This window comes from Mauremys mutica, chromosome 11 (assembly GCF_020497125.1).
Source record: "Mauremys mutica isolate MM-2020 ecotype Southern chromosome 11, ASM2049712v1, whole genome shotgun sequence".
Lineage (NCBI taxonomy): Eukaryota > Metazoa > Chordata > Testudines > Geoemydidae > Mauremys > Mauremys mutica.
The window spans coordinates 55,058,910-55,347,267 of NC_059082.1; the positions used below are offsets into that span (position 1 = coordinate 55,058,910).

General features: G+C 46.2%; 5 protein-coding genes and 1 long non-coding RNA gene across 13 annotated transcripts; 2 read left to right on the plus strand and 4 right to left on the minus strand.

Annotated features, from left to right (window-relative positions):
- Positions 1-14,006: 14,006 nt before the first annotated feature.
- LOC123344525 (hemoglobin subunit alpha-A-like) lies at positions 14,007-14,918 on the minus strand. The gene is made up of 3 exons (XM_044980846.1): positions 14,787-14,918; positions 14,505-14,709; positions 14,007-14,227 (listed from the first exon to the last, which is right to left on the minus strand). Exons 1-3 carry the CDS (start codon positions 14,879-14,881, stop codon positions 14,099-14,101), a joined length of 429 nt encoding a protein of 142 aa, XP_044836781.1. The 5' UTR covers positions 14,882-14,918; the 3' UTR covers positions 14,007-14,098.
- A 7,058-nt stretch (positions 14,919-21,976) lies between these two features.
- On the minus strand, positions 21,977-23,575 carry LOC123344483 (hemoglobin subunit alpha-D). The gene is made up of 3 exons (XM_044980760.1): positions 23,416-23,575; positions 22,997-23,201; positions 21,977-22,182 (listed from the first exon to the last, which is right to left on the minus strand). The coding sequence occupies exons 1-3, from the start codon at positions 23,505-23,507 to the stop codon at positions 22,054-22,056; spliced, it is 426 nt and encodes a 141-aa protein (XP_044836695.1). The 5' UTR covers positions 23,508-23,575; the 3' UTR covers positions 21,977-22,053.
- Positions 23,576-29,017: 5,442 nt separating this feature from the next.
- On the minus strand, positions 29,018-39,311 carry LOC123344413 (hemoglobin subunit pi). Of its 3 annotated transcripts, none has more exons than XM_044980595.1 (4): positions 38,936-39,310; positions 32,030-32,198; positions 30,018-30,222; positions 29,018-29,276 (listed from the first exon to the last, which is right to left on the minus strand). In XM_044980595.1, the coding sequence occupies exons 2-4, from the start codon at positions 32,122-32,124 to the stop codon at positions 29,148-29,150; spliced, it is 429 nt and encodes a 142-aa protein (XP_044836530.1). In that variant the 5' UTR covers positions 32,125-32,198; positions 38,936-39,310; the 3' UTR covers positions 29,018-29,147. The 3 variants fall into 3 exon arrangements, with proteins under 3 accessions (XP_044836530.1, XP_044836531.1, XP_044836532.1); XM_044980596.1 differs by lacking the exons at positions 32,030-32,198; positions 38,936-39,310 and adding exons at positions 30,302-30,347; positions 30,857-31,069; XM_044980597.1 differs by lacking the exon at positions 32,030-32,198 and having other exon boundaries at positions 38,936-39,311.
- A 1,908-nt stretch (positions 39,312-41,219) lies between these two features.
- On the plus strand, positions 41,220-156,651 carry NPRL3 (NPR3 like, GATOR1 complex subunit). 4 transcript variants are annotated; one of them, XM_044978988.1, is made up of 15 exons: positions 41,220-41,400; positions 46,117-46,186; positions 52,855-52,893; positions 57,041-57,170; positions 60,950-61,024; positions 65,467-65,620; positions 69,207-69,288; positions 78,914-79,051; positions 80,027-80,183; positions 94,711-94,817; positions 98,237-98,366; positions 123,151-123,340; positions 128,466-128,658; positions 142,735-142,896; positions 154,811-156,651. In XM_044978988.1, the coding sequence occupies exons 1-15, from the start codon at positions 41,283-41,285 to the stop codon at positions 154,965-154,967; spliced, it is 1,902 nt and encodes a 633-aa protein (XP_044834923.1). In that variant the 5' UTR covers positions 41,220-41,282; the 3' UTR covers positions 154,968-156,651. The 4 variants fall into 4 exon arrangements, with proteins under 4 accessions (XP_044834923.1, XP_044834919.1, XP_044834921.1 ...); XM_044978984.1 differs by lacking the exon at positions 154,811-156,651 and having other exon boundaries at positions 41,229-41,400; positions 142,735-143,322; XM_044978986.1 differs by lacking the exons at positions 52,855-52,893; positions 154,811-156,651 and having other exon boundaries at positions 41,231-41,400; positions 142,735-143,322.
- On the minus strand, positions 135,879-188,882 carry MPG (N-methylpurine DNA glycosylase). 3 transcript variants are annotated; one of them, XM_044978990.1, is made up of 5 exons: positions 188,510-188,882; positions 174,764-174,997; positions 171,165-171,369; positions 144,320-144,701; positions 135,879-138,793 (listed from the first exon to the last, which is right to left on the minus strand). In XM_044978990.1, the coding sequence occupies exons 1-4, from the start codon at positions 188,753-188,755 to the stop codon at positions 144,322-144,324; spliced, it is 1,065 nt and encodes a 354-aa protein (XP_044834925.1). In that variant the 5' UTR covers positions 188,756-188,882; the 3' UTR covers positions 135,879-138,793; positions 144,320-144,321. The 3 variants fall into 3 exon arrangements, with proteins under 3 accessions (XP_044834925.1, XP_044834926.1, XP_044834924.1); XM_044978991.1 differs by lacking the exon at positions 135,879-138,793 and adding an exon at positions 175,531-175,606 and having other exon boundaries at positions 144,225-144,701; positions 188,510-188,735; XM_044978989.1 differs by lacking the exon at positions 135,879-138,793 and having other exon boundaries at positions 144,225-144,701; positions 188,510-188,881.
- An 85,935-nt stretch (positions 188,883-274,817) lies between these two features.
- LOC123343719 lies at positions 274,818-278,428 on the plus strand. Its single transcript, XR_006572333.1, has 3 exons — positions 274,818-275,245; positions 275,958-275,986; positions 278,171-278,428. It is a non-coding gene; the product is annotated as an uncharacterized LOC123343719 (long non-coding RNA).
- The last annotated feature ends 9,930 nt before the right edge of the window (positions 278,429-288,358 follow it).

Below are 288,358 nucleotides of genomic sequence, written 5' to 3' on the forward strand. Positions count from 1 at the left end.
GAATCCCTCACGACCCAATGGTTAATTACTCTCACTATTAAAAATTTACACCTTATTTCCAGTCTGAATTTGTCAGTGGTCACGTGTCCATAGTGTGATTGTGTGGTCTGTAGCGCACACTGACTAACACCCCATCTTGTGCTTTACCTGCTTCCCACAGCGATTCTCAAACTGTGCGTCAGGACTCCAAAGTGGGTCACAACCCCATTTTAATGTGGTCATCAGGGCTGGTGTGACTTGCTGGGACCCAAGCCCAAGCTGCACTGCCCGGGGCCAAAGCCCAAGCCCGAGCCCCACCGCCAGGAGCCCAAGCCCAAGCCCGAGGCCCACCGCCCAGGGCCAAGCCCGAGGCCCACCTCCCAGGGCCAAGCCCAAGCCTGAGGCCCACCGCCCAGGGCCAAGCCCGAGGCCCACCTCCCAGGGCCAAGCCCAAGCCTGAGGCCCACCACCCAGGGTGACAGGGCTCAGGCTTCAGCTCTAGCCTTGTGTGGCATGGCTCAGGTTATGGGCTGAAGCCCTTGGCCTTTGGCTTTGGCTCCTCTGCCTGCGGTCATGGGGCTCAGGCTTTGGTCCCCCTCCTGTGGTCGTGTAGTAATTTTTGTTGTCAGAAGGGGGTTGCCATGCAACAAAGTTTGAGAACCACTGCCAGTTAGGACACTGATCAGTAAGTGTTCAAGATCATTTTCTAACAGCTATCAGTAACTGGAAAATGGGTAGTGCCATTTTTTATGTAGACTGCCACGCCCTTTCCCCTTTTGCCCACTGATCCTTCCAAAATAGGATCTAACCATGGATTTTAACATTCCAATCACAGGAATCATCCCACCAAGTATCAGTAATACCAACTGGGCCAAATTTATGCTAATAAATGAGCAATTCCAATTCCTCTCATTTGTTACCTAGGCTCCTAACATTGTGTATGGTCAATTCAATAATTTCTTCTCTTTATGTCCTTTGGGTCCTTGATTAGTTTTGTTCTCAACATCTCCATTTTGTGCGGAGTGCTCGTATCTTCCCTCTCTTTACCCTCCCCTTTTGTTTCAGAGAACCATGGTCTGATGACACATCCCAACCTCTCAGCCTCCATCGGACAGCTTGGATGCTCACTGGTTAACTCCACAGGAAACAGTGTGTTCCCTAGAGGTTCAAAACTTTTTTTTTTGAGTAGCAGGAAGCCATCCACCAGCTATGCTTACCTCACAAAGTGGAGAATATTCTCTGTGTGGTACCAGTAGAGGGGTACTCCTCCTTTGTAGGCTTCTATACAGCTTATTCTGGGTCACCTGCTCCACAGAACGGGGACAGGGCTCTCCCTCCATTCCCTGAGAGTTCACTTGGCAGTTAGTTCCACATTCTATCCTCCTGTAGAGGGAAGATCTGTTGTGGTTTTTTTCACCCAATTACTACTGGATTTTTAAAAGGGTTACAAAGACTTCCCACCTCTAAGAGAGCCACTGGTTTCATGGGGTCTAAATTTGGGTTTCAGCTCTAACAGGCCTGTCTAGGGGTACTGCCCTCCAGCATGCCCCTTTGTGGCCCTACATGTGCTCCCTGTCTCAGTTTCCTTCTCCCCAAGGTGTTCTATCTCTCCCAGGGTTCGTGTGGCTGAGCCCTCCAGCTAGGTCACTGAGGTCAATCCCTTTTCAGGATAACAAGTCCAAACAATGGTCCCAAAGGTTCTTCTGGCCTTCAGGGCTCCTCTGAAGCCTGTCCTCTGGGCCCTCTTCCCATTACCTTTCAGTCTCTCTTTCTCTCCTTAAACCAGAGTCCCCAGCTCTCCTCCTTGGAGCTAGGTTGTGAGTTAGCCAGGTGCAGGGCCTTAGCCAGCTTCTTCTCAGCTGGCCCCTTCCGCCCAATTAGTCAGCAGCCTCCGAAAGTTCAGCAGGCAGCACTGTCTTGCTGGTGCCTGCCCTGCTATGAAAGGTGGGGTTGCCAGCTTTGGTAGGATGTATTCCTGGCTGTTTCATCATGTAACATAATCTTTAATTAAAGATTAATCTTTATTTCCTGGAGACTCCAGGGTCAGCAACCCTAAAAGGTGTTGGGGGGTGGAGGAGGCAACAGCTTCCTCTATCACTGTCTCCTAAGTCCTTGCATATATATTGGACCTTTCAAAATCTTAAAGGGTCACACCACGTGATGGGAGTGGGTGACCTCTGGGCTCCACTACTCTTAATGGACTGTTCTTCCAGCCCTGCCACAGCCCACAGGCTCTGATAGTCACATGGGGCTTCTCCCGGTTCATGCATTGTCAATGGCAATAAAGATACTGCTTTCCGTTGCAGCTGTGCACCCTGCTCTCTTCATGTACCCAGGTGTCACTGCATGATCAATTTGGCCCTGGAGTGGGAACTCATCTAATGGCACTGACTGTGCTGAATGAATCGGAATAGACCCCAGGTCCCTCTCCCAGAGCTGGGCTGGCTCTGCAGGGGCAGTAGGAATGAGACAGAACTGTCACTAACATACACAGCTATGGCTGGGAGTAGGGCCCTGTTGCAGGATAGCCGGTCCCTATGGGTAGATCAGGCCAGCGCCCGTGTGTCGGAGCAGGTGGGCCCAACTGAGCCAATTAAAGGGGGCAGGGCTGAGAGTGAGAACAGTTTTGAACTTGCCAGCAGGTCAGATTCAGACATGCCAAACCAGCAAAACAAACAAACAACAACAAAAATGCAGAAATTGGGCTTAGTTTTGGTTTAGCTGGCTTGTGAGTTGCTTGTTGGCTAGCTTTTGGCTTGTAGCTTGTTTGGCTTGTAGCTTGTAGCTTTTTTTTTTTTTTTTTTTTGATTGACTCCCAGCAAGCAGGGGCAAGGGGCAAGCAGGGGCAACAGGGGTAAGGAGTCAGGGGTGCACAGGAGGCCCACCACAGTCCCAGACTGCAGGCCGGGGGGATCTAGTCACATAGGGTGTTAGGGTTCTTAGGGACTGGCTTGTTTTGAAATGGGATTAGCTTGGTTTTTGGCTCATTGTGAAAGTCGGCATGTTTATTTACCACATGAAAGTTGGCAACTGGTCAGATTGGATCAGAAATCCCTGAGACAAGACCACAAAGTCATTCTACAGGGCAGAACCACACTTCAGAATGGATTGTGTCACCCATTAATGTGACTCCTAGAACCATGAGAACTGGACAGCTTTGTAATGTGCCAGATATTCTATTGCCTGGGTATTAACTGCACGGGTGCTGAGTTAGTTATTAACTGCATGTTATTAACTGCACAGGTGGCGGGATTTTTCTGGTTGGGCGTTTGATGCGCACGTAATTTCCTTCTTGCTGGATCTGGCCTCACTCCAGTTCAAAGCAAAGCTGGTGGCAAAGCCCCTTCAATTCTGGAGTGTAGTTCAGAACCTGGGCAGGATCCAGATCCAGCTATTACGGTTGCTTCCTCTTTCTATAGTGGGCTGAAACCAAGCCCTGTGTCAGACAGCACTAACTTCCTGGAGGTTCAGACCCAGCTGTGTGGCAGACCCATCTCTAGCTTTCGCTGGTTGGGTTGGTACAGTATCTGGAGCCAGTTGGCACTGTTAGCGGTAGCTATATGAGTATAAAGCAGGTTGACAGCGCCATCTGGAGGCAGCAGAGGTTTATGGCCACACTGTCATTTTGTGCATCTGTTCTGAGCTCAGCCATACTGATCTTGTCACTCCTGCCAGGGTCACAGTGCAGAGCCCACCGAAGGAAGGCTTCACCCTGTCCCCAAGCTCAGCATGCACACAGCTCTCATCCAGGGCAGGCTGTGTTGGTAAAGGTAGGGTCTGGCCCAACAATGGGTAAGATTTTAATAAATAATACTACCAGCTTTTCATCAGCAGACCTCAAAGTGCATTACACAAGAGGTCAGAATTATCCCTATTTGACAGATGGAGAAACCAAGGCACAGGGTGCTGAAGGGACTTTCCAAGATCACCCGGCAAGCTAGTGGCAGAGTTAAGAATAAAGCCCAGGTTTCCTGAGTCCCAGGCCAGTACAGTGCTCTATCCACTAGGACACACTGCTTCCCCTGAAACTCTTACAAGATTAAAGAGTTCAGTGTGGCCTGGAGTTTCATAGCAAGTTATTGCTGGCAGCTCCCATTGTAATAACCACCATTAAAATCATTTAAAGCTTTTATTAAAGACACAGAAAAAGAAAGAAAAACAGCTAAAGCATTTGAAATGTGAAGTATTAAGTAAGGCTTATTCCTTTCTCTTTACCTGTGGAGAGTTTTTTGTAGAGGAAATCTCTGTATTAACTGTCCTTTTGAGGGGAAAAGAGAAGCAGATAGTTGAGATAAGCTGGAGCTGTTGCTGGTGGTGGTGTGCTTGGAATCCAATCCTGGTTTCTTTGAGACAAAACAAGACAATCACACACACAAGTGGAGCAAAAAGAACAACAAAGGTTCTGGCTCTGGTGCCAATTTTCACTTGCAACTTAACCGCTGGAGAAACACAGGCCTGGTCCATGGTCTCCTCAGGACCTGGCAAACTGTTCCCAGCACGGGGCTGTTGAAGGCATTGCTGGTAGCCGCCTCTCCGCTCAGAGGCATGTTGCAAAAGGGGAGGTAGGCTTTGCTGGCTCTGACAGGCTCTTAATATATCAGACTGGAAATAAGGCATCATTTTTAACAGTGAGAGTAATTAACCATTGAAACAACTTACCAAAGGGGGTGGTGGATTCTCCATCTCTGACCATTTTAAAATCGAGATTGGATGTTTTTCTAAAAGAATAATTTATTAATCTTTTCTAGGAATGATTTTGGCCAGTTCTCCAGCCTGTGTTATGCAGGAGGTGAGACTAGATCAGGGGTCAGCAACCTTTCAGCAGTGGTGTGCCAAATCTTCATTTATTCACTCTAATTTAAGGTTTCACGTGCCAGTAATACATTTTAACATTTTTAGAAGGTCTCTTTCTATAAGTCTATAATATATAACTAAACTATTGTTGTATGTAAAGTAAATAAGGTTTTTAAATTGGTTAAGAAGCTTAATTTAAAATTAAATTAAAATGCAGAGCCCCCCGGACCGGTGGCCAGGACCCGGGCAGTGTGAGTGCCACTGAAGATCAGCTCACGTGCCGCCTTCGGCACACATGCCATAGGTTGCCTACCCCTGGACTAGATGTTCACAACGGTCCCTTCTGGCCTGGAATCTCTGAATTACACAATGGCAAAATGAGAGAGAGAGAGAAAAGGAGAAATAAAGTGTGTGTGTGCAGAAATAATGTACAAGGGATGGGGTAACAGTAGGAACCCACATCTCACATTCTGGGTGGTGTTCAGCATCTAGCTGAAGCTGGAGAAGGGATGGTGTCATTTGGTTCCCTTTCTGGCCTGGTCTGGTCAGGATATCTGTCAGGAGCAGGACAGTGAAGGCCCAATGCTGTCATCACAGACTCCCAGGAGACAGTGGGGGCGGCTGCCTCCTTCCAATCCAGGTATCCCACTTCTCCCACTAACTGATCCCCAGAAAAAATGGGTGGCAACCTCACAGTGTCACCAACCTCGTGAGAGCAAAATTCATAAATCAGACCCCCAAAATCATGAGATTGACCCAAAAAGATCCAATCGCCTTTCAGAGTCAGGGCCGGGTGTGCGTGTGATGTAAGAATTGTCAACCTGTAATGCACACAAAAATGCACAGCTCTCCGGCTGCTCAGCTCGCGACTCCATGTACCCTCCTCTCGCCCCAAGACAGGGGAACTGCCAGTCATTGCCTAGCACTCTCCTGACCCAGCAGCAGCATTTCCTTGCCTTCCACTGCTCTGGGATCCTCCCGCTGCCTTACAGCCACAGGTGAAGGCAGGGTCCAGGCCAGAGCAGGGCTGCGTCCTTAGCCCCAAGGCTCTTGCAGAGCTCTACCCCCATGCCCAGCCCTGCAACTCGCAGAATTGGGACTTGGGAGAGCTCCTCCTGCCAGCTCCAAAATCCTCTCACCCACCACCAGTTCACAAGAGCTGGCAACACTGCAACGCACCTTCTCCTGGCTGCTCAGAGAGGCCTCCCCTTCCCCACCCCAGGTTAGGGGAGCTGCCAACCCTTTCCAACACCATCACTGTCCTCTGCCTTCTTCTTTCCCTCCTGTCCCACACCCCTGAACCTCGTCAGTTTCCCCCACTCAATCTCCCTGAACTCCCTCGGCTTCCCATCCCTCTGCCCCCTCAGCCTCCCTTCTGCCCCCACCCCCTGCACCATCTCAGCCTCCATCTTGCCCCCTGTCCCCCTGTTCCCCCACAGCCTGTAGGGAAATGGTGGCATCTTGCTTGCTTCAGACCCAGTGACAGTAATGGGAGATGGTGGACATTTTGAAATTCATGAATTGGTGCCTTTTGTCATCTTTTCATGAGTCAGGTAAAAAAACAACCCAAAAATCGCTAGAGTAACAATAAAATCATGAGAGTTGGCCTTACTGATCTCATCCCACTAACATTCACCAATCAAAACATATTCTGGAGATTTCAGCTCTAAACATTTCCTCCCATTTCTAGAATCATTCAGTTCATTGTCATGCCAACCCATGAGTCTACCAGGGGCCTGGCAGACCCCTTAGCACAGCTCTTTTTATTTAAACACTCCAGTTTGTACCAGTCTATTTGTCTCCCAGCTTTTGCTGACTTTCATAAACATTTATGGAGCAAGCTGAGTGAGACGTCTGTTATCTTGGCCAACTCGGAGCTCAGGCTTCCACTCAGCATTCCCGCTCTGAACCAAATCCACTTAGAAGTGGATCAGAAGTTGGATCATAAATCACACTTATTTTATTTTAAAGTAGAAAAGAAAAAACACGTTCTTATTTATTTGTTAAGGTTTGTACCTTCTGTCTCCTGAAACTGGGATTTACAAATTGACAAACTGACTTACAGTTAGTTCTTTCAGATGTTTATAAAGCTAAGACCAGCCTCAAACTGCTGTTCATATGTTTTTGAGATGTCTACAATGATATAAGCTCTTATTATGTCATTGGCTGGACATCTAGAATGGATAAAGATGGGAAAAGGACCCTTCTTTGTCTTTTTGCTGCTTACACTTTTAAAGCTTCACATTGATACAGCCCATGAAAATTCCATGCACAAGTGGTTAAACTTGCTTCCTTAGAGAAACGTTTAGCCCTTCTGACTTTGTTACCCAAGTGTATTAACCAAAGCAGCGAGCTGATGGTTTTTTGAACCACTTTTGCATTAAAAAGCTATTTGCAACTCCCAAAGGTGATTAAAAAAATGCAGATGTATTTAATCCAGGGCAGACTCTGCCCACCTGTTTGACCACCAACAATTGTGAAGACAATGTGGCATGGTGATTTAGCCAATCCTGGGGATCTAACTCAGGCCGTGCAGGGGGAGGAGTGGCACTATATGTTAAAGAAAGTGTAGATTCAAATGAACCTGGCATTGGCCACTGTCGGTAGACAGATACTGGGCTAGATGGACCTCTGGTCTGACCCGGTACGGCCTTTCTTATGTTCTTATGTTAACTCGCGACACTAGCACCATGCTCTCTCACACCCACAGACCAACAACACTGGATCACATAAAAAAACAACACAATCAAAATCACACAAAAAAATGTTTGCTGCGGCAACAGTCCTCAGTTCATGTGGTTTGACACTCGATTCTCAGACCATGCAGCAGCAGCCCAAAATCCCACTGGCACTGTGCTAATAAGGGGGTGACACATTATTTGTTTTTACCCTTTCTGGCCTGAGCACTTAGCCAATATTTGGGGATTTGTAGAGCATTGCTGTTAGGAGTAGAGCCTGTCAAATGTCAGAATTTTTACAAGTATTGACATGGCTAGGGAACTGGGCACCTGGGCACTTTTAAAAATCTAGCCTTTAATCTTTAACACTGTCAAACACTTAATTCTTACTGTTTGGGGACGGGGGGTTAAATGCCTTTATATTGACCCATCAAAGTTATTACTCATCACAGAAACTGCAAACCTCAAAGAAAAGGAAAAATGAAACAAAACTTTGGTAAAAGATGAAAAAACATGAATAACTGTCAGAGACCCGGGGGCTGGCTGGGCTCAGCCACCACCTGTCTCCCTTTGCAATGATGCCAGCAGCACGCTGCGCTCGCTCAGTACACAGAGCCTGGCCATGTCCAGCAGAAGCTGCTGAGTCCGTGTCTTTGCCAGTGGGCTGCCTTTCTCCTTGCCGGTGGGAGAGCAGGTTATCTAAATGGGCAAACAAGCAGATCACCCACCCCCTTGCCTGTGTCTCCGCAGCACACCCTGGAACATGGGCTTTCACAGGCAAAAGGGAGCCCCTTGGTAAACTATTGGCAGCATATCCCTGGAGAGAGACAGCACAGGGACCCTAAACCTCCCCCACAGTGGCACCTCTCTTCCCCCCCAGTCCTCTATGTTGATCTTGCCCCTCACAGACCTGATCTGAGCATAGGAGAAACTGGGTGGTGCCCTGTGGTGTCGGGGTCGATTTGGAGTCTCACTGCAGCTCCCAGCCTGGCCTTTATACCATTTGGTCCTGGCTCCTCCAGAGCTCATGTGGCTGTCAGCCATGGCCCAGAGCTGCAGTGGGCAGCCTAGCGCATGGGTACAGGGGCACATTTCAAAGCCCCCCATCTCTCTGACACACAGGAGCAGCTCTGTTCTGCTGTGCCCAAGGCAGCCACGGGCATAGCTGGGATCTCATATTGGACAATCAGCAATAATATATTACAATGAATGGACACATCATAATAATGCAGCGACCTAACCTGCCCCCTATACACACTGCCCCTTACAAATACAGATACATACCTCCCTATAAACACACTGCCCCACACCACTCACACATAGTCTCTCCCCTGCTATACACACATGCACCTTCCTTCCAAGCACAGACACACGCCCTCCTGCACACGCACATGCTTAGCTCCATGGATGCTCTTAGGTTCAATGGGAAGTTATTGGTATGACAAGCTGTTCGTACAAGTGTTGGCAGAGTGTGGCCAGAGACAGAGGCCTCAGAAGCCTGGCAGAGGGGATTCAACCCATCCTGGACAGGGTCACACACCGTGTCTGGGGTTTAATCCCCTGGGTCCCGCTGTCGTTCCTCTCCGCTGCTGCCCTGGGGGCAGGTCACTCACTCTGGAGAAGGATGCTGTCTGCGATCTCGCGCTGTATCTCACATTCAGGTAGTGATTTCCTCATTACTCAGTGATGAAACGTTGTCCATGATCCCTGACACTCTGAGGGAATCCCTCATGTCCTCGCCTCCCCACACACATACATTGCTCCTGTCCACACACACTCCCTTGTCCATAGACACACACTCTCCACCAGGCTCACACATCCCCACAAAGTCCAGGATGTGCTGTGATGGGGGGTACCAGGAGGCATGGGGTAGGATGTCAGAGGTGGAGCTTTCTTGCTTTACTCTGCCTGAGTGCCATGGTGAGCAGGGGCAGCTCTAGGAATTTCGCTGCCCCAAGCATGGCGGCACGCTGGGGGGGGGCGCTCTGGCGGTCGCCGGTCCCGCGGCTCCGGTGGACCTCCCGCAGACGTGCCTGCAGAGGGTCTGCTGGTCCCGCGGCTCCGGTGGAGCATCCGCAGGCACGCCTGCGGGAGGTCCACCGAAGCCGCCTGCCGCCCTCCCGGCGACAGGCAGAGCGCCCCCCGCGGCATGCTGGGGTCTGGAGCCGGCCCGGATGGTGAGCCTCCTCCCCTGAGCTCAAGGCCCCATTTTCCTGATAAAGCATCGCTTTATTACAGACTCAATTTGAGGGATGGTGTGAAGCAGGACTGGAGGGGCCCGAGGGAATTGAGGAGTGTCTCTCACTCTGGCATTGCAGTTCCAGGATCTTGTCTGCCTCCCTATGAAATCTGTTCGTAGAGCTGCTGCTGTCCCTGCTCTGTGCTGGGGGCTGTGCTGGGGGTGAGACTCTCCCAGCTGCAGCTCTGCCTCTGTGGAGCCAAGCCAGGATTTCACACTTGCTGTTCCCTGTGGTCCTGGCAGACTCCCCGGAGCCTCTGCAACCAGTGTGTCCAGTGCAAGCACCAACACTGGGCTACTCCTGCTCTAGGGTGACCAGATGTCCCAATTTTATAGGGACAGTCCTGATTTTTTGGTCTTTTTCTTATATAGGCTCCTATTACCCCCCACCCCATCCCAATTTTCACACTTGCTGTCTGGTCACCCTATCCTGCTCCCATGACTCACAATGGGGGATGTGTCCTCACTGGGAGCAGGACGCAGCCCAGCTGTCTGCTATGCAGTGTCACGGTTTGGAGAATGTGCACAATCTTACCACCAGCCACGCCAAAGTTCTCTCGCCTCTCAGGCACCATCCTGCTGAGCACTCCCTGAGGTGCTGAGCACCCTCCACTTCCATTTGCCCTAGAGGGCGCTCAGCCTAGAGCAGGATCAAGTCCCTGGAGACTATCCATTGCCAAGGGCTCCTGACCAAACCCAGAAGGCTGGGCAGTGAGTTCCTGCTGCTTGTCTATCCCCCCCTTGCAGCGGGCGAGGCACTGCACACCCAGAAGACCAGGCACGCCCTGGCTGGCTGCACCGATAACGGGGCTCAGAGCCATGCTGAGTGTTTGCACCTCACTGCCTAGTGCTCCTGATCCAAATTCAGTTACTGTCTGTTTACCGATCTAGGCCTCACAGTGCTTCTGAATGGAGATTCAGAACCTGCATCTCTCCAGAACAACAGTGTTAGATGCTGTGACCCAGGAGCACAGAGCCCCTGAGAGCAAGCATCCAGATGGAGATGCTCTGCTGGTGCCTCTCTGCTAGGCATGGTCAGAAACTCAGCACATCTCCTGGACAACAAAGCCCTCATTATCCCGCCTGTGACCTTTCATGTTTGTCTGTAGTCTCCCTTAGCTCATGGTTTTCACTGTCACATTTGGGAGGGTGGGAGTGGGGGCAAGTGAGTGCTGGATATTATAGGAGAAGGGGCTGGGCTCTTATCAGAAGATGGAAACACTGAAAGTTACACAGTGTAAGCACTGAAAGCTAGAAAGTCATGGTAGCTTCATACCCAGCACCTAAGCAATGTGCAAGGATGATGCTGGTTTGGCACATGGCTCCTACCCACCTACCTTCAAACCCCCTGACCCAGAGAATGTCAGAACTACACTTAAAACTAAAGTAACTGAAAGGGGGAGCTTCCATGGAGCAGCAGCCTATAGTGGTTCCCTTTAATAGAGACATTGAAAGAGGACATGGCTGGTCTTAGCAGATTGGGGGACCCTGCTCATGCCCAGATATTTCCCCATTCCATCACAATGCCACATTGAACCTCTTTACAAAACGTCTTTACAAAAACTAGAAAGCCTGGCCACCAGGATATTGCTGGACCTACTCCCACGAAAGCTCTCTGCAAACGTTTCCCCTCCCCAGTGGAAGAGCATATAGGTTTAGCTGAAGATAAGGGAGAATAAAGATCTGGGCTACTTTAAATGTATTTTGCAAAGTTTCTCTCTCTCTCATATCTTCCCTTTCTTAAACAGCTGACCACCCCTCCCCAACACAGAGGGTCCTTCTGTCATTCCTTTGGAAGTCTGGGGTCAATGAATTATGGGACTTAGAAAAATGGATGTTTCTTCTCTGAGATGAGCCTCTGCAGCCTCCTGTTCATGAGTCTCATCTCCCAGAACTCTGGTTACTTTACAGGCAGGAGCCTTCATATTTTTAGCACATTTTAAACATTCTGGCACTTTGCTTGGTTACCTTGCAAAACCAGCCGGTGGTTCCTACTTCACACTTACTTTATAGATCAGCCTCCAATCAAAGCCATGCACAGGCTTCATTTTCCTGTTTGGACTCTGTAGGGGTTGATACAGTTAATTATTCCTCTGAATATATTATAACTTCTGAGTTTGCTGCTACCGAGCTTTCATGGTCTGTGGACTTTGCCTAAGGACCCGAGAGTCCACAGGCAGGACACAACCATTATAAGCTCAGCACAAGAAGAAGAAGAAAAAGCAGCCGGTTATACAGCACTTTCCCCCTGATGCTTGGGAAGCACATGGAGTGGAAATGTTATTATCCCCATTTTAGAGACAGGGAAAACTGAAGCAAAGGACATTTTCCATTGGACATTTGCATCTCCTGTTGGGTGCAGTGGGAGCTGCTGATTTCCTGTTGCTGGACAGCAAGGCCAAGAGAGGTTAATATGTGACTTGCCCTGGGTCACACAGGCAGGGCACAGCACAGGCTTCCTATGTGCATGCAGGCAAAGATCCCTGCAGTACACGAATACTTGGATAGAAAACTAGATGGCTGACACTCAGATTCTCCATGCTCTGCTGGCTTCAGGTTTGTTATATAGCCTCCCATTAGGCGCTTCATGCCAGGCACTGAAGGCTTATGCACTATGCTTACCATCATGAAGTTTGAAGGTACGGTTCCTTATGAGCTCCTTCCTCACTGATGCAGTGCTCACAGGGTCTGGAGCTGTTGCAAGGTGCTTAAACTTTCTGCAGGCCCATCCTAACCCTTGTAAGTTCTGGGGTCCTTCCCAGCATACATACTGGAGGGTTGCCTTGTTCTCTATGACACTGCTGGGGCCCGCACCCTGCTGGGCAGTACATGAACTGCTTTCTGTAATAGCAGTTATTCATTATGCCCTTTGAATCCTGACCCTCCTTCTCTGGGCTCTCCCGGGCCTCCCTTGGGATGCAGGAGAGACCTGCTGATCCCCCTGTGCCTGCACACTGCTCTCATGCCCACCAGCTATGCTGGAGAGAGATCCCAAGCATAAGCCTTCAGCTCACTGAATCTGCTGGAGCTTCATAAGATAGCTGTCTGGTTCCTGCTCGTGAAGGGGCTCACTGGCTCTGGGCACCAGTGACTAGGCTAAAGAGAACTCATTACCCCTGGGGAAAGGTGCCCTCTGACATCAGTGGGGTCAGACTAGCAGAGGCCAGGCCTGGGGACAATTCTGAGTTTGCATCCAGGCATCCTCATTGTCTGTCATGGGGTGAGCTCAGGCCATTGCCTTGTGGGCGGGCGGGGGCAGGGGGGGCGGGAGCTTGGCAGAAGCTTTTGCTTTTTGCTCTAGCTTAAACCTTGTTCCTCCCTGTTTCCAGGCACCCCTCACCCTTGGCCAGGAAACTCAGGCTGGGGTTTGACTTAGGTGTGTTTGACCCCTGCCTCCTGCCTGCAAGGGAAGGGCCAGGGGATTGGTGCAGGGAGCTCCTGGGCCATGCAACTGCCCCACAGCCTTCCCCAGGGGCCTGCTCACCCCTCTCAGCCCTCGTTGGCTTCACCTGATCCCAGTGAGTCATAGTGCAGAGGCTCTAGACAGGGCACATGCTGCGCACCTGCCAGCCCACCACCGGGATGGGGTCCCTGCCTCCCTGCTAGCCCATCCCCGCATAGGGTCCCCATCCCCTGCCAGCCTGCCCCCAGGTGGGTTGCCTGTCCCCCTGCCAGCCCCCCTTGGGTGGGGTCCCTGTCCCCCGCCAGCCTGCCTCTGGGTGGGGTCCATATCCCTCTGCCAGCCCACCCCTGGGTGGGTCCCAAGGGTGCAGAAAACCAGAGGACCCGGTGCCTTGCAAGAAGGGAGAAAGCCCAGGCCCCCAGACAGCTTTTCCTAGGTGTGACGAACTGGGAACTAGGTGGTGGGATAAGGGGGTGTGATTGCTGCAGAGGGGACACTGAGCACCAACACAGTATTCAGAGCAAACATTAAGAACATTCCCAGTTCGTCACACTAGGCACCTCACCATAGATGCTGGGACTAGGGGAGCCGTCGCACCCCCGGCTTGGAGTGGTTTCCTTTATATATGGGGTTTACAGTTTGGATCAATGGCTCTCAGCGCCTCCACTATACTATAGGGGACGCTGGCTGGGAAGTGCAGCAGAGACGTGGCCCTGGCAACACCCAGGTGCAGGTCCCCCAGGACTGGTGTATGGCTGCGCCGAGAGGTCCCCGCCCGGCCGCCCCCGGACTGTGCTGGGTGGGGTGCTGCCGGGACCCACCCGCTGCTGTCACCCGGCCCAGCTGCCCCCTGCAGCTCGCGCCCTCCCGCCCCAGCCCCGCGCCGCGCAAGGAGAGAGCAGGACAGCACACGTGGAGCGCAAGGCAGCGGGTTTTATTTCAGATCATTGGGCTGATTGGCTGCGCGCAGGGGCTGGCGGAGGCCAGCCCGGCCGAGGCCGCCGCCTAACGGTACTTGGAGGTCAGCACGGTGGCCACAGCGGTCAGGAACTTGTCCAGGGAGACGTGGACCTCGGGGGTGAGGGCGCCGGGGTGGTGGATGGCCACGACCACCAGGAAGCAGTGGTTCAGCAGCTGGAAGACAAGGCACGCGAGTGAGAAAAGCTGGGAACCGGCTGCGCAGGAGGGGCCACCCAGCTGCTGCCCAAACCGGCCTTAGCTAGCCCGGCACCGTCCTCCCGGCCCTGTTCAGTCATGGGGCGCCCCCATAACCCAGCGGTCCGCCCCGGGGCGGGGGCACAGGGTCAGCAGGGGCTGCGGGCGCCGCACAGGAGGGAGGTTGGGGATCGCCCCGGGGGAGGGGGGAGCAGCGGGCCCGGGGGAGGGGGGAGCATTTCTGCCGGTCACTCACTTTGAAGTTGACGGGATCCACGCGCAGGGTCTGGGCGTGCAGGTCGCTCAGTTTGCTGAGAGCCGTGGCGATGTCATCGATGTGGGCCACGGCGTCCCCCAGGGCGCTCAGCACCTTCTTGCCGTGGCCCCGGACCTGGGCGGAGCCCTGGTGCAGGTCGAAGTGGGGGAAGTAGGTCTTGGTCGAGGGGTAGACGGCGAACAGCCTGCAAAGAACAAGGCGGGTTAAGGGGGGCCTGTCCCGGCGCAGGCGGCGCGCGGGGCAGGGCGCAGCGGCTGTTACCTCTCCAGGGTCTCGGAGCCATACTCCTCCAGGTGGCTGCCCACCTTGCTCCACAGGGCCTTCACGTTGGCCTTGTCACCCGGGGTCAGCACCATGGTTCCGACTCCGCAGCACCAATCCCTCCAGGGTACCCGCCTGCAGCCCCGGCCGCCCTTATATCCCGTCCCCGCGGCCCGCCCCGCCTCTCCCATTGGTTGGCACCGGGCCTGCCAGGGGCCCGCTGGGCTGCGCTGCCTGCAGGATGCCCAGCAGGAGGCACTGGACCCTCGGGCACTTCACAGCCCCCTGCGCAAGAAAGGGGGGGCCTGTCCCGTGGGGGCGCACCGGGGAGAGCAAAGCGCAGGGGCAGGCGCATGTCCCTCATGCTGGAGCCACCAGTAGCCCCTGGGCTCTGAAAGCCCCAGGAGCTGAGCGATTCCGCGGGGAGGCGCCAGACTCGGCAGCGATCTCCCCGGCCTGCTGCCGAGTGGGCTAAGGGGAGAGCTGTCCAGAGTGCTGGGCTCCTCCGCCTTGGCCGGCGCCTAAGGTGGGCATCCTGGGGTCGCATGAGGCAGCATGAGGCGGCGGGTCTGCTTGTGTGGCCCCGGACGCCTCCTTGAACTACAGACAAAACGAGAGAAACAAGTCTCAGCCGAGAGTATCTTAGCCCGCTCCCTTAATCCTCCGCCGCCTTTTCCCTGCCAGTGTCTGCTGCGCCCGGCAGAGAACACGGGCTGGGGAGCGGTGGCTCACGCTGCTAAGGAGAAAGTATAAAAAGTAGCATTAGCGCTACTCAGGGGGCAGTTCCCCCACACAGTGCTCCCCATACTGCCCCCTCCTATACATTGACCCCGGAAACACACTACCCCACCTGGCCCCTTCACACACACTGGCCCCTGCTAAGAACACAAGAATGGGCATACTGGATCCAGTGGTCCATCTAGCCCAGTATTTTGTCTTCTGATAGTGGCCAGTACCAGAGGGAGTGAATAGAGCAGGACAATTATTGAGTGATCCATCCTCTGTCCTCTCCACGCTTGGCCTCTGGCAGTTAGAGGTTTAGGGACACCCAGAGCATGAGGTTGCATCTATGGGCATCTTGGCTAATAGAGGTTGATGGACCTGTCCTCCATGGAATTCTCTAATTATTTTTTGAATCCAGTTATTGTCTCGGTCTTCACAACATCCCCAGCAAAGAATTCCACAGTTTGATTGTTCCTTATGTGAAGAAGTAATTCCCTTTGTTTGGTTTAAACTTGCTGCCTGTTAATTTCATTGGGTGATCCCTGTTTTGTGTGTTATGTGAAGGGGTAAATCACACTTCCTTTTTTACCTTCTCCACACCACTCTTGATTTTATGGTGTTCTATCACATCCCCCCTTGTCTCTTTTCTAAACTGAAAAGTCCCAGGCTTTTTAATCACTCATCATACGGAAGCTGTTCCATATCCCTCATCATTTTTGTTGCCCTTCTCTATACTTTTTCAAATTCTAAACTTTTTTTAGATGAGGTGATCAGATCTGCACACAGTATTCAAGATGTGGGCATATCATAGATTTATATAGAGGCAATATGATATTTTCTGTTTTATTATCTATCCCTTTGCTAATGGTTCCTAACACGGTTTGCTTTTTTGACTGCTGCTGCACATTGAGCAGTAGCTTTCAGAGAACTAACCACAATGACTCCAAGATCTCTTTCTGAAGTGATAACAGCTAATGTAACCCATCATTTTGTATGGATAGTTGGGATTATGTTTTCCAATGTACATTCCTTTGCACCTATTAACATCTGCCATTTGGTTCATCTACCCAGTCACCCAATTTTGTGAGATTCCCTTCAGGGAGGCTGGAACAATGTCTATCGTGGGGGTGCTGAGAGCCACTGAACCAAACTGTAAACCCTGTGTATGATGAAAACCACTTCAGGCAGCGGGGTGCTGCAGCACCTCCAGCCTCTATGGATCCTTTCATAAGGCTTCACAGATAGCCTTGGACTTAACTATCTTGAGTAGTTTTGTGTCATCTGCAAACTTTGCCACTTCACTGTTTACTCCTTTCCCCAGACAGTGTATGATTCTGTTGAACAGCACTGGTCCCAGTACAGATCCCTGCCCCCACCCCATGTACCGCGCTCCATTGTGAAAAATGACCATTTATTCCTACCCTGTGTTTCCTATCTTTTAACCAGTTGCTGATCCATGAGAGGACCTTCTCTCTTATTCCACTGTGCCACCCCACACCCCGTCCTCACACACTGCTCCTTCATACAGACTTTCCCCATACACACAATCCCACACTGCCCCTTCATACACACTGCCCCTCCACACACTGTTCCCTCATACATACTCCTCCTCACACACACTGCCCCCAGGCACTGCTGCTTCATACACACCACCCCCCACACGCTGCCCCCACAGACCTCAACCCAGACCCTCCACACACACTGCCAACCTGATGCTGCACCATCATATATATTTTACACACACACACTCTCCCTTTATATTCACTGCCCTCCACATGCTCCCCCACACTACCTCCTCACACACATTGCCCTGTAACACAGACTGTGCTCCTCATACACTGCTGGTTCATACATACTGCCCCCTACACATGCCCCCCACTGCCCCTTCATACAAACTGCCCCAATGCACTGCCCCCTCATATACCCTCCTTCTCCACTCACTTCCCATCCACCCACTGCCCCACTGCCCCCTATGCTGCCCCACTGCCCCCTATGCTGCTCCTTCATACACACTGCCCCCACACATACTTCCTGTTCATACACGCTGCCCCCCCCACACTGCCCCCTCTCACGAACTGCCCTTTTGTATACAATGCCCCCCACCCTACCCCTCCACACACACACTGTCCCCTCACACGCTCTGCCCTTTCGTACACACTGCCCCCCCCAGACTGCCCCCTCACACACTCTGCCCTTTTGTACACACTGCCCCCACACGCTACCCCTCCATACACACACTGCCCTCTCACACACACTGCCCCCTAACATGCTCTGCCCTTTCATACACACTGCCCCCCCATGTCCTACCCCTCCACACACACACTGTCCCCCCACACCCTACCCCTCTACATACACACTGCCCCCCACACCCTACCCCTCTACATACACACTGTCCCCTCACACACACTACCCCCACATGCTCTGCCCTTTCATACACACTGCCCCCCCACACCCTACCTCTCCACACACACACTGCCCCCCACACCCTACCCCTCTACATACACACTATCCCCTCACACGCACTGGCCCCCACATGCTCTGCCTTTTCGTACACACTGCCCCCACACGCTACCCCTCCATACACACACTGCCCTCTCACACACACTGCCCCCTAACATGCTCTGCCCTTTCGTACACACTGCCCCCCCACGCCCTACCCCTCCACACACACACTGCCCCCCACACCCTACCCCTCCATAAACACACTGCCCTCTCACACACACTGCCCCCTAACATGCTCTGCCCTTTCATACACACTACCCCCCCATGCCCTACCCCTCCACACACACACTGTCCCCCCACACCCTACCTCTCCACACACACACACTGTCCCCTCACACACTCTGATCTTCCATACACTGCCCCTTCAAACACAGCTCCTCCCCACACACTACTCCCTCGTATGCACTGCTCCACACACTACTTCCTCATACACACAGCCTCACAAAGAGCACCACACACGCAGTGCCATTCTTACACACTGCCACCACACTGTCCCCTCATATACATGGTCCCCTCACACACACTGCCTGCCACACTGAGGCCCTCCTCACACACTATTCCCTCATAAACACTGCCCCTCAACACTATGATTCTTTATACACTCTGCCCCTCACCGCTGCTCCATACAATGTCCCCCCATACACACTGCCCCCACAGTGCCCCTCTACATACTGCCACCTAATACATATTGCCCCCAGACACTGCCACTTCATACACACTGCCCCTTCAGCTACATGTCCTCCCCCACACTGTGCCTTCATACACACTTTACATACAGACACACACACACACACACACAGCCCTTTCATATACACTGCCCCCCAACACATGTCCCTTTATACACATTCCTCCCGCATGCTGCCCCCTCACATACAGTCCCCCACACAGCCCATCCTCATGCACTGCTCCCTCATACATACTGCCCCCATGCACACAGCCCTTTCATATACACTGCCCCCCAACATTCTGCTCTTTTATACACCCTGCTCCTCCACTGCTGCACCGCACACTGCCCCCCATACGGTCCCCTCCTTCACAGTACCCTTCCATGTACTGTCCCCTCAGTCACACTGCCCCCCTACAATGCAGGGTCACACACCGCTCCCCCATGCTCACCATATACAAACCCCACAATCACACTTCATCTACACACAAACACACACTTACAAACACTGCCACCCCAAAAACCCTGTCCCCCATTCACACATGCATCCCCTCCCTGTCTCACAGGCTCGCATACATGTTTGGTGATGATAGATAAAGAACACAAAGCATTTCCCTAGGGTTCTGGCTGAGCCAAAGCACCAAAAACTCCCAAACAAAGGGAGAGGCTGGTGTGCACACAGCACGTGCACCTAATGTGGCACGGCTTATTTTAAATGGCGATTTAATGCAGGGCATGGGTGCTAAGTAGAGAGCCTTGGGGCTTTTCTTCTAAAAAATGGAAGCCATCCTCCCTCAGTCCAGCTGTCTTGGTTGGAGCAAAAGCAGAGGCTTCAGAGCAGTCATGGTTTGACCCAGGGTAACCAGTCCTGGTTTGTCCCAGACAATCACCAGTCTGAGAACAGTTTGGCCTGCACAGTGGGTAAGATGTCCAAGTCTCTGAATTATGGGACTCAAACTTCCCATGTGGTGCAGCTCCAGTATGGGACGTTATGTACCACAATTCAGCCCATTCTGTAGATCTAAAGACAAGTGCTAAGTGATAGTGACAATTGAAGATAGACCCTAATTCTGTTCCTCGAAGATAGTACGGCTCAAGGATCTCAAAGTAAAAAATTCAGCCTCCCCACTGCACACCCTCCTCCCCAGCCAAGTAGGTGAGGCATGTTAGTTCTATTTTGAAGATGAAGAAGCAGGAGGCAGAGAGAGATTAGAGAGTCAATCCTGCAGCTCCTGATGTCTATGGGAGTGTGGCTAGAGACTCCAAAGTGTCCAGGACTGGGCCCTTAGCAACTTGCCCCAGGTTGCACAGACAGTCAGATTTAGAAGCTCTGTCTCTTGGCCCCCCAGCCCCTGCTTTCACCACAAAGCCTGCTCCCGCTCTCACCTCAGCATGCCCACCAGCTGTGTACATGTTCCGGCTGATAAAAGCACACCCTGCAGCACGGGGTGCTCCCACACTGTGACATGGCACTGGTGTTCCAGAGTCACCGCCTCTGTATTTTTCTTGTTGATTCTTCCAGTCCGTTTTGGAGTAGAGAAGCCCAAGCCCATGTGTACTTAATCTACCCTCTGCTACTATTGTCCTCCCATTCCTAGGAGTGGCCCTAGCATCTCCCAGGAGAGCTTAGTTCATCTTCTTGACCTCATTTAGTATTGCAATAAGGATATTGTGCAGCCTCACCCTCTCCTTATCTCCCCCTATAGATCATTACTATGAGTCTAACCCTGGTCCACTGGGGCCCAAAGTTGTGGTGGGTGACAGGAGCTGGCAGCCCGGGGCCAGGTCCCCCCATCAGACCCAGCAGTCCGTAGAAAAAGCTGTTTCCAAGCACCCTTGGAAGTGATGGATTACAAAAACTTTGTAGCTTTGTTACAAAAACAGGCCAATTCACCTTGAAAATGTTATCTCCATGTGCTAAACAATTGGTTCCACTTGTATTTAGCTGGGACACTCTGAGTCCCTTTCCCAGCCTAGAAGAAGAGCTCTTGGTAAGCTCAAAAATGTCTCTCTCACCAGCAGAAGTTGGGCCAATAAAAGATATTACCAGACCTCCCCCACCTTGTGTCTCTAAAAACATTGGCAACGTTTTTATTGATAAAAACATATGCGTTAAGAAGTAAAGATTTTGTTTTCTGCCCAAAGCTGCATTAGTTTTGTTTCTTGTTTGGTTTCCTTGACTCACACTCACAGCCAATTGTCTAGAGAAAGCCCCCTGTATTGCAAGTCACCTGTCCAGCTCAAAGAGGGGTCGTTTTGCCATAGCTGCCTCACACCTTTCGCACACTCTTTTAGTTTTGCATCAAATGTGTTTGGAGGGAAATGTATGTTTTCCTGTCCCTAAGTAAAGAAGTCACAATTATTGCTCTTTGGAAAGGTGACACCACCCTCTGGAAGCAGAAAACAACAAAATAAAATAATCCCCGCAGTCCCACAGTATTGGGCATTGTTTGCTGGGCCAAGTGGGCATGTTTTCTCCTGGGCTGTAACCCCAGCTCGACTTATCTTTCCTGTGCCACTGTATTATTTCTCATAGACCTCTGCTCTGAGGTTAGGGAGGCGATTTTCTTATGACAGTGGGAAGAGTTACTAACCCCCAAGTGGCCGCAGCCAGGGCATTTAGGACAGGTGTGTGATGCAGCAGGGACTGTCTGTGTGGGGGATGGGAGAGCCTGGGATGACTTTAGGTGAGGGACAGGACCTAGCCTGTAACGTGAGCCAGGTAGGGCGGGAGGGGGTCAGCATCTTTGCCCGGGAAGCCGGACAAAAGGAAGGAGCCGGCTGGAGGGAGTTAGTTCAGTTTTGGTTTTGGGCTGGGTGGTTGGAATTCAGGGAATCCCAACCTGGGAACTAAGCTTCCTGAACCCCCAGAAGGACTTGATTGAGGGGTCCTGGTTGTGCCTCCAAGCTCTGCTGTAACCTGCATTCCTGTTGTCCAATAAACCTTCTGTTTTACTGGCTGGCTGAGAGTCACTGTGAGTCCCAGGAAGAGGGGTGCAGGGCCGGACTCCCCCATACTCCGTGACAAGGTGTTAGTTAAACCCTTGGCCAGCAGTGCTGGGAGCCATTGAATCAAACTGTAAATCCTGTATAGGATGGAAACCACTTCATTCCGGGGGTGCAGCAGCACCCCTAGTTCCAGCGCCTGTGCCCTTGGCAGGTCTCACTAAGGAGTTTATCAGACCCGGCAGTTTCACAGAATGCAGACCCCAGTGACTTACAGGCAGCGGCAGAGCTGAGTACCACCCCCCCCACACACAACACCTCCCCCCCTTCCCCCAATGAGACGCGGAGACAGAGCTGCGGGGTTGGCATCTTTATTGGGTCAGAGCACAGCAGGGGTGTGGCTAACCCGCCAGAGCCGCCAGAGCCAGCCGCTCACCGGTACTTCTCGGTCAGCACCGCCGTGACGGCGGCCAGGAACTTGTCATAGGCGAGGTGCACCTGCGGGGTGTACTCGCTGCCCAAGTGCACGCCCAGCACCACCTGGAAGCAGTGGGACAGCAGCTGCAAAGCAAAGCGCACTGGGTCAGCGGCAGCCAGCCCTCGGCCCCAGGGAGCCCCGAACCGGCAGCCCCCTGGACAGCCCGCACCCCCCGGGGAGAGGGGAAAGGGGGGGCTGATCCCGCACCCCCCGGAAGGAGGGGGCCCTGATCCCGCACCTCCCGGGAAGAGAAGGGAAAGCGGGACGGGCTGATCCCGCACCCCCCTGGGGAGAGAGAAGGGAAAGCGGGGCGGGCTGATCCCGCACCCCCCGGGAAGAGAAGGGAAAGCGGGGCGGGCTGATCCCGCACCCCCCTGGGGAGAGAAGGGAAAGCGGGGCGGGCTGATCCCGCACCCCCCCTGGGGAGAGAGAAGGGAAAGCGGGCGGGCTGATCCCGCACCCCCCCTGGGGAGAGAGAAGGGAAAGCGGGGCGGGCTGATCCCGCACCCCCCCTGGGGAGAGAGAAGGGAAAGGGGGGCGGGCTGATCCCGCACCCCCCTGGGGAGAGAAGGGAAAGCGGGGCGGGCTGATCCCGCACCCCCCTGGGGAGAGAAGGGAAAGCGGGGCGGGCTGATCCCGCACCCCCCTGGGGAGAGAAGGGAAAGCGGGGCGGGCTGATCCCGCACCCCCCTGGGGAGAGAAGGGAAAGCGGGGCGGGCTGATCCCGCTCCCCCCGGGGAGAGAAGGGAAAGCGGGGCGGGCTGATCCCGCACCCCCCTGGGGAGAGAAGGGAAAGCGGGGCGGGCTGATCCCGCTCCCCCCGGGGAGAGAAGGGAAAGCGGGGCGGGCTGATCCCGCACCCCCCGGGAACTCTCCCCGGCCCTAGCCTGCACTTGCCTTGAAGTTGACTGGGTCCACGCGCAAGTTGTAGGCGTGCAGGTTGCTGAGCTCGGAGAGCGTCTCGCTGAGGTTGTCCACGTGCCGCACGGCGTCCCCCAGGGCGGTCACCACCTTCTTGCCGTGGTGGCGGATCTGCTCCGAGTCATGGTGCAGGTCGAAGTGGGGGAAGTAGGTCTTGGTGTTGGGGTAGACGATGAACATCCTGCGGGGGAGGGAGGTCAGAGACAGTGAATCCCAAAGTCCCGCACCCCGGGGGCCATGGGAGCCGCGCGCCGGCCGGCAGGGACACCCCGCGCCCTCCTGCCCGGGTGCCCCCAGCAGCTCGGTCCAGCAGCGCAGCTGGCTCATCTCCAAGTCGTGCCCGAGCTGGTTTCCTCCCTGCACCCTGCGCCCGGCCCGCCTGCCCCCGGCCCTACCTCTCCAGGGCCTCGGCCCCGAAGTCCTCCTGGTGCCCCAGCACCTTCTCCCAGGCATGCTGGATCAGCTGCTTGTCGTCCTCGGTCAGCATGGCGGCGGCCGGGGGTCTGCGCTGGGCTGGCTGTCCGGGTCTGCTCGCCGCTGCCGCCCCCTTTATAGCTGTGGCAGCCGCCCTCCCCCTGGCTCCGGCTGGGCCGGCCCTGATCTTATCTGGGGCGAGGGGCCTCAGGCGGGGCAGGCGTTACGGGACGGGGCAGCTATCGCCTTCCCAATGGGACCGGCCCGACACACGGAGCATAGCCCGGCCTCCAGTCCTGGGAGGGACCCCGGAGCAGGCGAGCACATCCCGTGCCACTGTGCCTGGCAGGACAGCAAGGCAGCGGGTCTGGGAGCAGGACAGCAAGGCACCAAGCCTGATCTGACACAAAAAACCCGAAGCACCCACCGCCCCCTCCCCAACCGCCAGGCCCCCAGCTCCCTCGGCTAGCGCAAGGCCCCGTTCTGCAGCGCTACCAAGGGAACAACAGGGGGCTGTAAAAATCACTAAACTGTAACGCCAAAGGAAATGTTCCAAGGGGCACCCTCCTGAGCCTTTCCTATGGTGGTCAGCCAACCCTCCCCCCCAGCTTTGACTGGTCTGCATCTGGGGCAGAACACTCCCTTTGCTGCCCTGGAGCCTCTTTGCCCCAGAGGGTAGCACACAAGGATCTCTTAGCACAGCCCACGGGCCCTCTTAAACCAGGAAGGATTCCAAGGCACTAGGGTGAGCTGGCTGTAAATGAGGAGAATTTGGCCCATCTCATGCACCTTTGTTTTTCTTCAGTTCCCTTGGGTAGTTCCATCCTGCTGGGAGATTTACTCTACTTGAATTTCTCAAGCTGCCCTGTATCTGCTTGTTTAGAAATTTCAATCTCTCCTAGATTCCTAGACTGTAAGGCCACTAGGGACCATTTGATCATATAGCCCCGTGCTGTTTTGTTGCATAAGCATCTATGGAAAAAGAAAAAACCCATAGACTTCTAAGGAAAGACTCAATGCAAAAAATGAATGCAACATGTCTACTGCCTCTCTCTACTCCCTTCACCCTTTGGGAGTCAACAGGATGTATGTCAAATTCAGTCTGTGTAGGAAGCAACATTTCAGGATTTTTAATTGTGTTTGCTGGATTGGGGCTACAAAGTTAGGTCTCTCAGTTTACAGGGGTTCTGCCAGGGATGACCAAGAGAGGTGTGCACAAAGATCCAGGGGAAATGGCCTTTTCATAGTAACTAAACTGTTAGTAAATTTACAGCAGATTTTGGACTCACTTTATGAGGAATACAAGTTGAAGGGCACTATCAAGAACATTACCATTTCTGCCCTTTATTTAGCTATTTGCCTATACAATTACAGTAATTAAACATGCAAATTACAAATATACAATTTGTGTGTACAACAGTCTATGTAAGTTATCAGGAATTCTGGTCTCTAAAGTGTATTTGTTATGCTTCAGAGTCAGACCACTGAGATGGCTCAAAACTCTCAAAGCTGTTGTCTCCAACACTGGTTCATATTTTTAATGTTATTTTCACTACTATAAGGGCTATTAATTGTCTTTCAGTGAAAAATTTCATTCTGCAGAATCTGAAGCTGAAGATGTTGTGATGGCCAAAAGTATAAATGGGTTCAAAAAAAGAACTAGATAAGTTCATGGAGGAGAGGTCCATCAATGGCTATTAGGCAAGATGCTCAGGGATGCAGCCCCATGCTTTCACAGTGGAGAGAGGTAAATAGTGGTGTCCCCCAGGGTCTGTACTGGGACCAGTGCTGTTCAACATATTCATAAATGATCTGGAAAAAGGGGTAAACAGTGAGGTGACAAAATCTGAAGATAATACAAAACTACTCAAGATAGTTAAGTCCAAAACAGACTGTGAAGCATTACAAAGGGACCTCACAAAACTGGGTGTCTGGGCAACAAAATGGCAGATGAAATTCAATGTTGATAAATGCAAAATAATGTACATTGGAAAACATAATCCCAGCTATAGATAAAAAATGATGGTGTCTAAATTAGCTATTACCACTCAAGAAAGAGATCTTGGAGTTTGTGGATAGTTCTCTGAAAACTTCCACTCAATGTGCAGCAGCAGTCAAAAAAGCTACCAGAATGTTGGGAATCATTAGGAAAGGGCAAGATAAGAAGACAGAAAATATCAGTGCCTCTATATAAATCCATGGTACGCCCACAGAGTGAATACTGTGTGAAAATGTGGTCATCCCAGCTCAAAAAAGATATATTGGAATTGGAAAAGGTTCAGAAAAGGGCAACAAAAATGCTTAGGGGTATGGAATAGCTTCTGTATGAGGAGAGATTAATAAAACTGTGACTTTTCATCTTAGAAAAGAGATGACTAACAGAGGATATGATAGAGGTCTATAAAATTATGACTGGTGTGGAGAAAGTAAATAAGAAAGTGTTATTTACTCCTCATAACACAAGTACTGGGGTCACCAAATGAAATTAATAGGGAGCAGGTTTAAAACAAAGAAAAGGAAGTACTTCTTAACACAAGGCACAGTCAACCTGTGGAACTCTTTGCCAGAGGATGTTTGTGAAGGCTGAGACTATAACAGGGTTAAAAAAAGAACTAGATAAGTTCAGGGAGGATAGGTCCATCAGTGGCTATAAACCAGGATGGGCAGGGATGGTGTCCCTATACCTGTAGGAGAACACTTCAACCTCCCTGGCCACACAATAGCAGATCTTAAGGTGGCCATCCTGCAGCAAAAAAACTTCAGGACCAGACTTCAAAGAGAAACTGCTGAGCTCCAGTTCATCTGCAAATTTGACACCATCAGCTCAGGATTAAACAAAGACTGTGAATGGCTTGCCAACTACAGAACCAGTTTCTCCTCCCTTGGTTTTCACTCAACTGCTAGAACAGGGCCTCATCCTCCCTGATTGAACTAACCTCGTTATCTCTAGCTTGCTTCTTGCTTGCATATATAAACCTGCCCCTGGAAATTTCCACTACTTGCATCCGAAGAAGTGGGTATTCACCCACGAAAGCTCATGCTGCGAAACGTCTGTTAGTCTATAAGGTGCCACAGGATTCTTTGCTGCTTCCCTATCCTTTGTTTGCCAGAATCTGGGAATGGATGACAGAGGATGGATCACTTGATGATTACCTGTTCTGTTAATTCCCTCTGAAGCACCTGGCATTGGCCACTGTTTGAAGACAGGATACTGGGCTTGATGGACCTTTGGTCTGACCCAGTAGAGCTGTTCTTATGTTCTTATGCTCCGGGCATCCCATAATCTCTGATTACCAGCAGCTGAGAAGAGAAGAGAGGGCAGTATCACTCCATAATTGCTCTGTTCTGTACACTCCCTTTGAAGCTCTGGTTCAGGTTATTGTTGGAGACAATAATGGGCAAGAGTGACTATGGTCTGACCTGGTCTGGCAGCTCTTATGTTCTTATATCATGGGATCCACCAGGTCAGATCAGGAGTTTGTCAAGACCAGTCCAGAGGAACCACAAGCCAAAAAATCAGCCTTCTTGCTTGTAGGGTTTTGTGATGGGTCTTGTGTGTATAAACCCCACGCTGGTAGTGACAGGGCTAAGGGGAGACCAAGAGTCCAATTAGCCTATTCTGACACCTCCAGGCAATAGACGGAATTAAGGATTAGACCCAGCTGGGAAGAAACAGACTGAATGATTGCTATAAAGGAAGGGCCAATAGGGGAGGATTGAGAGAGAAGAGCTGCAGTAGGGATTGTATATCCTGGGTCTGGCCCTGAAGGGAGAAGGTAGAAGGAGTGAAGGTGTTCCAGGAGGCTGTGAAGCCACTGAAAGTGACACCCTTCAGCAGCAGAGTGATGAGAAGCAAAGCTGGACCTCGAGGAAGAGAGGATCACAGAACCTGAGTCTGAGGAATCACCTGCAGAGGGCCATGGTAGGAAGCAGGTCAAGGAGTCAGAAGAGATTTCAACTACTTCCTACAGGGACCCTGAAACCCAGAGGAATGAACGGCCCTTGTTCCCCTGCCAAACCCAGCAAACCTTGAAAGAGTGAGCCATATCTGAGGGATTGTTGATCTTTGCTCCAGGTCTGAGGATCATGGAAGGGAAACCGAGTCAGAGTGCTACAATGCTGCATCCTAATGTGAGGTGTTGCTGAGGCGCTGAGCATGCACTGTTTCAGGCCTGATGCAATTGGGATTTTTTTTGTTGATTTTAATGAGAACTGGATTGGGTCCTAGTGGCTTTTTACTTACATCTACCTCTAGAGGTGATAGTTCTTTGCATATCATGATAAAATATGGTTCTTCATCTCTGGCCTCTTCTATTTCCAGATTACTCTGAAACTGGCACTAGTACAACAGTGAATGTTGTCACTGGACACTCCACTACTCAGGGGAGTCCACACAACTCAACATTTCCTCAGGGTGTCACAATTAAAATCACAACAGTGCCCATATCTTGCTGAAATCCTGCCCTGTGCCCTGCAGCCTTGGAATGTTGTATTGCTTGTCTGTATTGGGGAAGTCAGCATGTTGCCCATGGAGCTGGAAAGGAACATGGGGAAAGGGGCTGGATATGGACATGATGCCTTTCACCTCTATGTCTCGGGTTCTGCTCCAGCCTAGGTCAGGACAGAGTCTGGCTAGGCATCCTGAGAATGGGAATGTAATACAGAACCTTTCACCTTTGAGTCACCACTGACAAAGTCACTAACCTCTGGCAGCTGTTTGGTGACCTGTGTACAATGAATTAGGACTGGACATAATGGGAACTGCTGCTGGCAATCTGAGACTGAATCATGGAGACCGAATGAGAGTGGCCCATCTAGACCAGGGCAGGGTAGGATGCTGCTGCCCATGTGAAGACAGAAGACTTAGTGCTCAAGACTGTCAGTCTGGCAGCTCCCACCAGCACTGACTTAACTTGAAATATAAATGCATAAAACAGAACCAGGCTCTGAAGTCCTACTAGCGAACTTTCCTCTGCTTTCACACAGCATCACAGCTACACTTGTACTACAGTGGCTTTGTCTAGCCAGGCAAATCGGTTGGGGATGGGGTGTCTCAGAGCTACTACCAGCCTGGCTCATCCCAGGGGTCTCTTAGCCCAGGATCTTTCCTCTGGCAATGGTCAGCACCAGCACCAGAATATACAAAGATCCCTGCACTGGCAGTTCTGTATAGCCTGCCCACACAGGAAGTTCTTCCTAGACCCTTTCATTAGAGGTTGCCTTATTTCCTGAATTAAGAGGGTTCTATGCCTTAAAATGTTGGGTTTGGGGGAATCTTATCTAATGTAACTTCTCTTTATCAAGGATGTATCTAATTATTTGTGAATCTGGGTAGGTTCTTGGCCTCAATGAGATCTTGTGATAATGAGTTCGGCTAATTGTGCAAAAAACATTTCCTTGTATTGGTTTTAAATTTGCTGCCCTTCAGTTCAATGTGTGATGAGAAAAGGGTAAATAGAAGTGTTGTATGTGGATCCCAGATAATTAACCCCTTAGCATCTTATAGGGAATGTCAGAACACCTCCCATTATGAACAATGATGTGTGGCTGGAGCCAGTAAAGATTAAAGCACAGAGATCATGATGGCTAATTGGCATATTTATTGACTTTTTGTTAAGGACAAAACCCATGTGTGGGGATTCATGAAGCATGCATGATGAGGCGTGGGAACTCCACTCCAGGCTGCCATGGCCTCATGCTCCAAGGAGACAGTTTATCTATACTTCTCAGTCAGCACCGAAGAAATCTGGGACAGGAACTTGTCCCATGCAGCATGGACTTCTGGGGTGAAGTCGTTGGGAAAGTGGGCAGCAACAGAGCACAGAATGCAATGGGAAAGCAGCTGCAAGAGAAAAGAACAGGAGGAAATCAAATGGAACTGCCTGAAATAACATTCCTCTGGCTGGTGAGACTCTGGCCTTTAAAGAATCAAGCAGGAATCTCCGTGCCAGTTACACAGGGTCACCTCATGTGGATATGAGCTATTGTCTGAGAAATCTGCCTTCTGGACTAGAGAAAAGTCACTGCTCCCTCTTTCCCCCCACAAAAGGGGAATACAAAGTAACTGTGAATTACCCTTGCATTTATAGAAGGCCTTTCATGCAGGAACCTCAGAGCCCTTGGCCAAGAACTGTCAGTATCATAATCCCCATTTTAGAGGGGGAAGATGAGGCACAGATATGTGATGTGACCTGCCCAAGATCACACAGTGAGTATATGGCAGAACCAGGAGCAGAAAACAGCTCTACTCATTCCCAGAATGGTGTGCAAACTCCTGGACCACGGCTGCACTCTCAGGATTGACTGTTCCCAGCAAAGGCAGGAGTCTTAGCAAGCATAAGAGGGAACAGCCTAGGACTTCCACAGCCACTCTGATTAAAGTGAAGCTGCAGCCACACTTCTAAGGCTCAGCATGATAATAGCTTCACCTCTGAGCTGCAAGGCTTAGTCCTTGCTGCACTCTGCACTACATGGGGAAGTATTCAGTGATTAAGCTCCCATCAGCTGAAGTGGCCTGGGCCCACTGACTCAGTGACCAATGGACTCTCTTCACCCTCTGCACTGCATGTAGGAATTCACTCACCTTGAAGTTCACTGGATCAACTCGGAGGATGTAGGCATGCAGCTCGCTAAGTGTGGCCAAGGCACCTGTAATGTTATCAATGTTCTTGACAGCCTCACCAATAGCACCCAGGACCTTGGAGCCATGGCCATGAAGCTGAGCAGAACCTTGGCTGAGATCAAAATGAGGGAAATAGGTCTTGGTCTGGGGGTAGTTTGAAAAAAGCCTGGAAGAGAATATTAGAAATGGCTTGAGCAATGGAAATTGCACTGAGCAGCTGACACTGAGAAAGGGGGGGCCATGACCTTGGATAAACACTCCCTTCTGCTCTTCTAGTCCAAAGCACTAGAACTGATAAAGAATGGATTAGAGAAGATCTGTGATCCTTAGACTTTTAATGTCCTACTGTAACCTGTACTAAACCATGAGCTGAAATGGTGCTGGAATATTCAAATGTTACAGGCCAGCAGTTCCACAGAAGCAATTTGTACCTTATTTCTTTATTTTAGGAAAAGAATGATATCAGACCATATTCATCCCTGGTATAACTGCATAAATCAATGGAGTCACGCCAGAGAGGTTTCTGGCCCACAGTGACCAATCAGATGTAGTGGGAGCCTAGAGGCAAATTTAGATTGACATGCTGAAAAGTATTTTAAAAGCATTTTAAACTTACTTTCTTTTCTTCTTTGAACTAAATAACCTAATACCTCCACACAGCCACCTGCACCTTCTGTAGTATATTTTCTTCAGCAGAACGAAGTTGTATTTCCTAATGATAGTTAGCAAAATCCATAACCTTACAGTGAATAATCTATAGACAGAGATATTTCATTGTCCAGAATCTTTGCTTTACCTACTATAAGTGGGGCTATACATCCAGAAAGGACCATCAAAAGATTTAAAATTAACTGGCTAAATAACACAAACCTGGGACTATTCTTGTCTGAAGAAACCAAGCCTAGTTCAATCAGCTTCCAGGTTCTTTCCCTCCCCTTTGTGTCAGCTTGTTTAGTTGATTAGTTTTAGATGGATTTCTACTGGAAGGCGTGTAGGGTGGGTCATCCCCAAACTTCAGCCGGTTTCATTTGAAATGGGATGTTTGGGGAAAAACATCCTCTTCACTTAACATAAACTTCACATAAAATACAATTTCCCAGTTCTGCCAATAAAAGGCTATGTAGTTGTATTTACAGCAGACCCTCTGTGGACCTAAGAGTCTATGTGGTTTGAAGTGATATACGCTTCTAGGAGATGGTTACTACTTCTCCTACTAATCTGTTACACATCAAATGGAATGTTGAGATATGTTTCAAGCAATCTGCTTGAATGCCTTGTATATTATCCATTCTCAAGCATTGCTCAGTATTTGCTAATATAAATTGCATCATTCACATAATAAACCCCACAACCACGCCTTTTCTTTTCATGTTCAGCTCATAACAATGATAACCTTTGCATTTGGCAAGATATTATCTGGGTATTAATGACAATGTGGAGTCACTCTCCTGAACTCTCAGCTGGCATTCATGGAAAGCCTTATACAAGTGAATAGAAAGTTACATTCTCTCTTTAGAAACTATCCAGTAGGATTTGACAGCAGGAATATTATTCTCTGATAAATTCTAGAGTTTTAAAGTAATTTCTATAGAGCTCTACCACATTCTACTAGACTTTCCATGAAGGTTATTCTCCAAGAAAAGCTGAGGTCCTCAATCATCAATGTTTGAATGATACACTTTAAAGTCTGCCCACTTAAGGGTGCCCAGTAGCCAACCATCATTGTATCTGATTTCCTCAGGCCTCTGAATTACAGGCCCAGATTCACCCCAGGCAAAAGCAAGCACCGCTCAATTATTGTCAGTGTTGCTAGGCCCATTTACAGTAGCGGTGAATTTGGGCCACTGACTCTAATGAGAGTCTCAGGGCCTGATTCTGATCTCATTCACACAAGTTTTACACTAGAGTAAGTTCACCAGTCTGAGATCAGAGACAGGCCCACAGTATCTAAGCAAAGATGCTGCATTGCTTACCTCTCCAGCGACTCGGTCCCAAGGGCATCAATTTGGGCAGCTATCTTTCCCCAAATGGCAACCACTGCAGCTTTCTCAGCTTGAGTCAGAGTCATTGTTGCTGGAGCTTGTGAGATCAGCCTTCTTACAATGGAAACTCGGACAGGTCTGTGATGATTGCCTTCACAGCCTAAGTTATAAAGGGGAAGGGGAGAGCAAAACGTGGCAACTGTCCATTGTCATTGGTCACTTCTGGGACCCACCCAATGACGTGGGGCTATCTTATCTCCCTATGAAACAATGCCTGGCCCTGCTCTGGATTGTACACTGGGAGGTTTTATCAATTTCTCACATCTTAAGCAGCAATGGGATGGCCTGGAGAAATGAACTGGCCACAGGGGCACAGATGAGCAATCATACAGTACGGAGGAATTGTAATGACAAAGTGGAAAATGTCAGACCAAAGACCATGGAGGGAATCATCATGTTTTACAAACATGCTAAAAGGCTTAGAGAGAGGTGACAGATCACGGCTTTCCATATAATACATGAGACAGATCAGGATGTGCTAAATGCAGACTGTGGGTAAAATTCTGGCCACGCTGAAGTCAGTGGGAGTTTACCCTGTGTTGCTCCTGCAAAGAATTATTTACTAATTACACAAGGACATTACTACGTAGCACTAGTTAAAAAAAATTACATCACTTCAGATCTAAAAACTCTCATGAAAGTAGCAGTAGTAATGATACTTTGTACAAACACACACACACACCTTGCTGAATTAAGTAGGGTTCCACAGAAACGTGTGTTTGTATGTGAAAATTATTATTATATACTACCTCTATATCTACAGAATGCTTCTGAGCCCCAGATTTCAAAGTGTCTGAACCATGCTGCCTTCTTGCAGTAAAATAGCAGGCACCCAGAAATCAGTTTCTGAAACCTATAATTAATTGGCGTATAGTAGTGTTTTGCAAACTTGGGACACCGCTTGTGTAGGGAAAGCCCCTGGTGGGCCGGGTCAGTTTGTTTACCTGCTGTGTCCACAGGTCTGGCTGATCGCGGTTCCCACTGGCCGCGGTTCACTGCTCCAGGCCCATGGGAGCTGCTGGAAGCATCACGGGCCAAGGGATGTACTGGCCGCCGCTTCCAGCAGCTCTCATTGGCCTGGAGCAGTGAACCGCGGTCAGTGGGAGCTGTGATCGGCTGGACCAGTGGACGCAGCAGGTAAACAAACCAGCCCGGCCTGCCAGGGGCTTTCCCTAAACAAGCGGCGTCCCAAGTTTGGGAAACACTGGCATATAAGTATCTCTCTGGAGCTCATTGCTGGAGTATTTGATTCTTCAGGTCTTTCATTCCTTGACATATAATTATTACTATTATTTATCCCTTATATTGTGCTATATAGTATATATATATATATAGCACAGAAGGCCCCAGTCGGGACTGGGAGTCCATTGTGTTGCATGCTGTACCAACACACAGGAGGACCTGGTTCCTCCTGGGAAGAGCTCACAGTCTAAATACACAGAAACAAGCAAGGTGTGGGGGTGAATGAGCAAGGGGATGGCTGGCATATGTCTAGGGTCACTAGGCAGCCAAGAGGGGCTGGAGGAAATGCCAGGCCCTGTGGTTAGACACAGCTTCAAAGAAATGCTCCTCCGGAGAAGAGTGCTGACATGATTGCAAGAAGGAACCTTTGCCCCAGTGCCTGTGACACAGATTACAACGGACCCATATGCCACCAAGGTGAATTTATAAAAGCAATGCACACAGCTCCCCTCACCCCGCCATACTGACAGCAGGCCACAGACAAGAAACTGCCACAATCAGCCAAAATGAATGCCCTTGCACCTTGCCACAACTGCAGAGTGATGACTCATATACACAAGGCAGCCTCTGACAACTGCCCTTTCCCCTAGAGGGGATTGGTGATCTGTGAAGATCTATAATTTGTGGAGGGTCAGGAGAGATGCTGTACAATCCACTCCACCTTGTCGGGACATCATGTTTCATTGGGAAACTATCTGAACCACAAGGTCTTTGGGGAATAGATTTAAACCCAATGGCTGCTGCTTTCTGGAGAAGTTAATTCTGTCTTACAGTGGACACCTTCCAGGGCACTAGTAGTGCTTGGGCCATTTGTGTGTCTCAGAGCTTGTCCAGATTAGGGAAATCTCCACTAATCATAGAACAATAGGGTTAGAAGGGAGTGATTACACCTGTGGAAGCCTCTAATGGAGACACACTGCACCAGTGCAAAGTGGGGCTTGCCTGCACTACAGGCTTTTGCAGTGTGAGGCTGCACCAATACAACCCCAGTGTGGATGCTCTGCACTGCTGTGAAACCAGAATCAAGCGCCCCAGTGTAACGTGTCTACACTGGGGGTTTGTACCATTGCAGAGTTCCTCAATCTAGACAAGCCCTCAGCAGGCTCCATTTGCTCCTCTAGCCAGAGCATTCAATCTTCCTTTAGCTGTGGTAGATGCAGAACTGGAAGTGCTTCCCACTAACTGCTCCAGGCTGCTAGCCTCCACGACAGCTAACTGCACAGGGATGCCATGCATCATTATGCAGGGCCCCCTGCAACTGGTGAGGCAGCAGACTCTGTGCCTATGCTGTGGCAAGCATTGCTACTCAGGCCTGTGTAGGAGCATAGGAGTCACTGCTGCTCCCAGACAGGAGCATACGATTAGCAGGTGTCTTCAGTTAATGGGGAGAGAGGCTGCCCTGCAGAAGGAGGTTTCCCTGTGTGAGTGCTGGAGCCCTAGCAACAGTGACTAGTGCAGTGAAGGCTGGTGGCTCAAGTGTTTCCATTCTGATCAGGCTGACTCTCCAAACCCTTCACTGTTGGAATGGGCATTTCCTGGGCCTGTTCTCTGCCTGTGGGTTTTTGTTGTAAGTCTGAGCCCATTATGGTCACCATATTTGGCATTGGGAAGGAATTTTCCCCCGGGTCAGATTGGGGAAGACCCTAGGGGGTTTTCACCTTCCTCAGCAGTGCAGAGGATGGGTCACTTGCAGGTTTAAACTAGTGTAAATGTTGAATTCTCTGCAACTTGAAGTCTTTAAGCCATGATTTGAGGAGTTCAGTAACTCAGCCACAGGGTTATGGGTCTATTATGGCCTGCAATGTGCAGGAGATCAGGCTAGATGATCATGATGGTCCCTTCTGACCTCAAAATCTATTAGTCTGTAATAATAAAACCTTGCAATATTTTCTTGAACCTTCTTGGTAGGGTAGTGGCTGGAGTGGGAATTTGGTTGGGAAATAGGCCTCATTGAGGAGAAGTGCCTTTGAGTTTTCTGAGGAGAACTGGTTTTGACTGGGCAAAGGTACGAAACTCTGAAAATTGCTCTTTGTGCTTGTGCGGTAGGCTTTGAATGAGGCTTGGCATCATCTGGATGGCTAAGTGAGCAATATCGTCAAAAATGACCTGGACCCTGTCACATACAATGTGCCCCAAGGGGGCTCTTGTGGACCCTTGGCACATTCAGTGCACACTATGTGAAGGAGATGAGTGATTCCTAGCAGTTCATGCCAAATAAAACCTTATGTGTTAGAGGGCACAACCAGCCCGTCACCATGGAGGAGGCCTTATGTAGCAGCATATTGGGGAGGGGAGAGGAGGGGAGTGAAGCATGGATGAGTGGGGGAGGTGGTAGAGTTGGGGCCAGATGATTGCTGATGCATCCTCACATCTTCCCCTGTGGACTGAAGTAGAGAGGGTAGAGAGGATCTGGCCCAGCTACTCAGGCTGGGCACTAGGCTCAGGACTCTGGAAGTGCTGAGCTGCACTGAATGAGTGAATTCCCTTGCAATTTCATTTATTACAGGCCTCCTTTCTATGCTTTGTCTTTATTCCTTTCAAAATATTATATACAATGTTAAAATTACAGTGCACTCCAAAGCTAGGTCCCCTTAACTCTGCCCACTTGTGCATATAGCATATGACACAGCCCTTAATTACATAATCACATCCTCCAGTATCCAGGAGCCCTCTGCCTCATAAAGCGGGTGAGGAAGGCTGCACACAGTGCAGTTACTAAGAAAACTGGCATTAAAAACCATTTATTTTCTCCATGGAAATTAAATTCTAATTTTAAAATGTTTTTAATTATTACATTATTTGTAAATGGACACAGTGTTCATGTATTTGTATCCATGAGTCCCCACTCCACTCGTTGCATGCTACAATCTGCACAGAGGGCCAAATTCTTTTCTCAGTCATAGGATTAATTCCATTTACTTCACTGCAGATGTCACTGGGAACAGAATTGGCCGAGAATGATGCAGGGCTTCTCAGGGTCCCTCCCTCATTCACTGTTCACTGTCCAACCTGAGCATTAAAGAGGCAGGGGCCCTGCAGAAATCATTGTCTGGTCACATAACTAAGGACTGTACCATAATGTGCAGGCACTGAGGTCAGGTCTCCAGCACAACTGTAACTCTGAGTATTGTGTCCATTTACAAGGAAATTTGTATGAAGCAGAATTTAATTAAAACAAAACACAGCAAACTGTGACTGTTCCAATTAACTTCTGAACACTAGAACTGCAATGAGGCAAGACCTCCAGTCAGCAGAAAAGCAAGGACAATGCTTCATTTGTTCACCTCTCAGATTACATGTGTGTGTATAAATTTAGGGATTTCCCTTTGTAGGGACCAAGAACTCAATTTTGCCAAAGATCCTGTGGAACTAAAAAGTGCAGCTGAGCTGTAGCGATAATGCACAACACTTAGTGTGCTAGATCTTCAAAGCACAGTATACATATATTTTATCCCCACGAGATTCCAACTTAATGACATATAAAGATTTCTATACATGGAAACTTCAAGTAGTCAAATTAGATATCTTTAAACACTAAGAGTAGTTTGTGTGTGTGCATGCATGTGGGTATTGACAGAAAGAATACCTTGTTATGTGTTATATTTTACATATATGTGAACATATTCTTTGTATGTTCAAGTTTTTATAATTCCTGTACTCATTAATCTTGTACTTGTAAATTACTTGTGTAATCTTGTTAAGATTAGTAATGGTTGTATAATATGTAGGCAACAACACAACAGTCACAATGTGATATATTTGTGATGCAAGTGCATTGTATGGCACCAAATATGTCGTTATAAACAAACAGGATTTTTTTAAGCAAGTCAGTATAGTGAAACATACTCAGAATGAATCCTTTTTAGAATCATAGAATATCAGGGTTGGAAGGGACCTCAGGAGGTCACCTAGTCCAACCCCCTGCTCAAAAGAGGACCAATCCCCAGGCAGATTTTTACCCCCATTCCCTAAATGGCCCCCTTAAGGATTGAACTCACAAGGCTAGGTTTAGCAGGCCAATGCTCAAACCACTGAGCTATCTCTGCTCCACCCCAGGGAAGTAGAGTTAGCTTTAGGCTTTGGCTACACTTGCACTAAGTGTAGTCAAAGCGCCAGCGCTGGGAGAGAGCTCTCCCAGCGCTGTCCGTACTCCACCTCCCTGTGGGGAATAATGTACAGTGCTGGGAGCCGCGCTCCCAGCGCTGGGGCTTTGACCACACTGGCACTTTGCAGCGCTGCAATTTGCAGCGCGGGAGAGGGTGTGTTTTCACACCCTGCTGCAGCGCTGCAAATTTGCAAGTGTAGCCAAGATTGTTCTGGGCATTGCAAGGTGTAAATGGCAATTGGTTCCAGCAGGCCTCTGTCAGTCAAGCACTTCTGTGTTAAGAAAACTAACTAACTAACTAACAGGATTCCCCTTGCTCTTTACAACTAACTACTCCATAACCTGGGTTGACTGGAAGGAGGTAGCACCAACTTGCAGCTAATACTCTAGTTTAACTCCAGGTGAAAGATTCTGAAAGCATTTTTTCCATCCAGCCACAGTTGCTGGAGGACCTGAGAAATAAATTGAACAAAACCCACATAAAGAAATCCTGGACCTGGATGTCAATTTTTAGGAAGTATAGCATTGATTTGGGGGTCTCTTGTGCCTTTATGTCAGTGGTTCACAACCTTTCCAGATTACTGTACCCCTTTCAGGAGTCTGATTTGTCTTGCATACCCCGAGATGTCATCTCACTTAAAAACTACTTGCGTACAAAATCATATATAAAAATACAAAAAAGTGTCACAGCACACTATTACTGAATAATTGCTGACTCATTTTCTAATAAAAATATTGTACTTACATTTCAGTGTATAGTATATAAAGCAATATAAACAAGTCATTGTCTGTATGAAATTTTAGTTTGTACCGACTTTGCTAGTGCTTTTTATGTAGCCTGTTGTAAAACGAGGTAAACATCTAGATGAGTTGATGTACCCCCAGAAGACCTCTGAGTACACCCAGGGGTATGCATGTACCCCTGGTTGAGAACCACTGCACTATGTCACTCAACAGGCAGGCTGACCGATAGATAGAAGTGGATTGTCTCACTTTTGCAGACAAAAGCAAGCAATGAGGCTTGGGGATCCACTTCAAAGTGAAGGTTTATCTTCCAAATGCTTTTCACCGTAATCTCAGTGACCAATTAATACCAAAACAGAACTGGATTTCCAATGCACTGCAGGAGGATCAGGGATAGTAATTCCTCCAGGACCTCATCTGTGGCACTGTCAGTTGATTCCAATTCATTTCAACTCCAAATAATTTTGGGACCATTATGTTTTGAAAACCAAATCTTGAAAGTGGAAACCAAAGTGTGATGATTTTATGGTTTAGCTTCATGCTCATCCTCAAATTGCTGTGTTATGGCAGGCTCTCACCCCAGAGTTCCCTGCCTCAGCTTCCCCTTATGGACTATCAAGAAGTTCAATGAGGTTTCTATATAGTGAACAGTACCTCTTCAAAGGCCAAACATGGTACGCAAATAGGCCTTCACTCCTGTATCATAACTGAGTGATGGGAAAGAAAATTAGTCTGCATGCGCCCACCTGATTCCTTCCATCCAGGCTCTTCAGCAATAAGGCCCCCTCAACCCAGAATCCTCTTCTGGAGTCAGGTCTCCTGCCATCCACTGGGAAAAGGTTCTTTCTCTGGATTCAGGCCTGCTACAGAGATCAAACCATTACAGCTCTTCCCCTAGAGGAGTACATAGCTCCCCAACAACCTAGATCCCTTGCTACTAGCTGATAAGATCCTTTCACTGGAACTAGGACTTTGTCCCTCCTACTCCTTTCAAGACCTGCTCGCCCCAGCAGCACCTCTCCTGGGTCCCCTTTCCTGGTAAACTCTCTCTAACCAACTCCCCTACAAATTTCCTCTCCTCAGGAGCTTCTCTGATCTGAAAGCCCCTAACTAAGCCTTCATAAGCCTTTATTAGGCCCAGATGTTCCTTAACTAATTAACTGCCCCCCAGGCACTAGGCAGTCAACTACTCATGTGGAACTGAGTTGGCACATTCTCCTTAGAGGAGCCTGTCTCAGGTAGATTGGGTGCCTGAGCCTCTGATGGATCAGCTACCCTGAGACAGGCTTATTAGACATTTTGCTGTAATTTAACTACAACCTCTCCCAAATGTAAATGACAAGCATCTCTGTAATTTCTTATCTTTTAAAATTAATATTTTGCTTCAAAGACGACAAACTGGGAAATTGTAGCACAGTTAACACAGTTCAGGGCACAAAGAATGCTCTTTGGAGATAATACACCTGCTCTTTAATCACTCTCAAACAAATATCTCACTTGGGCAACATCTACTCCTGCTAAAATCTTTATCATCCACCTCACAGAGAATGGCAAGGCAGATAAAGCGCTCAGCAGTGTGTCCATCCACCCCCTGGCCACCCATTTCTTTTTGTATGCAACCTCTGAGAGGGGATCCTGCAGAGCTAAATCCATATTAAGTATGTATTACTTTGTTGCTCAAAGCCTGCTTAGTCTTTATTAAAGTAGCTGTACATAGCAAACTGATACAGAGGAGTTTTTATGCGAGGTATCCAGATGAAAATACAGGTCCTTTTCAGTTGTAATCCCTGATAATGGACATTGTCCTGACCCCAATTAAAATTCCTGAATATCAACTGGAAGTTGTTTGGCAAACAGAGAACTGAAAATAAAGATTAATGGTAAGGGGAGTAGTATCAAGTGACCTACAACAGGCAATAATGTTTTCATTAATGATCTAGAGAAAGGTATAAATTCAACAGGGATTGCATTAGGTAAGAAAAGCTAAATCAGAGGGTCAGACCCACAGTGCACAGAAACCCAGAGAGATCGTAACAGTGGAGTTTGGGCAATAAGATCAGTTCAAATGAATGCTATATCCAAGGAAAGGAAGTATCAGCAGATATGTGTCACATTTTGATAAAGGAAATTCTCCCCCATGGATTTCAGTCTGGAGTATATGAAATGAGTCCCATTGTGAGGGTCACAGGCCTTGTGCTAGGGCAGGGTATCTGGAGGCATTCTCTCCCATGGGTGGCTATGTTATCTGTTGGCAAAAGGCAATGACACAGGATTTGGGGAAAGGAGCTGAGACATGGAGAAAGAACGGGTGATGCTTCTGCTAGACATTAGTCAGGGAAGTACTGAAATCCTGGCCACATGGGTTTGTGTACTCCGGAAAATCACAGTTATAACATATTCATTAGTACAAAGTGAAACACCTAATGTACACCAGGGCTGGTGTGTTTAAGTTTGTATTTGCTGGCTGTGGTTAACCCCCCAGCTCAGTGTAGAGTCTACAAGGTCTTCTCCTCCAGCCTGGCGTTGCTGCACTGCTGGGTGATGGCGGGAGATGCTGCAGGGCCGGGGCCGGTGAGTGGAACTGTGCTGGGGAATCAAACGGGTGTGAGCGCCACGAGGGGCGCGAGCACCTGGGAGGTGAGCGGCTGCAGGGTCCCGCAGGCTGGGCTGGGCGCTGCAGTGGCGGGCAGGTCCCAGGCTCCGAGCGGCAGGATACGCACAGGCTGCTGTGCACGGGTCTGCGCTGGGCCTGCCTGCGGCGGAGCTCCCCGTCCGGTTCTCGCGCGGGCCCGGGCAGAGCCGCGGGGGAGGGGATCTCATGCCTCACACGAGCGGGCCCAGCCTCGGGGAAAGCGTCGCTCGTTTCTCGCCACACCCACGGCCCGCGGCAGCCCGCGACCTATAGACCGGAGCAGCTCGAACCGCGGCCACTCAGCGCATGCGCGGAACCGGAAGTCCGCCAGTCATTGCTTCTTTAGGGCCCTTCTATGCTACTGAACTGGGGCGTCTCTATGGCCCGCGGCTGCCGCGCGCCCGGGGAGCTGTGAGGGAGGGGGGAGTGGCGGCTGCCTCGCGGGGAGCCGGCGCGGGGGGATGGGCGAGAGTACCAGCCCCATCAGCGTGATCCTGGTGAGCTCGGGCAGCCGCGGCAACAAGCTGCTCTTCCGCTTCCCCTTCCAGCGGGGCCCGGAGCACCCGGCCGCCCAGGCCGGTAAGTGACGGCGCGGGGCCACGTGCCGGGCGGCCGGGCGCACGAGGCTGGAGCGGGCCACTAGGCCTCTGGGCTCGTCCTCTGGGCCCTGTCGCGCGCAGAGCGGCCCGAGCCCGCCCCTCGCGCTGTGTGGGCCGGTCCCCCGGGGGCCGGCCTGGCAGCGTAGCCAGCAGCCGGACCCCTCCCAGGCACACAGGGGCTCGTTTCCAATCCCGGTTAGGGGGGCTCGGCCCTCTGGCCCTGGGGAGTAGCCCGGCAGCGCTGAGGGGCAGGGAGCCGAGCTGGAGGGGTGAGGGGGCCAGTGGCCGGGCAATGTTGGGGTTCCTGAGGTGAAGGGAAGGAAGGTGGGAGAGCAGCGGAATAAGGACAATGGCCTCCATAATTGCAGACAGAGTCTGAGAACCAGTGGGTAAGATCCCGAAGGAAGACAATCTTAGAGGAAAATCTCAGTTCAGGAGAGGTGGGGGCAGTGTTTTCCCCAGGAATTGAAATTAGGAGGGGTCTTGGACTATTTGGATGAAGCTGATGAGGGTTGAGACCGGGAAGGCAAAGGTGGGCTGTATGGCACCACAGTAAAACTGAAAAATGTTTCATTACCATTTTATTAGATTTAACTCGTGTTTTAAAATCATCACAAAAATTTAAGTTGGCTACTCAAGCCTACTATGAAGCACTACATCTACATCCGTCTTGGTTTCTTGTTGTAATTTTGCACTCATTGGAGTCTTCTTGTGTGTCTGTTACTTCCAGTCCTTCATGATATGCTCATGATCAGGCAGAAGGCGACTCTTTCAGAACACAAAATTCTATTCATTGAGGGAAAAGAACACTCAACTGTAGCTGTTGTGACTGGGAGTAGCAAGAGATTAATTCCTACTACTTTCATCCCAGGAAACGTAGCACAAAGATTGGGTCGAACCACTAGTGATGATAGAAAAGTTGAAGTTAGAGAGAAGCGTTTATTTAAATACATTCAAAGCAAGAGAAAGACAAAGGAAAGTGTAGGTTTGCTGCTTAGCGAAAAAGGAGAGCTAACATGACATCAAGAAGGTTGAGGTGTTTAATGCCTATACTGCTACAGTCTTCACTAAAAAGGCTAATGGAGACCAGATACCAAACACAGAAAAGACTATCATTCTGGGGTGTATTAACAGGAATGTTGTATGTATGTAGGTAATTGTCCTGCACTGCTCAAGACAGGGGAGACCACAGCTGGAGTAATGTCCAGTTCTGGGTGCTACACTTTAGGAAAGATGTGGACAAATTGGAGAAAATCCAGAAGGGAGCAACAAAAATGATAAATGGTTTAGAAAACCTGACCTGTGAGGGAAAGTTAACAAACTGGGCATATTTAATCTTGAGAAAAGAAGACCAAGAGAAGACCTGATAAGAGTCTTCAAATATAAGGACTCTTATAAAGAGGATGGTAGGACAAGAAATAATGGGCTTTATCTGCAGCAAGGAAGATTTAGGTTAGATATTAGGAAACACTTAGAACTAGTTAAATTCTGGGGTATTCTTTTAAAGGACATTGTGGAATTCCCATCCTTGGAGGTTTTAAAAAGCAGGTCGAACAAGTGCCTGTCAGGGATTATCTAGGTTTACTTGGTGCTGCCACTGTGCAGAGTGCTGAACTTGATGATTTCTCGAGGTCCTTCCAGACCTCCATTTCTATGATTCTATACATTGAACGTTTTAAAGCTGCAGCTAGAAGGGCTAGAAACCAACGTCATTATTATTTGTATTGCAGTAGTGCCTAGGAATCCCAGTTCTGGAGCAGCCCCTGTTGTGCTAGGCACCAAACAGACAACAAAAAAGACAGTAGTTCCCCTATAAAAATGGGGATAATGATACTGACCTCCTTTTTAAAGTCCTTTGGGATTTATCTACTGATGAAAAGAATTATATAAGAGCTAGGTATTATTTAGTATTTAAATGAAAGATGAGGTTCTTGCCTAATCACATGCCTCCAGGAACTGGGACTTGAAGAAAAATACCAAATATTGTGAGACTCATGATAAAATTGTAAGAGTTGACAACACCAGGATTCCAAAAGGTTGATGGGAGAAAGACCCAGCAAAATGTCCATTTGCAAAAGTTAAACACTCTTTTTTTTGTTTTCTCACTTGAATAAATTATCTTTATCCAAAGGGTTCCCAGAAGCCAGTGCAATAAGCATCTGATCTATTCACACAATTGAATGTAGCTTGGAGAAGCACGTATGATGAGTTATATGTTCTAGTACACTTAGTTCAATTTCCATTCCCTCCTTTCCCAGTTACTCATCATTCTAAAGCAAATTCCTTTTTGAGCTGACATTTTGAGAGCCTGGTCTTAATGTTTGGTCTAAATGTAAAGCATTTAAAGGCATAGTAATTTCACCTCTACCCTGATCTGATGCACAGTGTCATTGTGGCTGAAGACAAAAGTTCTCTATGACCTACCCTCAGTCTGTTACCGTAGAATGCTGCTGGTTCATGTTCAAGATCTGTCTGAGGTGGAAGAAGCCTTCTGATTGCTTTATTCTTTCCGCCAAAGGGTAATGATGGACAGTTGCTTCCTTTTATAGATTCACCGATTCTAGTGTCAGAAGGATTTGTGATAATTTAGTCTGACCTCATGTATAACACAGGCCAGAGATCTTCCCCAAAATAATTCCTAGAGCAGATCTTCTAGAAAATCATCCAACCTTGATTTAATAATTGTCAGGGATGGAGAATCCACTATGGCCCTGGGTAAGTTATTCCAATGGTAATTACCCCCACCATCAGAAATGTACCTTATTCCAGTCTGAGTATGTCTAGCTTAAACTTCTAGTCATTGGATCGTGTTATACTTTTCTCTACTAGATTTAAGAGCTTATTATTAAATATTTGGTCCTCATGCAGGTACTTATAGACTGTAATCAAGGCATGCCTTCACCTTCTCTTTGTTAAACTCAAGGAGCTCAGTCTGTTTAGTTTATCACCATAAGACATCTTTTCTAATCCTTTAATCATTCTTGTGGCTCTTCTCTGAACCCTCTCCAATTTATCTACATCCTTCTTGAACTGTGGACACAAGAACTGGATGCAGAATTCCAGCAGCAGTTGCACTAGTGCCAAATACAGAGGTAAAATGACCACTCTACTCCTACTCAAGATTTCTTTGTTTTTGCATCCCAGGATTGCTTTAGGCCTTTCAGCACAGAGTTGCACTGGGAGCTCGTGTTTGGCTGATTATCCACTACAATGCCCAAATCTTTTTCAGAGTCAGTGTTTCTCAGGGTAGAGTCCCCCATCCTGTAAGTATGGCCTATAGTCTTTGCTCCTAGATATATACGTTTACATTTAGCTGCATTAAAACTCATAATTTGCTTGCACCTAGCTTAACAAGCGATCCAGATTGCTCTGTATTTGTGATCTGTCCTCTTAATTATTTACCACTCCCCATTTTTTGTATCATCTGCGAACTTCATCAGTAATAATTTTACGTTTTCTTCCAGGTCGTTTAATAAAAATGATAAATAGTATAGGATCAAGACTTGATCCCTGCAGGTTCCCACTAGAAACACACCCTTCTTCTCAAGAGCACTCACTTATCGTGTTCCTTTATGAGAGGTCAGCCTTGCCCTTAATTAACATCTGTTAGATCTTCCAGGGATGATTTTTCAACTCTCTAGGCTCAAATGCCATCAGTACACATAATGCCCAGCTCTGTGTCCTCTTTTTCACCCCAGCTGGACTGTTGTTTTGAAATTTCCTGGATGTAAAATGGCTGGCTTTAACTACCCCTAGGCAAGATCATGTGATAGATTTGGAAAATCTCGACAAAATCTATTCTGTGTAGGCTGAAAATGTGTGAGAGAGTCTCCAGTGGCTTCATATGTTCTGAGAATGCTTTGTTTTCCTGAAGGCTATTATACCTTGGTCTAATTTCAGTTGTTGGGTTTAGTATGTGGGTGCTGGGTGGTGGTGGTGGTAGTGGCCTGTGATATACAGGAGGTCAGACAGCAAAGCACCTAACAAGTAGCAGATACTAACTAAAGGCTTATTTGCTATCTAAAGGTCACATATTTTACCCTTGATCTTTGTGCTAACCTTCCAATGTCATCAAACGGCATTTAACACCCCGTTGTAGGTGTTAAAATGTGATTTGCCAAGAGAGAAGATATTTAAACCCTCCTTTGCATTATTTACCAAGATCAGCTGAAAGTTGTTTCAAAACTGTTTTTGTTTTTTTCCATTCTTGTTGATGGCATTAGATCTTTAGATTTCTTTCTCTGTGTAGGAGGACCCTCTGAAGAGGCTAGTCAGCTTGCTGGTTTGTGACATCAGAAACAAAGATAATGACACCTGAGCAATAGTAAGGGAAGGGAGTTAATCAAACTTTTAAAAGTTGTTTGTTTGCTCAATACCTATTTAATTCATATTTCTGCCAGATACTTGGGAAATAAGTTCTCTTTGTGAAAGTTTCAGCACCCCTTCATCTTCAGATGAAGGCTGAGGACGCTTCTGGTCCTGTTTCTTAGACTGTCTTGGAGCAAAAAACAGAGAAGTCAAGGCTGGATGTGTCTAATATAAAAAAGGAGGGAGAAAGGGCTTTTATTGTTTTTTTAAAGAGAACACTTTTGGGCCTTCCTAGTACATCCTTTAGAAAAAGGCACAAACACATTTCTTTTTGAAGCGAGGTCCCTGTTAAGCGATTTGAAATTATCTTCTTTTCCATTTGCTTCAGGTAAGCCAAGGAGCCGATATGCTGTGAATAGCACTAATGACAACACAGAAGACCAAGATGGAGACTCCAGGTAAGGAAATTTCCCCTCAACCAAACGTTTTAAAATAGAGGAGGAGAATGGCCCATTCTCCTTTCTTGCACACTAGTTGAGTAGGCAAATCCTCTTGTACTGTATGAAAGGAGATCTGCGAAGAAAAACTCAGAACCGAGTTAATCTCAGACAGATGTGCTGGATGCACCTACTAACCAGGCACTTCTCATGGGAGTCAGAATGCTGCTGAAGGTGCTGGTTTTGGGGCAAGATGTAAATCAGACATTCTAACCCCTTCTGGTCACTAAAGAGCCCATGCCACTCTTTGAAAATAGGAGTGTTAATCCAGTGGCCTTGGTCAGATTTCAGTTCTACTTACCTGCATCTCTAGATGGGAGTTACAGTTGGATGTAGTGTTCTTCACTTGCTGCCTTAACTCTCATGTAGAGTTGTGCACAAATAAACTGGTGTGTTTCCCCAGAGGTAGCTGCAGTTCTTTGTTTATGAAGTGATGTCTCATAAGGATACTGAAATTTAAACAATGTTTTTGGGATCCTTGGATGAAAAGTACTCTGGAAGTGCCGAGTGTCCTTGCGTATTATTCAGTTTAAATTGATCTTTTAAACATTCTTCTTCATGACGAGTCTCCTGCTTTGTTCTGGTTTGTGCATACCACAAAATTTATCACTCTGGGCTGTCACAGATGTTGGCAAAGTCAGCAGGTGTCCTGAGCTCATCCTTAGCTAAGTTGGTGTTCCCTGTGGCATGTTTTTTAAATCTTATGAAATAGTAAAAGGACGGGTTCTGTCACCCTTACTCCTGCTGAGGAGAGTGTTATTTGAAATTAGTTAGACTAATTACAGTGAAAGATCCTACTTAACGTGAGAGAAGTTGGCAGAATTGGACTGCAAAAGGGGAAATTTATGTCCCGATACTGCAAAGATTTAAGCACATGCTTACTTTTACTACCACGAGTAGTCCCATTGAAATCAGTGTAACAGCTCATGGTAGTGAAGTTAAGCAAGTACATAAGTCTTGGTGGCATCAGTGCTTTAGTTTTCTACAGATGAGAAAAACACAACTTGCTTGGAACTTACAGTAAATCTGTGTGTTGTCTTTTTTGGTATCTTTAAAAAGCGACTGAGTCCTGTGGCACCTTATAGACTAACAGACGTATTGGAGCATAAGCTTTCGTGGGAGCATGTATTGTAGCACGAAAGCTTATGCTCCGATACGTCTGTTAGTCTATAAGGTGTCACAGGACTCTGTCGCTTTTTACAGATCCAGACTTGCACGGCTACCCCACTGATATTTGGTATCTTTGGTGTCTTAGAACGCTGCAATCTGGGATGTCCTCAGTGAATCCAGTACAAGGCAGCAGACTCCATGGGAGCTAAAAACAACTTTTTTTAAAAACTAGTATTTAGTTCTGTGCTAAACCTTCTGCACAGCCAAATTAGTGGAGCCATTCAGCATGTGTTTCTTTGGTTAACTCAGGTTGCTTTTGCAAGTTACTGTTAAAAAGTTTGGTCCTAGTATTTTGTAAACTATACTTGTAAAGCAAGGGAGTGTTGTGCTGCTTTTGGCATTTCAAAGAATTCTCAGAATGCCAGAAAAGAGGGAAGCTATTGGCTCCTACAGATAATGACTAACATGAGACCCAAAAACAGAGCTCAGAGAACTTGTAATGCACTTGAAGAGCTGAGTTACCAAAATCTCCCAAATCCCAGTTTTCATTGTATTGTGACTTTGTACATTATTGGTCATTGTAAGGAAAAAACATGTACTTAAAGATTCAAACAATTGGAGTTACTGGAATATTGTGTTCAGTTCTGGAGTCCACTTCAAATGGATGTTGAAAAATTGGAGAATGTCCAGAAAAGAGCCACCAGAATGATGTGAACTCTGGAAAACATGCCTTTCAAATACTTAAGGAGCTCAATGTAAGTAGCTTATTGGTCATGGTGTAGAAGTACCTACATATGGAGAAGATTTTGGATAGTAGAGGTTCTTTAATCTAGCAGACCTGATGAAAGTGCTCTTTCTGTGCTTATGCATCTGCATTCAAATGTGCAGAGGTGGCTCCGTTTTAAATCTGCTAGCTGTGACAAAGTCCTTTTCTGAAATTACACTTGAGTCTAAGGGTACGTCCATACTACCCGCCGGATCGGCGGGTAGCAATCAACTTCTTGGAGTTCGATATATCGCGTCTCATCTAGACGCGATATATCGAACTCCGAACGCGCTCCCGTCGACTCCGGAACTCCATCACCGCGAACGGCGGTGGCGGAGTCGACGGGGGAGCCGCAGACTTCGATCCCGCGCCGTGAGGATGGGTAAGTAGTTCGAACTAAGGTAGTTCGACTTCAGCTACGCTATTCGCGTAGCTGAAGTTGCGTACCTTAGTTCGACCCCCCCCCCCCCCAGTGTAGACCAGGCCTAATTCTTCCTTTGCCTAAGTCCTTCTCTGGCTCCCAAAATAATCAGTATTTTTCACATTAATCACATTTTTCACAACTTTCCTCTCACATGCTAATGGAAGGAAAGAGATAAGCTCTTGTCTACAGCTGAAGAACTGATACAATGGCTAGACTGATCCCCATCCGCAGAAATAATAGCTTATAGCAACAAGTGACTTCTTCCATCAAATTACTGCATGTGCTATTAATGTACGAAATGTTTTCAAATTGTTTCCTGAAATGCACTAACTTTACTTCCTTCAAATATAAAGTCATACAAATGCCTTCTGTTTTGCATTTTTGTCTTGAAATATGATGGCCGGATAGCTCCAGTTTTCAGATCTATATCTTTCAATAGATTGTGACTCTGATTCTTCTTTTTCCCCTTATGCCATCATCTGGGGTCAAGTCGTTGAGCAAACATGCACTATCTTAGTGCTGCCATGGACAGCCGAAGATCACCTGCTTACGTCCCTAATCTTCTTTGATGCAATCCATCCATCACTTCCTCAGCTTTCCACGGGGTCTGTTTACTACCATACTGTCATCCCATTCAATCTTCGTCTGTTCCTCTTTATTCATCCTCTGCATGTGTCTGAACCAGGGAAGTCACACTTCCTGGATTTTGTCAGCCATATCAGACTTTGACTGCCATCCGAATGCTTTCATTTTGAAATCTGTCACTTTGTTTAACTCCTTTTATAGTGCAAAGACATCTTACCTTGAACAGCTGTAGGCATTGAATCTGCTGCCTCTTCACCACCCATGTTTCTGCACCATACAGCATTGCTGGGTGCACTGTTGTTCTATAAAGTTGGGCTTTGTCTCAGAGGCATATGCTTGTTGTGCACAACACTTGAGATGTTGTTCCAGCACTCCCCACTCTGGACTGTGTCTCATTCAAGCTCACTGTTGAGGTACTTCAACTGGTCAATTTGTTTAGTCGTACTTCATTAATCTCTATATCCAGTTTCCCTGTGGCATCTCTACTGACCCACATGACCCCCTAATTTTACTCATGTTTATTTTTGTCTGATGCCTGCTTAGCTGGTCATACCACTGGTTTACTATTTTCCCTAAGTCACCTTTTAAGGATGCCCTTATTACTACATCATCTGCAAATAGCAGCTTTTCACCTTTTCCCGTTGTCACCAGTTTTTGAACAGATAGTGTGAACAGCTCAGATTGGACAGACACAGTGAACTAGCCTACTGCTTTTCCTCAGTTAATTCTGTTCTTTTCAAAGTATATACTTTACATTTTCCTTTAAATGACAAACCAGTGTGATACCTTTAATTGCACTCCAGTGAACATAACTCCGTTATAATCAAACCTTTGAGCTGGGGAAAAAAATCAAATCTGCATTTAGCAGGAAAATTTTTAATTGGAGCATGAGACAAGTTGCCAATATTTTTATAGATCAGTACATAATACAAGTGCTCCTAAAGTGGAAAGAGGATAGTATTTACTTCATTAGGTTTTAGCAGTAGCAATCCTCACTGTTGGCGTTAGCTTCACCAAGAGATTTGGTGAGGCTGTGAAATAATTGTGTTTGTGGTCACAAATTAGAATAACTTGATTTTGAAGATTAGATTTGCTTTGTAATTTTATCATTACTGCAGAGAGAGTTAAGGTGGTTTAGGTGTCTGAATGCTGTATTTCCATACCTTAACATAATTGGATTTTAAAAAAATTTAGACTTATCTCTTGAATTTCCTGGGTTTGTTAATGCTTGTTTTTGAGAAAATTACAGTATTCTTGTGATGCTTTCACCCACAGTTACTGGTATATACTCTCAGCCTGAAATCTATTTTAATATAGCTTAGTCTGGGATTTCATCTCCTTTTCAGAAGCAACTGGAGTAGCAAAAATACTTGCATTGTATTGTTAGTCACCTTCTCTCGGGAAGCTATCTAGTAGGATCAGTCACCTAGAAAAACAAACTTTGCCTGACAAATATCTCCGCTTGCTTCCTCCTAGCCTTCGACTATTCCCCTCTACCCAAATAACCCAGTTAAAACACCTCTCCTCTCCAAAGTGGTGAGCCACATAAAGTAGATCCTGTTTATACAAGAATTTTGGGAAGTACCCCAAAAAACTTATTACAGTATCAGAGAGAGAGCTCTGGGGGGAAAAAACATTTTTGGGGCATCTACATAAAACTCAAATTGTTAAGAATAAACCCCCAAGAATGAAATGAATGAAAATCTGAAAAACAGGAACTCTGTTTACCCTATCTGGCATAAACTATACCAGTGTAAGCACTTTTATACCAATATAACTGTATCTAGAGTGAGAAATTTTTTGTCAGTTTAACCATTCTGGTATGGTTACATTTGCAAAAATGTAAGTGTAGAAAAGGCCTAAATTTCTGGCATAATAGAATTCTGTGCACCAGACTGGAAGTCAGGAATTCCTTTCCAGCTATTACCAAGCTGATTCAGCTGGGACAACCAGCACATTCAAGGATTGCTGTGTCAGCAACAGGCTTTTGCACAAAAAAAAAAAAAAGTTGGCTCTCAAAACCTTGTAGCATTAAGCAACTACAGCAGCATGTTCCTTCCAGAGGGAAATCCACAACTGTCTGCTGAGCTGAGGAGTCTGATACAGATAAGGCAATGCTAGTACTGTAGTACCAGGAAACCAGCACCCTCTCTCTCTGCTCCTCATACTCCTTTACCCTTCACCACATGGAGCTCAGTCCTCTTGCCCCATACCTGCTGCTTCAGTCTTTGGTTCAATAGTGAGAGCTATAAAAACCCATGAGAATGTCTCCCCAGCTGTTGGGAGCATTCTCCCTATATCAAGGTTGTCGGTCTCTTGTATGTACCTTTTGTTAATATACCTATTTTAACAGCTCAAACTTGTTAAAGTAAGATACTGCTGAGCTGTGCTATAACAGCGAGTTATGGTGATGAGGTTACTGTGGCAGGCCCTTCCCTCCTGATTATAGGAACCAACTCCTATATGCACTCCCTTGTTAGCATTTCCAGTGAGACTCTCTCACCTTCAGAAGTGCATATCTTTTCCTCCCTACTTCCTGACCGGCACCTGCTCCCCTCTGATAACTCCTCCATATACTCCCTCTCTTTCCTTTTGTTAAGCACCTACCTGGTACCCCTTGCATGTATTCTTAGGTGCTTCACTGAAGGGAGGCCCCTGGCTTTCCATCCATCCTTTTAGACACCCATCCCATGATTCCACTTCTCCGTTCTTTTGTGACACTTCTCCCATTTGTAGGGTGCCCCTGGTTTTCTTTGCTGTAAAGTGTCCAGCAGGAGGCTGAGTTATCTTTCCAGTAGAATCCGAGTTGACATTTTGATCTCAGGTACAGCTTTTAACATGCATGGTATAAGGCAGCCATGACTTTATCTGGCCAAATTTTCAATTGTACCATCCACCTTTGGAAACATACCCTTTATTTTTATTCTTGAGAGAGAAGCATTTCTATTTGCTCTGTCCACTGGTATCTGGGAGCCAGTGCAGGAGCATCTGCTGCCATAGTGTACGAATAGCTGCAATTGAGAGCAGAGTCAGTAAGTGCCTCCTCTGTTTTCTGCATCAAATGGAGGGCTTCATGTCCTCTGCCACAAAACCCTTGTCATCTTACTCATTTTAAGGCTTTGATTGGTGACTGGTCCTGGCTATGAAATAAGCCAGGGATGGAACTGGCTGGAACTGGCTCTGCCACTGCTGTGAATCTGGCCCATCTCATATGGGGAGATGTGTTTATTCGGCAATAGCAGCAGTTCCATGTGCAAGACCATCCAAAGGGCCACAAATGGGCATAAAATCCTCAGTGTCCTATGTCTCATCTCTAATCTCTGAGCTACACTGCCAGTGCCTCACAAGTTGACAACAAGGAGGGTTTGTGCCATATGATGCTGTGTGCAACTTTAAACAACACAGATGGGTTTTTGTAAACACCAGTAACAATCTGTTCCAGGAAACACAATTAAGGAATCTCTTCCTCTGAAATCAGTGCTAGTTTTTCTGCAATTTCTAGGTAAGAATATGCTAGGTAAGCATTAATTATAAAATTTGCACCAGCAATGCCCTTACCATAGGCTTGCTTTTACTCTTGCATGTAAGTTATCTCTACTGTACAGAAGTTTAACCCTTAATAGTCCATCTTCATTTTTAATATTGTCACTTTTGTGTATCTTGTGTTACTTTGCCTGGTTTATTCTTTTGCTGTATTTTTTGTTTTGTTTTTGTTTTGTGTTTATGCCCATGTTCCCATTTCAGAGAGCAATGTCCTCTAACTGATGAGCAATTGGTTTCAGGGTAAGAGCAAACATTCTAAACAATCACATCTGTCTAGAATGGCTTTCTTTTCTCACCATCCTTTAATTGTGCTTTGTTTCTGATTTCCATTTTACACTGAACGCTGAGTTAATTTGAACTCTATATTAAATCACAGTGTCCGTAGGAATTGTATTGCCAAGGTTTCTTGCTAGGTGATTTGAAAAGGTCCTATTAACACTACAGGTAGCACAAAAACATATTGAGTGGGTGGATCCATACTATCCTTTCTATGAGTATAGGAAAGTAGGCAATCCTGCAAGAATCCACGCCTGTGTCAATGAAGGTGCTGCAGTGCCCCCAGAAAGCTCCATGGGAATTGGGTCTGGGGTCATATATCACCAAACACACATTTCATCTTAGTATTAATTACCAAACCCTAAATCAACTTCTTTTTGACTAGCAGTTGATCACTTAGAAGTATAGTCCAATGCGTAAAGTTATTTAATTCCATGATAGCCTTACTGTATTAGTCACTGCACTGTGTAAGGAAGGACAACTAGCCATTGGGCTCGTGTCACAAAGTATTTCAAAGAGGGCCCTTTTACATGTGCCCCACTTTGAATTAATGTGTCCTTCCTAAGAATCATTTTTAAGCTTCCACAATTTTGATACAAAGAAATTAAAATAATTAGATTAGCGAAGGGAGAGATGGCTTTGAGAGCGCTTTGAGTGTGTCAGAGTGACAAGAAAGTGGAAATTGTACACACTGGGGAGAGGCTCCTTCCAACCTGGAAGAGAATAATATCTGGAGGCTGGAACAGAGTCTGAAGAAGCTGGCTTGGAGTAAGAGGGAATAAATTCCAAGGTCTCCTCACAGACAGCTGCAAGTAGTCAGAGCAGGAGCGATGCAAAATAGTCTGGCACTCTCTTAGCTGCATAGCCACTATGCACAGGAACCTGAGATTGCTCCCTCAAGAGCTGCAGCTGTATTGTATGCAGTTTTCTTCTGCCTTGACCAAACAATAGCAGAGGAAAGCTAAGAATCTTTCTCCCTACTCATTTGAACACCTGGCATAAGTCAGTCATGGTATAGAATCTCTTCTTGGGCTCAGATGGCTGTGTCTGTTTGAGGGTGTCTTCCACTCCACCAAAAGAAAATAAAAATAAAACTACTGTTGCTACCACTGGTTCAGTTCCACAGGTGATAGCAATAGTGGCAGCCAGCAAATGTTAGTGCTCCCAGCATTAACCGCTCTATTGTCTACTGTTGATACCACTGATGGAGTTGAACTGGTGGTAGCAGTCGTGAGAGATTTCTGGTTTAAAAAAAGCCCAAACCCTAGTGTAGCCAAGGCCTTTAGTTTCTATGGTTCGATCCTGCTTGTTCTGTGCCCTGGTACAATAAGGGTTTGCTCCCCTTTAGAAATCACAGGGCTTTACATGGTTGCACAAGTACTCGATCTGTCATTGCCTAGGAGTGGAATCTCATCAACTTCAAACAAAACTTTAGGGCTCTGTCAGTTGAAGTATCAATCCCCATTGACTTTACAAACATAAATAAAATTCCAAAAATGTTAATATAAATAGTAATTATAGCATTTTGGAGCCCCAGTCCTGGATCTGGAGCCCACTGTGTTGTTCATACAAACCAGTCCAGGCTGGAATAATAAAAACTGATAAACCCCTCAGTCCACTTTCTCTGTAAAAGCCCAAGGAAATAGATTAGCTATGCAGTGTGTCATCAGGGTTAACAAATCCAGTTTGTGTGACTAAGGGGGAGTGGGATCCAGAGTCAAAGACCCCTCATTCCCTTGAAGAGGCCCTGCTACAATACCAGACTCCTTTCCGTGGAACCAGAGGGCTGTGTATCTCAGGTGCTTCAGCTGATCACATCTGTGCTGGTCTCTCAGAGAGAGAAAGATTTGTCTCTCGGGTAGGCAGTTGCAAACCATTGAGGGCTTTATAGTTGAAACCAGGTGCTTGACCTCCACCTGGAAGCCAACCAGAAGCCAGTGCAGATTACAGTGTATTCTGCACCAACTTTACCTTCTGAATGGCCTGGTTGTGTAGATCCATGTTGAGCATGTTGTAGCTTAATCCTGAAGTGACAAAAGCCAGTATGGTGGGTCGGGGCCCCACAGTCAAGACTTTTCTCTCCAAGGACAGATAGAAAAAATTCCCACTCATCAGCACCTAGTCCTTTCTGCTCCCAAATTTGCCGTCCCTTGTGGCCCAGCCCACTTCAGGATTCTCCCCAGTCCAGTGTGAACCACCTAATTAACACAGACTAGTGATGCAGGAGTTTTTTCACAAATGGGCACCTGGAGCTGTAACCTTGTGTTTGTTTTTAACAGAAACTGTTTTTGGGGGAGCTCGTTCTAGTCAGTTTAAGGAAACTACAGTTTTTTCCTTATTGAATTCATATGTGTAGTTGAACATACTGGTAAATGCACTAGCCATGAAACGATGGTTCAGCTGGCTTTGAGGCACCTGGATTAATGCATCTCCTTATGCCCATATCCCAGCTGCATTCAGGAGGAAACTGTCTCCTATAAGCTGCAATACTGTCTGTAATGAGTAGTTATGGGGTTTGAAAATGCAGTGCACACTTGCTCCCTCCAGAAGTGCAAGGGCCATCATGACCCTAGCACACCTCATGTCCAGCAGTGCAAGGGTACTCCCAAATCTCATAGCCAGAGCCATTGGGTCAGCATAGACCTTTAATAAAACCAGGAATATTCTGCATACTAATAAAAAGGAATTACCAGTGTGCTAACTGAAAGGCAATACAGCTGCCTGTGCATGGGTGAATGTGTATATATTATATGGCTGTACATTTTTCTCTTAATTCCTTTAATAACTCACCAAAACTAGACCAGAAAGCTTTCTTAAATGAGTAGCTTCCTTGAGCACTTGCTGACAAGAGATAAAGGGAGTGCAGCACACACCCGTGGTCCGCCCTTTTCCTTAACAGCGTTATCTGGGATACTTGCATTGGGAAGGGGGATGGGGGGACATGCACGCATGCACACAAGCAGATGTAAGTACAGGAACTTAAATATCTCAGTTAATTTTGTTAAACTCTCCCCAGAGGGTCAGTTTAAATTTTTTCACTTTGGTTGCAGCTGGGCTGCTTCAAAGAGGGCAGTTGAGGAAAGACTATACAGTAATAAAACAATAAAGTTTGTACAGTCTCTTAACTGGGGGGAAAAGTTTCCTACAATTGCAAAATGAAATCTGTTTTACTTTGGTCTGAGCTCCTCTGTCTCAGACAACATGGTAATGGATACGATACAAGAACCTAAATAGATTAGAATGGTGTAAGATCACCCACAGCACTGTCAATGGGGTTCCTTCTAATGGCTTTTTATGGCAGGGGTTTTCAGACTTTTTCATGATGAACATCATGCCTTTACAGTGAGATTCTCTTGTGGACACTTGCCCCCACATTCATGGACCACGTCCTCCCTACTCAGAGTACCATTAGATTCCAGTGCCAAGAGCAGCGATTGTTTACATTGAGAAGTTTTATTAGGAAAGGGCGTAGTGTATTGTTACTTCTTTTAATGCAATTGACTAGCTGGGATGAGGGGAGCCAGTACCATGTGACCAGCCAGCTGTCTGCAGACCACCAGTGGTCTGTTGATCTCAGTCTCTCTCTCATGGCAATACATTTGAATCTGACTACTGGATTTAGAAGAGATGGGACACACAGTGGGAAGAAGTTTTTTATTAAAATCCAACAACCCGCCCCCCCCCCACACACACACTTGGGTAGTTAAAGTTGAACTTTATCTGCTTGAGTGAAGATTATTTTGATATCTACCTGCTTAGTCAGTTCATTAACCTGCAGCTAAATCCAGGCAATGACTAACTTGAGCGGGTTTTATCTTTTTGAAAGCAGATGACATCTAATCTTTCCCAGAGCATGTAATTAAATAAGCATGAACTTTCATTCTTTGCTTTTGATGCTTCTCATTTTATTATTCTGGTGATCGGAGAGACATAATCTTATGGAATTATTAATTTTCATAATTGGATGCATTCAAGGTGATCCAGTTTAAATATGTAATTTAAAACCCTCTTAAAGCTCACACAAATGAAATAAATCTGTATTTCAGTTTGGGGTGTGGTTTTTAGGGTGTGATTTTTTTGTTATCATAATAACTTGTTTCTACTTTTGAAGATTTTCAGATGTCATCCTGGCAACAATTTTAGCTACCAAATCAGATATGTGTGGCAAAAAATTTGAGCTGAAGATTGATAATGTCCGTTTTGTTGGCCATCCTACCTTGCTGCAGCATGCTCTTGGACAGGTACGGTAAGAGAGCTGTTGGGGCACTGGGAAACATTTTTCTCCTGAGAACTGATATGGACAGAACAGCAAAAGAGTTATGAAATTTGGAATTCAAAATGTACAGCATTGCTTTGAAACTCTGTTTTATGCCTGTGGTTTTTGAAAGCTTTTGTCTTTGCTTATTTGCTGATGTTAATGCCAAATATGTTGTGTCTACTTTGGAAATTTTTCACAAAAAACTTCCCAGTGGCTCAAACACAGGTGCAACTGAATCAGTGTTAATATTAAATAGAGACCCTAGTGACGATCTGGCTCCAGTGGACCATATCTGTGTTTACCACTGTGCTATCCATGCCATGCCATGACTTTTTGGCAGATTTAACAAAACATAATGGTAAAAATTCTGGAAGCCACCTGAGCCGTGTCAACTCTGTGGCTCCCGCCAGTGCTAAGGCTGGTTTGTCAGGTTATGGTTTAGAACAGGGGTTCTCAAGCTCTTTCTTTCTGAGACCTCCCCAGCATGCTATTAACTCCATGCCCACCTGTGCTACAATAACTGTTTTTCTGCATATAAAAGCCAGGGCCAGAGTTAGGGAGTAGCAAGGAGGGGAACTACCTGGGGCCACATACCACAGGGACCCCTGCAAAGCTATATTGCTCAGGCTTTGGCTTCAGCCCCGGGTGGCAGGGCCCTGGGCTTCAGCCCTGTGTGGCAGGGCTTTGGCTTTCTGCCATGGGCCTGAGCGAGTCTAAAGCTGGCCCTGCTTGGCGGACCCCCTGAAATCAGCTCGCGGACCCCTGGTTGGGAACCACTGGTTTAGAACATTTGTTTTTGAGGTAAGGGGTGGTGAAATTTCCCAGGGTCAGCAAGGCCATATAGGCACTTATGAATTAACATCTCAACTTAGAAGTGCTTCATGCTGAAATGGAGTAAACGTTCAGCCACACGGGCCATGGAAAGGGCTTCTGCATGAGTCTGGGGAATGATCTGCACTTTCCCTGTCCCATTTTATGATCTCACTAATAGTGCCTAAAAGTGAATTGGGCTCTGGGAATTTATGTGATCAGCAACGGTCTATCTTTTCTCAGTGTCTGTGTCTTGTTTACATTAATAGATTAATGTGGCTTTCAAAAATTTCTTACTGTCACTAACTGGTTATTCTTCACCAGCATTAGTAATGGTGGGGGAGTTAGTGTAAAACATACAGGCAATCTGTGGCTACTGCTTTTGGTTGAAGCACTATGTTTAATAGATTTACCCTGAGTAAGGTGAGAGACCATTGGGTAAACCTTTCAAAAGTGCATAAGTGGCTTGGGAGTCTAATTTCCATTTTCCAAAGTGATCTCAGCTCTCAGGAGCCTACATCTCACTGACCCTGTTTGACTCGTAAGTTTCTATGAGACCTTAGGTTCCTAAATGCAGACATCACATTTGAAAATGGAATGTAGGTTCCTAAGCCATCTAGGTGCTTTTGAAAATGTTACCTACTGTGCTCAGAACACCAGCAGCCCATGCGTGCTATGGCTCCCAACATTGCCATTGCTGGTGGAGTTGAACCCATATTCGTAGCAGTGACACGTTTTAAATAGAGTTCTTTAGTGCAGACAAGGCCTTATGACTTTAACCTTGAGGTATAACAGCAAACTGAGAGGCAGTATTTTGGAGGGAACGTCTAGGTGCGGTTTGCATTTATTTTTTCCAGAATCACTTTTAACCCTTTCCATCCATGCCACTAGAAATTGCTAAGCTGAGCCTGCTCATACTGCTGGCAGTTTTTCTCAGATGATCCTGGGGTGAATATTCAGTGGAGACAATGTCATGTAATGCAGTGAATGGCATTAACGTTCATTATACCATATGCCAGAGTGAACACTGTGTTGTCTAATAGTATCCGATTTGTGCATTTTCCAAGCCTGATCCTAAAGAGCCTGTTTATTAAGTTGTCAGTTGCCCAGTGTATTTGTAAATGTACTGGCTGAAAATTAAATTGAAAAGCTACCAGATTTGCACTTGCCTATTTGGGATGGAATGCTGCTCAAATTCTAGTAACTCTCATTCTAGTTACATAAAGAACATCTTGGTTTTCTATTTTTCTGAATAGAGTCACATCTGGGTAGTAGTAAAAGTTATTGAGACCTGTAAACATCTTTTTGTTGTTCTATAGAAATTCTATAGAACTATTCAACTGTGTAGATTTTATCACTCCTAAAGACCTTTGCATATTCATTAACACAATGTTCTAAACTGATGCAGAAATGGCAGCTAGCTCTGCTAGGTCATTCAGTTCTAAAGCTAGAATTCTCTTTTTGCAAAATTAGAAAGAGGCAAAAGTATTTCCTTCCAATCCCTTTCAATAAAAAGTAAATAAACAAAATTCTAAATTATAAAGTATCCACAACATTTCTGGCTTGGGTCTCATCAGATTTCATAAGCTGCAGTGGGTTAATACCCAGGGCACTAGAAGAAGTGGTGTTTGTGACTCATTAGCTATGCCCCAGAATGCAGTGTGAAAGCAATGTGCTGTTGCAAGATTCTTGTTCATGTTAGATCCTGGCCTTTTGTGGTTGTTAAAAATCATATGCCAGTCTTTTCACAGCAAGTAATTACTAAAGTAATTAATCCTGTGTCCCGGGTATGACTCCTGTTCGTTTAATGACATTCTGCCTCTTTAAACTCTCCCTATAGTTTAAATTGGTAAAGGTACTTTCTGTCTTTCTCTACTAGTTAGAGAACACTGTGAGATCTGACCCAGCAGCCTTTTGAAGTCAGTGGCAGCACTCCCTTTAACTTCAGTGGGAACAGGATTGGGCCCTAAGTTTGTAAATGCTTTGAGGCCTCTGAAAGGTGGTTAGAGAGAGGTTCCTATGGGAACCTTTAAGTTCCAAGAAACCCAATAACAAGGCTTGTTGTCAAAACTGCAGTGCAATGTGATTCCTCTCTCCTCCTGTTAACTAGAATCTCATTTGATCCTTTAGAAAACAGATGATTTCCTCTTTCCTTGTAGTTTATCTAGTTTTTTAAGAATACTGATATATGGTCCTGTTTGTTTCCCTGAACTGTGTGTTACTTGGGGCCCAAAGTCCATGGGAAGTGAGAGTTTTCCATACTTGTGAGGATTAGGCATAAGCATTATGGAGCTCTCTGGGAGTACAGACATGTTGCTTGGATCTCCTACTCCATCTTGTGGAGACACTTGGTTAGTGGAATAATCAAGATATAACAGCTCCTAATGAAGGAATTTCACCTGTTGTTCGAAAAAATAAAATCAAGCAAGACAAAACATCTATATAGTTTTTTATTAAATCTCAAAAGTCTTTTGTTGTGATGAGAATGGTTTTGGGGGAAAAGGTTTCCAAAATGCCATATGTAGGAGACAAATCTACTTTTGTTTTAGAACTGTACAATGTGTGTGCTTGAATATATGCATTTCTAAAACACATATTCTCTTCAGTCCTGACAAATGGAAATATTAAAAACATGATATAGTGAAGTACATTTTAGGAAGGGAAGGTCTGGGATTGTTTGGTTGACGACATCTAGAGGCTTTTACTTGTTATAAAAGAATGAATTTTTCATAAATTTAATTAACTATATGTAGAAATACAGTGGGTCCCTTTTGAAGGAATAATGTACAGGCAGCCAATGGTGAAATGCAACAGGAAACTAACCTAATAAGACTAGATCTGTTAAATCAAGACCATTTTTTTTTAGTAGTCGCATCTATGCTATTTTAAAACTGTCTGAAGTACTGCCTTCACTCATTAGATTTTTTTTTTAATATATATAATGTTTTGCAGGTATCCAAAACTGATCCATCACCAAAGAGAGAGATGCCCACCATGATTCTCTTTAATGTTGTATTTGCCTTAAGGGTAAGGACTGTTTTTACCCAAGAATGGATTATGTGTTGTTTTATAAGGACTGTTGATTCAGATTCCAGTAACATTTCAGTAACACACATTTACTGCCTTCTTTCACTATAAACCAGACTTTCTTAATTTGAAATATGTAAAAATGTAAAAACAGTACTGCACGTGACACTAAAGATGCACAGTTAAAATAAAGAAAGATCAAGCAATCATAGAAGTAAAAAGATGGAAGAGCCCTATCTGCTTTTGCAGCCAATCTCTCGGGCCAGGGAATGATTGTTTCCAGCAGGACATTTTCAGGACATTTTCTGTCATTCTTTTGCAGGTAAATGCAAAGGTTGAGGTCCTGCTTCATAGTGGATATCAGCTTTATTGCACACCCTGTATATTTTATGGTATACATTTAATAACATAGTAAAAGTATCCGTTTAACAAGAAACAAGAATGCAAAAGACTATGTAGGTGCAGCAAGGCCAATGCAACATTGCTGTAGAAACTGCAGCTGTTACGTATCCTGACTTTTAAGATGTTGTACAATTGTAATCTTGCATTATTGTTTACCTATTGATGATGTACAGACAAGAGAAAAGTTCCCTGCCTCAAAGAATTGAGCACTGTTATATTATTTAAAAGAGTAGCCCTAGATCCTACTGCTAGGGGCACAGGTATGTTTCTTCCAAGCACAGCATTGCTGCCTCTGAAATGTGGAGTCATTAATGCATTTACTGTTTAGCGATAGGCATTTCTGTAGTCCTCATTACCATAGTATTTGAGTGCTTCACAGAATTAAAAATACATCAAAGACACGTGCACTTAAAGAGCCATGCTGATTTCTTTATGCAGGTAGCAAGGGAGTGGACTGGGGATCCACTTGTTAGCAGGGCAATAGAGGGTGGGATGCTCCTTTCAATCCATAGAGCAGGGATCTTAACGGATGCACAGGGGCCTACTCTGTGCTTGTGTGCCGTGAAGTTTTCAGCACACTTGGTATGCTTGGAAATTTGAATATATATATGAGAACTAGTGATCTCTCAGTAAAAAGCATACTTTGTCAGGGAGTCGAGGGAATAAAGGGGCTAGAGGCCTGGCCAGGCCACAGGTGTGCTGAGCTTCAGTTCACGGTCTAAGTACCTATAGAATACACAATAAACAGCCTGCACTTGTAAACAGACCAGCTCTCCAGAAATGTGTGCTCTCAGATTTAATAATACTCCCTCCTCGGCATACTCAGGATGCAGTTTTTAAACATCCATAATGAATTTCCAAATGACCTTTTCTAAACACCACTGTGAACACACGCCTGTTTGTAATAAATGATTAGCAGGAATGTAGCTATTATATTTTGCAGTGAAATTTTTCCACATACACACAGAACTCAAAAACAGCTGAAAGAGACTGTCCTCAAAGTAGAACCAATAATAAAAAGAAACCACATCAGGCACAGTCCAGGCTTGGAAAATTTCAGCCCAAGAGGATAATTTTTCAAAACTTAGGAATGAGTGGAAACTGATATATGAAAACTGTTTTGCAATCTTAAGTATAGCATATACTGAGTAATTCAAATTCTGAAGCAAAGGCAAAGCAAAATTTCTTTGGCTCTGTCATTTACAGTGACTAATACATGACAATCAGCAGATACACTTAGAAATGGAGGGATAATTAACGCACCTATCCCAAGAATCAAAGCACCAAGTTTAGGCTTATATTTTTAGATGGAAATGGGACTTGGGAGTCCCCTTTCTGTCCCTAACACAGCTTTCTGAAATTAGTCCGGTTGTGTGTCTTTTGCTGCATCAGAGGTTTGTGGTTTCATCTGAACCTGGCCTTTTGCTGAAAGTGTTGTTTGGTTTGATGACCAAAATGTGTTCTTGCTCTTCTTGTCACATTCAGGAGAAATTCCAGGTATGGGGGAGAAGGGCCTTGAATTTCTGTAGGGAAATTACTAGCCCTCTTATAAGTCCCGTAGTGACATTTCAGAATAGCATTCTTTGGAGTCCTAAGTCATGCTGCAGAGTTTTTGAGACGGGGACCCCGGTGGACAATATTTAGGGCTATTTCCTTGAACCTGATAACATCTCCAAAGTGGTATCTTTCTATTCGTGTGAGCCAGGGGAAGGAAGGCACCAGACAGCTGTTGGGTCTCGAGTTCAAAGTGACAGGTAGTGTGTAGAGTTATTAGGCTATAGACTTGTACTGAGTCTCTCATAAGTCACAAAACCTTTTTTGTCTTTCTCTTCTGGTCAAGCTTGCTATATTGTAATTATTTACACAGTGGGGCCCATATTTAGCCCATGCATTCTGGGAGTAGGTTTGCTCAGAACCACTCATTCTAATTTTAACATTGCTGTACAATTGCTTTAGCATAAAAGCTGCCATATGTGAGATCAGCATTTGATTTCCCAGCTCTGGCTTTCCCTTCCCAACCCATAAGCCTGAGTGCTGTAGAGGTAGCACATTGTTTTGTGTGCGTCTGTAATGCACGAATATGAGCTAAGAAGCCTTCTAGGAAGGATTAAGGGAGTTATACCTGAGGGAAATAATCCTTTTTAAAGCAATTGGTTGTGATACGACTTCTGTTTGGGACTGTGGAGTTCATGTCCTGGCCATGGTGGCCAAAAGCAGAAATGGAGAAGAGCTTCCCACCCCTTCCTCTTCCCCCCCCCCCCCCCCAGTTGTTAGAAGTACTGTCAGCGAAACAAAGGTTTTTCTGTTATACTAATGTGTCCTTTGCTGTTGGCTTTTTTGTGATGACTAAGTTCTCCCTCACTAGGGGGACAGGGTTTTCTGCTTGAGTTTCACAGAGTTAATAGAGAGATGGAATTATCCCAGAATTGAATTCAGAAACTCGAAAACGTATAAACATCATTCTGAAGGTATTTTATGTTGAAAACATTGCTTATTCATTCACATGCTCTGTGCAGCAACTTGGTGATTTGCAGTGAAGCCATTGACTTTGGTGTAGCTTGTATTTCTCTAGAATCTAATTTCTAATGGGCCTCTTACAGGGAACAAAAGCAGAAATTCTGGTTTTGTAATTCAGTTGGAGTTTACTTTGCCATCTTTTTAAGCAGCACTGCATTGTATTTACCAAAATGACATTCTCTTCATAAAGAACTGTCTGTGGAACATACTGCATGTAAAGCAAATGGAATTTTGCTAACATAGAGTTACTGCTGCAGATGATTTCTCCAAGTTGAGGGTGGAGGTACTCTAAGATAAAGATGAGTCCATCTGCAGCAGACAGACAGAACAGGCTAAGACCCAAATGTTATAATCAGCAGTGATCCTGCTGTGCTAAGTTTCAGCCCTACCAACGTGTTGTGACTCAGCAAAAATGTTGGCCTGTAAAAATGTTGACTCATGGTTTTCTAGTTTAGATGTCAGGTTATCTGCTGCCTAAACCTTAAATTCCTTTAAATGTCTTAACAGACATAAAACAGCTGCTTACTGCACCCTTCCTGGCTTAGAGCCAGTGAGCCCCACCTTATCAGCTGTCTGTGGCCGATAGGCTTTGCAGCATTTTCATTCTAGAGGGACACCTACAAATGGAATGTTTTAAATAAGCAATATTTTTTTAGAAGTGTGGAAACCTAAATCCAATTTCATTTTCTTTGGGATTAAGTGTCAAAACACCTTATTAGTTCTCTAGTGATTAGCATAAAATGTTGAAAATTTTAATGCCAAAAGCCCAGTCATAATGCGTAAGGTCTGAATATTGGGGCATGTGTTTTCACTATGTAGCTCTACCTAAAGTCAGAGCATCTGCATGATTCTTTGTCCCTATTCCTGTGTATGACCAGGCTTTGATTCAGGTGAAGAGAATTAAAATAATGGTGGCTATGTGATTTTGCAGTCGGTGTAAATAAGCTACCAAAGGTTTGACAAAAATGAGTAAAACACCAGTGCTCCAGTGTGGAGAGTTTGGCTTGTGGTAAAAGCTATGTCATCCTTCTACTTCCAGTGCTTTTGTATTGGAATGTATTGATATTTTAAATTTTTCAGTAGTCTGAAGTTTTCCTCTACAGAACAGACCGTCAGAGCGTTAATCTTTCTTTTAGTAAAAGGTCCAGTAACAAATGGGAAGATACACAAGTAAAATGAGTAATCGTGCCCTAGGTTATGTTAGTTGTTTTGTACATGCCAACTTGGAGATCCCTCCTCATTGTTTTCATGACTACTTCTTGGCCTAGTTATGTGTGTTTGACTTGCTTTAGTTATGAATCTCTGTCCTTCAGCTTTACTACTGTGTGAGCCAGAGAAATCTTTCTTTTGACAATCGCCAGGGAGGCTGACCTCCAACCTAACTATTAAAGATAATTCATTATCTTTAATGAAAATTTAAAAAATAATTTGTCCAACAGTGCAACACTCATGTTGAATCTAGTTTCATTTGTGTTTGATAGCTACTGAATTAATGACCAGGTCTGTTCCTGTATTGCCTGTAGGCCAACGCAGATCCATCGGTGATCAACTGTTTACACAACCTCTCTCGTCGAATTGCCATAGTTCTGCAGCATGAGGAGCGTCGTTGTCAGTACCTGACCAGAGAGGCCAAGCTGATCCTAGCCATTCAGGATGAAGTGTCTGCCATGTCAGAAAGTGAGTTCTGAGCTCAGGGTAATGGGGAGCTTATTTACCGAAGGGAACTTTCAACACGAGAGAGTCAATTACTGGCCAATTTAATGAGTAATCCACTTAAGTGCAGATTACCATGGTTTGAGAATATTAGTGTTGTACCTATGTCTAGTAACAGCTAGGCAGTAGCAGGTATCCAGGAAGCTGGGTAACAAAGTGACTTAGTGAGCAAACCTTTCACATCTGGAGCCTTGAGTTTCCAACCTGATTGGGGGTAATGGGCAAAATCAGGGTCTCGTCTAAGTCCATTTTTGTACATGTATAAAGGCTGTCTCTTTACTGCTTGGCATAACTTCCAGGTTCTGCTTGAGAGAAGTTACTCAGAATGTAATTTCCAGTTTATAGTGCATTTAAACAAACGAGCAAGAAAGAATGAGACTAGTTCCAGTTTTGGAATGGAGTTGTTTAAAAAAGGAATACTACTACAGTGTAAAATGTTATCCTTTAAAGTTTACATAATTTATTACAATAATTGGATCCCATTGTTAAAACCAAATAAAAAATGGGGCAAATCTTTGAGAGAGGTGCTTTCATTTTTGGAGGATGGTGGTATGCTTGAAGTCAGCTACAATATTATGTGCCAGTTACTAACCCAGCAGCCAATGAAACCCTGCTCCTGAGCTGTGGTAGTATGTGCCCAAGTGTGTATTCCCACAAAGTAGGGGTTGTACTGGAAAACCCACAGAGACCTTTTGCTATAATAATCTTTCTGATTCTCACTGTGATTCAATCAGAGAGACAACGTAGATGAGGTAATATCTTTTATTGGACCAACTTCTGTTGGTCAGAGTCAAGCTTTCAAGCATATGCAGAGCTCTTTTTTAAAGATATTACCTCACCCACCTTGTCTCTCTAATATCCTGGGACTGACTTGGCTACAACAATGCTGCATACTGTGTATGATTCAGTTGGACACATGGGCCTTCTCAGGCCTTATCTCTGCTTTTCCCTTCCCCTTATAGTCCCTGAGGTGACCTACTCTAATCTCAAGCCCTTGAGGCACTGTTATGGTTCTTTTCTCTGTAATTCCTGCTCAAGACTCCCATGTGTATCCGACCTTTTGAAAGAGCTCTCTTACTGCAGAATTTCCTGTGCTTGTCATTTTGTTTTGTTCATTTGTTTTTTAAGAAAACAAAACCCAAACCCTTTTGTGTGTTAAAGGAAGATGTTTCCTTGCAGAGCTGAGAAGAGGTCTGTCACTCTTTTCTGGAGAGGTTTATTATTGCCATTTTGTGCCATGTAGTTATAAACTCAGTATAAAATTGTTGCTGAAAATGCTAATGCTGAAAGCCCAATCATAATGCAGCAAGATCTCAGCATTGGTGCATGTGTTTGCACTATGTGGCTTTGCCTACAGTCAGAGCTTGTGCATGATTCTTTGTCATGATTCCTATGCAAGGTGAGGTTTGGATTCAGGTGAAGAGAATTAAAATCCGGTGGTGGCTGCATGAACTGCAGCTGAAGTAAGCTATCATGGTTGACATAGCTGGTAAAGCCTCTAACGAACACTAACCAGTCTGTCAGAGCCCACAGTTGGCATTTGCAAAGGAGCTTTAGTTTTAGTCTGATATTTTTGAAACACAAATAAAACAGTGAAAACTGCAGGTTGCAGGAGACTAAAGTATTTACCTGAGACAGCTTTTCTGGTATCCCCAGATATCTTGGTGTAGCTGTTCTTTTGAGTATAAACAAAGGGCACTCTGTGAATGGGGCCAGTTTGAATGGGGTTCTGTGGCTTTTATCATTCTGACTGCCTTTGACTCCACTTTGCCTTATCGTCTCTGAGGTCACCTGTGTTGCATATAGATCCCTGCTCTACAAGTGAAATAGCTCAGCTGCTTTTGTGACTAGCTCCGCTCCTGTCATTCACTAGGGAGGGAGTACAAGTGATACAGCTTTGGCCTCTGGTGCATTTGCTATCCAGATGTGGGAAAGCCTTCAGGTAATCTCAAATCCAGGTTTCCCATTCTGTGACCCTGTATGCCAAGCCCTCTAGCCAGCCTCAAGAGGGATCTTTCTATTTCGCATGTAGTTTCCATGACCAGTGTAGATAGTAACATGGCATTGTTTCAACCTGTAATGAAATGTGTCCCTTTTTAAGGTCACTTAGTAAAATTTTCAAAAGCACCTATGCCTCTGTGATACAGGAGGGCCAGGGAGCAGTGGGAGAATGGTCGAGGGGAAGTATATAAGCCCTAGGCCAGGAGTAGGCAACCTATGGCACGCGTGCCGAAGGCAGCACACAAGCTGATTTTTCAGTGGCACTCACACTGCCCGGGTCCTGGCCACCGGTCCGGGGGGCTCTGCATTTTAATTTAATTTTAAATGAAGCTTCTTAAACATTTAAAAAACCTTATTTACTTTACATACAACAATAGTTTAGTTACATATTATAGACTTCTAGAAAGAGACCTTCTAAAAACATTAAAATGTATTACTGGCACACAGAACCTTAAATTAGAGTGAGTAAATGAAGACTTGGCACACCACTTCTGAAAGGTTGCCAACCCCTGCCCTAGGCTAATTAAGGTGCAGTTCCCTGTTGACTAGGGAGGGTTGCCACAGATTAATTGGAGCACCTGTAGTCAATTAAGGCCCTGTTAGCAACCTAATAAACCCCCCTGCTTCAGGCAATTAGGGGAGAAGGAGGAAGGAGAGAGGACTGGAGCTTGGAGATGTGATGTGAGACTTGGAAGAGCAGAAAAACAGAGTAAGTGAGACCCTGCCCAGTGTTTAAGGACCAAAGGTACCCTACCCAAGGGGGAAGAGGGTAAGAACCCACGGGGGTTGAGAGGGGCTGGGGTTCAGAGTAAGGAGCAAATCCAGATCCCTCCCCTGCTTCCCTCCTTTACCACTTTCCTAGGCCACTAGTGGGGCCCTTGGTGCCCCAAGAGCAGGGGCAAGGGTTGGCATCTTAGCCCCATACCAAGAAAAGCGCAGGACCCACCATACTACATTGGCCATGTTGTCACAGTCTCATTTTCAAAAGTGACTTAGACACTTAGGAGCCTGTGGTCTCATTGAAAGTCAGTGGGATGTAGGCACTTTTGAAAGTGTTACTTGCTGTGTAATAACCTAAGAATCCCAATTCTGTTGAGAGTGAGCCAGTTGCATGAGCTGTTATAGTTAAAGTATGGAGTCAATTTCTGGAGCATTACTAATAAACCAGTATTAACCTATTAGGTGTGTTTGCACCTGGCTTTACTTTCACAGGGGCACAACATGTATTGTCCTGCTACAAGCATTAAAAACTAAAATTTAGAAGTAAAAACATAAAGAAGTAGTTGCTCCTCAGATTAGTGAAGATGCCCATATTGCATAAAGTTGGGATTCATGGGATTCAAAAAGAAGTTCATATTATTGTTCTTAATTAAAAAAAAAAACCACTGTGAAAGGTGAATGTGGATTAAACAGACTTGAATCTGTCACTGTCTAATCTTTCCACAGAATCTGCTATTACAATTGTGCAAAATTCAGATGACTGTCTGAAAGCAAAGTTTCTCTGCTTTGAAAACAGTTGAATGCTTTCTTGTTTTTAATCTTTCCATAGCAGCAGAAGGTCCACAATCACCTTTCCATCACATTCTACCCAAGTGCAAGCTGGCCAGAGACCTCAAGGAGGCTTATGACAGGTAAGAGGAATCCTCCTCATAGCCCATGCTATTCTGCTTCTTAGTGAAAAGTCTTCCACTGTATATTATCACTAGCTCATCTGATTTTATGTGTCTCTTCCCATTAGTGATTACTGGAGACACCAGTTCAGAGAGGAGGCTTGCCTCTATTTTTTGTATTGCATTTGATTCAGTCTCATCCAAGTCAGTGAACATGAACAGGTATAGAGCCCAGAAAGTGAGTGGCCCTTTGGGCTTTGAAGTTAAACCAGGTGGAGATTTGTAGCAATATGGAGTTTAGCTGTTGGAGTAAATCAGAAATATTATGGAGATCAAGTTGCTATCTTGGTCTCTCCAATAGGATATCCCAGGGATTATCTTCTTTGAGGCTTGATAGGAGTCTTTGTCATGGCTATAAGAATGGTGCTACTCTTCCTTGGCTGGAAAGAGGCCTAATGACAACTTATTTGCAAAGTATCCTATCAGCAGCTCTCCCAGCAAGTGCCCCAAACATACAATTTTATGCACTGCCCCATGTAACATAGTTCGCAGTTCCACAGGTTGCCCCCACCTCACTTGGTTACACTTTGCGTGCATGGAAGCCTGAATGAATGAGGCCATTAGCATCATGTAAACTGCAACCTGTCAAAGCCTGACCAGTTAATGGTTCTGGCTGGGATATCAAAGATGCCTAAAGGAGTTAGAAGCTCAATTCCTATTGAATCTCAGTGGGAGCAGGGCACCTATCTCCCTAGGGCTCCTCTTGAAAATTCCAGCCTGTGTGTCTTTCTGCTCTGACAGTCATGGCATAGCTAACCCCTTAATGCAGAGCTAAGGGCTGCATTTGGTGCACTAGCATGTGTTGGTGACAATAGCTACCACAGCAGGGGGAGACAGAACCCTGAACTGGGGGTCTTGGCAGATAAATAGAGCAGGAAGGTTGATTCAGTGTTTAGGGGCCAGGCTTCAATTCCTTGCTCTGCCACAGACTCCCTGGGTGACTTTGGTTAAGTCACTTCATCTCTATGGATCTAAAGTTCCCCATCTGCAGAAAGGGGGTAGTAGCACTTTTCTACCTCACAGGGTTGTTGTGAGGATAAATATATTAAAGACACATGATTAGATACTACTGTAATTGGGGTCAGAGAAGCATTTTAGATAGGAATGATTAACAATTTTCTATGTTAATCGCTTTTGATCTTTAAGCTTCTGGAAGAAATTCAGGCCCCTTTGAAAGAAGCTGCAGAATCTGGATTTGGTGTGAATCCTGTAAAACATACTCTGAGTTTTATTTGAAAACATTTTTCCTGGCCTGGATTTTGAATACCAAACTCTCACTCACTTCTTGTTTTTCTATCTTCCTTCTGGTTTGTTTATTTGTGACTCACTAAGGTTGCCACTGGATGATAGACTGTGGGGTCTGCCCAGTAATACAGTGACATCTAGTGGTTGAGAACAGTGACAGAGAATTTTGATTCTAGGACCAAAACTCATGGTAAGGACAGAAAATACATAGCAGCGGTGCCCACACAATTTCCCCAATGTATTAGCAGCTGCCTTCCACTGAGATAATGTACTGGGGCAGGGAGGTCTATCTGGGGGAGTAGGCCACTACCCCCCAGCCCTCATCCATGCTGTAATGGAAACTCTCCCACATTATTTCATTTCATGGAGCATTGCTCAATGGAATCTTGTCTTTAATTATTTTACCTGGCTTATTTCTGATTTGAAGGTGTTACTAGAGACTATTCCAGTTAAAGCTGGAATGAACTTGTTTGATGGTTTTCTCACCAAGTGCTGTTTGCTTTATATCTTTAGAGTCTGATTTTTGTGGCATTGTATTGGCATAACTGTACAATTAGAGTTGTTTACAACATATATGCTTTGTATCTGCTTAGTCTGAGGTGTGCAAAACAATTAAATAGCTATAAATCTTGATAGTAGCCAATTATTGTCTTAATTGTGTATGAATTTCTGGTAGTTTCCCTCCTGGGAAGCCCCATGGTGCAGTATATGGGGCACATGGGGTTGTGAAGTAGGTTCTGTTTCTGGTTCTGCCAGTGACTCACTTGGGCAAGTCACTCAAGCAAGTCAGAAACATCCACTGATTTTTGGATGCCCAATTTGAAACATCTTGGAACTGATTTTCAGCAGTGCCAAACCTCTGAGTTGACTTTAATTGGAGTTGTGGTGCTGTAGCTGAGAGGGATGCAATTGATTCAAAGTATTTTCCTACAAGGCGCTCCCCACTAGATGGCACTGGAGTATTTCAAGTCAGGTCTGACATATCCTTAGTGCTTCATTCTGTGTCATGAGAGGTATACATATCTGAACCTTTGTCACTGCTCAAAATGCATTGAATGCTCCTATCTTTTAAATTGCAGTATAAATGGTGTGGGCTGTCATGATTACAGGTAGTTATACCACTAGTTCCCATGAGAAGAGAACCTCAGAAAGCAGGGCTTTTTAATGATTAGTTTAAAAGATTTTAATGCATTTAGGATCCTCAGACATTTTCCACACAACTCTGCCTACAACGTGAACAAAAAGCAGTGGCTTGAATGCCAGAATACCTCAGATATAGCTCACTTCTAAGCTGCAAACATGCACCCATCGTAAAACCTAAACCCTCCCACTAGTCCAAATTTAGGTAACCAGACGGACTGTTTGCCATAGTTTAAACTGCAGCTGCAGAGAGCGTTTGCTAGGTTTACACTAGTCCACCATTCAGAGGTTTTGAACAAGAAAATATTATCTGTTTATTTAGAGGGGCTCTACTGTTCCACCTCTCTCCAGATAGGTTTCTCATACAAGAGCAACCACGCACTTTCAGCCTGACTGATTTCTTTTAGGGCAAGGGTGACAACCAAAGCAAGAATGAACTAAAATAGAGAAAATCTTCATGAGGGTGGTGTGTCTCTGTTAGCATTTTGTTTCAGCGTTGTCTTGCAAAATGTCCAATGTCCCCACAAGACAGTCAGGCTTTATAGAAATTTCAAGGTGGAATACAGAGCAAAAGTGATAGCCATTATTTAGATACATACACCACAAATGGGTTTTGAGACAGTGGGCTTATCTAGATGGCTAGTTTAGTGTGTGGCAGGTTGGAGTGTTTCAAAGCAGAGTAGATCAGCACACTTTTAGTGCATAGTAACAAGGTCCACATGGCCAGCTAGTATGTTGTAGATTTACAGCCCACCTTGCAGCACACTGACTAGTCATCTAGACAAGCTTATACACAAACTACTTCTACTGAAACATGGAGACCAGTTTGTGTACAAGAGGCTACTACAAGGTCAATAGAATTATGACATCACCACATGAATGTACTAACACAGTAACAGGCATACTGCATGGTAATGCTTGGTACAAAAGCTATAAATAACAGATAACAAGTAGTGTACATGCAAAGAGGGGTACGTCTTATTCAAGGCTCCAAATGGCTATTGCTTTGTATTTCAAAGAGAAGGCTACCAACACAAGCCTATACTCCCCTTCCTGCGGTACATCTTGAATAGCATCTAATAAGCATGTCTATAGGACACTCTGCTTATACATGAAGTGCTGTAAAAAGGTGAGTAGCTATAATTATCTGTATCTTGCATATGGAGAAACAGCGATGCAGAAGTTAAGGCCAAAATTTTCATAAGTATCTACCAATTTTGGATGCCTAGTTTGGGACATCTCAGACCTGATTTTCCACAAGTGCTGAGTGCCTGTGTTGAATTTTGAATTCGACAGCGGGGGCTTAGCACACACCCCTCTTGTCGGCGTGTTCCGTTGGCTAGCTTAGGCAGCTTTGCGACTAGCATGTTGGCTTTTGTGGATTGCATTCTTAGGTGTCTGTCCCTCCCTGTTCATTGTTCAGGGACCCTAAGCATCTAACTCATCTTTGTGGATCACAGTTTTTTTTTCTTGACACCTAAAAATTAGGCACTGTGACTGAGTTCCAGTGCCTAAGTCCTTTCGTGGATCCCACCCCTAATAATTTGTTCTGTGCAGTCCATTTTTATTTTCATGTTTCCTTTGAGCATTGTAAATAGTGTGAGTGAATGTTATATCCAGAATACCTTTTGACTGTGCTGTATTTTAAGAGTTCATTCTTGATGGCATGGTACCAAATATATGTCAATTATGGGTGAATCTGCTGGGTCTTCCTTAGCCAGGATAAACAAGTGTGTTTTAAATTCCATCCTTTAAGTCCAAGAAAAACCAGTTTGTTTGCAGTACTGTGGTGTAACTTTGGATGCCCTTTAAAGGCTGTTGACTGGATGTGGGATTGAGGAATGTGTGAGTGGAGTGGCTTCCAACTCTCAGTGGCTTCCATATCAAATTTGCTCAATTTACAAGTAATGGATTTTTCTAACAACAAGGTCTTCAAGTTTAGCCTGGGATCTGAGAGTAAAGCTGTGGTGTCTCTGCTGCTCAAATCATTACGAGTAATAATGATTCTGGGATGAGATCTTAGCTAATGAGTTTGATGATGCACAACTCAGCACAGAATCCTGTTCTGCTCCACTACTGCTGTGTTACGGAGTGGCAAGTAGCTGCACTCTAGCTAAACCTGCAACATAGCTTCAGTTTAAAGCTGACGTTTCAGACTTCTGCAAACGCTACATACAGTCAGATACATTTGAAAATTGTTATTCCACCCCAAGCCATACATTTGCTTATTTGGTAATTTAGGCTATTGTTTACACAGCAATGTAAGCCTAGGGATAGTGGAACTTGAGTTAGCAGACCTGTGTCAGGGAACCCTGGGCTTGAGTGTCTACATTGCATTTTAACCCTAGGTTAAGAATTTTCTGACCCATGCTCAAACCTTGGGTTCTGGTGTCCACACTGCAATGCACAGACCTGAATCAAAGTAAAGGTATCCTGAAGTGTCTAGTGCCCCCCACCTCCACCCTATGTCGACACTCTAGCCTTAGGAACTTGGTGCACTGTGTGAAAACTCTTCTGCCCACCCTGTTTCCTAATGGTGGTGGTGCTATTGATGGGACTCAGCACGTACGCCACATAATTAGCTCCTTTGGTGGCTGTCTCAGTAGAATGACTGCAATTTGAGAAGGCTTTATACCAGGGATCAGGGCCGGCTTTAGCAAGTGCATGGCCTGATTCCTGGGGGATTGGCTTGTACTCACCGGGCGGCGCTCCGAGTCTTCGGCAGCACTTCCGATTGCCGGCCGGGGGATGGCCGCTGCGGGGGGGCCGCTGCGGGGCTTGCCACGCTGCTGCCGGAGCTTTGCCGCGGTCATCGTGGGGCCGGCCGGAGACCCCGGAGCGGACTGCCGCCGGGGTGAGTTTAAAAAATAAATAAATAAAAAGGCGCCTTAGACGCGGGGCCCAATTCCGGGGAATCAGCCTAAAGCCAGCCCTGCCAGGGATTGGTAACTTTTGGCACGCGTACCGCCAGGGAGAGTCCCTGGCAGGCCAGGCCGGTTTGTTTACCTGCCGCATCCGCAGGTTCAGCCGATCACAGCTCCCACTGGCAGCAGGTTGCTGCTCCAGGCCAATGGGGGCTGTGGGAAGCTGCAGCCAGGACATTCCTCAGCCCGCGCTGCTTCCTGCAGCCCCCATTGGCCTGGAGTGGTGAACTGCGGCCAGTGGCAGCTGCGATTGGCCGAACCTGCGGAAGCGGCAGGTAAACAAACCGGCCCGGCCCACCAGGGGCTTTCCCTGACAGGCTGCATGCCAAAGGTTGCTGATCCCTGCTTTATACTGAACTATCATCTAATCTGAGAATTGGGCTCGCCAGCTCTAGGTTGAGTCACATTGGCAGGAAAATGCCCATGTGCACCTGTTAAGAGAAGAATTAGGAAATGTATTTAAATGAAACTTTGCGATGCTTAATTTTTAAAATGGGATTTTCTGTGAAGGTGTTCTTGTTTGTTTGCTTATTTATTTGTTTTATTTTTGTCTGTTTTGAAGTTTGACATATAATGAAGGTATCAGAGGAAAAACACACACCCCCTCCCAGCCTGGCCACAGCCAAGCAGTGAAGTGCACCCCAGGGCTTTGGGTGCAGTGTGTTTTTTGTAATGCTTTTTGCACAGAGATAATGGGAAATTCTGGGGCTGTTTCCATGTTAAACTTATATTACTGGACTTGCTTCTGCTGAGAACTAGTGTCTGGCACAAAGAAAAAGCACAGCTCTAAAAACTACTAACAAAGTTATTGGACTTTGGTCTCTGGCTCTGAGAATTGAGAATGAACGTTCTTGTGTTCCTGTTCGTACACTTATCACTGCAAATCTCTCTGCTGTACTGGTGTACAACACTGATTTTAAATTTAAAAAAAAAAAATCGCCAAAAATTTCAAACGTTTAAAAGTGTAATCTTTGGTATAAAATTTAAAACCATGGATGCTCAGCCATAGGCTAGTGGAAGCCGTAAGTTCCTTGTACGGCTGAAAGTCAGGCCACTTAGGGCTCTGAATATAGTTAGGTAGCTAATTTTAGGCACCCACTTTTTATAGTTGCTCCTGGCAATAGACTTCCCCTTCTGCTCTGCACTAGCACCCTCAGCAGAGCAGCCTGCAAACCACCAGTTCCCATTGGTCAAAAACCTGGCAACTAGCCAGCAGTCAGGTGATTAGTGTGACTCCTCTTTCACCCTGGTTGAGTAAATTTAAGTTCTTTTTCTAATTTGGTTCTCTTCCACTCTGAAATGTTTTAGAGCAAATGATCAATTCCCAAAGGGGAGCCCTCGATTGGCAGAGGTAGTGCTCCATAGATGCCATTTTATTTTGTGTTATCTAGAAGTGAGACTTTGGCAAAGACTTTACAACTTTATTCCTAGTGTGTTGTGGTTTTGAAAATCCAGGGGAAGTGGGACACTGCCTGCCCTTATCCAAGCCTCTTGAGGTTGATTAACTGCCTCTTTCTTGGCATGTGCAGTGCTTAGCTTGGTCAGTTTTAATAACTTTGAGTGTGCTTTGAACACAGCTTGTCAGAGAAATAATTTTCAAAAAGGTTCTATATTTAAATTATGTAATGTATTTTAAAAAAAAACCCAAAACTTAAAAATGCAATCCAGAAAGAACTGAGGTTTTTGGGATGACCTCTGTGGTTCTGAATCCAGATAGTCCTGCAGCTAGAGACAGTGTTTTAGGGCTCCGTGTCCTGAATTGATTTTCAGGTTCTGTTTTAGGAACTGTTTAATGTAAATGCTGATGTCAACTGGTGTGGATGGGATATCAGCTTTTTTTTTTTTTTTAAGTGGCCTCAACCAGCACACTCATGTCATGAGAAATGGCTTTTTGAGCAGACATGTTTATAATACAGAGGGTGGGGTGTCTTACCCATGTGTGCTTGTACTTGGGTGGTGGAGGAAGTAGTGAATGCCATAAAGATGAGGAGTAAATATGTCAGCATCTAAAAACAAGAACAAAAATCTGTTTGAGTGAAGTTGGTTGCCCCAAACTCCCTGCTTGCTGTGTGTCCTGCTTTCCAGGGGTATTAAATAAAAGGTACTTAATGCTGCTTTCCAGCCAAACACTGTGATCAAACTTCATTATCGTTCCTGAAGTGCATATTCTCTCCACTTCAATTCTGTTCTCTTGGATTAGCTTAAAAGTTTAGTTTTAGATGCTGTGGTTTCCTAGAATGAAGGAACTATTTAACAACAACTTTCATGATTTCTTGTGATGAGCAGGTCAATGGGAAACAACAAACCACCTAGGTGGAACCTATGGAATCAGTGTTGTGGTGACATGTTGCTCTGTAATGCCTTATGTGTAGTAAGGGAACGTCCCTCCCTCTTTATCGTGCAGTAAAATTATGATGGAAACGTTGGGCCCAATTCATCATTGCCCTGTGTGCCATCCAGTCCCACCATACCTCTCCCGGGAACACCCCCCACAGGGCCTCTGCATCACCTTTAAAGGAGATCCTCCCTCCCTCCCCGGTGCATTGGTGTGGGGTCAGGGCCAGCTGGAGGAGGGAGGGAGTGTGGTTGGGGCATTCTTATGATTCTGTGACCATGCAATAGCCTATAAGAGACAAATTTAAAGCAGGCCTCATGGCAGGGGTGGGCCAACTTTTTGGCTCGAGGGCCATATCTGTGTATGGAAATTGTTTGGGGGGCCATGAATGCTCACAAAACTGGGGGTTGGGGTGCAGGGGGTGTGTGGGCTCCAGCTGGGGGTGCAGTCTCTGGGGTGGGGCCAGAAATGAGGAGTTGGGGTAGGGAGGTGGGGTGCATGTGTGTTTGGGCTCTGGCTGGGGTGTGGGCACTGGGTTGGGGATGGGGGATGTGGGCACTGGGCTGGGACCGAGGGGTTCAGAGGGCAGGAGGGGGATCAGGGCTGGGGCAGGGGGTTGGGGCACGGGAGGGTGTCAGGGGTGCAGGGTCTGGGCGGCGCTTACCTCAGCAGCTCCCAGAAGCAGTGGCATGTTCCACCTCCATCTCCTATGTGGAGGTGCGGCTAAGCGGCTCTGCACGCTGCCTCATCTGCAGGCACCACCCCTGCAGCTCCCATTGGCCATGGTTCCTGGCCAACAGAAGACCTCTTGAAATGTAAAGAAAGGATTAAATGAAATGCAGCTAGATAAACACTATAAAATTGGCAGCCTGCATCACCCATAGATCTCACAATGCATTATTTAAGAGGTAGCATTAGCTATTTACACAAGAGGATGCACTGGAACGTGGTTTATTCAACCAATGTCTCAGGCTTCCAGCACATCACCCATTGGGAGCTGTGGGAGCGGTGCTCGGGGTGGGGGCAGTGTGCGGAGCCCCCTGGCTGCCCCTACGTGTAGCAGCCAGAGGGAGGACATGCTGCTGCTTTCGGGAGCCGTGTGGAGCGGGGCAAGCCCCCAACCCCGCTCTCCGGCTGGAGCACCGGAGTGGGACAAGCCCCTGATCTTGCTCCCTGGCGGGAGCTCAAGAGCCAAATTAAAACCTCTGGAGGGCCAGATGCGGCCCCCGGGCCATAGTTTGCCCACCCCTGCCTTGTGGGCAGCTGGGGAGCAGGGTCTGGGGCTTGTCCCACTTCAGCGCTCCAGCCGGGCGCACCAGTTCAGGTCCACGCAGCTTGGACCTGCTTCAGCCATGGGCGCTGTAGCTCGGCCCTGCTCCAGGGGACAGGCTCTGGGGCCGCACCATGCAGCTCCTGGAAGCAGCTGCATGGCCCCACTCCGGCACTCTAGCAGGGTCGGGGGCTCCTCCACACATAGGAGCCAGAGAAGGGACATGCCACTGCTTCCGGGAGCCGCTTGAGGTAAGCATCACTTGGAGCCTGCACTTGTGAGCTGCTCCCCACGCCCCAGCCCTCTACCCCATGCCTGATCCCCCTCCTTCTCTCCAAATCCCTCGATCCCAGCACCTTCCTGCACCCCAAACTCCTCATCCCCAGCCCCACCCCAGAACCCGCACCCCCAACCAGAGCCCCAACTCCAATTTTGTGAGCATTCATGGCCTGCCATACAATTTCTATTCCCCGATGTGGCCCTCAGGCCAAAAAGTTTGCCCACCCCTGGACTAGAGTCAAATTGGTCCCTGGCAGCTGCTGAAAGGAGGGAGGTGCAGTCTCTCTTCTCTTGTTCTGGCATCAGCACGGGTGAATCTGGCCCATTGCTTTTACTCGAGAGAGGCAGCAAATGCTGTATTTATTTCATTTTTTATTTATTTTTTTATTTAAGTCTTTGTACTACAGGGGTGGTGCGATTGCACATCAACAACTGGCTTGAAGTGAGTTTCTGTCTGCCTCATAAAATCCATTATGTTGCAACAAGCTTTATACCTCCTGAAGCGATTGAAAGAAGCCTGAAAGCTATTAGGTAAATATACCCCATTCTTCAGTGCCCGAATGTTCTTGTGCCTCTCTAACACTAACACTTAACTTCTCTCCCTTTGTTCTGATTGACCCAAACGTTTTACAGCCTTACTGAGAAATGTTACAGAAAATAATAAAGATTGACTTTTTTCGTTGTGCTCCTAGTTCCTGGAAATGGACTGTGTGTCTTTGTGATGTGAAAATTAGAGCCCATTTTGGTTCTCTAAATGGTGATAATGAGCTGAAACCAAGCTCTGTGCCACAGCCTGTTCTCTTGTGCCTAGATTTCCCCCCTCCCAGGTATTTGTGGCACTGTTATTGACTGACCACACTCGGTGACAATGCTGATTTTTTTAAAGTAATGCAGCAGCCAGCGTCTGCATTATTTACAATTGGAAGATCTTGTCTTAGAGGTTATTGCAAGATATTCCCCATTCAAAGTGCCATCCTCAAAAGCAAACACTTAATTTTAAACCATATTCGTGTTGAAGTGATTTCTTGTCCATATCACAGTTCCATGAAGTATCTAAATTCGGAAGGATTGGGATTTCCTGTAGGCTTTATTTTTTGGGGGTGGGGATCCCATTTTTGTTTCCCGCTGTTCTATGGATGCTTAGCTGCAAAAGTCACCTGCTGTGTTACTTTCATTTAGTGCCCAGTTCTGATCAGCAGTTCACAGTGAGAGGTGTGTGCATTTCATCCCTGCTCCCTTGGGACCACAATCTGTCCACCTGTCTGGCTAGCTTTTAGGCTTTCCAAATGGTGATAGAGGCTTAAGACTCCTTTTGACAGAAGGCAGCTTGTCTTGACGTAAGCAAGAATGAACTAACTGTGAACATAGTCCTTAGCTATAGCTATCATAGTATCAGATCTATTTTGCCAGTAGCTCAACCACATGCTCCAGCTCTGTGCCATAGTGAGGGGTAGCTCATCCTTCAAGAAAGAGAAGTAATTACAGATGACAGTGTTCTTTCTACAGGCCTTACCATGCCTTATTACTACTGAATGATGAGAAATCGTTGCTTAATGAGCTCCCATTGGACTGTTCCCCGGCCCTGGTGAGAGTGATTAAAACTACCTCTGCTGTGAAGAATCTGCAGCAGCTGGCTCAGGATGCTGATCTGGCATTACTACAGGTACAAGGAGCTGACAGTTTTAATTTAAGCTGTTTCAATTCGCTAGGCATTTTCCTTCTTAGTGTATGTGGTGTTTCTATAGAATCCTTTATATGTGCATAGAATGCTCAAAGGGCTAATGTCTTAGGCTTCAGCCCCTCCTGGTGGAGGGAGAAGTTGGTCAGCCCTTGTGCTGTAGCCGATTCAGAATGAACTTTAACTTGGTCTCTAGTAATTCGATCCCCTACACTTTGTTACATTGCTCTTTACTTTGTAAGTATACATTTTAAATGTTGGTGCAACCTAACCTGCCCAGTCACGGAATATCTGTTACTGTTGCACCTGGGTCTGCTAATTCACAGTGCTGGATTTGGGTTTCCTCCTTCTTGAGAAAACAGAAATGCTTCTTGCTGCTTCAACATTGTGTAGTTATTCAACCATCTTTTACATGTTGAATAATAATAATGTGCTAAGTCCCAAACACCACAATCGGATTGGGCTCCATTGTACAAGGTGCTGTACAGACACACAATAAATCAGTCCTTGCTCCCAAAGATCTGACTGTCTAAAAGTAAAATGGTAAGATGGGCAAATAAGTGGGCTGGGGGTGAGGGGCAGGGAGCAGGGGAGACAGTAGAACGGGATCAGTTCAGCAACAGTCAGTTCAGTTTAGTGTCTGGACCATGGTTTGGTGGTCGCCTGGGTTTCCACCCTGTGGGAAATGTCCGCTTATTCTTATGTTGTGCTGCTGGGAGGAGAGAATGTCTTAGCCCTGAAACAGGGGTTGCAACAGTACAAAAATGACAGAGTTTATAAGATAGAAACTGAAAAATGTCTACCTGTCTGAGAGGCTGAATTTCTAATGTGTATCATGTTTTCCTGCTTATCCAACCTTCAGGGAATCTGGCTTCACAAGAATTGCCAGGCTCAATCAGACCTGTGGTGCATATAGTCCAGTATCCTGTCGCTGACAGCAGCCAGACCAGATAGAATCATAGAAATGTCCAACTGGAAGGGACCTCAAGTCCCACCCTCCTGCTGAGGCAGAATATGTAGACCATCCCTGTCTCACCTGCTGCCCTTATTGTGACAGGTTGGGTCACAGAAACCCCCTTGGGAGCTGCCAACTGATGTGCCAAGACTACTTCTGCCCCTGCTTTCCCTGCCAGATCGGGATCCCAGCACCCTTTCTTGCTGAGTCAGACACACCCATCTGCTCCAACACAGACCCAGGGTCTGAACCACGTGTCCCAAAGCTGCAGACTTAACTGAAAGCAACTTACAGAAGTGTTCTTGTCTTTAACACTCAGATGCCCAACTCCCAGTGGGGTCTAAACCCCAAATAAATCTATTTTACCCTGTATAAAGCTTCTACAGGGTAAACTCATAAATTGTTTGCCCTCTATAACACTGATAGAGAGATGCACAGCTGTTTGCCCCCCCCCCCCAGGTATTAATACATACTCTGGGTTAATTAAGTAAAAAGTGATTTTATTAAATACAGAAAGTGGGATTTAAGTGGTTCCAAGTAGTAGCAGACAGAACAAAATGAATTACCAAGCAAAATAAAATAAAACACGCAAGTCTGAGTCTAGTACAATAATAAAACTGAATACAGATTAAAATCTCACCCTCAGATGTTTCAATAAGTTTCTTTCACAGACTGGACGTCTTCCTACTTTGGGCACAATCCTTTCCCCTGGTATGGCCCTTGTTCCAGCTCAGGTGAATTTCTTATGATGGCCCTCCCCTCTTTGTTCTGTTCCACCCACTTACTATATCTTTTGCATAAGGCAGGAATCCTTTGTCCCTCTCTGGGTTCCCACCCCCTCCTTCTCAATGGAAAAGCACAAGGTTAAAGATGGATTCCAGTTCAGATGACTTGATCATATGTCATTGTGGGTAATGAAGTCTTACTTGCCAGCACACAGATATACAGGAAGACTTATAGGTAAAACAGAGCCATCTGCAGTCAATTATCCTGGTTGATGGGAGCCATCAAGATTCCAAACCACCATTAATGGCCCACACTTTGCATAATTACAATAGGTCCTCAGAGTTATATTTCATATTTCTAGTTTCAGATACAAGAGTGATACATTTATACAAATAGGATGACCACACTCAGTAGATTATAAGCTTTGTAATGATACCTTACAAGAGATCTTTTGCATGAAGCATATTTCAGTTACATTGTATTCAAGCTCATTAGCATATTTTCATAAAATCATATAGAGTGCAACGTCACACTTATATTACCCAAAGTCCATTTTCTAGACCTCAAGAGCCAGGAACCCCCGGTCCCCCTGTTGAGCTCATTAGCTTGTTAACTTGATAGCTTTGTCTGCTGTACGTGTAAATGTATTTTCATTGTTCTTTGCCAGTTATCAGGCTAGTCAGACAGGTAAATACACATTCCTTTGCCTAGGGCAGGCTGGCTTTATGCACTCCCTCCCAAGTACGTTTTAAGAATACATTTCCAGCACACGCATATGACTCTTTGTACATAATCTGTATGTACATCACAAAGTAATTTTTGGGACCAGCATGTCACCAATTTACATATGATACATGACACCTTTTAGATGCATATTATGACAAAAGTATGTTGAGGGGTAATGAGTGTGTCAGGTCTGATATGAGTTAAATATGGTGGGCTCTCTGCCAGTTAGCACTGAGAGGCTCCTAGGGTCATACTTCCCCTCTTACAGTGCTGCAGGATCGTCAGCCACAGGCTGAACTGTAGGCAGGGGATCAGAATCCTCTTTCCTGGACAGATCATCTACCACTATATTTTTTCCCTTTTAATGTGCACAATTTCCATGTATTCTTGGAGCATCATACTCCGCAGCAGCAGTTTGGAATTGGTGCCCTTAGTTCTGTGTAACCAAACTGTTGGAGAGTGGTCAGTTAGAACCCTGAATTTTTTGTTAGAAAAAGGGCCTTAAGTGCATGATAACCCATACAATGGTATACCACTCTTTTCTATGACAGAGTAATTCTGTTTGGTGGGTGCCAATTTTTTTACTCAAGAAAGCAGTGGGCTGCTTTTTGCTACTTTCCCCTGACTGCATTAGAACTGAATCTAAACCAATGTCTGATGCATTCACGCGCATTTTGTCAAAATCTGGACTGGCCACAACAGGCTTTTCTGACAAGATTTTCTTTATCAAAACTCTCTTGACAAGCTTTTGTCCACACCACTCTGTCGTCTTGCAGAAGTTTGTGATAGTGGACATAATGTCGTCAAACTCCTACGTACATTGGCAGTAATAGTTAATTATGCCTATGAAAGATTGGATCTGCTTTTTGGTCTGGGGCTAATAGCTTCTACTTTCAAGGGATCAGGAGAGATTTGGCCACCATCTTACACAGTGTCCCAAATAAGGAACATTTTCTGCTCCTATTTTACATTTAAAAGCCTCACAGTAAGACTTGGATCTCTGAGTTAGTGTCTCTTGTGAAGTGACCAAGAGTAGCTGAACATTGCTATATTATCATGTGAAGTCTTGTAATCTATTTAGCACTTGGTTGACAAGCCTCTGAAAAGTGGCTCCTGCATTAATTAATCCAAAAGATAACATTTTGAACTCATGAAGTTCAAACCCTTAGCAGTAATAAAAGTAGATTTCTTCTATGTGTCATTGTCCAAAGGAATCTGCCAATACCCTTTTACCACATCAGTTGTGCTAAGAGATACTTTTGGCAAAGCAAAATATACCATTTTATCAATTCTGGGCATAGGATAGGCATCAGAAACTGACAGTATGAAGTTTTCCATAATCAACACAAAACCTTAGTCTTATTTGTCTTGGGAACCAACACAGGAGATGCCCAGGAACTGTCAGACTCTTTAATTACTCCCATATCCTGAATACTCTGTGTTGCTTTATGGATTTGCTTGTGCACTTTCCCAGTGGTTCAGTATGCCCTGCTAGGTGCATGATGGGGATCCACAGTGTCAGTCTTGTGGACCATTTTATGAGTAGTCATTGACATGTTAGAAAATACCTGCTTGTATTTTTGCAGCCAAGATTTCTACCCTCTCTGTCTGTTAGCTCTTTGCATATCTTAGTGCTTTCAAGTGATGAGTCATTAGGGCATTCTGCCACTAGGTCAATGGAGGTGCTGACAAAGGAGGTGCTGTTGTCGTCATGAATAGGTCGGAATATGAACAAGAGGCTGCTAGGCAGCTCTCCAACACCACATTCTACAAGCCATTAACCTCTGATCCCACTGAGGGTTACCAAAAGAATCTACACCATCTACTCAAGAAACTGCCTGAAAAAGCACAAGAGCAAATCTGCACAGACACACCCCTAGAACCCTGAGCAGGGGTATTCTATCTGCTACCCAAGATCCATAAACCTGGAAATCCTGGACACCCCATCATCTCAGGCATTGGCACCCTGACAGTGGGATTGTCTGGCTATGTAGACTCCCTCCTCAGGCCCTACGGTACCAGCACTCCCAGCTATCTTCGAGACACAACTGACTTCCTGAGGAAACTACAATCCATTGGTGATCTTCCAGAAAACACCATCCTGGCCACTATGGATGTAGAAGCCCTCTACACCAACATTCCACAAAAGATGGACTACAAGCCATCAGAAACCATATCCCCGAGAATGTCACAGCAAACCTTGTGGCTGAACTTTGTCCTTACCCATAACTATTTCACATTTGAGGACAACATACACCTACAAATCGGCGGCACTGCTATGGGTACCCGCATGGCCCCATAGTATGCCAACATTTTTATGGCTGACTTAGAACAACGCTTCCTCAGCTGTCGTCCCCTTACACCCCTGCTCTACTTGCGCTACATTGATGACGACATCATCTGGACCCATGGAAAAGAAGCCCTTGAGGAATTCTACCATGATTTCAATAATTTCCACCCCACCATCAACCTCAGCCTGGACCAGTCCACACAAGAGATCCACTTCCTGGACACTACAGTGCTAATAAGCGATTGCCACATAAACACCACCCTATACCGGAAACCTACGGACCGCTATACTTGCCTACATGCCTCCAGCTTTCATCCAGACCACACCACTCGATCCATTGTCTATAGCCAAGCTCTACGATACAATCACATTTGCTCCAAACCCTCAGACAGAGACAAACACCTACAAGTTCTCTATCAAGCATTTTTACAACTACAATACCCACCTGCTGAAATGAAGAAACAGATTGACAGAGCCAGAAGAGTACCCAGAAGTCACCTACTACAGGACAGACCCAACAAAGAAAGTAATAGAACGCCACTAGCCCTCACCTTCAGCCCCCAACTAAAACCTCTCCAGCGCATCGTCAAGGATCTACAACCTATCCTGAAGGACGATCCATCACTTTCACAGATCTTGGGAGACAGGCCAGTCCTTGCTTACAGACAACCCCCAAACCTGAAGCAAATACTCACCAGCAACCACATACCACACAACAAAAACACTAACCCAGGAACCTATCCTTGTAGCAAAGCCCGTTGCCAACTCTGTTCACATATCTATTCAGGAGATACCATCATAGGACCTAATCACATCAGCCACACCGTCAGGAGCTCGTTCACCTGCACATCTACCAATGTGATATATGCCATCATGTGCCAGCAATGCCCCTCTGCCATGTACATTGGCCAAACTGGACAGTCTCTACGTAAAAGAATAAATGGACACAAATCAGATGTCAAGAATTAAAACATTCAAAAATCAGTTGGAGAACACTTAAATCTCCCTGGCTACTTGATTACAGACCTAAAAGTCGCAATATTACAACAAACAAAACTTCAGAAACAGACTTCAACAAGAGACTGCTGAATTGGAATTAATTTGCAAATTGGACACCATCAAACTAGGCTTGAATAAAGACTGGGAATGGATGGGCCATTACACAAAGTAAAACTATTTCCCCATGTTTGTTCCCCCTCCCCCCAGTTCCTTACATCTCCTTGTCAATTGCTGGAAATGAGCCATTTTCATTACCACTACAAACAGTTCTTTTTCTCTCCTGCTGCTAATAGCTCACCTTAACTGATCACTCTCCTTAGTGTGTGTATGGTAACACCCATTGTTTCATGGTGTGTGTGTGTGTGTATATACCTACTATATTTTCCACTACATGCATCCGATGAAGTGGGGCTGTAGCCCACGAAAGCTTATGCTCAAATAAATTGGTTAGTCTCTAAGGTGCCACAAGTACTCCTGTTCTTTGTGTAGATCAATGAAATGTGTCTCAGACTCCCTTTCATCACAACAAAGCATATTCACAATTGCTTCTGTATTGTGATAGATTTTAAGTCTATTCACATGCACTGTCTGTGGGCAGCCTTGCTGTGAGGTCTTTTACACTGTACGTGACTTAATTTTCTCTCTCCACAACCCATAAGGGCCCTCCCATGAGTTTTGCATTTTGTTCCCTTTTTACAGAGAACAGTTTTAGTAGTATTACCAACCCTGCACCTCAAAACAGCACAACTTCAAGCATTCTTATCATACTATGCTGTTTGTGTGGTCTGGCTATCCATGAGGTTAGTTTGAACCACGTCCAGCATGTCTTCTAACTCCTTTCTGAACTTTTGTAGATATTCAATCGCTGAGTCTCCTTCTGGTTCAGTACACTTCTCCCAGAAGGGCCTGATAAGATCTAGGTGTTCTGTCACTTTTCTCTTAGACAGGAGATGAAATAGGGAAAACCCTGCAGACTCTTGGGGCACCTCCTTAAAGACAAATAACGTGGTAATTTTTCATCCCAAGCCCCTTGCCCTTTTGTTTGTATATATTCCCAGCATAGATTTCAGTGTTTCTATGAACCATTCAACCAAACAGTTTTGTCTCTGGGTGATATGGGGTAGCCTTCAGCTGTTTTAAATCAAACATCCTCCACAATGCACTGAATAGCTGGGATGTGAGATTTTACCCACAATCTGACAAAATCTCCTTAGGAAAACCTACTTGGCTGAAAATAGCGAAATGGGCTTTTGCCACTATATCAACCTCTAAGTTAAAGCAACTGCTTCTGGCTACCTAGTGGCATAATCCATTTTCAGCAAAATGTTTTCCCCTTTGGGTTGGCTGGGGCAAAGTGCTCATGATATTTGTTAGCACCCGAAGAAATGCCTCCTTGATTACAAGTGAGGGTTGCAGGGGAGCTTTGTAAAACCATACTGGCCTCTTCTGATCCTGGCACAAGTCACAAGACCTGCAATAGTCTCTCACCTCATTCTGAATATCTGGTCAATAAAAATTCCTTCTTATCTTTTCATAAGTCCTTTAAGTCCCCAAGTGACCAGCAAAAGGACAATCATGGGCTAACATAATTATGTTTAACAGGCACAAGTTGCTTGTAAGGCTTCTCAGAGCCAGTACAGGTGCTTCCCTGTACACTCTTCCCTCTTCTTCAAAAAACCCTTCCCCATTTCCGCTAGCTGGACTCCCCCTGGAGATTATTCTGCTTGTGCTTTCTAAGGATGGGTCTGCTCTCTGTTCTGCTGCAAATGCCTGCCATAGCTTTGGGAGCGGCTCTTCCTTCCTTGTCCCTGGAGACACACTGCTTCCCTCTTTAAGCTGGGGTTAGGGTAACCAGATGTCCCAATTTTTATAGGGACAATCCTGATTTTTTGGTGCTTTTTCTTATATAGACCCCAATTGCCCCCACCTCCTGTCCTGATTTTTCACACTTGCTATCTGGTCATCCTAGCTGGGGTGGGATGTTCCCTCATCCTTTAGCTGTTTCTCTGTCTTCACCGTTCCCTCCTGGGATCACAGAGCAATATTTCTGTCTAGGATGGGTACCATATTTAACAGCCTTGGACATAGTAATACAGCATTACCTGCATGAACTCCTGCTGGAATGCAGTCCAGCATGCTAACTTTTAAAATGCCTACTATACCTTCCCATTCCAAGTGCACTTCTGCTAAAGGCACAGTGGTTTTAAATGTTCCAAAGGCCAAGAGTTCTACGCTTTCCCCATGCAGCATGCCAGTCTCCCTGACCTGAGAGATCTGGGCACCCAGGCTCTCTCCATTATAGGCATTCTTTGCCATTCACTTTGGCAACCTTAATAAAGTCAGTAGCAACCGCCCATAGATCAGACTATAGAAAAGTCATCAGGAACTCCTCCGGTACCTCTGTGGGTCTTGTGTTTACAATTGTTGTATTCTAAGGAGTGGGTCTGGGCCCTTTGTTTAGGGCATTTGTCCCTCGGGTGTTCAGTGGAATTACATATGGAACATCATCTTGGACTGTCTTCCTGTGAAAGGAGTCTGTGAATGCAATTACCAGGAAGGGGTTGATTCGGGGGAGATGAGAGCCTGGGCTCCCAACCACCCTCCCTTTTCCCAGGGATAAACCAAGCTTCCATCCTTACACTAGGCTTCTGCCTCCTTCTGTGTCTTTTGTTCACTAGATACTCTGGCTTGTACATAGAAATCAGACAGATTGGCTGCTTTCTAGGCAGACCCTAAAGTTTTATCCCAAATGGCTTCTTCGGTCTTCTCAGAGCACATGCCCAGGAAATGTTCTGTGCAAAGAGGTGAAATAACTGGTCATAATCTTCAACCCCTCTGCCCGTTTTTCTCATGAAATCTCACATCTTCTCTGTGACTAATTTTATCACCTTTTTTGAGGTTTCTAAACCTTTACCCTATACGCATTAGGAGTAATGTGAAACTTGCAAAATATAGAGCCTTTTAAAATTCACCATATATCAAAGCTTGTCCAATTTCCATTTCATTAAATACATTTAATGCTTTACCCAAGAGCTTTGTAGTTGCAATGGGGTCTTGTCTTCTGGAATGTTGTGCAACTGAGTCTCTTTCAGTAGTATACAATCTTTTGAATGCAGGGAATGCCTGGAAGCTGGGGGGGTCTGTCCAGGCTTTCCCTACCAGCTCAGATTATGCAGCCTTTCCTTCTTGTTGGTTGCTTCCTTCTCTTTCAGTTCCGTGGTTCATTGGTGTGCTTCCTCTTGCTGTTGCTTTTCTGCCTTCCTCTCCTTGACTGTCAGGTCAGTTTCCCACCGCCGGTGCTCTTGTTCCTTCTCTGTTTTAGCCATCTCCAACTTTTTGGTTCTCTGCTGACTCCAAATTCAGTAACTCTCTATCTCAGCCAGTTTGAGTTGTGTGGCTTCCTCACTAAGGTCTGTCCTTGACCTTGTCTACACTACAGGTTACTTTGGTGTAATTTATGTCACTCCGGAATGTGAATAATCCACACCCCTGAGCGACATAAATTATACCGACCTAAGTGCCAGTGTACATTGTGCTGTGTCAGTGGGAGAGCTTGTCAAACCGCTCCCCGGAGGAACGGTCACCATTCATTATATGTATAGCCCCAACAGTGTACTATAACTTGCACCCTGGAGGGAGGCAAGGCAAATCTTTTGGCTGGCGTCTCGGAACCACGCAGCTCTTCTCTGATATGTTTGGCACACAGGGTCTGATGAATACAAGCTGCCTAGAGGAGAGCTTCAGCTCAGCAGAGAGTGTACCATTGGCATCACAAATGGATTTTCTGGCTGTGCATGCAGGCCACTAAACAGCCAAGGTAGACCAATGTAGGTCCTGATAATTGGGCTTTTGGACCTTTTGATTGTTAGACCTGATGGCCAGTTTGGGTAGCTGTTAGAGGCAGATAATTTTATGACTCTAGGTAGTTGTTTAGCTCAGACCAGGGAATATATTCAAATGTTCCCTGCATCTCACAGTGAAGTGCATCTGCTGCTTCAAAAAACAAAATACAATTAAAAAAAAAAATCCAGACCAGACTTCTCAGCCAACCCTTATTCAAAGGGGAGTGCCTTCTGTTAGAATTCCAGTGTTATTACTGTACATGGTTAACATCAGAAATATTGAAAGTATGGATTGTTTGAAATATCTCTGACCTGCTGGAAATCCCCTACTGTCTTTGTTGTTCTCACTGTCTTCACTGCAGAAAGGTGAAGAGTATGTATTAAGACAAGCGGGCTCTTATTTATTTTAGGTGATTGTTTCACAACCACTAGAGAGCAGTCACTGACTTCCTTCATGTGCCTGGAATACTTTCTGCAGCTCATCAGTGAAGTAATGCACTGATTTAGCAAAGGCAATATTGACCTTTTCTAGTATGTTTATTAGCAGAGACTGAAGAAGTGACATGAATTCTTATCCTGGTTAAGGAAGTGACCAAAACATAGTCACTCAGAAATAGTGTACCTATGAATTCATCTCTGAGCTATTCAGGCTGTTCCCACCATGAATAAATGATTTAGTGGAAACATTTAACGTTTTAGCTCCTCTTTACAAGAACTTCTTAATCTTCCAGCTATTTAGAAATAACAGTGAGTTGTAAATTCCTACTGTAATGGTCTCTCCTATCTGTAGAATGAGGAGACTACATAGATGCCACCTGTGGAAATCAGAGGCATGATTAATAGAAGACCAAAGAGGGCATTTCCAATGAGCCAGTACCATTCTAGAAAGAATAACCAACATTCCTCAGATTCTATAGTAGTAGTGGGGCTCCACGCTGGCCAGCCCATGAAACAGCACTCTGACTGTCAGTGGAGGTACTGGGATGCCCATAGATTATATTAGTCCATAATGCAGGCAGCTTGGAGATTTTTTTTCTGCCAAAAACTGTCCATAAAGAAGGACTTTGAAGTCACTTGTGGGTTGCCAGTTGAGTTTGTTTTTAAATCTTGCTTTGCCAGATCCTGGCTTGAGAGCAGAGTGGGGGACCAGAAAAATGAAGATAATGGGAAAGATGAGGTTTATGGATCCATCTGAAGATCTTTCTGGGTAGATTGGGGTCTGTGTTTCCCTGGGTTTCCTCTGCCACACAGTTGTGGACTTTGAGGTGATGATGTATAAGGGAATTTATCTGCTCTTTCCTGAAAATTCCCTTTCAGGTCCACTGATTTAGATGACTTTGAATGAAAAGGGCTCATCTGGAGTCAGATAAGGATGGGAAACAGGCATTCAGAAAGTTCTTGTATTCATTATGGGGTGAGAGTCTTTGCTGCACCTCTGAGAGGAGCAGCACAGAAGTGGCAAGCCAGGGGAGGTTGGCCCTATGGGCTCTAAACCTCCTTTGTACCCTCCCAATTCTGGGCTGCTCCAGAAACCAGAGCATCCCCTGGGTAATTTAGGCAGCCTTGGGAAGATTTCTAAGTTACAGCCTGGCAGGCTATGCTAGCACTCGCCGCAGTGCTACATGCTGTGGCTCTGCCCCCCTATGTCAGAGCTTGTGAGGCAGCCTTTGGAAAGCAGCCTATGACTGTCTTCCTCAGCTCCTGCACTGGGTGAACACTGCCCCCCACCTCCTGCCAGGTCTGAGGTTTTCATCCCCCTTTATGCCACTCCAGTCCTTTTACCCAGTGTAGAGGAGTGAGATAAGGATGTTCTGCAGAAAGAGAAGCTGCTATTTGAGATATATTTTAGATTTATTTTGGGGAAATTAGGTGCAATGATCCTGGCTATGCTAGTTGTCTTACTGATGAGCTCATCAAAGGTTGGGCACTCCCCTCCTGTCAGTGATACAGGCCTGGTTCGGTCCCTAAGCTGCAAGCTAGCTGGAGACCCATCATAATGGATCTGTGGACTTTATTACTTGAGGAAAGGACACCTGCGGGTAAGCATGGATATATGTTACTATTCTGGCAAGCTGCGCTATCCTGATGAGCCTAACTCACCTTGCCCTGGGTTGATGCAGAGTTAACCTACCCCAGTGTATCTTCCAACCTCTGCAGGAGACAAGCTGCCCTCCAAGATATTAGGATGCATGCTTTAGGGCAACTCCCATCCTGCAGATCTCAGAAAAACAAGTCAGAAAATGGGAAATGCCTCCACCCAACAAATTTGTTTGCCTGTCCCATGGGACTATTTAATAAACCTAAGGAAAATCCCAAACACGTACTACTTTGTGGTGAAGCTGTAGTTTCAGGTTACCTTCTCTGTGAGCTTCTAGATTTACAAGGAACGAAAACTTTTTTGACAGTTGAACTAATTGAATTTCCTGGGTATCCAGCACTTCATCTCTAGCATTCTTAATGGTAATCCACAATCAGAGCACTGCTGTAAGACATGTTAATGTGTCCCCTCCACCTTCTAGCTGTTTGGTTAGTGCTACCTTAACTTCCCCTTAAAGTTTTTAATGTGGAAATTAATATGTTTTTGATGATTGGTCAGTTGCCTTGCAGTTTCTTGTCATCAAGTTCATATGGAGCTTGTTTTCAAAAACTTCCATTAAAAAGCCATTTTTTGTTGTGGGAATTTGATATGGCCCTTGCTTAGCTGATAATAGCTCCTTTCTTGAGCTGCTGGATACATATGAGCTCAGGTTTCTTACGTAGGCACTTTCCTGATTGTGGTAGCTTCAGCTTAGAACATACAAGCTTCAGGCTCCAGTGATTGATACTTTACTCCAAATTCATCAGATAAGGAGGTGCTACAAGTGTGATCTCCTTCTGAAGTTGTCAAATTTGCACTTTACTAATCCTGGTAACACTTTCCTCATGCCAGTATTCCCATGAGTGATGCCCTTCTCCACAGTTTTATCTGGAGCAGACGATAGCCCATAAAAAGGCTACCTGGGCTTTTTCTTTTTGTTTCATTCAACACTAATAGAGTTCTACTTATCGTAGGACTTGGTTCTGTTGCATAATGTATTGTTGGAACATCTCTCACATTAGATTGGTATAACACAGCTCCATGAGTCCCATTAGGACTTTATGCTCTTCTTCCTTCTCTCGTTATGATTCTGTTGTCTTGAATACAACTGTATTTATATGGCTGTGTGACTGCATCTCTCACAGGCTAATTCTGTACACTTTGTTATGGCAGCAAACTTCTGATCTGTTTCCACTCTGGAGATATGCAGAGTAGCCACACAAAGTTCTATGCTCACCCTCACCAATCTTTAAATTATGATCTGTGGACAGGAGTTAACAGCCAGGACCCACATCTGGTGCTCAGGCATTCCTTTGTTTTTAAAATTTATGTAAAAATTTCAATGATCCAAGAACAAATGATAACTTAAAATAGAAGACATGACTGGAAACTGTAAAACTGATGGAGAGAATCTTGTTTCTGTCTCAGTGGTGAGTAATAAGCATTAATGACAATACTGCTTCAGTAAACTATAGAATTATAGTGAAGGAAATCAATGCTAAGTACTCTTCTGCAAATGCAGGGGAAATGGCCTATGGAGTTAGACAGGACTGTCAGGGAAGAAGAGAGAGAAACAAGTTATTTTCTGACTGTTTTCTCAAAAGTGCTCAACACCTCGCAGCTGTCACTGGAAATAGTGGAAGCTCCTGGGTTCTGAGTTCCTATGAACCTGGCCCTAACTCCTGCAGCTTTTTCTCAATGCTTGCCCTCTTTCAACCATGCGGTTTATTGGATGTATATTAATATATTGAAGGCCAAAATTCAGAAATCTAAGGGATGTTGCTTTCCTAAGTTTGGTCCTGGTTCAGTGATTCATCTGGTATTTTGTCTTTGCAAAAACGAGCGAAGAATGAAAAGTGTGTATATGCTGTCTGAAGCTTTAGGATCGTCCTTATTCTTCAGGTCATTGCATTAGGCCAGGAGTTCTCAAACTTCATTGCACTGTGATCCCCTTCTGACGACAGAGACCGAAGCATGAGCCCGCCCTAGCTCTGCTGCTCTGGGGGTGGGGGTCCCAAGCCCCAGTGGCCTGGGCAGGGGGGCCAGATCCGAAGCCCAAGGGCTTCAGCTTCAGGCAGGGGGCTTGTAACTTAAGCCCCACTACCCAGGGCGGAAGCCCTCGGGCTTTGGCTTTGGCCCTGGGCCTCAGCAAGTCTAAGCCAGCGCTCGTGACCCCATTAAAATGAAAATCTTTGAAATCTCGTTTGCTGTTGCTTTAAAGCCCCTCCTTAATGCTTAGAAAGATTTTTCTGTGGTATCTTATGGTGAATGGTTACACACAGGGATATATGATTTAAACAAAGAATGGATTACTGATGGTCACTTTCATAACAACTGCAAAGTTTCTGAGCTGACCAGTATTTCTGTGCCACTTTGAGTGCTTTTTAATTAATGCATTGATATGATGTGAGCCCATTATTCAGTAATATTTCATTCATATACATTCAAAATAAAATATAAATCTAAGAAGTCATGCATTAAGTGTATTTTGAGGAGTGTGTGTGTGGAATGCATGCGTAAACCATTGATGGGTGAAGCATAAAGGAAACTACTCGGTTGTAAAACCCTTTACTGGCACAGTCTAAAGAAATTCCTCTGAAGCAGGAAACATTAAAATTTGCTTAGATATGTGAAGCCAAGTCCTGGAAATGCATCACTTCTGTTGAAGCTTTGTCAGACTCTTTTTGATGTGCCACATGTTGCATCATTTTCTTCTAAGAGAAGAGGACCAATTATTGCCATTGAAGTGATGTGATGGCACAGTGCTAGCTTTCTTCAAATCAAACAGGGCTTTCCTCTCAGCATAAAGGACTCTTTGCTGGGAGTTTGAATGTTGCTGTTTTGCTTTTCTAATTATGATCTTTGGTCTTGTTTCTTTCTCCTTTTTTTAAATGCAGGTTTTCCAGCTTGCTGCACATCTGGTTTACTGGGGAAAAGCAATTATTGTCTATCCACTGTGTGAAAACAACGTCTATATGCTGTCCCCCAATGCCAGTGTTTGTCTGTAAGTAGACAGACCATGAGTGCCTGTAGTGGGACTGCTTTGAAAAATGCAGATGTGTTTTGGGCAGGGCGGTGATATTTTCTGGGATATTGAAGTTATTGAGATGTACAAATAGTATAATTTGCTTGAATTTCATGAGCCCTTAAGGGCTGTTCAGTGCAGGGATGAACAAAGGAATTGGGCAGCTCTTATGTTGCAGTGACAGGTGTGCTTGCCTTCACTTGCACATTTATAGAGTGGGTAGCAAATTTCAGGAGCTCAGTACAGTGTTGTCAAGAAATTGCTCTATGAACATAGACCATTTTTAAACCTTTCAATACTCTTGGCTGCTGAGTATGTCCAAGAAGGACTCTTGCATGCAGCCTAAGGGAGTATCTGTCTTAATCAATTCCCTTCCAATGCAGGGGCTTCAGGCATAGGTGTACCTTGTGTGACAGGTTCGGTCACAGAGACCCCCTTGAGGCTATCACCTGACATGCTGGAATTACCTCTGAGCCCGTTTTCCCTGCCAGCTTGGGACTCCAGAACCCTGCCTTGTTGAGCCAGACATGCTAGTTTGCTGCAACGCAGACCCAGAACTGGTCCAGGCCCTCAGAGCTGCAGATTTTAACCAAAAACTGCTCAGCAAGTCACACATCTCCAGCACCCGGATACCCAGTTCCCAATGGGATCCAAACCCCAAATAAATCCATTTTACTCTGTATAAAGCTTATACAGGGTAAACTCATAAATTGTCCACCTCTGTAACACCGATAGATAGATGTGCATAGCTGTTTGCTCCTGCAGATATTAATCACTTACTCTGAGTTTATTAATAAACAAAAGTGATTTTTATTAAGTGTAAAAAGAAGACTTTAAGTGGTTTCAAGTAATAACAGACAGAACAAAGTAAGTTACCAAGCAAAATAAAACAAATGGATGAAATTTAATAGTGAAAAGTGCAAGGTCATGCATTTAGGGATTAATAACAAGAATTTTAGTTACTCTTCAGAGTATATTCTGTGGTATCTGAGTGCCTGGCTGTAGATAACAGATTTCTTGATGTGTTTGGGGTGGTTACTGAATCTATGATGATAAGTGTGGTGATCTGTGGGTTTCTTATATATAGTTGTCTGTGGTGTTCCATTGCTGAAGCTGATTATGGTGTCCAGGAAGTTGATGCTAGTGTGGGAGTGTTCCAGAGAGAGTTTAATGGTAATTATTGAAGTTGTGGTGGAAATCTATGAGGGAGTTTAAGTTGTCTGTCCAGAAGCTGAAAATATTATCTATGTATCTCAGGTATATCAATAGTTTTGTGGTATGTTTGTCCAGAAATTTTTCAAGGTGGCCCAGGAAGAGGTTGGCATATTGGGGAGCCATCCTAGTACCCAGGGCTGTTCCCATGGTTTGCACAAAGTGTGTATTGTTGAACGTAAAATTGTTATGGGTGAGGATGAAATGGATGAGTTTGGCGATTGTGTTTGGGGTAAATATCTGAGGGTTGCCCATTGTCTTGTAAATATTTGAGGCAGGCAGCTGTGCTTTCATTGTGAGGAATGTTCTTGTATGGGGAAGTGACATCCATGGTGGCAAAGATGGTGTTCTGAGGGAGGTTGTTAGTGTTGTGGAGTTTGTGGAGGAAGTCAGTTGTGTCCTGGAGGAAGCTGGCCCTTTGTGTGGTGAGTGGCTTCAGGATGATTTTTTGAGTCCCCATATTCTTTCAGTGAGAGTGCTCTGGCCACTCTCTGCCTGGGAGTTATCTGCCTGGGTTCCCTTTTATTAAAGACACTGGATTTATGACTTATTACAACAGTCTGTAGCCGACTAACCCTCCTTTTTGTCCTATGACTACAGAGGTGTTAATGGGCCACTTCATCTTGAATGGTCCCTTAGAGACTGTGCTATTTATGCTAACCTATCTGTTCAATCTTTTATTTAGCTGTGACACTGAATACGTCTCCCAAACCTGTAGAACAGCTCTGTGTAGCTTGAAAGCTTCTCTCCCACCAACAAAAGTTATTACCTCACCCACCTTGTCACAGCAGTTGAGTTCATTTGGGGCTATGAAGGTAGCAATTCCTATACTTTTGTGATGGTCCTGGTCTCTGGGAGTTCTCAGTTGGGGGCTCTTGACTCTGGAATTACCTCCTCCATCTGCTTTGCAGAGTCAGACTTTATCAAGGCCCACCTTTTCTGTCAAGCATGGAAGTAAAGGGGGGGACTGTTTGTGGGAGCAATCCTTTGTACTATCTCTGGAAAACTGTATGTTCCTAATTATGTAGGTTGTGAGCCTGTGCCCTGAGCAATATGGAAGAACACATTTAAGTCAAGCCTAGGGAGGAGTCTAAGATTTACCTCAGCCAGCTAAGTCAAGGTAAAAGGTGCTATCCTGTGATTAGGCAATAGATGTAGTCTGTTAGCTGACCCCAACCTGATCTTGACCTCTTAGCACATGTAAGGGTTTGTCTGGATGAGGCAAACAGTAGAAGTTTGTGCTGAAGCAGAGTGTGATTTGTCTATACTATGCGATAATGTGCACTTATGGGGAGGCGGGGTTTAAAGTGCACTAATGTGTTGCACATAAATTGGTCTCGGTAGGGTATCTTTAGTTCACACCAGCAGGTCTAGTGTGCTTTAACATAGTGCTGTTTGAAACAGAATTACATTAGAGCGCAGTGGGGAACCTTTAGGGCATGCCTACACCTGGAGCTTGGGTTGTGATTCCTACCTCGAGGAGATGTGCTCGTGCTAGATCTTATCGAGCTAGCATGCTAAAAATAGTTGTGTAGCCATGGTACAGCAGCGAGCAGTAGGAAGGGCTAGCTCCCCCGAGGACAAACCCACACAGACTCCAGGGTATGTACTTGGGCAGCTAGCTCAAGCCGCACTACTACTGTAACTTCACTACTAACTCATCCTCAGCTCTAAGTGTAGACAGACCTTTAGTGTACATCAGCAGGGTCTAAGTGGATTAATTAATGTGCAACACGCCTCTGTGCTTTAGAAATCCTGCCCCCAGAAGTGCACATTACTCCACTGGGTAGACAAACCCTTAGATGATGTTTTGTCCTTCCAGAGGAGCTAGGGATAGTGAGATGAAGATATTGCATCTGTTTAATGAATTTAAAAAAAAAAAATCTGTAATAATGGGCCATGGGAAAAAAGATCCAATTAATTAATAAGAGTCTGTGATTAAAATAAAAAAATTGCTGTGGCAAAAGCTAATACCACGTTGAATATGTTCATTATTTTCTCACTTAATCAGGATACTAGATGTCATAAACCATAATGAGATTCTTTATTATTTACCTAAAACATAAAGAATATTTATGTTGTGAATTGGCACGTCTTGTGCAATGAATGTGTATTAGTAAGTGTATGTAAATTCTGTCTAGACAACAGTGTAAGAGTAATTTCTTCTTTGTACCTCTTTTTCATAGTTACTCCCCTTTGGCAGAGGAATTTTCCTGTCAGTTTCCTGGCCATGATTTGCCGTCTGTGCTTTCCAAGTTCTCTTTGCCAGTTTCCTTATCAGAGTTCAAGAATCCGCTAGCTCCGCCAGTACAGGAGGTAAGTTATGGGGGAGCATGTAAAAGCTCATGATTGACAGACACCAGACCCCTTATGATTGATCTGTTTAATTTGAGCATGGGGATGAGAATGTCCAACTAGGAGCTTTCAGAGCTCTTGTGGATTCAAAAATCTTTCAATTACTGGGCTTCCTAGCCACCCATTCAAATTACTCTACATCCACATGATAAAAATCCTTAGGCAGGTCTAGTTGGAACCATTTGAGTGATCTGTGCTGAAAAGCATGTTGCTTAATGAAATTGCTGAGCGTACTCCTTCGCATCGTATAAAATGCCCTAAGATGACAAGGGAAAATTTGAAAATCAAAATTAGATTTAAAAAAATATATATTAGTTGGAACAGGTATTATTTAGGCCAAGGTCTATGGCCTGTGTTATACAGGAGGTTAGACTACTCAGAGGTTCTCAAACTTCATTGCACCGTGACCCCCTTCTGACAACAAAAATTGCTACATGACCGGGGGGCGGGGAGACCAAAGTCTGAGCCTGAGCCTGCCCAAGCTTCACTGCCGCGGGCAGGGGGGGCAAAGCCAAAGCCTGACGGGGGGCTTTGGCCTTGGCCCTGGCCCTGGGCGGTGGGGCTCGGGCTTTGGCCCCGGGCCCAAGCAGGTCTAACACCAGCCCTGGAGACCCCATTAAAGCAGGGTTGCAACCCACAGTTTGAGAACCGCTGGGTCACTAGCTGATCATAGTGATTCCTTCTGGCTCTGGAATCTATGAAAAATTCTATTTGCTCTATAGAAAATTGTCCTGATCCCCATGAATCTTTCATCTATAATATGTACATAGAATGTACCTTCCTTAGAAACACAAAGATAAAGAGCTATTTTTATATATTCCAGCTGCTTTAGACTTGCAGTCTGGATTTAAAAGCAAGCTGTACTGTGTATTTACTTAGGCTTCTGTATGATGCTGAAGGAGTTTAAAGGCTAATCCAAGAAGTGGACTTCAGCATGTAGTCAACAAAAGTGCACGTGTTACAATATTACAGTATTAAGGTTTTCAGATTTGTGTTTTACTGTTTGTTCAAGCAATAGTGATTAAGGCTTGGGCAATTTCCTGAGGATTAGTGAAAGGCTGGGAAGAGCAAATGGCCTCAGGCCACCAGCCCTATGAAAATGCTTTAGGCTGAAGTAATTCTTCTTCGACTGCTGTCCGTGTGGGTGCTCCACTCCAGGTGACGGTGCATCCTGGCGCTGTTGACCTCTTGGGCCGCAAGGTTCATACCTCCTTCACTCTGCAATTCAGAATTGCAAACTATTCCACCCTACTTGCAAGCTACAACTTCGATAACTACAATAAACTCTTTGATTTTTACCTCCCATATCCCAGAGGACAGGAGAGCAGACTTTGTCAGTCCTTGTCAAGGGCCAATTGGTATCCAGAACGGCCCTGCAAGCATCTCTAGACATGGCGGACACAGCAGCCTGCACTACTGTAACTGCAGTGGTTATGTGCAGATCTTCCTGGCTCTCTGCATCGAGTATCCCCAAAGACCTGCAGACCAAAGTGGAGGACCTCCCCTTTGATAAAGATAAACTCTTTTCCAAGAAAATGGACGAAGTCCTTCACACAATGAAAGACTCTAGAGCGACCCTGCGCACCTTGGGCATTTACCCATCCCTTCCCAGGAGACAACAGTATCAACGCCACACACACAACAGTATCACCGGCCTCAGCCCAGACCATACGATATACCCAGGAATCACGCTAGACCTCCTAGGCGCAGACAAAACCAAGCACAACAGCTACCTCCCACCCATCAGAAAATAAACAACAATTTTGAAGCGTTGGTCGAGGTCTGCACGACCACCCCTTGACTCCACCGCCTATTTGGCCACTGCCTCCAGGTTTTCTAACATGCCTGGCAGCAGATTACACAGGACCGTTGGGTCCTGGAAATATCCTAGACATGGCGGACACAGCATCCCTTTATATCCTACCCTTCCCCGTCCCTCTTCAGGGACCCCTCTCACGAGCACCTACTTCACGTAGAAGTGGCTCATATTCTACAGCTAGGTGCAGGAGAACTTATGCCAACACAACATTGAGGAAAAGGGTTCTACTTCCACTACTTTCTGACCCAGAAAAAGATCAGGGGATGGAGGCCTATACTGTAACTTCTCACTTATCGTTGTAGTTATGTTCCTGAAAAATGCGACTTTAAGCGAAACGATGTTAAGCTAATCCAATTTCCCCATAAGAATTTATGTAAATGAGGGGGTTAGGTTCCAGGGAAAAAAATTTTCATCAGACAAGACTCCATTCATTTTCCCCCGCCCACACACACACACACACAGGATAAGTTTTAAACAAACAATTTAATACTGGTACACAATGATGATAATTGTGAAGCTTGGTTGAGGTGGCGGAGTCAGAGGGTGGGATATTTCCAGGGAATGCCTTACTGCTAAATGATGAACTCGCAATTGGCTGAGCCCTCAAGGGTTAACTCTCACACTCTACTGTACAAGGCAGCAGGAAAAGAGGGAGGGCGGACAGAGACACGCACCCTGTGTGTGAGAGAGAGAGATGCTCATTTCCCCTATAAGTATGAAGAGTGGGGTCAGAAGTACACTGCCTTGTTAATTAGATCAGCAAGCTGAGACTGGACTGCAGCTGCTACTGCCTGGAAGCTCCCTCTGTCGTGTTTCCCCCCTGCTCTATGGAAGATGGGGTAAGTGGGGTGCAGGAGCAGTGGGGAGGGGGACACCCTGACATTAGCCCCCCTCTTCCATCTCCTCACACAGCAAGCAGGAGTCTCGGGGAGCAGCTCCAAGGCAGAGGGCAGGAGCAGCACATGGCAGTGGGGGGAGGGACAGCTGCAATTGCTAGCCTCCTGGGCAGCTGCTGCACAGGGAACTTAGGGGAGCAGGGAGCTGATGGGGGGGGCTGTTGGTCCACCCTGGTTCCAACCACCCACCAGCTAGCTCCACTGGGTGAAGTGGACAAGCAGTGGACAAAGCAGGCAGCTGCCAAACAACGTTAGAAGGGAGCATTGCACAACTTTAAATGAGCATGTTCTTTAATTGATCAGCAACAAAACAACGTTAACTGGGATGACTTTAAGTGAGGTATGCATCCAAAGAAATGGGCTGTAGCCCATTGTCAGGAGTCTACCCTCACTTGAAACTGGGCGGTTTCAAAGTGAGGACCCGCATGTCTTCCCCCCACCCCAAAATCCTAGGGTAGGTCTCCCCTTCGGCTGCCACCACCCGGTCAATTCCGTGGGCCGGGACACCCCTGTTTCCCCCCTTGGGAACACAGATCAATTCACAGAGGAGGAACCTCCCCCCTCTTCCCTCTCTCCAGCCTGCTCTGGAGACAGAGGTGCCTGGATTCAAACGCCTTGAATCTCTACACACAGGGAAGCAGCCCACTTCCCCCTGCCCTTCCCTTGAATTTCCCCAAGGGAAGGAATTAACCAAGTCCAAGGAAAAGAAAAGAATTTATTAAGAGAACAAAAGAAAATACAGAATCTCTATGAATCCAAGCTGGGCACTCATAGGGTATAACCTTATCAATCTCTGGAGAGAATCCCCTCTCCCCCTTTTCTCAGTAAAAGCAATATCAGCAAACAGGAATAAAGCATTTCCTTTAGCAAACACACAATTGCAAATATAGAAATCAAATCATAAGACTAATTCGCCTTTCTAATTAATACTCACTATTAATTAGTAGAAACTACTCCAGGAGAACTTGGGGACATGACTGTCCTCTGTTAAATCCAAAAACAGTTCTCACACAGACAAAGGCTTCCCTCCACAGAGATTTGAAAAAATCTTATCTCTGATTGGTCCTCTGGTCAGGTGGTCACCAGGTACTACATGTTAACCCTTTCCAGGGAAAAGAGACCTTAACCCTGATCTGTTTATTTATGACACGCCCCCCAAATCGCAGACAGTGGGGGAACCACACTGGCGGTGATTTCCTTCTAGAACTTTAAAATAAACAGATTAACAAAACACATGCACTATTACATATACTACTAAGTATGTAACAACAAGATATTTGACATTGAAGAACACTTTGTATGCATTTGAGCGGACATACTTGGCAACGTCCTTGCCCATCCTCCCAGTGGAAGGAATGTTTTTAACCTGTTTTTGCTTTGTTGACCCCAGAATGCCCACTGGGATGTCAGGGCCCAAGCTTAAGAGCTTGTCCCAGTACTTAGTTGGAACTACCAACTGTCTTTGAGGATGCTGGCCTTCCTGGTGTCCACCAGAAAGAATGTCCTTATATAAAAGTCCTTGTTTTACAACAAACTGGAATTGGGTAGAAGAGCTGAGAGGCGGTGGGTTGCTTCGTGCCGCCGCCCAAAGCTTTTTTAAGGCTGTCATCAGCTTCCTGCTCTGCTTGGAACTGTTCCCTTGAGGCGGGAGACACCAGTTCCTCTGGGAGCGATGTAGGTGATGAGGTTGTTTTCATTGACTGTGGACCGCTCTCCGCTGGTGCACAAGGTGATATTTCAGGCTCTGGCTGAGCCTCTTGGGTAGAGTTGTCTGCTGCTTCTGCCAGTTTAGGCCCGTTGGCGCCCCCTGGCGGTGGAGTTGCAAGCGCTGGCGTCAGTGCTGGCGCTGGTTCTGCCGCTGGTTGCTTTTCCAGTTCCGGTCCTGGGACTGGATGTACTATGGCTGCTGTAGTTGTTGGCATGGGATCCGGTTCCACCACCTCTGTCTGGGTCTCTGGTAACACAGACAGGGTCCTGGTGGATGGCTCAGGAACAGGGATGGGAGTGCCTGCTTGTTTGGCCTGGCCGCGGGTGACCACTCCCCCCCTCTTGGCCAGCTGCACATGGTTGGCCAAGTCTTCCCCCAGTAGCATGGGGATGGAATAATTGTAATAGACAGCAAAAGTCCTTTTTCCTGACCAGTCCTTGTACTGGTCTTCAGGGATGCTGTACCCATGGCAGGTCCTTTTAACCTTTTTGAAGAAGGCCTTAGTGTCCTCACCTGCCATGTAGGTGGGAAATTTCTTGGGATGGGGAACAGTGCCTTCTGGTGCTGGCCACACCCCTCTGCAGTCAGTGAATTTTATGTGTGGCTTGCTGGTGTTGCTTTTTGGTGCTGGCCACACCCCTTTGCAGTCAGGGAATTGGTTTCCCCAATTCCTAACCCTCTCTATTCCCGAGAGACTGAATAGAAAAGAAACAAAACCTTTTCATTTGCAAATGTGTAGTTGCTGTTTGCTGATATACTGAGAAGACCCAAAAAAACTGGTTTGTCCTGTTTCTAGCACTTGCTAAGTACCTCCCAGTGGGGGTCCTTTTTAACAAGCCTCCTAGAAAAACTTGCACCTCTTTCCTAGCTGTTTCTAAGCAGACAGAAAGAAAAAAAGGAGAAAAAAGAAAAGAAGAAGGAAAAAAATCCTTTTCTAACACAGCCTGTTAGAAACCTTATGCCTCAGCTAAACCCAGCTGAAAATCTGTTTCCAAAAAAACAATATTCCTAATAAGCCCAGCGGACCGGCTGGTGCTACTTAGTACCTGCAGAAAAGTGTAGTAAATCCTCTCAGAGATTTGTATTCCCTGGCTTCAGAGGATTTCAAAAGACACAGGGAAAAAAAATCTGGCTGGAGGGTTTCTGTCTCTCCCCCCCCCCCAAACCTGTTTTCCCTGTTGGATGGGAATGTACTTTGTCGAGCACTTCCCCCCCCTTAGGAATCCTGAGTGATACCTGATATCACAAAGGAAGGACACACCTCTAGGGAAGAGTTTTTCCTCAGCATAGCCAGCAGAGAAAAAAAACTCCTCCCATAAAACTGCTTCAAGAAAGAAAATCTGTTTCCCAACAAAGCCTGCTGGAAACTTAATTTCCTCCAGCCAACCTGGCTGAAACTGTAAACTCCCTCTTCTGTCAGGTTGCTTTCCTGCTATAGAAGAAGAGAATAGCTCCCTTCAGCGTAGCCTAGCTGAAAAAAACTCCTTGTAAGAATGGGTTCGAAACTCCGCTGCCACCATGTCAGGAGTCTACCCTCACTTGAAACTGGGCGGTTTCAAAGTGAGGACCCGCATGTCTTCCCCCCACCCCAAAATCCTAGGGTAGGTCTCCCCTTCGGCTGCCACCACCCGGTCAATTCCGTGGGCCGGGACACCCCTGTTTCCCCCCTTGGGAACACAGATCAATTCACAGAGGAGGAACCTCCCCCCTCTTCCCTCTCTCCAGCCTGCTCTGGAGACAGAGGTGCCTGGATTCAAACGCCTTGAATCTCTACACACAGGGAAGCAGCCCACTTCCCCCTGCCCTTCCCTTGAATTTCCCCAAGGGAAGGAATTAACCAAGTCCAAGGAAAAGAAAAGAATTTATTAAGAGAACAAAAGAAAATACAGAATCTCTATGAATCCAAGCTGGGCACTCATAGGGTATAACCTTATCAATCTCTGGAGAGAATCCCCTCTCCCCCTTTTCTCAGTAAAAGCAATATCAGCAAACAGGAATAAAGCATTTCCTTTAGCAAACACACAATTGCAAATATAGAAATCAAATCATAAGACTAATTCGCCTTTCTAATTAATACTCACTATTAATTAGTAGAAACTACTCCAGGAGAACTTGGGGACATGACTGTCCTCTGTTAAATCCAAAAACAGTTCTCACACAGACAAAGGCTTCCCTCCACAGAGATTTGAAAAAATCTTATCTCTGATTGGTCCTCTGGTCAGGTGGTCACCAGGTACTACATGTTAACCCTTTCCAGGGAAAAGAGACCTTAACCCTGATCTGTTTATTTATGACACCCATGAAAGCTTATGCTGAAATAAATGTTAGTCTCTAAGGTGCCACAAGTACTCCTGTTCTTTTTGCGGATACAGACTAACACGGCTGCTACTCTTTAAGTGAGGAGTTACTGTACTAGACCCACGCCGACTGAACAAATTAATAAGGGTACAGAAATTCAAGATGGTCACACTGGGCACAATAATACCTGCGCTGGAACAAGGGGACTGGTTCACAGCCCTTGACCTACAGGATTCATCCTTTCATCCAGCCCACAGACGCTTCCTACAATTCACACTCGGACACAGCCGTTTTCAATACAGGGTACAGTACTCCCATTCGGACTCTCCACAGCACCAAGAGTGTTCTCCAGGACTCTAGTTGTGGCCCACCTCCGCAGACACGGGATCATACTTTTCCCCTACCTAGACTATGCCTCATCAAAGGCAGATCATACGATGAGATGCTACAAGCTACCCATCTCCCTCTTCCACAGCTTGGGCCTGCAAATAAACATTCAAAAATCCACCCTGACACCTACACAGCTAATCAAATTCATTTGCGCTCACCTGGACTCAATTCGAACCAGATCCTCGCTCCTACACAACAGATTCCTTGCTATCACACATCTCATACGCACGCTCTCTGTTCGTCCCAGGATACAGGCAAGAATTTGCCTACAGCTCCTTGGCCACATGGCAGCCACCACCTTCGTGGTCAAGTATGCCAGGCTGCACATGAGATGTCTTCAGGGTTGGCTCAACTCCAATTACAAACCCAGCAGGCACAGCCTCTGCATGCTGCTAACTCCTCCAGCGAACGTACTAGCTTCCCTACAGAGACCAGAGAACCTCTGCATGGGCGTTCCCTTCCAGCAACGATCCCCAATGCTCATGCTTACCACGCACACTTTCCTGATCAGTTAGGGAGCGCATCTGGGGGGACACACGGCACAAGGCCGCTGATCCGTGCCAGAGACGCGTCTACACATAAATCTCCTAGAGCTCAGAGCAGTGAGACAAGCCTGCCTTCACTTCTTTCCCCTCATAAAGAACAAATCTATCCGGGTCCTAATGGACAATATAGCATGTATATTTTACATCAACAGACGGTGGGGAGCACGATCACACTCCCTATGTATGGAGGCCATCCGATTGTGGAATTGGTGCATGCAACATGACACACAGATTACTGCTTTGTACCTACCCGGCTGCCACAACACTACTGCCGACACACTCAGCAGACACTTCTCCACAGAATACGAATGGGAATTGCACCTGCAATACTACAACAGCTCTTCTCCCACTGGGGCACCCCGTCAATAGACCTCTTTGCCACAACCCAGAATCGCAAATGCTACCTATTTTGCTCCAGAGTGGGGTTTGGGACTGCATCCTTAGGAGACACATTCCTCATCCCGTGGAACAACTCTCCCATCTATGCCTTTCCACTGATCCCTCAGATACACAGGGTTCTGCACAAGATCAGAGATGACAAGGCCCGGGTCATGCTTATTGCCCCGGCTTGGCCGAGACAGACATGGTATCCTTGCCTGCTCCGCATGTCCACTCATCCTCCATGGACTCTTCCCAATAGACCAGATCTGCTTTCTCAGGACAACGGGCGGATTCTTCACCCTCAGCTCCAGAAACTCCACCTGACAGCATGGTTCCTTCATGGTTCCAGACCCATGAACTAGCCTGTTTCAAGCAAGTCCGATATGTCCTCCTGCGTAGTAGAAAACACTCCACTCATAAAACTTACCTGCAGAAGTGGAAGCGCTTCTCCCTGTGGTGCTCACATAAACACTTAGCACCCCATACTGTAACCCTTCCTAATATCCTATACTACCTTTTGGAACTAAAACAGGACAGACTCTCGGTCAGCTCCAGCAGAGCACACCTCCCGGACCTCACCACCTTCCATGATTTGTTAGACAGCTTTCACTCTTTGCCCACCCCACCATAAAATGCTTTCTCATGGGCCTACAAAATCTGTATCCTGAGATTTATCCATCGGCAGCTGCATGGAATCTCAATCTTGTTCTTCGCGGTTTTATGAAACCTCCATTTGAACCCTTAGCTACCTCATCTCTTCTTCACATGTCCATGAAGGTAGCTTTCTTGGTTGCTATAACATCAGCAAGGAGAGTAGGGGAAATAAGTGCCCTGATGGCCTACCCTCCCTACACAACCTTTTCTAAAGACGAAGTTACCCTGCAACCACACCCTAAATTTCTCCCTAAGGTGGTGTCCACTTTTGACCTTAACCAACCAATATACTTACCTACATTCTATCCCAAACCTCATGAGACTCCACACGAGGTGACTCTGCATACCCTCAATGTCATACGAGCAATTGCCTTCTATTTAGACAGGACTAAACCATTTCGTAAGTCCTCGTGACTATTTGTCTCCGCTACCGAGAGATTGAAGGGTGTGGCCATCTCTAAACAACGCCTTTCCAAGTGGATCTCTGACTGCATCAGATCCTGTTACTGCATTCAGAATGCTCAACGGCCTGAAGGTATCAGAACTCATTCAACTCAAGCTATGTCAACATCCTTTGCCTTCCTCCATAATGTACCCATTCCCGATATCTGTAAGGTGGCCACATGGTCATCTGAACACACATTTACCAAACGCTATGCTATCACGCAGGATACTATGGTAGACACCATAGTAGGCCATACAGTACCGTCTAGAGTACTCACTGCCGCAACTCCAAAGTCCCACCAGCCACAGTGGGTACTGCTTCACATTCACCTGGAGTGGAGAACCCACAGGGACAGCACTCGAGGAAGAAGAGAAAGTTACTCACCTTGCAGTAACCGAGGTTCTTCGAGATATGTGTCCCTGTGGGTGCTCCACTCCCTGCGCTCCTCCCCTCTGCTTTGGAGTACTATTCTGACTTCTCCATGGTAGAGAAGGAACTGAGGGGGGCGTGGGACGCACGCGCTCAGGCAGACTCTAACAAGACTGCGAGACAGCAGCTGAGTGTGTGCGTCCTAACCAGGCACTGCTACCCAAGATCTCCGATCAACGGCGCTGGGACGCACCGTCACCTGGAGTGGAGCGCCCACAGGGACACACATTTCGAAGAACCTCAGTTACTGCAGGGTGAGTAACTTTCTCTTGCTGTTATAAACTGAACTTTGGCAAAGGCTTCTCTAATTGAGTTCTTTTTGCATTTGCACTCGTCCCCCTACTTTTGTGACTGTGTCTACACTAGAGGCCTTACAGCGGCACAAAGCTCTCTCATTGACATAAATCACCCCCAACAAGCTGCAGTAGCTATGTCGGTGAGAGAAACTCTTCCACCGACATAGCACTGTGCACACTACCTCTTATGCCAGCGAAACTTATGTTGCTCAAGGGTGTGGTTTTGTTACATGTCTGAAATTATATAAATTTTGCCAACATAAGTGGTAGTGTAGACATGGCATTGGCCACTATCTGTATTTACAGAAAAGTAACATCTGGCAGTGTAGCCAGTCAGATTGCAAGAGAAGAACTTATTCTGATTGTGATTTGAGTGCGGTAGGGCTCAAAGTGCACCAATACAAAAATATACTGTGTGTGTGTAAAGAGTAATCTTAGAACAGGCCTGGTCAGTCCTCCTGTCTTGGATAGTGACTAAGACTAGATGCTTCAGCGAGAGAGGCATAAATATACCTAGCTGTGAAATTTTATATCGTTGATGAAGTTTCTTCCTCATTCTACTTGGTGACCGTTTTTGTCCTGAAAATTGAGGACTAGTAGCCCTTGTAATTTTTTCCTAGCTACTGAAACTTCAGACTCTGTGATGAGTTGGTAGGGATTCCTTGTTTTTGTTTGTATATGCAAAAGCCTCATATTATATGTTTTTAGGAACTTATATTTATAAATCTGAGCTTTTGTATCATTTTACAGCAATAAGAAAGACATTAAGTTAACTAAACAACCTTAAGGGTCTCTTATTAACTTCTTAAAAATCAAAAAATGCCAAACTAAATTTGCATAGTCAGCCTTAACTCTACCCACTGAGCATATGAAAAATGAAACCATCTTTGACTGCAGATTATTTCCCTAATAAGGTATACTTGTAATGAGTCCAATGGAGCAGTGACATGAGCAATAAGGAGTGGCAGAGACAATCTGAGATAAAACATAATTTAGCCTCTAATCAGTTTGGGGTAAAGTATAAATCAATCAAGTGGGAAATAATCACAAGTAAATCAGTTAGTTGTTTCTACTAAGACTTATATCATAAACTACTGTGAACTATTATCTACTGTATATTAGCTATTATCTTTCTTAAACTCACTTTATAGATAACAATTTACATTTATGAAATAACAGAATTCTAATTAGATAATATAATGCCTTGTAACATAAGCCCCATTGTTCTACATTCCCTTTTCTGTTCCTCAGTTTTCAGCCTCTGGAAGTCCAGAGGGGGAAGGAGAAGTTCTTAGGATGTTTAGTTTATATCTCGAGCAGTCCTCTTGTGCAATCTTCGTTTAGTGTTTGGAAGCTCCAGCTTAAATAAAGACATGTATTCCTAGATGCGATGAGTTCATTTCTTGATTGATCAATTATCATAAGAACAGAAGAATGGCCATACTGAGTCAGACCAGTGGTTCATCTAGTCCAGTATCCTGTCTTCTGACAGTGGCCAATGCCACATGCTTCAAAGGGGATGAACAGAACAGGGAAATTATTGAGTGATCCATCCCCTGTTGTCCAGTCCCAGCTTCTGGGAGTCAGAGCTTTAGGGACATCCAGTGCATGGGGTTGTGTCCTTGACCATCTTGGCTAGCAACCATAGAGATTCTATGGTACAATTTGAGCCATTTACTATTTTTACTCTGGCACTGTTTTCTTTTATATATAGTGCCACCCCCCCTCCCCCAGCACACCTTACTCTGTCATTCCTACGTATTTTGTACCCTGATAGTATCGTGTCCCATTGATTATCATCGTTCCACCAAGATTATGTGATGCCTATTATATCACTATCCTGATTTAATATCAGGCACTTAAGTTCACCCATCTTAATATTTAGACTTCTAGCATTTGTATACAAGCAGTTAGAAAATTTGTCACTTTTTAGCCATCTGCCAATATGTGCTGTAATTGAATTAAACTCTTTTTCATTGGACTGTTTCTCTTCAGTTCCTACCTGTACTTTATCAACTTCCATCTTCTCCTTCTTAGTATGATATACAGAATCTCCCTTAATAGATCCTCTCCTAAGGCATTTCTCTGTCTGACCCGTGTACTCTTCTGCATCTGTCGGCTATCCCCCAGCCCTTAGTTTAACAACTCTTCTACAACCTTTTTTAATTTTACATACCAGCAGTCTGGTTCTGTTTTTGGTTTTGGAGCCTATCCTTCCTCTATAGACTCCTCCTTTCCCCAAAAGTTCCCCAGTTCCTAATAAACCTAAATCCCTGTTCCCTACACCACTGTCACATCTCTGTATCCATTCACAGTATGAATTTTCAAAGGCTCATATTCCAGTCATGAAAACTGGTTCTTGCTGGAATACTTGAATGTGCTTCCCAATGAGGGCTATTGCTGTCCCATATCTTAACTTCCTAAATCTGGCTATTTCCAAAATGAGGGGAGAGGAATATGGGGGCCCCCATATTTCAAAGTGTCTGAACCAGCTGTGTCAGAGGGAGATGTAAACCCCCCATAAATGGACACCCCTAAAATATCAAGTCCTTGAGGGAGATTTCTCCCCATTCCCAGGCAGGTGAGTGTATTTTCACCAACTGGGTAAAAACCTCCCTCATAGACGTGTTGTCACTGGCCGCCTCCACTATAGTACGTATTTTTAATAATTCACATTTCCATTACTCTTAGTTATTTGATCCTTCCAGGATAGGACCACCTTGGCTCTGAAGAAGGCGCTGGGTGAAACTGGGGGTGGCTAGCTGTTTCTCGCTGAACAAAAGATGCTTTTAATTTTTTATTCTGTTTTTTGTTGTTTTTTAACAAAGTGGTTGCTAGGTGAAGCCTCCATTTTGCAGATGAACTGAATTAATTATAGATTGTACAATAGTGCAGTGGAAAATGGGCATGTGAGGGAACAGGAATTGGAGGGGGCTGCATGCGTTTGAGAGAATAGCACAAATAGGACTCAGTCAGATCTACAGTGCATCTGGAAGCCATTATGTGGCGAATCAAGGGCAGCTTTTGTTGTAGAGGTTGTGGAAGTACCATTTATATGCAGATATAGTCAGTTATAGTAAATATAAAATGCATGTTTGCTGTGTGCTGGATTTAAAAATAGTGTTTGCAAGACTTTAAAGAGAAATATTGGGTGAGTGCTGTTCCGTCAACTGAAGTAAAGGTCCAAAGCTAAGCCTGTCACCTGATGATTGGAATGTTGATAAGTTCTAGAGCAATGCATTGGTTTGATTTACAGTGATAGCAGAGACCTGAAGTATCTGGTGGGTCTAAAATAAGGAAATGTTTTAATGGTGGTTTTGATTTTTTTGCCATAGTGTAGTGAATGTCCGAGCAGGCTCATTTAATTGGACTAACAACCATTTATTTTTGCCAATATAAATGCAGTACACCCTCACTATAATGAACCTGTTGGGACCCAAGCCTTTTGTTTGTTATAGCCAGGAGTTCATTATAGTGAAAGGACAATGAAAATGAATGGGTGGCGAAGCAGCAGACCTGCCAGCCCTGGGCAGCAGAATGGTGGAGCTGCCAGCCCCATATGGTGGAGCGGCAAAGCAGGATAAAAACTGCATGCATGTGCAACCTTCCTTCTTTTTTTTTTAAACATTACAGTACTGTACTGTAGTTGGGATACAGGTACTATGTTAATTATAATGAAGGGCATTATAGCAAGGGTGTACTGTACACTATCATCTTTCCTTTACTTTTGAACCAAAAGCTTCCCCAGGTAGCTGTTCTATTTTTTCAAATGTAATCCTGAAGCGCGTGTGTGTCAGTTAGGTTAAATTAGACTAATTCCAGACTGGAGTAAGGAGAGACAATGTGCTCCACTGGCTATATTTTTAATTAAAACCAGAAAATATATGTGACCAAACCAGGATTGGACCTTTCCTGTCCACTTTGTCTCAGCCCCTAGCTAGTCCCAGTTTTCTTGACATTTTTCCTTTTTTGTGGAAAAAAACAGCTCTGGGGTCTGATCACAGGAAACAGGCTTCTAAAAATCCATGTGTTAAATAAAGAATTTTACAAATGCTATAAAATTCTCCGTTTCCAGGAAGGCAAAGAACATTGAAGGGCTTAGCCTTGCCCTTGCAGAGTTCAGTGGGCTGTGTTGTGTATTGTGTCTCCAGATGGGGTGATGCATAAAGTCTTCGCTTTTCAGAACCAAAATGTCTGTTGTGTGCTTATTTGTTAATAAATACAATGCCCTGTATTGTTACCAGCTTCTTGCATACAGAGTGTCACACAGCCATACACTATGCTACACAGCTGGAGCTTGGCCTACAGCAGTGATGGGAAATGGCATCAGAGGGATGGGGGGGGGGGAAGGGGTGTTAAAATGTACTAGTGGAAACAATGTAAATGTTGTTGCAGACCAGATAACAGACTGGAAGGAGGCAGGGAGGGGGGTGGGGATGAGAAGGCAGTGTAGAGGCAGGGATAGTGGGATGTGGGGAGGAGGAGAGTGGAGTGAAGGAGCCATGAGAATGGGGTTAAAATTTAGACTTAATCATAGACTAAAACAAAGCAAAATGTTTCATCCTTGTATTTGCTTCATGGCTCCAGTTTTTCAGCCAAAGAAGGCTGGACATAACTCCCTACAGCACTAGCTGATGACTAAGCTTTATGAACAGTCCCCCATGGCTAAACATGCCATTGCCTACTCAGCTGTCCAAGCTCTTTCTGGCATCAGGGCAGAGGCCATCTGATTGGTAAGGTTTTGAGACCAGATGTGAAGATGAAGAGATTTCCTCTGAGCCATGGCAACCAGTGAGTTTGATCTAGATCAGGAAAAGTGGTAGGGAGGAATGCACCTCTGAGACAGCTCTATCTGGCATGTCCATTTCCTCTCCAAAGCAAAGAGATGCTCACTTGGTGGAGAATGAGGCAGGAAGTTCATAATGGCCATGTTCAAATGAACTGTCTGCAGAGCCCAGTAACAAAATCTCAGCCAGGCCTCGTTTCTGAAACGGCTTGTGTAGTAATCTTCACACTGGCACTGGCACCTGCTGCAGATGTGATGCAGCAGCCCAGAATGCTGTCCTGGGAGAGAGAGAGACACTGCCAAGGAGAGGAAACGGGAGGGGGGTTGGAATCCACCCAAAGGGGCAGTTGGAAAAAGCTGTTAGAGGTGAAGAAGAATCGAGATGCTGAGCTAGAGGATAAACGGTGGCCTGGGTCGAAGGCAAGATGATAAAATAAAAGAACAGGAGAATAAAAGTATGGGACTGGGAAGTGAAGAGGAAAAAGAAAACAGGAAAGGTTTCAGGTCAGGACAAGCAGAAAAAAATAGACCTGGGTATGTGACCAGATGCTGTTAGAGAAGGATAGTGTGTGTGTGTGTGGGGGGGAATATACAGATTTACCAGAGAGTATTGAGAAAAAACTGAAAGGAAATATAATTGGTGAAAGAGGGAAGTGATCAAAAAGCTGCATTAGATGCAAACAGATCCTGGAAGCGGTAAAGAGAAGCACACCCACAAAGGACCTAAAGTACATGAACAGAGAGAGTGACTGTTGGAACATCTGTTGATGGAATACAGTTCAAAGGTGACTAATGGACGAGCAAGGGCCCCCTAGGTGAAGAAACCCCACTTGTGGATAAACATGGTGAAAAGAGGTACAGCGACAGGAATATCAAATCTGAGGAGCACTTCAGGCTGAAGAGAGGAAAAGAACAGGCCAGTAAGAGTGGAGCTGGACTTACATCCAAGGAGAGGAAAATTGGATTCTTCTCTGAAGTGACACAGTATATTGTAGAGCAATCTCTTTTGTTCATAATAACAATGCATTTGGTATTAACTGTACAGCATGTAAAAGCTCACAAAGATTAATGAGTTGATATCTTATAGTTTTAGTATGCGTAGTCAGTCTTTGGTAATGGTCTATATTATTTATGCTCCTGGTACAGTTTTGGAGTTTTCCCTTAGAAAGTTCTAAAAATTTAAAATTATCCTTTTTTGTCTTGGTTTTCCTCTGCCTCTTCTCATAGTTAGCATAACCTAGTCAGGTCACCACACTTGCTCTGCTATGTAAGTATTGATGTAAACTTGAGAGTAGTCCTCTGTATGATGCATAACACAGGAGAAATGTAATAAGGCTGCAAGGATGACATGACACTTCAGGGCTGTTCAGATTGTGCACATCAGAAGTGACGGTAATGATTTGTGTTTTTACTTAGTCTGTATTACTGATTAATATCCTCAGTTCAACAATCCTGTCTTCCTGCCTTGAAAGGGAAGCTGAAATCTCATTCAGATCTGACTTGAAAGGTGGTCAAATTTCATGGTAGCTTCTGTATTCCCTGTTGAAATGCAACTTCTTATAGCTGTTTAGTGATTGACAAATGATATCCCTTCTGACCGAGTGAACTGAAATATGCCTAGTATCTCAGAAGAAGAAATCTATTAACTTTATTAAGATCACCTGAAGAAGCTGCTACTTTTGTAGTCTGTAGGGTTACCAAAGAGGGGAAGGCATTAACTACAGAATTTTGTTTCGATTCCTTGTCTCCAGTAGCTGCTTATTTATATTATTGTTATGTTCGCAATGTTCTGGGTGATGTCCAAACATAAGAACACTGGTTCCTGCCCCAGCTAGCTTTCTGAAATACAGTAACTTTCGGTGAGCTACATCATCCACCTTCAACAAAAAGAGGAGATATTTCCTGTTAAGCAAACCCAAGCTAAAAGATTATTAAAGTTGCCACAGCAGTTGCTCCATTCAGGTAGTACTTTAATGTTGGCTCTTCTAAAATATTGGTTAGTATCCTGTTACTGAAAGAGGGCATGTGCAGTGGCTGTGATGTGACACATGGCATTTGAGGTTTGGAATTTTTGTTCCCTTTAAACAGAATTCCTCTGAATACTTCCAAGGTCAAGATGAGAGTGAAAGATTTCAAGGATGGGTGTGTGTTTGGGTATACATACCTCGCCTTAGCCAGTCTGGCAAGAATGATATTAAAAGCCTGCATGGAGAGAAAGGGTCCTAGCCCATGAAACTGCTTGAGCTGTCAATCCTGGTTCTGCATCAAGAATTCATGAAGGGATAGAAATAAGATCTAGGTGAAGGCATAGTCTGCCAGTGGGGCAGCACAAGACCTCTCTCCACTCTGCCAAGGAGAGGAACTGGTTTGTGACACCTGCCAGGAAAGGATTCATATTCCCTTCTAAAATAAGGGACCCACTCTGTTCCCCAGAGCACAAGGAGCTACACTGCACATCCAGAGACAAAAGGTATGTCTACACTGCAGTTAGACACTGGCCTGTGCCAACTGACTCAGGCTTGCAGGGCTTGAGCTAAGGGATTGTTTAATTGCAGTGTAGATGTTTGTGCTCGGGCTGCAGCCTGAGCTTGGGGACCCTCCCACCTCGCAGGGTTCTAGAGCCCGGGCTCCAGCCCGATCCTGAATGTGTACACCACAATTCAACAGCCCCTTAGCCTGAGCCCAAGTCAGCAGGAACGGGCCAGCCACAGGTTTTTAATTGCGGTGTAGACGTACCCATAAGGGCCTGCTTCAAGTAGATCTGAAACAAGGGACTGCTTTTTCTGTCCAAAGTCAGGTAAATGGTGTTGTGATGAGAAGGTGCAGGCACTGGCCTATGTCATGCCCAGGAATCTGATAAATCTTGCTGACATCTGAAAGTGCCCCCAACAGCTTAATAATTCCCACCATAAGAGTGTGACAGAAGGGGCAGGAGGAAGATGACTTTAGCAGTAGTGTTTCAGATGGGTTGGATGGAGTAAAAGGAAGAGGAAATAACTTTCACTTCATTAGTATGGAACATTGTAAATATGAGCCAAACTCTGTTTTCGGATATTTAAACATTAATGTGCCTGGGAGTTGTGTATGGATATATGTGCAGAATTTGGCTCATGGTTTGGAAATGTATGCTAATGTGTCTGTGCAAAGATTGATCCTGCCTATACGAATGTCTCAAATGCCTAGACATGTAAGTGTTAGGTGCATGGAATCTGGTAAAAAGAAGTGTGTGTTGGTCTGTCCATCTCGAAAGACCATGTGGCTGCATAACACTTCATGCAACTAAAATAAACTTTGGGGTGACAGCTTTATTAACAAAACAAGATATGCTGACTACTTTTTTGGCAAAAGTTTTCAAAAGAAGATAGACTTGTGTGAAATGCACATATTGATCTATATTGCATGAGAGAGAGACTGTTAACTGTTAATGACTCTGGAGGGAGCGCTAGCATCTTGACATAATTGTTAGGTGAAATTTCTTGTAAGTTTTTCAGTTGTTGGCAAGTCGATCTATAATGTATGGTACATACAGTATTCATATGTTGTACACCTTTGAGTTGTGTGTGTCTCTCTCTGTTCTCTGAGTAGATTATTGTATAATTAAAATTAATAACACAGATTTTCTTACAAAGAGGTGTTTGAGGGAGATCTCCAAATTATATGTCCAGCAGCCCCAAGAGGCAGGAATTCCTGAAGGAGACACTGGGTGTGTGCCAGCAGCAAAAGGCACGTGTGCTGTGGGGCTTGGTAGAAGACAAGGCCGGGAAGGTTGAGCCAGGCTGAAGTTTGCTCAGCTTTTAGAAAAATGGGAATGAGAATTGTGTGGGCCGAAAAGTTTCATTTGGGGGCTCTTACTGAGGTTTGGCCCATTTACCATAATGATTAATACAGCAGATTTAGTTTCCTTCAGAGGATCTGAGCTCATTCTGCCTGTGTTTCTCACCAAAACACTGCAGGTTGCTATGAAGTCCTTGAGCAGCTTTTGTCAGTGAATCAATGTTTTCAATACCTACTAGTTAATACTTGGGCCTTCAATATTTTGTGAAATGAAAAGGCTGTTCATGTGAGAGTCAGCCAGGAAGATGATGCATTCTCCAAACTCTCTGGAAACAGGTCACCCACAAGTCCACAAATAGCTCTCACTCACCCTGTGTCTGCTGCTTTCAGCATCAGTTGGGGGATGTTCTGTACTTGTTTTTTGAATGCTGTAACACAAAGAATGTGTTTGCACTAGGAAGGTGAGGCTGAGTTGAGGCAACCTAATGCCCTAGGAGCACCACCACATGCTAGTGAACATTTCAATAATTAAAGCTATATTATGGTTAAAATAATTCAAGACAAAAGAAGATCTTGAAAAAATCAAGGTAATTCAAGGAACTAGAAAAGCAGACTTCACTGTCTAGCCAGTGGAATTTGCCAGGTGTGAGATGACTCAGACTAACCCTCCCCCATTGCCTGAGAAGCAGCTAGCCCAAGAGCCTCATGGCCAGATTTTTAAAGTTGTTTAGGTCCTAGTAGGATTTTCAGACACTCCCAGGTTCCTGTCTCCCATTGATTTCAGTGGGGGATAGGAACCGTGGTATTTCTGAAAATCCCAATGTGTGCCTACTCTGTATCTTATGATGCTTAAATACCTTTAAAAATCTGGTTCTCTATTCTGTACAATGGACTCTTAATGACAGATGCTCTATCCATCTGTCTAGGTTCTTGTATTGCCCTCCAATACCCTAGTATCTGAGCACCTCACAATATCTAATGTATTTATCCTCACAACACCCCTGTGACGCTAGACTATACCATTGTCCCCATGTTACAGATGAGGAACTGAAGCACAGAGAGATTAGTGGCTTGCACAAGGTCACACATGAGCCCAGAATTGCAGCCAGGTCTCCAGAGTCCCAGGCTAGTGTCCTAACCACTGGGCCATCTTCCTCTACTATGTCCACATGTACTCACACCATGATAATGGCAAGGGGGTCTACCCTCCCCCTTCTCTTTGGGTAGGCTGGGTTCAGATGAGCTGGGATGTTTCCTAGAAGAGCTTGGGTTCAGCTGCTATCTTCCTGTGCTGGGAGCCTTTTTTGTGACCACTGATCTATGATAACAGCTGTGCAGTGAACTCAGGCACCTACAGTTAAGGAACAAATTGCTACTAGAAGAACACTTACATAGTAAACATGCATTGCTGTTGAGAAATTTTAATTTAAATATGGGGTGTATGTCTATAGATCCATTTCCAATAAAGCACTGTAATTTATTGTAATACAAAGCATTACATTAAAGTCTTCAGCCTGCCTTCACAATTACTTTAAAAAAAACCCACCCTGTATTCTGTCCTGTAGAAGATCTAAAGTGCCTTGAACTTTGCTATCACATTGACCTACTAGAACTGTACACTGATTCTGTAGGTTTATGCTCCAGGGCACATTCTTATACCTGTTCCAGTAAATGTTTTCCAAAATACATGCTGTGCTGGATTCTTAAATCTTTGGTCATTGCTCTTAGCTTGAGTCCAGGAAGAGTGCTGTCAAAGTTTAATAATTCTTCCATAGATTTTAAGGCCAGGAGAGACCTTTCTGATCATGTGAGCACATTTTCACCTGGAAATTTCTGCGTCAGGCCCATAACTTCTGGTATCTTTAAATTGACTGGATGTTTGTTTTCAAAAGTGATGGAGAAGCCACCATCTCTCAAGGTAAATTGTTTCTAGGTAGCTTAATTACCCTCACCATTTAAATTTAATCTCTTAGATATGCCAAATAGATTGAGATGCCTAAATCTCATTGCCAGGCACGTTTGCCAGACCTCAAATCGTTTTCTGAACCCTCTCCATATTTTCAACATCCTTTTTCCAGTGTGGAGACCAGAACTGGACACAGTATCCAGTAATGGTTGCATCAATGCCATGTACAGAGGTAATGCCACCTACTTATTCCTGCTCAGTATTCACCTGCCTCTAGCAATAGATCTGCATTGTTGGGTCTAGAAGGTTATTGAGCCCTGACCTCTAGCCCCACCCCTCTAGCACCTACCAGAGTCAGATCCTTTCTGATTGCAAATGGTAGTGCTCCCTGTGGGAGTCTGTCTTCTTGGCTGCCTCAGTTGTGCTGAGTCATCAAGCTTTCTCTGGCTTTTCAAGAAAGTCTGGGCCAAAATGACTACTTCGGTCAAATTAATCTCTTTTCCATAGTTACTCTTTCTTGTTGGCATTTGAACAGGAAACAGAATGTTAGTTGTTTAATTGATCTCAAGATTGGTGGCGTTATGCTGAGGCCTCCAAGACTAATGTTTGTCTGAGGTTTATTTTATCCCTCAGAGTTAACGGTGATCCAACCCTATTTTATTAACTGTCTGTTCAAATGTGTATATAATTTTCTCCTTTTAGCTGGAAGGACCAGAACTGCAGTAGATGCTAGGGTTGCTGTGACCACAGCATGGGGAAGGCAGGGATTTCCTTGCTGGAATGCCTCAGTCTGTTTTGGAGCTACGGGATTCCTTTGCCTGCTCTCACATTTGGAATAGGGACAAGTTCATCTTAGAGGGTAAGCTTGTCTACACAAAAGCTTAGTTTGTTGCAAGCTGGGATGTAAATCTACCTCACTAGCCTGCCATATACTAAACATCTGTGTGGACCCTACTGCCACACACTCGAAGTTCCCTAGTGCACTTTGATATACATTTGTTTCAAAGAGGGGTATATCAAAGTGTACTAGGGAACTTTTAGGGCATAGCAATGGGGTCCAGCTAGACCCTTAGTGTACTATGTAGACAAGCCCTAGTCCACACCAGGGGGTGTAAATTTCTAATGCACACCAGCATGTTGCTAACTGAAAGTTCTTCTTCAAGTTACTGTTTCTATGGGTGCTCCACCACAGGATGTGCCCACACCATTGCACTGTCAATCAGAAATTATAGTCAGCAGTGCCTGCGGGTCCAGGCCTATGGTTCATCATCAGCACAGAGCGATTACTAATACCATGTTCTTCCCTTTTGGTTTTTCAACTGCCCCAAGTCTTTACAAAACTCCTCTTTGTCATCACAGCTCACTTATGTCAACAGAATAAGTTTTCCCCCTCTCTGGACAATCGGCTCCTTAAGGGTCACTCCTTCCTCAAGGTCCAGTCAGCAACCAACAAGGCCTAGTTTCATTCCCCGGACCTTCCTCTGAACATGGACATGTCTACCCTAACACTGGTACAGTGTATAGACTTTATCAGAGTCACTCTGGACTCCTCAACTGTCAGGGCTACCTACTTGCAGACAGATTCCCTACAATGACCTACCTGTGGACAGGTTCACCACAGTCTCATCTCCACACTGCAGCAGAGCCCACAATCTAAAGCATACGTCCAAGAGTTCTCGACTCTCTGTTGGTGGAAGGATCCTCTCAAGGTCTGTGTGAAGGTTCTGTTTTTGCATCCGCCCCCTTCAAGGGTGATCACTGTGGATTCATCCCTGCTGGCTAGGGGAGAGGCCAATCTCCAGGGCCCAGGGCAAATGGTCTCCCCCAGGAACATCCCTCCACATCAACATTCTTGAACTCAGGGCAGTTTGCCTCACATGCCAGTACTTCCTTCGCAACATCAAGGGCCTCTCAGTCAAGGTAATGTTGGACAACAGAGTAGTAATGTACCAGATAAATGGTCAAGGGGAAGCAAGATCTCAGTCCTTATGTACAGAATCACTAAAACTGTGGAGCTGGTACATATTCCATCTCATACACACCTCTGTGGTCTACTTGCCAGGCCTGCAAAACACTGCAGCGGATTCCTTGAGCAGGTACTTCCACCAGGACCATAAGTGGGAACTCAGCAACTCAGTCTTTCAGAATATTTACCAGTCCTGGGGCCTTCTGCAAGTGGATCTCTTTGCAACACCATCCGATGCAAAGTGCCAACACCTCACCTTGAGGAAGGGGTATGCTTTCTACTCCATAGGGGAAGCTCTCCTAGTGCCATTGTGGCTGAGGCAAGTGGTGTGGTTCCTGGATCTGCTTTGCCTCTCCCTACTAACTCCTATAGGCCTTCCTCTCCCAGTGGATCTCCTGACACTGTGGGCATAACTCATCCCAATCTCTGCATGTCAGGGCCTGGTTCCTTGATGGTTCCTGGACACAGAATTGGGCAGCTCTCCTGAAGGTCAGTCTGTACTCTTGAACACCAGGAAACCTGCCAGGAGAAAACTGCAGAAGTGGAGGTATTTCCACGTCTGGTGTACTCATCGATCTGTATCTGCCTCTGAATTTCTCCTCATGGATGTTGTTGATTAACTGTTAGATTTAAAAACACAAGGTTGTCACTGAGCTCCGTTAGGGTTCACTGGGCAGCAATTACAGCCTTTCTTCCACCAGTGGAAGGATTTATGGTCTTTGCTTACCCTAGCAGTGTCATGTTCCTCAAGGGTTTGTTGTATCTGTTTCCTCATGTCAAGGACTCCATGCCACCCTAGGATCTTCATCTGGTTCTCAGTGTTTTAAAGAACCCATGGGTAACTGTTTACTTCTCCACCTGGCCTTCAAGACTTTATTCCAGTTAGCCATAACCTCAGCCAGAAAGGTAGGAGAGCTAGGGGCGCTCATGGCAAACCCTCTTTAAACTACCTTTTATTGTGACAAGGTGGCCTTATGCCTTGTTTCCTGCCTCACGTCTCTTCAGAATTCCATATCAATCAGTATATTAGTCTACCAGTATTTTACCCCCACACTTCATTCCTCGAGGGAGGAGGCTGTCCGCCATTCTCTGGATGCAAGAAGGGTCCTTGCCTTCCACCTCAACAGAATAAGACCTTTCAGGGTTTCCAATAGGCTTTTTATCACCTTTGCCAAGAGTATGAAGGAGCAGCCAGTTCCACTCAGACTACTGAAGTGGGTTTCTGGGTACATTCTAGCTTGTTGCAAAGCTGCTGGAGTGCATCCCCCACCTTGAATGACTGCCCATTCCACCAGGGCCTGGTCCACCTCTTTAGCCATTCTTAAGTTCATACTTGCATTGTGGACATCTGCAGCAGCAACCTGGTCCTACAATCACATGTTTGCCAGGCACTGTGATATCTTAGTTGCTTCTAGATATGGCCTTTTGTCATGCTGTCCTAAGAACTGTGCTGGATCTGACTCCTCAGCTCCTGGCACCATGTTGCATTACTGCTTGGGAGTGGAGCACCCTGAGGGACAATAACTTGAAAAGGAGAAGTTACTTACCTGTATAGTAACTTGAGTACTTTGAGATGTATTATCCCTATGGGTGCTTCACCTCCCGCCTTCCTTCCACTCTGCTGCAGAATCTTCTGGGCTACGTAGTTGAGAAGGAACTGGAGTGGCTGCAGGTCTACATCTCCCTGTATACCCTCACACTGGAGCACAAGGATGTATGATGCATAGGCACAGACCCATGGGCACTGCTGACTAAAATCTTTAATCAAGAGTGTATAGGCATGTGCACATCATACAGGGGAGCACCCATAAGAACAAAACAGCTCAAATAACTCATTATTGTGCTGGTAAATAACCTCTCTTTCCTTAGTGCATGTTAATATAGTACTGCTTGAAATGGGACTACATTAATACGCACTAGCAGGGTCCACATAGGCCAGTTAGTGCGCAACATGCTCATGTGTATTAGAATTTACACCCCTCTGATACAAACTAACGTAGCATGTAGTCAGGCCCTTAGTGCATGGCAGGCTAGTGCAGCACAGACTTATACCCCACTTGCTGTGAACTAAACATGCGAAGACAAGTCTGAGTCTGTCAGAGTCTCAGGGTCAGCAGCAGTTCAGTAACACTGCTTAGAGATATGCCTTACATATCCATGAATATTTGGTTTCTCTGGACAAACATACTAGCTTAGTGGCCTGGCAAAAGACATAGACTCTTTTGTTTTATTGGAGATGTGAACAAAATGCATTGGAGTAGGGTTACAAGAACCCAGGGCATGTTTTCAAGTGCTCAACCAAGTGCTAAGGGGAGAACCTGCTTCTATGTTTGAGCTTTCTTTAGTGTGCATCCCCACAGGCCTTAGAGTGCCTTGTGCATTGTCTCCCTCTTGCTTTTGAACTGTACTGTGCTCTGAGTGCTTGCCTGAAATGCTAGCTTTTGCTTTGCAGACTCAGCTCATACAGATGGTAATATGGATGCTCCAGCATCGCCTTCTCATCCAGCTCCACACGTATGTCTGTCTGATGGTGCCCCCGAATGAGGAAGATTTCCGAGCTCAAGATGAAGATATGCCCTTCACTGCCAGAGTTGGAGGCAGAAGTTTAAGCACTCCCAATGCTCTCAGCTTTGGCTCCCCAAGTATGAATACACTTTTTCTTTTTCTATTGTAAACAAGTCTGTATTGGCTTTTAGAGATTAACATAGGCCATATCTAGAGTAGGAGAGTAGGTAGTGTTTTGTAATGTGATAGTCAGTGTGCCTTTGCTAACATGATTTTAAACAGACTTTGCAGTAAGTCTAGGTAGGGCAAGTCATATTTAACAGTGTGTTAGCTGATCAAGGTCAGCCCTGGGGTGGAGAACCAGGAATTGGTGAACGTCTTGGCAGCCATTAAAGCTCTCTTATCAAATGCCTGCAGGCCATTCTAGTCACCCAGTTCTTGTTCACCCTCTTCCTATCTGCTTAATCCTGACTGTCTCTTCCCATTCATTCTGTCAAGAAGTCCTTTTATGCATCCTTCCCAAGTGACCCAGGTGTTCTTCCAGATAGACCGTTGGTATCGCCGTAGACGTCCATAATTGGAAACAGAATAGGGGGAGTTTTAAACAAAGTGCTTGTGAGAAAACATGCTCCAAACAGCAGTGGAATTGTTGGGTTATAGGCGATGTCTTTAAGGAAACATACACGGATACTGTGGCTGACAAATGTTTACAATTGCCAACTCCCTCTCTTCTCACTTGACTCCCCCAGCTCCTCCCATTGCCATGCTTTGAGGTCAGCTCTGGGAAAGTATTCTAACCAAAGCCAAAATGTGGTGCTGAAGTCCCAAATTGCTCAAAAACCTTGTCAAGGAAACTGAAGTGTGAGTCGTCAGCTGCCTCTATCCTGCGGTATTCCCAGAAGCATGGTTGTTAATTATGGGGGCATTCTGCAGGACATGATTTCTCTAAGGAAAATGAATTAGAGCTGAGGTTTTGGAGCCTAAAAATTGTTCTTGGCGCTTGAGATTAAACATATCCAGGAAACCTTTCCTATTGGTAAAATAGAATGAACCAAGTTCAGGCTTATCAGGCTTAATGCTGTGACAGAGCATCCAGTTTCAACGGTGATGCGTGATAGACTCACAAGAAATAGCTCATATTCTCAAAATTAGTTTCAGTCAGGCTACATTCCATTGAGTAAAATACCAAGGAGTGTGTATGCACACATGCCAAGTTCTGTTCCTTGGGAGAGTGAATGTCAGTAGTAAGGTCTTGGTGCAGGAGCATTGTACTGTTACCTTTGTCGCAGAGCCACCACATGTTGGTTGTCAGCATCTAGTGCACGAGTTTGTGGAATCTCGTATATGTTTGCTCCAAAGCTGCCATGCCTTCTCCTGCCAGCGTCTCCACTCTTCAGTTGAGAATTTAGCCTGGGTAAGGGGTTTTGTAATATTAAAAATCCATAAAACCAAAGGGAATTAAAACCACAAAAGCTAGTTAAATTGCTGTCAGCCATTTGGTCTTACTTTAAGGTCGAACTCAGATTTTTCACTCTCCACATGGGGTCTCCGTGCAGTGCATGCTGTGAGTTCGCTGTCATACCTATGCCTAGCCAGAAGAGCTAAAGGGGGAAGTGGGGTTTAGTTTTGCATTTCCTTGTTCAGTAATTTTAAATGGGATTCATAACTGTCCTTTTAACCTGATGCTTTGAGATTTAATTGATAAATTTTGAGTCCATTAGTTCGTAAATCTCTTACGATTGCTTAGTGCCTTTTTATTTACCTGCTTAAAGCAGGGTTTCCCAAACTTGGGACGCCGCTTGTTTAGGGAAAGCCCCTGGCAGGCCGGGCCGGTTTGTTTACCTGCTGCGTCCGCAGGTCCGGCCGATCGCGGCTCCCACTGGCCACGGTTCACTGCTCCAGGCCAATGGGAGCTGCAACCAGTGAACTGCGGCCAGTGGGAGCCGTGATCGGCCAGACCTGCGGACGTGGCAGGTAAACAAACCGGCCCGGCCCGCCAGGGGCTTTACCTAAACAAGCGGCGTCCCAAGTTTGGGAAAAACTGGTTTAAAGGTAATTGCAAATGCAAAGAATGGGGATCTGCCCCTGTTTTATCCCTGTGCTGTATAAAGAAGATCTGGATGGAAGGGATCTTTAAAGGGTTTGTGGGTTTTTTTGTGTGTGTGTGTGGTTTTTTTTAACCTTTTAAGTACCAGGAATGTCTGGTCTTTCTTTGACATTTAGTATGGACTGGCTCTCAGTTGAAGACGTTTCATAGATTCTGTGGCCAGATGGGACCATTTGTGATTATCTAGTCTGACCTTCTGTATCACACTGTATCATACTTCTCTAAAATAATCCCTAGAGCAGATCTTTTAGAAAAACATCCCATCTTTATTTTAAAATGGTCAGTGATGGAGACTCTACCACGACCCTTGGTAAAAATGTTCCAATGGTTAAATATTCTCACTGTTAAAAATTTGTGTGTTCTTTCCAGTCTGAACTTGTCTAGCTTCAACTTCCAGCCATTGGATTGTGTTATAGCTTTCTCTGGGTTGGGATAATGGATCTTATCAAAAAGGATTTCCTTCAAGTGTTGGAGTTAAATAGCTAGTAAACTTAACCAAAGCAGAGATTGAAACAGTCTGAATAAATATAGTTTCTTAGGTTTCACTTGCATGGCTTGTTTAATGCCATAATCCTGGTTCTCCAGTTATCAGTAGTCATCTGGGAAAAACAAAAGGCAACAAGTGAATTTTTAGTGTGGGGGTAGGAGGAAGTTTTGAGGCTTTCTTTGCCCCTTTTTTTCCCTTTTATAATGATGGCTAAACTCAGTTTTTCTCTTTTGTTTGCTAGGCATCTTTAAGGACAGTCATATATAACTGTTGTATTTATTACTCCTCCCAGCAGGTAGTTCTGTGATTGCAGCATAGCTTCCTTGACCACCTCTTCTGCCCGTACCTACCCTCCCACCTGCTCTACTTTTCTCATTGTCACTTCATGTTGTTTAAACTAGAGTGGTCTGGGAGTTTTCTGCCCAAGTTTTTCAGGGAACATGTGGTTTCTCCAGAATTGAAATTTTCCACAGGAGAAATGTTGATTTTGTTGAAATGTTTCTATTTTCCACCAGGGAAATCAAAACAAAATGTTTCATTCTGTTTAACATTAATCTCTGTGTCTGCCTAAGCCATCACAGTGCCCCATGAGAGTAGTTCACATACCTCATGTCCCCAAATCTCCTTATGGACTGATCTCTCTGCATCATGATCATGGGAGGCTTAGTCTGGGGGTTTGGCTACACTTGCAGGTCTGCAGCACTGGGAGTTACAGCTGTCTTTGTACAGCTGTGTAGGGAAAGCGCTGCAGTGTGGCCACATTTGCAGCATTTGCAGTGGTGTTGGGAGTGGTGCATTATGGGCAGATATCCCAGCGTTCAATTGGCTGCAATGTGCTTTTCAAAAGAGGGGGGTGGGGTGGAGTGTGACAGGGAGCGTGGGGGAGAGAGAGTGGATTTTTGGAGCTGACACTGTGCTCCCTACCTTGCAAGTTCCGATCCCTTCCTTTCTTTTAAGTTTGCCCAAGGAGATATCAGTGCAACCCTTGGCTCCTCTCACCTCCTCGTTCATGCTCCCTGCCTTGCAAATTCTGACCACTTCCCCGACCCCTCATTCACTCTTAAATGCAAATAGCCTGCAGACCAGATAAGCAGCTGCTCCGACAGACTCCTTTCCCCCCCCCCCCCCGCTGTGCTGTTTCTCTCCTCAAGCAAACACTAGGCTGTGGATATTCATCCCCCTGCCTGCCTCATTCACAGCAAACAGGAGCTGTGTTTGTTTTTTAGATAAGCAGCTCCGGGAGCCCCAAGTTCACAACAAAACAAAGAGAGGCATCATAACAAAACAAAGAGAGTTATTTAGTTAAAAGCATTATGGGAAAATTCCGGAGGTCAGTTACAGCGTAGTAAGATTAATCACTGTTTACACTGGCACTCCAGCGCTGCAGTCGTTATTCGCCAGGCAGAGCAGGAGTACAGCCAGTGCTGTAGCCAGGGAGATACAGCGCTGTATGTGCCTTGCAAGTGTGGACGGTGAGTGAGTTGCAGCGCTGTAAAGCCACCACCAGCGCTGCAACTCTCCAGTGTAGTCAAGCCCTGGGCTTGGAAGCTTGGCCCTTAGGGGAAAATGGGGGCATGAGGCACTAGCTCTGGGGTTTTCCCAATGCTAAAGAAGGAATGCAAAGCCTGTCCCAGCAGTTCCTATTCGTAACTTCCCAATGCCAGTGCCAGCAGTTTATTATTTGTAGTCTCGTGTATTTATTTTCCACTCCTCCACATGTTGTTTCACATGTTTCATCTTGTTTACTATACATCACCAGTTTATAAAGCTCATTAGATATGATGTTTCTGCTTCTGTATTTAATCACTCTGTCATATCAGATCATAAGAATGGCTCTACTGGGTCAGACCAATGGTCCATCTAGCCTAGTACTATGTCTTCTGACAGTGGCCAGTGCCAGGTGCTTCAGAGGAATGAACAGAACAGGGCAATTATAGATTGATCCATTCACTGTTATCTGGTCCCAGCTTTTGTCAGCCACAGGTGTAGGGATACCCACAGCTTGGGGTTGCATCCCTGACCCTCTTGGCTAATAGCTATTCCTCTATGAACTTACCTCCTTTTTTTAAATCTAGTTACACTTTTGGTCATCACAACATCCTCTGGCAACAAGTTCCATAGATTGACTGTATATTGTGTGAAGTATTTCCTTATGTTTGTTTTAAATATGCTGCCTGTTAATTTTATTGGGTGACCCCTGGTTCTTGTGTTGTGTAAAGGAGTAAATAACACTTCGCTATTCACTTTCTCTGCACCATTCATGAGTTTGTAGACTTCTCTCATATCCCCCCTTAGATCATAGTTTCAGTTTCTGGGAATAAAACTTACCTCCTAGGCAGCATGCCTTGGATGCATTTGCAAGGAGTCAGCCATCTGGCCAGAAAATGTGTGGATAGCTATGCAGTCCCTATTTTCAAGAAAATCCTGATGTCCCAATAATATTTTGTATGTTGCCCCAGATTACCCATCACTTGTCTGCAAACAACAAATTGACCAAGAGAATCAAATTTCCTGTCCTCATCTAATTGTTTGCAGGCAGTTCCCATGTCATGTTTCCAAGCCCCCTTTCTTTGCTACACTAAGCTGATTAGTTTGCTTGGAAGGAGGGGGCAGAAGGAGCCTGCTAGTTTGCACTCTTCACAGCAGCATATTATTTCTGATTTTGCAGCCAGTAGTGATGATATGACTCTCACAAGCCCTAGTATGGATAATTCCAGTGCTGAGCTGATACCTGGTGGTGACTCCCCATTGAATAAACGGATGACTGAGAACCTGCTAGCGAGCTTGTCTGAACACGAGCGGGAAGCTATCCTCAATGTCCCTGCTGCACAGAATCCTGAGGATCTACGCATGTTTGCAAGGTAGGGAGAATATAACCTCCTTTCTCATTTCCCCCTTTGCAATTCATCTCTGCATTAGCACTGTAGGGAGGGCGAGTGAGGGAGCATCTTGGAAGATTACATTTCTGGCTCTTATTCCCACGGTGACCCCTTCACCAGTGCTTGTTGGTGTCTGACACTAGCTATTGGCCGGGTTTTTAATTAGTCCCCCAAGAATATTTTGTTAATAAGATCTGGATGTATGTAAAGGCTCTGAGACCCTCTGATGGGCAGTGCAGTCTCAAGTCTGACTGCCCACCACTTGTGTCTTGTGTGGTTCTGAGAGTCTCACTCTTGAGAACACAAAATGGAATGTGCATAGCCTGAAAACAAGCTAAAGAGAGCCTCAAAGCAGAGGCCCTGGTGTGTGCATGCGCATGGTGTAGTTACAGACCTGTTAGCATGTCCAGAGATCTTTAAGTAATGGTTTTTAAAAGCATTTGAAAATACAGTGGCATCACAGGAATTTAGCGCTCACTGGGTTTCATACTTGTGGAGAAAGGAATGGCCCAGGGGAAGTGTTACAGGTCCTCTTATACATTCTAGATCACCCAGTCATCCCTGACTGGATCTCCCCTGGCATGTGTAGCTAGGAGAGTAGTACTCAAGTATCCCAAAGAGACCACTGTGGGAATAAAATAGTTGCTTTCTGTGCTGCAGAGTTCTCTGCAACTGGACCAGTGGAGATCATGGATGTTTTGTAGGGAATTTCTGAATCCTGCAGATGTAGTTACTGTCCTGCACTAAAGTATGCCTCTGCTGCTCCTTTTGTTTAACTGTGAGACGGCAGCATCCCACTGATTCAGAGGATGTGGATTCTCTGAGATGTCCACTCAGATGGAAATACCTTGGCCATTTGAGAACTCTGTCCCCATCCGTGGCTAGGTGTCCACAAAACCTACACCAAAAAAAAAAAATCTAGTGTCTTCTGATTGAATACTTTTTTGAAAATTCTATGAAATTGGGTCTGGGCTATTACTGTTCTGCTCTCATTAAATAAAGCTTCTTAATCTATCATAATTCGTATAATGAAACCCCTTATCTTTCTGATTGTCCATCTAGAATCCTTTTGGCCTGCTGAACTGGTCTTGGGGAGGGGCTCTTTGATAGCTCATGATTTGCAGATGCCAAAAGCAACTTTGGTTTCTTCAGGAAGTCAGAGGGTGTGACTACCAGGTCACGCAGATGTTTGATGAGGAGGAGAGTTTGGTTATATTTCAGTTTGCTTGTACATCAGATTCCTTAGCAAAGCAATCGATAGCAGTCAATGGAGTTTCCATTTTTCCTTCCATTATCAATATGGGCAGAAACACACAATTTTATATCCCAGAATAACCACTCCTAAATTATTGCTGAGGAGATGAGAATGTACAGCAGAGACATACTTTCTTGACTGACTGGATGCTGAAGTGTAAAAATATGACTTGTCCTGCAGAATGATCACAACCACCATGTGATTTACTGATTACACACCGTCCGTGAGTCTGTAAATGACATCACTCAGAATTCTTTGTTCACTTCCCCTCTTCCAATTAACGATCATTTTGGTCTCCTGATTTGCATGTGATTCCCTGTGCACAATTCTGTACCCACCACTGAGTGCATAAATATAGGACATCAGAGAGGAGCTGAGCCAGTGAGCAAAGCGATACTTCATTTACTCCACACATGGTTCCTCTTTCAGGGGTCTTGGGTCAACTCTGCTTTTCACTTAACTTTTAACTGTGGGTGGTGCATGATGATGAGTCTCATGCTGTGGGAAACAGAACTCTGCTGTGTTTGTCAGTATCCCAGCATGAGCTCCTACTGTAACTGCATAGTTAGTAGCATACTAAATGTACTGTAACTGCCCTCCTGAGAATAGTTCAGGATGCATACAAAGAGAGTGCCTATTTTTAGAAGAGCAATACATTTTGGTCCTTATAAATTTTCCTATGACAATTGTCTCTGAAGTACTTGCTGCTCTCTGCTTAATACATCACAGAACTTGTGCCTGTCTGTTACTATGCACAGCCAGTACTTGGATTTCTCTAGTGAAGGCAGACACCTTAAACAGAACGTGGAATAACATAGCTTGACAGGGGTTAGCCCCAGGGGCATCGGATGAGGATTAAGATCCAAATTCTTTTCCTAAGTATTGAGTGGGTGAGAGATGGAAGGTTATTCCAAGAGTAAAGTTCAGATACAGAGGAGCTTTTTTGAGCTAGGTCTGTAATGTATTAGGGACATTCTTTCCTTGAACATCAGGTAGTGCTTTCTAAGCCGATTAATGCTTTACTGTCAGTTCACTGCCTCTTGCAAGTCACTTGGCAGAGTTATTTGGCAGAGTTATTTCCAAGAATTTGCTCCCTTGAATGGAGCGATGGGGAGAGGAGGTGGAAGCCTTTTTGCTATGCTGTAGTCCTGTTCTATTTATACACCACCAGCAATGTACAGCTGTTTAGAGACAAAAGACAAGGTTGCTGCCCCAGGAACTTAGAGCCTAGGTTCTATGTGGGCCCCATAAATGTACTCCCATGCTTTACAAAGCCAGGACAGGAGGGTCTTGTCTGCATTGAGTTTTAGGCCATGAATGTAGCTGCACTGGTACAAACCTCTATGTGCTGCACTGATGGAACCTGTGCTATGGACTGGTGCAGCCTAGCCTGCTTTCAGATTGGATTATGCTGCACTGGTGCGAGTTGCTGTTTACTCTGGTGCACTGGCTGCACTAGGAGTTTGCACCTATTATGGAATACACCGACTCCTTTCGCGGGGGTCTGGAGATGGAGGCCTTGCTCCATCGTCGACCACGTACCCATCCAGGACATTTGTGGGGCCGCCACGTGATCTTCGTTTCACACGTTCACCTTGCACTATGCGATCGTCCCCCAGACCAGGGATGATGCCGGGTTTGGCAGGGCTGTCCTCCATCCTGGGAACTTATGAACTCCTACCCACCTCCAGCTTGGAATCACCTGTTGTGGAATACACATGAGCAATCACTCGAAGAAGAAAAGACAGTTACCTTTTCCGTAACTGGTGTTCTTCGAGATGTGTTGCTCATGTCCATTCCACATCCTGCCCTCCTTCCCCTCTGTTGGAGTTGTCTGGCAAGAAGGAACTGAGGGTGGGGGAAGCGTGCAGCTCCCCTTATACCACGCCAGGCAGGTGCCACTCCAGGGATCGCGGGGGGCCAGCACGCACACCTATTGTGGAATAGACATGAGCAACACATCTCGAAGAACACCAGTTACGGAAAAGGTAACTGTCTTTTTCCAGACCAGAAAATTACCATTGGGGACATTGAAATGCCATTAGTTATCCTTGGGGACCCAGCCTACCCCTTGCTCCCATGGCTCAAGAAGCCGTACATAGGCAGCCTGGACAGTAGTAAGGAGCAGTTCAAGTATAGGCTGAGCAAGTGCAGAATGGTGGTAGAATGTGGCACAAAAAGTGGGAATGTGCTAATAAAGTTTGTGGATGACACAAAGCTGGGAGGTATTGCCAGTACAGAGAGGGACTGGGATATCATACAGGAAGATCTGGATGACCTGGTAAACTGGAGTAACAGTAATAGGATGAAATTTAATAGTGAAAAGTGCAAGGTCATGCATTTAGGGATTAATAACAAGAATTTTTGTTATAAACTGGGGACGCATCAGCTGGAAATAACAGAGGAGGAGAAGGGCCTCAGAGTATTGGTTGAGCACAGGATGACTATGAGCCGCCAATGTGATATGACTGTGAAAAAAGCTAATGCGGTTTTGGGATGCATCAGGCGAGGCATTTCCTGTAGAGATAAGGAGGTGTTAGTACTGTTATACAAGGCACTGGTGAGACCTCATCTGGAATATTGTGTGCAGTTCTAGTCTCCCATGTTTAAGAAGGATGAATTCAAACTGGAACAGATACAGAGAAGGGCTACTAGGATGATCCGAGGAATGGAAAACATGTCTTATGAAAGGAGACTCAAAGAGCTTGGCTTGTTTAGCCTAACCAAAAGAAAGCTGAGGGGAGATATGATTGCTCTTTATAAATATATCAGAGGGATAAATACCAGGGAGGGAGAGGAATTATTTAAGCTTAGTACCAACGTGGGACACACGAACAAATGGCTATAAACAGGACACTAAGAAGTTTAGACTTGAAATTAGACGAAGGTTTCTAACCATTAGAGGAGTGAAGTTCTGGAATAGCCTTCCAAGGGGAGCACTGGAGACAAAAGACATATCTGGCTTCAAGACTAAGCTTTATAAGTGTATGGAAGGGATGGTATGATGGGATAGCCTAATTCTGGCGATTGATCTTTGACTATTAGCGGTAAATATGCCGAATGGCCTGTGATGGGACACTAGAGAGGGTGTGATCTGAGTTACTACAGAGAATTCTTTCCTGGGTGTCTGGCTGGTGACTCTTGCCTACATGCTCAGGGTTTAGCTGATCGCCATATTTGGGATTGGGAAGGAATTTTCCTCCAGGGCAGATTGGCAGAGGCCCTGGGGCGGTTTCGCCTTCCTCTGCAGTGTGGGGCACGGGTCACTTGCTGGAGGATTCTCTGCATCTTGAAGTCTTTAAACCACAAGTTGAGGACTTCAATAGCTCAGATATAGGTCAGGGATTTGTTACAGGAGTGGGTGGGTGAGATTCTGTGGCCTGCGTTGTGCAGGAGGTCAGACTAGAAGATCATAATGGTCCCTTCTGACCTTAAAGTCTATGATTGTATGTGCCTTTGGATGTTTGAAAGCTTGCTGATGCTGTTTGCTGACTAGGTTAGACCTCAGCGCAGCCAACATTCCCATTGTTATTGCTGCTTGCTGTGTGCTCCATAATATCTCTGAGAGTAAGGGGGAGACACTTATGGCGGGTGGGAGGTTGAGGCAAATCGCTTGGCAGCTGGTTTTGAGCAGACAGACACCAGGGCGATTAGAAGAGCACAGCTGGGCATGCTGCGCATCAGAGAGGCTTTTGAAAACCAGTTTCATGACTGGCCAGGCTACAGCGTGACAGTTGTGGGGTGGGTTTGCATCAAGGAGAAACACACATTTGTTGATTTTAATTCCTTGTAAGCCAACCACCTTCCCCAGTTAGATCACAGCTGGCAAAGGAAATAAACTCACTATTGTTTTCAAACCAAGCATTCTTTCTTTATTAATTAAAAAAAAACTGAGATACCTGACAAAGTAGCCCGGGTGGGGTAGGGGAGGAGGGAAGGACAAGGCCACATTGCTTGTTGTAGCCACACTACAAATCAAATGTAGTACTGTTTGAATGACAGCCTTCTGTTGCTTGGGCCATCCCCTGGAGTTGAGTGGCTGGGTGCCCGGAGCCTCTCTTCCTCCCTTTCCCCCTCCCCCTCCGCGCTCTTGGGCATCTGGGTGAGGAGGATATGGAACTTGGGGAGGAGGGCAGGCAGTTATACAGTGGATGCAGCGGTGGTCTGTGCTCTTGTTGGCTTTCCTGCAGCTCCACCAGATGCCTCATCATGTCCGTTTGCTCCCCCATTAGCCTCAGCATTGCCTCCTGCCTCTTCTCATCGCGCTCACTTAATGCTTTCCTGGCCTCTGCCACTGATGCCTCCATGCATTCAGCTGTGCCCTATTAGTGCAGGAGGACTGCATGAGCTCGGAAAACATGTCATCGCGAGTGCATTTTTTTTCTGCCTTCTAATCTGCAATAACCTCAGGGACGGAGATGATAGGGGGAGCATAGAAACATTTTGCACCTGCAAGGGTATAAAAAGGGAGAGTAAAATTTAAGATGATACATTTCTGAGAACAGAAGGGAGACTCTTTCACAGTGAATCAAGCAATTCACAGCAGACAGTACATGTGCTTGAAGTACAAGGTCGCATTTTGCCTTTTATATTGAGCACCTGCTGGTATGGTGACACATCTCACACAGCTGAGCAACAGAATTCAGTTTCCAGGCAGCCATGGTAAGCCAAAGGGTACACGGGGTTGGCTTCTTCCGCCTTCATAACATGTGGGAATGGTTTCAAACTGCAGCGCCCTCCTTTCCCATAGCAAGCAATGCCGGTTGGGTTTGCCACTTAAAAGGAGGGGGTGCAGTTTTCGAGTGGATGTGCAGCACGCACACCTCCCCCCTCCCACTGTGTGGCTGTTCTCTGGGATGATCCCTTTTAGCCAAGCGCAAACAGCCCAGCAGGAACGGGGTCCTTTTACTGTTCCATTACACAAAATCCCCTATTTCAACCACGTGACCATCAATGATATCACTCTCCTGAGGCTAATACAGAAAGATATAGACCAAATGTTGCTTGAATGCAACCAAAAGCCAGGACCATTTGCTGCCATGCTTTGTGCTGCAATGATTCCAGACTACTTGCTACTGGCTTGGTGTGATTAAAGTGCCCTACCGTGGAGGATGAAATAAGGCAGCCCTCCCCAGAAACCTTCTGCAAAAGCTTTCAGAGTACCTCCAGGAGAGCTTCATGGAGATGTCCCTGGAGGATTCCTGCTCCATCCCCAGACACATTAACAGACTTTTCCAGTAGCTGTACTGGCCTTGAATGCATCCCAATTCTTCAGGGCAAATCAAACATTAAACACAATTGCTTTTAAACCCTGTACTGTAGTTACAAATGTGCACTCACCAGAGGTGCCTTCTCCAGCCTCAGGGTCCAGGATCCTGCCTTGGGAGGGTATTGGCTCCAGGGTGATGAAAAGGTCCTGCCTGCCGGGGAGAACAGATTCACTGCTTGCCTGCTGTGCGTTCTCCTGCTCCTCTTCCTCACCCACAAAATCCTCCTTCCTGTTGCGTGAGACTCCCCCCTTGCAGGTGTTCACAGACAGTGGTGGGGTAGTGGTAGGGTTCCCCCCTAGAATGCCATACAGCTGATCATAAAAGCGGCATGTCTGGGGCTCTGACCCGGAGTGGCCATTTGCCTCTTTTGTCTTCTGGTAGGCTTGCCTGAGCTCCTTAATTTTCACGCAGCACTGCTGTGTGTCCCTGTTGTAGCCTCTGTCCACCATGCCCTGTGCAATTTTGGCATATATATTAGCATTTCTTCTTTTTGATCAGAGTTCGGCCTGCACAGTCTCTTCTCTTCATAGAGCAGTCAGATCCAGTGTCTCCCATTCGGTCCATGCTGGAGCTGATTTGCGATTCTGGGGGGACAGCATGGTCACCTGTGCTGCTGAGCTCGCCACGCTGACCAAACAGGAAATGAAATTCAAAATTTCCTGGGGCTTTTCCTGTGGACCTGGCTAGTGCATCGGAGTTGAAAATGCTTTCCAGAGCGGTCACATTGGAGCGCTCTGCAATAGCCCCCAGAGGCCAATACCGTCAAATTGCATCTGCACTACCCCAAATTTGACCCAGGAAGGTCGATTTTTAGCGCTACTCCCGTCGCTGGAGAGGAGTACAGCAGTCGATTTTAAGAGCCCTTTAGGTCGATGGAACGGGGTTGGTTGTGTAGACGCGTTGCTTATAAAATCGACCTAACGTGGCTAAATTCAACCTAACCGTGTAGTGTAGGCCAGGGCTTAGACTGTGATCTAGTCACTTCTTTTCCCCTCTCTTTGGCAAGCTAAACAATTAGAGCTGCTTAAATCTCTCACTGTCAGGTAGTTTTCTAGACTTCAAATCATTCTTGTGGCTTTTTCTTTAAACCCTTTCCCATGTTTCAATGTTCTTTTTAAAATGTGGACACAGAACTGGTGCAAGAATCTGGTAAAGGTCTCACCAATGCTGCATACAATGGTAATGCCACCTTTATATTCCCGTTTTTATATCCAGGGATCACATTTGCTGCCTTAGCTGTAGCATCACATTACACTGTGTGGAGTTTGGTTTCCATCATAACTCTTCTTTTAATCCTTTCCAGAATTGTTACTTTCCTGGATACATTACTCCAGCCTATAAGTGTGGCCTGCATTCTTTGTTCATTAATGTATGATTCTGCTCTGTATCTGTGACCTGTTGTCCTCATTGTTTACCACCTCACCAGTCTTTTCATCATCTGCAAACATCATTAGCAATGGTTTTATATTTTCTTTCAGTTCATTGATAAAAATAATGAATAGCGTTGGATTGAGAGCTGATCCCTGCAGGACCCCCCCTAAAACCACCCCCCTTGGATGATTCCCCAGAATATGAGCTATATTGATTTTACATCATACTAATGTTTTAATAAGAATATTGTGAAGTATTCAGACTCCTTACAGAACTCCAAATATATTATGTCAGTAATTACCTTTATCAACCAACCTTGTAATTTCATCAAACATTAGGTTTGACATTTTTTTCCATAAAACCATGTTGATTGGTATTAATTATGCTCCATATTAGCTTTTTTTTTTTTCCTTTCCCTAATAATATCAGGCTAACAAGCCTATAAATTACCTGGGTTATCCTGTTGGTTTGTTTTTCAATACCATAATAACATCAGCTTCTCTACAGTCCTCTGGAACTTCCTCATTATTACAAAATTTATTACATATTAACATCAACTGTCCAGAAAGCTCTCTGGCTAATTCTTTTCAAACTCTTTTTGATGCTACTTATTTGGACTTGCTGATTTATAAAAATATTTAACTTTAGTTGATACTGTTTAACATCCTCCATAATTACTATTGGAATGGAAAGTATTTCATCATTATCTGATATGAAAACATCATCCAGGTGCAAAAAAAGGCAAATGTCATTCTGGGATGTATTAACAGGAGTGTCGTATGTAAGACACGGGAGATAATTGTTTTATTCTCTTCTGCACTGGTGAGGCCCTAGCTGGAGTACTGTGTCCAGTTTTGGGAGCCACATTTTCAGAAATATGTGAACAAATTGGGGTCCAGGGGAGAGCAACAAAAATAAGTAGTTTAGAAAATATGAGGAAAGGTTTCAGTCTAGAGAAGAGAAGGATGAGGGGGGACGTACGTCTTTAAATATGTAGAAGGTTGTTAAAGAGGACAGTGATCAATTGTTCTCCATGTCCACTGAGGGTCGGAAAAGAAATAATCAACTTAGTTTGCAGCAAGAGAGATTTAAGTTGGTTGTTAGGAAAAACTGTCTAACTCTAAGGAGTTGAGCACTGGAACAAGCTACCTAGAGAGATTGTGGAATCCCCATCATTGGAGGTTTTAAAGAACAGGTTAGACAAATATCTGTCAGGGATGGTCTAGGTCTGCTTAATCCAGCCTCAGTGTGGAGGGGAAAGAGGAACGGACAAGATGGCCTCTTGAGCTCCCTTCCAGCCCAGCCTTTCCATGGTTCTTTCCAAATGCAAGAATCCTGCTTTGGCTGCATCATTGACAATCCCGTCATAATCACTTGTGCCCAAGAAGCTATTTTAAATATACTGATGGGAATACTGCCCACTGCAGTAAGCAGTCTTGCACTGGCAGGAGATGGGGAGGAAGTAGAATAGATCATTTAATAAGTTGTCTATTTTTTTACTACTTTGATGCCAGTTAGGAGTGATTCCAAACCGCAGTGCAGAAAGATAATACAAAAGGCTCTGCCGCGATTGGACATAGTGTGGTTCAGCTTGGAAGAATGTAGCTAGCAGTTGTGGGGGGAACTAATTGGAAGCTCATGCAGGCAGAGGGAGGGAGAAATATTGGAGTAGTGATACTGGATGAAGCTTAGGCCACACTATCTGAGCAAGTTGGTTCTACAGTTAGGACTTGTTTAAACTGAGCCTTAAAAAATATTGTTCCCTTGACATTTTTTAAAAACCATGGTAACATGTTTATTGGTCCTGGATTTTTTTAACAAATTTTCAACTGCTGTGTTAGCACCCCAAACACTGCAGTGCTGGCCAGCACCTCAGGGTGAAATTAACTAACCTAGTTTCATTGCCCAACAAGAAAGAATGCAAAAAGTGATTGCAGAGCATAAATAGTGGGAAGATAAATCAGATTGATGACATTTTCTTTTTGGCAATCTCTGTTTTAGCGGATATAAGGAAACTTGTTTTTAATTATATTTTATGTAAGCATGGCTGCTTAAGGGATGAAGATGAACATCAAAGTAGAGATGAGTTTGCAATGTGATATGCTGGAATGGAAGTCAGTTTAATTGTACCTCCTCAGACAGAGGCTTTATGTCAGGGACAAGGGAGATGCTAGTTCCTCTTTATGTGACTGGTGAGATTGCAGCATTCAGCACTGGGCACCTGCAGAGGGCAATAGAACAAAGACAACAAACTGTAAAGAATTTGGAGCAGAGTAACACAAATACTCAGGACTGGAGGGGATGACTCATAAGGGACAGCCAAGGATCTGGAATGTGCAGGAGGGCGTATTGTTACACAGCTGTTCCTCCCTGATAGTTCACTAAGGGCAATGCGAGGAGAGTGGTATTTTGGGTGAATCAGGGCTGAATTAACCTTTTGTGGGCCCAGTGCCAAACATTTGTCCGTCCCCCCCCCCCCCCATGGGGGCAAAGGAGATGGTGTGGGGAGGTCGGTCCCCAGAGCAAGGGGTCAGCCTGGGGCATAGCACGGTGGGGCCGGCCCCGCTCCACCCAGCCCAGTGCAAGGGCTCTGTATCCAAACCAGCAGTTGCCAGATGCACACTGGCCCGCCCAGCCCTGTGCTGCCAGCGTGCCCCTTCTGCTCGGGGGTGGGCCCATGCCGTGCCACACAGCCCCGACTCCCTATGCCCAGCGTCCCCCAGAGCTGCTATGCTCAGCGCCCCCCCACAAACCCCCCACCACAAATGCACAGTGGCCTGCACACCACCACCCCTGCCCAGCACCTGCCACACAACCGCACTACTACTGCCCAATGCACTTCCCCACAGCCCACCACCACAACTACACAGCACCCCACTCAGACCCCCACTGCCCAGCATCTCAAAATAGACCTCCCCCCACCACCCCGAAGACATCCCCCACTGGCCAGCAGCCCCCCCCACACACACACACCTCCAGAGACCCACTCCCTCATACCCTGCCCCCTGGCCACACTCACCGGCCCTGCTGGAAGGTGACAGCATCTGCCAGGTTGAGCTGGCAGTGCAGCCAGGGCCGGTCCAATGCCGGGGTGGGGAATCACTCTGGCCTCTCGGGAGTGGCGCAATTAGCAATTTGCCAGGCCAAGGTCAATTCCCGGCCTGGCCGGACTCCCTCAGGACCCACTTGCCTGGAGATAGGGTGACCATATGTACCTGTTTGGCCAGGACAGTTCCCCTTTTAAGCTCGGTCCCGGCCATCCTGACTTTTTTTTGACAAAAATGGGCATTTATTCCGTTTGCTCTGCCAACTGATCAGCTGGCAAGAACAAACGAACAAATGCCCTGTTTACCAAAAAAGTCTGGTGCGCCCCCCTAGCGGGGCGTGGAGGAACGTGTGTGGGGGGGTGGCGATGTGAGGGGTCAGGCAGTAGGGCTTGGGGTCGTGGGGGTATGTGAGGGGAGGGCAGGGGGGTGTGTGTGTGAGGGGGTGCAGGAGTCAGACCCTGCCCTTGCTCCACCCCACCCCAAAGCCCCACCCCTGCAGCAGGAGCCAGCAGGATGAAGCTTCTGCCTCTGCAGGAGAGGGCAGGGGGGCGGAGAAGAGCTAGCGAGGCCTTACTGCAGCCCAAGCAGAGCGGGCCAGGGCCCCTTTGGAGCCTGGGCCTGGAGCCACGGTGCAGCTGGTGCTGAGGTGAATATCCGGAGAAGTAGGGCAACAGGGAGATTACAAAACTGCAGCTGAGAACAAAGTGTTTCCACAGGGCCAGTCCTGTCCTGGAACAGAAGGACTGAATGGTATTTTCCATCCCCAGTGTTTTAACATCAGTGGGTAGGTTTAGGCATGACGGTGTTAACAATGCTTCACACAGCCTGGAATAGGTATGTACTCATCTGGTGAAGGGAATCTGGGCTGCTGTGTGCAGGCACTGATGAGTTGGAGCATTTTCCAATAGCATATGCAAAGCACAGGGAAGATACTGAGTAGACTGAACGGTTCAGCAGAGAAGCGTGAGTACGAATGATCATCTGGAGGGCTAGCTAGGCAGTTCTGCTCTGGAAAGTGACCTTGTGCCTCAGTGTTTACTGGCTCTCAGTGACTCTGTATGCAGCAAGCGGGACTCCAGCACTCTCATCTTGCCTCTGCCACTGATTCATTGTGTGACCAAATCTGTACGACTCTAATTCAGTCTGTGCCTCCCCATCAAGGGTGTAAGCCAGGGAGTGAGCATGGAAAATGTGTTGTGTAGCTAGGCACTCTGTCTCTAGTCCCCATTTCCCAGTGGGAATAAGCCCCCTTTGTGCACCTGGGGCAGTGAGGCAGAATTAGCTACTTGTGCAGTGCTTTGGGGAAAGAGTGAGCCCGTCATAGTGCTAATCCCGTCAAACTCCAGCAGAGTAGGCTCAGTGGTTTTCTTTCTATGGAAGATTAATGAATTTGCTACAATCTGTCTCTCTTCTGGATGAGACCTCACAAACGAAGGCCCTGCCTCCTTTCAGTGGACATTAAAGCTACCCAGTGTTTGCCCTGGTACCCTCAGTCAGAATTTCCGAGCTCCCTGCTAAGAACAAACTTCAGTTACTTGGCATTTTATGCAAAACGAGGGACTTAACCAAATCTTCCTCTCTTGCATTTCTGATCTGGTTTCCTGGTTTGAGTTGGAAATTTGAGAGCTAGAGAGCAGTCGAAAATCCACAGGCAGGGCCTGGCTGCTCTCTGGGGCTGCGGATGTTTGTTCTGTATTATTAGCAAGTTTAGAAAGTAAGTCATGCAAGTGTCAGGAGGAGAAAAGGTGAGTTGTTCTGGGCTAGGAAGGTTCCTAGGCTGATGTCCTGGAGGCTGAATGAAACTGTGGCAACATGGGAGAGGCAGAACAGGTGAAGAATTGGAAGGGAACCAGAGTTTGTGGCTTTTCACTGTGATTGCTGCATTCTGTCCTCTTCCATTTTTACCCCAGGATTGCATCACATGCACAGTGTGTGTGGGGGGGGCGGCCTGGGCTCCTCTCCCCACAAGTGGGATTAGAGCAGCAAACTACCTGTACTGTGTCCAAAGGTTTCCTTTGAGGTTCCTGCTCCCCTTTATAGGAAACCTGTGTTTGTGCCCTAGCATTGGTGCGTTTCTCATGATAGCAATCTAGTGCCAATACATACACTGTGGAAGCATGGTGTGGCGTGGCTGGGCTCAGAAGCAGCCCATCAGAAATGATGATGGGTTGGGAGAAGTGGTTTGGCTTGGTGCCTTGTATTTCAATAGCACATCAACTGCCAAGTAACCAATGCTCTGTGGACTGCTGGAACTACACATAAAAGCTATAAGAATGCTTGTGAGAAGCTTTATCTTGATCAATGTTTATATAAAGAGAGCCACTTAAAATGAGTTATTGTAGATATTAAAAAAAAGTAAATCATGTTAACTGTAAACAATATCCCTGTGCATTTCTGAGTTAGTCATTCTGTTATAGTCTTGAGTAGTATTTTAGCCTGAGAGTCCTCTCTGGGATCAGGGCCCGATAGGATTATTTGGGGTACAGTTTACTGATAAGCATCCCAGCCCCAAAGATCTGGCAATCCAGGCAACAAGATCCATTGGCGCAGGGAGTTTAGCTTCAAGGCTGCAGGAGTTGCAAACCTCTGGTTGGTGTCTTGCTCTGCCCTAATATAGATCACACGTGTTACATGCACTAGGCACATGGGGAGGTTGGGATGCTGCTACAGCCTAGCACTGGTCATCTTTTAGCGTGGGCTGATCTCAGCCAGTGTATTTTCTAAACCAGAACTTCTTGTGCTTTATTGGAGTTGAGTGGGAAATAGATAACTGTTGGGCAGGCACTGTAGCTGATTCCCAGTGACCACATGGCAGGACCTTGGATAGTAGATTGGGCCAAACTGTGTTTGGAGCTTGTAAAATGGAGTTGGAGTTGCCCAAGTTACTGTCTGTGAAACCCCTTTTATGGGCTTATGTTCAGTGAAATGCCCTGGTGGCCAGGTTTCTGTAGCATTCAGACCTGGCTGTTAATCCACTGCTTGAAATGATCTGCTCAGTCTCCATCTTGTTCCAAGGGCTGAAGCGTTGTTTTGTAATGGGGATGCGGAACCTCTGTCCTGTGCACACAGCAGAGGAGCGAGTGCGAGCTCACCTTCTCCTCTCCTTGCCTTCCAGGCTGCTGCACTATTTCCGAGGACGGCACCACTTGGAGGAGATCATGTATAACGAGAACATGCGCCGCTCCCAGCTGGTCATGCTTTTTGACAAGTTTCGCAGCGTGCTGGTAGTGACCAATCATGAGGACCCTGTGATTTCAGTCTTCCAGTCCCTCTTGAAGTGACTGTGTGGAGTGTGGGAGGGGAACTGCTCCTCTGCTTTCAGCTCCCTCAGTCCTAATATTTTGTTTATATAATGTTAATACAGGCGCAGGGTAGCAGCAGCCAGAGGTTCTACCCCTGCCGTTGACCTTCCCAGTGACCCTCAGCAAGTCCCCCCTTCTCCCTCCCTTTTACCATCTGCCTGGGGAATGTAAACCCTGACCTGCTTGTGGACAGAGTTCTGCCCTCAAGACGCATGGGAGTGGGGCTAGAGAGGTGCACACAAGTGAAGCTGTTCAGTCCAGCTAGTTCCAGTGTGCAGTGTCTTCCCAAAGTCCCTGCCACTGGGCTGGGGTTCCTTGCTTCCTGCGCAGGCGGTGTGTGCGGAATTGAAGAAAGGTTTTACCTTGGTGTTGCTGAATAAACAACACACACTTTGACTGGACATTGGTGCAGCAGAGCAGTGGTTTTAAAAATGGCAGTAGCATCTCCACCCTAGTCTACACTAGAATTGCTACAGCAGCACAGCTATAGTGCTGCTAGTGTTGATGCTCTATGCTGCTGAGAGAGCTGTCCTGACAGTAGCTATGTCCACACCAGCACTTAAGTCAGTGCATCTTGCGGCGCACAGGGGGGTAGCTTTTTCACTACCGAGTGACTTAAATTATACTGAAGTAAGCGCTAGTGTGTACAAGCCTTCAGTGTTGGCCTGAGGCACGTAAGTGCATCGTGAGGTGCCTAAGTACCCTCGTGAATCTGTCCTTTAACTCTTTCCTGCACCTCTTGTAGGCTTTGAGTGTGTCACAGCAGTTTTGATACCTCTCTTTACCAGCTCTCTCTATGCTGCCCCTGTTGCTGGTGTGTCGCTAGCTCAGTGTGGAGTTTTCCAGCTGTGGCAGCATAGCTACTAGCTGCCCTCAGCATCAGAGTGTCCTTGTACCCAAAGGGGCTATGCCTCCCCACCTTCAGACTGTCTGGGCTTGCTTTCTGCTCAGGGACCTGGGTGGCTGTTGGCTTAGCAACTGGAGAAATCAAACAGGAGCATTTTTGGGTAGGGTGGGTGGGGACAACCAGCAGGGAAGCAGAAGAATGAGTCAGGCTGGGTAGGAGATGGAATGGTCACCATACTTATTAACCTCCCTCCCTCGCCCCTATGGTTGAAGGGTTCTAGCCATGTGGAATCTCATTGCTTTCACCTAGGAGTTAAGAGCCCTGCCCTAAATGCCCACAAAACAAGTCCAGTGACATTCAGAACCCCCAGAGGAACTTGCCACTGCTGGGAGTGAGCCTGGCTCACTCAGGCTAACTAGTGACCAGACATCCCACCTTACTCATATCATTGTAACAAAGCACATTTATTATTAAAACACCTTCCAAACCAGCACCACCACCCTGGCTGTTTCCATCAGGTCAGAGTTAATAGTTAATGAAAGCACCCACACCTCTAGTCTGCAGCACCTTGCTCGCTCTCCACCTTCTTGTCCACAACACTCACGCATTTGTTCCCTCGTATATAAAACCTCAGTGGTTTCTGTGCCCACTCTCCACCATAGCTGACACCAATTCGGGCTGCAGTCACCACAGCCTGCTCTCCCGGTGCTTCTGAGCCAGGCTCCATCCAGACTGCTGTGTCCCGAGTCAGGTCCTTTTGATCAAAGCTCTTGTTAACAGAGAATGCTTGACAGAGCTTGGCGGGCCCATTGCACAGCTGCCAGTCCTTCAGGGGTTTGGCTGATCCTTTCCTCTGAGCACTTCGCAGCTGCCTCATGGTGTCCAGGCCCTGCAGAGGTTCCAAGGAACGGAGCAGGACTGCAGCCCCTTCCCCTGTGGAACAAGAAGGACTTGCATGAGCATGGGCTCCTCTACAGGGGCCTCTCACCACTCGCTGGCTGGCTGGGCTACATGTTACTCGGTGCAGGGGGTTGACAGCAATACAGAATTAATTCCAACCCTCACAGAAATCCTACACACCTCCCCTCCCGTCTATTAACTGGTACCCACTGGTCAGCAGATCAACTCAAGGGACAATAGTCTATCAATGGTGCATGCCACAGACTCTTCAGTGTATTCATCCCCACCAAACCCTGCGAGTGGTGTTAGCCCTGTTTTACACATGGGAACGGAGGCGCCAAGGACCAGATTTTTAAAGGAGTTTAGGTGCCTATATGGAGTGGGCCTGTCTCCATTGAAATCAATGGATGTATGAAAATCACTAGGAGTTTAAGACCCTTTAAACATCTGATCCTTAGTGACTTGCCCAAGGTCACACAGGATGTCTGTGGCGGAGCAGGGAAGGGAATTACTGGCTGCCAAACGTCAGGCTTGTGCTCAGATCACGAGACCAACTGTCTCAGACTCCAAGGCTGAAGTGATCTCAGGTCAGATTTGTCACAGTCATGGATAGCAGGAGTCAGCCAGTAACTGGGGAGAGAGGAAAGGGCAGTGAACTCCCTTCCCCTGCTCTGACTGGCCAAACTCTCCTTGGCTCAGTCTGAAATTCATGGTTACAGACGAAACAGTCTCCAGCCGGCTTTTCCCTGACCTTCTTCTTAGCATTAGTGTTTAAGGCAGTGTCATGGGCTGAGCTCCCTCGAGGTCCAGAGGCGCTCAGAGGTTTTCCTGTCAGCACAGCACTCTGGAACAACTGCCACATGTGAGTTCAAGGGTGGGGTACCTGGAGCAGCTCCTTAAACCCTATAGATTTGTATTCGTACACCAAGGCTCAGTGCATCACCTCTAACCAGCCCTGGAGGAGGGGGATCAGGGCCTGGCAAACTGCAAGGGGGCGCTAGCACCCCTGACCAAGGGCCCTAGTCCATAGAAATAGCTTAGAGGTATTTTATTGAGCAGTAATGCAAGAAGCCTACAAGGTCTACACCCTGTGACCTATTTGGCTTAAGCAGTTAGCATAAGGCTTTGAGGCCTACCAGCCTTCGCATAAGTGAATTGCCAACAGTGACAAGTTTGCTTTAGGGGATTTTTGTATAAAATAACACCAGGTACCTATAGACACTCAGACTAAGCCAAACTCTGGATATTTTAGGACAGGACATCTGCAAATGCACAACCACAAACTTGTCTTGGCAATGAAACTGACATATGATATTATTAATATTGAGATCATTCATATACTAACCTACAGAATAAGGACACCAGACATTATTAGGGTTAGAAGTCAGTTATGGACCAAGTGGGCCTGGCCTTTATATGAATATTCATGGCAGCCTCCAGACTTATAATAGGCCCAGTCACCATGTAAACCTCAAGATCTTGACCACTGGACTCACTTGGCATGGAACACCATGTGTCTCCTACCACTAGGCCTCCAGGAGAAGGTGTGAGTATGTGTCAGGGATGATACTGGAAACGAGCTTGGTTTTAAATTACAGCTACTTTCTCATTTGTATTTTTACTAATTGTGCTAATACAAATATTTAAAGCTTTGGTTTGCCCTTAGTGTGTCATCATTGTGCACATCGAGGTTCCCAACCAGACACAACTAAACCTGAACTCTATGGTGCCTGGTTCTGGGACTAGAACCTTCCAACACTCAGACAGTTCATCGGTGACTAACTGGAAATTCTTAACGGGCAATAGAGTCAATAATCAGCCAGCAAATTAGGCAACAGGGCTCCCAAGGTCGAATCAGCTGGGGACCTGTGGAAAGTAAATGCAGCCTGCCCAAAATGGGGCCTTCATCATGGGGCAGAGAAAGGCTCTAACTCCCCACAGGATTTCATCAGCTCCAATCCGTACCCTGCAAAAGAGAAGCACAGAGAACTGGCTGGTCCCCCTGCATAATGGCATAATGATGATGTGTCCCAAGAATATTGTCCATGCCAGAACTTGCCACTACTACTATCAGTTATGACGCAGTTCTGACCCACCCAGGAGCAGAGCAGCATACAGATCAAAGCCGTGGAGCCTGGAACCAGTTGTCAAAAAGCAATTTCATCTTCTCCACCTCAAAATAGGATTAATGGCAAATTGCTCAGAGTCCATTTATACCCCACTCTTCCCACCCGGCATGCTCACCCCCATACCTGCTGCTACAGAAAAGATGAATAGCCAGAGGACAGGTCAGATTCAGAGCTCTGGACTGATGAATCACTCTGGCACTAAATGCGAGTCAACAATGTGATGCTGTTGTAAAAAAAGCAAATACAAATGTAGGTTGCATTAACAGAGGCACAGCATGCAAGTCACAGGAGGTGATAGTACTGCTCTATTCAGCACTGGTTAGGCTTTAGCTGGAGCACTGTGTCCAATTTTGGTCACCAGTAGAAAGGATGTAGAGAAACTGGAAAGGGTCCAGAGGCGAGTAACAAAGATGATCAAAGAGATGGAATGCAAGCCATATGAGCAGAGGCTGAAGGAACTAGATATGTTTAGTTTGGAAAAGAGGAGACCTAGGAGGGACATGATAGCAGTCTTCAAATACTTGAAAGGCTGCCATAAAAAAGATGGAGAAAAGTTGTTCTCTCTTGTGACAGAGGGTAAATGGGTTCAAACTACAGCAGAGCAGATTTAGATTGAATCTCAGGAAAAACTTTCTAATTGCAAGAACAGTAGGCCAATGGAACAGACTGCCTAGGGAGGTTGTGGAATCTCCTTCACTGGAGGTTTTCATCTGTCTTGGATGGTTTAGACGACAAATCCTGCATCTTGTGGGGGTTAGACTAGATAACCCTTGCAGTCCCTTCTAACCCTATGGTTCTGGTTCTAAGTACTGCAGGAATTTTCCACACTCTTCCTTGTTTCCATTCAGACTCAGACACACTGTCCTTCATTGGGCACAAGTGTGACCTGAGGAGTCATTGGGTCAGGTTCCCCATTGCCCTGCACATTGCACAGAGTGAGTGTGAACGACACGCATGGTGCAAAGCGAGAGGCAAGCCCAGTGCTGTGCATGGAGTAGCTTCTGTACTGGAGGATTACATCTGATGCCCTGCAGGGCAGATCACAAGCTGACTCCTGCACCGGCCTCTGCAGAAAACAGAGCCAATGGAAATAAAATATGCTGGCCCATGAGAAAGGTTGTGAATAGGGCAGGATCCTGGGGTGGAGAATGGGTGGCCTAGCCCTACACCACCAGCAGATTTTGGCAATAAAGCCACCATAAGTGGCCACAGGAACTTCACACTAGCACACAAAACCCCTTCAACATATGGATGGCAGGAGAGAATGCTTCAAAACTCAATCATCCGGGAAATGTAGTCACTGATCTTTTGGTGTCTTAGTCCATTCTCAGGGTATTCTGGGAAATCTCATTCTTTACAGCCTTTGTATCAAACACATTTTCCTGAACTCCTGCAGCTCTTCCCAATTCTGGGGAAACAGCCCTGAACAAAGCAGTCTTTCCCAGATACATAACCCAACCCTGAGTGGAAACAAAAGTGCTACCCGGATGTTTTCCATTTTGATGGTAAGGAAAGTTCTGTTTGTGACCCTGAGTGGGCGAGCAGAGAGCTTGGTAGACCAGTTGTGTGCGCAATTCCTACATATAACACTCCCTGTGCTGCTGGCCACCCAGAGAATTCTTTATCTCCAACATGTGCATGTTCAGTAACGCCAGCTCCACAATAATCTCTCCCTCACACACTCCAATCAGCTTGAAACATCTAGAACCATTCAGGGCCTAGTCCTCAATGCCTAGGTTTCACAGTCCAGCAAAGGTTTCTCGATGGCACTTCCTAGCTTCATAATAGTCTCTGATTTCTTGTCATGCTCTACATGAGCATAACAGAGCGCCCCCTAAAATCTCTGTCCACGGCGTAGCGGGGTGGGTTTAGCAGAGAACACAATTTGCTGAGTTGTGGTATGTGTTTTGCGTTAGACTCGTAATGTCTCTGTGCTCCATCAAGCCGGGTAAAGTCAGCAAAGTGATTTCTGACAGACATTAGCAATTTGTTGCATTTCCAGCAGCTCCCTTCTGTGATGGGGGTGCCTAGGCCATGCTGGTCTTGCAGCACAATTCCTGAAAGCTGAGCATTTAGATGGGAGCTTTCCTAGCTGTACCCTCAGACACACTCAGAGATAGAAATCCAAGCAAAGGAATTCCAAGCACATACTAATTACACCAGCTCCTTTTGTTCCTTGTTAGTGACTGTGGTCACCATCTGGAATCAATCTACATTCCTTAGGGATTTTCTTAAAAGTGATACTGCTTTTACACAGAGATTACTGAGGCTCAGGTCATCTCCTCTACTAACATGAACAATGGGTAGTTCGAATCACATGGCGCTCCCTTAGGGCAGAGCAGGGGCATGCTGCCTCCGAGAGACCCCTGGAAGACCCTCTATGGCTGTACCCCATTGGGACCAGCACCCACGGGCTTCAGTGGCAGATGAGAGGCGGAGATGATGAGAGGCAAGCACTGCAGCACAGTCCCTGGCCAACCTTATGGGTACCCTGCTGGAAGTTCATGCTGCAGGTCTCGCCCCCAATGTGAGTCAACAGCTACTGAAGGCTCAGACAATGGCAGGAGAGCTCCTACAGAAGATGCCACAAGGCAGCAGGTGGGGGCCGTGTGTCTGACTTCTGCCTCCTCCCACCTTTCTTGTGGATCCCTAGGATCTGGGGTGGGCAACTGGGAACCCATGTCCTCAGTCCTCGCTGTACCCAGCGGCTTCTTTCCTGGACATGCAGGATGCTCTCGGTCCCAAGCACAGGTACTTCCCCCCACAACAACAGATAAACCCTTCAAGGCTCAGTCCAGGCTGATGCTGTGCCTGCCAGAGAGTGGGAATCTCCCCTCCCTAACCCCACGGCCACCTCAGTCCACACACCCTGCAGCCCTGGCTCAAGCAGCTGCCTTTGGTATTCCCTTGGCATCCATTAGTAGAATAAGAACGGCCACACTGGGTCAGACCAATGGTCCATCAAGCCCTGTATCCTGTCTTCCGACAGTGGCTGGTGCCAGATGCTTCAGACGGAATGAACAGAATGGGACAATTATGGAGTGATACAGTCAGAGGTTTAAGGACACCTAGAGCACGGGGTTGCATCCCTGACCATCTTGGCCAGTAGCTATTGATGGACCTCTCCCTCCATGAAGTTATCTAGTTCTTTTTTTAAACCCAGTTATACTTTTAACCTTCACAACATCCCTGGCAATGCGTTCCACAGGTTGCCTGTGCATTGTGTGAAGAAATACTTCCTTATGTTTGTTTTAAACCTGCTGCCTATTAATTTCATTGGGTGACCCCTGGTACTTGTATTACATGATGGGGTAAATAACACTTCCCTATGTACTTTCTCCACACCATTCATGATTTTATAGACCTCTATCATATCCCCCCTTAGTCATCCCTTTCCCAAGATGAACAGTCCCAGGCTTCTTAATCTCTCCTATGGAAGCTGTTCCATACCCCAATTCACTTTTGTTGCCCTTCTCTGTATCTTGTCCAATTCTGATATATCTGTTTTGAGCTAGGGCAGCCAGAATTGCACACAGTATTCAAGGTGTGGACGTACCATGGATTTATATAGAATGAGAGCAGGCCATCTACACTGCATGTTCATCAGTGGTGCAGGCCAGAGCAGCTCGCTCCAGTATGGAGGTGCTAGCTATGTACATCACAAGCCTAAGCAAAAAGCCCAACCCTTAACACAGGGAGTAGAGTCAAAGACAGAGCTAAGGCCTGGAATCCCAAAGCAGTGAAGATGCCAGTTCTCTTTCTGAATAGTAGGAGAGCAGGAAGCCATAGTGCAGGCCAACACCCCCAGGAAGCAGCTAACTGCGCTTTCCCCAGAATAGCTCCAGCTCTCATTCATGGAAACGGCTTTTGGCTGCTGCGAGAATAAAATGCTCCTTCCCCGATGACGCTCTCACTCACCGCTCCCAAAATGTCTCCTATGTGCTTGTCTGCAATACGAAAGCTACAGGGCAATCCATGCATAGCGACACAGAGTATCTGGGCGGGGAAATACTGGTATCCTGGATTTTATCACATATTCATCCAGATCTGGGCAGCAGGGCAGCTACACAGGCAAGTTCAGGAAGAACCAGATGCAGGAAAACCAAGGAAAAGCTGGATGTAGCATCTAGGATAAGGTGAGAGCCCAGTGTAACTCCTCTGGGCACAGGAAAGGCTGTTTGTATTAGGGTTATTTTGCTGTTGCCAGGATGTATTGTATACTCATGCATGTTAACAGACATCTGCCAGACTTTTCAATACATTTCCTCCCGCTCCCTGCCTATAATTTCTCCAGCAGCAGCTGTGCACCCCCATCAGAACACAGACTAACTAGTTCCTGGGATGGGCTCCATCAGTTACTGGAACCTAGCCCAGTGACGTGCAGGCCATAAACTGGTAAAGCCCCATATGGAGCAGATTTAGATTGGTAAAGTCCACAGAGGCTTTCATTCTCTCATCAGAGTGATAAAGAGCATCTACAAATCCCCACTGACTAGTTATGTTTTTATGAATCTAAAGATATAATCAAGATACACAAAAGCACCAAAATTTGAGCTCATCTGAACAAAGCCATTGGCAGTTTCAGCATCCTATACCGTGACTTCTTGTTCCAAGGGACAAAATGGCAAAGCATCAAAGAATCCAATGCTGCCACTCACATGCTTACAAAGCTTCGTCTCCAGCCTCCCACTGGCCTGAGCAGCCATTGTCAACATTCTGCCTCTGAACTGACAGCAAACACTAATGTCATCAAAATACCAGCGAGCTGGAGGAACCGTACTAACTCATGAGAGTTATGGGGATGAATGTAACAAACCTACTACCGCCATTTGAGTGACTACTGTTCCTCAGTGGGAGGGACTGGGACACTTCCACTGATTCATTTAAGCTCCATAACTCTCCATACGAATATATATAATTGCTGTTAGACTGGGGAAAAAAAACAGATCCCACTGGAAGCTCAGGACCCTGCCTGGATAGAAAGTCAACATGTCAAATGCTCTCTTGTCCTTGTCCATTTAAGGAGTTACTGTGGCCAAGTCTACAGTAGGAGAACATTGCTGGTTCAACTATACCATGATAACATGCTATAGGCATAATGGTAAACTAGATCAGCAAAGCGCTCCTATTGTGGAGTAAAGCTGTACTTCTGCAGGTACGGCTCACTATAGCCTCATCCCAACCCCCTGAGCAAAACAAGCTATACCAGTAAAAGCGCCATTTTGCTGCTATAACTGTGTCCACACAAGGGGTTTTTGCAGGCACAGTGCTGTTGGTCGGGGGTGTAATCCCTGACCAACAGAACTGCGCCAGCAGAAGCCCAGAGGGTAAACACCCTTATACCGGCATAACTGACTTTTACCAGTACACCTACTTTTCACAGAGTCACAGAAATGTAGTGAAGGGTCCTCAAGAGGTCATCTAGTCCAGCCCTCTGTGCTGAGGCAGGACCCAGTAAACCTAGACCATCCCTGACAGATGTTTGTCCAACCTGTTCTTAAAAACCTCCGAAGACCTGAATTCCACAACCTCCCTTTGAAACCTATTACGCTTAATTGTCCTTAGAATTAGAAAGGTTTTCCTTTTATCTAACCTAAATCTCCCTTGCTGCAGATTAAGACAATTACTTCTTGTCCATCCTTCGGTGGACAGCACTTAACGTATTTGAAGACTGTTAACAGGTCACCCCTCAGTCTTTTCTCAAGACTAAACATGACCAGTTTTTTTAACCTTTCCTCACAGGTCAGATTTTCTAAACTTTTATCATTTTTGTTGCTTTACTCTGGATTCTCCAGTTTGTCCACATCTTTCTTAGGGCTTGGCTACACTTACAAATTTGCAGCGCTGCAGCAGGGTGTGAAAACACACCCTCTCCAGCGCTGCAAATTGCGGCGCTGCAAAGCGCCAGTGTGGTCAAAGCCCCAGCGCTGGGAGCGCGGCTCCCAGCGCTGTCCGTTATTCCTCACAGGGAGGTGGAGTACGGACAGTGCTGGGAGAGCTCTCTCCCAGCGCTGGCGCTTTGACTACACTTAGCGCTTCAAAGCGCTGCCGCGGCAGCGCTACCGCGGCAGCGCTTTGAAGTGCTAAGTGTAGCCACATCCATAAAGTGTGGTGCCCAGAGATGCACACAGTGCTCCACCTGAGGCCTCCCCAGTTACCTCCCGTGTCTTACACGTGGCATTCCTGCTAATAGATCTCACACTGATATTAGCCTTTTTTGCAACTGCATCACACTGCTAATTCATGTTCATTTTGTCCCCCAAGATTCTCTTCAGCAGTACTACCACCTAATCACTTATTCCCTATTTTCTAGTTGTGCATTAGATTTTTCCTTCCTAAACGTAGTACCTTGCACTTGTCTTGAACTTCATCTTGTTGATTTTAAATATTGGGCCCCCCTGTGTAATTTAAAGCAATTTAGGGGCTTGTGAAATTACCTTTGCTGCAGCGATCCCACGGGGCCTGCTCTGCCACTGGGGTCAGTCGGAGTGCCCTACTGTCCTGAGCCCCTCCCCAACCCAACATATGCCCTATCTGGAGGGGGCTTTGAGAGAACAGGTGACACAGGATCACCACAGCATCTTACCCCCTGCCCAACAAAGCTGCACCCCATTCTCACTGTGCCAAAAATTCCATATTGGGACTGCTATTCATCCAGTCCAACGGGACCTCCATCGTGGCCTGTGTAGCAGCACCAATACCTGGAGTAACCGCTGCCTGTTGGCAAAGGTCACCCTGGACACACTGAACTGCCTTCTCCTCCTTTTCAGCGGCACAGACACAACCAGATAGGCTAACAATGCATTTGGGGTGTTCCTAGGAATAGCTGCCTGCAGCTTAAGCAGCAGAGTGAGGGCTTGTCTACACTAGACAGTTGTCCTGCTTTTGCTGTACCGGCCTAGTTAAAGCAGTATAGGCCTCATACTGTGAGCACATTATATCAGTATAAAGGTGCTTTATTGCAGTACAGCTATTCCCATACAGGAATAGGAAGAACTTTACCAGGATAAAAGTCACCTTTACACAGCTCACTGTCCACTCTACGGTTGTTACCAGTGTAACTGTTTGGTTAAATAAATCAATCACTCCAACCAGAAATAGTTCTATAAGTGCAGTGTTCAAGGGCAGACCAGGCCTGAGAGGCTGCTGAGACAGCAAGGTGGTGACATCTCTAAGGGGGATGAGTTAAGGTTGTGTGCGAAGCAGCAACTTAACTAGGTGTCTCCTGGCTTCTTCGCACAGGAGTATGGGAATAGGAAGAGCACAGAGAACAGGAGGCACTGTTATGCAGCAACAGCCTTAACTGCACCTTAGCAAAGTTCTTTGTAAGCAATTTCCATATTGTACTTCCAGTTAGCTTAGAGAAACTGAGCATTTGTTCCCATATTGCCCAGCTCCTTGCCAGACTTTCCCGTCAGTTCAACTTCCCATGACTCTCTGCAGTTAGGGATTAGGTCATTCTAATTGTTATGAGTCACGCTGCGTCAGACACAACAAGATCACTGTATGATCATTTAATGAGATTTTTGTTGTCAGTGGAATGGCTCCAAGAAGTCCTCCCACTGCTCTCATTCAGATGCACCCTTGGGACCCTTGACACAAAGCTGAACGTTACTGAACCCATTAGTGTTTTATCATAAAAGTTTGATGCTAGGAGATGCAGGCCTGAAAGTACTTTTGACTCATTGTTTCAAGCTGACCTCTCTACACCTCAGTTTTCCTCATCATCAGTTGGAGATGATGAGACTTCCCCACCTGACAGGGAGCTAGGAACTCATCTTTCTTTGTAAAGCACATTGTCGTCTTTGGAAGGAAGGAAGGAAAGAACTCAATGAACAATAACTTCTTGTTTTTATAATAATCATCTCTTTGTTTCATTTCATCAAGCTCTCTGTCCTGGGCACTCCCCGAATTAACAGAAAAAGGAGTCTGATAACATTTTGGGAGAGTCTTTTCCTAAGATGAAAATATGCTGCACTGAAAAGTTCGTTCTATTTTTCACCTCCCTCACAGAGCCTTGATAAAGTCAGAGATTTCAACTTTGGCAAACTCCCAGACAGATACAGCCCAGACAGGTTTGGTTTATGATTGTTTCACTTCAGATGGAGATACAACATCCTCATTAGCAGTAACCACAGAGATGGTTGAGAGAGTCCAGAGTTTTCTCTGAAGAAGCTGTGACAGCTGTTCTCTCTGTACAATGTAGATAGGAAAGCCCTAGGTCTTTGCTTAGGATTCTAGTCCACTGCAGTTTGTTACATATGTTTGAAGTTTTCAGAAATCTCAATGAGGTTAGCAGAAGGGGCAAATCCTTGACAGAAAGAGCTGAGGAACAAGAAAGGGAGGAAAATCCCAGCAGGGTCATCCCTCTCCTAATTCAGAAATTGAGCCAAGATATCCTCCGGGCCACAGAAGAACACCCCAAGAGGTGCACTGTGTAATACTCTGTTTTGGAACAAGTACATGCAGCGATGGGAGACCACCTGCTTAATAAATCTTTACCATAACTCATAAGATCTAATGCCAACTCCATAAACTGCAAAAACTGGTTTGAGGAGTCTCCATCTTGGAAACTGCAGGCAGAAAACTTGCCTCTTTCTCCCCCAATTGCTCCCATTGCAGTTGGCAAAGACTGGTTCTTCTCCCCTTTCTGTAGTGTTTGTGATGCCTACCAGCTCATGCGAGTCCTGCATACATTTTGGAAAGAGAAAAAAATCCCAACGAAGACAGTCCATGCAAGTACTGATATACAAACAAATAGGTGACATGCACAACTGTTCAAAGTACCAAGGAATCAATCTGCTGTCCCACTGCATGAGAACGTTAGCTGCATTCACTGAACAGCGGAACCCATTTTAGGAAAGGAGCAGTTTGACAGATGGTATGCGCATCTCTAGACAGTGGATTGAAAAGAAGCTGGAGGGAACAGTCGAGCATGTTTGGGCTTTCCTTGATTTGGAGAAAGCAGTCAAGGTACCTAGGAGACTGTGGGTGTCTTTGCTACAATTCTTTGGGGTGCTGGAGGACCCTATCTACATGATGATGGGCTCGCATGAGGGTTCCATGACAAAAGTGCAGACACCTTTCAGCATAAGAGAGAGTTTTGAGGTGAAGGTTTGGTTCCACGAGGGATCAGCACTTAGTCCTTTACTATCCATAATTGTAATGGACTTTATAAGTAAGCAAATCCAAATGGAAGATGGTAAGGAGTTGATATATGTAGATGATACTGTGCTGCTGGCTGATAGTGAGGAAGATTTGGTCCAGGCAACTAATGCCTGGAACAAGGAACTAACAAACTATGGCTTCAAAATGGGTAAAGAAAAGGCTGAAGTCACGTGGGTGACTCACGTGGAACCAAGGCAGATGAATATTGTGATCGAAGGCCAGTGCCTAAGTCAGGTTTCTGCATTAAGTATGTTAAGGGCTGGTTAGTGGCAGCTGGAAAAGACTGATCCAGTGCCCGACTCCAGCTAGCTGGAAAAAGGGGAAGACGACGATGACAACGCTACATCAATTTGTGATGTCATATTCCCCTTCCATTATTGTCTCTGGTGGAGAAAGGGATTAGAGTAAAGAAAAAATACCCCAGTCTAACATTCTTAAGTTTTCCTTTTATGCCTTCATTTGTCTCCATTAAGAAGGAAACGCTTCTGAGAAGCCATTTGTGGTTATTATTTGGTGCTAAATTTAATAAGATGCCCAAAGTCTCTAGAGATCTTGGTTAATGCAAGAGCGTGCTGTGACGAAGTGGGACTGTTCATACTGGGGTCTGTGAATGCTGGGTTGGTGCCTCAGTGCCCCTGGCAGTTCTTAATATCTAGGTGGTGAATCAGGGTGTGTGATTGCTGCAGAGGGAGGGGCCAGTGCAACTGAAGGCCGGGCCAGTGCAACTGAAGGCCTGACCATCTGTCTCCTAGCAACTGATGGCCTGGGCCCTCGGCACCTTTCGGCTGAAGGTGTTGGAGACAAAGGGGTCAGGTGACCTCCTGGCCCGGGAAAGAAGCTGGGCAGAGAGGAGGGGCCGGAGGGGGTTGGGCAGACTGGAGCTGGCTGGGGAAAGAAGGGAAGCAGGGACAGGGCTCTGATCCCCAATGGGGGCTGTGGAGCTCCTGGGGCCCCAAGATGGACCTAACAGGGGGGATCCTGTTCTCTGTGCCTGCAAGACCTGTGTTGGACTGTGTTGCTGTCGTCTAAATAAACCTTCTGCTTTACTGGCTGGCTGAGAGTCCTGGTGAATCACAGGGAGCCCGGGGGTGCAGGGCCCTGACTCCCCCACTCTCTGTGACACGTGCTCACATAAAGGATAATTCAGAAACAAAACACTTGGTCAAAAATGAACCACGGCGGAAAGTGGGTTTCAGTGCACTCTAGCTAACAGCCTAGACACCCAAACACACTCAGGCAGCCCTTTCAAGGAAAAGACAGTGGGAGAAAGTCTGGAAATGAGCATGATATAATAATACAGAAAATGCCATATAATACATGGCACTCGTCTCCTGAAACCCTCTTCATTTCTCACCCCATCTGATCCACATGCCCTCCCCCAAACCCAACTCTGTAAATACTTATGTGATGGTCCCAGTAACAAATTCCTAGGGATGAGATTACTCCAGCCCTTTTCCAGCCGCACGGGACTAACAGAAAGGAAGCCCACCTCCTTAGTGCTCTGCTCAGACTGTGACTCCAACTGCTGGGCTCCTCACCTGGTAATCCCAACTGTGACCCCTCTCTTCACTCAGTACCAAGGTACTGCTCAGGTATACAGGGGGAGTAACTTACTTCCCATCCAGTACATGGGAGAAGCGGGGGAGGGAATGGGACTGAGTCACAACTCATTCTCTGCTCTGTTCTGCTCCTGGGGTGCTGCAGCTTACCCAGAGGAGGAAGTAAAGTTACAATTTAGCCCTGAAAGATTACTGGCAAAGGAACCCTTGAACAGAAAAAAGGAATTTGTGATCTCCTAGTAATTTACCACCATGCATCTACCACTCAGCAATGTGTCATCGCTTCCAAGGCCAGAAGGGACCATTGTAATCATCTAGTCTGACCCCCGTATAACACAGGCCACAGAACTTCCCCAAAATAATTCCTACAGCAGATCTTTTAGAAAAAATCCAACCTTGATTTAAAAATTGTCAGTTATGGAGACTTCACCACCATCCTTGGTAAATTGTTCCAATGGTTAATAACACTCACTGTTAAACATGTATGTCTTAATTCCAGTCTGCATTTGTCTAGTTTCAACATCTAGTAATTGGATCACATTATACCTTTCTCTGCCAGACTGAAGAACTGATTATTAAATCTTTGCTCCCCATATAGATACTTACAGACTAATCAAGGCATCCTTTAGCCATCTAGATTGAGCTCCTTGAGTCTATCACTATAAACCATGTTTTCTAATCATTTAATGCTTCCTTTCTAAGTAACAGGAGAAATGATGTATTAGAAATAAGGCAGCTGTGGACAGGTGGAGGGGAAATAGCCCACTGAGGCTCTTGTACATCAGAGGTGAGATTTCACTCCGAACAGTACTGAAGTGGCCAGTTAAACGACCATGTCTGATGTGACATTTCACAGCTGGCTTTTGCCAAAGGAAAAATGTGTTTTACTTTAGATCCCATGAATCACACATTATGTCATTTGCTGAGTTGATATTAATTGTTTAAAGTATTAAATGAAACAAACACTGTAATTATTCCACGAATTACATTTTCTAGATTGGGTTGTCAACCATCTCTGGGAACATAAGGCAAATGCCGAACGTGACAATGAAAAAAAATGCACACAGCTCACCAAAGAACTGTGTGTATTGTTTCTTCTGGTTTTCCACTGACCTACGGCCTATTTTTCTAGTCATGCATCTTAGCAGCTGCTTGGCTCCCAAATGTGCTTTAGCTTTAACAGTAACAAGGCCATGATGTTGAAACAGCTGAGTGGATTTAAGGTTACTGACATTTTTAGGACTCTCTTAGCAATGCTGCTTTCCCTCTAGAGCTGATCTTGAAAGTCCTACATGATCTGAGTTACATTTGTTCTGTTATTTCAGCTCTTGTTCTGTCTCCAGATACTATATTTGTATGTATTTTAGCACAGATGCAGAAGTGTGACTCGCTGTCTGCATACACATCCCTGAATCTGTCCATTCAAAGGTTGTCTACTGTGTCAATGTCAAGCACTTAGGACTCTGAATTGTTTAGGGATGGGAAAAACCTGAGCCCTGCTGAGCAAGTGTAGACTTCAAGGCAATCTTTCTGAGTGAAAATTAGCGAAACAAACATGCCCAACGACCCTCAGCCCTTGCTGGGAAATGTTACGATGCTAAAGACTGACCAACCAAGGGACTTTAATCAGGGCACATGTATCCTTCCTGCATGAGGGTGTCATACCAGAAGATGTGATACATAGGATAGTCACATAGAGACACCACCTCCAGAGGTTACATACAAGGACAAGATGGGGAGTTGGGTTGTTCAGCTTTTCCTCCAAAAAGACTGCATAAAGCAGGGGACACCGCTTACTGTTCTATTCCAAATTCAGCCACTAACTTGCTGTGCAACCCTGGGCAAGTTCCTTCCCTCCCTCTGCACCTGTTCCCCTTTCACACTTTATCTGTCTTGTTTGTCTTTGGAGCAGGGAGAACCTCAGTGTCAGTACAGCGCCCAGCACAATGGGTTCCTGCTCTTGATTGAGGCCTTTGGCTGCTGTTGTAATTCAAAGAATAACAAAACTTATAATTCCCGCAATAGCAACCCTTGCTGTTATGGGAATTACTAGTAGCATACAAAGTCATGCTCTATTGCTACAGTCCCCTAGTTATTCTATACCAATGGTCCCCAAACTTTTGGCGGGCCACACCCCCCCCCTTACCCTTGTCCATGCCCCCTGCCCCTCCCAGGGCCAGGAGTGGGGCCACAGCTCTGGGGAAGTGGGGGGGAGGGGCGTGGACAGAGTTAAGGGGACCCAGGCTGGGGCTGCAGCTGGGGCCACAGCTCAAGGTAGGGCTAGGGCTGGGAGTGGGACAGGGAATGGAGCCACAACCAGTGGCCAAGGCTGGGGGCGGAGCTGGGAGCAGAGCAGCAGCTGGGCTAGCAGCTGGATGCAGAGCCGTGCTGAGGCTGGACATGGGGTCAGGCACAGGACCGGGAGCTGGGGATGCAGCTGTGGGCCGGACTGGAGCAGAGTTGGGGGCAAGGAGAGGCTGGGTGGTGCTCTCTCCCTGCCCCCTGCGAGGGCTGGCCTAGGCCTGCCGCATCTCTGCCCCAAAGGTTCCTCTGTGCCTCCCTTGTGGGGCACACCCCCTAGTTTGGTGATCTCTGTTCTATGCATTCAGATATCAGTTTCTATGATCCCTGCTTGCCTTTGCAGAAAAAAAAGTACTGAACTCCCTGGAAATGTGCTCTGTAATGGGCTCATCTCATGAAACTCTCCTTTAGTGGGACTCATCGCCTGGAGTGCCAAATTGTGAAGTCATGTGGATTTGGCTTTCTGCATGGCTGATTTAGAGCCTGCCTGCACTGCCAGATCTATCACATGAGGAGATCACGTCAAAACACAGTTTGGTCCCATGTTCCCAGGCAAGACCAATCTAGGATATCAATGACTGAAGCTGTATCCAGTTGTAGGACGATTCTCCCATGTGGTAGAGTTGGCAATGTAGAAAGACCATACTTCATCTACCGCTCGGTGACGGATTATTTTCTCACTGCTTTTTCTTTATAGCCTGGCCACAGTGAAGGTCACAGGAAAAGCAGTACCAAGTCCTGTCATGTATCCAGGAAACCCAATAGATCTGCCCTGTGTCTTAGCTGAGCATGCACAGCCGGCAGCCTGTGATCAGGTGCCCCTCCACCCAGGTCGCTCTGTCCTGCAGCTGCTCCTGAGCCTCTCCTGCTGGCTGTGCAGAGTGGGGGGTCGGGGAGGGAGGAGGTGCTGATGTCAGGGTGTCCCTGTACCCCATCTCCGCAGAGCAGGGCAGAGGGGACAGCCTGGCTCAGGAGGACTCAGAGCTACTGAGGTCTGAACAGTGAGTGACTGAGTGTCTTAAAGAGACAGTGCACTGTCTGAGATTTCCCCAGCAGCCAGCTCTCACAGTCTCTCTCTCTCTCCCCCCCCTCCCCACTTACCCCAACTCCACAGAGCGGGGGAGGGGAGATAACAGGGCTCAGGACAGAGCAGGAGAGCTTTCAGTGAGTGTCTTAAAGAGACAGCGCATGGTGAACCTCAGAAACTTCCCCAGCAGCCAGCACACGCCCTGTCTGTGAGTCTCTCACACACACTCCCACAGTCTCTTTCACACTCACCTCCCAGCACATACTTGTATTTATTGTTCTTGTTACTTCCTGCAATACACATATAGTCTCTGTAATTTTATTCTTTCAGGGTGTGTTATTTTAGTGTTTTGACTGGTCACTGCATTTCATAATTATTATTTCTCTTACACTTTGAGTAGTGAGTTCTAAAATACCTAACCTGTCCTGGCTGGAGTAATCCCTATGGTAACTTTTAAAAAATATATATTATATCTAGGGATTTTTGTTTCTACTGGTGGCGCACACCTCTTGGTGCACATAACAAAATTTATTCCGCACATGGATGGAAAAAATTAGAGGGAACATTGATTGAGATGTGTGGTCTCTATCTATATTCCACATGTGAATACCCACATGCATCATGTGCCTGAGATCAGAGATTTCTAGCAAGTAGTGTCCATTGGTCCACGCCTGTGCAGCTGTTCTCCTTGAGCACTGAACTGAGGACATAAGGGCAGTGCAGACTCTCCAGTTCCTCTCTTACCACAAATCAGAAGAATTCAAAGCAGAGGGGATGGAGGACGAGTAGTGGAATACAGATAGGGACCACACATCTCAAAAGAACCTCCAGTTACAGATCAACAACCTCCATTTCTTCTTTGAGTGCTGGTCCCTATGTGTATTCCACATTTGGGTGACTGATAAGCAGTATTTAAACAGGAGGGGGTGGTGAGGATGCAGTTGGTATAGATACTTGTAATACTGCAGTCCCAATAGCTGCATCTGCAGAGAAGGCTTGAACTAAAACATAAAATGTTTCATGAATGTAGGGATGGAGCTTCAAGTAGCCTCTCTACAGCCCCGGAGCCCGAGCCCCGGAAAAAAATAGTGGGTGCTCAGCACCCACCAGCCATCTGCCCATCAGCTGTTCAGCAGCAGTCAGGAGGTGCTGGGGGAAGTGGGTGGAGCGGGGACAGGAAGAGGCAGAGCGAGGGCAGGGCACGCTTGGGGGAGGGGATGGAGTGGGGGCAGCAAGAGGTGGGCGAGGGTGGGGCCTTGGGGGAAGGAGTGGAGCACAGGTGGAGCACCTATCCAGACAGAAGAAAGTCGGCACCTGCGTTCACATCACAATAGGTACCTCTCACAGAGAGGTGCTGCCCAAGTGGCTTGTGCTCTAGTGGAATGGGCTCTCACCCCAGCCAGGGGAGGAATCCGCACTAATTGGTAACACAGAATGATGCAGCTGAAGATCCACTTAGATAGTCTCCAAGCAGATAATACCTGTCTTTGCTACCACTCTGCTATAGCAACAATTAACCCTGGGGATTTTCTATCCATTTTGTCCTTTGCAAGTAGAATGCCAGAGCTCATCTGACATCCAGAGAGTGAAGTCTCCTTTCCTCACTGGAAACAGGAGGTTTTGGGAAGAAGATTGATTTATGTATAACTCAGAAATTATTTTTGGGATGAATTGCAGGTGAAGGGAAACCTCCTTATGAAAAATAGTGTAAGACAGATCAGCCATGAGTGTTCTCGGTTCACTCTCCTACTGGCATAACCATTCAGAATTTTGATTTGCAAATAAAAATGTTTAATTGCCAAAGGTCAAGAATGGGTCTCCATCTTTTGTTTTTATTGGGGACTAGGAAGCCTGGGCAATAAAAGTTTCCCATGGTGTTGAGGTGGCATTTGTTCTATGGCCCCTCATTAGAGGAGAGAATCTGCCTCCTGATAGAAAATCTACTTGAAAAGTCCAAGATCTTCAATAATTGGCAGTGGTCCCTGAAGAGGAGTCAAGAGCTCTCTAGAGTCTCTGCAGCAGATGATTTCTAGTACCCACTTGTCTGGTGTAATTGCCCTCCAGTTGTGTATGAAGACTGAGGTAGCCACCAAAGACTGGGGGGGACAGTAATGGATGACACCAATAGGTGTAGGCAGTGCCTACTCATCCCATCAAAAAAAACCAACAACACTTAGATGATGGATGGGTTGAATAGTTGCAGTTCTGGTAGAATCTGATAGTATCTAGGCCTCTGCACCCTCTGGCTTTTGTGTGGTGGGTCAAATGAGTGCTGGTGCAGAATGGTTGAGGAGGCAGTCTTGGCTTGTATATCTGTTGATGAGGTTTTCTGTTCAGGACTGGGATGTAAATGTGCAGGGAGTGGAGGGTTGTTCTAGAGTCTTTCAAGGAGCATTGAGACGTGTCAGTTTTCTTGTTAAATAGATTAGATTAATCGAAAGCCATGTCCTCTGTGGTGTTCTGAACCTTCCTGGGCAGGGCTGTCCTTAGGCATACGCAGCATACGCCGCTGCATAGGGCACCCAAAAATTTGGGGAACCACCGGGACAGCAGGTAAGAGCGGGTCGGCTCCCGCACACCCAGCGCATGCTGCAGTCTCTTTAGGCAGGGGCCGTATTCCTAGAGCCAAATGTGCCAGCGCTGGGCATTCTGCATGAGGGACAGGGTACGAGAGTCTCTGCGGGGAACTGTGACTCTCCGCCACCATCAGGGGGGCCAGGTGGCTTGGTATCCTTTGCTGCCTCGTCCCTCCCCCACCACCCCGGGCTGCGACCCCAGGATGCTGCAGCATCTGCTGTGTACAAACCTCAATGTGTGTCAGCAATGGTGGGGGGGTTATTCTGGGGCTCCGCAGGCGGGGTGGTGGCTGTGCCCCAAGTCGGGCATAAGGGCACCAGTTTAGTACTGCGTAGGGCCCCATAAATCCAAAGGACGGCTTTAGACAAGGATTTCAGCCTGTTAAAGGTAAACGTAGGCTCTAAGGACCGTGTTATACCTCTTGTTTTACATATAACCATTTCTGTTTCCATTATCCTTTCTCAGTATCTCTTAAATCTTTATCTTTGACAAACTTACAATTGTTTCACTATAAATAATCTCTGTGCTATGGTGTCCTACAGACCCGGAGCCTGAGCTGTACCAATGAAACTGTGTGCTTATACTATTCCTTTGGGAATAGCAAATCTGGAAATTATTGACAGCATCCAGTGACAGGGGCTGAACACTACAGGGGGATGCTCAGAGGAGCTCAGGGACTGAGGTACATCCAGTGTTAACTTGCAAGGCAAAGCAGGGGCTGGTAGAGCCCTGAGGAATTTGTTTGGGTGACTAACAGACTAGGGGGTGTCAGGGACCTGACACAGTGTTTAGCACAAACAAGTCTCTCTCTCACGGAGTCAAGGGGGGAGGTAACAGTGACTCACAGCTCTGGACACCCCAAGAAAGAATCACAACTATTTCTGCACCAATGCCGGATGTCTGTCACAGCACAATGACATCAGTGTGGTTTCAAGGGGACAGATTTCCTAAATGTAAACAGGTCCTTGGAAGCTACTACAGGGGCAAAGCAATCTGTATCAACAGACTCTGCTTAGCTGTTCTTTACATGTACTGACATGTATCTGTATAAATGCTTCACCAACCTACCTGATGCTCTCAGCTCCAATACAAGACTCAGCTGCACAATGGAAGAGCAGCCCACAAGGGGCAACTCTCCTGTAGGGCTACTGAGGAGGACAAGTTTTTATCTTAAAACAAAAACAATCCAGTGAATATATGAACAGACCACACACAGAGATCAGCCCTTCTAATAAGCCTGAACACAGGTATCTGAGGAAAAGCTGCCGACAGAGCCAATTTCTATCATGTCAAGGGACTCAATTTAAGCACAAAAGATGGTGGTTGTTTTTTTAACAGGAGATTATTATTTACAATATTTCAAGATGTATAAATCCCATCCCGTCTGAGGAAGCTATCTGCCTTTTATTATCTGGACAGATTCAACAGAGACATCTTAATGAAATTCACATGTGCTGGTTCAACACAGTCCAGACTCCTCCATTCAGGAACACAAGATTCCTCCTGGAACAGCCACAGGAGATATACTAGTTCTTCCCTATGGTTTTAACCTGACACTGATTGGCTAGGCTCCAAAGACTGACATTTGGAGATTCATAGTCACTTGTACTACAAACATTTGCTTCCTGCTTAGGAAAATGCCAAGTGATTTTTTTATTTATTTTTTTAAAAAATACCTCCTTTGCACAGATGCAAAACCATTAAAAAATATCATCTGAAAATTCCAAAATAAAATAAATAGTTCCTCTAAGAATAGCCTATTGCAATATTAGGATGTCTTTAGTAACCCATAACTTTATTCCAAGCAAACTGCACAGGAAGTGAGACAAAGTAGGACTGAAAGAAAGTCATTCTGCACGTCAGTGAATAAGACAGTGGCAGCTTGGAAGGATATTTTCAGATAAGTTTCAATACAACTTGAAGTCCTTCACATCAACTGCAGTCCCAGCTCTCCTGATGAGGGCTTCCTAATATTATCACCACAGTGCAGGAAGTTTACTTCAGTCAATCTGTAGTGATTCTTCCCAAATAAGCAGCTTTCAGATGCCTTATTAATTTTTGTGTGCATAAATTGTTTAGAAGTCTGAGAGTTTAATTATCTTTAAAAACAACAATGAAACAAGTTTGAAGTTCTTCAAAAACAACAGAGAGTTTTCTTTTAAGGTAAATCAAGGCACAGACTCTGAAATTTCACAGTCATTTTCCAACAGCGGTAACCCCTCATGATTTGGGCAGGAGACACCAAATTTTCCCATCATTCCACCAGATACGAGGACTTGTTATAGCCCATACGGCTAGCTTGCCTTTATTATATTCACTGCCTTGCCTTCATTATATTCTGCCTATATTCAGCAGTAAATATAAGGAACCTACAGGCCTGTATCCTGTAAGACATTGGCTTCAGCAGTTAGCATAAGACTTGAGGCCTAGGAACTTTGGCACAGATCAATGATCTAATGGTCAACCCTAAGTTTTGGGGAACTGGAAATAAGAGTGAGAGAGGGAATTTTGTCCATAATGACATCAGCCAACCACAGGAATATGAGCTAACACCAGCTTTTGGATAGAATGTCCACAAATATCTGACCACAAGAGTGCCATGGCAACGGATTGACCTACATGATAATAAGTTGAGATCATTAATATGCTAACCTATAGGAGAATGACACACCAACTTTGGTAGGTGAGGAAATACAAATAAGGAAGAGGGGAGAAACCCCAACGCATTAGACATAGTGGTGTTAGTGTAACATATTATAAAAGCTGTATCCCAGCCTGTATGCGGGAGGAGAGAGAGAGAGATGTAGCCCTTGAGAGGTGTCAGAATAATGGCCACTAGTGATGATGAGGAAGGTGATGGCTAACATTTCAGGTTGTTTTGCAAGGGATGATGTGAATATATGGATATTCAATGTACATTCTGTATTCTTTCTATCTACCTTACTGAGTTAGAGTGTTTGTGACTGTGCTAAATGTATTAATAAGTTATTGTAAATGTAGAAGAGTTCTGCCTGCCCGCCTAGCCAGTGGGATGGCTTGAAGTTAACGGCTAAAACAACATGACTAAATGGGTTTTAGTTACCTGCGCATTATCGAACCGTTCTACGGTGGCAAAGCGGAAATTGAGTGACAAGAGGCTGCTAAAAATGTCAGGTGCTAGGCCAACATGGAAAAGGACAACCCTCACAGTGTGTACTTACAATTGTAGGTTGCTGGCGAGGGAAGAAACGTTAAGCCATCTGATGGAGGAGAAGAAAAGGATAAGATGCGATATCCTTGGTGTCAGCGAAACCCGACGAAAGAAGGAGTTGGAAGTCACCTGGAAGGATGGAAGCGCTGTGAGGCTCGGAAAGGGAGATGGATCTAGAAATGTTGGAGAAGTCAGATTTATCATCAGTAAGGATTGGTCTTTGAAAGTCATATCATGCCAGCTAATATCATCACGTATTGCTGTGTTGCAACTTCAGATGGAGCCAAAAGCTACACTCAAGGTCATCCAGGCCCACGCTCCCACAAATGCAAGTGAGGACGAAGAAGTGGAAGAATTCTACCGAGAGCTCGAAAGAGCCCTTGCGCAAAAGTCCACTTACACTGTCACAATGGGAGATTTTAACACCAATGTCAGGTGAGGGAAAGCTGGTGAAAAGTTCATAGGAAGATACGGCAGTGGCGAAAGGAATGAAAGAGGCGAAAGGCTGGTAGCGATGGCAGAAACGAAAGAACTGTACATGGCAAACACCTGGTATAAAAAGAAGACCACAAGAAGGTGGACGTGGATCGCGCCAAATGCAAAGAGCAAGAATGAAATCAACTATATTTTAGTCAATAAAAGGGCGCATCGTTCAAGACGTCTCTGTGGTGCAGCCTTTCAACGCTGACAGTGACCATAACCTGCTTAGAGCGAAGTTGATTTTTGACGAAGCGGTGGAAAAGAAGGCGTTACAGATGGCAAATAGGAACAGCAGCCAAATACATTTGATGAAACAAAGCTGAAGAAAGCGATTTCTGGGTTTGACTGGAGCCAGACAGAAAAGTGTGATGAGGACTATAGCATTTTTGCTGACAAGCTGAGACATTGCATAAAAGCAGCTGAAAAGCATTGAAGAACAAGGACGGAGAGACAGTAAAATCGACAGAGCAGGGATGGAGAAGGTCTGCAAGGACTTCTATACTGAACTGTTCAAATCAAGAATCAACGTCCCTCTCCCAATGCTCCAAGAGTCAGAAGAACGCATCCCCCCCAATAATCATCAGTGAAGTCCGAAGCGTACTACACCAGATGGAGAAGGGAAAAGCTCCAGGAAAATATGGAATAACGTCAGAAATGATTTCTGCAAGAGGCGAAAGACTTTGGAAGGCCCTCGCTTTAAGATTCAGTTGATATCTTGAAGAAGGAAAAATACCATCAAGCTGGAAGGAGTCGAATACCATCTTGTTGCACAAGAAGGGCGATCGAGAAAATCTTAAGAACTACCGCCCTATATGCCTGCTCTCTCACATCTACAAGCTCTTTACAAAGCTGATAACGAACCAATTCTCACAGAGCCTGGATGAACAACAGCCGAGAGAGCAGGCAGGGTTTCAAAGAAATTTCAGCACAATCGACCATATATTTACCCTTAGCCAGCTCCTAGAAAGAGCAAGGGAATACAAACTCCCGTTGTGCATTGCTTTCGTCGACTATGAAAAGGCCTTCGATAGCATCGAGTTCAACGCAATATTAAAAGGTGCTCACAGAGCAAGGCATTAACACGCAGTACATCAGTTTGTTGAAGGAAGCGAATACTGGATGTACAACAGACATTACTCTCCTCGAAAATCCCCTCCGCATCCCAATTGAGAAAGGCGTAAAGCAATTTCACCGCTTGCCTCAAAATGGTTATGAACAAGATCAATTGGAGGAGTGGTGTCAACGTAAACGGAGAATGATTATCTCATCTCAGATTCGCGGACAACATTGTACTAATTGCCGAAAGCACCAACCAACTGCAGAACATGCTACAAAGACTCGACAAGAAAAGCAGTCAGGTCGGCCTGAAAATGAACCGCTGCAAAACTAAATACATGTGATCAGACGTCTTACAAAAAGGCTGAATAACGGTAACAGGAGAAGAAATGGAAGAAGTGGAACAGTACATATATTTGAGCCAAGAAGTTAATATGCACCAAGATCTGAACAGAGAACTCTCGCGAAGGAGTCGAGCAGGATGGTGTGCATTTAATTCCATCAAGGATGTCCTCAAAGGAAAAATCGACAAGACCACACATACAAATATCTTCAATTCAACAGTGCTGCCGGGCATGCTGTATGGCAGTGAAACGTGGACACTGACAAAGGGAGAAGAGCAGCAGCTGTTGGTAGCTGAAAGGGCAATGGAACAAGCTATGTTGGGAATTTCCCTTATGGATTGCATCCCAAATGAAATGATCAGAGAACGCAGCAGTGTGAAAGATATTGATCTGGAAAGCAGATATAACAAGATGCGATGGGCGGGCCACACAGCACGGCTCACGGACAATAGGTGGACCGCAATCATTCCCAAGAAGATGGGAAGATGACACTGTTAAATGTCTCAGACCAATGTGGAGAAGAAAGGCAAGAATGCGAGAAGAATGGCGGATGTGTTGTGATCAGCGCAGTTTTAACGACAGCTGAAGACCGATCGATCCACGTGATCCAGGTCACAGAAGAGTTCCTATAATGTGAGTGTTGCAACTGTGCACATCGTGGTTCCCAAATATACAGTAATTTTAATAATACGGAGCCTGATCTTGGGACAAGAACCTGTCAACCCTCAAAGTGATAACTGAGAATTCTTAATTAATCAATATAATTAATACATAATCTATAGATCAGGCTACATTGTGTCCTCGAAAGAGTGTAAACAAATTTACCAAGAACCACCATTGGTGCTGTCTAGCACAAAGGTTGCACATATGAGGCAGCATCTCAGGATATCAACATTGAGAATTTTCTAAAATTCATCTTAAGAAAAGTTTGGCAAATACAGATTCTACCTTAGAGACTCAAATCTTATTACAGTCGAACCCATTTATGTCGACCTCGGTTAACTTGCCAATCCTATTAACTCGAGGTTTTACAAGTGGAACCGCCAAACTCCCTCTTTATCTTATGGGCTTCTCATCCGTTATGTCGATTTGCCCAACCCTAATATCTCGAGCCCGGCTCCCCGCGTCCCCAGCCGCCCGCTCCCTGGCTCTACAGCCGCGCGGTTCCCCAGCCGCCCGCTCCCCGTGTCCCCAGCCGCCAGCCCGGCCCCGCATACCCGGTCCCTGCCCGTCCCCGCCCGCCCGCCCCCGCCCGCCCCCGCATACCCGGTCCCTGCCCGTCCCTGCCAGCCCGGCCCCGCATACCCGGTCCCTGCCCGGCCCCGCATACCTGGTCCCCGCTTTGCCTGCCGCCTGCCCGCCCGGCTCCGCTTCGCCGGTCCCCGCTTTGCCGCCCGCCCCTCCGCCCGGCTTCGCTTCGCCGCCCGCCCGGCCCCGCATACCCGGTCCCTGCCCGTCCCCGCCAGCCCGGCCCCGCATACCCGGTCCCTGCCCGTCCCCGCCAGCCCGGCCCCGCATACCCGGTCCCTGCCCGTCCCCGCCAGCCCGGCCCCGCATACCCGGTCCCTGCCCGTCCCCGCCCGGCCCCGCATACCTCGTCCCCGCTTTGCCTGCCGCCTGCCCGCCCGGCTCCGCTTCGCCGGTCCCCGCTTTGCCGCCCGCCCCTCTGCCCGGCTTCGCTTCGCCGCCCGCCCGGCCCCGCATACCCGGTCCCTGCCCGTCCCCGCCAGCCCGGCCCCGCATACCCGGTCCCTGCCCGGCCCCGCCAGCCCGCCCGGCCCCGCATACCCGGTCCCTGCCCGTCCCCGCCAGCCCGGGCCCGCATACCTGGTCCCCGCTTTGCCTGCCGCCTGCCCGCCCGGCTTCGCTTCGCCGCCCGCCCGCCCCGGCATACCCGGTCCCTGCCCGTCCCCGCCCGCCCGCCCCCGCAGACCCGGTCCCTGCCCGGCCCCGCCGCCCGGCCCCGCATACCCGGTCCCTGCCCGTCCCCGCCCGCCCGGCCCCGCATACCCGGTCCCTGCCCGTCCCCGCCCGCCCGCCCGGCCCCGCTTACCCGGTCCCCGCTTCGCCTGCCGCCCGGCCCGCTTACCGGGTCCTGCTTCTTTGGCTGCCCGGCTCCGGGTCCCCGTCCCGCTTCGCCGGATCCAGCCACGTGCAGGCACCGCGGTAAGGGGGCAGGGAGGGGGTGTTGGAGAGAGGGCAGGGGAGTTCAGGGGTGGGGGGGTGGATAGGGGTTTATCTCGATCATCGGTTATCTGGACTATTTTTGGCAAACCCCTAGGCCGGCGAGATAACAGGGTTCAACTGTATATGTATTCCAGTACTGCCTAGAGGCCTCATCTGAGATCGGGTCCCCATTGTGCTAAATCCTGTACATGCACGTGGTCAGAGACAGGCCCTGCCTGCAACGTGTGCGTAATACTCACTAGTTGTCAATGGCAACATTAAATTTGAAGAGGGCCAAGTCTTCCGGGGTTGTTTTTAGCTATAGGTCCATGGGCAGAAGCACCAAGTCACGAGGGGAGGCAAAGGTGGTGGTAGCAACTGTCTTTGCAGACTAAGAATCTGTACAAAGCTCATAAATGACTGAGACATGGCAAGTATGAATATCTGCACTATGGAAACACCTCATGCCATAATCATTATAACTCGAGTCCCCACTTACCCTGGCTGGAAACATTCATGCAGAAATAAATCCCATAGATCTGGTACACATACAGAGTTCCCGGTTTCATGAACATTGCTGCATTTCTTGCAGTTTGCTTCCCTCCCTTTGAATGGGAAGCTGCATCTTCCCCACCCAGATATGCCTCCGTTTCCACAATCCTTCCCCGGAGTTCTCTGCCATCAGGAAGTTTATGAACTAAAATCTGAAAGACAGGTCAAAAGTGTGTGTTAGTGAGTCCCAGGATAAGGAACCTTTTAGTTAGATCAACGTAGCTACATCAGTCAGTAGTGTGAAGAAAACTCAACCATGCAACTATGCCGACCTAACCCTCAGTGTAGGCACAGCTAGGTCGACAGAAGCTAACAGTGTTCCTACAACAAGTGAAAAACCTCTTCCATTGGTGTAGGCTGCACTTACACTACAAGGCTCTGCTGGCACAGCTACGCCAACATAACTATGCCAGAATAGTCCCTGGAGTATAGACACAACCTTGATCACGGGAAAAAGCATGAGAAATACAGAAATGTAAAGATTCATGGATTATCACACAACATAATGGGTGCTTCTCCATCATCTCCCATAGAATGCTCTGCAAACCAATGTGAGCTCTTCCAGCTCCCATCCGGTGCCACACCTCAGTCCAAGGATCCAGACACTTACCTATCAAAATGCTGGAGGGAACAAAAGTTCCATTTTTCTCAATGTGACTGTATCATGCAGTACAAATTTATGGTGTTACATAGGCATAAAATAAGGTCATTTTTTCCAGCCTGCCCACTTGTTTTTTGTTCCATCCAACATGTTTATTGGCTGAAGCAAAGAGTGCCACCTGTTAAGTCACTGACACTGACTCTAAATCACAAGTTTAGCACATCATTACATGCGTATTATTTAATTCAGAGGAAAATATGACAACAAATATGATGAAATAACTTCCTCATTGGACACAGTCTTACCAAGACTAGTACCAAGTCCTGGTCCCCAGCTGGGCACGTAATCATAATCAGGGTATTAATAATACTTTTGTAGTTTCCACACTACATAAAATGCAGCTGAGAGACTCTGGGCAACATCCTGACAAAACTTTGCTATTGAAACAGGCTCCCTCCTGCTGGCACTTAGGTAAATAATTAAATGTAGGTGGAGAAATAGAGAATGGTGAAAATAATTTTAAAACGAGAGAAAGCGAGAAACAAAACATAAGCAAAATCCATACACACTGTTTTTTGTGGTTTGACCGAATGTTGTTTCCAGACATCTTGTTTTATTTAATGTGTTTATGAAATACTTCAATGTAGCCTCGTTTGGGCACAAACTCTCTGTTTAATTATACTACATTCTGCACTCCCATATTTAAAAACAAGTGGTTTTGGAATGACCCTCACAAAGCAGAGAGCTTAATTCCTGCCAGATGCTTGCACTGGATTGCTAAAGCAATTGTTGGCCTGATCCAGTAATGGATTTGCCAGAAGTCTGCATCAAACACTAAAAACAAATTCTAAAATGCGACAGTTATAACAACTCTCGAGTTCTCAACAGTATCAGAGAAATTATTGAGTTTACCATTTTCAATCATGAAATATGCAGAGAGACGTCAGAAGCATACTAATTTTTTGGCCAGTCTGAAGTCATGATCTGTGAATAATGACAGTCAGCTTTTATGCTCCAAAAGCATCAGACCCACATAGCTGACTTTCTCTTTTTAACAGAAGAAATGCTGAGGATCGAATTGTGGTTTTAAGATTCACACAGCCATTTCCTTGATTTCTCAGCTACCCCAAATGTGCACAAAGGAAGCCACTCAAGACACACATCCCTCTTCCACTGATGATTAGTAAACTCCGTCTGTATTTTGTCCTCCATTATGGCAAAAACAATTCACTGAAGTAGAATAAAGACAAGGGTTTCTCCTAGTGGAAAAATAAACAAATACCCTTAACTATCCTCATTCACTAGTACATATGCAAAATATCCTATGATGTATTCTAGTCTGTTTAGGTTTCTGTGTCCTGTTGACGGTGTGTACTAATATGACCAAATGCATTTTAAAAGTTGGGGAGTTACTGTCAGGCCACGTATGATCCAAAATTTAGGTTTGGTAAGACTAAAATCCAAAACTTTTACCAAATCTAAGACTGACAGAAACACTTCCATGACAACTTTTAAAAACAAAATTCCAAGAGGGATAGCAGGCATAACACAGGACGATACAGAGTTGGAACACACAAGTTTGAGACCTTTGGAGTGCTTCAAGAGTGTATGGGTGCGGTTTTACAGATTTAAGGGCTAATTCCTGGCTAAAGTACACAACTCATTTAACTGAACTATGTAATCAGGATTTCTTGTCCCTGGTGGGGGGAGAGGGGGAGGCTGTAAAGATACTATGCAGCTGCTATCACAGTCTCAGGGCTCCTGTGGCTCCCCGCCTATGGGTAGGCAGAGAAATGTCTGATGGATGTGCACAGTCAAAGATCCAACAGTCCCACCCCTGTGACACCCACAGCCTGCCCTGCAAAACACATTGTGTTCTAGTGCAAAGGGATCCCCGATGGAACACAGTTAAGTAGTGTACAAGGAAGGGTGAAATCATGCACCTTGCCTTTTCTGTAGGATTGACCCATGCTGATTCAGCTGCAGTCAAGACCCTTCACATCTGCAAAGAAAGAGGCAATATTTGCCTCCTAAGAGAATAGAGCTTGGTGTATATTAAGTGAGAGGCTGTTCCAAGCATACCTGGCAGCCGAAAAGAAGGCACAAAGTCTAGAGTGGTAGATTGGGTTTTCAGACAGAAGTAACTATTCTGACATATTATAGCACAATAATAATCCATAGCCCTTATAAACTGCTATTCATCCATAGATCTCACAGTGCTTTACAACGGAGGTCAGAAGCACTATCCCCGTTTCACAAATACAGAAACTGAGACACAGGAAGGGAAATGATAGAATATTAGGGTTGGAAGGGACCTCAGGAGGTCATCTAGTTCAACCCCCTGCTCAAAGCAGGACCAATCCCCAGACAGATTTTTATCCCAGTTCCCTAAATGGCCCCCTCAAGGATGGAACTCACAACCCTGGGTTTAGTGGGCCAATGCTCAAACCACTGAGCTATCCCAAATAACTGACCCAAGATCACCTAGCAAGGTAGATCAGGGCACAGAACTCAGGTTTCCTGAGTCCCAGTCCAGTGCCTATCCACTAGGCCACCCAGCCAAAGACAATACAAAGCCAACATACAGGAATATCTGTTACAAGAATAATGGCCCTGGATCAGTCACCAATCCCATTTCAGTGAGTAAACTGGATTAAAAAAAAAATAAAGTTTCAAGATAAGCTTAATGCAAAATGGAATAGAAAACTGATCTGACAAGAGACTGGTTCTGCTCATGCAACCAAAATGGGCCCAACCCTGTTCCCGAAAGTCCCAATGATTTCACCAAGAACAAGAGTGAGTCCATATTTCCTGTAACAGCAGAGAGCTTTGGAATTAAAACTCAGTAAAATGATGCAATTATGGGCCAACAACTTATGCTGTTGGTGTGTGCTGTACCACAAAGTAAACCTGTTGGCATGGATATGAGTCCTTGTGTCAATTACCTGTCCTAGAAATGATTTAGCCAGGCTGATGCAGGGTTGGTTGAAAAAGTCTGTCCCTAGCCGGGAAGATGTCCTCTTCTCTTCACTGAAGTATTTGCTGCTTACTGGAGAGGAATTCCCATCAAGAACAACTGTCAGGCTCCCAGAGGTGTCAGCTGGAGAGAAGCTAGGTTTACTTTGGACAGCATTTAATGGAGTTAACCGCTTTCTTTTTCTTGGCATCATTCTGGAAAACTGTCATTTAAAAAAAAATGAAATAAGCTCTTTGTATGTATTTACAGGAACTAATTTCCATGATGATGAGCTTTTACATAGATCCTTTTATCCAAATGATTACAAAAGCTCTAATTTACTGGACAAACTAGACACAGTCTACAACCAGGTTACACACTTATAGGCAGCTAAGTCAGGCAATGCAAAGTTGGCCTCTGCTCTGACAAGGGTTTGTAAAAAAGCAGGACAGGGCTCCACAGTTTTTATCTTTTAAGGAATCTAGATCAAATCAAATCTGCTAAATTTACAAGTAAAAATAAATTTCTAATTGCCAGCCCTAAAAGCAACCTGTAACAAAGATTATGCAATTCTGTTAAGTGATACACAAGCCAAAGAAGACTCTAAGCGCCATTTCAACACCTGTGCTGGTTCAGTAGGACTCACAGCAGCAAAGAGAAACAAACAGTTCAGACAGCAAAGTGAGCAGAAAAGGCTCTGAACATACACAGAGCACAGATTTATGTACACTTCACCAATCTCTGAAATGCAGCCACCTGTAGATGAATGCTTGCCATGTTCCAACCAACACTGCTCAACAGGAAGTGAAGAAGAATCTTGTGCCAACTGAAACTGCAGAAGAAAGAATTACATAATAAGAATGGTAATTGCCTACACTGATCTGTGGCAAAAACACCTATATACTTCTAAAAATGCCATGGATGCTAAAAGCCATTTGTACCCAACATTTTGTGTCTCTCTTGTCCAATGGCCCCTCCAGCAGCACAGTGCCCCTAGGACCAGCTCAGTACTGACTCAGATAAAATAGTGCCACCTACTGAATCACCAACACTATTTCCTGTAGCACCACTTTCTGCTCCAGAAGGATCCATTAAAGTACATGTTAGGGTGCATAGCAGGAAATCGCCCAAACAGCACAGGGACAGCCAGTTTGATTAGTTTTTTTTCTAAATACCTAAGTTGAGGAGTAAAACAATCCTTTACGTGCAATTATCCAATGATGCTAGAGACTTAAGTGGAAAGGCCAGCTGCATGCTAAACTCTAAATCACAGCTTTCATTTATATTTGTGGGAATCTTTAAAAATCCCACTTGAGGTCATCGCATTAGTCTCACATGCATGGCACACCTGCAAATGAGTGTCCCCATTCAAACGCACAGGGCGGCGGGTATGTGAGGAAGAACACTTCTGGACGTCACATTGACCTCTAAAGTTCAATCAAGGGAATGACTCTCATTCAAAACGTGCCGGAGTTACTGCCCTAAAAGGTTAACTGGAACTTCCAGTTCACTAGCCATACATAAAGACATGCTGAAAATATGATCAATCTGCATGGTGCATTAACTCGTTTGGCAACCGCTGCTCTTGTGGAATGCAAGATCAGAAAGAGGCTCGGAGTCAGCATCTATTGTCTTTCAAATTAAAGTAATTCATAAAAATTGCAATGTGTGTCATGTAAACATTTCAGTACACTGTTACCACAGTTTTAGTACCTTTGGGGAGTGTCTCTCTGCTCTTCTCCTAGAAATCTTTGGGCTAATCCAGCAAGGCACTCAGCATCCTCAACTCTCACTGACGCAAATGGCAGCCAAGGATGCTAGAATACTCAATGGCCAGGAAAGAACACTATGGCAAACTTGTCTTATGTGAATTGCTTGTTATAAACAAGTATTTGATGGTGCCTGTGTACTGCATCTATAAAGAAAAGGGATTAATGGAATGTTGATCCTGTTTAAGAGGCCTTGGGGGGAAAAAAAAACCCACTCCTTCCCTTTATCTTCCTGCTTGTTAGTGCCTATGTACTGCGGGGAAACATGCATTGAACACAGACTAGAATACGTGTCAGGTCACTCCAAGTCCATCAGTTACCAAGCAATTGTTTGGCAAGTAAAGGACACCGTCTTCTCTAATGTGAGTGAAAATGAGAATTAGCAAATGATAATTAAACAGTGTTTCGATGTGTTTCTAACACAGATTTTACTGCAAGAAGTCAAGTTAATTACAAATTGTTGAAGATGCTGAAAAGAGATCAGTTACGGAATTGCAGAGTCCGGGCTGGGAGAAGAGCGAACATAAAGAATCAAGGGGTAAATGACAGCACACTGACCTCAGAGAGTGTGGTGGGGTCTCTCTTCACAGGGGCTGCTGTGCTATCCATAGGAAGATATTTAGCATGCTTTCAGCTGTAATGACAGACAGGCCAATAGCACATATATAAAAGGTTTTGATGCTGCTCAGCACTTGACATGCTCCGTGCAGCCCAAGTTCTGAACACACACTGCTGCTGCTCAGGCACACCCAGCCTTCTCTAGTTATTCTAACCAGAGTGCATTCACAGGAAGCTCCTGCCAGAGTATTTATAAAGGAGGAGAAGGCATGAAGGTCTTCACCAACTACAGAACCAGAAAATTCCTTTCAGCCACTTCACGTGGTAGTGGCTCACCAGTGCAGATTGCAGCAGCTAGAGCAGGCTTCTTGCCCACTCCTGTATGTGCCTTTAGTAGAGACCAAACATGAAATAGTTAAAAGAAGGCTGCTGCTCTTGCTGCTTCTGGGGAAGCAGACGGCTCCAAGGGGAGGTGCCAACTGCCCAGGCTTCTGATAACCAGGAGAAACACATAGCAAATTGCTTGCCAGATACGAAGGTTGCAGATCTCTCAAGACAGATAGACAGATTTATGTGCAGTGCTGGTAAGAGATTCAAGTCCAGGACCTCCATGGTAGCAGGGCCGGCTTTAGGAAGTGCGGGGCCCAATTTGAACAGTTTCGGCGGGGCCCCGGCAGAGGTGACTTTAAAAAAAAATGTAAAAAAAAAAAACATGTAAAAAAAGCACGCGAGGCTTGTACTTACCGGGCAGTGCTCCGCGTCTTCGGTGGCAGGTCCTTCACTCGCTCCAGATCTTCAGCGGCACTGAAGGACTCACTGCCGAAGTGCCACCGAAGACCCAGAGCAAGTGAAGGACCCGCCGCCAAAGTGCCACTGAAGACCCGGAGCGCTGCCAGGTGAGTAAAAATTAAAAAGGCGCCTCTAGCCAGGGAAGGGATTCTCACTGGGCGCGGGGCCCGATTCAGGGGAATTGGTGGAATAGGCCTAAAGCCGGCCCTGCATGGTAGCATTCTCTGAAATGCTTCTAGTTCCACATGCAGAGCCAGTTAGACGGGCAGAAATGCAGCATTTCAATGGGTGGCTGAGACAGTGGTGTTGGGAGGAGGGATTTAGGTTTATTAGGAATGGAGGAACCTTTTGGGAAAGGAGGAGCCTATACAGGAAGGATAGGCTCCACCTAAACCAAAATGGAACCAGATTGCTGGCAGGTAAAATTAAAAAGTTTGTAGAGGAGTTTTTAAACTAAATGCTGGGGGAAAGGAGGAGTGCACATTTCGGAGGGACACCCCTTAGGGAAGGATCTATTTAAAAGGGATTCTCCATATCCTAGTAAAAAGGAAAGGATAGAAGTTTATAAAGTACCTGTAGGCTCTGAAGAGAAACAATTAAATTAAAAAGACTTCCATTCAACTACATCACATGAATGCAGACAATTAAATATTGACAAATTTTATAATAGCTTGTATACAAATGCTAGAAGTCTAAATACTAAGATGGGTGAACTTGAGTGCCTGGTATTAAATGCAGATATTGATATAATAGGCATCATAGAAACTTGGTGGAATTATGTTAATCAATGGACCTGGTAATAACAGGATATAAAATACGTAGGAATGACAGAGTAGATTGTGCTGGCGGGGGAATAGCACTATACATGAAAGAAAGCATAGAGTCAAATATAATGAAATTTTTAACCGATTCTAACTTTACCATGGAACCTCTATGGACATACATTCCATGACTGAATAAGTGTATAACAGCAGGAATATATTACCAACCACCTGACTAGGATGGTGATTGTGAAATGCTCAGGGAGATTAGAAAGGCTACAAAAATAGAAAACTCAAAAATAATGGGGGATTTCAACTATCCCCACATTGACTGGATACATATCAGGAGAGGATGCAGAGATAAAATGTCTAGACACCATTAATGACTGTTTTTTGGAGCAGCTAGTCGTGAACCCCACAAGGGGAGAGGCAATTCTTGATTCAGTCCTAAGGGGCACACAGGATCTGGTCCAAGAGGTGAATATAGCTGAACTGATAAGTGATAGCAACCATAATGTAATTAAATTTAACATCCTTGGGCTGGGGGGAAGGGATACCAAAGAAATGCCTGCCAGCTGCATGGAAACTTTTTAAAAATACCATAATAGAGGCACAAATTAAAAGTATAACCCTTAATAAAAAAACAGTAAGAGGACCAAATAAATGCCACACTGGCTAAACAACAGAGTAAAGAAGGTGGTTAGAGGCAAAAAGGCATCATTTAAAAATAGGAAGTCAAATCCTACTGAGGAAAATAGAAAGTGGCATAAACTCTGGCAAGTCAAATGTAAAACTATAATTAGGCAGGCCAAAAAATAATTTGAAGAGCAACTAGCAAAAGACACACAAACTAACAGCAACAAAAAAAATTTAAGTAACCAGAAACAAGAAGCCTGGCAAACAATCAGTGGGGCCACTGGACAACCGAGAAGCTAAAGAAGTGCTCAAGGAAGACAAGGCCATTGCGGAGAAGCTACTTGAATTATTGGCATTGGTCTTTACTGCAGAGCATGTGAGGGAGATTCTCACACTGGAGGCATTCTTTTTAGGTGACAACTCTGAGAAACTGGCCCAGATTGAGGTTTCAATAGAGGTGGTTTTGGAACAAATTTACCCAACAGTTCTGAAGGAATTCAAATATGAAACTGCAAAACTATTAACTGTGGTATGTAACCTATCACTTAAATCAGTCTCTGTACAAGATGATGGGAGGATAATTAATGTAACTCCAATTTTTTAAAAAGGCTCCAGACGCGATCCTGGCAATTACAGGCCAGTAATCCTAACTTCAGTACCCGGCAAATTGATTGAAACTATAGTAAAGAATAGAATTATCAGACACATAAATTAACACAATATGTTGGGGAAGAGTCAACATGGTTTTGTAAAGGAAAATCATGCCTCACCAATCTATTAGAAATCTTTGAGGGGGTCAACAAACATGTGGACAAGAATGATCCAGTGGATATAGTGTACTTGGACTTTTAGGAAGACTCTGACAAGGTTCCACACCAAAGGCTCTTAAGCAAAGTAAGCAGTCATGGGATACGAGGGAAGGTCCACTCATGGATCAGTAACTGGTTAAAAGACAGGAAACAAAGGGTAGAAATAAATAGTCAGTTTTCACAATGAAAAGAAGTAAATAGTGGGATCCCTCAAGGAGCTGTACTGGGACCAGTGCTGTTCAACACATTCATAAAGGATCTAGTATCAGAGAGGTAGCCGTGTTAGTCTGGATCTGTAAAAGCAGCAAAGAATCCTGTGGCACCTTACAGACTAACAGACGACAAAATGGGTACTCACCCACGAAAGCTCATGCTCCAAAACGTCTGTTAGTCTATAAGGTGCCACAGGATTCTTTGCTGCTCTTATAAAGGATCTAGAAAACAGATTAAACAGTGAAATGGCAAAATTTGCAGAAGATACTGAATTACTCAAGACAGTTAAATCCAAAACAGACTGTGAAGAGTTACAAGGGATCTCACAAAACTGAATGACTGGACAATTAAATGGCAGGTGAAATTCAATGTTGATAAATGCAAAGTAATGCATATGGGAAAACATAATCCCAACTATACATACAAAATGATGGGGACTAAATTAGCTGTCACCACTCAAGAAAGACCTTGGAGTCACTGTGTATAGTGCTCTGAAAACAGCCACTCAATGTGAAGCAGCAGTCAAAAAGCTAACCAAATGCTAGGAACCATTAGGAAATGGACAGATAAGACAGAAAACATCACAATATCAATATGTAAATCCACCCCTTGAATATGGCATGCAGTTCTGGACACCCTGTCTCTGCAGAAATATATTAGAATTGGAACAGGCACAGAGAAGGGCAATAAAAATGATCAGGGATATGGAAGAGCTGTTATACAAGGAGAGATTAAAAAGACAGTGAATTTTCAGCTTAGAAAAGAGATGACTAAGGGGCGGTATGACAGAGGTATATAAAATCACAACGATGTGGAGAAAGTGAATTGGGAATTGTTATTTACCCCTTCACATAACATAAGAACCAGGGGTCATCCAATTAAATTATCAGGCAGCAGGTTTAAAACAAACAAAAGGAAGTATTTCACTCAACATACAGTCAACCTGTGGAACTCATTGCCAAAGGATGCTATGAAGGCCAAAAATAAAACTGGGTTCAAAAAGGAATTGGATAAGTTCATGGAGGATAGGTCCACCAATCGCTATTAGCCCAGATGGCCAGGGACCCAACCCCATTCCCCAGATGTCCCTAAGCCTCTGACTGAGAGAAGCTGGGACTGGATAACAAGGGATGGATCACTCGGTAATTGCTCTGTTCAATCCTTTTGAACCACCTGGCAGTGGCTGCTGCTGGAAGATGGGATACTGGGCTAGAAGGACCATTGGTCCTACCCATAATGGCTCTCCTTATGTTCCTCTCCCATCATGGATTCAGCTGCTCAAGCAAAATCAATCACCCTCTTTCCCACCTAACATACAAAATCAGGCTCTCACCTATAGCCCAGGACCTGAGGGGTCAGGCAGTATCTCAGCTCCTCTATGCAACAGCTAGACCTGCCTCTCCCTCTCACAGCTCTCCAGAGAGAGAGAGGAGGCTTCTGCTAACATTTCTTTGCCAGACAGGTCACAGCAGGGTGCCCTAGCACTATAGCAGAGGGAGACAAGTTGAGAGGTAAAGGTCCCCACAGTACAGTCCCCACAGTACCATTAGGACTCTTGCCAATCCTACAGCAGCCAGGAGGTACAGAAAATTTAAAGCAACAATTCTAGCAAGTAGGCAGACAGAAATCTGGATGTGGCAGGGGGCTGGCTGGCTGAAACACGGGCTGAGTTGATTTCTAATGACATCTGGATAGGACAGCACAGAGTACAAATCACTATGCTGGAATGTTGCATGAGGTAAAGGTAAATTCCCCTCCCTCTTCCTCTCCTGTCTCGACCAAACTCCACCCTGGGAAGGTGAAACAGACAGATGACTTATTCAAGCGGAGAGGCTCTTCTTGAGTGCTGCAGACAGAGGAAAGTAAGGCAGGTCTGTCTTTTACATGTGGCTCTCCAGAAGCAGATGCCAAGCCTGTCAGCTGTCAAGTCCCTCCCCTCAGATGAGCCATCTCCTGGACAAGCAGCAAAGAATCCTGTGGCACCTTATAGACTAACAGACGTTTTGCAGCATGAGCTTTCGTGGGTGAATACCCACTTCTTCGGATGCAAGAAGTGCATCCGAAGAAGTGGGTATTCTTGCATCCGAAGAAGTGGGTATTCACCCACGAAAGCTCATGCTGCAAAACGTCTGTTAGTCTATAAGGTGCCACAGGATTCTTTGCTGCTTTTAGAGAACCAGACTAAAACGGCTACCCCTCTGATACTATCTCCTGGACTTTTGGCATAGAGTGCAATGTCCAGCCCCCACCGCACCCTACAGTGTGACATCCCAACCTTGTACAGCATTCCAGCATAGCAACTGGGACACTGTCTGCTCTGTCCTGTCATCAGAGATTATCCCAGTCCCTGCTCCCAAGAAGGGAGTGGAGGCAGAGGCTAGCCAATTATAGCTATAATCTGTAAGTGAACTATTTAGTCTCTTTCTTTTTTTTTTTTTTTAAATAAAGACCTTGATTGTGGGTTTACTCCTACCAATACTTTAAAAGTCTGGCAAAATTAATGAAGGTTACACCCACCCTTAGTGACTGCTGGGGATGTTCGTTTCCTGTAAGAAAGAACTCCCGGTAGGTTCCCATCCATCTGGCTGCCACATGTGATGTAACAGCTGGCCAGACATCTTAGTTGTTTTGAAATAAAATATTTATCCCACTGTAAAGAACAGGCGAAGATTAAGGGGGAAGAGGAGAACTGATGAAAATTCACAGCTTCAAAATCTACACACAGGTTTGTTTGTTTTTTTACTGAAGCCATTCCAGGCTCTTTTCAACATTCAAACAAATGGCACAAACCTGAAATGCCAAAATTACATAGTAAATGTGAAAAATAAACAGAAGTTAAGACTAAAACTGACAACAAATGTCACCCGGCTCAACATCCCGAGATTTTAATCAACTGAACTGATATCAATTATCATTTAGAAAGATGTCTAGGGAACGGAGAAAGGGAGGGTCATGACGTCTAACCTAAAGGAAGGAAAAAACTGAGTTGAGGTGACAGCACAGATCCCCGAAACTACAGTACTTAGGAGGCTAGCAGAGCACAGACTCCCGTGGGCATGAGGAAAGCTTAAGTGTGTGAGGCACCACTGACATTCCAGCAAAAGAGGGTCCCTTCCATAGCAGAGTGGCCTAGTTTCCAGTGTTACACCAGTCTCTCCTTGTGAGAAGTCTCTATTTTCCAAAATAAATTTGCATCACATTTCTGATAGGCCTTGGACCAGGCTTCTTCCTTCCCCTCCCCATAGACAAAGTATAAACTATTTCTAGGAGATCTCATGCAGGTCACATTTCTCCGCAGCAGTTGCTTCTCCAGGCATTAGCTGTGTCATTACACCATCTACTCCAGAGACTGTATGGCATTCAATACCCTATCTATATAACTGAATTCCTAGCCAACCTATTTACATTTTTATGTACAAAAATAACTATGTTAAATGAAGGTTATTCAGGTTAATAAATCAACTTAAAAGTTAGGAAATAGCAGAATGTAAGTATCTGAGCAATCTTAATGTGCCCCATTGTGCATATGCATTCTTTATTTACATAATCACATACTGTTTTCCCCGCACTGGACAGCCTTATTCAATGCACAGGCTGGATGGTGCTCAGGAAATGAGGAAACTGTATTTCTTTCTATCCTGAACATTTAATATAATATTTAATCACACCATCTATAGCTAATAATGTTAAGCCTTGCATTTCCTGTTTTTGCTGAAGACTCCTTGGAGGAGCCAATAACTCCAGTGGTAACTATGACAATGCTTAACAGAAGGAACAGGATTGTTACTCTTTGTTACTGATTCTTTCCCCCAAAACTGTCAGGCAATTGAGTTAGCTAGGCATTAACAAATAAACAAAGCACCAAGAGTAGAAACAGAATAAAAATCCCTCTCTTCACTCAGGTTCAACTTCCTTTGGTGCCAGTAATATAATTTCCCTACTAGTTCTTCAGTCATCCACACAATCTTCAAAGTAGACAATACCTGAATTTCTAATATAAATTCCAACTCCCTTAAGGTTTTTCCCCAGAACTCACAAGTTTGCAGTGCCCCAGGCCAAGTGGACATTGTATTGGGAGGTTTCCCTAAGGAAGCAGCAAGTTATTCTGTCACTATGTCCTCTGATGCAGTAACTCAATGCCCCAGCAAGGTGTTAAGGGGCACTGTGCTGACAGAGATTCCTTCTTTTAGATGAGACATAAAAGGGAGGCACGGTTTACCTGTAGCCCAGTGATACCCATACATCAATGGTTTAGAAGCCAAATTACCAATCAACATTACCCAAAATAGCCACAGCAGTGTGACTTCATTGTTTCATTCACTATAGTACTATTCATTTTTAAACAGCATGATGGGAAATATTTAGTTTATATATTATATATAATTCTCACAGCAAATAAGTTAATAATTGATGCAAGTTGACAATTGATTACCAACATAGTAAAAGCATCCTGATTGGTTAATAACTTAGGTTGGTTAACAAATCACACACTGTTTTAATATCATGTGCTGCAAAGATCTGCAGGAGACATTAAAGAGCCACTTGAAGCTTGTGAGCCACAGTTTGAGTATCATTGCTGTAGCCATTCAAGATCCTGAGGCACTATTTATTCTATTTACCAATGTTTATCTTGGTGTCTTCAGCATGATTAACAACCTTGGCACTAACCTGCCCCAAACCTGTGAAAATTTAAACACTGAAGTAGTCTCAGGGAATCAACGTCCAATGAGACTTAAGCATGTCAGTTTTTGCAGGACTGGGGACCAAACTCCTCAGGTGGTTTCAAATTAATACGGCATTAAGCTTTGCTGACAGTCCTAGACTGTTTGTGCAAGGCTGCTGTTGGATGGTAGCTGCATTCCAGCTTGTACAGCACACACTTAGCTGAAGTGAAAAATGCAAGCAGAACTTTAAGTTCTTGCTAGTGCATCTGTACCCTCAACTGCTGGAAGATCAGCACTTTCCCAGGAACACAGATGTAACTTTCATGGCTGTCAACTAATCGCAGTTAAACTCACGCAATTAACTCGAAAAAATTAATCACAATTAATCACAGTTTTAATTGCACTGTTAAACAACAGAATATCAATTGAAATTATTAAATATTCTTGGATGTTTTTCTACATTTTCAAATATATTTATTTCAATTACAACACAGAACACAGAGTGTACAGTACTCACTTTATATTATTTTTATTACAAATACTTGCTCTGTAAAAATGATAAACAAAAGAAATAGTAAAAAGAACAGGAGTACTTGTGGCACCTTAGAGACTAACAAATTTATTTCAGCGTAAGCTTTCGTGGGCTACAGCTCACTTCTTCAGATGCATAGAATGGAACACACAGACAGGAGATATTTATACATACAGAGAACATGAAAAGGTGAAAGTATGCATACCAACTGGAAGAGTCCAATCAACTGAGATGAGCTATCGTCAGCGGGAGGGGAAAAAAAAACCAACCTTTGAAGTGATAATTGAGATGACCCATAGAAGGTGTGAGGAGAACTTAACATAGGGAAATAGAATCAATTAGTGTAATGACCCAACCATTCCCAGTCTCTGTTTAAACCTAAGTTAATTGTATCTAATTTGCATATTAATTCAAATTCAGCAGTCTCTCTTTGCAGTCTCTTTTTGAAGTTTTTTTGTTGCAAAATTGCCACCTTCAAGTCTGTCACTGAGTGGTTAGAGAGGTTGAAGTGTTCTCCCACTGGTTTTTTAATGTTATGATTCCTGATGTCAGATTTGTGTCCATTTATTCTTGTGCGTAGAGACTGTCCAGTTTGGCCAATGTACATGGCAGAGGGGCATTGCTGGCACATGAAGTAGTATTTTTCAATTCACCTCATACAAGTACTATAGTGCAATCTCTTTAACATGAAAGTTGAACTTACAAATATAGATTTCTTTTTTGCTACATAACTGCACTCCAAAACAAAACAATGTAAAACTTCAGTCCTACTTCTTATTCAGCCAATCGCTCAGACAAACAAGTTTGTTTACATTTACAGGAGATAATGCTGCCCCCTTCTTATTTACAATGCCACCTGAAAGTGAGAACAGGCATGGCAATTTTGTAGCTGCCATTGCAAGGTATTTACGGGCCAGATATGCTAAACATTCGTATGCCCCATCATGCTTTGGCCACTTTTCCAGAGGACATGCTTCCACGCTGAGAACACTCGTTAAAAAAATAATGCGTTAATTCAATTTGTGACTGAACTCCTTTGGGGAGAATTGTATGTCTCCTGCTCTGTTTTAGCCGCATTCTGCCATATATTTCATGTTATAGCAATTTCAGATGATGACCCAGCACATGTTCCTTTTAAGAACACCTTCACGACAGATCTGACAGACCGCAAAGAAGGTATCAATGAGAAATTTCTAAAGATAGCTACATCACTCAACCCAAGGTTTAAGAATCTGAAGTGCCTTCCAAAATCTGAGAGGGATAAGGTGTGGAGCATGCTTTCAGACTCCAATGTGGAAACTACACAACCCGAACCAACAAAAAAGAAAATCAACCTTCTGCTGGTGGCATCTGACTCCGATGATGAAAATGAACATTTGTCTGTCCGCACTGCTTTGGATTGTTATCAAGCAAAACCCGTCATCAGCAGCGTCCTCTGGAGCAGTGGTTGAAGCATCAAGGGACATATGAATCTTTAGCACATCTGGCATGTAAATATCTTGTGATGTGGGCTACAACAGTGCCATGCGAGCACTTGTTCTCACTTCCAGGTGACATTGTAAACAAGAAGCAGGCAGCATTATCTCCTGCAAATGTAAACAAACTTGTTTGTCTGAGCGATTGGCTGAACAAGAAGTAGGACTGAGTGGACTCACAGACTCTAAAATTTTACATTTTTTTATTTTTGAATGCAGATTTTTTGGTACATAAGTCTACATTTGTAAGTTCAACTTTCATGATAAAGAGATTGCACTACAGTACTTGTATTAGGTGAACTGAAAAATACCATTTCTTTTATTTTTTACAGTGCAAATATTTGTAATAAAAATAAAGTGAGCATTGTACACTTTGTATTCTGTGTTGTAATTAAAATCAATATATTTGAAAATGTAGAAAACATCCAAAATATTTAAATAAATGGTATTCTATTAACTGCATGATTAATCGTGCAATTAATTTTTTCAATTGCTTGACAGCCCTAATAACTTTGCATTGTCTTGTTCCCACTTCCCAGTCTGAGAAGTCAGCTGCCTTCAGAGAAAGGCAATACATAGGGATGGTTACTTATTGCTGTGCACATAAGGACAGGTGACCCCCAGGAAGGGCGTAGGGTATATCCCATTTACAGACCAAGTACTGTCTTAAGGCCGAGGAAGCTGCAACCAAACCCTCATCTTCTGAAGAGCTGGGAGAGAGGCTATAGCTGGCCTGCACCCCATGCCCCTCCTTCCCCAACTGCTAAGGGAGCTCCTGGGAAGAGGGGCTGCACCCTGTGCCCCTTCTTCCCCAACTGCTGGGGGAGCTCCCGAGAAGAGGGGCTGCACCCTGTGTCCCTCCTCCCCCAACTGCTGGAGGAGCCCGGGGGGGGAGCTGCACTCCAACTGCTGGGGGAGCCCTGGGGGGGCTGCACCCCATGCCCCTCCCCCCCAACTGCTGGGGGAGCTCCCAGAAAGAGGGCTGCACCCTGTGCCCCTCCTTCCTCAACTGATGGGGGAGCCCCAGAGGGGGGCTGCACCCCGTGCCCCTCCTTCCTCAACTGATGGGGGAGCCCCAGAGGGGAGGATGCACCCATGCCCCTTCTTCCCCAACTGATGGGGGAGCCCCAGAGGGGGGCTGCACCCCGTGCCCCTCCTTCCTCAACTGATGGGGGAGCCCCAGAGGGGAGGATGCACCCATGCCCCTTCTTCCCCAACTGATGGGGGAGCCCCAGAGGGGGAGGGGCTGCAGCCCGTGCCCCTCCTTCCCCAACTGATGGGGGAGCCCCGGGGGGGGGCTGCACCCCGTGCCCCTCCTTCCCCAACTGATGGGGGAGCCCCAGAGGGGAGGATGCACCCGTGCCCCTCCTTCCCCAACTGATGGGGGAGCCCCGGGGGGGGGGCTGCAGCCCGTGCCCCGCCTCCCCCAACTGACGAGGGAGCTCCTGGGAAGGGGGGGGGGGCTGTAGCCAGACCCCCCGCTGGGGTTTCTCGATGGCTGGGGGGGAGGGGCGGTCCGTGATGCTCACCTGGGCCCGCGCGCCTCCAGCCGGCGCTGTGAGCAGGGGCGAGGCTGAGCTCGGGGAGAGCCGAGGGAGCCCCGCCTCACCGGAAGGACCGCGAGCTCCCGGCTCCCAAGTCCCGCCCCGGAGCGACCTTCCGCCCTCCCGTTTCCCCGGCCCGAGCGCCCCATGCACCTTCCGGACACAGCCCGTGGCGGGAGCTTCACGCCCGGCCCCTGCGCTTCCCTCAGGGAGACACCGCCTCCCCCTCATGGCCTCTCCCCGTCCAGGGCCCGCTTGGGCGCTGCCCGCCCCACGGCAGACCGACAGGCCCGTTCTGCTCTCTGGGCTCGCCCCTTGAGCCCGCACCTCCCCCTGGACACCCGCACCCTTTGTTACTAGGGGCCTCAGTGCGGGGGCCGGGCGGGCCTGGAGGGTGCAGCTTAGGGGAGGCTCCCGGGTACTGGGGGGGCACAGGCCTGCCCAGGAGGGTGCAGTCTGACAGCATGCACAGCTACAGCGCAAATAAGATCCTTCAGTTACTGGCAGTTGCTTGCCCATCATGATCCTTCCATTAAATGCATGTGTAGAGGTGCATACGCTCCCCCCCCAGGGGCGGCTCCAGGCCCCAGCATGCTAAGCGCATGCTTGGGGCGGCATGCCGCAGGGGGCACTCTGCCAGTCGCCGGGAGGGCGGCAGGCGGCTCCGGTGGACCTTCCGCAGATGTGCCTGCGGAGGGTCCGCTGGTCCCACGGCTTTGGTGGAGCATCCAGGAGGTCCACCGGAGCCATGGGACCGGTGACCGGCGGTGTGCCGCCGTGCTTGGAGCGGCAAAATCACTAGAGCTGCCCCTGGCTCCCCCCAGTCATGGGGAGCCCTGCATGTGCACACCACTAAGATACCAATCTCCACATATTAGGCATGTTAATTACCTTATTTTTATTGTATAAAATCCACATGCCCCTCACTCTCCCTGTCAGAGCCTGATTTATCTGAGTCCACTCACCTTTCTGTTCCATGCAGAGCCCTACTTCCCTCACGCTCTGCTGGGTCCTGGCAGAACCCTGCTTCCTGCAGAACTTCCTACCCCTCACCCCATCCCCAGGCAAAGCAATTCTCCCCACATCCCTCCCTCTTGGGATGAGCCTCCCACACCACAGATCAGGGGTGGTCAACCTGTGGATCCGGAGCCACATGTGGCTCTTCAGAAGTTAATATGCAGCTCCTTGCATAGGTGCTGACTCGGGGGCTGTATTAGCTGCAGTTTTCCCAGCTGTGGTTTTGGGGCTGGAACCTACAGGAGAGGGTGGGCCTAGGATTCCCTACCAGCTACTAAAAAAGTGACACCACCATCTCTAGGTAGAGTAACAAAAGACTGCCTGAGACCATGGGACGTTGATACCCCAGAAGGGGAAAACTATAGTAACCTGGCTAGAGGACCAAGCCATGAAGAGGGAGTATCTGAATCCAGTGAAAGAGACGGGGTGAGAAACCAAGGAAGGTGCATCAGACTAGTTGAAAACTAGTCCCCAGCTGTGGCCACAAGGAGGTGCCATAGCAGTGAATAGTAAACTCTGTGACACGGATTTTGGGAGGAAGCTCGCATGCTATGACTACTGGTAGCTATATTTCTCCAGCCTAGCAGCAGTAAAAGAAAGTGTCTGTTTAGTGGCTAACCACCTACCTTATTTTCTAGACAGCCTGTTATAGGCTTTTCAATTGATCTGAGCCAAGGTCCTCTTCTGCAAAAATCTACAGCTAGTTGGTCAGCTTTTGCTTATGACCTTCCATCTTTCTGAGTTGATTGGGATTCTTGGATAGCCTTGAAGATGAGGCCCATCTTGTAACGGAGCTGGTTGGAAGCCAAGATCTCAAAGGGCTGCCTAGCTTGGACACAGGGATCTCTTTGGGAAATAGTTATGTGGTCAGGAATCAAAGATTTCTTCTTGTACAGTGTATTCATGAAAGGCCCTATTATGTGCCAGAGCTGTGACTGTTGCAAGTGGAGTTTCCAAATCCAGATAATTCAATTACTTCTAACCACACAGATTCATGCAGCCATGCTCTGAATCTGTATGTAATAGTTCACAGATGGACTCTAATTCATACACTGGACCAAATCCCATAATCTTTGAAGTCAATGGCAAAACTCCAATGGGTGCTCAGACACAACAGTAATGGAAGCTGTATAAGAACCTAAGGAAATATGTGAACATCAATGGAATAAGGATTTCACCATAAGAACAAGCATTTAAATGCTATGTGTAATGAAGAGGTGAGTCCATCTAGTGACATGAAGAAATGGAGAACCTGGTTAAACCAAGCACCTCTTGAATAGGTGTCTTCTAGTAACCCCCTTCCCTTGCTGTTAGTCTTGATGTAAAGATGTGAAATGATAGAGAATTTACATCCCTTGACAATCTGTTCCAATCATTAATTACCCTCACTGTTGAAAATGTGACATTGCTGGTTTGAACATTGCTGATCTCCATGTCCACCCATTGGATCTTGTTATGCCTTTTGTCTTATCAAATACAAGAGGCTCTTTAGTCTATATCTTCTCCCTCAGTATATAATTATGGTCCATGATTAAGTTGACTCTTAACCTTCTCTTCAATACATTTTAAAAGATTGAGCTATTTTAGTCTCATTGTAATCATTGTTTTCCAAACCACAAATTATTCTTGCAGCTCTTTTCTGAAGCCTCTTCAATTTTCAACATCTCCTGTGAAGCATTCTGCTATTTTTGTATCAACAGCATGACAAATACAAAATATAGAGATAAATACATTTAACTTCCTATGAGTAGATCTGATCCCAAATAGTGATTACTTTTTTTTTTTTTTAAATAGAGCGAGCGCTGAATTAAATAGTTCCTTCATTCTGTGAGTATAAGTTAACTTCTGGCCAGTGTGGAAGAGATTCTTGGTTTAGTTTTTACTTAGCTTGGTCATGTTATAATGGAGTAATTTTTTTTTAAAGGGTAGGTTTGCCCACTCACCCCCTCCCCCCCCCCCCGAACATCCGCTTTGTTTGGATAATTCCTTGTGCGTGAAGCCTGCGAAGTTTGCTCCTTAGTTTAATTGACCTAATAGGTAGAAAGCCATTCCTGATGGCCAGCCTTGCTTCACTCACCTTCCTCTTTTGGTTTCTGTTGTTCCTCCTTGGCCCTTCTAAAATAATTTTCCTTAATCTTGGTATTGCTGTTATTAGCATAGGTGGAGCTGGCAGCAACACCTACAGTTAAGATTGCCTAACACTTTCCATTATAAAACCCTATTTTTAGTGGTTTATAACTGCCAAACTTTAACTGTGGGGGCTAAAACTTTCCATGTTGGGTGCCTGTCTCAGGCTGAATTATATTTAAAAAATTTCAGCAAAATAAAATTCACCTATTTCCAAGAATGAATGGGGGGGAATGTTTTGATAATATATTAATGCAAATATGCTGTGGAGCTGGGACTCAAAACTTAGCGGGAGGGATGCCCTCTGGTCAAAAAGGGCTTTTTGCTGTCCCCACTAAAAATTCCTCCCCCGGCCCAGTTGTAAGAATCTGAAATTGCTGTTTGCATATGCTCAGTGAAGGTTTGCTAAAAGTCTGGCAGCTAAATTCTCTGAAGATTCTGTGCGCTGAGCATGCTCAAGCCGAGTTTTTTCCCTGCAATTGCTCCTGTTTGTTGAAGCAGAGGCTACTCTGTCACACTGACTACTGGAACTGAAAGCAGGGAGACTCTGTCCTGTCCTCTCAAGGGAGGAGAAGGAAGAAGCAACTTGACTGCGGTGCAGGCAGCTGAGGAGTTGGAGGTACAGGGATAGGCTAGGGGGTGCAGTCTGAGGGGGAGCAGAAGTAGAGATGGAAGGAAGGGAAATGGGGACAGGCTGATGGGGGCACAAGCTAGGGAACAGGAGCAGAGGAGGGATAGATGGGTAGAAGAATCCCTAACTACTATGGAACACTGCTGCAGAACCTGAAATTGAACCCCAATTTGCGAGCCTTGGCATTCCTCTTCTGTCTAGCTATAAAACCCACTGGCAAAGTGGACCAGCCAATAGAAGGGAGTGGAACACACAGACGCTTGAACCTTCTGCTATCAGTTAATCCATTAGTTCAAGTGGCCGGGTTCTGTGCTGTGAATCTTTAAGGATATAACCCACTGGGGGGAGGGTGTTAAAAATCCTTCCTCATGATGGAATTTCTATTTTTTCAGCTTCAATTTTTAAAAGTTTGGGAAATTACATGCAAAATAAACACCATTAAAAGTATGTTAAAGTCACACAGTTAAACACTCAGAAGTTAGAAAATACCAAAATGTAGGATGGCCTGTTCAACTTTAATTTGTCCCCTTTGTGCAACTGGCTCCACTTCCCCTTACTCATGTCAACCCCACATCCCCTCAGCATTCCCCATCCTCAGCCTGCTCAGAAACACCCTCTCACACTAACCCTCCAGGCCTACCCTGGCTAAGAATCCCCCTTCCACCTGTCCCCCCAGACCAAGACCCCCCCCCATCTTTTCACCTAACCTTGCCACAGCTCTGGAATTTCTCCCACAATGCAAACACAGCCTGCCCCCCACCTGCCCACAACTCAGTCTCAGAACTCTTCCTCCTGAAACCCTTCCCTCTGCACCAGTTCAGAAAGCTTCCACTGATCTGACTTGGCCCCACAGAAGTATGTACCCCTGTTTTGCATCACCTCCTTACACTGTGTGGAAGCTGTGAGCCGGATCTTCTGGAACCCCTGGGCCACTGCCCCTGGCAGGGGGGCTCATGCAAACTTTTTCTGATAGATTGAAGAGCCCAGGCCATTATCAAATATTTGTTCTCCATGTAGATACTTAAGGACTACGATCAAGTCACCTCTTTGTTAAGCTAAGTAAATTCAGCCCTTGAATTCATAACTAAAAGGAATATTTTCTAATCCTTTCTTTAATTGTTCTTGTATCTCTTCTCTGGATTCTCTGCAATTTACCAACATGCTTCTTGAATTGTGGACACCAAACCTGGACACAATATTCCAAGGAGCAGTCACATCAGTGCCAAATATAGAGGTAAATACCTCTTCTTTTACCTGAGATCACCTTGTTTATTGATCCAAGGATTCTGTTAGTCCTTCTGGCCACAGCATCACAAGAGGAGAAGGAGCTCATGTTCAGCTGATTATCCACCACGGCACAAAAATATTTTCCACAGTCATTGCTTCCCAGGATACAGCCCCCCATCCAGTAAGTGTGGCCTACATTCTTTGTTCCTGGATGTAAACATTCACATTTAGCCATATTAAAAGACACATTATTTGCTAGTGCCCAGCTTACCAAGCAATCAAGATCACTCTGCATCAGCGACCTGTCCTGGGATGTGGTAAATAATGAAGAGATTTTGGGGTTATCTGCAAACGTTTTTGTTTTCTTCCAGGTCATTAACAAAAATGCTAAATAGGGTAAAGGACCCCAATAGAAACACACCTGTTTGATTTTAATTCCCCATGTACAGTTAAATTCTATGACCTATCATTTAGCCAGTTTTAATCCATTTAATAGGCGCCATGTTAATTTTATGTCTTTCTAGTTTTTTTAATCAAAATGTCTGTGGTACCAAGTCAAATACTTCATAGAAGTCTAAGTATACTATGTCAACACTACTACCTTTATCAACCAAACTTATCTCATTCAAAAAAGAAATCAAGTTAGTCTGACAAAATCTATTTCCCATAAACCCATGTTGATTGGCATTAATTATGTTACCCTTCTTTAATTCTTTATTAATCTAATCCTGCCTTAACCATTCCCTTATCTCACTAAGAATCAATGTCAGACTGACTAACCTATAATTAATTATCAAGTTTAGCTTTTTAAAAATATTGGCACAATATTTGCTTTTTCCCAGTCTTCCGGAATTCCCCCAGTGTTCCAAGACTTATTGCAAATCCACCTTAATTGTCCAGTAAGCTCCTCAGCCAGCTCTTTTAAAATTCTTTGATGCAAGTTATCCAGACCTGCTGATTTAAAAAATGTCTGATTTTAGTAGCTGGTGTTTAACATCTGCCTGAGATATTAGTGGAATGGAAGGAGTGTTGTTATATGACTGTCACGGAGTGTGGGGGAGTCAGGGCCCTGCACCCCCCACTTCCTGCAATTCACTGTGACTCTCAGCCAGCCAGTAAAACAAAGTTTATTAGACCGGAACACAGTCCCAAGCAGGGCTTGTAGGTACAGACAACAGGACCCCTCAGGTCCATCTTGCGGGGTAGGGAGCCCAGACCCTGGTGCTGGGCCTCCTTCCATTTCCCCAGACAGCTCCAAACTGAACCCCCCTCCAGCAGTCTCCCACCAGCCACACATCCCAGCTGCTCCTCTAGCCTTTGTCCAGTTTCCCAGGCAGAAGGTGTCACGTGGCCCCAAGCCCCTCCTGGGCTCAGGTTACGTGCTCAAGTATCATCCCTCAAGTGAAGTCACTCCCTGATATCCCACCACAATCCAGCACCAATGCAGAGAGTAAACCAGTAAAACTCCTATGCAGCATTACCAGGTCAATACTCCCCACTCCCTACTCTGTCACAATGACATAACTACAGCATCAGTTTTGCTCCAAATACAGAACAGAAAAATTTATTGAACACCTCTGCCTTTTCTACATAATAATTCTACCATTTCCATTTAGTAATGGACCACTATATTTGTTAGGATTCTTCTTGTTAGGAGTCTGCAGGATGGGCATTGTGGGAAATGTTGGTCTCCTAGGAAGCAGATCTATTTCATGCTCAAAGGAAGCATTTTGAACACTAGCACCAGAGGAATGTGTACTGCTCCAAGCTGCAGTATGTGCCATACACTTCATCCATTCAATAATGTCCCTATTATAGCATCATGGCTTAAAATAGCCCCTTGTAAAAGTTGATCTGTTAGGCCTCCTTCCCTACTGGACAAATAGGGCTTTTACTTTATCTGTAAGAGGAACGACTTGAAATTTGCTGCTAGTGAAACACCCTGTCTTCGACTATGGCCGTCTGCCTTCACTGAGGGTAGTCAGCATTTTTTAGGAGAAAAAGCCATGTGGGAAAGCTGATCCTCCAGAGCCCCCAGGAAACGCAAGCCTTATGCTTTCTGACCTACTGGCCCTTTCTAGTGGGCAAAGCAGATTGTTGTGAGAAATGAGGGGTAGATTTTCCCAGCAATGGGCTGAAGTATTCTCTAAGATTCTAAATCAAGCTCTAGTGATGTTACCTGAAGGCCTTCACCAGGATATGTCTTCACTACCAATGTTAAAGCGCTGTAAAAAAAAAACACCCCTGCAAGGGGACTGCGGCTCCCAGCACTGGTGCACTGTCTACGCTGCCCCTTTACAGCGCTGAAAGTTGCATCACTCGGGGGGGGGGTGCTTCTTCACACCCCTGAGTAAGAAAGTATCAGCGCTGTAAAGTGGCAGCGTAGACACAACCAGAGGCTGTGTCTACACTGCCACTTTCAGCTCTAAAACTTTAATCATTCAGGGGTATGAAAAAACACCCCCCTGAGTAACAAAAGTTTTAGCACTGAAAAGCACCAGTATAGACAGCACTTTATAAAGCTACCACTGCTCATTAGGGGTGGGGTTTTTATCGCTGGGAGAGCTCTTCCCCCAGCAATAAAGCAAGGCTACACTGCCCACGTCCCAGCACTGCCATGGCAGTGCTGCTGTGGCCGTGCTGTAACATGGGTAGTGTAGACATACATGAGATAAAGCCACTGGCCAGATCATGGCCCCACTGTGGCCACTTTGTCCCCTTTCCTGCAGAGCTTGCTTAACCAGCTACCTCAGGATTCTCCCACATGAGTTACTTACCTCCAGGTGAGGTAGGACCCTTACAGATGCTCCTATGGTACCCACTCCTGGTACCTTTGGGGAAGAGGATGAGCCTGATGAGAAGGGGATGCAGCTGGTACAGATTCCCAGGTACTGGAATGTCCCAGTCAGCATAGTTTAGAGACACCTGGAGGCTGCTCTAAATTGCAAATCATGTTCTGACTGACTGCTAGAGGGCCATGTGTGCATGCACTTTGTTTTAGAAGCTCAAAGCCAGGGAGCTTACAGCCACCTTTATGTCCCTCAAACCTGAGATGTACCAGGCACCAAATCATCTAATTCTGCAGACCAAACCTATTCAGCTCATTATCACCTAAACATAGTGTGTTGAGGTGTTTTTGTTAATCCTTCCAGATCCTGTGATTTCCAGGTGCCTCACACTCCTCCTTACACATGCAGCAATGTCATTTGAATTATGGCTAAGCCTAGGGAGCTCTAAATAGGTGTATTGTATAACCATAGTGATTAAATGAACAAACTCCCTGCAAGCCCCAGATGGAGCCTGAGTCTGGTCCACAGCAGCCAGGCAAGTTTTGCTTTGTAGTACATTTATGGATTGTTTCTGCAAACTCTTTCCCCTTTTTTTATTATTTATTTTCTCATTTGGGGAGCAATTTTCTCTGTCAGCAAGGCAGGAACACACAGCTATATGGCATCACTCACTGGGGAGAGAGAGCTACAAAAACCAGGTAGGCACTGGAATAATTAGAACAGGAGTAAGTCTATTGTCCTGTGTGACCAGACTCAGTAGGATCACCAGAAGTGCTTAATTTGTAATGAAAGAGGTGCCAGGGCTCAAGCAATTTTTTTACTTTCATAACTGACACAGCAAGCCCAGACGTGCTGGGGCTCTGAACTACCAGGCCCAGAGGTGCCAGGGCTGCCCTTGGCACTAATTAAACAGTGGTCACCAGTGAAAATAAGGCTCCTTCACTGCTGTTCCCTTGTTAACAAATGTAAATCAGGGTCAAATAGTCAGTCAGCCAGGCATAGAAGCCAGAAATCAGTCTCATGGAACAGGGCTACCCAAAGAACGGACTAGCTGCTTCCGTGCACCAAAGCTGCTCCCACCTTTATAGGCTGCAGAGATTAATCACACAGGGTTGCCAACACTGACTTTCAAAAATACCTACATGGTGGAGGGGCTGGCCAGGCCAAATCTGAATAGTGGTGTGACTCTGTGCACCAGGTAGCAACACCACTCAAATTTGGCCCTGCCACCCCTCTGTCAGCAGTCTAAGTCAGTATGGAAAGTCTTTCATCCAGTCTTCATTTCAGCAGCACTACAATCCGTGTTGATATATGGGATAAAATTTTGTATTTAAATAAGAGATGTCTCTTATACTCCAGCACTGTTGGCAACCCCAGTGAGTCACATGAGGTCTCCACTATAATGATGTTGCTTCTTAACGGCTGCTCTGCTATTGATGACAGTATGTTCTAAGTGTTGCAGACATCTGCATTTAGGATACAAATGGGCATGGGCATATTTAAAGATATATTTACTTGTTGCTAAAATTGACATGAAGTTGTTTGCCTTGTAGCATGAGGTAAGGAAACTTGGCTTGAATATCACAGACTAAGGTTACAGTATGCAGTGTAGTTGCAGCCATGTCGGTCCCAGTATATTAGAGAGACAAGGTGGGTGAGGTAATAGCTTTTATTGGACCAACTTCTGTTGGTGAGAGAGACAAGTTTTCACGCCCCACAGAGCTGTTCATCTTATTTAAGTGCCTGGCTGTAGATAACAGATTTCTTGGTATGTTTGGGGTCACAGGCGCTGACTCTTCAGTGTGCAGGGGGGTGCTCGACCCAGGCCCACCCCCACTCCACTCTTTCCTCCAAGTCCCCACCCTGCCTCTTTCCACCCACACCGCATTCTGCCCCCTCCTCCCAGTGCACTGCATCCTCTCTCTTCTCCCTCCCCCGCAGATCCTCCTGCATGCCTCAAAACAGCTGATCGAGGTGTACAGGAGGCACAGGGAGGGAGAGGGAGGTGCTGATCAGCAGGGCCCACCAGCAAGTGGGAGGCACTGGAGGAGGGAGAGAGGGAAAGAGGGAGGGGGGACTGATAAGGGGGGCTGCCAGTGGGTGCTTAGCATCCACCATTTTTCACCCATGGGTGCTCCAGCCCCAGAGCACCCTCGGAGTCAGTGCCTATGTTTGAGGTGGTTACTGGATCTATGAAGAAATCTATTATCTACAGTCAGGCACTCAGATACCACAGAATATGCTCCAAGGAGAAAATCCGTTATATGCACTTTCACATACTTAAAAACTGCCTTGACCAAAGAAGGACACTACACCAGAGAAGTAGATGGCATCATGGAATGGGCCACTCAAATACCCTGAGATAACCTGTTTCAATACAGAAATAAAAACCCCTCTAATTGCACAACCCTAGTTGCACCTACCACCTCACACTGGAACCCCTATGAGGTATTGAACAACTACAAACCGTACTCACTGGGGACCCCCTCCTGAAAGAAATATTTCCTGAACCCCCTCTTCTGGCCTTCAAACAACTCCCCCAACCTCTCCATCCTCATCATCAGAAGCGAACTCCCCACCGATTGAAATACTACCTCAAAGTGACACCAGACCCTGCCAGAACAACAGAAGCAAAACCTGCAGACATTTCTGCTGCTACACTGATCAACATCCTCCACAAGAGACCTTTCAAGATCCATGGGTCCTACACATGCCTATCACAACATGTGATAGATCTCATCCAGTGCACTAAATGACCCGATAACTATGTGGCTGAAATCAGCCACTGAACTCACACAGGAAAATGGTATAAGACAAAAATACCCTGTCACCTGTGGGTGAACACTTTTCACACAAAGAGATCACTCTATATCTGACCTATCAGTCCTCATCCTCAAAGGAAATGTGCACAATACCTTCAAAAGACAAGCCTGGGAGCTTAAATTAATAACTTAAAATTATGGACTGAACAGAGACAGTGAATTTATGGCTTCTTATTACAACAATCTATATCCCATTAACCCCCTCTTTGTTGTCCTATGAAGGGCAGCAGTGTTAATAGGCCACTCTACCTTAAATGATATGTGGTAAATACTTATGCTAAACAATCTGCATTTTGTTGTGATGCTGGAAGTACCTTTCCCAGACCTGTAGAAGAGCTCTGTATTGCTCAAAACTTTTAAGCTTGCTTTTCTCACCAACAGAAGTTGGTCTATAAGAGATATTGCCTCACCCACCTTGTCTCGCTAAGGTTACGGTAGTTAAGCCAAAATAGCAGAACTTGACAGCATTCTGGAAGTAAACAGGCAAACAGAGCACAGCAAAGGCTTTGGCTACCTCAGCTCCATTATCGGCACAACTTTGCAAGGTTATAAGTGTTGTGTATTTGGTTGTCATGGGTTTTGTTACTATGGCAACTGAGTTAGACTATTAAGGGATAGCTCAGCCGGTTTCAACCGGCTGAGTGAGCTCTCTGTTTCTGTAAATAAAATGGAGGTTTTGGTTAGCTGTCTGTTCTCTGGCCTCAAGTGATGGCTTCCTACACCGGCTGCCCCTAGGACACAACACTGGCGACGAGGGTGGGATCCTGGTGCTGCTCCAGTAACAGAAGGAAGTAGAAGTCAAGGTAAAGACCAAACAAAGAAAAAAAGCTGCTTGTTTGCACTGACTGTGAAAGTGAAACTAAAAATCATGGCTACTCTGACCAGGCCCCTGGAGCCTTTTGATGAGAATACAGAGCAGTGGCATGTGTATACTGAGCGTTTTGAGCTTTTTGGTATTGCAAATGACATTACAGAAGCGAAGAAGGTGCCAATATTCTTAACTGTTGTAGGGGCTAAAACCTACTCTCTGCTACGCAGCTTACTACACCCTGTTAAGCCTGAGACTAAATCTTACAGTGACATTGTGGAAATCCTGGGGTCTCATTTCTCCCCAAAACCACTGGTAATTGTTGAAAGATATAGGTTCCACAAAAGAGACCAAAAGGAAGATGAAACAGTTGTACAATTTGTAGCCATTTTAAAAAAGCTAGCAGAACACTGTGAATTTAAAGAGATGTTAAATGATGCCCTGCGTGACAGGTTAGTGTGTGGCCTCTGCAGTGAAGCTATATGGAAGCGCCTACTGACAGAGGCTCAGCTTACATTACAGAAGGCTGTTGATATTGCTGTCTCCATGGAACTGGCTACAAGGGAGGCACAATACATCGGTGCATCCCCTAGGGTGCAAAAAGTGTCACAAGAACTGACCCACAAAACGGTGCAGAGTCAAGAATGTTACCGCTGTGGTAAGCTGGGTCACCAGGCATCAGAATGCTGGTGTAAGGACCTGGTGTGTCGACACTGTGGCAAAAAGGGACACATTGAGTATGCCTGTAAACAAAAGAAAAAGAGGCCTGTGGTCTGGCCGACAAAAAGAGGAACCTTGCATACCCTAGAGCAGACCCAGGATGATCAAGGTGACACCTCCTCACAAGAGGAAGTGCCACTGCATGTTTTGTCTTTGGCAGCGGGCTCACATGAATACTGGGTAACCCCCTTATTGGAGGGCAAACCTATACGCATGGAACTAGACACCGGTGCAGCTGTCTCGCTGGTTCCTGAGACTGTGTATAAGGAAAAGCTACAGCATCTTCCGCTTAAGGCAACAAAAACTGTTCTGAAGACGTATACAGGTGAAGCTGTGCCCATGTTGGGCACTATTGATGTTAAGGTGGAGCTCAATGGACAGGCGGCTAAATTGCCACTGTTTGTGGTGAGAGGTGACTACCCAGCCTTAATGGGTAGGTCTTGGCTTGGGAAGATTCAGCTGAACTGGGCAGAAGTGCACCGGATGACTAAAGAAGAAACCAGTCTAACCCCTATACTAAGGAAACATGCTGCTGTTTTTGGAGATGATTTGGGAAGTATGAAGGGAATCACTGTGACATTAAACCTGGCAGTCCACCAAAATATCTGAAAGCCCGAACTGTGCCATATGCCATCAGGCCAAAAGTTGAAGCAGACCTGGAGCGCCTGGTCACCAATGGAGTCCTAATACCAGTTACCCATAGCTCATGGGCCACTCCTATCGTTCCAATAGTGAAGAAAGATGGCTCTCTCCGGATTTGCGGTGATTTTAAAGTCACTGTCAACCCAGTGTTGTGTGCAGAGCAATACCCGCTTCCCCGCATCGATGACCTCTTCGCAGGCCTGGCTGGGGGACAAAAGTTCAGTAAGATTGATCTGAGTCAAGCATATTTACAGATGCACGTCGATGAAAAGTCCCAAGAGCTGTTGACTATTGTGACTCATAAGGGGCTTTATCGATACTGTCGCCTACCCTTCGGAATCACATCGGCTCCCGCTCTGTTCCAGAGGGCTATGGACCAGATCTTGTGTGGCTTGTCAGGAGTTCAGTGCTATCTGGATGATATCCTGGTCACTGGAAGAAATGAAGAGGATCACTTAAAGAATTTAGAGGCTACCCTACAAAGACTGGAAGAGTATGGCCTACGAGTTCGCAAAGACAAGTGTGAATTCTTCAAGCCCTCTGTTGAATATTTGGGACACATCATCGATTCTGCAGGTCTTCATAAGGCCCCTGCAAAAGTTAAAGCTATTGTGGAGGCTCCCCCACCTCGAAATGTAAGCCAGCTACGCTCATTTCTAGGACTACTGAACTATTATGGAAAGTTCATCTCACAGTTAGCCACACTGCTAAAACCACTTCATGAGCTCCTTGGGCAGAACAAGGCCTGGAAGTGGACTGAAGCCTGTGATGTTGCATTTAACAAAGCTAAGGATGCATTGTTAAATTCTGAAGTTCTAACGCACTTTGATCCATCCTTACCCCTGCAATTGGCCTGCGATGCTTCCCCTTATGGAGTGGGAGCGGTCGTGTCACACATTATGCCTTCGGGAGAAGAAAGACCTATTGCTTTTGCTTCACGCACTCTAAGCAAAGCAGAAACTAACTACGCCCAAATCGAACGTGAGGCATTAGGAATTGTTTTTGGAATTAGGAAGTTTCATCAGTACCTGTTTGGGCGAAAGTTTACTCTTCTTACAGACCATCGACCTCTGACATCAATTTTTGGACCCTACACAGGCATTCCCCCATTAGCTGCTAGTCGTATGCAACGTGGGGCATTGATACTTTCTGCACACACATATGAAATCAAATATCGGAAATCCACTCTGCACGGCAATGCAGATGGCCTCTCAAGGTTGCCTTTACCGGTCAAACATCAAGATAGTGCCCAAAAGGAAATCTTCTACTTTGAACAGGTAGAAAATACACCCATCACTGCTACTCAGATAAAGAAGGCAACCCGCGTTGACCCAGTATTATCCCAAGTTATGGACCTGGTGATGCATGGAAAATCTCGACAAACCTCTCCGGTCTCACCCGACCTTGTTCCCTACATGTCCAGGCGGACGGAGTTATCAGTCCAATCTGGTTGTTGTGGGGGAGGCGTGTCATTATTCCACCACCCCTGAGATCACAGATGTTAGAACAGCTACATTCCGGTCACTGTGGAATAGTGCGCATGAAGGAAATTGCATGAAGCTATTTTTGGTGGCCTAGATTGGACAGTGCTATTGAAGAGAAGGCAAAAGCTTGTATGTCATGTCAGAGTGTAAGAAATGCACCCCAGTGGGCACCCCTACACCCATGGGACTGGCCTGAAAACCCGTGGCAACGTATTCACGTTGACTTTGCTGGCCCCCTTGAAGGAAGCATGTTCTTGGTGGCAGTAGATGCCCATTCTAAATGGCCAGAAGTCTCTACAATGCAGTCCACTACTGCAGAGAGTACTATCCAAAAACTACGAGGACTCTTTAGTCGTTTTGGTCTGCCAGAACAACTTGTGAGCGACAACGGACCGCAGTTCGTCTCTCAGGAGTTTCAAAATTTTATGAAGGCAAATGGGATACACCACATCACGTCAGCACCATATCATCCGTCCACCAACGGATTAGCTGAAAGATTTGTGCAGACAATGAAAAACGCTTTGAAATCAGCAAGGGGACAACACTCCATTCAAAAGCGTCTGGATACCTTCTTACTTTCCTATAGAAACACACCTCATGCTACGACCCAGGCTTCCCCAGCCTTTCTAATGATGGGACGACAGCTGCACACTTGCTTTGATCTGCTGAAACCTTCTGAACCCAGACAAACTGTGCAACATCAGCAGCAATATCAAGTAATCAGACGGGCACCCAGAGCAAAAGACCGAACCTTTAGCCCAGGGCAGCCAGTTTTGGCTCGGAATTATACTTCCAGAGCTAAATGGGTCCCGGCCACAGTCATCACTCAAACAGGACCTGTTTCCTATACAGTCCGGACTGCAGAGAATCTTACCTGGCGGCGACATGTAGATCAGCTGTTGCCAGGTCATGCCAGTCTTCAGGACCCATCTGCAGTTGAGGGGTCTGACTTCACCCCTCCTGGTGAGACACCGAATCATGAGTCACCTGTTCCTGACTGTTCTCCTCCATTACTGCCGGCAGCTGAGATACCCCTTTGCCCAGCACGAGCTGATACCACCTCTTCACCTATTCGTGCTGCGGACCCTGAGCCCCTAGTACTTTCGGGTGCAACAACACCAGAAGTTCGCCGTAATCCACCTAGAGACAGAAGGCCTCCTCATCAGCTGGATCTTTAGTTAGGGCGAACCCACGGTTATGGGGCAAAATAATCCCCAGGGTTTAGCCGGGAATGGAGGCAGTCTACCCTCCTTCTCTAGTTTAGTGTGTGTTTTATTTAGGGGATGTTCTTATTAGGGGGGGAGGAATATGTTGTGTATTTGGTTGTCATGGGTTTTGTTACTATGGCAACTGAGTTAGACTATTAAGGGATAGCTCAGCCGGTTTCAACCGGCTGAGTGAGCTCTCTGTTTCTGTAAATAAAATGGAGGTTTTGGTTAGCTGTCTGTTGCAATCGTATTGTTTCCCCTTTTGACCTGAGTGGATAGACAATTTTCGGGGGGGCTAATGGACTGTTTCCATTAGGAGGAGAAATTGTTGATGAAGTCAGGTATTTCTTCTGTGTTATCTACTATTTATTGTCAAAGAAAGTGCAAAGTCCTCTTGCCCTGAGCCCAGGAGGAATCAAAGAGCAGGGGACAGTTTCTTTGCTCACAGCTCCAAACCTGTTTACAGACAGCCCTTTACTCAAAAGTTCTCTCTTATTTTTTTTCTCAGGGTCATACTCACAACCGCCTCTGACTGTCTGGGTCTTCCAAGTGGCCGCCTCTGTAAGCATCCATGGTATTTTTCTGCTTCTAAAGCCCACATACACAGCTGCAATCCAATCAATCCCCTGCCTCAGCATTTGATATCAGATTCCCAGGAAACCCTTGGGCCACACGGCCCATCTACCGTCTAGGCTTGCAGGTGATCTAGTCCTTGAGTGGTGGTTTTTTTCCCACTGTTTCAGCTGTCATTTAACAAAGGGGCACTTAATTGGTCCCTCATTTTGGCTGAATGGAAGGCAGCTATCACACCCAACGTCTTCAATGGGGCGGGGTGTGATTGTCCATAGATCAAATACACCTTTGTTGGGAGTCGCCCACCCTCCACCATAATATCTAATTATTATGCAGGCAGCAACAGAGGCGTGCATGGCATGGTACAGACACCACCATGGAAGGCATGGATTCCTCCCTGCCCAGGAGCTTAGAAGCCAAGTTTAGACATGGTGCAACCATCTTTCCTTGCTGGTTTTTCTGTTTTTTAACAGAAAAGCTCCAGTTGCTGTTTGGATCTGAGGTACCTGGAAAAGAAAAAGGCTCTTGAACTCTCAATTTCCTCTTAAGAAACACCAAACAACAACATTCCACTTGATGTGATCCTCACTGCAGCAGGATCATCCCAGAGAATCCAAGCCGTCTGAGCTCACTGATGGGATGCCTTATGTAACTGGCAAACAGTAGCGTGATTTTCCCCCCCCCACCTCACCAAGGGCCCATGTTAGTGTACATGTTGCATTTGGCAGTGCTGTTGGTTAGTGATGCAGTTCCAAACAGTGCAACTGAAACCTCCCTTTTCATGGATATTCGTGCACTAGAGCACTCAAATATTCACACTGAGCAAATCCTAAAGGGGTCCAGATACAGCTGAACTGAAATTTGCTTTTGAATGCAGTTTAGGTTTGTAGTATTCTTCCAGCTCTAACATCTCTATGTCTCAGGTTGGTCTACACCACATGGTTAAGTCGACCCAAGGCAGCTTACGTTGACGTAGCTGTGTATGCATCTGCATTTACATTTTGCTTCTGCTGATGTAACTACCCCATCACACTGACTTAATAACACCACCTCCCCGAGCTTCATAGAGTCAAGGTCGATGTAGTTAGGTCAATGCCGTATCAGTGTAGACACTGCATTACTTACATCAACTGTTAGTGGCCTCCAGGCGGTGTCCCACAACGCCCCACCCTGACCGCTCTGGGAGAAGAGGCTGTGTAGGCACAACTCCAATCCAGTTGTTGAAATGTCAACATCTTTGAGCAGATCGCTTGAGGCATGGAGGAGAAGGGCTTCAAGCAGAGGCAATGGATTTTGACCTCTCTAAATCCAGTTCTATGATTCTTCCTAGTAGTGGGGGGGGGCATGAGGCCCCACCTCTTCCCCCCCCCCCCCAAGACCCCATCCTACCTTCCAGCTGGGCCGGGGAGCCCGGGCCCCTCCACCTGCTTGGGGTGAAGGGACCCAAGAGCAGCCCCCAAGGCCTGTGTCCCTGGGCCTTCCACCCAGGGCGGGTGGAGGATATGCAGGTCCCCACAGCGACACGCATGGCTCTTACTCAGGCCAGGCTCCTGAGTAATCCGCCACCGTACACAAACCCACCTTAGACCCTTAGACACCTACTTTAGGCAATAATTCTACCACAGCAGTAAGATGAAAACAGGGAACATTTATTAACAACACAATTTATAACAAAACTCTATGCACAGTACACTACACACTATGTCTTATGCTCGGGTTAACTCACAAGGCCTAAGCCTGGACCCAGATTACCCTACAAGTGGGCCACCATACAACAATAATAAGGTTTTCTCCCACCTTATCTCTTTGCAGGATACCAGGAACACTGCTGGACAGGGAACCAGGATCACAGGAACTGAACCCTCACAGGGCCAGGAATACAGGAACTGCCAAGAGGAGCCACCAGCCAAGAGCCACCCATGAGAATGGAGATCTTTAGGAAGAGGTAAGTTGTCGTCTTCTCTCTCCTGATCCGACGAATGGTGGTGATGCACAGACACTGGCTACCACTAGGACAGACAGCACGGAGCAAACTGGGCTGAGTCCTTATATGCACTTTTGTTACAAGGCAGATTTTACACTTGGATCACCTGATATTTCCCACCTCCTGGGTAACCGGGCAGATTACGACTGTCACTGAGCATCTTTCAAAAACTCTTAACCACTAGCACCAAAAAGGCACCAGCTAGGGGCAGAAAAAAGGAAGCCCAAGATGGAGGCTGAACAAAATGTATCATGGACAGTTGCCCAGATGTGAAAGTAACTTAAAGGACTTACCGGTATGCCGGAATCCTGAGTGGGGACATGGCCTCAACCAGAAGAGGCAGGGCCTTTCAATATTTAAAGGCCCTGGGGCTCCGGCAGTGGCTGGGAGCCCCAGGGACTTTAAATCACCCCAGAGCTACCAGCTGCAGAGGCGGCTGGGAGCCCTGGGGCTCAGGGGCGAAATAAAGGGCCCGGGGCTCCAGCCGCCACGGAGCTCTGAGCCCTTTAAATCACCGTGGGAGCCCTGCCTCTGCTACCAAGCCCTTTAAATCCCCACCCGAGGGGCTCCAGCAGCAGGGCTCCTGCGGTGATTTAAAGGGCCAGGAGCTCTGGCCACTGAGGGGAGCCCCGGGCCCTTGAAAGTGCTGCCAAGAGCTCCAGCAGCAGGACTCGGGCGGCACTTTAAAGGGCCCGGGGCTCCCTGCAGTGGCCGGAACCCCTGTCCCTTTAAATCTCCACTGAAGCCCCGCTGCCGGAGCCCCTCGGGTGGGGATTTAAAGGGCCTGGTGCTCCTGCCACTGTGGGGAGCCCCAGGCCATTTAAAGTGCCACCCCAGCCCCGCTTCCAGAGTTCCAGCGGTGCTTTAAAGGACCCAGGGCTCCCCGCAGTGGCCGGAGCTTGGGGCCCTTTACATCACCGCTGGTGAAGCCAGTCCAGTCCGACACAGCATACTGGCTCTTGCCAGTACGCCGTACCAGACCGTACTGGCTTATTTTCACCTCTGCAGTTGCCACAATTTATATGCTGCAGTAAAGAATCACAATTTTAATTAAAACATGTTGTACCTCCAGCAGAATTCAGAACTAGCAATCTGTCCTGCCTAGTAGATCTGTAAGGTGACACGTGTTTTAAATCTTTACTGCAGGATTTTCCTGGAGAGCCATACCTGCGATGGCCTCACTAATGACAGGTGCAGCTCGCCAGGAAAATCTTTTCTATTAAGCTTTTAGCTACATTGAGAGACTCTTCCCAAAATAGTTGCAGACTTGGATGTAGCCACATCAGAGACAGGAACTTTCCAACCTGACCACCCTTCCCTAAGGGCTTACAACTGCATTCAACAGGCATACTGAGCCATGTGCTTACACCAGTGTGGCCAGAAGCCAACCTGTATTGTAGCCACACAGCTGACAGAATTATGAGTTGCAAACAATTTATTTGCCCAATTTAGCCCTTTTTTCCATTTGCAAATTGTCCCCCAAAAGAGCTTGATTTTTACAAATAGTTATCCTAAGTTGTTCAACATCTCGAATCTTTGTTGTTAAAATGAAAGTCTTACATTTCAAATGCTTTTACAGTTTTTGCTTCTTTTTCTGTATCTTTAATAAAAGGTTAAAAAGGATTTTTAATGGTGTCGTTGCCATGGTACTAAACAGGCTGAGGTCTCTGTACAGAAAGCCTTGAACCTTGTTTAACATTGTTTAATGCTGGACAGTGACAGGGTCATGTCAACAGGAATTCTTGGCCCCTAGACCTATGTTCAGGTGGAGGTGAGTGCAAAAATGTTTCACTGCTATTTGTTTAAATATTTAAAAAAAATTATTCTGACTTTGTTCAGATTCATAGACTATACGGCCAGAAGGATCCATTATGATCATCTCTAGTCTGACCTCTGTATAGTACAGGTCAGAGAATTTCACCTAGTGATTCCTGCATCAGTTCTATATCTTGAACTACAACTCTTTTGGAAAGACATCCACTCTTGATTTAAGACTCCAGGTGATGGTAAAGTCTCCACATCCCTTGCTAATCTGTTCCAATGGTTAATTACCTTTTACTGCTAAATATTCACCTCTTATTTCCAATTTGAGTCTTGCTGGTGTCAACTTCCAGCCACTTTTTCTGTCTGTGCTCTGCAGAGGGGCTTGCTGTCAGGCCTGCTTACAGACCCAGTAAATCTCAGGATACCTCCGGAGAACACACGCAGAAAGGAAAGTACCTGTTACATTTGTGCCCTGTGAGCAAACCAGATTCTAAGAGTTATGTTCATCCAACCTGAAACTGAAACGTAACAGGTGATAAAGGTGTCCAGTCACACAGCCTGGATTAGAAACAGTCAGAGCAAACTAGCTACGGACCGAGAACTACTTGCTAGAAAATAGTTGGAGAAAATTACCTTTGAGGGACCAGAGTCAATGGGACCCCAGCCCTAGCTGGGTCCAGATACTGGTCTGACACTCCTATTTATGGTTTGGGAGCCAGCCAAAATACTGCACATCAGCAGATGCCTCTTCAGCTACTCAGTGGTCAGCGCTGCCTAGCCTGTTTTCATGGTCTGTCAGTCAAAAACACACCCAGGCTGTTTCCCTTTCACCACATGTACATTTATTCTTCATTTCCCAAGCAAAAGAGAACATGACACAGGTATACAGCAGGAGGAGGCTTACACACAGCCTTCTCCCCTGCCCCAACTCCCCTTGTGGGCTCTTTCCTGCTCCCTGGTCCTCACACGTGTACATCCTCCCAGTTACTGAGCTAATTGCCTCATTAGCATAGGCGGCAGGTTTGTATAATTTTTGGTGGGGCCCAAAATGGTGGTGCCCCCCCCCACTCCCACCCTGTAAGCCAATATAAAATGAAGCTACAACGCGTCAGTGCCACAAGATTACAAGGGTCAATTAAAAGTGGAAAGTCAGAAGCAGCACTTGCCTACTTCAATATACAGTATTATATTTTGTTGCACCTGTTGTGATGAAGTGGGAATGTTCTTAATATTTTCTCTGAATACTGTGTGGGTGCCTCAGTTTCCCCTGCAAGATGCCAACTGAAGGTGTTGGGGACAAAGATCAGGTGGCCTCCTTTTCCGGAAGAGACACAGAGGCCAGAGGAGGGAGTGTCAGTTTGGAGCTGGCTGGGGAAATGGGGAGAGACCCAGAACTTGGTTCTGGGCTCCCCACCCCCCAAGATGGACCTGACAGAGGGGTTCTGTTTTCTGTACCAACAAGCTCTGTTTAAACTGTGTTCCCGTCATCTAATAAACCTTCTGTTTTACTGTCTGGCTGAGAGTCACATCTGACTGCGGAGCTGGGGTGCAGGGACCTCTCCTTTGTATCTTTTCGATCTCTCCGTTCTCCAACACCTTCAGTTGGCACCTGGCAGGGGAAACTGATTTGGGAGAAATGAAGTAAAAGCTGCCCAAACCGAGCTTGAGCACTCCTGAATTTTGAGGTGTTCAAATCTGGAAGGCAGGTGCTGGGGGTGGGAGAGGGCTGTGGGCTCCATGGGGGAGCATGGCAGCAACTGTCTGGAGCTGCACGGAGCCAGATACGCTGGTCTGAGAGGCACAGTAAGCGGTTTGGGGGTTGGAGAAGAGGTAGGGAGTTCTGGGTCTCAGGAGGCAGTTGGGGACAAGGAGAAGAGGGGGTAATCGGGGAACAAGGACCAGTGGTGCTTAGATAGGGGGTCAGTTGGGGAAGCGGTCTGGGGAGGGGGCAATCAGCGGACAGGGGCTGGGATTCAAAGGGCTCTGGGCTGCTGGCAGCAGCGGGGAGCCCAGAGCCCTTTAAATCTCAGCCGCGGTTGGGAGTCAGAGGGCTCTGGGCTGCCCGCTGCGGGGGGGAGCTCAGAGCCTTTTAAATCCCAGCCGCGGCTGGGAATCAGAGGGCTCTGGGCTGCCCGCTGCGGCGGGGAGCTCAGAGCCTTTTAAATCCCAGCCGCGGCCGGGAATCAGAGGGCTCTGGGCTGCCTGCAACCACGGGGAGCTCAGAGCCTTTTAAATCCCAGCCGCAGCAGGGATTTAAAGGGCTCTGGGCTGCCTGCAACCGCGGGGAGCCCAGAGCCATTTCCGGGAATCAGAGGGCTCTGGGCTGCCCGCTGCGGAGGGGAGCTCAGAGCCTTTTAAATCCCAGCCGCGGCCAGGAATCAGAGGGCTCTGGGCTGCCTGCAACCGCGGGGAGCCCAGAGCCTTTTAAATCCCAGCCGCGGCCGGGAATCAGAGGGCTCTGGGCTGCCTGCAACCGCGGGGAGCCCAGAGCCTTTTAAATCCCAGCCGCAGCTGGGAATCAGAGGGCTCTGGGCTGCCCGCTGCGGCAGGGAGCTCAGAGCCTGTTGAATCCCAGCCGCGGCCGGGAATCAGAGGGCTCTGGGCTGCCCGCTGCGGCGGCCTTTAAATCGGCCGGGAATGAGAGGGCTCTGGGCTGCCCGCTGCGGCGGGGAGCTCAGAGCCTTTTAAATCCCAGCCACAGCCGGGAATCAGAGGGCGCTGGGCTGCCCGCTGCGGCGGGGAGCCCAGACCCTTTTAAATCTCAGCCGCAGCTGGGATTTAAAGGGCTCTGGGCTGCCTGCAACCGCAGGGAGCTCAGAGCCTTTTAAATCCCAGCCGCGGCAGGGATTTAAAGGGCTCTGGGCTGCCTGCAACCGCGGGGAGCCCATATAAGTTGGCGCCCATGCTCATTAGCCCTACAGTTGCAACCAAGTATCAGTCATCCCCACTAGCAAAAGGTTAAGTGGCTCCAATTAAGCCTGCAGCCTTCTCTGTGCTGCAGCAACCTCAGTGATCAGGGTGCTATAGCCAGCTTTCTGTCAAAAGGCACCAATGGCCTTCGTTCTGCCCCAATAACAGCCTTACCCCTAGCTAGAGAGTGGCCTGTGAAAGAAGACTGACGACCCTTCCAGCAGGATTATCCAGGAGATAAACGCACAGCACAGACTACCAGGCGGAAGAGACAGAAAAGGAAAGGGGAACCTATAAGATAATAGCCTGTGCTTACAGAGAGAGAGTGAGAGAGGGTTATATTTAGTTAAGTATACTCTGTGTGTGTATGTATTTGAACCATTATTTTTTTATATAAAATCTTCATCTATTTAATATTATTGTAGGTAGGTGGAATCCAGTTCCATTTGTTCCAGTTTAAATAAAACCCCCATTATGATGATGATGATATTTTTGACATCCAGTAGTATTATCTTGGCTACCATAAAATAACCTTTTATCACACTGTAACACACATACCGTGCCCCCCCCCCGCACACTACTACCACTCCCAACTCTCTCCTGCCAGGTCAATTACACCATCATAATGATGGATCATTACTAAATCTTGGTTGGTGGTTTTGGGAACAGGTGACCCTCTGATATATTTCAAATTATACCACAATAACCGTGCTCTGAGAGGTCTGTTTACATAAGTTTCCATTAAATCATCCCTTGATAGCTCTGGGATTAGCTTCTTCCAACAAGGACCATGTCATCTACGTGGTAGGTTGCAGGGCTGCTACGAGCAGGTCAGTCTCCTATACCAGATAGGGACTGGCTACAGGGCTTCCTTCCCACAGAGATGTGTTCACCTTAACACATTGTCTTGTATGTCCAGATAAGGCATGTTACATATGGCTCCACCTAGTGGTTGAACCGTATAATACAGTTTAGCTCTCCATTACATCTCCCCTTTTAAGTTTTATTTTCCCACCATTTTCAGAATTTTACAATATTTACACTATCATTCTATCTTTAAAGTTCAGTACATTAACAGTCTGTTAGGTGTCTCTGACTCACACTTTTTTAAATTACAAGACAACCTGGTCATCTGACTGTCTATTAGTTGCAATTACTATTTCCGGTCGGTTTGGAGTCTTTGAATCTTCTTGTTGTTGTTTTGCATCCATCATCTGTACAGTTTTCTCTGCTGATTGTTCTTTATGAGGAACAAACTGTAGATTTTGATGATTTGTTGAATTCTACACTATTGGTCTTGATCTCACATTATTTAGACAATGAATTCTTGGGTTTTTTTTTTAAATGACTGGTGGAGTTTTCCATCTTTTTTTTTCTATCAGTTTGACACAAATATGGTCATCAGGGTTCTATGCCGAGCCATTTTCTAACTTAGTAATGTCTGTTATAAAAGTGTTCGTAAGCTCTTTTTGCCTTTTTATCCAATTTGGCTACTCTCTTCCTGTCTGGCCACTTCAGAGACTGGAAAAGAACCTAAGTTAGAACAGCAGTTCTGGGCTGTCTTCCCATCACAAGTTGTTCTGGACTATATCCAGTAGCTGTTATTGTGGTTGATCTGTAACTCAGAAGAGCAAGGAATGGCTCTTCCTGGTGTAGGAATTTCTTGGCTGTCTGTACAGCTCTCTATTTGCTTGGGGGTAATGTGGGCTGCTAGTAATATGCTCAAGATACTATTTCATTTGGAATGACAAATTCCACTGCACTGAAGCGTGGTTTTTAGTCCATCACTAACTGTTCAGGAGTACCAAAGTGAGCAAAAATGTACTTTGAGTTTCTCGATAACACTGCAACATGTTATGCCTTTTGCGTACATTATTTCTACATGCCTGGAAAAATAGTCCACTATAAACATAGTCCTCTGAATTTGCATAAATCTGCAGCTAGTCTCTTCCACAGTCCTGCTTTTAGAGGTGGTGTTATTCTGTATGGTTCAACACTGTCTCTTAAGGTTATTTGTACTGGATCTCCTTTCAAAATTCCAATATCATCAAATCCTTTGTCGCGTTCTCCCACCTTTCTCACTGGGCCCATCATAACTGCCACACAGTGGCTCAGAAGACTGTTGGTCTGTGGTCCTTTGATCACATACAAAGACAAAAGCTTTGCATTCAGAGTGTAAGTGGTTTCTGTGTGAACTGGCTCTCCAGGACTAGTCAGAGCCATGTCAGGTGACTTCAGCTCTAGGAGCTGTTGACAGTGATTGTAAGCCCCTTCTGAGATGGTCTCATCTGCTCCTGACTCAATTTTAATGTCAATAGTCTGCATGAATGCTCAGCTTCATTCTCCGGGCAGACTCTGTGACATCACAACATGATAGATACTAGAAACAATAGCTCTTGATTGTTTAGAATTGGAGCTAGCTCTCCCACTGCCTTAGTGCAGCACTGCAGCAAAGCAAACAGCTGCAAAATGTCTATATTTTGTGCATTTATTACATATTTCATCTTTAGCTAGGCACATCTCTTGAGCTATGAAATTTTCCACATCTTGCACATTTATTCTGAAAGGCTTTGAAATTTGCCTGGAAATTCCTCATGGCTTTTATGGTTATGATTTTTAGCACTCAAAGTGCATCTGTTTACAGCTTCTAAGCTAATTTCTTGTTTTTCAAGTTTATTGAGTTTGTTTTGCTGTTTCAGTTCAGTCTGGATAGCTGTGTTTAGAATTAAGTCTGTATTCAAATGTAGTTGCTATGAAGGTTCTTGTCTGCAAGACCTATTTTTAGCATATCTCTAATATTTTCATGTTTTGCACTCCCAAAAATCAGTTTTCTGATCATGCATAGTTAGCTCTTATACATATTTTCTCTTGGTTCCTGAATTCTCTGGAGAAAAGGTGCTTTCATAAACCACATTTCTCTGAGATATAAAGTATGAATCAAACATAGCCAGAAGTCTTCCATAGTCATCTTTGTAACTGTCTTTGTAAAGATAAAAGATTTAAAGATATGCTCAGCCTGATGCCTCGTAGCATAAATTAAAAATGATGCCTGAATATTTTGTTCCTTATAGAGTTTTATAGCAATACAAAATGTTGCTTCCATTCTGTCCATTCTCCCCCATGCACATTGTGACAGTTAGATTTGCTAAGCACAGGGATGACAAGGCTGGGAGCAGAGGGCATGCATCCCCTCCCCAAACTGCAGCTGCTTGCATTCTCTCCACTTGGTATTAGTGTAGCTGTATATTAATTAAGGTGTGTGGCCTGCTGAAGGACAGGAGGCATCCTCTCAGGGAAAATCTCTGGAGCTTATAGTGTACACTGCCATCTGAACTGATGATGGCTATTAACCCACCCCACTATGGTTTCTATGCAACAGTGAAGGAAGCACATGCTCTGTCTGCAGAGAGCAAGACCTGGGTCCCCAGTGCTGAAAGGAGAAGGAACCAGAGAGGCATATGGTCTAATTTTGGTTGATGCGTTTAGTGTGTGGGTGCTGGTGGCCTGTGACACAAAGGAGCTCAAATTAGATAATCTGGTGGTCCCTTCTGGTCTTAAACTCGCTGTGATAGTGCTTATACAACATAGGAATGTGAGAGACACCAGATTTTACTATGATCTTCCTACAGATCGCAGCCAATACTGGTCTGGCTGGCACTGCCAATTTTGCCCTGTCTCTGCCACTGCTTTCCAAAGGACAGAACAGAGTGGATTTTTCTGCATAATAAATGTGCTGGATGTCTGTAGGTAATTCCTCCCCTTCTATCCCTTTTCAGTTAGGGAGGAGAGGACATGAATGAACATTGAGAAGAGTCAGCACGGCTTTTGTAACAGGAAACCACGCCTCATCAATCTATTAAAATTCTTTGAGGGGGGTCAACAAACATGTGGACAAACGTGATCCAGTGGATATGGTGTACTTGGACTTTCAGAAAGTTAGGCATAGCAGCTTTGCAGAAGACGTCAAGGGGAAGCCAGAGGTTTTGGCAGCTGGTCAAAGGCAAGTCTGAGGTTATGTCACCTGGGAAGGTACGAGCGGTGAGTCGGGTTTATGGAGTAAGCACATTAGCATGATATGTCTGCTAAAATGATCAGCTTTGAAATAATTAACAATGCTGATACTTAAATTGTCATGGGTAGGTTTCAGAGTTAATATTCCATTGAGAAGGAGGGGAGCAGCCACACCTCCCAGAGCTATTTCAGGCTGCCTGCAGACTGAGGGCTTGTCTACACTGACAAGTTTTGTTGATGAAACTAATGTCAACATGAAAAAAAATCGACAAAATCAAAGTCGCCAAAATCAGTCTACATTTGCTCCCTCTGTCGACAGATCGTGTCCACATTCAGAGCACCATTGTCAACAGCATGAACAATGCACTGTGGGTATATATCCCACAGTGCCTGGTGACACCATCTATTGCTAGGTGTTGTGGGAAGGCGGAAACGAGGGTGGTGCATCCTGGGACGCGCAAAATGTCCCATCATGCACTGCTTTGTGTCCCAGCCCTCCAATGGTTTGTGACTTCCTTTTGTGCTATTCTGGCTTTCCTTTTGCGCCATTTTTCCAACTGTCACTTTGTGGTGTGCACCAGCATCTGCAGTGAGAGGATGGATCTCACACTTCTCTCCTGTGCGCTGTTAACTGTCGTGAGAACACCGCGCATGGCAGCAGAGTTACTTGCAAAGTTACTGACAGAAGATGAATCACAGGCACCCATGTGTGATATGGACATGTAACGGGGTGGGACTCACCACCTGGCCCCTCCTGCTGGTGACTCCAGGAATTAGCTCTGCCCACTGGAGCGCCCCCTCCTGGTGGTGTCCCGTCCGTCATTCTGCCCTCTATTGCTGTCTCTGGACTCGCGTTGCTGCCTGCTCGGCGGCATCCCCTTCAAGGCCACTGTCCTCTGGCAGTGCCCCTTAGTCCATCCGCACCCCCTTCCGGGGGTCGGTGATCAGCAGTCCTACGCCCCAGCCACCATGTCCAACCACACCCTTTGAGTCCAATCCCTCTTGTCAGGGATCTGGCGTAGTATAATGGCCGCTCCCTATGGCCATTGGCTGGGTGTACTGCAAGGGAGGTAGGGGGGGACCCAGGCCCACCCACTACTCTGGGTCCCGGCCCAGGGACCCTCTGGTGGCAGCCTCGCTGTCCTCCTTCTCTCCCCTCATCTGTCTGCTTCCCTGGGCCACTTCCCCTACAGCCCCTTGCACCCGCTAGGCCCTTCCCTTCAGGGCCTGCAGCCTGGCAGCTATGGGATCAAGCTCTCTAGCCTCCCCGAGCCTTGGCCAGCACTGCACTGTCCATGGTGCTAGTCTCCACCCTTGGAGACTGACCTTCCCCTCTCAAAGGCCTGGGACAGACTGCTTGCTCCCTTCCTGAGCAGCCTTTATATATGTCTGAGCCTGGCCCTGATTGGCTGTCTCCAAACTGGGCCCTGATTGGCTCCCAATAAGCCCTTCTTTGATTGGCTTCCTGTCTGCGCAGGCGCCCTGGCCTGCCGCAGCCCACTCTCACAGGGAGTGGGGCAGTCCGCCCCACTACAGGACAGCAGCAACTTACCAGTGCTTTTGGCATTCACAGAGCAGCTGCATACGGTAAACCATCACTTTTGGGCTAGGGAAACAAGCACTGATTGGTGGGATTGCACTCTCATGCAGGTGTGGGATGACGACCAGTGGGTACAGAACTTTAGGATGCTTAAAGCAACCTTCATGGAGCTGTGTGCTGAGCTGGCCACCGACCTGCGGCGCAAGGACACCAGAACGAGAGCTGTCCTTTCGGTAGAGAAGCCTGTTGCAATCACTGTGTGGAAGCTGGCGAATCCAGACTGCTACCGGTCAGTTGCAAATCAGTTTGGAGTGGGGAAGTCCACTCTTGTGGCTGTATTACTCCAAGTGTGCAGGGAAATAAATCACATCCTGCTGCAGAAGACTGTGACTCTGAGAAATGTACATCTTTGCAGAGATGGATTTCCCTAATTGTGGCAGGGCAATTGATGGCACTCACATTCCAATTTTAGCACTAGACCACCTTGCCTCAGAATACATCAGTTGGAAGGGATACTTCTCCATGGTGTTGCAGGCACTTGTGGATCACCGGGGGTGTTTCACGAACATCAATGCAGGCTGGTCTGGAAAGGTGCATGACGCATGCATCTTCAGGAACAGTGGCCTGTACAGAAAGCTGCAGGAGGGGCCTTTTTTTCCAGACCACAAGATCACAATGGGGGATGTTGAAATGCCCATAGTAATCCTAGGAGATCCAGATTACCCCTTACAGCCCCAGCTCATGAAACCTTAAACAGGACACTTGGACAGCAGCAAGGAGCGTTTTAACAACAGGCTGAGCAAGTGCCGCATGGTAGTCAAATGTGTCTTTGGCCGTTTGAAAGGTCGCTGGAGATGTCTCAATGGCAGGCTAGACCTTACCAAAGATAATATTCTCGTGGTCATAGCTGCGTGCTGCACTTTGCATAATCTGTGTGAAGCTAAGGGTGAAATGTTTGCTCAGGTGTGGAGCACTGAGGCTGAGCGCCTGGCTACACTGTTTGAACAGCCAGATGCTAGGGCTGTCAGAGGAGCCCAGAGGGCTGCTATTAACATCAGAGAGGCTTTGAGGAACCACTTGGACAATGAGGGGCACTAACACATATCTGCTTTGGAACTGCTTTCTTGGTGCAGCCATGTACAATTTTGCGGCCCAAGCTCCATGTAACAAAATGCTTTAGAAGCCTGTTCCCGAGATTGAATTGATCGCTATACGCTTTTGTAGAACACAGAATAAAAATGCTGTACAATTAAATACCTTAGCCTTTATTTATGGTTAAAAAGGGTAAAAGTTCACAACTGTATGTAGCTCCAGCTATCATTGTCCAAGCTGTGAGAGGGGATAGAGTGATGAGGAAACTCAGGAGTGCTGTGAAGTGAAAAGGAACATGTGGGCATAGAGGGGGGTGTGGTTGGCAAGAATTGTACTTATGCATATGCTGCAGTGGAGGTCAACCATGGATCTGCTCAGTCTGCAGCTGTATCAAAGACTCAAGTATCTCTGTCTAATCCTCCATAACTTTTCTCATCTGCTCTGTCGCTTGCCTAGCAAATGCTGCATTTGCTTCCCAGCACTCTGCATTCCCTGGTCTTTCTCTCATTGCACTGCAGCACCTCCCAGAACATGTCTTCTTTGCTGCGTCTCGGATTCTTCCTTATCTGCCGAAGCCGGTTGGCAAGGGTGCATGGTATGTTCCTCAAGGTCTCTGATGCTGTGGACATTGCACAGAAGAGGGATTGTTACAGTCCAGCAAATGATTGAAACATTTCAGTAATAAGGGCCTTTTGCAAAGTAGCAATCACTTTCTCACTGACTCTAGGCAGGCACACAGCTCCACGAGCGCCCCAATCATGGTGAATGTCAGGAGTGGGGGGAAGGCGGTTGTGTGTACGGACAAAACAATCATGGCTTGCCAGGGCAGCTTTGCAGGGAACTCATTCTAAAATTATCACACACTTTTTCACAGGTGGCCAACCTGCTTGCTGACATCTCACTGCTGCGGGTGAGCAGGGAAACCAGGGCACAACTACTGTATGCTTGTGGCTTTCAACCCACTCTGTATGCAGCTCAGCTATGTGCCACTTTGGCCCCAGCTCCAGTGATTGCTAAATGGCATGGGACAGTTTCCTACAATGGGGGAACTAACAAGGCTGCAATCCCTTGGAATATGTGGCAGAGGATTAACAAGTACCTCTTGGAAACTTTCCAGAGCCTCTCTCTGGAGGATTTCCTGCAGGTCTCAATGTCCATGGGCACCTTGCTTGGCCATGCAGATTAGCAACACAGGGCATGTCCAGCTCACATAAAGCACTAAATGCCTCCCACTTTTCGATTCGCAAGCCACAGCAATTTACCCAGCGTCTCATCTTCCTAGTTTTAATAGATATGGGTTTTTATTCTTATTGTTGAACTGTGGTGGCATGACTCTGTGGAGGCCAAGAATTAATTAATAAAGGTTTGAAGGGATCTTAATGTATGTTAGCTAATTAGCAGAGGTTAAGCTGTTACCCTGTATCTGGTGCAGAGTGAATTGTGTGAAAAGTCGTTACGACCTTGTGAATTGCAGTCTTGTTTTCTGTTCTGGTATTGCAGACAAATAAGATAACGAATAGGCTTATGTATAAACAAATGCAAATGTTTACTTTTACTGTCTGCAAGTATGCTAACCATGGTCTGCTAGAAAGGTATAAAGATTGTTATGATTGTTTACTAATTGAGAGAGATCTGTCCAGGACAAGGGGCAACCCAGTTCCTGACACTCTCTCCCTCTTGTGTTCACTAGAGTATTATAATAAAGTATTTGTTTTTGCTGCACCCAAACATAAGCGAGAACTGAGTTTTCTTCGACAATTTGGGGGCTCGTCCGGGATGGCAACGCCCACGGACACACAGACGGCTGCTACGGATCGTTCCCCTTCGAACCCCATGGCGCCACAATAGAGGTAAGAGACCTTTTGAAATCTCTATTGGGGTATCGGAGGAGGACTGTCTGTGGGGGACGTCTGTTTCTGTTGGGCTCACGCCATCTGAACTTTTGACTGTGCAGCAGGATCAAATGCAGAGTGGTATTGGGGAGAGGCCCCAATAAGGTTAGTTATAGCAGTACTGGGAACTGCTGAGTTGGCCAACAGGTAAATGCATAAGGTAATGCATAAGGTAATGCATAAGGTAATGCATTAGAATGCACCGGTGCTGAGGGGTTTTTTTACCGCCTCAAGAGGGGTTGTCATACCGCCTCATTGTTGCCAGAGGTTCGCAGAATCTCTGAGTTGCAAGGGCAAATTCACATGCTTCAGAATATATATCATGCTGAGCAGAATGCCTTTCATACAGCTTATAGAGTGTCTACTTTATGTACTAAGTTTGATGTATTGTGCTTTGTTACCAAACCTGTACGACAACCCCATTATTTTATTCCTATGGGGATGTTATTGTTTGTAGTATTGTTGGTTGGTGTGGGATTAGGTTATTATTGTTGTTGTTGTAAAGGACGTAATGATAGTAATAGTACTTTTCATGTTCATGCTAATCATGCATTGTCATTACATCCCATGAAAACCCCTAAGGTTGAGATGTCTCCTGTAGACTCTGAAATCCATGGTTTAATGCAAATTGAGATTTGAGGTATTTGTTGTACTAGAAGTACAAAAGGGGGGAATGTGGAGGCCAAGAATTAATTTATAAAGGTTTGAAGGGATCTTAATGTATGTTAGCTAATTAGCAGGGGTTAAGCTGTTACCCTGTATCTGGTGCAGAGTGAATTGTGTGAAAAGTCGTTACGACCTTGTGAATTGCAGTCTTGTTTTCTGTTCTGGTATTGCAGACAAATAAGATAACGAATAGGCTTATGTATAAACAAATGCAAATGTTTACTTTTACTGTCTGCAAGTATGCTAACCATGGTCTGCTAGAAAGGTATAAAGATTGTTATGATTGTTTACTAATTGAGAGAGATCTGTCCAGGACAAGGGGCAACCCAGTTCCTGACACTCTCTCCCTCTTGTGTTCACTAGAGTATTATAATAAAGTATTTGTTTTTGCTGCACCCAAACATGGTGGCATCTGCCTTCCTGCAGGGAAAAGCTTCAACCCAATTGGTAAATACATCAACTAAAACCAATACATATTCATAACCACAACATTTAGACATTTGAATAAAATCAATCTGAATATTTACAAAAGGTCCCCAAGGAGAAGGGTGGGCTGCTCGCATAGCTTTAACAGCTTTACCAATGTTGTGTTGTTGACAAATCACACAGTGTTGACAGTAGGAATGGGCAACAGAAGGGAAAATGGGTGCAAACCAATCTCGGGCAACTGCAGCAACCATCCCCCCTTTGCTCACGTGTTTCTTCGACAACTCTGATGTTTTATACAATTACCAGTGGAAATCAGGCTAATCCCTGAAATGCTCTCAGCTGGATTTCCCTTGTAGCCTCCCCAGAATGCAATTTATTGGACTGCTTCTTTTTAACGGTGGAATTACACATCTGTAACTTGGACCACTGAGACAGTATAAAAATTCTGCACAAGCCAGAACGATGGAACAGGGACGAATCAGGAAAATAGGACAATAGAGAATAAGACGGAGAATATCTTATTGCCCTTATATAAATGGATGGTACGCCCACATCTTGAATACTGCGTACAGATGTGGTCTCCTCATCTCAAAAAAGATATACTGGCACTAGAAAAGGTTCAGAGAAGGGCAACTAAAATGATGAGGGGTTTGGAACAGGTCCCATATGAGGAAAGATTAAAGAGGCTAGGACTTTTCAGCTTGGAAAAGAGGAGACTAAGGGGGGATATGATAGAGGTATATAAAATCATGAGTGATGTGGAGAAAGTAGATAAGGAAAAGTTATTTACTTATTCCCATAATACAAGAACTAGGGGTCACCAAGTGAAATTAATGGGAAGCGGGTTTAAAACAAATAAAAGGAAGAAGTTCTTCACACAGCGCACAGTCAACTTGTGGAACTCCTTGCCTGAGGAAGTTGTGAAGGCTAGGACTATAACAGGGTTTAAAAGAGAACTGGATAAATTCATGGAGGTTAAGTCCATTAATGGCTATTAGCCAGGATGGGTAAGGAATGGTGTCCCTAGCCTCTGTTTGTCAGAGGGTGGAGATGGATGGCAGGAGAGAGATCACTTGATCATTACCTGATAGGTTCACTCCCTCTGGGGCACCTGGCATTGGCCGCTGTCGGTAGACAGGATACTGGGCTAGATGGACCATTGGTCTGACCCAGTATTGCCGTTCTTATGTACTAGGTGCTGTACAACCATATGCTTAAGTGCTTGCCTAAATTCCATCTTGATCCCATAATCTTAGTTGTGGCCTTGGCATTTCTTCATACCTACATGTTCAGGTGGCAGTTGCTGGCAATGAGTGTCGTCAAGGCACAACCAGAGTAGGTCCTTTTTAATAAGATCAGTAAAATGCTTCTCGGCTCTTGCCTGTTCAGTGGTTTGAGCATTGGCCTGCTAAACCCAGGGTTGTGAGTTCAATCTTTGAGGGGGCCATTTAGGGAACTGGGGTAAAAATCTGTCTGGGGATTGGTCCTGCTTTGAGCAGGGGGTTGGACTAGATGACCTCCTGAGGTCCCTTCCAACCCTAATATTCTATGATTCTATGATTCTACTCCTCGCAGAGCACTTCTGGAATGGAGAAAAGTTCCTGGCTGCCTGCCCCACCGGGCAACCCTGTTTGGAGCTCCACTTCCTCTTCTAGCTCCACTTCTTCATCCAGAATTTCAGCCTCTGGGTTACCCCCTCTTTCTATCAGGGCTATCGACGATGGAGGTGGGGTCACCACTGAGGATAGCATTCAGCTCCCTATAGAAGCGGCAGGTCTTAGGTGCACTACCAGAGCAATGGTTTCCCTCCCGTGCCTTATGGTACACCTGCCTCAGCTCCTTTATCTTCACTCTGCACTGCTGCATGTCCCGATCATAGCCCTTTTCGCTCAAGCCTTGAGAAATTTGCCCATGTGTCCCGATTCCTACCGGTCAATCACAGCTGTGACTGAACAGACTTCTCTCCCCATATACTGATCAGATCCGACAGCTCAATGGTGGTCCAGGTGAGAGCACGTTTGGTGCGATAGGCAGCCAAGCTTATCTGGGAAGCCACCTGGGAAGCTCACATGGGAAGCTAGCAAGCAGGAAATGAGAATTAAAATTCCCAGGGCTTGCAAGGGGGAGGGGCAGGTTGGTTGCAGGGCAGCGGAGTTCAAACCACTGACTAAAGCAGCAGCATGGAAATTGTGGGACACTTTCTGGAGGCCAATAAAATCCGGAAAAAAAGGCGCGCTGTCTACACTGGCTGATGTCGACAATGAAAGGAGGGGAAAAGACTAAAGTCTCTCGCAGGGGTGGAAGTTTTTTGTCGCCAAAGCTGGGCGTTTTTCTCAACAAAAGTCCCATTGCAGAGTGCACGCTACCGCTGGTTAGTCACCAAAAGGCAGTTTTTGGCGACAAAACTTGCCAGTGTAGACAAGGCCTATGGCAAGCATTGCTCACCTGAATACAGTCAGTTCATGTTTGGAAGCTTTTCTTCTCAGTCACAAGGGCAAGACGTGTAACTTTTTACCAGAAAACCTTGGAGTTTAAAGTACAAGGTCGTGGTAAGGAGCAGATTCTGCAGCCTATTCCTTAACCATAGAATGGTGGGATACATGGGGCCAATGCAGTGCCCTTAGCATTTAAATAAAGTAGTTTCTCTGGACATTTAAAGTCACAGGCACACTATTTTCCCAGGCTGACTGATTAAAATAAGTTTTAAAAATAAAAATTCCTCCCTAATCAAAGCACAAAAATTATCCTGGGAACGGAAACACTGCTCTGAATAGCTTCCCCAGCCTTCCGCTCTGTCAGTGGCCTGTCAGCCTGCAATGCACCATATGGATGGCCTTTCCCAGAAGAAGGTCACAGCAACAACCAGCCTCGCTATTTCAGCTCCGCACACCCGCACTAGACTCCAGCATGCTCATGAGTAGCTTGGCTGGGTAAGGGGGCGGACAGTAATAATCAGCACTTCTATCTCAGAGCCACCAATGTAGTTGCTGTCCACAAAGGCACCATGCATCTTCCCTGCTGTCTGTCCAGTCAGACCTCCTGTCCAGAGTGACCTCTACCAGCCCTGTCCATGCACCAATGAGATGCTGTTCTGCCCTAGTGTTGTCATCCCTATTTCCTCTGACTCTATATGCTGTGGTCTTTACTGGCACTAAGAAGATGCAGTTGCCATAGCAGATCAGCCCATCATTGGTCTATAAAATCTCCAGTGCCCTACCTCCACTGTGGCCAGGACCGGAGGCTCAAGAGGAAGGCAAAGCCCCCATAATGTTAGTTCTTCAGTGACTTATTCACATGCCTCTGCTCAGGAAGGCTTCACATCTGCCTCTGTTACCTGGCTGCACCTGGATCTTCTGCTGCTGGAAATAATGTTGATATTGTTAACAATATTATTTTTTCATGTTCTTGAGGAAGATTAACCCCTTCCTCCCCATGTGCATCACCAGACATAACAATCTTTGAAAGGCGAGCCCAATGTTTGCAATGGAAGAGCAGGGCACTCAGAGAGCAGTAAGAGCAGGAACACATGGTTGCTGTTTCAGAGGCTGCATAGTGTATTTCAGAGGCTGCACAGTGTACTTTCAGAGGTATTGAAGTGCGATAGTTAAATATGAAATAATTGAGTGTTGAATGCCAACAAACCCATCTGTGCTGTGAGAATATGTATATAAATCAAACTCCATGGAGTGAGCCCCTCTCCTGGATACACACCACAGAGAATGCGGGAACCCATCTGAGCTCTTTCAGTGATCAACTAAATGAATTCATTTCTGGAGGCTCTTGAGCCCAGAGAACTTCCACAAAGAGGAAGAAATGGCCCATCTGAAACAATGTGGTGGAACTTTGTAACCAAATGCTAATGAAGCTACTAAAAAACTGGCTCCTTGATGGCCTTTTTCCCAGTACTGTCCTTCAGGTTATTAGTTCTCCGACACACTACAGAAATGCAATCGGAAGGCAGAAGATTAGGACCAATTTTTTCTGTCCGTGACCATGACCTCCCATGACCACAGTTTCACTTGAACAATGGACCTGTGAGCCTCAAATGTGAGACACATGAGCACCGTGGGCATGATCTTCTCAGCAAGTGACCCTCATCTGTGGGACTCTCTGCTACAAGACATTGGAATGATCATGCACCCCAGAACCTTCAGACCAAAAGGCAAACGCACTTCTGCTTGTCTTTCCCACAATAGCAGACAACAAAAAAGAATGGCAGGGGCAAGAGAAAAAAGGGTCCTTCGAGGGACTTTCAAAAATGCCAAAGGGGTGTAACGGGTTGTGCTCACCACCGTGGCGCCCCCTGCTGGTTGCTCCAGGAATTAGCTCTGTCCATCGACAGGGCACCCTCCTCTTGTGGTGTCTCACTCTCTGTCGCTGCTTCTCCACCGTCTCTGCTGTCTGTGGGGACCTGTGTTGCTCCTGGACTGCATTGTCCTCTTCAGGGCATAGCCCCCTGGCTGTGCCCCACTCTGTTGTCTCCCCACTGCTGGGGGAACCTGCAGTCCCTCACCCAGCCTCTTGCCACAGTGGCGAACTGCAGCCCCTAGTCCAGCCCCTTGCTCAGGGACAAACTGCATTCCTTTGGCTGGCCGCTTCCTTTGGCAGTCAGCGGGGCAAAAGGGAGGGCCCAGGCCTGCCCACTACTCTGGGCCCCAACCCAGAGACCCTATAGCTGGCAGCTGCTCATGGCCTCTCCTTCCCCTCTGTCTCTATCTCCTTTCCCTGGGCCACTTCCCCATAACCCAACACCTACTCAGCCCCTGTATCAAGGCCTCAGTCTGGGAGCCAGCCAGGCTGGAGCTCCGCTTGATCCCCGACCCTGCCTAGCACTGCTCTGTCCCAGGTACTTCTCTCCACAGGCAACCAGTCCTTCTCTCTCAAGCTCCAGGGAGAAACTGAGCCCCTCTCTGCCCTGCAGCCCTTCTTATAGGGCCCAGCCTGGCCCTGACTGGCTGCTTCTAAGCCTTCCTCTGATTGGCTGAATTCTGCGCAGCTGCTCCAAGGGCTACTATTAACCCTTTGCCAGCCAGTGAGAGGCAGCTGCCCCTTCACAGGGGGTTAGGAGCACAAATCCAATGAAACTCAATGTGTGCTCCTAAATCACTGAGCCACTGTTAGAGTTGGTGAGGTGTTCTGATACCATAACCAGAATAGAACAGATTATAGTGACAACCCTTTTGTTCTGCCAGTCCTTTGAAATCGTACATCATGGTTTTAATCACTGTTATTGGGGGACTAAGCCTCTAAACTCATTCCACTCCAGGAGGGCCCCAGTTTCAGGGATGTGTTGTCCTTGATGCACATGCTCTTTCACAAGCTATGGTAGGATTTACACAGCAGTTGCTTCATACACTGAATGTTTTCCAAGCACTCCTCAGGTGATTTGCTTTTAGCAATGTCAGAGTTAAAAGCCAGGAGGGACTAGATCTTCTAGTCTGACCTCCTGGATAGCACTGGCCATCACCACCACCCACACACTAAACCCAGCAATTCATTTTGGACCAAAGTATTACAGCTCACAGGACAGTACCCTATTATATGCCACCAGCAGAGACTAGGAGGGACCGAGATGCACCAGTGCCCAGGGCCTCCACAATGGCAAGGAAATGATCAAGTGATCCGCACCCACTCATTGCAAAGGAAGGGGAAACCCCCCCACAAGGTCACAGCCAATCTGACGTGGGGGGAAATTCCTTCCTGACCCCACATATGGCCATCAGTTCAATTCTGAGCGTGTAGGCAAGAACCAGGCAGCCAAGCACCTGAGAGAATGTTCAGTGCCACTGCAAAGCCCTGGTTCACCACACCCTTCCCTGTCCCCCCACGCCCTCACCCAATATCCCATCTCCAGCCATGGCCATCCCTGATGCTTCACAGGAAGGAGTTTAAAAAAAATCCCAAACAGAGCACATTGGGTGGGGAGATCCTTTCCTGACCCCTGCTGGTGGCTGGCTGAAACCCTGATGCAGGAATTTTTAGAAACATAAGACATTAATTGGTAGTGAGCCCCAGGGCTGCTGAGCCCTGCCCCCACCATCTCACAAGCAACCCTATCATACCATTTCACTCATACATTTGTCCAGCTCCCTCAAAACTAACTCAGTTGTTTGCCCCCACTGCTCCTATTGGGAGGCTTTTCCAGAACCTCACCCCTCTGATGGTTAGAAACCTTCTCATTTCCAGCTTGAATGTGTTCATGGCCAGTTTGTATCCCTTTGTTCTTGTGCCAACATTGTCCTTTAGATTTAATAGCCCTTCACCCTGGTATTTACCCCCCTAGTGTATTTATAGAGAGCAATTGTATCCCTTCTCAACCTTCATTTTGCTAGACTAAATAAGCCAAGCTCTTCCAGTCTCCCATGTGGTACCATGTCAAACACTTTACTGAAGTCCAAGTATATTAAATCTGATGCACTTCTCTTATCTAAAAATCAATTATTTTATCAAAGAAGGAAATCACGTTAGTCTGGCACCAACTACCTTTGGTAAACTCATGTCCCTTTACCATTTACCTCCATGAATTCAATTATTCTTTCCTTCACAATTTGTTCTAAAGCCTTGGTGTACTACAGAGGTTAGACTTACAGGTCTGTAATTGCCCGGATCACTTTCCCCCACTTTCTTAAATACAGGTCTGAGGTTAGCTATTCTCCCATCATATGTTACTACCCAAAATAGATAGATTTATTAAAAATCCTTTGTACTGGACTAACACTCTTATGTGCCAGTTCTTCCACTATTCTAGGATGGAAATTATCCGGTCCTACCAGTTTGAGTTCACCAAGCTCTTTAAGTTTTTCTTCCACTTCAGATGTCATCATTTCTATTTCTAGCCATACATTTACATCAGCCGTACTGCCTGCCTGCGCCTGTTCCTGATCATCATCCTGATTGAAAACCGAGGCAAAGTATTCATTTAGTTTTGGGGCCTACCTAGATTATCTTTATTCTCCTTCCCGTCCACACTGCACAGTGGCCCAACCTCATTCTTTCTTACTCTCTTTTTATTTATATAACTAAAGAAAACCCCAACTCTTATTATTATCATAATGCTCCTCGACAAGTGGCTCTGAGGCTACAACTGCCTTATTCACTTTTCAGCTGTGAAGAATTGCTGGCAAGAGGAAGGGCTTCCATAAGGAAAGGCTTGTTTGTGCTCAGACCATGGAGCCAGGGTCTGGTGTGACTACAGCAGAGGAATGTTACTTTCTGGCAATGCAGCACTAAAGGGAAAGGGGAACATCCATGCTGCCAAGGGAAGACTTGACAAGACACAGATGCAAGAGTAATGTTATCTCTTTTCCAGCAAAATGCGGTGACCACAAAGGGATTCATGCTGCAACTAAAGGTGGCTCCAGTTTCTAGGATAATACACGTATAATACATATTTGTACATGGCAGCAACAGGACTTGTCAAGATTTAAACTACATGTCATGAAACTATTCTTCTGACTCTAAATCTAAAAGAACTGGAAGCCATTCCCCTGTTCCCATGGGCTCATTCATAGCCATTTTCTCATGCATTCATATTCTGTCTGGAAGAAAGCAGGCAAGGCTTCCAAGCCATGTGAGTTCTCCAATGTCCTTTAGAAACACCCCTTTCACAGATGGTGCAGTGCAAAAATGCACCATCCTCTTACCTTGCTCTCCCAGGTCAGCCAATTAAGCTGCAAATGGGAGAGATTTAGGCTGTGAGAAAGGTGCTAATTAGGAGTTAGTTCACCTGTGAGGGAATTGGCAGGGCTTCTATAAAGCCAGGAGGTTGGCAATAGTGTCTCCCTGAGGTAAGGGAGAAGGAAGGGGGGGGGGATGGGATACCCCTCCCCTGAGAAAAGGGATAAGAACCCATGAGGAAGGGTTTACGTAGTAGGCCTAAGAGACTGGGGTCTGACTAGGAAGGTTGATGAAAGAGAAGCATGGTTGGAAGTAGTCCAGGCAAGAAAGCAGTAAGATTGGTAAAGTCCCAGACTTTTACTGCTCACTATAGAGCCCTGGGCTGGAACCCAGAGTAGAGGGCAGGCCTGGGTTCCCCTACCGTGCACTGCAGAGTGGCATTGCTTGGGGCAGTGAATGGGAAGACTGTCTGAGTCACTGCAGGAGTGACATAGTTAGGGCAGTGGGTGTGAGGATGTGAAATGACTCCCCCGGAAGGGGAAATCACAGTGTGACCTGGCTGGAGGGGTGAGTCATGAAGCAGCCATACTGTGACTCTGTGAGCAGGAGGAGAGCAGCAACACTGGGAAAGAAGAAAGGGGGCGTTGAACCAGGCACAGCTAACCCCCAGAATTGCCATAAGGGGGCACCACCCAGCAGTGAGCAGAGTGCACTGTGACAGGATCAAAAAGAATCCTCACAATGGTATTAGTCCATTACTAGATAGAAGAGGAGGAATTATTCACCATAATGCAGAAAAGGCAGAAGTGTTCAATAAACATTTCTGTTCTGTATTTGGGGAAAAAACAGATGATGTAGTCATAAGCTGGGTGAGGTAATATCTTTTATTGGACCACCTTCTGCTGGTGAAAGAGACAAGTTTTTGAGCGTTCCACAACTCTTCTTCCAGGTCTGCGAAGGAGAGGAAGAGCTCTGTGGAAGCACAAAAGCTTGTCTCTCCTCAACACAAGTTGGTCCAATAAAAGATGTTACCTCACCCACCTTGTCTCTCTAATAACCTGGGACCAACAACACTGCATATGATTTAGTCGTATCATGTGATAATACTCTTTCCATTCCACTAGTATCTCAGGAGGATGTTAAACAGCAGCTACTAAAGTTAGACATTTTTAAATCAGCAGGTGTGGGTAACTTGCATCCAAGAGTTTTAAAAGAGCTGGCTGAGGTGCTCACTGGACCTGTAAAGTTGATTTTAATAAGTCTTAGAACACTGGGGAAGTTCTAGAAGACTGGAAGAAAGCTAATGTGTGAATATTTAAAAATAATAAATGGAATGACCTGGGTAATTATAGGATGGGGATAAATTGGGAGGATTCAGAGAAAAGCCACAAGAAGACTGAAGGATTAGAAAACCTGCCTTATAGTGATAGTCTCAATCTATTTATCTTAACAAAGAGAACGTTGAGATGATTTGATCACAGTCTTTAAATACTGTGACAGACCCAGGCCAGTGGGGTACAGGAGTCTGGTAGAGGACAAATATACTGGTCACTGGATGAGTAGTTTTCTGTTCCCTGAGTGACCAGAGCAGGGGCTGCACTAGAGTAATCAGGAACCTGCTAGAACCAATTAAGGCAGACAGGCTGATTAGAACACCTACAGCCAATCAAGGCAGGCAAATCAGGGCACCTGGGTTTAAAAAGGAGCTTATTCCAGTCAGGGAGGGGGAGCCAGAGGAGAGGAAGTGTGTGAGGCGCTGGGAGCAAGAGGCGCTGGGAGCAAGAGGCGCAAGGAGCTGAGAGTGAGAGGGTGTGCTGCTGGAGGTCTAAGGAGTACAAGTGTTATCAGACACCAGGAGGAAGGTCCTGTGGTGAGGATAAAGAAGGTGTTTGGAGGAGGCCATGGGGAAGTAGCCCAGGGAGTTGTAGCTGTCATGCAGCTGTTACAGGAGGCACTATAGACAGCTGCAATCCACAGGGCCCTGGGCTGGAACCCAGAGTAAAGGGTGGGCCCCGGTTCCCCCCAAACCTCCTAACTCCTGATCAGATACAGGAGGAGTTGACCGAGACTGTGGGTTCCACCAGAGGGGAAGATCTCTGAGGTGAGCAAATCTGCCAATAAGCGCAGGACCCACCAAGATAGAGGAGGAACTTTGTCACAATACCTACATGGGGAACAAATATATAAGGGACTCTTCAGTCCTATGGAGGAAGGTATAACATGATCCAATGGATAGAAGCTGAAGCTAGACAAATTCATACTAGAAATAAGGATTATGTTGTTAACAGTGAGGGTAATTAACCATTGGAACAATTTACTAAGGGTGGTGGTGGAATGTCCATCACTGGCAATTTTTAGATCAAGGTTGGATGTTTTTCTAAAATATCTGCTCCAGGAATTATTGTGGGGCAGTTCTCTGGCCTGTTTTATACAGGAGGTCAGACTAGATGATCACAATGCTCTCTTTGGGCCTCGGAGTGAATTGGAACTTGCGGTGTGGGTGGTGGGGTGCTGCTGCACCCCCTGGCTTGAAGTGGTTTCCATTTTATACAGGGTTTACAGTTTGGTTCAATGGCTCTCAGCACCTCCACTATACAAATAGACACCAGCAGGGATGCTGGAACTATGAACATATGAACCATTTAATGCTATACTTAGAGTTGTCTGAACAAGGAGTTTTTCAGTAACTGGCTCTGACTCTGTTATAACAGAGCCTCTCCATGTGACAGATCCAAGGTGTGCTATCCAAACACAAACAAACTTTATTCCAGGGGTCTTACTGGCACCCCCTTTAGGTTTCTCTTCCTCATGACCCCCACTGGGGCATCTCCTCTTCCTCATCCTGGCTACACTCCTCGTTTCTTAAAGGAGCCACATCTCACAAGCAGCTGTTTCCCAAATACTAGGTATAGCACTGAGTACTCCTGAGAGAATGCATCACAGACACTGGGGCCTTGGCTACACTTACAAATTTGCAGCACTGCAGCAGGGTGTGAAAACACACCCTCTGCAGCGCTGCAAATTGCGGCGCTACAAAGCGCCAGTGTAGTCAAAGCCCCAGCGCTGGGAGCCGCGCTCCCAGCGCTGTCCGTTATTCCCCACAGGGAGGTGGAGTACGGACAGTGCTGGGAGAGCTTTCTCCCAGCGCTGGCGCTTTGACTACACTTAGCGCTTCAAAGCGCTGCCGCGGCAGCGCTTTGAAGTGTAAGTGTAGCCAAGCCCTAAGATGGGAATTGCCCCAGGCCTGCAGTTGTAATTGTCCAGTGGCCAGAGAAAAAATTTGCAGTCAGTCCTGCCAAGTCTTTTTCACAGCAATATTTATCTAAAATTACTAACTGGGCACTAGGCCAGATCCTTAGCTCATGTAAACTGCTATCATTCCATTGATTTCAATAGAACTACATTGATTTACACCAAGAGAGGACCAGGTCCCAGTATTTTATAATAAATCTCCAGACAAAAAAATGGCAAACTGGAGTTAAAGTTCAGAGTAATTTAAGGGCAACAAACCCCACAAGAAGGTTGCTGTTGTTATGAATCAAGCATTAGCACCCTGGATATTCACCATTCATGTTAAACCCTGATCCTAAAAAAACCTTACCCAAATAAGGGGTCGCAGAATTGGAACTCTGAATGATGACATGGTCTATTATTGGAAAAAGGCCTTTTTCTAAGGGCCTTAAGAAGTTCTCAGGTTGTGACTGAAGATTAGAGAAGCTAGTGTCCTGATACAGAGCCCACAGCCACATTACCATCACCCCATCCTCCCTTCAGCACCTATTCCCTAAGTCTGCAGTCCATGGAAGCAGATATTTTACAGCACTGGAGACACAAAACTGCACACACCAGATTCTGAAACCCCCCCTCAGACTTCACGGATCCAGAGTAAATTAAATCCAAAGCCAAGCTATAGTCTTGCTTATACCAGATGCTGGATTAAAAGTCCCATTTATATGTAGGAATTTCTATGTCAATTGTCACAATAGCATCACACAGAGAAATAAAGTGACATGTCCAGGGTCACAGAGCAAGTTAGTGGCAGTGCCAGGAATAGAACCTAGGAAACATATCACAGGTGCATGTTCTAACCCAATTCAACTGCCTTTGGCATCTAGGCCTCCTTCCAATGAACTGTTACTGAGGAACACAAAATACCTTTGGGATCATCAGATAACTTACAAGAGCTGTTGATATTATATTGATGGATCTATAAATACTGTGAATGTAATTTTTTCATAGGATTTGCCATTCCACATCTGACCAATGTTCCATGAGGTCTAGTATACTGCCACCAATAGTGGCTAACACCTAATGTAAAACCTCTGATAATGCACCTAGTTATTTGTGTACGGACATTGTTGCAGCATCCTTCCTGACCCCTGTGACATTCTGTTTGTGCCCTGAAGCATGGGAGTTGGTCGCTCTGTTTTAGCTTATAACATTAAGAATGTTACTGCTGGTCATAAAATTAGCTCCTCCAATTTTAAACACAGCCACAGTATTTCATTCTGTTTCTTTTATCTACAATTTTTAAAAATATATTGCCAACATGTGGTGTGGGTTAAAAATAGCAACTGCTTAATTAAAATAAGCCCTAGAAAAGCTCTCACATCTCCAATGACACACTGAGTCCTTCTCCAACATGTGGGAGACATAACAACATGGCCTTCTAAGTTAACCTGGTTCAAATTAGGGCTCAGGGACCATTCTATGGCTGAGTAAGAAAAGAATAGAGTCCACCACATATGTTGTGAATAGTTAATATCCCAGGAGAATGCAGCTTCCCTGTGCATCCAGGGCTAGGTGGCCTGGAGCACATAGCTGTGGTGTCTTACATTAAGCTGTTCCTTTTCTTAGTTCAAGTGTGGGTGTGTGAAAGGAGTGACCTATCTTATTTATATTTGAAATTTATGGGAATCATTCTTAGCAGGGCGGAATCCTACAATAATGTTACATTATTGGTTTTAGGCTGTGATGGTGCCAAAAATAGTATTTCATAAACTGTACTGCATTGCGATGGGATGGGGCAATGAAATTCCACAGGGCTATTATTATCTTATTAACCATTCCTACAGTGCGTAAACCAGTACAAGGGGCAAGGCCTGCCCGTGGCTCTTGGGCAACCAGTACTTACATTCATTCCCGCAGGAGTAGCTGAGTCAGTCCACTCAAGCAGCTGGCAAACTGGCCAATCTCTTGGATTCAAATCTGAATTGGCAGCTAATTATGATTCTTGTCTCAGGTCCTTTGACATTAATAAACCATGTGAATAGTGTTTTCTTACAAGCACATTAAGCAAATTGCAGCATGTGAAATACATGGCATGGAGACACTGCTGATCCTCAGTGAACGGGGCATGGGTTAGATCAGGCTGCAGGACCTGGCAATGCCCTTTTTAACCACTCATCATGGGGCTTTCAGGCTTGTCTCCAGGACTTTCTGGGGGAGGACAGAGCAGAGCAGTTTAAAAGAGTCTTGGATTTTCCTTCTCCAAGGGGCACCAGAGGGCTGTTGGGAATTTTCCTCCTCCTCCTTAAAGACACTAACTTGTGGAGCCCCACAAGGTAGGTGTTTGCCTATTTTGACACACGTGTGCATCAAACCCCTGGGGCAGAGGTGCTATAGGCCACCGGGGCAGAAACATGCTGACATGTAGAAACATACCCATATGAGAGTTTCCCTGGGGATTGTGGGAGTTTGAACTCCTCCCCTGAGTTCTCTGATGTATCCCACACTGTTTTACTGAAGCCACTGCTTCTGGGAGTTGTGCTGGGAAAGGTGGGATGTGTAGCCAGAGAGCGGTGCAATAGCAGTATTGTAGACCTGTGCTAGTGTAGACATGGAACAAACCAATAACGGTCTTTAGCCCCAAAGAACATGGCTAGTATGGGCACACTGTACCACTGGTGCTTACAGCTGTGCAATCCCAATGGTCCAGTTACCAACAGCTTCGCTCTCTAGTGTAGAGCTGGCCATAGAGAAGATTTTGTCTGGATCTCTCAGAGTCTGCCCTCCCCACTGAAGGGGTACCCTAATCTGGGATGACACATTGCACTGTGTAATGGAGACTGATTCCAGAATCCCCAACCCACTTCCTGGAAAGGCGGTAATTTGGGAGCGACTTTCTGGTGCATTTGAGTTTGAGTCTTCTATTCAAAGTGAAGAGTTGAGCTTCGGATTCCCTGTACTAGCTGTCTGATTAGAGGGAGCCCATTACTCCCCTGTAAATAGGGGGTACGATTCCAAGGAACCCAAATTTCTCCCACTAGCAGGGGGTTGATTGTGGAAGAGGAATGAGGAGGTCTAATTCTGGGATCCCCACCCCAGCTTAGAGTCTGGAGCCCCACATTTCTCCCCATAGATTCCAAGGCCAAAAAGGGACCGTTGTGATCATCTAGTCTGACCTCCTGTATAACAAAGGAGCCATAATTTTCAATCCCCTGTGTACAGCATCTCAAGGATTTGAACTCAGGACCCCCTGGTCCTGTAGGTATGAGCTGTGCTACAGGTGGCTGCCAATAATGAGTACAAATTCTTGTCCCATCCTTGGAGCTTGTTTACCTTTGAATGCCAGATTCAAGAGCCCTCTACTCTTTGAAATCTGCTCTTCAAGGAGATGCTTACAGACTGTGATTAACGCTCCTCTTAACCTTCTCTTGAATACACTAAGTAAATTGAGCTTCTTTAGTCTGTCACTGTGAAGCTGGTTTTTCATACCTTGGGTCATTCTTGTGCTCTTTTCTGAACCTTTTCAGGTGTTCAATATTCTCTTTAAGATGTGGACACCAGAACAGCACACAGTATCCAGTAACAGTCCCCCTCCATATTCACACTCAGCAGTCCCCTGCTTATACATCCTTGGGTCTCATTTGCTCCCTTACCTCATCCCACATTACACTGGGAGCTCAATTGGCTCCCAATCAGAAGAGCAGTGACGCCTGCTGCTTGGGGCCACTGGCACTAAAATCCTCGTGTAGTACGTGTGAGGCACCCCAGTCTTGGCTCTGTAGCTCCTCTTTTTAATGCTGCACTCAAGTTATTCATGTACGTGGCTGCCTCCTGTGCTTGGCTGGCAGTGTGGGTGTGGGTTGGGATACCGGGCAAAGACAATGTAGGGTCTGCTTTTCTGACCTTTCACACCAGTTTAATATCGTGACCATAACACAGAAGCTCCTGGCTTTGCATCATCTGGCTGGTTGGTTTTCAATCACAATGTTTTGTTAATTATGTCTGAGCAATAATTTCAACCTTAACTCCAGTTTAACAAAGTGTTTGTCCTGGTATGTAAGAATGCTTTGGACACACTCATGTTCTGTAAAGTGTCTGAACAGTCTGTATATCTATGCAGTACTGGGGTGCGGTCAACCCCATGGGACAAATTCAGCCTGAGGGAACGCCATTTGTCCCGTGGGAACATTACATTTTTACTGCATTGTATACATATTGTATTCCGTGTAAAAGCAGCAAAGAATCCTGTGGCACCTTATAGACTAACAGACGTTTTGCAGCATGAGCTTTCGTGGGTGAATACCCACTTCTTCGGATGCAAGTATTCCGTGTGTATCTATATCTACATATTGTATACACACTGTGTACATATTAACAGGGGCTGGTGCAAACTCAGACTGAACCGCTAGAACAAGATCTCTTTCAGTTTGCACCTTTTGTTATTTTGCTGCAAGCCTCTCATTTCAGAATAAAAGTGTCCTCTTAGTCTTTTCCCAGGCACACTGGCACCATCTGCACCCCCTGGGGAAATATTTTCTAATACCTGCCATTTGGTGCAATCCAGTCCATTCCTAAGGCAAACAGAAGTAGTTCTGAGCCTCAAGGAGACTGAGCTTGGGAAAGATGATTTCACAGTCTGACTCCACAACAAGGAGTAACAACAGCCTAGCTTTCTTGTCAGGGAATAATGTTTGTTACCTGCAAAACAAAATCCAAGCTCTTTCAAAGCAATCCCACTCCCTTTACAATATTGTGATATTAGATATTATGGCACTAAGGGCACAAGAGTCAGGCAACTTAATTGAAACTAAAGTTATGTCAAGCTCTTTATTTGATACCCCGTCTCAAAAGGCTTATTCTCTGGAGTGACGCATACCCCATCCAGGCTCACAGTCACCACATGAATTGGCAGGAGGGTTTACTGCCCAGGGGATGTGATCACAAAAGCTTCTGTCTGCAGACAAGAGAAGGCACAAAACAAGTTGCTCCTCTCCCCACTCCTGCAAAGCAATGTAAAGTCAATGAAACTGGAGCTGGACAGGATTTCCTAGATGAAATGACTAGCTCTATTTTGGGAATTCTTGCCAGGGAGAGGCTCCTTTGTGGTCATGCTGATTCCTCTCCCAGCTCTGTGACATGATCGATGACTGAAATGATGGGGTTTAATTTCCCATTTCTACTTGAGATGTCCAGCATGGGCTCTTTTCAGCAACACCGAAAATCAGTCACTCCAAAGATAGTAGTGGCCATATAATTCTAGTTGCTAATTCTGATACAAAACCCTTCTTCCAGCTGAACTGGGATGGCTGCAAACAATACAGTACATACAGCAGAAAACTGGCATCATCCTTCAGCAACACTTACCACTGGTGCCAGCCACATAGCTCCTTTTGTGTGCTTATGGGCCCCAAAACTATATTAGCTCCAGCCATCCCTCAGCACCTGAGCCTGTGGTGCGGAATGGTACGGGCTTGGTTTTAATGAAAGTTAGGAGCCTAAACACCTTTTAGGATCTGGGCCCTTGTCTTAAGCGGCACACTAGTTACAAGGGTTCTTCTACACTATGGGGCATATCCAGGGACTTCTTAAATCCATCTTGAACTGGCCCTAGTGTTTGAAATGCTGTTCCATCTAATCCTGCACTGAATAGATGTACACTGCATGGAGGCTAAAATGCCAGAGCAGCCAGTTAGCTGCTGCCTGTTGGTATCCCTACCACTGCTACCACCCCATGGAACTCCAGCAACATTTGAGGGGAAAAAAGGCTAGTGTAGACAATAGGAGGCAAAAAAACCGGAAGAGTTAATAGTGATTTTGTGTGTGTGTGTGTGTGTGTGTGTGTGTGTGTGTGTGTGTGTGTGTGTGTGTGTGTGTGTGTGTGAAAGAGAGAGCGAAACAGAGAGAGAGAGTAAATGGTCTGATGAAATTCACCCTATGGTCCTTAAGGAACTTGCTGAAGCAATCTCGAAGCCATTAACAATTATTTTTGAGAACTCCTGGAGGACAGGAAAGGTCCCAGAAGAATGGAGAAGGGCAAACATAGCACCTGTCTTTAAAAAGGGGGAACCGGAGGACCCAGCAAATTATAGACCAGTCAGCCTAACTTCAATATCTGGAAAGATACTGGAGCAAATTATTAAACAATCAATTTTTAAGTACCTGGATGATAATAGGGTTATAAGGAATAGTCAGCATGGATTTATCAAGAACAAATCACACCAAACCAACTTAATTTCCTTGTTTGATAGGATTACTGACCCAGTGGATGGGGGGAATCAATAGATGTGATATACCTTGTGTGACGTTACTGACATAACCTGTGACCGTATAGATCATTGTTGCAACCACTGTTATATATTTGCAGAAAATATTGTACAAAGGTTGTCATGTAAGGTATCTATGGAAAGGTTATGATCTGCTGATTATAATTATGCCAGCTGTATGTGTGTATCATTTTGGTAGTTGAAGTTATGAATATTGGCTATGTACTTGTATATTAATGTGTTTTGATTCTAAGTAGCCTCAGTGAAGCATTTGGTCAGCTTCTTGAGAAGAGACTATTCTCAGTAAGTATGCAGTCAAGAAACACTTAACTGAAAATGGATTTTGGAGGACGCCAATCCACATCTGAGCTTTCCTGGGAATGTTCAAACTAACATGTAAACAATGTCGTCGGCCTGTGTCATGCATGGACATATGGCTTGACCATGTGACTCCAAACTCCACCTTGCTGCGGTGATCTTCCAGAGGGCAGAGACTATAAAAGGCTGCTGCAGCTCCTCTAGCTTGTCTTCAGTCCTGCTTCTTGCCTCTGGAGGGACTTTTCTACAAACTGAAGCTCTGAATGAAGGACTGAACGACCCATCCCAGCTGTGGATGTACTCCAGAGACTTGATTTGAACCTGTAGTTTATTCCATCACTGCTACAAGTCTGAACCAAGAACTTTGCCATTACTGTATGTAATTCATTCCATTTAAATCAATTCTAGCTCTCATCTATATCTTTTTCCTTTTATGAATAAACCTTTAGATTTTTGATTCTAAAGGATTGGCAACTGCGGGATTTGTGAGTAAGATCTGATTTGTATATTGACCTGGGTCTGGGACTTGGTCCTTTGGGATTGGGAGAACATTTTTCTTTTACTGGGGTCTTGGTTTTCATAACCATTCATCCCCATAATGAGTGGCACTGGTGGTGACACTGGGAAACTGGAGTGTCTAAGGGAAATGCTTGTGTGACTGATGGTTGCCAATGGGGTAAAACCAAAGTCTTCTCTGTTTGGCTGGTTTGGTTTGCCCTGGTGTGCAAAGGAACCCCAGCCTTGGGCTGTAACTGCCCTGCTTTAAGCAATTTGTCCTGAATTGACACACTTAGAAGTGTCAAACCAAGGACAGCATCATTACACCTTGATTTTAGTAAGGCCTCTGACAAAGTTCTGCATGACATTCTCATAATAAACTAGGGAAATGCGGTCTAGCTGAAATAAGGTGGGTGCACAACTGGTTGAAAGACCTAATCCAAGGAGTAGTTACCAATGGTTTGCTGTCAAATTGGGAGGGCATATCTATTGGGGTACAGCAGGGTTCAGTCCTGGGTCCAGTACTAGTCAATATTTTCATTAATGACTTGGATAATGGAGCAGAGAGTATATTTATAAAATTTGTAGATGACACCAAGTTGGGAGGGATTGCAAGCACGTTGGAGGACAGGCTTAAAATTCAAAACAACCTTGACAAATTGGAGAACTGGTCTGAATTCAACAAGATGAAATTCAATAAAAACAAGTGCTAAGTACTACACTTAGGAAGAAAAAAATCAAATGCACAACTACAAAATGGGGAATAACGATCTAGGTTATAGCAAACCACTGAGGGTTATAGCAAACCACAGGGTTCTGTGGGTTACAGCGAATCACAAACTCAATATGAGTCATCAATGTGATGCAGCTGCAAAATGCTAATATGATTCTGGGGTGTATTAACAAGAGTGTTGTATGTAAGACACAGGAGGTAATTATACTGCTCTATTCGGCACTGGTGAGGCCCCCCACTAGAGTACTGTATCCAATTCTGGACACCAGAGTTTAGGAAGGATGTGGACAAATTGGAGAGAGTCTAGAGGAGAGCAACAAAAATAATAGATTTAGAAAAACTGGACCTATGAGGAAAGGTTAAAAAAAACTGAGCATGTTTAGTCTTGAGAAAAGAAGACTGAGGAGTGATATGATAACAGTCTTTGAATGTGTTGGGCTGTTATAAAGAGGGCAGTGATCAACTGAAGGTTGAACAAGAAGTAATGGGATTAATCTGCAGCAGGAAAGGTTAGATAGTAGGAAAAACTTTCCAACTATAAGGGTAGTTAAGCTATGAAATAGGTATCTACGGGAGTTGTAGAATCCCCATCACTGGGAGCTTTTAAAACCAAGCTGGACAAACACCTGTCAGTAATGGGGTGTCCATCCCACACACACCTGAAGGGGTAAATTATGCCAATTAACCTACAGGCTGCACCTGGAGGAAAGCCAAGATGTGCTAAAGCCTAATTGGCTGATGGAGTCCAGCGGAGGGTGAGCTGGGCTGGGTTTATAAAACTAGGAAGCTGCCAAGAGAAAGGAGCTGTAGGGAAGTAATCTGTAGTCACTCCCGTGGTGAAGGGAGGTGTGTTTGGGGCTATAGAGAGTAGCCACAGTTACTCCCTAGGAGGAGGGACTTTGGGCCGACAAACCCATAGAAGAGGGAAAGCCAGAAAAGTAGAGAAGGCTCAAGGGAAAGGCAGCAAGGGATGGGGTAGGGTAAACTTTGGCTGCTGATAAGAGGGCCCTGTGCTGGAACCTGGAGTACAGGGCATGTTCCCCTACCAGCCACTGGGCACAGACAAGGCAATGGAGAGTAGACTGCCTGAGACAGTTTGCCCTGAAAGACTGTTACCCTATAAGGGAGAAAAAAGCATAGTGACCTGGCCGAGGGCAAAGACATGAAGAAGAAGAAGCACCTGGAGTTGCAGAGATGGGTGGAGAGACTGCCAGAGGAGGGCACAGCATCTGGAAGAAGTTAATTCCCAAAGTGACCAGGAGGAGGCACCCTAGAGGTGAGTGGACCCCGTGACAGATGGTCTAGATGTACCGGTACTTGGTCCTGCCACAGTGCAGTGGACTGGATTTAATGATGTCTCAAGGTCCCTTCCAGACCTATATTTCTATCATTCTATGATGATCTGTGTGTATGTGAGTGCACATGTGCATAGGGGTGCTGAATGGTGAGTGAGTGTGTGAGAGAGTTAATGGTGATTGTATATGTGTGTAGAAGTACCACAATGCCCAGTCAACCTGTAGAACTCATTGCCAGGGGATGTGTGAAGGCCAAAAGTATAACTGAGTTTAAAAAAAAATTAGTCATTAATGGACATATCCTCCATCAACTTTTCTATTAGCCAAGATGGTCAGGGTTGCAACCCCATGCTCTGGGTATCCCTAAACTTCTGACTGCCAGAAGCTGGGAGTGGATGACAGAGGATGGATCACTCGATAATTGCCCTGCTCTGTTCATTCCCTCTGAAGCACCTGGTATTGGCCACTGTTAGAAGACAAGATCCTGGGTGAGATGGGCCAATGGTATGACTCGATATGGCCGTTTTTATTGTGTGTGTTGGGGGGTGGGGGGGAAGATGGTGACTATGTGAGTTAATGGTGATTTGGAGAGGGGAGGATGCTGAATGGTGGGTGCATCTAGGGGACTCTGAGTGTATCTGTACATGCAGAGAGGGAGGCCTGAAAGCCCTGTGGAGCTGAGCAGTGAATGGGAATGGTAGGGGAAGTACTGTGATTCGGGGGGAGGGGGGGCAATTAGGGCTGAATGGAGACTGTGCGTGTGTGAAAGCAGAGAATTTGCTCAGTCCAAGTAGAGGAGAAGGAAGGTGGGGGGGATTCCTGGGCTTACAGCACTGCTGTGGGGCAAGTGCAGCAGTGTCAGCAGGCTGAGGGAGAGAGGAGCCTCATGTTCTGGTCTGGGGGTTAGTTACCAGCCTGCTGGGTTCCCTGCAGGACCCCCATCCTTCTGCCAGCTCCTTTGAATGGGTCTCCCTTGGGTCCCAGCTCCCCTTGGGTCCAGCTGTGTACTCATGAGGGAGCTGTACCAGTACCTGAGGTTTTGTGTTTTAGGGGATTTTTTTGTGTGGCCAGTTAACTGAAACCTATCAGATCGACCTGAAACAGACTTTTTAAAAAAGTTTTTGGCAAACCAAGTAAGTATTTAAAAAAAAAATTGTTTCAGGCCAAATAAAACTTTTTGTCCAACCCAAAACAAAACATTTGCTTCATTTTTGACTTTTTAACCTTTTAAGAATCTTTTAAATTAAATTGAAGTAAATTTTGAATTGAAAAGTGATTTTTTTTCAGATTTTTGCAGGGTGGTGGTGGTATTTTTTTGTTGTTGACCATAACAATTTGGCAATATCAACACCAACTCATGAAAGGTTTAGGTCGACCCAAATTGGCATTTTTCAGCAAAAAATTGTTTTACATGAAAAATTCCCCCTCCCCACCCAATCCCAGCTCTGTCCATGCGTGTGTGAAGAGCCTTTGCCCCAGTGCCCAGGGGGTGGACTAGGGTGGGGGGCTCAGCCCCCATCTAGCTATGATTCTCTACACCCTTGCCACACTAGATTATTAGGGTGACCCAAGCATGCCCCCTGCCTCTCTGGGCTTAGGATTGCTGCCAGTAGGAGCAGCTGCTGCCCCCAGTAACTGCCCCCAGATGTCTACACTGTAATTAAGAACCCACGGCTGGTCTCATGCAAGCTTCCATGGGCTTGCAGGGCTCGGGCTAAGGGGCTGTTTAACTGCAGTGTAGACGTTCGGGCTTGGGCTGGAGCCCAGGCTCTAAGACCCTATGGGGTGGAAGGGCCCCAGAGCTCGGGCTACAACCTGAACCCAAACGTCTATGCAGCAATTAAACAGCCCCTTAGCCCCCAGACCCCACAAGCCTGACTCAGTTGGCACGGGCCAGCGCTGGGAATTGCAAGGTAGACATACCCTTAGTCACTGCAGAGGGTGGGCCTTCCACTGGTGAACAGGAAAAATAATGAGCAGGCCAGTTGGGGCCCTGTACGTTGACACCAATGAACCTCCCTCTCCAGGGGTGTTGCCTACCCCTCCCAGCAGAGTTGCCAGCCTGGGGCATCGTGTCATGAGTCACCCCCCCCAAAGTCAGGAGAGTTTACACAATACTATGTTGGGGGTAGGGGTTAAATTGCTGTCTGGTCTCTGAGCCTTTCAGGGGATCCACCTGCCCTCAAACTACCTGTGAGCATCTCAAGGTCACAATGCACCCGCAAGCCTGGGAGCCTCCCTGCCAGCTCTGCCCTGGTCGCTCCACTAAGTCCCTCCCAGCCCCTGGATTGGGGAGATGCCATTCTAGCCCCGTGCCCCACCTTCCTGCATCACTGTCCTGTCTGCCTCCCTCCTGTACCTACACACTCCCCCATATATCCTGTTCCCCACCAGCCCCCAGTGTCGCTTACCCTATGTTGTTAGTTTATTACGGTTGCAATAGTGGCTAAAGTTGCAGTCGGGTCTGGCCCCCATTGCACCTGGCTCTGTTCACACATGTAATGAAAAGGTAGTCCTGGACCCCAAAGCTTGCAATCTCGGTAAGCTCTTTGAGTTCTCCCTCTTTTCCCCCCTCATATTCTCCATTTCTGCCATTCCTATTCACCTGCATCTCCCTCCGGTCCCTTCATTTTTCTGCACCCCCAACTGCCCTCCCAGAGCCCAACATTCCTCACAACCTCCCTCCTGCTCCCCATATTTCCTGGAACCCTAAAATCCTGGCACTTTTCTAACCACAGAGCACACAGGGTTCCCATCTTCCCTGAGGGCAGCCTAGCTTCAGGCTCACTGGAAAACTATACTACTGGTGCTTCTAGCAGGCTGCCAGTGTCTCAGCAGGTGCCATTCACCCAACATACCTGCTGCAGGGGCCAGCGGAGAAACAGTTAAATCATACTCTTACAGGCTGAGTGGCAGCTTCTATTATGAAAGAAAATTCCCCATCTGGGAGTTATCCCAAGAGACCACAACCCCCAGGTACTGTAAACAAGTGTTCAGAGGCTTTGTGAAATGTGAATTCTTGGCTACATTGACCTGACTCTTTCTGTAAATATTTCTCTAGGGGGGTTAGAAACACATATTTGGCTGGACTGATGCCAATGAATCCTTCAGCATGGCTGCCTTTCTAAAGGGGATCACTGAGTACTTGTACTGAGAATGTACTCTGTGTTGTTCCTTTCTCCAGGTGGTGGGGAGGGCGGGAAGAATTTTCCCTTTAAAATCTCCACTCTGAGTCTGTATCAGACAAACCACAGGCAGACTCCTGGGGTGGGGAGACAACACCCCCTCAGTTCACCACACACAATGGTTGTATATGCAAACTAGTTATTAACATCTGAGTGTGTGTAATGTATTGGAGGCAAATGCTTTTTAATATGGCTATATGTAAATATATACATTTAGAACAAAGAATGTCAGCCATGCTCAGGATGGGGAGCTCTATATCCTGGGAAGCAGGGACTTTGAAAAAGATTTGGGGGTTGTGGTGGAAAATCAGCTGAACCGGGAGCTTTCAGTGTGATGCTTTGGCCAAAAGAGCTAATGTGATCCTGGAATGCATAAACTGGAGGATCTCAACTAAAAGTGGAGAGTTATTTTACTTCTGTAATTGGCACTGGTGTGACCACTGCTGATGGAATACTGTGTCAAGAAGCATGTTCATAAATTGGAGAGGGTTCAGAGTAGATCCTGAGAATGATTAAAGGATTAGAAAACCTGTCTTATAGTAATAGGCTCAAGGAGCTCAATCTATTTACCTTAACAAAGATATGGTTAAGGAGTGACTTGATCACAGTCTATAAGTAACATAGGGAACAAACATGTAATAATGGGGTCTTCGACTTAGCAGGCAAAGGTATAACATGATCCAGTGGCAGACAAATTCATTCTGGAAATGAGGCATACGTTTTTAATAGTGAGAGCAATTAACCATTGGAACAATTTAACAAAAGGTGTGGTGGAGTCTCCATTACTGGTGAATTTTTTTTAAATCAAGATTGGATGTTTTTCTAAAATCTTCTCTGGGAATTATTTTGGGGCAGTTCTCTGACCTGTGTCTTATGGGAGGTCAGACTAGATGATCACAATGATCCCTTCTGGCCTTGAAACCTATGAATCTGCCCCATGGAGCACTCACACAGCCTTTCAATGAAACACACAGTGCAAATGCATCTCCATGTCCTTGAGCACAGACCAGAGTCCCCCCCTGTCTCTGGTGTCTGGGCTGCTGGAATAATTTTGAATTCTTTCCACAATCTGCTTATGCAGACATTACTGCTTCTGTCAGAATTCATTCCCAGCCCTCATCTCAAAAGTGCAGTATGGCTGCTGGGTCTATTGGATCTGTAAAGCCTTTAATCCTCTGTCAAAGGGTGCACATTGTGATCTGTTTGGCAAGCTACTTCCCCCCATCTCAGTGATCCCCACCTTCTGGAAGCTGCAGAGAGGTTGGAATGGGTCTCCAGGCATCCAAACTGGCATTGGGTTTGTTCCTGGCGGTGATACAGTTACTCAGGCCTGGATTCATTAACACTAGCTGGGGAAGGAATAGAATAGAAACTCCCCCTTGATAGGATAACAATGACGCCACACCTCAGCACATGGGTACATCCGCAGGTCCCCTTATCTGCACCAGAATGCGTCCAAACTCATTCATATTTGCTATACAATGATGAGTGTCAAGTCTGCCCAGAGAAAGCAAGGCACTACAGCGATGGGCTCTGTACAAGTGCCCCACACCCCAACTAGTCATCTCTGTTCGCCTGAAGCACCAAATGGACATTCTGTGGCCTGATTTGTAGTGTAAATTTGGCTTTTCTTATTTGCCAGTTTTCACCAAAACCAATAAGGGTTCTTCCCATTGATACCTAGAATGTTCCCCCAAAATTTTGGAATTGGTCACATGTGTATTTCAGTTATCGTATTACAGACACAGAAATGCCATCAAGTTGAGTGTAGGGCCTTGCTTTTCATGGCCATTAATAACTCTGGATATTCTTGGACTGGACATGTCTATGGATAACTTTTTTTTTTTCTTAAACCCTTTGAGCTCTTGGTCTCAATGACATCTTGTGGCAATGAGTTTCACAGGAAACTTATGGATCGTACGTAAGTTATTTCCTTTTAGTTAGTTAGTTTAAACAGAAATTAAAAGGTACAGTGACTAGAGTGAAATCCCTGCAAGCTGCATGGACACTTTTCAAAGACACCATAATAGAGGCCCAACTTAAATGTATACCCCAAATTAAAAAAACACAGTAAAAGAACTAAAAAAGAGCCACTGTGGCTTAACAACCATGTAAAAGTAGCCGTGAGAGATAAAAAGGCATTTTGTAAAAAATGGAAGTCAAATCCTAGTGAGGTAAATAGAAAGGAGCATAAACACTGCCTAATTAAGTGTAAAAATGTAATAAGAAAAGCCAAAAAGGAGTTTGAAGAACAGCTAGCCAAAAACTCCAAAGGTAATAACAAAATGTTTTTTAAGTACATCAGAAGCAGGAAGCCTGCTAAACAACCAGTGGGGCCCCTGGAGGATTGAGATACAAAAGGAGCACTTAAAGACGATAAAGTCATTGCGGAGAAAGTAAATGAATTATTTGCTTCAGTCTTCATGGCTGAGGATGTTAGAGAGATTCCCAAACCTGAGCAATCCTTTGTAGGTGACAAATCTGAGGAATTGTCACAGATTGAAGTGTCACTAGAGGAGGTTTTGGAATCAATTGATAAACTTAACAGTAACAAGTCACTGGGACCAGATGGCATTCACCCAAGAGTTCTGAAAGAACTCAAATGTGAAATTGCAGAACTATTAACTATGGTTTGTAACCTGTCCTTTAAATTGGCTTCTGTACCCAATGACTGGAAGTTAGCTAATGTAACGCCAATATTTAAAAAGGGCTCTCGAGGTGATCCCGGCAATTACAGACCGGTAAGTCTAATGTCAGTACCGGGCAAATTAGTTGAAACAATAGTAAAGAATAAAATTGTCAGATACATAGAAGAACATAAATTGTTGGGCAAAAGTCAACATGGTTTCTGTAAAGGGAAATCATGTCTTACTAATCCAGTGTTTCCCAAACGTGGTGTGCCACTTGCATAGGGAAAGCCCCTGGCAGGCCAGTTTGTTTACCTGCCGCGTCCGCAGGTCCGGCCGATCGCAGCTCCCACTGGCTGCGATTCACTGCTCCAGGCCAATGGGAGCTGCTGGAAGCAGCGGCCAGTATGTCCCTCGGCTTACGCCACTTCCAGCAGCTCCCATTGGCCTGGAGCAGTGAACTGCGGCCAGTGGGAACCACGATCAGCTGGAACTGCAGAAGCGGCTGGTAAACAAACTGTCCCGGCCCGCCATGGGCTTTCCTTACACAAGCGGCGTCCCAAGTTTGGGAAACACTGTACTAATCTATTAGAGTTCTTTGAAGGGGTCAACAAACATGTAGACGAGGGGATCCAGTGGACATAGTGTACTTAGAGTTCCAGAAAGCCTTTGAGCAATGTAGCTAGGTTGACAGCCCTGACAAAGTCCCTCACCAAATGCTCTTACATAAATTAAGTTGCCATGGGATAAGAGGGAAGATCCTTTCATGGATTGAGAACTGGTTAAAAGACAGGGAACAAAGGGTAGGAATATATTCTCCGTCTTATTCTCTATCCCTTTTTGAATGATTCCTAACATCCTGTTTGCTTTTTTGACTGCCGCGGCACACTGCATGGACGTCTTCAGAGAACTATCCACGATGACTCCAAGATCTCTTTCCTGATTAGTTGTAGCTAAATTTCATTCGCCATTTTGTTGCCCAATCACTTAGTTTTGTTAGATCTTTTTGAAGTTCTTCACAGTCTGCTTTGGTCTTAACTATCTTAACCTAACCCCCACTGTACACACTGCTAGGTGGATGGAAAAATTATATAAATCCATGGTACGCCCACATCTTGAATACTGCATACAGATGTGGTCTCCTCATCTCAAAAAAGATATACTGGCATTAGAAAAAGTTCAGAGAAGGGCACCTAAAATGATTAGGGGTTTGGAATGGGTCCCATATGAGGAGAGATTAAAGAGGCTAGGACTTTTCATCTTGGAAAAGAGGAGACTAAAGGGGGATATGATAGAGGTTTATAAAATCATGAGTGGTGTGGAGAAAGTGAATAAGGAAAAGTTATTTACTTGTTCCCCTAATATAAGAACTAGGGGCCACCAAATGAAATTAATGGGCAGCAGGTTTAAAACAAATAAAAGGAAGTTCTTCTTCACACAGCGCACAGTCAACCTGTGGAACTCCTTACCTGAGGAGGTTGTGAAGGCTAGGACTATAACAGGGTTTAAAAGAGAACTAGATAAATTCATGGAGGTTAAGTCCATTAATGGCTATTAGCCAGGATGGGTAATGAATGATGTCCCTAGCCTCTGTTTGTCAGAGGGTGGAGATGGATGTCATGAGAGAGATCCCTTGATCATTACCTGTTAGGTTCACTCCCTCTGGGGCACCTGGCATTGGTCACTGTTGGTAGACAGGATACTGGGCTGGATGGACCTTTGGTCTGACCCAGTATGGCCATTCTTATGTTCTTATGTTCTGTTCTTTATCAGTTTTACATTTGTCACCCTTTGATTTCATTAAATGTCTCCTTGTTCAGCTACTTAAATGTAGTCATTACCAATTTTGCACAACAAAGAATATCTCTGTAGGCTGTATAATGGAATCACAGCTTTTAAGGCCAGAAGGTACCATTATGATCATCTAGTCTGACCTTTATAGCCCGTGTTATACCAAAGTTGGACTAGATGATCACGATAGTCCCACTGGCCTTTTAAAAAATAAAATCTATGGATGACATTTATATTCACTTTTCTACTGTCATTCTGACACTAAGTGCATGTGCATACAGGAGCCTATTTGCAAAGGTTATGGAAGGTCCTTGCCTGACTCATTTAAATACATGAATCCCAGAGCTTTGACCAGGGATTTTTGCAAGTTGCTGTGTGTTCTCCCATGCCCTGTAACATGCACACACGCGCGCGCACACATTTCATTTGTCCACCAAATAGAAGACCAAACCCATCTGTCTCCATTTTATGTTATGCTATCATTTACTGTGCACTCTTCCCAATTACTAATCAGGTGGACATGCACAGTGCTGTTTGGGAAGGGGATGCTTATGTGCCCTTGTTTATTGATGTTAGTGCCAGGTCTCTGTGTCCCATGCCGTGAACAGCTGTATTTCATACAGGGGCGGCTCCAGGCACCAGAGCACCAAGCACGTGCCTGTGGTGGCAAGCCATGTGGGGTGGCCTGCCAGTCACCATGAGGGCAGCAGTCAGGCTGCCTTCGGCGGCATGCCTGCAAGAGGTCTGCCGGTCCTGCAGCTTCGGCGGCAATTTGGTGGCAGGTACACCGAAGGCACGGGACCAGCGGACCTCCCGCAGGCATGCTGCTGAATCCACATTACCAGAGGACCTCCCGCAGGCATGCCGCCGAAAGCCGCCTGACTGCCGTGCTTGGGGCGTCAAAATACATAGAGCCGCCCCTGATTTCATATATCTAACAAGTGCATGTGTTACTGAACTTACTGCTCTCATTTTCTGGTACTGCTCCCAGTCGTCATTGCCTGAGTGCTAGGATGCTGGTTAGGGCCTCTCAGGAATTGCTCTGTATCCTAGATACAAAACACACTACCCCACATATTCCTCTCAAGTGCGTGAATTGCAATCCAGGGGTCTCCATTTCACGTTGTGCTTGGGGTGTGAGCACGTCAGCATTTTTGGCACAAACCGCCCTGATCATGTGTGAATACACTTGTTTATGCATGAATAGCCACATCCGAAAGAGCAATAGCAGCACCCCCACAAACATTCACATGAACAGAAACTGCTCATCCAAATGAGCAGGGAAACACCAAACAAAAAAGTAGCAACGAAGTGCAAGTTGGCTCCAGCTACCAAGGGTCATGAACATCCTCTCCCATTATTGGACCAGCTCTAGCTGTCAGCATCAAATGCCAGACATGCTTCTGCTGAATCTCACAAAAATACATGATTAATTCTTTGTACTAGGACCCCATTGTGCTAGGTGCTGTAGAGCAGGTTTGCTATTTCTATAGCCCCCGAGGTCTACGTCACCTTTTACAAGCAGATAGAATGAAAGGGCCCCTGCCCCATCCCACCAAAACACGTACATGGGTTATACCCAGCTCAAACAGCAGAGCACTTGTCCCTTTCATTCACAATCCTGAGCATTAGTGCAGTTCTGGGCTCTGGGAATTCCTTTCATATTGGGGAGTTTCCAAAGCCCAGACTGGGGCTGGTCCTCTGGCATCCCAGATTCTAGCCAGAATTGTCATGCATGTGTCTTGAGCTTACCATGCTATCTGTACTTTTGTCTTATTTGGCTCAGGTCTCAGGGAGCTCATCAGATCTCAGCATATGTCAACACTACAAGTTCTGGTACAGCTACGCTACTGTAGCGTAGACATTGAAGTGATGGAAGGGGTTTTTCTATCTCTGTACGTTGTACAGGGCGGCAAATTTTTCACAGCCCTGAGCAATGTAGCTAGGTTGACCTAAGTTTTTAAGGAGTAAACTAGGCTTTGGTAAGAAAAAGCAGTCTGTAAAGCAAACAAACAGCCACCATTGGAGCATCAAAACAACTTTCAGCTAACCTCAGTCCTTGGCATAAACAATTCTTGGCTAACTCCCCCGCCCCCACACCTTGTCTTGTCCCCTTCATATAGCTTGTCCTGCTAGGGTTTCAGAAAGTGGAGTGGCCATATGCTTCTCTGTGTTCTTATCAGAGAGGAGCACTGGCTCCAAACAGCAGAGTTTACCACTGCATAGCTGTTGTACTTCAAATTGTAATATCCAGGGGAAAAAAACAGAGAAATTTATTAATTTAACTCTGTTGCAGGGCAAACAGCACCACAAAGCCCTGGACTTCACCTCCACAGTTTTGGCTTGGAGCCACCCCTCACCATTATAGGGTGCAGATCCTGGGTCTCCTCCAGTGATGTGGTGTTTCTTGACCAGCATTGCTACTCACTAGGAGTGAAAGTTTAATGGACTGTGGGTTTCATAGGTGAGTGACCCACTTCCAGAACAGGAGTGGCCTGATGTCAAAGGGAACAAAGTGACAAACAATATTTATTAAGCGTCACGTCCTTTTCTCTTTAGTCTCCCATGCCCTTAAACATCTCTCACTGGCAAAATCCTCCCAGCAGCACAGAAATAACCAAGTGCCCTCACCAATTCTGTCCTTTGGGGTTGGGCAAACATCAGGTTTTTCCCTTCTTTGTGTGCATAGATGCCAAGAGTTGAACAGCTCCACATCTGATATTCTATGTCAACTATTTCAGGCTCTCATTTCATATTTGCAAATGTTTGCTTATCACCATAAGCTTCAGCTTAAAAATACTGTCTGGATTTAGTGCTAGTGAAAGCCATTTGACAGCCATGACGCAACCAAGCATATAGTTGTGACACGAGTGCTAAAATAGGCAGTGGTGCTAAAGAGATGAAATATGAATCTGTCATATTAGAGACCTGGTTCTTATACCCAGATAAGGAGTATAAGGCCTTGCTGAGCAATAAAAGCTGAGAAGCGCAGAAATATTAACAGTGGCTTTGTGGAAGAAATGATCCTTAAACTTATAGCATCCTAGTTTCCAGTTCCCCTTCCCTTGTGCTACAGGGCATTTTGCTGGGGAATCTCTCTCTCATTTTTTTCCATGTTATGTGAGCCCTTTTACCTAAGATGATCAGGCATGACAGGACTGCCAAATAAGTGAGTGAGGCAATATCTTCTATAGGATCAACATCTGTTGGTGAGAGAGACAAGCTTTCAGGCCACACAGAGCTCATCTTGCTTGAAAGCTTGTCTCTCTCACCGTAGAAGATATTACCTCACCCATCTTGTCTCTCTAATATCCTGGAACCGACATGGCAACAACAATGCTACATACAAATGTGAGTGTGTCATGCAAGACAGGAACATGTCTGTGACCAGGGATATTTGCATAGCCCTGTGAATGGACAAAAGACCATGAAATAAAAATAGCAGCAGAACCAAACAGCAGTTCTGACAATGACACTATGAAACCATAAATGGTTAAGAAACTACATGTCCAAACTGATCCCAAGAGGAAAACATCCCCAACAACCCACCTCTGCAACAGCAATTTAAGCAACCACCCACCAGCTGAAAGAAAACAAATCAGATTGGTTTCCCCCAAGTCCTACATAAACAGTGGTTTTCCCCTGGCTCAGAGGTACGGTGGTTCATATGAAAAGAAAATACACAGTTAAAGCCCAGGGGATACCATCCACTTGGCAAAAGATCTGTGACCCCAGGCAGCCAACAGAGGCAACCTGCCATCGAACAAAGGGCAAGTGCTCCTGAAACCTCAGCATCCAGCCCACCAGTGCTCTGGCTGACCTGACAATTCCTCACTGCACAGCTCTCCTGCTTGGTTATGCTTAGACTGGGTGGAATTTGGGGCACCTCCGGACTGATGTTTTGGTCACGGAGGCTATAGAACTTGTCAGTTTTGTCTGCTTTCCACGTTGATTTAAACAGCTCATGTGAGAAGAGGGATGGCCCAGGGCTTAGGGGGTTAGCCCAGCACTTGGGAGACCTGACTTCAAATCCCTGCTCCCTCAGAGACTTCCTGTGTGACCCTGGGCAAGTCACTTTGCCTCTGTGCCTCACTTCCTCATTGGTACAATGAGAATAATAGCTCACAAGGGATGTTGTCAGGCACTTTGATATGGCAGTAAGGGGGGGCTAAACAATTACTTTAGATAGCTAGGTTCATCTGAATGCAGAATGCACGGGGGAACTCATGAAGTACAAAACACCATGCCCATAACAAAGTGTCCCACAGATACCCTTGCATATCCAGGCTGCCCACAGCTCTGACCATGTACTGCAGCTGGCTTGGGGAACCAGGAATGGCCACACTCTCCTCCCTCTAGGACAGTGGTTCTCAACCTGCAGGCTGCATGCGGCCCAATTAGCACACAGCTGTGGCCTAGCTATGTACTAAAGGCCGCCGGGCCATGCGGGCGGGATCCGGGTTTCTGGCTGCCTGGCGTGGCGGGGTCCAGGCTTGGGGCTGCCAACTAGCCCCGCAGGGTCCGTGGCTGCCGTCCAGCTCCGCACAACAAGGTCTGGGGTCCCTGTCACCTGCCCCCCCGCCCAGGGCTCCGTTCCTGGCCCCAATCTGTGGAGGGGTCTCTGGGCGGGTGGCACTGGGCATAGCGGTCTGTGGAGGGAGTTTCACAGGCAGGGGGTGCTGTGGTTCTCAACCTGCGGCCCAGGTAACACATTGTGGGTCACATAGATTGAGAGCCACTGCTCTAGGAGCTGGGTTTCCACCTTCCCTTATATCCCCATTGGCTGGGCGGGCCTCTGCCTCTATATACTTTGTAGCCAGGGTTTGTGTGTCTATTTTGTCCCCCTTGAAGCAGGGCAGGAATTATTTCCAGGGAAGGAGATTGTTATTTCAGCTGCATAATGTCACAGGAGAGCAGGCCCACTTGGGAAGTGAAAACCCTGGTGTTCCTCTAAGCTGGGAAATCAAAACCAAAAGCTGAGGTGAAAAGACAAATATGGCACTTGGTATTGTGCCCAAACCAAACCCTGTCCGCCCAAGACTGGCTCTATTCTAGGCTCAGCAGATCACAGACAGAGGAGAGAGATGTGGCTCCCAAGTGCCAGCCAGTGCTTAATTTGTACAGGGGCTTGCCCCGGCACCTCTGGGCTTGGCAGATCATAGCCCTGGTTCCTATGGGCTTGCCGCGTTATGAAAATTAAATTGCTTGAGTTCTGGCACCTAATTGCTTGAGCCCTGGCACCACTTGCATTACCAAATTAAGCACTGGTGACAACTCAACTTGTGTTCTGCGTACGTGCTCACCCCCAGCAACGAGAGCCCAGCCTTTTTGTAAACAGGAAGCTGGCAAGCAGCTGCTGAATAAGTCATTCTGGGGAGTTTGTCCCAAACTGGCTTTCAGCTTGTGAATGTGTAGGAAGGAAAAAGCTGTGAATACTCTTTTGTGACCAAGTCTGGCACCAACATAGGCTCTGTGAGCAGAACAAGAATGTGGCCATTTAGAGCGAAGTCAGCTGCCCTTTAAGAAATCGAATGATCCTTTCCCTTTCCTGCAAAGCTTTATTCAGAGAAGAATGGGAACTAGAGAGTGAACAGCCTCTTTCTTTTACAGGCACCAGGATTTGTGTTCCAAACAGTGCCTGTCAGAGCCCAGGAAACAACACATTAGAGGGAAACTGCCCAGCTAGATGCAAGAGCCCATCCAGCATATCTCTCTTGGTGCAGCCATTCTCCTTCAGGAGCAAATGAGCTTATGGATAGCTGTGATCATCCAAAGCTGGCCTCGGCTTCTGCTCATTTTGTGATGACACTGCTGGGTGCATGCACTGCAGTGTTTTGACTAGAGCTGGATGGAGAAACATCAGCAGAACCATCTTCCACTGCAATATGTGATTATATCAAATCAAAATACTGCCCAAGAGCAGGTTGATTTCACTAGAATGCCACCTTGGGAAAACCCAAAAATAAAATTCTGACAATGTCGAAATGTCCCTTCCTGACAACGTTGAAATGTCTCATCCCGACAATGTTAAAATGTCCCGTTCTTACATTGTTGGAATGAAACATTTTGATTTTTAATTTTGAAACCTTTTGTTGATTTAAAAAAATGTATATGATAATGTAATACAGACAATTAAAACTTGAAATAAAAAAAGAAATGCGCCCATTCAGAGAATCATAGAAATGTAGGGCTAGAAGGGAGCTCTAAATGTCATCTAGCCCATTCCCCTGCACTGAGGAAGGACCAAGTAAACCATCCCAGGTTTACCCAACCTGTTCTTAAAAACCTCCAGTTATGGGGTTTCTAGATTCCACAGCTGCTCTGTGTAACCTATTCCAGTGCTTAACTATCATTATAGTTAGAAAGTTTTTCCTAATATTGAACCAAAATCTCCCTTGCTGCAAACTAAGCCAAGTACTACTTCTCCTACCCTTGGTACTTGCAGTGAACATTTGATCAGTCTTCTTATAACAACCTTTGATATATTTGAAGATTATTATCATGTTCCCCCCAGCCTTCTCATCTTTAAACTTACACATGCCCATTTCTTTCACCCTTTCCTCCTAGGTCAGGTTTTCTAAACCTTTTATCATCTTTATTGCTTACCTCTGGCTTCTCTCCAATTTGTCCACATCTTTCTTAAAGTGTGGTGCCTGAAATGACACAGTACTCCAGCTGATTAGACAGGCCACTTGATACATCCACCCAGTTTGACAGCAAACAATTGTTAACTATTCCTAGAGTACGGTTCTTCAACCAATTGTGTACCCATCGTATTGTAATATCATAGAGACAACACTTCCCTAGCTTACTTATGAGAATGTCATGTGGGCTTGTATCAAAAGCCTTACTAAAGTCAAGTAGCCTGACCAGACAGCAAGTGTGAAAAATTGGGACTGGGGTGAGGGATATAGGAGCCTATATAAGAAAAAGACCCAAAAATCGGGACTGTCACTATAAAATTTGGACATCTGGTCACCCTAAAGTCAAGACCCTATCCTCATTACTGATCACCCCACCAGTCTGTGTGTCATCTGCCAGTTTTACAGGCAGTGATCTTATATTTTCAGCCAGATCATTGATAAAGATATTGAAGAACATTGGGCTGAGAATCAACCCTGCAAGATCCACTAGGAATATTCTCCATTAATATGTTGAGATCTATCAAACAGACAGCTTTTTATGCATTTAATACGGGCCGTAGAGTGCTAGTTCTTTAATCAGACTGTAGTTCATTTGTATGTTGAACAACTTGCAGAAATCGGAGTACATTATATTAATCAGACGTGTAGTCTTGTTTAAGAATATTAAGTTTGTGTGATGAGACCTATTATCCGTGAAACCATATTAATTGGCATTAACTGTATCTCTAACCTCTACCCTGGAGACTGGTGATAAATCCTTTGCCCAGACTGCAAACCCACTGTTACCCAGGTGTGACTGCAAACCCACTGTTACCCAGGATCAGTGTGGGGGTGTCAGGAATTCAATATAGGCTCTGGCCATGGGAATGAGGCGCTTACTAGCAAGAGCAATGGCCCACCCACCCTGCCACAAATTTCCCTTGTCAGGGGGCGCATGCTGCCTACATCAGTAGCAGCTGAGCAAAGCAGGTCTTCCTGAGGCCATGAGACATGGGATTGGGATCACTGGGGCAGAGTGGGGCCACTCCTTTGTGTCCCTCTCTCTGAGCTCCCAGGAGCAGGGTCTGTGGGCGACACAAGTAGTTCTGGGATTCGGTTCACAGACCTCCCTTGTTTCACTTTGTTGAGACAAACATTAGGTTCTTCCAGCTTTCTGACTTCTCCCTGTCGTTTCCATGGGGACTGTTGCTGTCAGAAGTTTGTTCTAAGAATCTGAGGCAGGAGTGAATCTGTGAGCAGGCGAGTGGCTATCTCAAGTGCTGGGCTGCAGCTGCCAGTGCAGCCTTCCCTCCAGTACACACACAGCCAAGAGGTTGCTCTTCCTTAGACAGCCAGTCTCCGGGAAAGGGCAAAGAGCAGGGGCAGAGAAACTGAGTAGCCAGGTCACTGGGAAAGCCAAAGCCTGTGGAATATGGGGGTGCAACTGGCAGCCCAGCCAGAATAGCCACCCAGAGAGTCATGGAGAGGTCAGAGTGCAGCGCTGTGTGGAAAGACCTGATTGACAGGGCAGGCAGGCCAATGAGGGAGTCAGGAGACCAGTCCAGCCCTGTCCCTGTGAGCTGGAGCTATCTGGGCCAGAGTGGGGCCGAGGTAAGGGGAGAGCAGGGGTGAGGGCTGCGCTGCTGGCCAGAGCTAGAGTGGCCAGAGGAGCAGCCCAGGGAGCTCCGCTGGAAGCAGAGCAGCAGCCGTGCTGAGGCACAGTGGTGGAGCTGGAGCTGGGGCTGGGGCTGGAGCAGTCCGGAGCTGGGTGCGGTGAGCAGCTGGGGAGAGCAAGGGGGACCCTGGGCAGTGGGCCCAGCGTAGGGAGATGCCCCCAGCCAAGATGCCCCTTGCAGGGTGCACTGGGAGGGGGATCGTAACCGGACGGAGGGTGGGCGGGGGTGATGCTGGGGGAAAGGGCCCTGTCACCTAGAGCCTGAAGGCGTGTGGCCACCGCCAGAGCAAGTATCCGACCCACAGCATCCCTGCAGCACAGCCAGGGCCTGGGCACATGGCCTGGGACCTATGAGGGACAGACTGTGAACTGCCCTTACATTCCAGTGACCGCTGGTTGTAGTGTTCCTGTGCCACAGAGCAGGGTTACGTGTTTTCCTTTCCCATTATTTTCCTTATTTTTTTAATTGACTGCTGTTTAATAAATTATATTTTGCTTGAACTGTATTCAATGGTCAGTGAGTTAGGGAAGTATCCAGAGCAGAGAGAGCACCCAAGAATGGGAACATCCTAGCCCCCATCCTAAGTGACCACGACAATATTGGGGGTCAGCCTGGGCCCAGCCTTGTTGGGGTTACAAGGACTTTGCCACACAGGATAGTGGAAGGGGAGCCCTCGAGGTCAGGCAGGCCTCGGGGTAAAGGGAGAGGGAGAGAAGACTCAGATCCTTTCGCTAGCCCATTTCACTGGGGTAGTGTATAAGCCAGGAAAGTTCCCCACAATAGCAGGACCATTCCCCTGCTTTCACGGGAACAAAGCACAATACAAAAGGCTTTATCATAATCACCATTGACAGGTTTCTTCCCATTGACATTTATGTCCATACTGTGTCTTCATTTTTTTTCTCTTTAGGTCCAGAGCTGTCTAAAGTTCCTGGTGTTTCCAGTATTTCTAGGCAGATGGGCTGCTGTATCTGGACCCCTGCAGCTTTCTCTGGCTGGGCAGCTCCATCCCTACACAGAGCTGTAGTGTAAGCGGGTCGACTCACCCCTGCAGCGCCTCCTGCTGGTTGCTCTCCATATTTAGCTCAGTCCAGCACTGGAGCACCCTCTGCAGGCCGGTGATCCACCTGTTCGTAGGCCCCCCGTGTCCCTCCCTGGACCCGGTGCCCTTCTCTCTGGGGTGCTGCCCCCTGGCAGTAACCCCTTTCTTACTCTGTCTGGGTTTCCCCTTCCTTGGGAACCCCCCACCCTACTATCCCCACTTCGCCTCAGTAGTGGCTACTGCCCAGTCCCTATTTAGCCCCTGTTCGCTGGGGCGGACTACAGTATCCAGTACTCATCATTGGCAAAGGGGGTTTGGACCTGCTGCTTTGTCCTACCCTTAAGGTGCCCTCTGCAACCTCCCAGTACCTTCTGCCCTCTGCTAGGCCGCAGCCTGGGGCTTTCCAGACCAGAGCTCCCCAGCTCCTTAGCCTGTCCCCGGCCCTGCTTCACCCTAGGTACCTTGTCTCATCCACTAAGCAGCCAGGCCCATCTCTCTCTATCACCAGAGAGAGACTGTCTGGGCTCCTGGCTCCCTGCCTTCTATAAGGCCCTGCTCCTCAGTTTGGGGCGTGGCCCCCAGCTGCAGCCACTTTCCTAATCAGCTCAGCCCTGTCAGGCCACTTTTAAACCCCTTAAAAACACCGGAGCAGGGTCCACCCTGCTACATGTAGGAACTAAGGCTGGAGGTGACAAGTTGAGGTATTCACCCCAATGTCCTGACCAAATTCCAACATGGAAAATAACATTCAGCACCCCACTCCCAAAATCTGCCTGCTCCTCCCACCAGCTATTTCTGTTGCATAACAAGATTCCCATTCACATCCTGTCCTAAATAACTGCAGCATTGCTGCTGAACAGCTGCCATGTCCTTCCCAAGAGCTCATTGCATTTCAGAGGCATGCAAAGTGCTTCCTGGGACAAACCCCACTCTACCTTTTCCAGGAGAAACTTCCATTGCGGCCAGTGTGCATTTTGGCTGAGTGGGGGATGCAGAAATAGAGCCCGAGTTTGGAAATAACCTTGGGATCTTCTGGAATGGAAGGCAGTGGGTGTAGATGAAGCTGAGGAAAGGAAAAGGCTGGACCAAGACACTTAGGTGTGTGGAGAAGAGACAGTGCTCGGCTCTAGTGAGTATAAAGGAGATTCTGTTTTGGGGTGCTGGACACAGACAGACCCTGTGGTTCCCTCTGGCTCTCCAGCTCCCAGCCATGTCAATGCACAGGGGCTACCTAAGTCCTGGCCTGGCCTGGTCAGGTCAGTTATGGAAGGGATGGCTGGCTGCAGTGGACATGTCCGAGAGCCACAGTGTACCTGGTGCAGGACCTGGCTGCTGAGTTAGCTGTAGTGTGGGGGTGTCTGTGAGAAGCTTTTCCTAAGGGACTGGAAAGAGGAGGGGAAGGCGCTCTGCTCTGGCCCTTACCGCTGCTGAAGAATATGCTGTCATAGAGGACCATGTTCTTGATCTCCAGGCTGGAGCAGTTCCAGCTCTGGAACCTTCCGGAACTGGTGCTCGCACTCAAGTGTGGCAATCTGGATGCCCTGGAATGTTAGAGGGCACGCACACCTCCAGCTGCCCAATCACAATACCACACAAATTTGGCTCCACTGCCCCTCCATCAGGTGGCCAGTCTAAATTTGAATGGTCAGGTCAAGTTGTCAACGAGACAGTTTGCAAAATGAAGTGCCAGAGAACTTCCTCCTGCTTGAGATTTGGGATAAAAAGTGTCCTGTACTGATTTAGTACAGGACAGGCAAATGTTTTATTTCAATAAGGGATGTTGTGATGTGTTATACAAACCCCACTCTGGGATGGAAGGGGTTAAAAGACTATATGGGGACCCAGCTAGCCCTGGCTCTCCAACCCTGCAGAGCATGCTCCTACTGGAGACGTGTTGAAAAAGGAGCAACCCAGCTCAGAAGGGGGAGGAGTGCAGATCTACCCTCCTTCGAAAGGAGTTAGCGATGCCTCCCTGAGACCAAGGACTGTATGCTGCTCCCGGTTGGGGCTGATGGTTTGGTTTCCCTTTTATGTTTTCTTTCTCCTTATCTGGGACTGGAAGCAAAAAGAGCAGTGGTAGGAAGCGACCCAGGGAGGATAATGCAGAGAATCCACAACTTTCCGCAGGGGTCAACGCTGCCATCCCTCCTAGGGCCTTGGGTCAGAGCCTGGTAGAGTGGGTGGGCCTGGGTTCCCCTACCACTAAGCCCTGACTGAAAGGATGCTAGCCACTAGGCCACCCAGACTACTGAGGACCCTACAACAGATGTCCCTTATAACAGGACTGTTGGCAACTCTAGCCCTGTCACTACAGGGAGACCAGGGTGGTGCTGCCATAACTGCCTTCCCCTACTCCCCCTCCAACCTCAGGAGCGATGTGAGCTAACCTCTCCCTTCCATGCTGCAGCTGCTCAGCAGTGCCCACACTGACCACATGCTGCACTGCAGGGCAAGAGGGAGAATATCTCTGCCTGCTCCATGGCCTGCTTCTATGTCCAGCTTTGGGAGACCCAGGGAGAGCAGGATAGGGGCTCAACAGGCTCTGGTAGAGATCCTAGCAAAGAACAATTCCCCTCCTCTACACAACTACCAAGGGAAGCTCAGGGAAGGTAAAGGAGGAGAAGCTGAGAATCACCAGCCAGTTACAGCTCCCTGATTCTAGCCTAGAGGAGCAGGTGGCTAGGGTCTCCAAAGGACCTTACATTAGCAGGGTATACTTAGAGTACAGCATGCTCCAGACACATCCTTTCCCCACCTTCTGCACCAGAGCTGTGGGCAGCAAGGTGTAGGAACTCTCTATGGCAGGGGTGGGAAAACTTTTTGGGCTGAGGGCCACATCTGGGTGAGGAAATTGTATGCAGGGCTGGGGCAGGGGGTTTGGGTGCGTGAGGGAATGTGGGGTGTGGGAGGGGGCTCAGAGCATGGGTGCAGGAGGGGTGCGGACTGCAGGAGGGGGCTCAGGGCAGGGGGTTGGGGTGCACAGGGGTGCAGGGTGCAGCAGGGAGCTCAGGGCAGGGAGTTGGGGTGCAGGAAGGGTGCAGGGTGTACGAGGGGGCTCAGGGCTGGGAGTTGGGGTGTAAGAGGGGTGCGAGATGCGGGCAGGGAGTTGGGCAGGGTGCAGGAAGGGTTCAGGCTCCAGCCCGGCGCCGCTTACCTAAAGCGGCTCCGGGGTGGCAGCGGCACGCACTGGGGCCAGGGCAGGCTCCCTGCATGCCTGCCCTGTCCCCGGCCCCACGCTGCTTCAGGAAGCGCTGCAGCCCCTGGGCCAATGGGAGCTGTGGGAGGCGGTGCCTGGAGGCATGGGCAACGCATGGAGCCTTCTGCCCCCCCTGCCCAGGGGCCGCAGGGAAGTGGTGCCAGACGCTTCTGCAGAGCGGCACGGAGCCCACGCCACCACGGGGGGCAATCCTGCGGGCTGGATGTGGCCCATGGGCTGTAGTTTCCCCACCCCTGATCTATGATGACTCTAGGCCAGGGGCGGGCAAACCTTTTGGCTCAAGGGCCACATCGGGGTTGCAAAACGGTATGGCGGGCCGGGTAGGGAAGGCTGTGCCCCCTCCCAAACAGCCTGGCCCCCTTCCCCTATCTGCCCCCTCCCACTTCCCACCCCCTGACTGCCCCCCTCAGAACCCCTGACCCATCCAACCCCCCCTGCTCCTTGTCCCCTGACCTCCCCCTCCTGGGACCTCACCCCCTAGCCAACCCCTCCCCCCTGCTCGCTGTCCCCTGACTGCCCCGACCCCTATCCAAACCCCCACCCCCTGACAGGCCCCCCGAGACTCTGCCTATCCAACCCCCCTGTTTCCCGTCCCCTGACCATCCCCCCCAGAACCTCCACCCCATCCAACCGCCCCCTGCTGTCTGTCCCCTGACCGCCCCTCAGGACCCCCTACCCCTTATCCAACCCTACTGCTCCCCGCCCCCTTACCATGCTGCTTAGAGCGGCAGGACTGGCTTATTGGAAAGCCTGGGAGGTGGGCGGGTGCAGTGCAGCCTGGCACGCGCGGCGGGCCAGAGTGCTCCCGGCACAGCAGCGTGACTGCAGGGGAGGGGAGACAGCAGGGGAGCCGCTGGGAATTAGCCTCCCTATTCGGGAGCTAAGGGACCAGGCAGGACGGTCCCGTGGGCCGGATGTGGCCTGCAGGCTGTAGTTTGGCCACTTCAGCTCTAGGCCCACAGAGCCTTGGCAGCAAGGGTGGGGACTTGGGCATGGTTTCTGCTCCCTTTGCGCTACCTGTTCAGCATAAAGGAAGGGTAACAGGGCAGACTGTCTGGCCCCTTGACCTTTCTCAAATAACATGTTTGGCCCCAGGCTGAGAGGGTTGAACAGCACAGCTCTAACATGTCTTGCCGCCCAGCACTGGCTGTGTGATTCACTCTGGAGATGGGGAACACCCCTGAGTGGATCCGTTCAGGAAGGTGAGAGAGGAGCAATAGCATCCCAGAGAGGAAACCTGGGGTTCTCAGAGGTGATTTCACTGTGAGTCATTGATACAAACAAGGAAGCAAAGCCCTTGACACAGAGAAAGGAGGAAACTTGCCAAATTGTTGCAAGAGAGGCAATGTTAACTCCTTCTCTGCCAGTTCTCCCCAACACCTGTTTTATCTTCACCCATTAATCCTTTCTCTACCTGTCCTCTCCTGCGTTCACTATACTGTCCTTCCCCATTAACCCTTTCTCCACTACCCCATATCTACCATTCTGCTCTCTTCCATTAACATTTTCTCTGCTTGTCTTCCTGCACCGCCACTGCGCTCTGCTGCCTATTAATTTTTTCCGTGCTCATTTGGATGCTAGCCTACTTTATTACCTTGCCCATTCACACTTTTCTTAGTGGTCCCAGTCCTCGAAGATTTCACTACAAATCCCGGACCCTCATGTTGGAAAAAGGGGTAATTTTAATTGTTGGGTGCCAAGTGATTTTATTTTAAAATTACTAAAAATATTAGGCCAGCTCTACTAATTGTCTCTTACAATTCAGGGATGTGGATCCCGTCACTTAGTCACCAAGGTTCTTTTACATACTTTCTGGTCACCATCAGGGCCGACTAGAGGCACCAGTGCAGGAAGCAGGTGCTTGGGGCAGCCAACGGAGAGGGGCATGTCTGGCTCTTCGGCGGCAATTCAGTGGTGGGTGCCTGTCATAAACAGATAGTTAAGGGTTAATGTCTCTTTTACCTGTAAAGGGTTAAGAAGCTCAGTAAACCTGGCTGACACCTGACCAGAGGACCAATAAGGGGACAAGATACTTTCAAATCTTGGTGGAGGGAAGTCTTTTGTTTGTGCTCTTTGTTTGGGGGTTGTTCGTTCTCGGGACTGAGAGGGACCAGACATCAATCCAGGCTCTCCAAATCTTTATGAATCAGGCTCTCATGTTTCAAACTTGTAAGTAGCACAGACAAGGCGTGTTAGTCTTATGTTTGTTTTCTCAACCTGTAAATGTTCCTTTTTGCTGAGAGGATTTTACCTGTTTGCTGTAACTTTGAACCTGAGGCTAGAGGGGGTTTTCTCTGGGCTATATAAATCTAAGTACCCTGTAAAGTATTTTCCATCCTGATTTTACAGAGATAATTTTTACCTTTCTTTTTCTTTAATTAAAAGCTTTCCTTTTTAAGAACCTGATTGGTTTTTCTTTGTTTTAAGATCCAGGGAATTGGGTCTGGACTCACCAGGAATTGGTGGGGGAAAGGAGGGGGGAATAGTTAATTTCTCCTTGTGCTAAGATCCAAGGGGTTTGGATCTGTGTTCCCCAGGGAAGGTTTTGGGGGGACAGAAAGTGTGCCAGACACTGATTTCTGGCTGGTGGCAGCATTACCAGATCTAAGCTAGAAATTAAGCTTAGAAGGGTCCATGCAGGTCCCCATATCTGTACCCTAAAGTTCAGAGTGGGGGAGGAAACCTTGACAGTCCCTCAGTCCCTCTTGAAGGGAAGAACATGCTGCCAAATTGCAGCCGAAGAATGAAGTGGCGGCGGTAGAAGTGCCGATCGTGGCTTTTTTTTTTCCTGCCGCTTGGGGCGGCAAAAACGCTGGAGCTAGCCCTGGTCACCATGATCAAGACCAAGCAAAATAATCATAATTAATAATATAGCTATTTTATTATTAAAGAAAGAAAAAGAAAACCATAAACATAAACAAAAAATCCAAATGGTTACTGGTTACTTCTGTTACCAATCTCTTGTATATGTCTCTCTGGGGAGAGCTTCTAACAGAGATTATACCATTGAGAGTGGACCACCTCTGGAGCATTCTTCATTTGGTCATTTAAGATGAAAATATACTTTTTTCCAAAATTATTGTGAATTCATTCTTTAGTATCTTATTTGATACTAAAAAACTGTTTATGATTGGGCAAAAGAATGTTGCTTAAGGGAAGATGGATCCTATTGGTTTAATTGGGCAAAGTAAGCAATTTTAACTAAATTCTATGAAATCAAAGAAAATATTTAAATTAGTTACTTAGACAAAATCATTTAAGGAGCTGTTATAGGACAGACCAATCACAAATATTAAGAATCTTAAATCCAATTAAATCCCAATATTTCTCTGCTTACCAACGTTTAGCCTCTGTCTTCTCTCCAGGAATAAATGGTATAACCATCTAGTGATTAACAGGAGAAACTGCTAATATTTTAAGTTACAACTGCATTTCAGTATCCCAATAAAATAATCAGAAGAGTTAAATCTAATCCCTTGGCAATGTCTTAGTTAAATTTTATATATGGAGATATACCTATCTCATAGAGCTAGAAGGGACCTTGAAAGGTCATTGAGTCCAGCCCCCTGCCTTCACTAGCAGGACCAAGTACTGTCTCTGACAGGTTATTGTTTGGTTTTTTTTGTCCCAGATCCCTAAGTAGTCCCCTCTAGGATTGAACTCACAACCCTGGGTTTAGCAAGCTAATGCTAAAACCACTGAGCTATCCCTCCCCGCACCTAGCCATGTTGAAGTTTTGGGGAGATTTTCCTTAGGTTGGTTTCTTCTTCTTCAGTCTTCCTGTTTTCATTAGCTGTTAGTGGCAGCGTCTTTGTGAAGTGCTGTGTTTGAGCAAGGTTGGGGGGGGGAGAAGGGATAATGTGTGTGTGACGGGTTGGACCTCCCTTCCGAGGTGCCACCTGATGTGCTGGGGTCCCACCGAGCCCGCCTGTTCCACCAGCCTAAGCTTCCTCACCCTGTTCTGCTATGCCAGGCACACACACACACAGGGGACACACCCAGCTGTAGAATCACACACTGTCTGCAGTCAGCTCTGTGCAGGAAGTCTCAGCTCAGGGATCGCCCAGCACTCAAGTGCACACACCTTCTGGAGTGTAAACCCAAAATTGTATTGTCTTGCACTGTACAGAGATCTGTATAGTGTAAACTCATGAAATTTGCTCCCTCCCTCAATGTGGAGGAAGATCTGCACAGCTCCCCCCCGCAGTTATGAATTGCACAAACTGAGTATTAGAACAAAAAACAAAAAACAAGTGTAGTAACTACAAAAGGTAGATTTCAAGTGATTATAAGGGATAGCAAATAGATTAAAGCAGATTATTGAGCAAATAAAACAAACATGCAAATTAGGCTTAATATATTAAAGCGGGGTGGGCAATAATTTTCACAGGGGGGCACTCCACGAATTTTGGTAAGTTGTCACGGGCTGCACATTTCTATATTAATGGAGGGGGTGTGGAGTCTTGGAGGAGTTTGGGTGCAGGAGGGAGCTCTGGTCTGGTGCAGAGTGTTGGGATGCAGGAGAGGGTGAGGGGTGTGGTCTCTGGGAGGGAGTTTGGTGCAGACAGGGCCACCTGAAATGCTTAAGCAAAAAAAAAAAAAAAAAAAGCCGCTTGGACTGTGCCGCCCCAGGAATGGACGGAATGCAGCCTCTTAGCATGTGCCACCTCAGGCACATGCTTCCTCCTCTGGTGCCTGCAGCCGGCCCTGGGTGCAGGAGGGGGTACAGGGTCTGGGAGGGAGTTTGGGTGCAGGAGGGGGTTCTGACCTGGGGCAGGGGGTTGGGGTGCAGGAGGGGGTGCAAGGTGCAGGCTCTGGCCAGGAGGCGCTTATCACAGGTGGCTCCCAGCCGACAGCGCAGCAGGGCTCAGGCAGGCTGCCTGCATGCCGTGGCCTTATGCCGCTCCCAGAAGCGGCTGCAGACGGCTGCAGCTGGCACATCTCTGCGTGCCTCTTGAGGGAAGGGGGACAACGGGTCTCCATGCTCTGCCTGTGCACCACCCCCGCAGCTCCCATTGGCTGGTTTCCAGTGCTGGGGGCAGGGGCAGTGTGCAGAGCTGCCTCTCCCCCGCCAGGGGTGCGGATAGACATGTCAGCAGCAGCCGGCCGCTTCCAGGAGCGGCATGGGGCCACGGCATGCAGGCAGCCTGCCTGAGCGCCCCGCTGCGCTGCGGAACTTTTAGCAGCCCGGACTCAGAGATCATGAGGAGGCAGGACAGAAGTGTTTGTCATGGTGGGCTGCACAGAAATGTTAGAAGGGCTGGATTTTGCCCACCGCTGCATTAAAAAAATTGGCTACACATAGTAATTTCTCACCGTAAATGTTGTTTTATTCAGGTTGCAGAGTTTCTTGAAGGCGAACTGCACTGCTTGCAGCTTAAATCTCCATGTATACCCTTCACAGCAGGGGTAGGCAAGCTATGGCATGTGTGCCAAAGGCGGCACATGAGCTGATTTCAGTGGCACTCACACTGCCTGGGTGCTGGCCACCAGTCCAGGGGGCTCTGCATTTTAATTTAATTCTAAATGAAGCTTCTTAAACATTTAAAAAACCTTATTTACTTTACATACAACAATAGTTTAGTTATATATTATAGACTTATAGAAAGAGACCTTTTAAAAATGTTAAAATGTATTACTGGCACACAAAACCTTAAATTAGAATGAATAAATGAAGACTTGGCACACCACTTCTGAAAGGTGGTCGAACCCTGCTTCACAGGCTGACCTTTCTCACCTGGGCTCAGCCCCTGCCCCCCCAGCTTACTTCTTTTGTTTCTTCAGGTGTTTTCAGCAGTCTTCCTTATTGGATGGGGAGGCAATGGAGAACAGCCAAGATTAACTCACTCCCCAGCCTTAAATACTATTTGCATATGGTGGGAATCTCCCCCCCCCCCGTTTGACTCCCCCACCCCGTTCCAGTGGAAAAATACCAGAAGTCCAAAATGATGTCCAGTACCAGGTGACATGATCACCTGACCCTGCAATGTTAAAGCAGAATCCCAGGAAACTGCTCAGGAAAGAGGGAGATTAGTATCTTCAAAGTCCTATTGTCCTTCTGTGACAGGGTGCTTAGCCAACCCTCTGTCACTCCAGTTCCAATTAAGGAAGGTGAATTGGAGCTGGGTAGATCACCTGGCCCTGACTGGGGAAGCTGGAACAGGTGCTGCCTCATCAGGCTGGGGCTGGATAAAAGCCCCAGGGGAAAGATGCCACTGGAGGAGGTGGGAAGAGGGGGAAGCTGTACTAAGGGAAAGCAGGGAGGAGTAGCTTGTCCCCTCTCTCCTGCTGGTAGACAAGCAGAAAGGGATTGTGTGTATTGTGGTGGGAACACACTACTTGTAAAATAAAGCACCAGGTGAGCACTGCAAACAAGGACTCTGAGTGACTTTCTCAGCCCAGCGGGGGCAGGAGCCAGGTGGGCCCAGCAGGGACCCCACTACACCTTCCTAATGGCCCATCCAGGCTATTTGCATACTCTGGTGGGCGTTCCCTAGGTGAAAATATAGTTGTAATTATTATAGTCAATATTTCTAACTTCAGATACAGAAATGATACATGTATACATATTGATAATCATATTCAGTAAATCATAACCTTTCCAATGATATCTCACATGCCCCATCTTGCATAAAACATAACTTAGTTATGCCATATTCATATAATATTTCTATGAAGAACATGAGGCGTAATGTCAGTGTGTGAGGGATGCTCACTTCAGATTTTTTTGTACTTTTCCTTCCTATTCCATGGAATTAGGAAAACACATCTCTTTGAGGCTTGTTTAGAATCAAAGTTGGCAGCTGTCAATTCTTTCACTGGCTCCATGCCTTCAGGGTTGGCTCGAGTGGCACTTTCATCTCCATAGTATGAAGTCTGTTTAATGAATATTCAACATTTCTTTAATTCTTTGTTCTTCTGTGGCATGAAAGCATCAAATAACTTTTAAAGGTAGTTTTAAATCCATGTTTTTATTCAATGCATTTTCTGTGCTACTCAGTTTTATTAAGAGTTTGACAGGAAATGAAATTCTGTTGTCAAAAAGTCCAAATACTCTTGTTCTTGTTCAGTACAAAAGTTTTTAGCTCTCAAAACAGTCTTTTTTAATTAAATAGCTCTTACAAAGTGTCTAGCTTAAATAATAAGTTGGTGATTCTTATAACAATTTTTGGAGAGATTATTCTTGTCTTCAGAGTTAGGGGAGGATTTGCTTGTGCACTGCCAGTAAATTAATAAATTCTCCATTAATATAATATAATCTATATTTAAATGGCTTCTTACATTAGCAAGGTCACTAGATTCCATGTTGGTGCATAAAGCATTTTACCATTTACATAGCAGTGATATTAGGACTGTCTTCATACATTATTAGGATTTTTGCATATAGCTAACATCTTTGCAAGTCTGTGTTTCACAGTGCTTTTTGCCATTACAGTATTTAAGAAATAAACAAAATTTTTAAATGCTTCCATCTACACGTTTCTCTAAAGCTTTCAGAACACAAACAGGCTTTCTTGCAAGTGGGTAGGGGTTAGTAGACTCCACTTTATCTAGATTTATTGCTCTGATAACAGATTCCTTTCACAATCAGGTCTCTTTCTAAAACGTTCATGTGTTATGTGGTTTATCTTCCTGATGTTGTAAGAACCTGCCACCACCGACTGGGTCCAAAAGATCCATCTTATTCAGGAGAAGCTCATCGCCCACCTAGAAGAGGTGAAGAAGACCTACAAAAGCTAAGCAGACCATTGGTGACAAGAAGCTCTGGTAGACCAGAAACTGTGGCTCACCACCAAACATCTCCAGACCAGTCAACCCTCCTGGAAATTGGACCACTAGTTCTGGGATGCTTCCCAATATGCCAGCAAATCAACGGGATTGCCTTTAAACTACACTTTCCCTAGTCTCTCAAAATACATCCAGTTTTTCATGTTTCCTTTCTAAAGCCCTATATTGAGAACCCCTTCCCTGACCAAACCAGTTGAAGTCCAGGATCATGAGGAATATAAAATGCACGCCATCCTCAATTCCTGACACATGGCTGCCGGCACTGTCTGGTGAACTGGGAAGGCTACAGTCCTGCCTGCCTCCCATGTCCATTCCCCTGATTGGGTGAGGGAATTCTGCAAGGCTCCCATAGACAAGCCTGGACTTGTACCGCCCTGAACGGCAAGATGATATAAGAACCTGCAGGACTAGAACCTGGGACATGGCGGAGCCTCTGATGCTTCACATTGCCACTGGAAGCTTAGGGTATATTTCTGCTATAGGACCCTGTGAACCTAGGCTTGGCAGGAAGAACCATCCATCAGTCTGAGTGGTGGCCCCTTACAGCCCACTGATTGGCTGATGCTAATATTTAAAGTGGGAAGCCATCATGAGGATCCCTAGGCACCAACTCCGTGAGTGCTCTGGGGCTGGAGCACTGATGGGGCAAAAATTGCAACTCCCCGCCCTGCCCCTCCGCCCCAGCTCACCTCTGCCTCCGCTCTGCCTCCGCTCCGCCTCCTCCCCTGGGTGCACCATGTGCCTGCTTTTTCCCCCTGGCTCCCAGCACTTGGGCTGCGAAACAGCTGATTCACACTGCAAACGCTGGGAGGGAGGGGGAACGCCACATGCTCGGGGAACAGGCAGGACTGGGGCAGAGATTTCAGGAAGGGGTCCAATAGGGGCAGGGAGGGGGTGGAGACTTTGGGAAAGGGGTTGGGACAGGGCAGGGAAAGGGGCAGAGGGGCACGAGCACTCACTGGCACCAGGGAAAGTTGGCACCTATGTGAGGACCTGTCTCTGCAACAATGCAGACTGACTGCGTGCCTACCTCTGCTCCAGACCCTGCTTGCTCTAGACCCCAGACTAAGGGTCCTCAACTTAACTATTTGATTACTGCCTGCAACTTGGTGCCTGACCCTGATATCCTGGCCTTGCTTTCTCTTGACCACAGTACTCATCTCATTAATGCAACTTAGCAGCTGACCAGTGCACACAGGTGGTCCACAGCCTGGGTCTGCAAGAGGTTTGCTTGTTCATGGGAGATAAAAAGCAGAAACCTTTTGGAATTTTTTTGACTAGCTTTGAGAGAGAAGGTGAGTGAGGTAATGTATCTTATTGGACCAATTTCTGTTGCTAGAAGGGATAAGCTTTCACAGAGCTCTTCCTCAGCTCTGGGGAAGAGAGTGTGAGCTAAATACAAGGTGGGAGTTTGTTAAGCATAAGAGGTTCACATGTGTTATAGGAGACCACTTAAAATGAAGTGGGCAATTAATACCTCTGCAGTCATAGGACAAAGAAGAATACTAGGCAGCAGGGTGTGTTACAAATTGTAATGAGCTCTAAAAGCAGTGTCTCTGTTAAGTCCATGGTTTTTTAGGGTTGGTCTACATTACAAAGTTAGGTTGGCTTTACTACATTGCTCAGGATTGTGAAAAATGTCACACCCTGTGTGATGTAATTAGGCCAACCTAAGCTCTGGTGTAGACACTGCTAGGTCACCTGAAAAATTCTTCCCTTGACCTAGCTACTGCCTTTTTGAGAGGTGGATTTATAATTATGATGGAAGAATCCCTTCTGTCACTCTAGTAAGTGTCTAAGGCCTTGCCTACACTGAAGAGTTTTGTCAGCAAAAGGCAGCTTTTGGCAGCAAAACAGTGGAGGTGTATATGCTGCAATTCCACTTTTGGTGACAAAACTTTTCCGTTTTGGCGACAAAATAACACCACCCCGACAAGAGGCATAAAGCTTTTTGTGGCAAAGTTAAAATGACAAAATGTCAGTGTAGACCCTGCCGTTTGTTATATCGCCAGAACTGGTGTCCCCCAGTAACACACAATGCCTGCTGTGACTACTCTGCTCACTGTTTTGAGCTCGGCTGCCCTGCAGGCATGTGCCCCTCCCCTTTCAAAGCTCTGGGAAGTTCTGACAGCTGAGCATGCTCCCATAACAAAGAGCATATCATTAACCTGGAATGCTCCTGCTCTTTCCTGCAATATGAACACAGAGGCAGGTGGGTGTGTGTTTGTGTGAAAGAGAGAGACTTGTGCTTTACAGAGCCAGAGAGAGAGGCAGGGGCTGATGTTGGGGCTGTCCTCCTGCTTTCAGGCATCTGTCTGAACTTAGAGACAGCATGACACTAAACTGGGAGGCGTGGTAGATACGCTGGAGGGTAGGGATAGGATACAGAGGGACCTAGACAAATTTGAGGATTGGGCCAAAAGAAACCTGATGAGGTTCAACAAGGACAAGTGCAAAGTCCTGCACTTAGGACGGAAAAATCCCATGCACTGCTCAGCATGGGAGTGATTAAAAAAAAAAAAAAGGCGCCACCCATTGTGGCGCTTTTACTGACGGGGCAGTGCTTTTACTCACCCGGTAGTGCTCCGGGTCTTCGGCGCAGGGGCGGCTCCAGGCACCAGCACGCCAAGCGCGTGCCTGGGGCGGAAAGCCACGGGGGGGCGCTCTGCTGGTTGCCGTGAGGGTGGCAGGCAGGTTGCCTTCCGCGGCATGCCTGCGGAGGGTCCGCTGGTCCCGTGGCTTCGGCGGATCTCCCGCAGGCATGTCGCCGAATCCGCGGGACCAGGGACCTCCCGCAGGCAAGCCACCGAAGGCAGCCTGCCTGCCGTGCTTGGGGCGGCAAAATACCTAGAGCCGCCCCTTCTTCGGCGGCACCTCGGCAGCAGAACCTTCACTTGCTCCGCAGGTCTTTGGTGGCATTTCGGCGGTGGGTCCTTCAGTGCTGCCAAAGACACCCAGAGCGAGTGAAGGCCTGCTGCCAAAGTGCCGCCGAAGACCCAGAGTGCTGCCGGGTGAGTAAAAATTAAAAAGGCGCCAAGATGCTCAGTGGAGGAGCGGCCGCTGCCCCGCTTCCCCCCTAGCTACGCTACTGGCACTACTACAGACTAAGGACCGAATGGCTAGGCAGCAGTTTTGCAGAAAAGGACCTAGGGTTTACAGTGGACAAGAAGGTGGATATGAGTCAACAGTGTGCCTTTGTTGCCAAGAAGGCTAACGGCATTTTGGGCTGTATAAGGAGGGGCATTGCCAGCAGATCGAGGGATGTGATCATTCCCCTCTATTCAACATTGGTGAGGCCTCATCTGGAATACTGTGTCCAGTTTTGGGCCTCACACTACAAGAAGGATATGGAAAAATTGGAGAGTCCAACGGAGGGCAACAAAAATGATTAAGGGGCTGGAGCACATGACTTAGGAGGAGAGGCTGAGGGAACTTGCATTGTTTAGTCTGCAGAAGAGAGGACTGAAGGGGGATTTGATAGCTGCTTTCAACTACCTGAAAGGGGGTTCCAAAGAGGATAGATCTAGACTGTTCTCAGTGGTACCAGATGACAGAACAAGGAGTAATGGTCTCAAGTTGCAGTGCGGGAGGTTTAGGTTGGATATTAGGAAAAACTTTTTCACTAGGAGGGTGGTGAAGCACTGGAACAGGTTACCTAGGGAGATGGTGGAATATCCTTCCTTAGAGGTTTTTAAGGTCAGGCTTGACAAAGCCCTGGCTGGGATGATTTAGTTGGGGATTGGTCCTGCTTTGAGCAGGGGGTTGAACTAGATGACCTCCTGAGGTCCCTTACAACCCTGGTATTCTATGATTCTATGATAAGAGCTGCTAGTACAGATGCACTCTGCTGACACAAGGAGCATAGTGTCATAACTTTTGGCGACACAACTCTGCAGTGTAGACATAGCCTAAGGTTTTGTCTACACTTCCATTTTTGTTGGTAAAACTTTTGTTGGTCACGTGTGTGGGGGAAAAAAAACCACACCGCTGACTGACATACTTTTCACTGGCAAAAGTGCTGGTGTGGGCAGTGCTATGTCGGCAGGAGAGCCTCTCCTGCTGCCATAGCTAATGCCACTCATTGGGGTGGTTTAATTATGCCAGTAGGAGAGCTCTCTTCTGCTGGCCAAAAACAGCTACACAGGAGACCTTACAGTGACACAGCTGTAGCAGTACAGCTGTGCCACTGTAAGGTCCGTAGTGTAGACATAGCCTAAGCGACAACAGCATAGCTGCAGCTATGCTGCCAGAGTGTTGCTAGTGTAGACATACCCTTAGAGTCCAGCCAAGCTATGACTTTAAGTTCCCAAGCTCATCTTTTTGAAGGCCTTGTGCAGGTTTCCTTTGAGGGCAATGACTGAAAACTCGGATATGGCGTGATGGCTTTGTGAAAAGTGTTTGCCCTTGGGTGACAGGGTGTGTGAGATGCATGGCTAGAAAGGGTTAAACATCCTGCAAAATAAATAACTCTCCAAAGACATGTGGGAAGACAATATTTGTGTTTTTGTATATTTACATATGTCTGAGTAGGGTTGACAATATAATCAACAGTCCCTGTCTATGCTGTATTCTGATATCTTTTAAATGAATTGTAAACATGGGATATCTCGGTATTCATCTCTCTTTGAAACGTACTGTGAATGGTGAAGGAAAAAGCAAATGGCCTTATGTTAATTCATATAGCTAAGTACCAGCGATGGACGTCCTTCAGAGTCATCCTAATTACCTTTTGTTCCCTGAGGAAATCCCAACTTGTCAAAGAGGACATGAAATTGTATAAAAGATCCTGGGTCCTGATTCTGTCACCTCAGATCTGCTTAGGCTTCATCAGGGGAAGTTTGAGTCACAAGACTGAGGTCCCAGTTATGCTGATACACCCTGAATATGATATTTGCACACTGAACTATGAACTATTTCTGAAAGAACTCTGTGCAGCTACAAAGCTCACCATCTCTCCTGTGAATCTGAACCTCAATGGATTGAACTCATGTCTATATTTGTATATTGATCTTTTAACCATACTCTCTCTTTTGTTTTTAATAAATTTTAGTTTAGTTTTTAAGAATTGGCTACAGTATGTATTTGTGTAAGATCTGAAACATTCATTAACCTGGGAAGTAATGTGTCCAGTCCTTTGGGATTGGTAGAACCTTTTCTTTTATATGATGAAATTAGATTTTCAGAAATCATCATATTTGACAATGGTACCTGGATGGAGGCCTGAGGCTGGGAACTGTGTTGTTTGGACTTCTGAGTAACCAGGGAGGTAATAAAGAAGCTGTTTTATGGTGGCTTAGTAAATCTAAGTATTGGAATATCTATCAGCTTTTTGGGGTTTGGCTGCCCCGTTCTTTGCAGTTCACCCTAATTGAGTGACCACAGCTGGCCCCCACTAGGACCCCGGTCACAGAGTGGTTATGGTTTTTATTATTTTGTTGTGCAAGTTCATTTGAGAGTATTGTGATTGTCTGATTTCACCGACATAAATGTTGTTGGAGCATTTGATACACTGCGTGAGGTACACATGTTGTGATAGGCATGTCTAAGACTCATGGATCTTGAAAGGTGTGTTGGGGGAGGGATCATTGTAGCAGTGGAAATTGTATAGGCTTTGCATCTGTTGTTCTGGCAGGGTCTGGTGACACTTTGAGTTGCTGTGTCCTGGTCTGTGGAAAGCTTGCTTCTGGTGATGAGCTGGGGGGTTGTTTGGAGGCCAGAACATGGGCGTTGGGCCATGAAAAGCAGGGAAGCAAAGTGAAGGCGAAGGCCAAGTCTTGCTCCTCGCAGGCTGGACTGCAGTTCTCAGTATGTTGTGTATACTAGTATGTTGTGTGCATGTAGCAGGGTGGTTACCTGCTCCTGCCTTAGGCTTAAATCAACCCTCGGAGAGGGCTGCGGTTGCGAGAGGGCTGCTCCTAGGAAAAGCAGCAAGCCTCGGCTGATAGAGGAACCAGTCACAGATGCAACCACGCCCCAATCAGGGCCCAGCTGGCCCTTATAAGAGGGCAGTGGGCCAGGAGCACACAGACACTCTCTCTGCCTGTAGAGGGAGAAGGGCCTGGCTGCTGGGGAGCTGAACAGAGTACCTAAAGTGGAGCAGGGCTGGGGGAGCGCCAGCCTGGAAACCCCCCAGGCTGCAGGCCTTGTGAAAAGCTGGAAAGAGTATGGAGGTTGTAGAGGGACAGCCCAAGGGTAGGCAGAGGCAGCAGGTCCAAACCCCACCTTGCTGATGATGAGTGGCATTTACACTGCAGTCTGCCCCAGTGAATGGGGGCTAAATCGAGACTGGCAGTAGCCATAGACTGAAGCGAGTTGGGGATAGAGAGATTGTGGGGTACTGCAGGGGGCAGAATCCCAAGAGAAGGGGCACCGGGGACCGGGAGAGACATGGGAGGCCAGCGGCAAGGCAAGACACCGGCCTGCAGAGGGTGCTCTGGAGGCTGGCGTGCTAATTCCCTGGATGACCAGCAGGAGGTGCCGCCCGGTGAGTTGTTGCCCTGTGACAGTGCACCACCTGCTTTGAAAGGGCAATGACGATGGGGGATGGTGTCCTTGTCTGCCCATGGTGCTGGTGTGTCTGATTGCTGAGATTCTTGAGCTGGCTGCAATGCTGCTCTGGACAACAAGAAAACTAGGATAGTTAAAAATAAAAAATCACGCTGTAATCCAGGTTTCCTAACCTAGCATTTGTGCTTGAAGCAGAGACTTATGTGACCATCAGAGTTACTAGGCTACTAACAAAGCATCTTACAGTGATTCTTTGTTATTATTAAGATGACATGAATTCAAGGATAACATTTATATTTGCGAAACATTTGCGGAGAAGTTTAGTTCCTTTCTGACTCATGCTTTTACATAAAGGTGAAATCTTTGGTTTTTTTTATCTCAAATGCTTAAAATGGCACAAGCTTCTTTTAAACTATTTATTTTCCAATGTTTAGTTTCTAAATGAAAGCCTTTCTTTGGCAGTATTGTTATGCAAATAGTAGTTAGTACTACAAGAAGCCCTTGAATAAGTATAGTTATATTAATTGGGGAATTAGATAATTGCCTGCCATGCTCAGGCAAACCCACATCCCAAACTAACAAAAAACCTTTCAAGAGATTGTTACTTTCTGCTTTTAAAATAATCTTTTAAATTTCAGTGATTATTAAAGAAAGACTTGGTTTTTTGTTTTGTTTTAAACTGAAAACAGGCAAGCCTGGACTGATCTGAAGCAGCTTGGTAAGTACTTTCATGCCTTTTTTAAAAAGTAAAATGATGTCTCAGAAAATGAATAAAGGAAAAAGTCTTAAAATGTAAAACTCTAGAAGATTCAGAGATCCATCTCCACCAAGCCAAGAGCAAACAAATCAGAAAGCTGGTTCTGCATATGCATTAGCTGATTGCACATGCATGAGCTTAGGAAGCATTTAGAGTAGCCCAGTGATGAGCCAATGGCTGACACTTGAATCTAGCCAAGGCTCTGGGAGACGTGTGTGTGTCTTTTAACCAACAATGAGTATGGACGGGAAGAAATAAAAGCCTTGGAAGCTGGTGAACACTGTCTTTCAACTGCTCCTTGTGTCTCACCCCTCCAAGACAGCACCTCTACGAGTAAGAACAGCTCAGAAGAGCCAAATAACCAGGAACAACACAGCACCAAGAGAAACCAAAGTTCTAGCCAGCACTGATTCTGCAGCAAGATGTCTTCACTAAGCCCTCAGCATCATAGGCAGATGGAGTTTTCATAAGCACTACCTGAAATTATTCACGTATATTTGAAATGATTTTAATTGGCTATTAAATATTATTGTAACTCAAGGCTTATTTACAGCTTCTCCAGTTAAATACTAAAATGATTGGATGATATATTCTTGGAGAGGAGACCTAAGATAACCTTCATAAAACAGATTGAGACATATTTTGAATTTAAAGTCCTTAATTTGTATGTATTTGCCCATCCCAAACCACTACTTAAAGTGAATTATGGATTTATAAGAAACCTTGTGACTTTAAGTAACTGATTTTAATTTTTTTCTCCAGTTAATAAGTGATCTTAGGATAGCCCTATGAAATCATCTATGCTCTTTTTAAAAACAATTTAGGTTTACTGTTCATCAACAAAATTCCTCTGCCTATTTATAAACTGTTTTAGTTTATCTGGGATAAACTGAACAGGATCTGCCTGCTGGTTTCAGGAATCATTAACTTGTATTTTAATTTACCTATAAATCAGTGACCTCCTCACTCTTAGAAGGCTTACGTGCTGAAAGTGCTGCACAAGAGTCACAACAGAAAGCTCTGAAGATCAGCTAACCCCTTGATTTAGTTTTCTTTATTAAACAAATTATTTATAGATTATAATCTTGAACTTCTGCTTGTCTGTAGTTGTGGTGCCCCAAAGTCAGGGTAAGAACCATGTGTCTAAAATAGTGGGGTCATATCCCTGGATTGGTATGCAGAGAAACAGTTACTATGATTCAGCCTACCCATCCTTGTTTTTCTAGACTAATTTAGTAACTGTGAGGATATGGTTACTTGGCACTCAACAACTAAAGCCACCCTTTGCTCACTTCCCCCACCTCAAGTCTTTATTACTATCCAAACATTAGGAACTATGGAAATCAAAAGCTAAGGTTACATGAACAATTAACCTTAACACTCAATTTATGCAGCAAGACCATTAAAAGAAACATTCTCAATGAACAGTGCCCAACTAACCTTAACTCTGTCCCTGGACTTGTTACTATTTTAGGGCCCAATCCAAACTTAAAACAGAAGTTTGCATTACTGGATACGTAAGTATACTACATATGAAAAAATACTGTAAAAGAAAACTTAATTTCCACAGCAAGTACTCCAAAGTTAGGAAATACCAAAATTAAGGTGCCTGTATATAAGTTGATTTAACAAACCATAGAGATTCAAACAGTAGCTAGCAGAAGCTTTGGAAATGGTTACATATAAATTTGTAATACATATTCTAGAGCCTAGACTTGATTAACAAGATACTCTCATCTTTTTAAAGTATTTCTAATTCAAAATCCTTGCAGCATTTTACAGCAAGGCTGGCTGTGAGATGAATGCCTGCTGTCAGTTTGCCTCCTAGATGAAGATTCCTGTGTGTGTCTCTACACTCCCAGATAAACCCCCTGCTGTTGGTGCAACCCCTTTGAAGGGGGTACTCCTGAAATGTCACACTGAGCCTCGGGGATTTGCCCCTGAACTACAGCAGTAATGGTGGCAGAGGGTCTGGCCTCAGTTTCTGAGATTGGTCCCAGTAGTGTTGCTAATTGGTTCTATCATAAACCGGGATTTAGAAAATATAGACTGAGTTTACTTTTAGTTGGCTGCGTTTGGTGTGTAGGGGGGAAGGAACTACACAGATGGGGAGGACCTGATTACCTTCCACATTCCTACCCAAAGGGAGGCTTTGAGTCCTTTTTGGGATTTCTGGAACATCCCAACGGAGAACAGGAGCCCGAGGAGAGGCTACTAAGAGCTGGCCTAGCTACACATTTCGAGACAAGAGCACCATAAAGACTATCTGACCATCCTTGGTATGGATACTTTGTAAGAATACCCTTGTTTGTTTGTTTTGATATTGAATTATAAGCTGGCCACTGGTTTCAGTACTGCAGAACCCATCAAAGACTGAGCCTAAATCCACTATTTGCTGAGAAAGGTGTTGGGAAGGAGCAGAGTGGAATGTATTGGCTGTAACTATTCAGGAAGTTGAGTTTATGTATAGTCAATTTTTGTCTTCTATTATCCTAATCCCTTTTCCCATTGTCCCCTATCCTGAATTCCCCATACCTAATAAAGCCCCAGTTACTGTTTTAGTACTCTGGGAATTATGACAGCATTTTATTTTTGTGTGCTCTGACACTCTATATGAGATTGGATGTTTGAATATTATCCCAAGCACTAGGAGGGGTTTCCTTGGATGGAGGTACCAGGTGTCCTTATAGGTGAGCCCAGTACCTATACCTGTGAGGAGAAAAGATGAGCCCAGTACCCATACCCACGAGGAGAAAAGGGAAGAAGGTTGCAGCTATGTCCGATGGTTTTGTTACATTTGTTTATTCCTGTAGATTTCCTCTTTTGTAGCTTTTGCAGTCTCTGCCCAAACACAATCTCAGTCTTAGTTTGCAAATAGGCATGCAGTATGAAGCACACAATACACCACAGGCCAAACAAGGAGGTGGGTGTCAGAGGCAGGGATTGAATCAGATCGCTACAGTGGCATTCAACTGCCTTAACCATGAAATTGTCCATTCTCTTCCTGCAGTCCCCTGCCTCATTCACTACACCTTTCCAAGTTCAGCAACAAATGAGACAAGGGTCCTACAGCCAAGTCTTCTTCACTGCACAACCCTGATTCTTTCTCTGAGCATTGTACATGCAGGGGCGGCTCCAGGCACTAGCATGCCAAGCACATGCTTGGGGCGGCAAGCCATGGGGGGCGCTCTGCCGGTTGCCACGAGGGCGGCAGGCAGGTTGCCTTCGGCGGCTTGCCTGCGGAGGGTCCGCTGGTCCTGCGGCTTCGGTGGACCTCCTGCAGGCTGCCACCGAATTCGCGGGACTGGAGACCTCCTGCAGGCAAGCCGCCGAAGGCAGCCTGCCTGCCATGCTTGGGATGGCAAAATGCCTAGAGCCGCCCGTGTCCATGTGGTCCTCTGTATGGGGCAGGGGTCCTGTGGGGGGAAAAATAGTATGTGATCATGTAATTGAAGACTCTATCATAATGCATACATACAAGGGGGCTGAATTAAGGTTGCACAGGCAGCCTTAATTCTGGCATTTCCTACCTTTTTGTGTGCTTGACTTTGCAACCTGAATGTTCTTGCAGTGTAGCTTTTGTAAGTAATTTCCTAGATTTAAGAAAAATCTTGAAGGGGGAGGGGAAATTCTATGATGTGAAACCCATATTGATTCTCTACATGGGTCATAAGAAGGATTGGAACCTTTAAATCCACAGTACAGGCCTCTCTGCCACCAGACCTGAGTAACCGACAACAGTAGCAGGCTGTTATCCTCTATTTGGACCAGCACTAGAGGGAAATGGGACAAACATTTTTTCAGCTGGCTTAACTAATTTGTTGGACAGCAGAGGAATGGTGAGACTCAGGAATCATGGGTTCAGTTCCAGGTTCTGAGAGGAAGTGTAGACTTTTTTCTTTATCCACCATGCCCTTCCACTATCCTTAACATGTACCTCCTCCCCGTCTCTGCTCCTATGTCTCATTCCACGATTTTCCTCTGCCCCCCACAGCCTATTTCTTTCCCTCCTCTCCCATTCCTCACCCATCTGCATTTGAGCTTCTCCTGAGCCTCACTAGTAGGACTACTGAGAACGCAGGAGAGAGATTCTTCCCTGCTCTGAGTTCCAGTGCACAGCAGCCCCCACTAGCCATGAGGAGCAATTGCAGGGAGGGTCCTGCTCAGCCCCTGCAGCCCTGGGCTGGGGCATGCTCAGTGATAATGCTCATCTTCAGATAGCATGCAAAATGTGACTTTTTCTCCCTAGAGTCTTATAACTTGTCTGAATTTGGGTGATTTTCTCACAGGAACAGTGAAATACATGTCCCTGAAATGAAGGCAACCCCCCATCCCAAGAAGTTTCAAGTTCCTGCTCCAAAGAATGGGGAAAGAGGGGATGGAGCATAGAGATTCTAAATAAAAAAAAAATGTGTACACCTTTTCAACAGTGGCAAAACTATGCATTTTTCCCTAACCTCATTCTGAGAAGTGGCGGAGTTGTTTTTACTGAAAATTTCTTACAAAAAACCCCAATTCCATCTGAGACATACCAAACTTTGCTAAATGTAATGGTTCCGGCTGAAATTTTTCAAGTTACAAACAAATGAAAACAGGTTCTTATATAATAGATGGTGTTAAGCTGTACTGGGGGAGCTTTTCTACTTGGGATTTCTCTAACTTCCAGTGGAAACAAAACCAATAAATAATGAAGAGACTTAATGCTAGAGCTTTCTGACTGGCAACAACATCAGTGATGTCATAATCAGGGAATGCTTGGGAGATAGTAAGGTGACCAGACAGCAAATGTGAAAAATCGGAACAGGGGCTGGGGGGTAATAGTCCATATAAGAAAAAGACCCAAAAATTGGGACTGTCCCTATAAAATCGGGACATCTGGTCACCCTAGGAGATAAGGTGACAGTGCCCCTTACCAGTGGGTGCAAATTCCATTTCCTAAGACAACCTAGGCCTTGCATTTCAGGGTGACAACTGCTCTCTGGCCATAGGGTTAAAGTCACTCCACCTGGGCCTGCTTGGGTCCAGCCTGCTTACCACAAAGCAACTGTCTGCCCCCTAATGTGGAAATGCCAAGCTGGGAAAGGAGCTGTAAAGCAGGTGCTGATGCTCTAATCGGCTGTGGTTAAGCAATGGTATCTGAACCCACCCACAGGGGTGGTTTGCAGCCATTTATGCTGGGGTGGGGCCGACAGGCAGGAGCAGCTTGGCCTTTGTGGCTGCTGTTATCAAATGCACACAGAGGCTGCTCTCTAGTTAGCTGCTGAGGAAGCAACTCTCTTTGCTCTTTATAATGCTGCGATGACCATAGCGTCTGGAATGCTTGTCAGATGCCAGCCTGTCTGCTGGCCCTTTTTACTCTGGAGTTAGTCCTGTTTTAGCTTGGACAAAGTGATTATTCCCTTGCCATTTAGCCCCAGATCCAAGGCATTCTGAAATGACAGGCTCTCCTTTCCTTGGCACAGATGCACTGCTGCACCAATGAGCCCAAAGTCACCTGGGAAAGAAATATATATGGAGATATACCTATCTCATAGAACTGGAAAGGACCCTGAAAGGTCATCGAGTCCAGCCCCCTGCCTTCACTAGCAGGACCAAGTACTGATTTTGCCCCAGATCCCTAAGTGGCCCCACTGAGCTATCCCTCCCCTGTGTAACAGAATGGCTGGCTTACAGCCTGTGGGCAGGCATGCAGGTGTCTACTGCTGAGTCACAGTGGGTCAGGTGCTAACACCTGCCTCAGGGTTCAGGTAGTTATTGCTGAGTCATGCTATCAGGTAAGTCAGCCAACTTCAACAGGATGGAAAGAGACAGATGTGCCTCTTAGGGTCAAAAGAAACCAAGAAGCTAGGACAGAAGAATCCTTAAAGGAAAAGTCTCAGGAAAAGCTGAGCTCAGGGAGAGACCTGGGCTGAGTTTTGTGTGTTACTAATAAACCCCAGCTCTTGAAAGGGTGAGCTGAACACTAACGCAGAGTCTGTGTACATGACAGGGTAAGATCCCACCCCATTTACACTTTGCTATGTGCAGCCCTGGAGGATGACAGGTGAACATGAGCTCCCAATGTGATGCTGTGGCCAAAAGGGCTAGTGCAATCCCAGGATGCAAAAACAAGGAAATCTCGACTACCTCTATATTTACCAGCGGTGTGACCGCTTCTGGAATATTGTGTCCAGTTCTGGTGCCCTCAATTCAAGAAGGATGATGATAAATTGGAGAGAATTCAGAGAAGAACAATGAGAATGATTAAAGGATTAGAAAACCTTCCTTATATTGATAGATTCAATCTATTTAGCTTAACAAAGAAGGTTAAGGGGTGTTTTAATCACTGGTTTTTAAGTGCCTAGGTGGGGAACCAATGTTTAATGATGGGCTCTTCAATCTAGTGAAAAAGGTATAAAACAATCCAGTTGCTGGAAGTTGAATCTAGACAAATTTTTAACAGAGAGTGTAATTAACCACTGGAACAATTTACCAAGGGTGGTGGTGGATTCTCCCTGAATAACAATTTCTGTGTGAAGATTGCATGACTTTCTAAAAGATCTTCTTTGGAATTATTTTGGGGCGGTTTTCTGGCCTGTGCTATACAGGAGGTCAGATTAGATGATCACAATAGTCCCTTCTGTGACACACCCCTCTCCTTGGTAAATACCGTTGGTTGGCTTAGGCAGCTCCCTGTCTTGCATGCTGGCTTTTGTGGATCTTATTTTGAGGCTGCTATCTCTCCCCATTCATTGTACAGGGAACCTAGGTGCTGAACTCACGCTTTGTGAATCTGTGATTTTTTAGCTGTCTAAAAGTTAGGTGTGGCAATCATGTGTCACCACATCTACATTCCTTTGTGAAACTAGCCCTATGTGCCTCAGTTCTCCCTCTTTAAAACAGGGGTAGTAATGCTTGCTTGCTTCCTCCCATTCTTTGTCTGTCTTGTCTATTTAGATTATAAACTCTTTGAGATGGGGACTTGCTCGCCACGGGAGTAGCTTGGCACAAAGGGACCTGATCTTATTTGGTCTCTAGCTTCTACTAGTTGCTATTGTAATCTGAGTAATTATTAATATGTTGCATGCAGTGTCGTCGTAGCCATGTTGGTCCCAGGATATTAGAGAGACAAGGTGGGTGAGGTAATAGCTTTTATTGGACCAAGTTCTGTTGGGGAGAAGCTCAAAAGCTTGTCTCTCTCACCAACAGAAGTTCGTCCCATAAAAGCTATTACCTCACCCATCTTGTCTCTCTGATTACTAATAGTCTATGCAAGGTTCTGTATCATAATTTCACATCTAGAGGAAGACTGTTAATTGAGTCTAGGGCTGATGGCTTGCCACAGCTTGGAGCTGTTTTATAATCACCTAGGTATAGAATTGAATGCTGGACCTTCCTGGGTTTGTGGCATGAGCATAGATCCTGTCTATCCCTCTGTGGGGAGAAAAGACTGAAACCATTCTCTACCTCTGTGTAAATAACATGTTGAGAATAACTAACTAATTCAGATGTCCAAGTGTTAGGTGGGTTTTGCATCAGAGCTCCACAAATGCAGGATGAGCTTTTTTGCTATTAATGTTAGGTCTTGGGTGCAGGTCTTGCTTGAGGAGCATTTGTAAAGCTGTGAAGGAGTGGGTGAGGGCATCCAGCACTGGAATAGTAGAAAGGTTGCAGACCAGGGCTGAGGGACACTAGCAAAGCTGTTAGCAGACCAAGGCCTGGAGCAGCAGTTATGTACCTGTAGGAAGCAGTAACTGAACTGCAACAAGTGTTTCTCTTTTATAGTTGTTGACGTTTTCCATGGGGGGTGAGAACAATGAAAGGAGTGTTTCTGAAAGGTTCACAGTTAAGTCAGTGGAACAAGTTTCACCCTGCCACACACCCCACCATCACCTTTCCTGCCCCTTTCTCCCACCTTCTCTCCCCAAAGATTGCCTCACCCAGCCTGCAGGACCCTTTCCAGTGGCAGAGAACCTCTCACTAGCTGCGTGCTGGCCTCCTCCAACCCTGGCCCAGAAGGAGGGCTTCGTGTCTGAAATCCCCAGCTTCAGGGACTACTTCTCAGTGCCTGCCCCCAGTCACTTGTGTGGGTGGCAGAGCCCAGGACACAGCAGGAGGCAGAATGGGGGCAGACAACAGAGGATGGTTTCTGGTAGAGGAAAGGCGCCACTTGGGAAGTATCCTGACCGGACCGTGCCTCTGAGCATGTCACCAGTGACTCTCCTCTTTCACAGTCTCTGAAAGAATCCCTGGAAGTCAGCCAGGGCCCAGCTGACACTGCTGGCTGTTAGTCTCTTTCCTGGGACTGAACTAGAGACAAGGAACTCTGGTGTTTGTTTTGAAGGGCAGCCCCTGGGGAGAGCATGCAGACAGGCCTGGAACTGTGGGAAGGTGTCTCTAAAGGTGTAGAGACATTGCCTCCTTGTCATTTTACTCCTGGCAGTGTTGGCTCCTTGCCAGGCCACCTGCACTTGCAGCTCCTGGTGAATTTGCTTGAGTTTCTCCTTTTTTATTTATCTTCCCCAGGAATAATCCCCAGCCTCTTTGGATTCTTTCCCCTCTAGCCTGGGAGCATAGGACTAGGTACCTGTTTAGACCAGCTCAATAGGCATTTAGAAGCCAAGATGTCTTCAGAACCCAAGGGAAATGTTTCTGTTTTCCAACTTTCCACAATCTGATTATTGTAATAATTTTAAAGTACTCCTGTGGAAGCTGTTCAGTTGAATAAAGCAGTTAAATATCTAACCAGCCACAGTTTATGATCTTGTTTTGTGATCTTGTGCATTCCTGGTGGGTGGCACTGAAGTAGCCATTAAGTAGCACACACACCAGGACTGTTGTGACAGTATTGTAATGATTTGTCTGCCTGCAGGGACATAACCAACAGATTCATAGATTTTAAGGTCAGAAGGGACTATATGATCTTCCAGTCTGACCTCCTATATAACCCAAGCCAGAGAACCTCAGCCAGTAGTTCCTGCATCCAGCCCATTAATTTATGCTCTAACTCAGTCATACTTTTTGGAAAGATACCCAAGCTTGATCTGAAGACTCCAAGTGATGGAGAATTCACCATGTCCCTAGGTAAGTTATTAATTACCCTCTCTGTTAGAAATTTGCACCTTATTTCTAGTCTGAATTTATCTATCTTAAGCTTCAAACTGTTGGCTCTTGTTATGTTTTTATTTCCTAAATTAAAGAGCCTTCTATATCATTTCCCCATGTAGATACTTGTTGGCTGTGATCAAGTCAACTCTTAACCTTCTCTTGGATAAACCAGGTAGACAGATTCTGAAGTTTCTCACTATAAAGCAGGTTTTCCAGACCTCAAATCATTCTTGTAGTTCTTTTCTGAATCCTTTTTCTACCTTTCAGCACCTTGTTTGAAGCGTGGACACCAGACTGGACACAGTTGTGATGTTACTGACATGAACTGTGACCATATAGATTATTGTTGCAACCAGGGTCCTATGGTTGCACCAGGACTTGTACAGAGGAGGTCAAGTAGGGTGTCTATGGAAAGGTTGTAGTTTGCTGGTTATGATTATGCTGTCTGTATGTGTGTATCATTTTTGTATTTGAAGTTACAAATATTGGCTATATACTTGTATCTCAATGTGTTTGATTCTAAGTAGCCTCAGTGAAGCATTTGGTCAGCTTCTTGAGAAAGGGCTATTCTCAATGAGTGCCCAATCAAGAAACACTTAACTGACAATGGACTTTGGAAGATGCCAATCCACATATGAGTTTTCGTGGGAATGTTCAAACTAACATGTAAACAATGGCGTCGGCCTGCAAAAAGCTGAATCATTCATGGACATGTGACTTGCCCAGGTGGCTACAAACTCCATCTTGTTGCTGTGACTTTGCACAGAAGAACAAAGGGGTTTACGCCCACAAGAGAGAGAATATAAAAGGCCCTGGAAGCCTCTCCATTTTGTCTTCAGCTGGCTCTCCACCCCCAAGAGGTGCCCGAAAGAAACTGGAACAAAGGACAGTAACTACGGGGATGTGAGTGATTGCTGGACCCAGACTAGGAAGGAGTCCATTCTGTGAAAGAAGCTTATTAGAACATCTCTGGGGGGTGAGATTTCATCTTGTAATCAGTTTCTATTAGGCTTAGACTTGCATGTTTTGTTTTATTTTATTTTGCTTGGTAACTTACTTTGTTCTGTCTGTTATTACTTGGAACCACTTAAATCCTACTTTTTATACTTAATAAAATCACTTTTATTTATTATTAAACCCAGAGTAAGTGATTAATACCTGGGGGAGCAAACAGCTATGCATATCTCTCTATCAGTGTTATAGAGGGCGAACAAGTTATGAGTTTACTCTGTATAAGCTTTATACAGAGTAAAATGGATTTAATTGGGGTTTGAATCCCATTGGGAGCTGGGTGTCTGGGTGCTAGAGACAGAAGTACTTGCTAAGCCATTTTTAGTTAAGTCAGCAGGTTTGGGGGAGTGGGTCAGACCCTGGATCTGTGTTGCAGCAGATTAGCATATCTGGCTCAACAAGACAGGGTTCTGGAGGCCCAAACTGGCAGAGAAAACAGGCTCAGAGGTAGTCTCAGCACATCAGGTGACAGTCACAAAGGGGTCTCTGTGACCCAACCCATCACAACAGCATCCACTAATGATCTCATGAATGCTGTATGCAGAAGTAATATAACTTCCCTACTCCAACTTGATAGTCCTCTGCTTATGCTTTCAAAGATTTCACCCTCTTAGGTGCAGCGTGGGAACTCATTGTCAGCTGGTTTACTCCATGATCCCTAAATCCTTACCTGAGTTTATTATAAACTCTTTGAGACAACTACAGTTCCCCGTCCCATAGGGTGGCCTACATTCTTGGACCATAGATGTATTTGACTGTATTAAAACTGATGTTGTCTAAGTGAGCTGTTCTTACCAACTGATCCGGGTCATTCTGTAGAACTGACCAGTCATTATTCCCATTCCCCAATATTTGTGTCACTTGCAAATTTTACTATCAATGATATTACATTTTCTTCCAGATCATTGATAAAGATGTTGAATAGCACAGGCCTGAGAAGTGACCCCTGTGGGACTGCAGTGGAAATGCTCCCATTGGATAAAGATTCTTCATTTACAATGACTTCTTGAGATCTACATATTGCCGGTGTTTCATCCATTTAATATGGCTACTTTGATTTTGTATAGTGTTCGTGTTTTTATCCGGGACTCTGTGGTACTCAGTCTTAACTTACCAAGTCTAAGGCATACAGAAATCTAAGTATATTATGTTAGTGCAGTTACCTTTATCAACCAAACTTGAGATCTCATAAAAAAGCCGGGGGTCAGATTGGAGGGGCAAAAATAGCAGTACTTTTCCAAGCTCCACCCAAAAAAAAAAAAAAGCTCTGCTCACGAGACACCACTCACAGCAGATTGTGCAGATGTTAAAAAACGATCACGCAAGCTCATCTCCCCAAATGGGGTCTAATTACACCTCTAGGATCTGCTGGGCTCCTCATGCTTGGCTTCCCCTTGGCGAGGCTTGTGGTCCCCTTGGGCTTCTTGAGCATGACCGCAGGTGCTCCACTGGGCCTCTTAGACTTAGCTCTCTCTTGATTGTGCAGTGGTGCAAAGGGCTAGTATTTCCCAAGCCCACTTGCCCATGATGCCAAACAAGGTGTTATTAACAGTAGAATTTAAAGATTTTCATAATACAATCCTCGTTTCATGTATGCTTTGATGTGCCACAAAATTGTTAAATGTTGGCATTTAATGTTAACGTTGTTGTGACTGGGTATCTGAGTTACCCGGCACTGATATGAATGGGACAGTTTACACCTCTCAGACTTATTGCAAATGCAGGCAGCTGTCCCTCCATCAGTTACAGTCTGTTCACATTTCAATGTTATCACAATAGTCATAAGACAGGGGTCGGCAAACTACACCCCATGGGCCGGATCCAGTCCCCGGGATTGCCACCCCTATGGTGCTGCGGCCCCCGGGCTACTCCTGGAAGTGGCTGGCACCACATCCCTGAAGCCCCTGGAGGCTCCGTGAGCTGCCCTCGCCTGTGGGTATCTCCCTCACGCTCCCATTGACCGGGAACAGGGAACCGTGGCCAATGGGAGCTTCAGGGAAGGTACTTCCAGGTGAGGGCAGTGCGCAGAGCCCTCTGCCCCCCCTCCCCCAGGGGATGCAGGGATGTGGCGCCTGTCACTTGCGGGAGCAGCGTGGGGCCTGGGCAGGCAGGCTCAGGGAGCCTGCTCAGACCCCGGTGCATGCCGCTGCCACCCCAGAGCCACTCTAGGTAAGCGGTGTCGGGGAAGAGCCTGCACCCCAACTCTCTGCCCTGACCCCCCTGCCACACCCTGCC

Bases quoted from the DNA above. Each gene is read 5' to 3' on its own strand.
- LOC123344525 (XM_044980846.1), bottom strand. From the start codon at position 14,881: ATGGTGCTGACCCCGGGTGACAAGGCCAACGTGAAGGCCCTGTGGAGC. The intron at 14,710-14,786 runs GTAACAGCCGCT...TGTTCTTTGCAG, and splicing joins GGCTCCGAGACCCTGGAGAG to GCTGTTCGCCGTCTACCCCT. The intron at 14,228-14,504 runs GTGAGTGACCGG...CTTGTCTTCCAG, and splicing joins TGGATCCCGTCAACTTCAAA to CTGCTGAACCACTGCTTCCT.
- LOC123344483 (XM_044980760.1), bottom strand. From the start codon at position 23,507: ATGCTGACCGAGGACGACAAGCAGCTGATCCAGCATGCCTGGGAGAAG. The intron at 23,202-23,415 runs GTAGGGCCGGGG...CCTCCCCCGCAG, and splicing joins GGGGCCGAGGCCCTGGAGAG to GATGTTCATCGTCTACCCCA. The intron at 22,183-22,996 runs GCAAGTGCAGGC...TTTGCTTTGCAG, and splicing joins TGGACCCAGTCAACTTCAAG to CTGCTGTCCCACTGCTTCCA.
- LOC123344413 (XM_044980595.1), bottom strand. From the start codon at position 32,124: ATGACTCTGACTCAAGCTGAGAAAGCTGCAGTGGTTGCCATTTGGGGA. The intron at 30,223-32,029 runs GTAAGCAATGCA...ATTCTCTTCCAG, and splicing joins GGGACCGAGTCGCTGGAGAG to GCTTTTTTCAAACTACCCCC. The intron at 29,277-30,017 runs GTGAGTGAATTC...TTTCTCTTGCAG, and splicing joins TTGATCCAGTGAACTTCAAG to CTGCTTTCCCATTGCATTCT.
- NPRL3 (XM_044978988.1), top strand. From the start codon at position 41,283: ATGGGCGAGAGTACCAGCCCCATCAGCGTGATCCTGGTGAGCTCGGGC. The intron at 41,401-46,116 runs GTAAGTGACGGC...CATTTGCTTCAG, and splicing joins GCACCCGGCCGCCCAGGCCG to GTAAGCCAAGGAGCCGATAT. The intron at 57,171-60,949 runs GTACGGTAAGAG...AATGTTTTGCAG, and splicing joins TGCAGCATGCTCTTGGACAG to GTATCCAAAACTGATCCATC.
- MPG (XM_044978990.1), bottom strand. From the start codon at position 188,755: ATGAGGGGGAGGCGGTGTCTCCCTGAGGGAAGCGCAGGGGCCGGGCGT. The intron at 174,998-188,509 runs GTGAGCATCACG...TTTAAATGACAG, and splicing joins CTGGAGGCGCGCGGGCCCAG to TTTTCCAGAATGATGCCAAG. The intron at 144,702-171,164 runs GTAAGTGGGGAC...CTTGTTCCACAG, and splicing joins CATGAATGTTTCCAGCCAGG to GGGAAGGGGCTGCAGTCCTG.